The sequence below is a fragment of the Gymnoscopelus braueri genome, assembly GCF_963280865.1.
Source record: "Gymnoscopelus braueri genome assembly, chromosome: 3".
NCBI lineage: Eukaryota > Metazoa > Chordata > Actinopteri > Myctophiformes > Myctophidae > Gymnoscopelus > Gymnoscopelus braueri.
The window spans coordinates 8,922,942-9,178,586 of NC_137612.1; the positions used below are offsets into that span (position 1 = coordinate 8,922,942).

The following is a 255,645-nucleotide window of genomic DNA, read 5'->3' on the forward strand; positions in this document are numbered from 1 at the left end:
TACTTAAGTACAGTACTTGAGTACATGCACTTAGTTACTTTCCACCACTGCTTGTGAGTTTAGTTATGGACAGACACACCGACAAACGCTGTGCCATACATACATACTGTACCATAAAAGGATGGGGTCTAATTAACACTGTGGCCTATAGCTGTGTACTTGGAATCCAGCCAGGGGCAGTGTGTGTGGATCTCCATATTTGGGCAAATAGTCATGACATGTGGGGCAAATGTTGGGCTTACATACATGCATTGAAATACATACAAGGCAAACACTGTTCTATGAGGCTTGCTTGTCCCTTTGGGTGTGAAAACAAAGAAAACAGCTTTGACCCCCACACTAATGGCGTGGCCTCTGTGTGGGACATTGTGTGGCCAGTCTATGATGTCAGTATACCGTGACATGGAGCCTATCCGTTTGGGTACGATTTATAGTTCTAAAAGTTAAACAAGACAGGTCTAATGACGGCATGGCTCCCATGGATCTGACACTTCATGTGGCCAGTCTATGACGTCAGGCTATATGATGTATCTTTGACGTTTGACTCCATATTTGGTCAAGGTTTCAGCCCAAGGTTTCAGCCATTCACTTCCATTGTAACATGTTAAATAGGCCTATTTAAAAAGAAAGACAATTTGTATTATAATTTTTTGAAATTGTATTTAGCAAGGTCATTACATTTCTATATTATTACTTTCTCTAAAAATACTGAATTTTATACAATGTTTTTCTCCTGACGACCTTCGTTATTTGACCATATCAAATAGTCATCACTGGTGAAAATAGCCTACTGTACCAAATACAATGGATACTGCCCCCTAGTGATAAATCACATGTCACACACAGAGATCACTCAAGTCAACCACTTTGTAGTTTGCTGACAAAGATAAAACACTGCTCTCTCTCTGGCACATTAACATTTTATATTAAATGACACATCTCTCACACCAAATCAGTTTGTATGATAAAAGTCCAATCTTCCCAGCATGGTAGGTTAGTTTCCCTGTCACCAAGGAGTAAATGTCGTTGAGGCAGTGTAAAGGAAGTAGAAGAAAACTGCAGGCCACAATATGAATGCCAAAAACCAGTGGTGGAAAGTAAATAAATTGACTCTAGTACTGTACAATTTTGAGGTATTTTTACTTTACTTGAGTACTTCCAATTATCAGTACTTTTACTTCTACTGCACTACATCTCAGAGGCAAATATTGTACTTTTACAATATTTTGATTATTATTACAAAACATACATTAACCACTTCAGCCCTATATCCATTTCGGCCATTTGAAAATAGCAGATCTACAAGCTCACAATGTGTCACGATGCGATGCATTGCGAGCTTGTAGATCTGCTATTTTCAAAAGATTTTTATGCATTTGAATACTTGTGAAATGGGTCATTCTGCATAATGAGTACTTTTACTTTTGGTACATTTTGATGCCAATACTTTTGTACTTTTACTCAAGTACATTTTGAATTCTGGACTTTTATTTGTAACAGAATAATATAATAATAACATAATATTTCTATATTGCGGTATTGCTACTTTTACTTAAGTACAAATGATGATGATGGTCAACGAAAAGGCTGCAAAGGATGGGAGACGCAGGCAGGGGGTGAATCCAAACAAGCAAAAATAATCAGTGTCTGCAACCATTGCCTTAGGACAACATTTAGTCATTTAGATTCAATTCCAGGTAGAAAGACATGAAAGATTTTCCTGAGGAATTTCTGAGTGGGATAGTTTAGAAAACATGAGCCCATTTGTCTGTGCCCGGGGCTGAAGCAGGGGCTCAGGCTGGGGGATAATAAAAGGACATGGTTTCATAACGGTGAGCTCCTGAGTCCTGACTGATCCCCCCCCGCCTCCAGGACTGATTAAAACCCCATGTGGGTCCAAATCGTAAAAGCGATAAATTAATGTGTGGGAGAGACTAACCATAACACAAATTATGTAATGAGAAAGCTTTCAGAGAGGTCCGATGATGACTAAATGGAAGAAACATGGATCGCAATAGGCCGAAATTGAAAGTAACCACAATTACATCTCAATAAAAAAATAACTATCTAAGGTTATAGATGTTATGTTAGAAATACACTTTCTATTACCTGGGCTACTTTTATGTAATATCAGCTATTGGAATAACTTTCATCACAGGTTATATGCATTTGTATTATTTTTTTTTACATTCCCAAATTCCATCTAGAACAGTCAATATCTCATATATTTGTTTACGGATTACAAACAAAACAAAATCTTGGGCAGTGGAAATCAAATTTATTTATATAGCCTTTATTTAAGCAGGAAATCACACTGAGATTAAAAACCTTTTTTACAAGTGAGACCTTGCCAAAGCATTATACAACAGATAAAACAATAAAAGTACATAACATGTACATACAAACTAAAAAGATAAAATACAAAATAAATGTTACCTTTTAAAAAGGTACAGGTTTTAAAAAACAAGAGCAGGTCGTAGACAGCATATCTGCCTTTTAAAGTCAGGTAAAGGAGAAATGTGTATTATTTCATAGTATTTCATGACTATATAGACCATTTGGTCCGTTTATTTTATGCACATTGATAAACAGGACTACGCTACTTTGTCTTCAGTGTACTGTGCAATTAAGAGGTCCCACAAGCACATGAGGGCTTGAGTCACTTCTAAATGTGAATAACCCCTTTTTATTGACCAAGTCAGTCTGTACCCTGCAATATAAAATTCTATGGTTCTGCAATATTTAATATACAGTTAAACTTTTGTCTTGGGTTGGCACTTCTTTTTAAAGGACCACTTCACCCAATCTTCATATCATTGGCTCTCCCTAAGGATCATTATAAGATGTCAACATTTTGTGTCTACTTGTTCTGTGTCTCAGAGGGAGGCTGTGGACCGTTCAGAAACATGCCTACAGATGGCATCATCAGTAGGCAGGTTTGGCAATTTCAAACAAGATATCAAACTTTATTTAAATTAAAGCAGGAACAATGGCTTTCGTTTCCATTTAATTACAGTAGTGGAATCCCCATTGATGTCTTGGTGGTTTCTGAACTGTCCATAGCCCACCAATGAGACACAGAGTGAGTAGACGGAAAATGTGCAATATTATGAGCCTTAATGAAAAACAACGATATGGGTGAATTGCTCCTTTAAGCTTACCAGTAAAACCAGCCTTATACTGCTGGCCAATGAGCAGCTAGACTGGAGCAGTTCAGTGTGTTGTTCAAGGGAACTTAAAGGGCTGGTACTGAGGCACATTGTATAGTCAGTTATTACTCGTCGTATGTATACACCAGAGAAAACTTCATGAGCACAATGTTTAGCTTTACTACAGCAGAAGGGAGCTCAAAGGATCACATTATTCTGTACAAATAATACAAACAACTATACAAAGTGTACATGTTCCACTGGAAGAAAAGAAAAAAGAATAGAAGAAGAATATCTTATTTAACAAAACTGAAATTTGTATACAATGAGAAAAGAAACAATTGAGAAGCCAGTGAGAAAAGAAATATATATTCACAGTATCATAATTATCAGTGTCTTTTCTTGTATCATTGGCAATGATTTGTGAAAGTAAGCCCCTCCTCCCCAAACCCCCACCCCCACGGTCGCATTCATTCTATCTCAGTGAAGCGCGCAAACATGGCTTTCCGCACAGCGTCCTTGTAGGTGTCAGATGCCGAGAGCTCGTATGCACTTCCTTTGATTCCCAGGCCTGTGCCCTTGGTCCTTAATGAGGCCTGTAGGGAGAGACGGGAAAAGACAATTATTTGAAGAGGCAGATTTGACACGGGTCGACCCCCCCCCCCCCAACCTCCAGCAAGTTGTGCTTACCAATGGTGTAAAGTAACTAAGTAAATTTACTAAGTACTGTACCTAAGTGCAATTTTGAGGCATTTCTTTACTTTACTGGAATATTTCCAATTTTCAATACTTCTACTTCTACTCCACTACATCTCAGAGGCAAATATTGTACTTTTACTCCACTACAATTATTTGAAAACTTTAGTTACTTTGCAGATATAAATGATTACATTATAAAACATACATTAACCACTTCAGCCCTATTTTTATACCTAGGCTATTTGAAAACAGCAGATCTACAAGCTCACAACGCGTCGGATCGCGACGCGTTGTGAGCTTGTAGATCTGCTGTTTTCAAACACGTTAGTACTTTTACTTTTGGTACTTTAAGTATATTTTGAAGCCAATACTTTTGTACTTTTACTCAAGTAACATTTTGAACACAGACCGTTTACTTGTAACAGAGTATTTTTATATTGTGGCATTGCTACTTTTACTTAAGTAAAATGTCTGAGTACTTCTTCCACCACTGGTGCTTATACTCACTGCGATGGGAGCGGTGATGCCCTGCTGGTGGCGTCCTAAACCTTTGCCCTCCTGCCAGCCCATCGCCTGCAGCATCTTGTTCCCAATGTTATCACTGGTCAGACCGTCTTTGGTGGGCTGCTCGTAGTTTCTGTGTGTGTGTGCGCGTCACATTTCCATGAAACAAGTTAGGAAACTGTGAACATCATCTATGTCGGCAAATATTGTCAAAGACTTTTCAGATAAGACAAACGTTCAGGACATTAATCAGACCATGCAATCTACGATCTCCAAAGACCCATCACTGCACGACGCGTTATCCTTTCAGAGAGATGACTAACGTTTACTGATGTGGCGTTTGATAATAGTGCTAATAATAGTGTTCAAGATAAGGACATTCCTTTAGTGACTGACTGAATTTGGCATTTCGATATCTAGCTGTACCACCGTTATGTCTTACACCACTGGGTCCAGAGACCCCCCAGGCGTCCTTGAAGGGGTTCCCAACTAAATAACTGATAGTTAGGAACTAAAGGAAAATGGATCCTTCTGGGTCTGTCACTCTAATAACAGTGTAACAATGGAACCAAATGCACCGTTACGGCTCTATTTGTACAACGAGTTAAATTACCACTGAGGTTTTTGCTGTGTAGACTGGGGTCCCGGAAGGGGAAATCACATCAAACGGGAGGTCCATAGACTAATGCATATCAAATATGAAAAAAGGTTGTGATTCACTGTCTTACACTGTGGGAGCGGGAGGCTGGTAGAATTTCTTCTTTTTAGGAGCAGGTGGTTCAGGAACGCCATACTTCTCCCTTCTCTCTGCAGCTCGGTCTCTGTACTTCAGCTGTAGACAAAAAGGGACACAAACAACCATGTAAAAATGATCTTATGAAGCATCATCCCACCAAACGCTCAAAGATGAGGAGCAGCATTTGGATCAAATAAATACCTCCGTCCTCTCCAGCTCCTCCAGCTCGGCTTCCGTTAGCTTAGATCGCCTCTGAATCTCCAGGTTTTGCTGAAACATATTAACAGCGATTTAATTTAAATCACTTGAGACGTGACCACCCAGAATTGTAAAATGGTAAATTTAAAGCATTGGATCTCAAAGTGGGGTCTGGGGACCCCCAGGGGTCCTTGGGGGGGGGGGGGGGTACCAGGGGGTCCCCAGCCAAATTAGTTGATATAGCGTCACAATCATTTTAACGACTTTAACCATATTTTATATTTGGCCATTCAAAAATAGCAGATAAACAAGCTTGTAGATCTGCTATTTTAGAAAAATCCTGAATCTAAGAATATTTTTAAAGCCAACATTTGTAACTCAAATCTTGATGCCAATACTTTTGTACTTTTACTCAAGTACATTTTGAATTCTGGACTTTGTTTTGTAACAGAATATTTCTATATTGCGGTATAGAAATATACATTTGCTTCTGGGGGGTCCAGTCCCTGGAACAAAAATATTTTGAGATGGGGGTCCGTGGACAAATACAGGTCATTTTGAGGGTCCTTGACATGAAAATGTTTGAGAACCACTGATTTAAAGTGTGTGACATTCCAAAATGTCGTCCTGGCTGTCTCTACCTAATCCTGTGCCAAGGGACTGTCGTATACCCCCTAGCAGATGGCAGATCCCAAAAATATTCATCATAGTGTCACTCAGATCGAGCACACCTTGCTCTTTCTCTACTGCCCTACTGTGTGTACCTTGTGTAGGTCGGAGAGCTGCTGGTGACGCAGCAGGGCCTCTTTGTTGGGGAACTGCCTTCGACAAAGCAGACAGGCCATCTTTGTCCAGTCGGTCAGCGTTGCGGTCTCCTCCTCTGTCTGCTCCGCTGCACCTTCCTCCGGGTCACTGTCCCCGTTGTAGGCCGCAACCAGACCACTCTGCAATTTACAAAACACAAAGGTTATTTCAACCATTCACGATTTTGTGAAATAAACAATTACCTCATGAATACATGTACAATTCGTGCAATATCACTTATATACAGAGATAACCAATTAGGCCGGCCAGTTGAAACACTTTAACATTTGTATCAGTTTGACACTGTAGTTACTGCACTTAGGCTTTGTATGGAAGAAGAGCTCAAAGGGATAGTTCACCCCCAAAATGATTAGTCACCCCATGGAGACTTGAATTCATGGATATTTTTTGTTTTTTGTCGCATTCCTAAGGCAATAATTTGATGACCGGCAGCGGTTCCGGAAGGAGACACAAAGAGTCTCCTACCGGTCCACTGGTCATCAAAGTCTCCATGGGGTGACTAATCGATAGAAAAAGTTTTTTATAAAAAAAATTGGGTGAACTATTGCTTAACTTGAATAAATATACTAACTTACAACATACATAATTTTCCAAAATAACCATTGGATGTTTGGCATAATTTTACTTTAGAATGTCAGAGTTAACTGACATTGAGGATTTTACCGAGTGCCGTCTTTCATAGGCCGCCCCCCTCACCTTTGTTGCCGATTCTTGTTCTACTATGGTCTGCACGCGTTCGTTCATAAAGGCCTGCACCTCGAAGCCACCATTTTGCTGAAATAACAGAAGTCGTGTCATAGAATGCACATCAATTTTAACATGTACCGGGTCCAGAATAGATGTTCAAGGGCGATCAGATAATACAGTAGGGCTCAGCTAACCTGGAGGCCATCTAAGTCCTGTTACTATTGAAATGTTATTAATAAAAACTTTCCATTAAATAGTCTAGCTGAACAAACATTTAAGAGTTCAAATTGTTAATACGTTTTTCCTCATCAGACCTGCCTCTCTCCACATACCACTAGATCTCCATAAACCAGAGTGATGTTCTCTTCTAGTCACAGTAAATAATGACTACATTCATTTAAAGCTTTCATGACATTCACTTTTACACCACATTCAAAGTCTTTGTCCTGGTCCTTCAAAAGTGTACAAAAAGTTTTAAGTGAAAATTCCATTCCAGTGATCAATGGCAGGTGTTTTTCTCTCACATTTCTAAAGCCTTTTCAACTGCAATGAAAAAAGAAATCTTTGCCTGCGGGTGTCGCTGGTGAGGGATTTTGCCTGTCAATCATCGCCTTTGCTCCGCCCCCCCAAAGGAAAGGATAGGGGAGGGGAGGGGCGAGGAGGAGAGTGGGCGGGATTAATCGACTGTGACCTCACTGTCGAAGGGCCAAGCTCAGATTACTTTTCAGCCTAATTATTCAGAAAACCCCAGACCACAGAAAATCCACTGAATGTTCTAAGTTCAGGTTTTTTGGGTGTAATTGAGGTCATAAAACCCCAAATAAAACATTGAAAATAAAAAAAGTGAAAATGAATGTCATGATACCTTTAAGCACTTTCAACCTGGGGTCCCTATTTTGGGGAATGTCATTACAGGTGAGAAATTCACAAAGATAACCAATCAACATGCTCACAAGGTCACATCGTGAGCGTTGTGAGCTTGCAGATCTGCTATTGGTCCTCTGACAAAGTACTGTATATAGGGCTTAACCCATTAAAACCGGGAAAGGTTTCGCAGAAAACTGTTAGGATTTAGAAGACATTTGTAGCATGGGCCTCAGGTCTTAATGGGTTCACTTTAAGTGATTAAGCACCTTTTTCTCAAACAGGGTGGTGAAGCCTGCGTCTGCTGCAGCAGACTCTCTGCCCTCCTCCTCCCTGGACTGTCCTCCCAACGCCTGGAAGCTACTCTTGAAGGTTTCCTTCTGCTTGTTCAAGGTCTTCGCCCAGCGTTCCATGTCTTTAGCGATCTGATAGTGCAGAAACAGGGAATGCAGAAAAATCATCTCCATAAGCTCTGGAAACCCGAGAGCACAAAACTGAGAGAGTTGAACAGTTTTCTGTGACCATGTACCTGCTGTGCAGACTTGCTCTTTGGTTTCTCCTTCTTCTCCTTAGGCTCTTTCATAGCCGAGCCAGTGGCGGCGCTAGCTGAAGCGCTTTCTGCGGAGGCCTGCTCTGTGCCTGCACCATCGGGTGCAGGGACATAAGCCTGTTGCTCATTGTCCCAGTACAGGTACTGCTGAGTCTGGGAGTTGTAGTAGTACTATTGACGACAACAAGATCATAGCAAATGTTGAGGATTAAAATAGCTTCTGGTAGAAATGAAATGCAACATGTGAGTAGGGCTGTCACGATTACAAATTTAAGTTGACGATTAATTGTCACTGAAATAATTGCAATTAACGATTTAATTGTGTGTTTGGCCATTGAACATTGGGACAGATATGAAAAATAACTTAAATATACAAAGAAAGTATTGACATATTTAATAATTTTATACATGGTAAAATAGCTGATCTACAAGGCTACAACGCGTCACTTACTTTGTGACGTGTTGTAAGCCTGCTTTTCTAATATTTGAAAATGTGTGAAAATGTTTCAACATGGAGACTATTATGAAATAATGATAATAATTGTGATTAGAAGATTATGTCATAATTGTGACAGGCCTACATGTGAGGCAACTTGAAAACAAATAATAAAACACATAAAATCCATACTTGGCTGTTAGCGTCATAGTACAGCCCTGTCTGTGGATCGTAGTAGTAACCAGAAGACTCATCATACTGGTAAGTGGATGTGTCGGGGGCACCTGGTGACAAAAACAGCAGTACAATCATTTTAAAGTCTAATTCATCCATTCAATGCATTAATATTAAGTTCTATTCATTACACCGGTGGATAAAGCTATTGTGTGTTCAACTCATCTTACCAGAAGCTTTAGGAGCAGCAGAGTCATTGACCGCCGCAGTTGAGGATGTTGCCAGTGACGACGGCGCCCCGTCTATTTGCCCAACTAATTGGTGCGCCTGAGGAGAGGAAAGAAGACAGGATTATATCGGACTCTCTCTTTTCCCGGTGTTTCACCCAGGTGGGCGTGGCTTTGAGGTTAAGTTTAGGCATAGTTTCTGTGAGGTAAGGTTAGGGTTAAGCATAGTCTTTGTGAGGTTAGGATTAAGCATAGTTTTTGTGAGGCTAAGGTTTGGGGTTAGGTGTAGGCATATTACCACGCTCGCCTGGGTGAAATACCAAAGAAAGTATTTTATTTATTATTATACATATACACACACACACACATAATAAAAAAAGAACAACAACACGATTCGTGATCATTTAAAAACAAGTTATAATAATCGCCAAGAACATTATTGATAGTTAGTCTAGTGTTGTTGATGAAGTATCTACCTGTATCGCAGACTGGAGGAGTGGTTGGGACAGAACCCCTGTGACTGCTGGGATCAACGTCTTCACTCCTGGAGCAGCTGTGGGACAGAAATAATAATTTGTTGTGGTAGTAATAATAATAGATGTCGTAGTTCGGTTTCATTTAGCATGTTCAACACAATGACTATTACTCGTTACTACCTACCTCCTAGCAGTCCGTCTCCCATGACAGGTGCCACTGCTTCAGGCTGCTGGGGCCACAGCTGATAAGGCTGTATGAGAAAAGATGAAGCACTGATTAAAATGTTCATTCAATTCCTCAAATCATTCATGTGATGACGACATGATTTCACTGACCTGTGTATACTGAGCATAACCGTCCTGTGTTGAGGCGTAGTCAGAGGTGGCGCCTACACCCTGCTGCAACTAGAAGGTAGAAACTGGTATGAGCAATAGTGAAGTGCAGGTCAAACTTCTAAGAAGGCCAGGTGCTTAGTAGAAAGATTTATTATCCGTACACACTGTATTTAAAGCGCTGTATTAAAGTCTTCCTCAAGCAAAGACCATTTGAACAACACACTGACTAGAGGGTAGCACGGGTCCATCCATTTCAAATGGACCGAAGAGAACCGTGGCAATTGAAACCGATCAGAGGGACAAGTCAATAGTTTGGCCCCGACCCGGCTTGGTTCGGGGTTCCGGTTCCCGGGCAGAGCCGTGCTACCCTCTAATACACACTAGAAGCTATCAACAAAGAAATATCAGCAAAACACTACAAAGAGCTTTTGTTGTTCCATAATGATGTCACAACAACACCTCGATGCCATGTGGCATCAGCTCCCGAAACACATATTTGTATTGAAGAAAGGATGAAAAAGACCAAACAAAAACAAACTGTACCTGGCTGGATGACCACTGAGCAGCAGCTATGGCTGTGCTGGCAACAGACAGAGCGTTGGCTCTAATCCCTTCAGGCTGCACCGAGTCTCTGAGAGGGAATAATTGGGGCTTGTATCAAAACGTGAAGCTATTCAGTGGGATTTGCTGTGTGTATTAATTAGTGAAGTTCGGGACCAATTAGTTTGAAGTAAAACATCCTCCAGGCACCTCAGGAGGATGTTTTACTTAAAACTAATTGGTCCCGACCATCAATAACTGCAAAAGGGGATTTAATCATAAGTAGCATTTTTTTTTCTTTTTCTTTTATGTAAAAAAAAAATCCCGAAAAAAAAAAAGTCGGGATTTTCCGTTCTTGGCACTGAGGGCATTCAGAAAAAACTCGGGATAACTCGTGGCTTGGCACTGAGAGAGTTAATATCGATAGATTATTCATTAAGGAAAAAATCAACAGTTGCAGCCCTATTCACATGAAAGTTAAACAATCAGGCGGTGACAAAATTCTTGGAGTCTTCTCCATATATGATGCTTCATGGGGATGAATGCAAATCTGATCTGAACTGGAGGATAATTATGTTTATGATGACTCACTTCCTGGCACTCTTGGCATAATCCACACCAATCGTCTTTCCGTCGAGTTTCAGAGGTGGCTGGAGGCTTTGGAGAATAGTGAGGAGCTGAGAAGCCTCCTACACACAGGGATTTGAAGAACGTTAATCTCAGATATTATGCATGTAGATCCACCCTCCCCAACAAACATTTCATCATTATCCCAACACTTTCACAACAAACATGAACATACCAACGGAGATGAGAGCTGAACAAAGGCGAAGCCTCGATTCTGTCTCGTTTGCTTGTCTTTAATGAGGCGGATGTTGCCAGAATTCAGATTAGCATATGGTGCCAGCAATATCAGAATCGCATCGACGGTCGAATGAGGGGCAACGTTTCTCAAGATAATTGCTGGAAATTATAGAGAGAAGAGAATGGGAAAGAATTGAGGAGCTCTTTGTGTACAATACATGAAATATAAGATCCTAATATTTGCGCATATGAAAAGCAGCACTCACTGTCGCCATTATAATCCCCCGAATGTTGAGACTCGTTCACACCACTTGCTCCAGCAGAGTCCCCCTCTGTGTTCAACAAGAGCAAAGTAGTTTCATCAAGACCAATGCAGAAATTCTTACATTCATTTGACAAGAAACTATCATATCAAAATGTCTGGACTATCTGATGTACTAACTGTACTACTTGGCTGTGTTGAAGTTAAGACAATGAAAGATTCTTATAGGACACAGTGCTATTGTTAATCTTCTATTCCCATCTTTACTCAGTGGACTGTTACAGGAAAATTCATATCTCCATCCCGAGTCCACCACAGTTAAAAACCAGAGTGGACGGTCCATGCGCTAGATCGTGTATTTTTTAATCGCACTTTTATATATTTTTTCTGTTCATATCTGACGTTCACAATGGCAGAAACCTCGCCACAGTGTTTTTGTCCCAAATGGGCCGCCGTAGTGTTTACAAGCTGACACTGGGTGAAATCTCGTCTTGCGAGTCTCCCGGAGGGGAGCATCTAAAACAAACACTGTGGACAGTTTTATGTCAATATAAACGTCAGATATGAACAAAAAAATCACACCCTGTGTGAAGTGGGCGGTGGCTTGCTAGCTAATCACAATACTGAATGGAGTCAACCAATCATGTACAAAAGATAACACTCTTTATGATGGACGAAACCATAACTTGAAAAAAACCAATTTTTGGTTTTTTTCAAGTTATGGTTTCTTATATAGGGCTATGCACATGTGTCATGTGACACTGGCCAATCACAGTCCTGAATAGACTGTGATTGGCCAATCACAGCGCAGGATAATTGTACAAATTTCCTGGGCCCAGATCACAGCGCAGGAAAATGTACATTTTTCCAAATCTCACTTATAGGGGCGGTTTCACCGCCCAAAAATATATACAAAATCGCGATTAAAAAAAACGTGATCTAGCGCATAGACCGTACACTCAGGTTTTTAACTGCGGTAGACTCGGGATGGAGTTGATTTTTTTCTACTGTACCACTCACACACACCCTAGGATATGATAATATCATATAAAAAGGTAAGAAAAACTTGGTCCGGAATTCTCCTTTAATAGGTGAGGTACAGGCCTAACATTACTACTCACCAGTTTTGACAGATCCGCATCTGAAACACTTCAACCTCTTCCGGAAATTGTACAGGCCACACTGTGAACAACGGATAACATTATCTGTTTTGTTAGTTACAAACAAGACAAATGACGTTGACTCGACTCGCAGGTTTCATGAAACTCACAGCATTGCAGAGCCAGTTCTCAAACTTCTGTCTCCTGTTGCTGTAATGCATGGCTATGCTTTTTCCTTGGATCATCAGCTTGTTCTGCAGGGTCAAAAAGACGCGAGTTATTTCGGCTTCCAGGATAGTTACGTTAACATTGGCAGGTGAGGTCCAGCCACTAGTCCCACCCAACGAGTGAGCACAACTGGAACGGGAAAGAGTGGCTAGGCGTATACACTCATTTAGGTCGAGTCACTCAGTGAATACAGGGGAGCAGTAGCAGATCAGGTGATAGAAAGACATTCTGAGAAAGAGAGAGAGCTGTAGGTCTGTGTTTATAAGGGGGTTGAGTGCTCAAAACTAAAAAGGTATTGCTATGTGCTAGTGTTTCGGACCGGAGTGCTGCCAGCTCGTCCTTGATCAATTCCCGTCTTCGGATTTTAAATGGGGGATGAGCAAAGAGCAGAAGAACTGAGCTGGAGCAGAGTGTGCTATGAAACCCTAGAGCAATAATGATAATAAATTCAAAAACCCAAGGACACTTTACATTTACAAAAATAAACAAACTATTTGCCAAAAGCCTGAGTGAACAAGTGTCTCTTGAAAGTGCGGACTTGAAAGAGTCCAAGGTTGGCATCTGGCAAAACTCCATGGGGAGAGACTAGAGAGTTCCAGAGCAGTCATGACTATAAAACAAAAAAAGGACCACTTGGGCGATTCAGATATAAGTTCAGAAACAAAATTCACAAATTGAACTGAGCAGTTAAAGTTAGACCCATGTTTTGAATGGTTATTAAATACTTTAAACAAGTCATCAACAGATATCAGAGGAATTGCCTCTGATATCAGTTTTAAATTACAATTTAGAATACTGTCATTATACTAAAGCCTTTAGTAAATTGTCACTTCTTTTTTTTTAACTTTTTTTCTTCAAAACTCTCAAAAGATCAGTTGAATCTGTTATTTGGGGGCTCTAATCTCCAAGACAAATTTTAGACTTGGTGATTGTTGAGGCAACCTGATTGGTCTCCATCCATCGGGTAGCATCTTGCAAGTGATAAAACTCCACGAAGGCGAAACCTCTGCTTATACCTAGAGACAGCATTCAAATATAGACGGGAGGTGTGTTAGTCAGAATGCTTTGGTACAAACATTCAAACTCTCAGTCACAGTCGGCTGTATAGCGAGTCCAATTCAAATTAACACCTAAGCAGGTAGGTAACCTTTATCGAAACATGATTTCACAACAAAATACTAACACATTAGGGCTGCACTATTATGGCTACAATTACTATCCTGATTATTTGGTTTGATGACAATTATCGATTCATGATTATTGAATCAATAATTAATAGGTTTTATTTTTGTATTTGTTGCCCTTACTGGTGTCACATCTTTGGTCAAATCATAAGTAATGACCTCTGTAGGTTTATTGTGCCTCTGTCAGCCTGATGGACGTGGAGATGGGATGTATCATGTTTTGGTTAACTTGTGTGATGGTGAGGAGACCATAGACATATAAAAAGGTAGACGTCTCCTCTGGCTCTGAGGCGCGTCTGTATCTCGGGCGCCATTTTGGAGAAGGCAAGCTTCCTGACTACTGGCCAATCACAGTGAGTCTTTTCCGGGACTTGGATATTTTTATACAACTAGATTTTGACGTCCCGGAAAAGACGCGCTGTGATTGGCCAGTCAGGAAGCTTGCCTTCTCCAAAATGGCGGTCGCGATATACGTCGCTCCGATGAACTGCAGAGGCCAATGAGATATCTAGGTTTCTATATCTATGGAGGAGACAATGGCAAGGTGCAACAGTGGAACATATAAAAGGTGTTTAAATGAATTGCCAAGGTTCGCGATTATTTCACTGAAAGCTATCACGGTTTGTGATTAATTGTGCAGCCCTACTAACAAAGTAAACAACTATCTCCTTACTATACCCTAAATCACATCACACAAACATATATAATCGGGCACAAAAGGGGTCCTATGGCTGACAGCTGTAGAATGGGACATTATGGCATAGCAGTGATAGGGGGAGAGGCAGGTTGCATGGTGTGGATGTATGGATATGGAATGTGAGATGAACCCTCTTGGAACTACGCCACTCACCCGTCCTTTTCTTCATCAAGCGGATGTCCACAGGTTGCGGGCCCTGCAGCTGCTCAAGGGCCGTCCGGATCTTGAACCAAAGATAAAAGAGGCTCAATCAAATTTCTTAACCCATTAAGACAGGGAACGCATCTGTGTCATTTTAAGATTTCTTTGGCTATTCAAAAATAGCAGATATACAAGCTCATAGCGCGCGGCACATGAGCTCGTAGATCTGCCATTTTTGAATCTTTGAATATATAATTCTACAAATGTCATTTAAATCCTAATTCTTTTTTGAAAAAACTTATGTTGCTATATCAGTGGTGCTCCAACCTCAAGGACCCCCTAAAATGATGTGTATTTGGCCACGGATCCCCATCTGAACATATGTTGCTCCAGGGAATTAAAACATTTTTTAAAACACACATATATAAAATAAAATCCACAAATGTTCAAGATTTTTAAAAAAATAGCCAAATAAATCTTAAATGACACAGATGCGTTCCCGGTCATAAAAGGGTTAAAGCAATACATTTAATTTCCTCAGTCTTATTTATAATTATAATTGCAATAAGGCTTGGCAAACGTACATCATCCTCTGACATGTGGAGAGATAGACCTCGAAGCATGATAGTCTTGCTCTCCTCCTCTTCCTGCTCCATCTTGTAGTCCTGGTCTGGATCCCCATCATATTCGTCATCTGACCGATCACTGGAATGTCGCTTTCTCTGCCCCCTCTGTAGCAAAAACATGAAAATAACATCTGCATTGTCATAATCCACAAGAATTACAAAGTGCTCTCTTTCCAGAGGTCTAAAACTTACAAAACATCGATATCCTCAAACAGCTGTTATATTCACTGACCTCAGGACTATCTCGACCTCTCCGTGCATCAAATCGTTCCCTGTGCCTTTCATCGCCCCAGCGTCGATCACAATCCCTCTCTGCATCACGGTTCCTTCTCTCATGCCTTTCTGGATCGTCTCTACTCCCATCCGTTCCAGATCCATATCTTCCACTCCGTTCCCCACGACTCAGTCTGCAATAAGGTCATAATGCAGAGTACCACAGAGACTTCAATGAGAACACATGTGACATAACCTGATGAGATGTATTGGCAAATAACGCGACAACGTTTCGATGTCACGTTATTTGCCTGCACGCACCCAGTAAATAAGAAAGGCTTTAATTGTCTCGAGTTTGCTCCAGTCAGTGACTTCCTTCTTCTCTTCAACACACGTGACAGCCGACTAAATACTAAGAGCAGGATATGGCAATAAGTTATGTTCAGCACTAAAAGATTGATACAGGGACTAAAGGTGAATTATGAGCATATTCTTCTTACCTTTTATCAGCTCTCATTTGCACTGCAGAAAATATTAGATCCGTCAATGAATTCTGAAATAAATAAGAATTTCTTAAGACAACTAAATTCATTTTGAGAGTCCTTCATTTAAAGCAACATAAGAGGTACATTTGCCCAACGGTTCTCAAAAGTGGGGTCCTTGGGAAGCTCCAGGACGCCCCCCAGTAAAAAATATCCTGGGCCCCAGGAAAATTGGCCAAGGGCCCCCATGTCAGGGACCCTAGGACCTGGGGACTCGGGGCCTGACATGGGGGTCCCTGACATGGGGGTCCCCGGCCAAGTTTGCGGCCCTTGACACGAAAATGTTTGAGAAACACAGCATTATCAGCCGACCCATGATGATAACTAGTTAGTAACTAGCCTGGTCTGTTTACATTACAATCTATCAGCATATAAATTAGTTTAGCGTTAGCTTACTAAGGTGAACTATAACCAAGGCTTTCCCATTAGAAGCACCGAAGTAATATAAATGACAGACACTCCAGTGAATGACCTACCAGTGCAGAGTGAAGTCCACGGGTTAACTAACGTGCATCACACAGTGCTTTTGCGGATAACTAGTAACAACATGGTAAATAACTAGTTACACAGCGGTGACATTAGCTAGGAAGGCTAGCTGGTTGCTGCTGCTAACTTCCGGGTGTGTAGTGTTGCCAGGTTTTGCGAAAGAAATAAGCAACCATGTCTAAGAAAGCAAGTCCAAAAGTAGCCGAGCTTGTAGATCTGCTATTTTCAAAAAATCTTGAAATAAAATGTGGAATATTTGGAATAATTCTGCAACATTCTAACAACACAAATCTGAAATCTGGTACGGGGCTCGTGGCACAAAACATTTTCAGATGGGGGTTAGGGACAAATAGCCTACAAAACATATTAATGTGGGGGTCCAGACCATGACAGACATGGAAATATTTGAGAACCACTGGTTAAAATCATTTGAAAATTGTGAAACAAACCCAAATAAGCAACTACACTTTAGAAAGCCCCCCCCCCCCAAAAAAAACACAACCCACTTTACAGAAAAATAAGCCCAAAGTCGCTTATAATAAGCAGACATGGCAACACTGGTCGGGTGTGCCCATCCCCCATTGGGTGAGGGAAATAAATACGTCTATATTCAGCAGTATTTTCTCACACATTTATAAACCTTTTTTATGTTGTTATTCTTTAATACGGTGGTTCTAAACATTTTCAGGCTTTTTGAACTGGGGACCCCCCAAAATAATCATATTTGAACTGGGGACCCACCAAAATAATCATATTTGAATTGGGGACCCCCACAAGCACTTGAATTGTAGGAGACGGAGTTGATGCATTAGCATTAGTTTGACTCGGTTCCACAGATAAATATTGTGAAAATAGCAGATCTACAAGACCCTCCTGGGGGTCCCGACTCCCGACCCACAGGTTGAGAAATGAGAACCAGTGATTGTCACACTCGTCTGTCGTCTGGCAATGTGGAGGCTAAAGATGGAGATGGATTTGATCGATTTTCAGTCCCCTGGCAAAGTTTAGTTATTTTGTTAATCCTTTTTTTTTTTTGCCCTTTGTTTTATTGTTGAATTGTATTATTTCTATATCAAAGGACTCGTAAATGTACACAATGCAACAGCAAACAGTCCACTGATATTTTATTGTTTACATTTTATTTATATTTTATTTTTATTATCACAATTTAGAAAATAGAAAATAAATATTCCATGGTTTGCTCCATGGACATTCATTCCATCACCGCCAGGCAGCGCTGTAGTCTCAGCCTGGTCTCAGCCAGTGATGCGCTTTAGTGTTGCCAGGTCTGCTTTATAAGCTTTTGGGCTTGTTTCTAAAGTGTAGTTGCTTATTGTTGCTTTATATTTCCTAAATGTTGTTTAAACCAGTGTTTCTCATTCACATTTTCAAATCAAGGAAACCCCCCCCCCCCCAAATGAATATGTATTTGTCCACGGACCCCCCCATCTGCAAATATTTTGTGTCAGGGGACCTCCGTACATACCAGATTTTGTTACTTTTTTTTCAAGAATTTGCTTTTGAAAATAGCAGATCTACAAGCTACAAACTATAAAAACAAAAAAATCTCTCCTTTAATAGTCGCTTCTTTTGGGGTGGTTGTTTTCATAGACCTGGTTGCTTACTTCTCTCGCAAAACCTGGCAACACTGGCTTTGGTTATCCAAATCCAGTAAAATGTGCTCTCCTCATCATTCCTCTTCCTCCCCCTACAGTACAGCCTCATCACCATCACAATGGCTGGAGCAGCAGCAGCTAACTAATGCCATCTGGTTCATTCCACACTACTATACTGATGACACATATTCTGCTACAACACGGACATTAAAAAAGGAGAAATAAGGTTACCGTGTGTCAACACTTCCAGAAAGAAGCCTGTGGTAAGAGAACAACCCTCACACTGACTCACAATCAGACCCTGCTACACAATAATGTCAATGAAGCAATGCTAGCTCCACTTGGCTACCATGATTAGCCTGCCATGCAAACGATGAAAAAAAACATTTGCATTGTGCTGTAGCTTCAACCAGCCTTAGGGAATGCTTTAGTTAGAATGCCCGTTTATCCGAACCCACGTTGGGAGAAACAACGCTTTTTCCATGTGCACAACAATGTGTTATATCAACATAAACGTTAATGATTTGGGGTCCGATTATTTGATCTTGTAAACAAGTCACAGTGAAACAGTAATGTCATGTTTAAACATTGTTTTACATACTCTACCACCGCACAGAAATGAGGCGTTTAAACTAAAGGTGGTTGGTTACCAATGGTTACAGGGCAGGCTGGTCTATCTATGATGGTAACTAGCCATGGTTCACATGACACTTGTATGCAAGCGTCATGGTGCCGAGTCCCCCTGGTTTATAGTGGTGTTCGATTTTTGTTACATTGCCAACTCTCACATGTACATAAACGTTCAGATTTCAAATATAAAGTGCTTACCCCCGAGCCACGGATGTTACAAGGCGATCCGGACCGCGATAAGTACCCGTATCTCCCGGATTGTTCAATAAAAACCATTTTAATCCGATCGCCGGCCATTTTCTCGAAATTGTCTCCGATACTTTCAACATGCGACACTAATGGTTGGGAGGTGTATTGCACTGTGATACATTAACAAAAAAAAACAAAAAAAGGCCTGCGATGGGATTAAAATGCTTTTTATTGAACAATACGGGAGATACGGGTACTTATCGTGGTCCGGATCGCCTTGTAACATCCGTGGCTCGGGGGTAAGCACTTTATATTTGAAATCTGAACGTTTATGTACATGTGAGAGTTGGTAATGTAAAAAAAATCGAACACCGCTATAAACCGGGGGGACTCGGCACCATGACTGTCATGGTATGACAGTCATGTTTCAGGGCTATGATGGTAACCACCTCTCTCGATAGCCCCGTATGGAACCTCACTCTCCACGATACTAGCTCCGAGATGAGGTCCCGCTGTACCGCGTCCCGGCAGAGGTTGAGTCCGTCCAAATGCAGTGAAGATCACCTTTTTCGCCACATCGTATCCAAAAAGTAAAGATGGTCACAGACACCTACAGATGTTTAAGATTTTTCCGGAAAGTAAAATGTTTAGGACGGGGTTGGAAAAAAACGTTTAAATCGCTTATTTAGTCAGCCTGTGCCATGTTTTCCCATTCAACCCGGAAGAACCCCCCCGACGGCAGGTGCCAGTACCGCTCCCGATTCGGCTAATGGGGAAAACATGATGATGGCACATTCTGACTAAGTAAGCGATTTAAACGTTTTTTTTTCAACCCCGTCGGTTAAATCTTACTTTCCGGCGAAATGGCAAACATCTGCAGGTGTCTCGGACTCCTTTAGTTTTTGGATACGATGTTGCGAAAAGGGTGACATTTACTGTCTTTTGCCGGACTCTACCTCTGCCGGGACCCGAGACAGCGGGACCTCATCTCGGAGAGTGAGGTTCCTAACGGGGCTACTCTCTCGATAGCAACACTTAGCTAGCGATAATTAGCTAGCTAACCGTGAGCCCTCCTAAAAACGTCCTAGAAGAACCACCCCGCCGTCTGTTCATTAATCTGTGACAACAACACCTATGTCAACGTAACTCTAAACACATGGCTCCTTTATCATATATCATATAAACTCATTAAAGGACGACTTCACCCATTTTCAACCTATCTTCATATAATTGGTCCACTCCTCACTAATGCTCATGATAATATGACACCATTTTTGTCTACTCTGTCTGTGTCTCAGAGGAGGGCTGTGGACAGTTCAGAAACCGCCTACCAGTGACATCATTGGTAGGACGTTTTTTTTGTTGTTGCAAACAAGATAAAAAAATTAATCGATTTGTATTAAGGCGAGAACAATGGCTTCAATTATAGCAATGCTAACTTTCCAGGAAAGGAAATCCTGCAGTTTCTATTTGCTTGGTTGAGCATTAGTGAGCACCAATTATATGAAGATAGGTTGAAAATGGGTGAAGTCGTCCTTTAACAGCGATCAGTCAGATGATGCTGTCAGATTGCTGTCAGTCCTGTTCCCCCAGTTTATTTGGCCGGGACACCGGGGTTAGGTTAGGGTCAGGTTTGAGGGACCATAGGGCTGAGGGAACATAGCTATGCAACCTCCCCACTCATGCACTCACTCATACACTATGGCTTTGGCCAAAATCGTTTAAACGTTAATTACTCTGCATTAGTTATTAATTACTCAATATTAGATTTCTGATCAGAGATGGCTACTCTCAGAATCAGAATCAACTGTATTGTCACATCACAGGTTAATAGGTGTAAAACACAGTGGTTGAAATTCATTATTGTGCATGCTCCATCATTTTTGTTATTTCCATAGGGGGAAGGGAAGAAGAAGAAGGGGGGGGGCAAGGGGACGAGAGGGAGCGAGATCAATAAAAACAAACAAATGATCTACATATTTACTCTTGACACACACACACACATGCAGTGTATTTGTGGCTTAATCTTTTTCATTCATACTTCCTTTCTCTCATGCAGACCTCTCACATTGATTTTTGTTCTACTGTTGTCTTCTTTCATTGTTAGGTCTGTTAGGACAAGTTATGGCTGAGCCGGAGCTTCTGCTGGACTCCAATATCCGACTCTGGGTGGTGCTTCCCATTGTCTTCATTACATTCCTCGTTGGGATCATTCGGCATTATGTTTCCATTCTTCTTCAAAGTGACAAGAAGTTGACGTTAGAACAAGTGTCTGACAGGTACGCTAATCTACAATGTACATGTCAACTAGTCCTGGAGATCCACCACAATGTAAACACATTTATGTATGTATTTATTTTATTTTATTTCAATATCCAGCCAGGTGCTTATCAGGAGCAGAATTCTCAGAGAAAATGGGAAGTACATTCCCAAACAGGTAATTTTTGCATTTAATTTCAAATATTATTTAAACAAGTCCTCTACAGGCAATAAGTGCATTTCTTATGTTATGTTTATTTTTATTTGATGTTACATTGTCTTTCCATTTTAGTCTTTCTTGATGAGGAAGTTCTTCTTCAATAATCAAGAAGATGGATTCTTCAAGAAGACCAAAAGAAACGTCGTCCCTCCCTCCCCAATGACCGGTAATATTCTTTCTCATTTATTATTATTGAAAACTCAAACATTGATCCTAACAGTGTGGAAGCAGACCTGTCTTACCCACCCTCTAATCAAAGCACGATAGTAGCGCAGATGCATTAGCTGCTCTAACCAGTGCTCAACCTTTGTTTTTGAGATGTGTAGCTAAGTGCCGATTGACTTACCAATCGGCACAACACACCCTGCTCCTATGTGATATGTGCGTCAAGCAGTGTTAATTTTGACAGCAAATTTTTATTTAGTCTTAGTCCTATTTTAGTCTTCTGAAAATTGTCTAGTCTAGTCAACTAAATATCAAAACCTTAAGTCTTTTAGTCTTAGTCAAAAACAATTACACTGCAGCATATTCTGATATAGTCTTAGTCTTAGTCGTTTGAATAACACACCATTTAGTTTTGGTCCTATTTTAGTCTTCTGAAAATTGTTTAGTCTTAGTCTACTCTAGTCTTAGCCGACTAAATATCAAAACCTTAGTCTTTTAGTCTTAGTCGACAAAATTAACACTGGCGTCAAGTCTGAAGTCTGCGCAAGACACACGCACACACACACACACATATTTTGTGCATTTATATAAACATTTACAAATTTATATAATATACTGGATATCATACATCATGTGCATGCCTGCTTCTACACATGCTTTTTCATCAAGAAACGTTTAGGGAAAAAAAGAAGGGGGAAAAAAGTGAGGTCGTCGCGACCAACGTGAAGATGACGGCCACTACACTCATACACACACACACACACAGCTGACAGCTCCGCCTCCAACACCGACCGAGATCAAGTAGCAGCACACACATTCACACAAGGCAAGCCCTTGCATGCAGAGGCTGAGGCACACAAACTGATTTTAGCTGTTCATAAACGATTTACTTAGGACCTATGTTCAATATGAGCAGGTGGTACAAATACATAGACCACAGGTCCATTTGGTTCCATCTGTACCCTCGTGGAATTTTCCATTGCGGGGGGGCTGATGGGGTCGCCAAAGAAATTCCCTCATAATATGGGGTCGTGGTATAAAAAGGTTAGGGAACCCCTGTACTATATGTATATATCTTTGATCATTTGACTTGTTTGTATCCTGTGTTCTTTTCTTTTCTTCTTACCTCTCCTGCTCTATCCAAATGATGGGGCACAGATTAAAAACCTGTAAACCAGTGATGTAACAATAGAGATTATTCTGATTATATATACTATATTGATGTACACTCAGCATAAAAGGGACAGCTGACATTTGAAACAGTGGTTGTGTTTGTTAAGGAAGCGCAGCAGATTTCATGCGTGTGATGATCTGACTCATGAGAACCTGGTTTGACAACCTAAACGTCTGAGAACAAGAACCGGCTTGACGCATCGTAAATGTGGCATGCAACATCTGTGATACTGTCCAGATGCCGCTTAATGACGTCTTTGTTTTGGACTATGATAAGCTCTGGTTCCAGCTTCATCCATCAGGTCATGGATTTCAGAACTCCAGGGAAATGTTCAATAGATAGTAGAGCCGTGAGGGGGACTTGTTTTCTCAATCAGGCTCCCGCTGGATTTCTGCACTGGTTTCAACTCGTACCTCTCTCGCTGTTTATTTTTGACATCCCGCTGAAAAAAAGGAATTGAGGCCGAAAATAGCCGATCTACAGGCTCACACAACACATCACGCTACGTGTTGTTAGGGCTGTCACAATTAGAAATTTAAGTTGACGATTAATTGTCATTCAAATAATTGCGATTAACAATTTAATTGTGTGTTTGGCATTGAGCATTGGAACATATGAATAAAACATTTATCTCTGTTTGCCTTTTTAGGCTAGGAAATTATTGACATATTTAATCATTTTATAAAAAAGCAGAAATAGCTGATCTACAAGCTTACAACACGTCACTTTGTGACACGTAAGCTTGTAAATCTGCTATTTCAGCTTTTTTTATATTTGAAAACGTATCAACATTTTTCAACATGGAAACGATTATGACGATTATGCAAAAATAATTGCGATTAGACGTTTATGTAATAATTGTGACAGGCCTGCGTGTTGTGAGCTTGTAGATCGGCTGTTTTCTGCTAATGTTACCCCCCCCAGAATAGGGATTTTAGGATTCAAGTGCAATGAAGGCATTGAACTGGATTCAGTGATATGTAATCTCTCTGCTGCTTGTGTCTTTACCCAGATCCCAGTATGCTGACAGACATGATGAAAGGCAACGTGACCAACGTGCTCCCTATGATCCTTATTGGAGGCTGGATCAACTGGACCTTTTCAGGATTTGTAACAAGTAAGGTCCTCATCTACATACCTTCAGACTTATTATTTTATTACTATTGTTATTATTATTATTATTATTATTGTTATTATTATTATTATTATTATTATTATTATTCAGTTATACCTCTATAAATATCAACTAGTTTGAGCTGCTGTTGCAGTGCATTGAGAATTGTTCAAAAGTTAAACTCTTCTATCGGATATGACCAAATGATTCCTCTGAGGTATGAAATGTATCAAATTGGAATATGTGTCAAGCTGATTTTTTTTCCTTTTGTTCTACACAGCAAAAGTTCCCTTCCCTCTCACACTACGCTTCAAGCCCATGTTGCAACAAGGAATAGAACTGCTCTCCCTGGATGCGTCTTGGTAAGAATAGAAAGTTATCTACTATATCGCTGTCTGTCTGTCCATATACATACATACATACATGCATACATATATTTGACCTACATACTAACGTATTGTGTGTGCATTGTTCTAGGGTGAGCTCAGCATCGTGGTATTTCTTGAATGTCTTTGGACTGCGGAGCATGTATTCATTAATCCTTGGACAAGATAATGGTAATTCTTATCTAATTTCCATCATGTTTTGTTTCCCCCCCCCCTTGGGTGTGTAAGGGTATAGTAACACGGGCACCTTTTTTAAAGCTAGTGAGGCCGTACTTGTGCACAATGACAGACATGCCTATTTTGATTTATTTTAAACTGATGACATACTAGTGCTTGCTGTTTAAGTGTTATTTATGGTTTTGTAGAAATACTTTTTGTCTTGAATTAATATTGACGTTGTTCAGTCTGAACAATATCATGTACTACTATTGTTATCATACTGTGACTGGCAGCACTCTCCCTCAGAAGACCACCGATATATCATTCCAAGGTGATTAAAGTATTTGTTGACATAATTCCCCACAGGTGCTGACCAGTCCAGGATCATGCAGGAGCAGATGAGTGGTGCAGCCATGGCAATGCCTGCAGATGCAAATAAAGCCTTCAAGGTATAACGTTTGTTTTATCTTTAGGTTTAGGATAAATTAACACAGCAGGATTTCGCAAATTTTTCTACATTTTTTGTCATTTTAGGCTGAGTGGGAGGCACTGGAACTAACTGACCACCAGTGGGCACTTGATAACGTTGAAGAGGAATTGATGAGCAGGGAACTGGACTTTGACGGAATGTTTAGCAAGGATTTGCCCACCGGCATGTTCTGATTGACTATATAACAATGAGAGCCTTCGGTTTGATTGTGGTTCATTGCAGGTGGGGTCTCCTAGAGGTTTTTGAGATGAATTGTGTAGAAATGAGGCTAATCCCTTCACGTTATGCAAAGTTTACACTCACTCATATACAATCATCGTCCTCACATTTATTAAGCATCAGGTCAGGTCTGCTTGCAATGAAATATCTGCTAAACTACGCTGGTTCTGTTGTCTATTAGGAGACATAACGAGTTAGAAGGCATAACTTTGACAATTTGTTTTTAAACAAGTATGGAAAAGTAAAGCAAATAAATGAAAGACATATTTTTGCTTGTTGGAATGCATTATCAATAGCTTGTATTTATATGCTATCATTACTATTAACATGCCATTAGGTAATGAGCTACTACAGTATGTGAACTAGTGTTGTTTCTTTTTTTAATCATGCTCTTTATGTGTTACTACCGTTGTATTCAGATGTCTTGTAAAAAAAAAAAGCAAGATACAATTACTGTCATTTTCCATAGCTGTGGTTATGAAAGTGATGTTTATTTCATTGCACTTCCACAATCCTTCATCAGTCCTCTGTCAGTTCATAAACAGCAGCTGCTTCATGTCGCCTGATGACTGATGGACCTAGACTTAAAACTTAACTGGGTTCTGAAAACTTGTAGTTGAAGTTATTGTGTTTTTAAAATATTTATTTAGACAGTTTATTTTGTAACTATTCCCTGTGTTTTGTATAAAGTCTTGTTTGACTACATAACACCGTTTTTACTTATTTCAATGCACCTTCATTCACAGTGTTATTCATATCATATATTATTCATATATGCTGAAGTGTATTATTTTTTTTAGACTGTGTGTAACTCAGCAACTCTTCATATAGAACATTTTACAAATATTTTAAAGGTCTAGTAGTCAGAAGCTATACTATAAAAAATTGTCAAACATTGGCCAAATTGTCAAATATTACTTAAGAAATAGGCAACAATTGTTGGGAGGTATTGTGAACAAGTAGATCAGCTATTTTCACAATTATCTGTGAAACCGAGTCAGACAAAGTGTAATGCTCAACTCCTACAATTCCAAGTGCTTATCAGGGTGGTGGGTCCCCAGTTCACATACAACTCTTTTTGGGGGTAAAAATAGGTTGAAAAGGTTGAGAATCAATGGTCTAGTCTAGTGTAATGTATGTGTATTATGTGTATAGACGAGCATGGTAATGCTGTTAATTGTCATGCATAAGTTAGGAACTATACACGCTGGTGTCTGTGTGGGGAATAGAACTTAAAGTGGGCATAAGTCTACTAGACCACACAGTTTTTACAACAAGCCAACAGGTATTTACAATAGGTGCCACTAGAGGGTGCCATTGGATTTTACAACCAGAGATACCAGAGCTAGAGTAATCTCTCAAGAACAGATTCTGCTCTGCGTTTAAAACAGCAGAGGGCGCTGTATTTCCTTTTCATTTGGCGATGATTGGAGCTAGAGAGATACTCTCTCTCTCTCTCTCTCTCTCTCTCTCTCTGTGTGTGTGTGTGTGTGTGGTGTGTATATAGTGTATGTAATATATATATATATATATATATATATATATACATATATATATATATATATAAATTATTAAATAATAACGGCGGGTGAGTGCATTGCTCTTTCTGTGCCAATGAGAAATTATATGCCACCAAAGGGCACTTTAGAAAGAGCAAAGAAGAGGAAGAAAGGACACAAAAGTAATAGGTAGTAGTGTGTTTTTATTCTTAAAAGCATCTGTCTGTCTCTGGTTTTCCTGATTGCTTTGATAAGTTCAGAGCCATTATAGAGGGCAATTTAGAAAGAGGAAAGATGGTAGAAAGACAAAATGTACAGAGGTATACAGCCTTGGAGATTATAACACAAATATACAGAGTTACAAGTGCTTCTGCTATGCCATCCCTACCATTTCATTTGGGGGGGGGGGGCTATTTTCAGACATATTTAAATGTAATAACTTACGGCCCGGCCCCCCCTGCAATGTCTCTTAGGACCACCTAGGAACCCCTGTCGAATACCCCTGTGTATTGAGTGTGCATTGTTCTACGGTGAGCTCACTATCGTCGTATTTCTTGAATGTATGTGTGTGTGTGTATATTATATATATATATATATATATATATAGAGAGAGAGAGAGAGAGAGAGAGAGAGAGAGAGAGAGAGAGAGAGAGAGAGAGTAGTATTGTCATGTATACAATATGCAGTTGCACTTGGAATTATTCAGACCCCACAGCAAATCAGGTTTATTGCCAGTATCAAAATGTAGGAATCCTAAGGAATCTTAGCCCATTCCTCATGTGCAATGTCCCTCCAGTTCACTAATATTCTTGGTGTTTTTGCAACCATCGTCTTCAAATCCCACCAGAGAGTTTCTAAGGGGTTCAAGCCAGGAGACTGTGACTGACAGCCACTCTAGAATCTTCCAGGGCTTTACAGGTGGAAGCATAGTTTGCTAGATCAAAGTTACAGGAGCAATGGTGGTTACGGATGTGGCAGAAGGAGGAAGCTCTCAACAGCAGATTATGAGGAGGCAGGCAGGTGATATGTGAATGACTGATCAGTAAGCCCTTTTGCTTTCTTGCCTCTTGTTACATTTGTATTACATTTCATGTATTTTGTATACTGAATTTATACAGTACTAAAACAAATGTAATCAAATCAAATCAGACTTGCGCAGCCTCAATCGTTTTCTCCCTGGCACAATTAATTCGTGGCGATGATCGTGTGAGGCATTGTGAACTTGAAATGGAACATTTTTTTTGAAACATTTTATCACCACAAATCTTGCTTGGCCCGGGGGTTCCACTCCCTCCCGTCCCTAGCACAAAATCTTTTCATCTGATCTGGGTCCGCGGCCAAAATACATAATGAACCTTGACATGACATTTAGAGGCAAATCCTTCCAGTGATAAAATGGCAACTTGAGTAATCAAAAAAGTCAACCAAAGAACAAGATTGTTGTACAGGATCTCCTCTCTGGTCAGTAAGAATACTTTGAGGACTCTAACAGGAGCACTCATCCAAGGTTACTTTGACTATGCATGCACCTCATGGTACCATAACACCACAAAGGCCTTAAAAACAAGGCTCCAGACATCCCAAAACAAACTGGTAATGCTACTTACTTCTTGGCCTTATATCTACAACTCATTTAAGCCCTGCTCATTTTGCTAGGGTCGGCTGGCTCAGGGTAGAAGACAGAGTACAGCAACTTGCAATGGGCCTGGTCTACAAGATACACTGTCAAAATACTTCACAAACGTCAATCAAGTCCACAATCACAACACCAGAGGGAGCTCCACAATCACGTCCAACCCAGATTTGGCTCTAACAAGGGGTTAAATTAGTTCTCCTGCTATGCCACAAACATGTGGAACGCCTGTAAAGGAGTGTAAATCCCTACTCTCCTTCAAAACTGCTCTAAAAGAGCACTTACAGGTGGCTACAATTCGAAACTGGCCCCTGTAAAAGTCAAAGCCCCCCGAACTGTTTACTGTACATATTTTTGTTTATATGATGTTTCGCATAGTAGGCTAGTGTATATTTGTCTGTCATTTATTGTTGCGATGAATTCAGTATAAGGACCCCAATGGAAACAAGCCATAGGCTTTCTTGGGTTTAAAATCCTCTAGCAGACCTTGTATTCAACTATACTTTACTGTTATATATGTTTTTGTTGTTGTTGCAAACTGCTAATAAAGTATTCAATCAATCAATGAAAAGGTTTGAGAACAAGGAAAGAATCCACCAGGGAGCACTGTCAGTGGAGCTGTGTACGGTGACCATAGAAGAACATGTAGCCTAGAACAGTGGTTCTGAAACTTTTTCACGTCAAGGACCCCCAAATTGACACTTATTAGCCCGCGGACCCCCATTTGAAAAGATATGCCAGGGGCCCCTATAAGAGAAGATTTTTTTACGGCTCTAGCAGTGATTCTCAACCATTTTAATTTCAAGGACCCCCAGTTTGACATGCATTAGGGCTACAGACCCCCATTTAATGGCATTTCTATCAGTTGGACCGCAATCTATATTGTAAAATCTATGTCAATATAACTCTGAGAGTGTACAAATGGAACCACAGAGTTACAGACCCATAAGGGTCCATTTGGTTCCTATCCATCATTTAGCTGGGACCCCCCTGGAACCCCCTCAAGTACCCCTGGGGGTCCCCGGACCCCACTTTGAGAACCAGGCAGTGGCCTAGATAGTCCATGAGCCAGACAAGATTTCATTATCGAAAGAGTGGGCAAAACCAAACCTATTAAATTGTTCATAGGGTCAATACGAGTAAATAAATATATCATAACCTTTCCACAGGAGCAGCTTTTTCATGGTTATCACACATTTTGTAATTTTCCCCATACGTACATGACAGGTGAAAAAATGACAACATTTAAAAAAGAGTTATCATAATGAAACTTCCTGAGTTGATTACTTACATGAAGACAATGATTTATCGTATTACAAGTTTTCTGAAATTGCATATTTAAATATGCAAATGAGGCATTAGGAAAATATGCCTGAATTTGCATAACTTTCCAGAATCAACTTTGGAACATTGGACAAAGCCAGGGTCAACATTCTTATTTCATTTTGTTAAGATGTTGGAGTCAAAGGTTTTTAACAAGGGAATATTCAATATCTGGCTCAATTTTGGGGCTCTGGCTCATGGACTAAATGCCTAATTTGCATATCTTAATATACAATTTCAGAAAACTTGTAATACGATAAATCATTGTCTTCTTGTAAGTAATCAACTCAGGAAGTTTCATTATGATAACTCATTTTTAAATGTTGTCATTTTTTCACCTGTCATGTACGTATGGGGAAAATAACAAAATGTGTGATAACTATGAAAAAGCTGCTCCTGTGGAGAGGTTATCATATATTTATTTACTCGTATTGACCCTATGAACAATTTAATATAGGTTTGGTTTTGCCCACCCTTTCGATAATCATTGCTCAATTTTGGGGCTCTGGCTCATGGACTAAGAAGAAGAACCGTCCCACACAGTGGCTCTGTGAGTGAAGCTCGTTCACAACAACAAGAGAGGCGGTTGGAGCGCGCGTTCACGAGAGAAGCTCGTTCAAGAGGCTGTTGAAGGGCGCGTTCACGAGACCCTGCCGGTACACTCTCTGCATGATGGCCGAGGGAGGCGGACCCGAGTCGGGCAGCAAGGCCGACTCCGACTCGGAGCCGGTAGTAGCCGCTCAGATACCGACCCCTTCGACCGAGTGCCAGAAACAGACCATAGGAACACTTCTGAAAACCACTCTGCGAAAAGGCGACGAATGGTAAGGTTTATTATGTTTATAACGTCAGCTCCGCTCCGCTCACACAAACAGGAAATGCTAACGCTGTTAGCCACCGAGCTATGCTACCGACAAGACAGGCCAACCAAGTGTTGCCAGGTTTTGTGAGAGAAATGAGAAACCCAGGTCTAGGAAAACATGCCCGAAAGAAGCGACTATAGCCTTTTTATAGGCAACACGAGCACTTTAAGCCTATATACTGTATACGTCAGTGTTGTGAGCTTGTAGACCTGCTATTTTCCAAAAAAAATCTTTCAATAAAATGTTGGAATATTTGGAAGATTTTTTTTTGAAACATTCTAATAACACAAATCTGGTATTGGGGCTCCCTGGCACAAAACATTTTCAGATGGAGGGTTGGGAACAAATGCATGTTAATTTGGGGTTCCATTACATGGAGATATTTGAGAAACACTGGTTTATAAAACAAAATTGGAAGCAAGTCTAAATGAGCAAGTACACTTTAGAAGCAAGCCTAAATTAGCAAGTACACTTTAGAAGCAAGCCTAAATAAGTACACTTTAGAAACAAGTCCAAATAAGCAACTTCACTTTAGAAACGAGCCCAAATAAGCAAGTACACTTTAGAAACAAGTCTAAATTATTAGCAACTACACTTGAGAAACAAGCCCAAATAAGCATCTACACTTGAGAAACAAGCCCAAATAAGCATCTACACTTAAGAAACAAGCCCAAATAAGCATCTACACTTGAGAAACAAGCCCAAATAAGCATCTACACTTAAGAAACAAGCCCAAATAAGCATCTACACTTAAGAAACAAGCCCAAATAAGCATCTACACTTAAGAAACAAGCCCAAATAAGCATCTACACTTGAGAAACAAGCCCAAATAAGTAACTCCACTTATAAACAAGCCAACCCCCCAAAAAACGCAAACCGCAACTAACTGCCAATATTTACATGCCACTTTACAGGAAAAGCAATTCCAAAGTCGCTTAATAATATAAGCTGACATGGCAACACTGGGCAGACAGGCCAACTCATGCAATGGTTTGGGAAGTGGAATGTGTTGTTTAGCTGTGTGTCCGTCAACACACCTCACACCATGGTCCACTGTGTGGGTTGTGCTGTATATATGAGACACTGGGTGGTTGACTATTAGTTAGTTACTAGCTGGATAACCCAGTAACATAGTAGGTTTCACCACTACGTGCATTTTGACTACTAACATGACATGGGCTAATGTATTGGCTACAATGTTGCCAGGTTTTGAGAGAGAAACAAGGAACCGGGTCTATGAAAACAAGCCCAAAAGAAGCGAGCCCTTCGCCTTTTAAACATATACATTGGCTATTTAAAAAATAGTAATATTGAAAACAATTTGACATTTTAACACCACCAATCTTGTATAGGGGGGTCCCTGGTATAAAATGTTTTCAGATGGGGGTCTGCACTCGGCAGGCAAATGCACATTCATATGGGGGTCCTTGACTTGAAAATGTTTGAGAACCACTGCTTTAAACAACATTTAGGAAACAAGCCCAAATAATCAACCACACTTTAGAAACAAGCCCAAAAACCCGCAACCTGCAACTACCAATATATACAAGCAACTGAACAGAAGAAAAAAAACAAGCCCAACGTCGCTTATGATAAGCGGACATGGCAACACTGGTTTGCTAGCTAACGATACTTCGGCTTAAAAGGCCCGTTTTGAAATGAAGCCATGTTTGTAAACCAGTTTCCTCCACCCTAACTTAACTTTAATGATCAGGAAATGAGTTGAAAGCGAAACTAAATGTGAAGTTTTAAACCATACCTTTAAAGTAACTTAGCATTAGCTTGCCTGTAGCTAATTGGCGCTAGCTTGCGTTGTGTTGAGTGAGTGAAGTTATTGTTTTGTTATGCTGTTTAAATGAAGATCACTGGAAGGCCTGAGAGATGAATGAAATGAAACCGAAAATAACAAGAGTTTCATGTCAGTGAATGTCTGTTAACAAGGGGCTCATGTTGACATACACAAAGCGAGCTATAGTGAGCGATCTGACCGGCCTCTCTCTCTCTCTCTGTGTTAGAAATTAGAAACCCAGGGAGTCACTGGCCCATTTGATTAGCAACCTACTAGCTATGTGGCTAATTTGTTCCACATAGTGTCTTAAATAGACCATCTTTTGACCTCTGACTAGATAATAGAATTGAGTTCATACACAGATTATGTGAGGAAGGGGCTGCTGCTGGTGGTGGCAGTGAGTGAGTGGGGCACCGGTTCACCCAACAAAGAAAGCAGTGAGTTGCTGGGTGTTTCAATAGGTAGGGAAGGAGGGTCTCGTATGGATCAACTTTGAGTGTGATGACAGCAACGCCGCGTGGAAGGAAGAGACTCTCACTTGTGATGAGATTAAAGGTAGTCTAGCCTGGGCTGTAGCTATATCTGTAAATGCGACACAGGGGCACGTCACAGTTTGTTTGGTGTTGCATAATGTACTTTCCTCCTGGCAGAAGGGCAAAAATATTCCCCAGTGCATTATAGATTTAAGATTTCCCAACATATATTCTTAATCCTTTAGGTTTCTCCATACCTTTTGTATTGTATTCTGAACATGTCAAAGAAGTTAGAAATAAATAAATAAAAATACTTTAGACCTTTTTTTAGAAATAAAAGCAAATGTGCCAGTGATTGATCATGTAATGATGAGAGAACGTGGAAGTAGTTTGTTGTAGTTATGTGTGACTTTTTCCCCGTTACAATACCAATCTGAGCACTTCTTCTTCTTCTTTCCAGGTACTTGATAGATAGTCGGTGGTTCAAACAGTGGAAGAAATATGTGGGCTTTGACAGTTGGGACATGTACAATGTCGGAGAGCATAGCCTCTATCCAGGACCTATCGATAACTCTGGACTGTTCTCAGGTAAACCTTGGAGTTGAGAGATCCTCGAACATCTTTGTTACAGTTGTCCTTATGCAGAATGTCCCATTCCAAGTTTTCAAATGTATAAAACACCTTTTGAAAATAGCTGATCTACAAGCTCACAATGTGTCTCATTGTGAGCTTGTAGATCGGCTATTTTCAAATGGCCAAAATGTATATAGGGCTGAAGTGGTTAAGGTATGTTTTGTTACTATTACGGCATGTTTACGTTTCGAGTTCTGTATGAGGAGCACAAAGATGCAATACACCATTTTGTGTTAGTTGTTTTCCGATACAAATACCAGTATCGTAAAAGCTGCCGATACTGCCCTAAAATGCTAGTATCGGCGAGTATGTAAGTCTCTGCCATTCCGATACATGTAATTTATCACATGTAATTTGCAGTCATCGGTTATTTTGTATGCTTTAGTTGCCTGTTTATACTTTTACTGTATTTATTTACATGTAGCTACACTACATTTTTATTTATTAGATCAGTGTTTCTCAACCTTTTTTATTTCAAGGACCCTCATAACTTTGAGAGTGTACAAATCCGGGTCCATGTGGATCCATTTGTACACTCTTGGAGTTACAGATCTATAAGGGACCAGGGTCCATTTGAAACCCCCCTCAAGGAACCCAGAGAGACCCTTGAACCCCACTTTGAGAGCCACTTGTCCTAGATTATTTTTAAATTACACACTCTGTCGGTAACAGAAGTTATGGGAATCTGTATCGGGAAGGGGGAAAAAAATGGTATCTGTACATCTCTTTATTTTTGTGTTCCTTCTCTCCTTATAGACCATGAGACCCAAGTCCTGAAGGAGCACCTTATAGATGAGCTGGACTATGTCCTGGTTCCCACCGAGGCATGGAACAAGCTGGTCAGCTGGTATGGTTGTCTGGAGGGCCAGAGAGCCATCGTCAGGAAGGTAATGCCACTTTGAGACATCTTCTCTTTTGAACTATTTATCTGATGCTGACTACTTCTAATTCAGTTAACAAAGTTGTTGTTTGTTTGTTTGTTTGTTTGTTTTTTGTCCTATAGGTGGTTGAACATGGCATGTTTGTCAAGCATTGTAAAGTGGAGGTCTATTTGTTGGAGCTGAACTTGTGTGAGAATGACAACATGGACAACGTGGTAACGCGTCACTTCAGTAAAGCTGACACTATAGGTGAGTCACTTTCTTGTTGTTGTCACACCCCTCTGGGAAACTTACACTCAGCTTCACCCAGCTGAGTGCTGCCCTAGTCTGGAATCAATACCATTTTTGGGTTTCTGATCTGGTCAGAGCGGAAATAACTTTAAATCATCATTACGTCATCAGGTGGCCGGAACCAGTGACCGGAACCACCGGCGCCGTGCCTCTCCAAAATGATTCCCCTAGTTTAAAACTTGTTTAGTTTGGTATAATTGTTTAGTTTTGTATAATAATCGTTTGGTATATCCATCTTTTTATTCTAACTCGTAGCGCGACTAGCGCTACTAAACTAATTGATTCGCATTATGTGGGAAACAAAAACAATGCGACACCAACCGGAACCAACCACCGGAACCACAATTATTTTTTTCTAAACCGGATCACACGACTAGTTATGGAACGAATACCAGGCTTTCCTCCAAGGTGGAAGGTCTGGTGACGTGAGGTTAGTGCTGCCCACAGAGGACAGTTTAGGGGTTAGGTGTCTTCACTTAGACACATTGGGACCTCCAGTGTCCTAGGCGGGCTCACTAACCATTCAGCTATGGCTGCCCCTTTGAGATAAGAATGTATTACTTAGGATGGAAAAAGACCGCAACTAGCATTGTAACAAGCATTTTAACCACATGAACCCTAGCATCCCTATTCTGGGGGCAAACATTTTTGTGAAAATGGCAGCTCTACAAGCTCACAATGCGTTGTGAGCCTGTAGATTGTCTTTCATAGTGGACCTAGTAGTACAGAGCCCTGGGGTAAGGCTGGCTGGCTGGCTGGCCCCGAAGCCTATTTTAGGGTTCGAATTTATTTATTCCATTTTTGGGAGCGGGTCACGATGCCGCACTGGAAGTCTCTCCGTGGACTGAGCATATCGTTCCTAGATTATTGGTAATTAACAGCAGTGACAACACAGAAATGTGTGTCGGAAGGAATCCAATGACTAAATTGGGGAGAAAAAAAAAAGCTCAGTCTTTTAATGCCGTCTGCCCTGTTGTTGCCAACAGTGCAGACTGTAGTTAATCCCCCTTGTGATAGTATGACACTCAGTTTACCCACATTCAGTTATTCCACATCTGTACCCCTTCCATTGAATATGCCAACCACTCCAGGATGTATATCCTGAACTATAACTTGCGTTGTCTCGCAGTATCCGTGGAAAGCTTTCTATTTACTGCACTGTGCTCAGATTTGGTTTAACCCATTAAAACCGGGAAGCGGGAACGCATCGGTGTAACCACTTATACCATTTTTTTCTTCACTTTATCATATTTTAAAAAATAGCAGATATACAAGCTCATAACGCGGTACTGAGTGCCACGTTATGAGCTTGTAGATCTGCTATTTTTGAAAAATCGTGAAAATGTGTGCAAATCTATGAATGTATATATTTTTTAAAGGGAACATTTGTAACTCAAATCTGTGCTTCTGGGGGTCCCTGGAACAAAATATTTTGAGATGGGGGTCGGCGGCCAAATACATATCATTTTGGGTGGTCCTTGACATGAAAAACTTTGAGCACCACTAATATTAAATCAACATGTTTTTCTGAAAACTGTTACAATTTAGAAGACATTTGTAGAATCCCCAGAAGCAAAGATTTGAGTTACAAATGTTTGCTTTAACACATTCCATGCCAGAGTTTAATATCATAATGTACTCACCAGCGCCAGCGATTTATTGTTGTTTTTTTCACGTCGCCACAGACATCGCTAAATCCGTTAAAATCGCGCGTTCAACTGTTTGTAAACACACAGGGGATCTGTGTGAAACGCCCAGCGAAAACCGTTTCGATCTGCGATCCGCCATCTTGAAGCTACAGCGGTTTATACTAAACAGCGATCAGCGATGAGAAAAACAACAACCGAGAAAATGGACATTTAGTTTCCGCTTTAGAGTGGAGGCGGATGGGATCCGGAATTTCCGGATCCCGGATAATTCCGTTTCCGGTGGTGCTACAATGAAATGTGTCGTAGCGAACGAGGCCTACAATGAAATGTGAACCTGTGAGTAAAAAAAAAAGAAAAAAGACCACTTCGCGTAAATCTGCACGACTGGCACGCTGCGCAATTAAGTAGGTTCGCGTAGATCGACGCGATTGGCACTCAAAATGTATATATATATTGTATATAGATTTTTTTCAAATTTAGCAGATCTACAAGCTCGTGCGCTATGAGCTTGTATATCTTGTATATAAGCCCACCTACTCTTATCCGGTACATTCCACAACAAACATACATTGATAGGGTCTACTTGTTTGGCATCAGCCGTTTGTCTCTGTGAAGTAACAATGTTATGGATTTGTTCCCTTCAGATACCATAGAGAAGGAGATGAGGTCGCTTTTTGAAATTCCATCGGAGAAGGAGACGCGGCTGTGGAACAAATACATGAGCAACACGTACGAGCAGCTGAACAAGCCAGACAGCACTGTGCAGGACGCTGGTCTGTTCCAAGGACAGGTAAAGTTAGAGCGATATCGGTCAAATAACCCTCTTGACCTTTGTTTCCAAGAAAGCAAGCAAGCAAATCAATCCTCTAGTTCTCACACAATGTATTAATGATAGACGTAGACAGAGTGTCTGTTTCATATACATTATTGATTATAAAGAACCCATTTTGACTATACTGTATAACATTTATAGCAGATCTACAAGCTCATAAGAGCTTGTAGATCTGCTATTTTTGAATAGCCAAAGAAATCCAAAAATGACACCGATTCTTTCCCGGTCTAAACAGGTTAGCAGACCTAAAGTGTGCCTTTAAAAGCCTTAAAGCTTTTGGCTGGCAGTCCCCAGCTAATATTCGTTTCGAATCTGATCTTGTAAGTAAGAAAGTCGGAATGACTTTAATCTCACCTGCTTGTCTCTTCCAGGTGCTTGTGATTGAACGGAAGAACGAGGATGGCACATGGCCCAGACAAGCCTCCCATCCCAAGTAAGCCAAAATCTTGGGCTAAAGTTAGGCCCTGACTGACACACCAAGCCTTATCCGACACCGGCCGCAAAGCCATCCATGAGCATCTGTGCCCGTCCCCCGTAGTTCTTCTAGTGTGTCCCATGCCATTGGCAGCAGTCAGCCATACCCGACTGAGCATGTTGAATTGTCGGCAGAGTTCATCGCTGAGGTAGCGCTCTCTGGGTGTTCAGTCTGAGCAAATCAGAGCATGGGAAGAGAATTAAATATTGACATGAGAGTGCTGTGAAAATTAGTTTTTGCCGTCCCAATTGTGGTGCATCCAAGCATATTTAGAGAATATATGAAACTGATAGCTAACATTAAGGAACGACTTTATGCACACATCGATTTAACCAGCTGTATCTTGAGCCATTCTACAATATTGATTTGCACGCCAATAGTGGATAAATTGCTACAGAAACCTACTGTACCTTGTATTGGTGACGGGTTAGAAGAAAATGCTCGGTATGCTGTAATGTTAGTTCTGGAAACATCCTACATAACTATATAATTTATGGCTTTGTTTACTTCCTGATCTTTAATTACCAACACAAGGGTGAAAGTAAAACGAGTTAAATACGGTGACGAGCTTCCTACCTCTGTTCTGCTTCAAAAGTGTTAGCACACTACATATCTTTTGTGGAACATAATCCAGTGTTCATTGTTCTTGGCATTGCGGTACACTTGGTATTTTTATTTCTGTTATTCAAAACATAAATGTAGCTTTCAAACGGCTTGGAGAAAGGCCATATGCGTCAAAGTCCAGCTTGGTCGCAGGTCACACTACCTTGTAAAGAAGATGTGTGATATTTGATCACGACACATTCTAAAGTTTATTCATTCAGTCATTCAGAGTGGTCTGTCCTCCCTATCAGTGGGGATGACGGTAATGATTGGGAAAACCCCAACACCCGGACGGATTTCATCGGTTTGAATTGAATTCGTTACTATGTTATTTATTCAAGTGTTCGGCCAGACATTCATCGTAATATCAGCCAATGGCTAGGGCTGTCACGATTACAAAGTTGACGATTAGTTGTCACTCAAATAATTGCGCTTAACGATTTAATTGCGTGTTTGGCGTTGGAACATTGAAAAGTTATGAATACTTATTTTTTTTCTATTTTCTATTTAGGCTTCGTGATAAAAAGTTCCACAGTGCAGATATGACTTAAATATACAAAGAAATATCGAATCATTTTATACATCTACAAAATGCCAGAAATAGCAGATCAACAAGCTTACAACACGCCACGAAGTGACGCGTTTGTAAGCCTGTAGATCTGCTATTCCTGCAATTTTTTATATTCGGAAATGTGTGAAAAATCTTCAACATGGAAACGATTATGCAAAAATAATTGCGACTATCTCAAATAATTGCGATTAGACGATAATGTAATAATTGTGACGGGCCTACCAATGGCAACAATAAATAACATTAATCGTGACAGTTAACCCCATTTTAACTTGATGAGGACATTCTTCCCAAGGACAAGTCTGTTGTTTGCGTTCTGGTATCGAGAAATAGCCCTGGGTCATCTCTGCTTTGGAGTTTGCCTCTGCTTCACATAAGGGTGGGGGAAAAATTGATTCGGGGCGGCATAGCTGAATGGTTAGAGAGGCCGTCTTGAGAGCAAGAGTCCCCAGTTGTTTCAGGTTTGATTCCAGCAATGTGTCGAATATGACCGGTCGACACTTAATCCCTAACTGCTCCGTGCCGTGCCCCTCTGAGGGCAGCGATAAACTGGGGTGAGCTGAATTGGCCGCTTCCTCGTGGACACACTGGAGGGACAGTTGGTTTGCGATGTGATTATTAATATGGTCCACAAATCTACAGCTCTCGTTTCCCCTCCTCTCCTGACCTGACCTCACCCCATCTGACTGGATCCCCAAGCTAGGATGATCTTTTGAACTCATTTGCAAACGTAAACACTGGGGGGGATGTAGAAAGTTGAGATTGTGAATTGAATTAAGTTGAGCCTAATGTTATCTGTATTATTTGCAAGCTCATTGACATCTGACTGGAAAATCGTGACCCCAAGAATTGGAATATGCCCTACTGGATATGCCCAGGATAGAGACTACTGCCACCTACTGGTATGGGGAGTTAATTCCTCTGAAGCGGTCTCTGAATTCAGCCATCAGCTGTAGATGGCAGTGTGTTCCAGCTTTGCTTTTTACACTGTTAGTTTGTGCAAGTCGGCTTGGTGTGTCAGGTATTTTAGTTATCAAGACAATGGTTATTGTTCTGGTACAGAACATCATTCTGTTGCCCATGAACAAAAAAAAGTATATATTTTGTGTGTATGTACAGCATTTGTGTATAATATTTTTTTCTGATTAATGTCATGGCAGTGAAATCCTGATCTCACTCTGTAATGTTTGCCTGAAACATGCACTTTTCTCATGCACATCAGATCCAGCGCTGCCACATCCAGGACTTTCACTACCTCCCCTAAACTCTCCTCAAATTCTTCGGCGACCATCTCCTCAACAGTAACCAATGGAGATAACAGTAGTAACTCCAGCTACACACTGAACAACAGCACTTCTGGCGGTAACAGGTAAGACCCCTTTAATCAGATAAAACACTGGGCCTGGCCATCACTAGGCTCTAGGCAGGCCAGAAGGTCAAGGTCTTGTCCTTAGTCCTTGGCTTCTCAGTTCTCACATTGAGAGCTGAGTATTTGGCACAGTGTATTTCATTAATTATTTCTCAAAATTGTCATTAATTACAACCTGACTTAAGTTTTCTCCACAGCCTGCTAGAGTAATGTAACTTTTTGTGTAAATTTACACATGAACCCCTGCATCCCTATGCCTGGTTGAACATTCAGCGAAATTAGCAGATCTCCTAATCTTGTAGATTGGCTATATATTTGGGGTACTGTAGAGGGGGGGGGAAAGGAGCAGATTTAGTATAGAGCCCTAGGGCACCCTGGTCAACTAATTATACAGCATTTAAGTGGCTGAACTTAATTTTCACTTTTCTGTCATGTCATTACCTTCAAATTCACTTTGGAGTAGGTGAAAATATGTCTTGATAGATATTTCCGTGGTTCCAAATAAGCTACAAATTTCATGAAATTAAACATGAATGGTCTTGCGAGTCATGTTACAATGACCGTCAGACAGGATTTTGATACTCTATATCGTTTGCCTGTAATTGCCTTAAAAATGTGTGGGCAAGCCCTATTTTTGTCCTGCATAGTATACGCAGCCTCCTTGTGTCCTGACGGTTGCACCCCACGACTGACACAGCCCTGGGGAGGCGAGAAGGCCTGGCATAGATCAACGCTCTGAGCAGTGCACTGTGTCTTATGGAGTTTGTAGCTCAATAATGTTTTTTCATTTATTTATTTTTTACTTCTAATAGATTGGGTGGCTACAATTCGTACAGCTCCTCCTACAACTACCGAGAGTCACAATCTCAGCCTGGCCTATGTGGTCTCAGCAATCTAGGCAACACATGCTTCATGAACTCTGCCCTCCAGGTAAATAATACACACTGGTGCTGTCAGCTTTTGCAAAAAACAAATGTTAAGATATAACCAGAAGCATTTTGTTAACATTTATTCAATATACTCATTAACCCCCCCTCCTTTTCTCCAGTGCCTGAGCAATGCATCGCCACTCACGGAATACTTCCTGGATGATCAGTATGAGGCGGAGATTAACCGGGAGAATCCACTGGGGATGAGGGGGGAGATAGCGGAGGCCTATGCTGACCTGGTCAAACAGATGTGGCTCAGCCGCAGTAGCTATGTGGCCCCACGTACCTTCAAAGTGAGTAGTGTCAAAACAATGAAAATCCTGTGTTAACCCATGAAGACCGGGAACGCATCTGTTGTCATTTTTAGATTTCTTTGGCTATTCAAAAATAGCAGATATGCAATATCTTTTTATATATATTGACGATATTGACGTTGCCGACGTTTTTTGAAAAAAAAAAGTTCAGAACCCAAGATATCATGATTTGAAGATTTGCTGCTCCAGTCACTTCTTGTTTAACTTCTTACTGAAAAAGGCTGTATCTCGGCTACTAAGCACTTGTTTTAAAACTTTTTTTGGCCTTGGCACAGGGGTGATAAAGCCAGAAATAAGTTTGGCACTGAATGAGTGGATTAATGGAGTGTTAATCCAGTGTTTACTCTGAGGGTAAATTTAACGCCCCATACTTGACTGTGTATCTTTCAGTATCTTTACTGCCTGACAAAGGTTTTCTGCTATGTTGAAGTTATGAACAAAACGTGGTGTGATATCCTCTTACCGTTTTTCTTTTGTATTTTCACTCATGTTTCAGACGCAGGTTGGGCGGTTTGCCCCCCAGTTCTCAGGCTACCAGCAGCAGGACTCCCAAGAGCTGTTGGCCTTTCTGCTGGACGGGCTGCACGAAGATCTGAACCGTGTCAAAAAGAAACCTTACCTGGCCGTTCGAGACGCAGAGGGCCGTGCAGATGAGGTACAGCAAACTGTAGTTAGGCCACACCTGCATGTGAAATAAGATTACACAATGTTAAATGTGTTATGGCGCTTTAGATTTGTCATCGACACATCTTTTGTGTTTTGATTCATTGGATTGAGAGCATTTTTCCTTATGCTTGGATTGACTATTGTATTGCACTGAAAATGTGTGACAGCTAAAGATGACAATGTTTTGAAGCATTACATCATTTCGTTAGTCTCATAGCATAATTGCCTAACTCACTTTTTGGTGAAATTGACATTTTTGCCTAGCTCTACTCTTCTAACATTGCTGCATCGTTATAGCCTTATTGCCTAATATGTCCTAAGCCAATCAGAATGCTTGTTACTTACCAAAAATTACTTGGGCAGAAAGTGCTTTTAAGTCAACTTTTTGACTTGGGCAGAAAGTGATATATTTTTTGGTTAAAAGCATTCTGATAGGCTGAGATCATAGGCATTGAGGCAGGATGAATCAGCAGTGTTAGGAGAGTAGAGTTAGGCAGATATAAATAAAGGCAGATAAACATGACTTAGGAAAAAAAAAAAATTCACTTTCTGCCTAAGTCATTTAGGTGACTTAGCAGAAAGTGATTTTTGCTTTGTCTCTCCTGAAAACCTTGCAAATATGAGAATGCTATGAGGCTAACGAAATTCAAAGTTATACCCTTCACAAATATGCCACCTATAAATTGCCCTCTCCTTAACTTCTGTGATTTTTAATTACCTTGTTTTTTTGTATTACAGATTGTAGCCAAAGAAGCTTTGATGAATCATCGCTTACGCAATGACTCCATTATAGTCGACATATTCCACGGCCTCTTCAAGTCTACTTTGGTGTGCCCAGAGTGCTCCAAGGTCTCCGTCACCTTTGACCCATTCTGCTACCTCACACTGCCGCTGCCCATGAAGAAGGACCGCACCATGGAGGTGTTCCTGGTCCGATCAGACCCTCAGTCCAGACCCACACAGGTGAGATGATCATCAGATCAGTATCTGTTAGGGCTGTCACGATTATTTGTCACTCAAATACTTGCAATTAATGATTTAATTGTGTTTCTGTCGTTATAAAATAGTTTCTGTTTGGCTTCTAGGCTTTGAAATTTCACAGAAGCAGATATGACAAATTACCTAAATATACAAAGAAATGACTGACATATTAAAAAAAAACAAAGTGGAAATAGCCCATCTACAAGCTCACAACGCTTTGTGAGCTTGTAGATCTGCTATCTCCGCATTTTTTTTTTATGTTTGCAAATATTTGTAAGATTCTCAACATGGAAACAATTATGACGATTATGCAAAAATAATTGCGACTATCTCAAATAATTGTGATTAGATTGGGCCTCTTTTGTTACTAAAAGGGGATATTGATAGGGTAATCTTGGGTACCAAAATTCAGTGAACCAGGGACCTACTAGGGCTTTCACCAACTAGTCGACTAGTATAACCACTAGTCGACTTTGTTGGTACTAGTCGAATAGTTGGGGGGAAAAAAGTTTAATGCCATAGTAATGGCCCATCTTACTATTATTATTATCCTCCTGACTTTATTTTTTATCAAAAGGGGGTCAAAAGTATGCCCAATAAAAGCCTATTATTGGGCAATGGGGATCCTTGGAGACGCTGCTGTGGTGCTGTGCTGCTGTGCCAGAAGCGCTTCCCTTAAAACGCCATAAAAATAAGGGCAGGAGGATAATAATAATAGTAATATAGTAGTAGGATGGCATTAAAACAATGCCCCCCCCCTAAAAAAAATAAAAAACCTTTTTTCTTTTTTTTTCTTTTTTTTTTTCTTTTTATGTAAATTTCGACTAGTCGACTACTACTTGGTCAAATGAGTCGACTAGTAAAAATCATTAGTTGTGAATGCCCAAGGACCTACTGATTCCCAGATGGTTTTTCTACCCCCAGTGTTTCCCCTATAGTACGGGAGCCAGGCCCAGCCCTCAGAATGTTTTCTGCTAAAAAGAATTCACTATGATTTCCTGTTAGCATATACCTTGGGCCATCACAAGTTCATACTGACCACCCCCAACTCGGGGCCGTTTGGTCTCAGGGGCCCCAAAACCCCCTTTTTTGGGGTGAAATTATGTTAATGGCAATATTAATTTACTAAAATTACATAAATTGTCTTACACATATGAAATTCGGCATGGAGTATCCTGACACATAGGGGTAAGTAGACAAATAGGATTCTGGTGCTTGCTACCATTGTACTTTTAAATATGACCACAACATCCCCAGAAAAACAAAAAGAAATACTGTCCGCTTGACAAATTATAACAAAGATGATTATTTTCCAGCACTTTATGTTGAATATCACTGCCACACTTGTATATAGAAAACTTCCCATGTCCCTAAGCTTCAATTTGAGCCCAAGATGACCTTTGTATCTTGAACATTACTCTTTCTGTAGCCAAAATTCTGCATTATACCTCAAATCGGAGATTTGAGGAGTCATAGTAGAGGCCCTTGGAGTGGTCCACGCGCGACTGCTTATTTTCTTTTTTGGCATCCTTAGGACCTCTATTATAGGGATCTCGATGATCCCAAGAAAAAAAGTGGTCCAAAGTGTGTTTTTTTTCAATGTTATATTACCCCTATGAGACCTGCGGGATTGCTGGCTGGAACGCCGGCGTGTCTTTCGGAGACTATGGTGCGCTAGACGTAGCCCAAAGATAGAGATACCATTTGATTCTAGACAACCTCAGGTTTCCAATGGGACCAACCTTGTCATGCTACCTTGTCGGGAAGGGGGCTAAATACCTAATGATTCAAAGTTAGACAACATTTTGGCGAGGGAAAAACGGCCATCAGCATTTTCCAAATGGTCCCTTGAGCTGTCACCTCAATATATGTGAATGGAAATGGGTTACATGGATACCTACAGCCTCCCCTGTACAGTCATGCCAAATGTAGAGTTGCGACTAGTTGCTTTGGTGCGGTCTGGCCTTTAGTTTAGGTTTTTTTCTGTAAAAAGAAGTGAAGTGCCTGCAAGTAGCTCACACTGTCTGTGACTCTCACTCACTCACTCACAAGGCGTGTGAGACACTATCCAGGAAATTCACTTTCAGCTACAGACAAAATGAATTGGTCATATTTCCGGCAACCTTACTATGCACAGTACCAGTAACTTGGTGTGTACTCTTACCTCAGTGTGTACATAAGCTTAGTGATGCATCACCCATTTCTTGAAAATGCTGACATTAACCCCACCCCACAAGGGATGAGATTCCTTGTGGGTTTTTATGCACCTACCAATAATACAATAGCAGCAAAAATATTCTCTTACAAATATTTTCCCCTTTATTACTATGGCTCATGAGTCATTGGTTCCCAAGGCTTACTTAACCATTTGGATGAATTTCATATTTTTATTACTCAAATGTAAATTCTAGCAGATGAACTACCGTTCATTCAAATCTAAGAGCTTTATATTCACTGTTGACGTAGGATTTATTAACAGCGATTCACATTTTAATCCAAGTGGTTCACTTTCTGAGATTATTTCTTCATTCATTATTCTGTCAGTACCGAGTGGTGGTCCCCAAGATGGGTACGGTGATGGACCTGTGTAGCGCCTTGTCTCGACTCTGTGGATTCCCTCCAGAGAATGTAAGCAACATACCCTCTTATGCTAGCAGAATTAATTCAGTATAATTTCCATGGTTGAAATGGAATCAATGTGTCGGTGGTTTACATCTTTTTTTAAATTGAATTTACTTGTGTCTTCCTAGATGGTGGTGGCCGATGTTTACAATCACCGGTTCCATAAAATCTACAGGCGGGACGATGGCCTCAACCAAATCATGGAGAAAGACGACATCTTTGTGTAAGTTTCAGTGTAGAGTAAAGCAGTGGTTCTTTCAAAGTGGGGTCCGGGGAGTAGCATCACAATCATTTTAACCACTTTATCCATTTATACGTTGGCTATTCAAAAACGGCAGATCTACAAGCTGCAAGCCTGTACATCTGCTACTTAAAAACAAAAAAAACATTCAATCCGGGAACGCATCTGTGTCACTTAACTCTCTCAATGCCACGCCCCGAGATATCCCGAGTTTTTCCCGAGTACCCTCAGTGCCAGCACGAGAAATCCCGAGTTTTTACTTTTGACTGTGGTCGCGCTATGCTGTTTATGTTTCATGATCACTTTCGCTTCCTGACTCCTTCAGACTCATTGGGTTCCGGTTTCATGACGCAGATTCCGTTTCCGGTTCTAATTTTTTTCCCGCGATCATTTTCGGCCAGAATAGGGAAAGTCACGGTTTTTCACACGGTATAAAAAACAAACGGAGAGGTCCACGTCTACTCTCTTTGGTCTGGGTGACGATCAGTCATCGTAGTCGTGTATCGCATCGTAATTTAGCCCGATCAACGATTGTCAAAAATGTCAACATCCGGTTATGACCGGATGTGACGTGAGCCTGTTTGGGAGGGGGCGAGTGAGCCAGTGAGGTCATCAATGTGTCGATTTGTTGCTCTCTACTGGTAGAACTGTATTATGGGTTTAAAAACCCAATCAGATAATTTATTTGAATGAAAAATTACAAAATTTAAAAATAAAAAAAAACGCAAATTGCTGGCACTGGGGGAGTACTTTATGAAAATACTCTTGGCACTGAAAGAGTTAAGATGTCTTTGGCTATTCAAAAATAGCAGATCTACAAGCTCATAGGTGCCGCCGCGCTATGAGCTTGTATTTTTGAAAAATATTGAAAATTATTGCAGATTTTGAATGTTTTTTAAAGCGAACATTTTATCTAAAATCTTTGCTTCTGGGGATTCTACAAATGTTGAACCAAATGTTCTCAAACTGTTTTTTTGAGAGAAAAAAAACGTCTGTTGCTATAATATCAAAAATGGCAGATCTACAAGCACGTATATCTGATATTTTTGAATAGCCAAAGAAATCTTAAAATGACAGATGCGTTCCCGGTCTTAATGGGTTAAAGAAGGAAAATCTTGAATAACTTTGCATTTCTAACACAATTCTACTGTGGATCCCTAGCACAAAACGTTTTCAGATGGGGTCCGCAGCCAAATACATCTCAATTTGGGGGTCGTTGACATGGGAAAAGTTTGAATACTACTGGAGTAAATGCTGACACATGTCAGGGCTTGTCGCCATGGCTGGGTTTTTCCCAACACTGTGTTCTTCTTTGCTCTTTGCAGGTACGAGGTGCAGGAGGAGGACAGTGAGAAGATGAACCTGCCTGTATACTTCAGGGAGCGCCACTCCAAACACGGCGGAGGCTCCACAGGCACCATGCTGTTTGGCCAGCCTCTACTCATTACCGTGCCCAGGCAGAACCTCATAGCAGAAGTTCTGTATGATAAAATCCTGGAAAGGATCGGGTAGGTCCCAAGTTGCTTTCATGTTTTGGTTCACAGAGAGTGACAGTGTTCAATATGATTTTGAAGCTTAGCCATTAAAATTCAGATTTGCTCTCTGCATAATGCATTAATATGGATGTTTTTTTACCTGGTTTTAACTGGTGATGCAACTCAGACGGGGTGCAATGTCACTCACCCTCATTAACACCTGATATGCACGCATATTATGCATGTCTTAAGTCGGCCTCTGATTGGACAATAGACAGTGTTGGACTGCTAGACTCTGGGGAAGTAAACAAAACTAGCTTGTGCACGTGAAACAGTTGGGACTGCTCTGGCACCAGGGTCTGCGTGTGTGACATCTTTATTGCGGCTGCTGATTGATCACTGGTGCGAAACAAGTTTTTCCTTAAGCAGAGCCAAGAAGAAAAGTCAAGTAGAACGCACTGCTGGTACCGAAACAGATATTCAGATTGAATCTCAGTTGGTAGCCTATTGAAAAATGACAACACTAAACCTAAAGATCAGCGACTTAAAGTATATTGCTGATCACAAATTCCAGGCAGAAGTCACGCTAGGATTTTAATGAGGGGTAAAAATATCTTTAAAAGAGATGGATTTTTCTGAAGATTTAAACCCCACTTTGAATGTGTGAACTGCAACTTAAAGTATATTGCTGACGGCCAGAATGTTTACAGAATACATCTGGGATAAAAAACTGCTACATTCATTTTCAATGCATTAACAACAAGCAGGTGCATTTCACAATGTATGTTACAGCATTATATTTTGGAAGCAAGATGATTTTAACATAACATAACACCATAAAAAAATATAAGCAATATAACTGCTTCATCTTAAAAATCGAAATAGTGCATTTGTTGTGCGTATGGCTGCATGATTGCATGATGCATATAGTGATGCATGATTGCATGATTCATATAGTGATGCATGATTGCATGATTCATATAGTGATGCATGATTGCAGCTCATTAGAACACTTAAGAATAATGAAAGGGTACTGCACACAAATAGGCACTTCAGAATAATCCTTCCCAGAGATGTCTGTGGTAAACAAATAATCATATAATATTCAATCAATTATTGCCCAAACCAACTTAACAATTAATTTTGGTGTACTCATAGATAACATCAAGAACAAGAAGAATGCAGAAGTAACGCTTCTTGGCATCGGGTGTCACGTGTAGTTAGACCGTTGAATCCTCATAATGGGTGTTGATGAAGCATGCACCATACATGAGCCACGTGTGTTCATGGCGAGAACAGAGTTTCGTAACTACTGTTCTTTCAATGGGTCTGTCGTAATGGACACGTGTCTTTAGGCATCTCTGTTGGATGCTTCATCTGCAATTGTTGTTGATTTGAGGTTAGAACAACTTGGCGTTGCACAGCTTGCTTTTGCCGCGTGTCACTTGTGACTGTTTTTTCATCTTTCTGGCCAGGATGTCCGCAGGGAATTATATTTTCCAGTATTTGTCATACAAAAAACCGTCCCAAACCGGTAATTACTGGCCTAATACGATGTCTGGCCCCAGATTAACCGTTTTTTTTCTCCCCCTTTTGTCCTGTGGCCCAGACGCTATGTGAAGCACTCCCAGAGCCCGTGCAGTGAAAGCAGGGCCACGGCCTCGGCCACCTTCACCAGCTGTAGCCAGGCGGCTGAATGTTCCACGTCCTCCAGTCACAACACTAACCTGAGCGGGTGTGGCAGCCCCCTGTCGGACGGGGCCTCGTGCAGCGCCAGCTCCAGCAATGGCAGCAACCACTCAGGGACCTGCAACGGCCCTAACGGCCTATGTGAGGGTAAGCCCACCGATGTGTCAATGTGAGACTGGTAAACAAAACGAACAGCATATACTGTATGCACTGTTGATTTCGTCGACTAAAACTATGATATAAAATGTTCGTCGACTACCTTTTTTCACTGACGAAAACTAATCTATGATGACTAAAACTTAAGACTAAATATATTGACAATTTTGTCAACAAATAAAAACTAGACTAACATGTTAGGGAGGGACTAGTGGAGAAGGACAGTAGAACTACTGTAAGATGAGTCATTTTATGTTTGGTTGCACTCGGGTGTTGCGCTCGGAAAATAGCAGATCTACAAGCTCGCAGGCTTGTAGATCGGCTATTTTCAGCATTGCAATCAAGTGTAAAATCAGCCATTTCGACGCCATCAAGGTACCGCCAAAATATATTTTAGTCGACTAAATCAACTGTAGTTTTAGTCGACTGTAATCTTATGATATTTAGTCGACTAAAACTAGACAAACTAAAACATTTCAGATGACTAAAATATGACAAACCTATTGGAATTTTATTCAAGACTATGACTAAAACATTTTTTTTTGTCAAAATCAACACTGCTGGTGTGTGTCCTCACACAAGACATCGGAGGGAAATATGGACATGAATTCACTGATCTGAGCTCACTTTTTGTGGGCACTAACAGAGGAACTTGGTGTATGCTACCATGCCTGCCTGTCACCTTTGGCGCAACAGAAAACTCCTGTTGTATGAGTCAAGGGATTTTGTGTTGTGTAATGTATATTTTATTCATGGGTTTTCGACTATTGTTTGGACCCAATGTTTTATACAATTGTGTCAATAAAGCAACGTAACTAACTGGATGATGGCAGCATGGATATGGAATCTACACCGGAAAATCCTGAGTGTTAATTTAACTCTGAGGGTGTACAAATGGACCAGAGATTGACTATTTCAGGCTTACTTAAATGAAAAAAACACATGATTGAATTGAGGATATTGCCCAGGCCTACAGATAACAATTATTTCTAGCAGATTAAAAAGGTTTAAATTGGTTGTTGTGGATTTGTTGCAGGTGAGGAGGAGGCCATGGACCACCGGGCGAGCCCGGAGCGAGAAAACGGCCAGTCGGAAGAGGAGGAAGAGGACGAGGAGACGTCCGACTTGGAAAACGGACCTAAAGCCAAGCAGTGCTCCACGCCTCCCAAGCTCTTCACCTTCAGCATGGTCAACTCCTATGGAACGGCCAACATCAGCCCACTGCCTTGTGACGGAAATGTCCTTAAACTGAATCGTAAGTTATGGTTTTTCATTGGAAATGTTTGAGAATAATAGTCACAGTTTTTGTTTTGAATGAGCCGACTAAAGGTTGTATTTTATTTATTTTTCTGCAGCACATTCCACAGTGGCGATCGACTGGGACTCGGACACAAAGAAACTGTGTTATGATGACCAGGAAGCAGAGGTCAGTAGTACAGCTACAAATTCTCTGGCTAATGTTAGCTCACACTAGTGGTGTCAAAAATAATCGATTCATAGATTAATCGCGATGTGGATTAATCTATGAATCCACATCGCGATTCACAAATGTCAAAAATGAGTTTTTTAAAACATTTCTTTTGAATGTTTTTTTTTTAATCATATTGCTAATTGCACGGAGCAGCAGCCAGATTTACACGTATTGACTGATGAAAAAGTTGCCATGTTGTGCAGTAATATAGAAAAGTGTGATGCATAGCGATGCATCGTCGAATCAAATCATTACAAGGTTAATCGTAATCGAATCGTTACCTGGTGAATCGTAATAGAGTTGAATCATGAGGGCAGTGCCAATGCTCACCTCTAGCTCACACTCCACTGAAACACATCAAGGGTCAACTATCTACCCTGTCTGCATGCAATGTCTGCCCAGATAAAACCACACATGAAAGGGAGCTAGTCAAACAATAACATTTTCATCGTAAGATGTAGTCCACCCAGATGATGGATGCATGCAAAAGTATGATTAAACGCTCATCTCCAATATGGTCCCTGACTGTGTTTTGCAGGCCTATGAGAAACACGACAGCATGCTCCAACCCCAGAAAAAGAAGGCCACCGTGGCTCTGAGGGAATGCATCGAGCTCTTCACAACCATGGAAACACTTGGAGAACACGATCCGTGGTAAGGGTTTCATGACGACCATCAGTCTTTCTTGACATTGTATCAAAACCATTCATTAAACGATACTGCTTAGAGTTTTGGGGGGTTTTCACTGTAATGGCAATAATTATCATATCGATCAATACTACCATCTTGTATTACACAGGTATTGTCCCACCTGTAAGAAACACCAGCAGGCGACAAAAAAGTTTGACCTGTGGTCATTGCCTCGCGTTCTGGTAGTTCACCTAAAACGTTTCTCCTACAACCGATGCTGGAGGGACAAGCTGGACACGGTGGTGGACTTTCCTGTCAGGTACGTTGCTGGCATCAACACAACAGCCCGTGTGAAGGTTCTTTGTACAGCACACTGCATAACACAAAGATGGTTACATAGTGCCTTGAGGAGAGAGCACTTGCGTTTACCTGACTAGTTGGCATTTAAAAGGAAAACGTCAGTGTTTTACGCAGTGCTTTACACTAGAGGGAGTAGCGGTGCACAATCTAGCAGGGAATATTAGTCGGAGGCATGAACAAGGAAGTTATTTTTCCAGAGAGATGGGTCCAGACTTGTAAAGTTGATTGTGCTCCAAAGCTCTGGTCACACCTTTTGAATGTGTTGCCATTGTGCCAAATTCCTTTGATCTATTATAGTTTAATAATTGAACAAACAAAAGGACCTTGTATGAGTCATTTACATATTTCTGTTTGCAGAAGTCTAATTTCCCCATGTGTTTTGAAATAGAGATGTTGCTCCAGAGCGGTTACAGCGTATAAGCTACCTTTTTTTATGAATTGTACTCCTCCTCGCCCTGTTGAGCAACCTTATCCACCAGAAAACCAGGAAGCAGAACTGTGAATGTTACCGGCACACGCAGTTCCTTTTAAAAGAAAGCAGAGTCATCCTTACTCAGATTGCCAGAGACAAAGACTCGTCTGTCCTTCACGAAACCTCTTCTTAAAGGAACAGTCCTGTTTCTTAAACCACCTGGGGCTTATTTTCATAGTAGTTGGCATCATTCCTATCTGCTAGGATAACATTTGACTTGGCGGCGTTGTTGTATAAATGTGGGACATGGTGGAAACTCCACTAGACACAGAGCTTGTTTACAGTGGTATCTATTTGGGCCATGAGCCAGGTGTTAAACCAGTCCAATTTAACCCTATTTTCTAAACCACTTATTTGGAAGTGAAAAGGAATATGGAAGTATTGTAATGGTTCATTGCAGTCATTGCAGAGCTACATCCTGGCTACTTGCACTAATGACCTACTTGGCTTAGCCCTTTTTTTTATTTATTGATTCCAGCGAGTTGATCAGGAAGTAGTTCTGCAATACAGTGGACGATTAGCACTCCATTCCATTAAAACCACCCTCAAAACCCACCTCTGCAGGATGGCCTTTCCCAGCTTAGGCCGAGTTAAGATGTCCCCCCCTCCCCCCAAGCCCACGTTTAGCCTTTTATCATTTTTAATCTAGCACTTCTCTTTTTATTTAATACAGTTGGTTCCTTTTCTTCTATGTAAAGCTACTTTGGGTACCGGTACTTAGAAAAGCGCTACGTAAATCTGAGCTATTATTAACACTGACAATTTCTGGTAATAAGGTTTCATATTCGTTTTAATTTCCAAATAAGTGATGTAGAATGAGAATGGATTAAAGCAAAATATTTGCTTTAATCCATTCAATCCTGGAACGCATCAGTGTCATTTTAGATGTGAGCTATAACCATTATTTTATACTTTGGCTATTCAAAAATAGCAGATATACAAGCTCATCGCGTGGCACTATGTGCCGCGCTATGAGCTTGTAGATCTGCTATTTTTGAAACATTTGTGCAAATCTTTGAATACATATATATTATATATTTTTTTAACTAAAATCTTTGATCCTGGAGGTCCCTGGAACAAAAGATTTTTCAAAAGAATAGCAGATCTACAAGCACAGAGTGCCGCTCGCGCTATGTGCTTGTATATCTGCTATTTTTGAACAGCCAAAGAAATCTAAATTGACAGATACTTTCCGGTCTTAATGGGTTAAAGACGGTGAGTAAAATGTGATCATAGGCTTGATGGGGAAATACTACCTAAATATTGTGCCATGTTGTAAAAAAAATGGCATTTATTACACCACAAACTCCTTTTTTGGTTGTTTTGAGTTAGATTTTCTCTTGACATTGGCCAGGATGGCAGTAAATGCCAGGTTTTACATTTTCTGATGATGTGTTTGTTTTCTTTTCTCAGGGATCTGAATCTGACTGAGTTTGTGTGTGATCCCAAGGCTGGACCCTATGTTTATGACCTCGTTGCTGTCTCCAACCACTATGGCGGAATGGGAGGAGGCCACTGTAAGTGATCTTTAACCTTCCCACTGTGTCTATAGTTAATCTTTAATTTAATTACACACACAGCAGTCTTCTCCCTCCAGGCCAACACGCTGCACCACATCGGTCATTGTCACGTATGCAGTAGGACAGCAGCAGTTGACGTTACATTTTGGAATAAAACCACTTTATTTTTTATGTTTTAGTTTATCAGTGGTGGAAGAAGTATTCAGATATTTTACTTAAGTAAAAGTAGCAATACCACAATATAAAAATACTCTGTTACAAGTAAAAGGTCTGTGTTCAAAATGTTACTCGAGTGAAAGTACAAAAGTATTGGCATCAAAATATACTTAAAGTATCAAAGGTAAAAGTATGAAAATGTTTGAAAATAGCCTATGTATAAAATATGGCTGAAGTGGTTAATGTATGTTTTATAATATAATAATTTATATATGCACTAGTAACTAAAGTTTTCAAATACATTTTGTGGAGTAAAAGTACAATATTTGCCTCTGAGATGTAGTTGAGTGGAAGTAAAAGTACTGAAACTTGAGAAGTAAAGTAAAAATAACTCAAAGTGTACAGTACTTGAGTAAATGTTCTTAGTTATTTTACACCACTGGTTTTTATCAAGAAAGATGACCTCTCTTATTTTTATAGCTTTATTGTACCTGTTACTGTATGTGTTCAACTCTTGTAACGTGACACCGGTCAACAATGTGTTTGTGTCAGATGAGGCGCCAGCCTGCCACCGTTTCCAAGGAAACCGTTTTTAATCGGTTGCATTTCACATTCCCTTCCTTGTGCCATTATTTACTGTAGACTCAAAGCATATTCTCTCAACCGTATGCATTATGAATTAAGAACTACCTTGTAACAAGATTTTTATCAGTGTTAATGTATCAGTTAGGATGAAACTTTGACCTTTCGGTATGAATTGGTGGCCTACTTGTGGGTCATTGCATGAACAAATACAACAAAATGAACTGACATTGATAACTCTGCCTTTCTCCTCGCCAACAGACACGGCTTATGGCAAAAATAAATTGGACGGAAAGTGGCATTACTTTGACGATAGCAGTGTTTCGTCTGCCTCAGAGGATCAGATTGTGGTGAGCTTTTAAAACCTTGATGATGATCATTCTATTCAGTCCTGTACTTATACAACCAAAGATAAACTGCCTAATTCATGGATTTGTTCCCGTGTTGTTTTTTTGACAGCACATTTTGATTAGTTTTAGTCATAGTCTTTTGAATAAAATTCCATTTAGTTTTAGTCATCTGAAATGTTTTCTTTTTTTTTTAGTTTTAGTCGACTAAATATCATAAGAATTTAGTCGACTAAATCTTAAATTTGATTAAGTTGACTAAAATGTATTGTGGCGGTGCCTTGATGGCGTCGTAATGGCCGATTTTACACTTGGTTGCATGCTGAAAATAGCCGATCTACAAGCTCACAACGCGTCGCAGCGCGACGCGTTGTGAACTTGTAGATCTGCTATTTTCAGAGCGCAACCAAACATAAAATGACATGTCTTTTAGTTCTACTGGATCTCTTCTCCACTCGTCCCTCCCTGACATTTTAGTCCAGTTTTTATTTGCTGACGAAATTGTCAATATATTTGGTCTTAGTTTGAACACTATAGCTTAGTTTTTATTTAGTTTTCTTCAGTGAAAAAAGGTAGTCGACAAACATTTTTCGTCATGGTTTTTAGTCGACGAAATCAACACTGCTATGTTCATGCTCGAGTCCGATGAGGAGACCTCTTGGGCTTCTTGTCCTCGGGCATCAGGTGACAAGTGTTTGTAATCTCACCCGTCTCCATCTCATCCTCTCTCTCTCTCTCCACAGACTAAAGCAGCCTATGTACTGTTTTACCAGCGCAGAGACCCTGGAGACGCCCCCCCCAAGCCACAGCCCTCTGCCTCTTTAGGAGGAGCCCCCGAAGTAGCCGATGATCACATGGACACCAACTGATAAGCACTGTTGCAAAAAAAAAAAAAAAAGGACACGCACTGAAACTATTATGGCAAATGGAGACATTTTGATGCGCACACCAAGCTACTTCAGTGACTGGAGACTCCACTAGAGTCGTTATTATTAATCCCACCCTCCCTTGTGTTTTGATTTGTCTCGCATCTCATCCACTAGAGCCAAAAGCCTTGACAGAAGAGTGACCCGAGAGACTTTTCTCCATGGAGCGGGTGGCCTGCTGAATTATAAACATAGTTTACTAGTCTGGAAACGAAAAGGGGGGGGAATATAAATGGCTATAGATCGTCTCACTGGACGAACAGAATGTTAGAAGTGCCCTCAAATCTATAGATAAAAGATACACTTTTCTGTTACCCACCATGAACAGTTAGAAATGCAAACGAAAAAAAAAAAAGCCAAATGCACATCCTGTTTCAACCAAAGCGTTCCAAGTCGTACATGATAATGCAAGTGTACCAGCTGTTTTGACAGAGGGGCTATGGGAACACCCCCTAGTTGTACCTCCAATAATCTTTCTTGCAGTGAGGTACATGCAAAACTGTATTGCCATTGTGATGTGCACAGCGCGGCACACAGATACACGCCGTCTTATGGATCCCATGTCATTACGCCTCCTATGAACAGTGGATCCATTGAGAAAAGTTTACTGATGGTGTTTGCTCTGCTATAGACTGGCTCTACACGTGTTCCTGGCCTGCAGAGTTGTGTTGTAATTCCAACAACAAAAATAAATGTCTAATTTCAAGGTTTTTCCCTCATCTGGGCCTTGCCATGAGATGTGGCAGAGGCTATTTTGTAGCCTGGCTCTTGTGCGTTCACACAGGGTGCGATCATTTCGAGCAACGCGATTCAATCTAAGTTAACGTAAAGACGCAACATCAAGCATTATTTTGCTTGTATGCCCAAAGTGATGCAAATCGCGCAAATTGTTTAACTCAATGATTTTTGCTACAGCACAGCAGCCAGTGTCTGGGTGGCAAGCATTGCTTCAAGTGAAAATGTTGCGTCCAGTGTAAATGCAACACTAGAGTGACACTATTCAAGCAGCGTGATTATTTTTAGCGTATCCGGTGTGATTGCACCCTCAGGCCATCAGCCCCGCTGTTTGAAGTCACAGCAGCATGCTTGCTCTGTTTTCCCATGGCTATCTGTTAGGGGACTTCTGTCCTGCTAACAAACTTTTAATTTCATTTTTCATTGTTACACAATGCAAAAGCGGCCTTTTATTTCTGCAACCTGGTTAAAGGAGAAAAAAAAGAGGCACTTTGAACTTTCCAATAATTCATTCTCTGCTTCTGGTCTAACTAGAAATAATGACAAAAAGGATGGTTTTGCCTTAGCATCGGGCCCTTGATCTGTCATGCATTTCCAGGTCTTTTAATGTGTCTTTTTAACATTTTGATTGCTGCCTGAGTGGACCCCTGGCTCATCTGCAATGGCTTGTCCTTAGTCTTGTATTCTTGCAGCTCTGTATTGATATGGCTGTTATTTGATATCTTCAAAGCACACTTGAGTGAAGCAAAATAAACCAGTATAAAAGTGGTGCTGTAATTTATGAAACTTGAATTAGCTGCTGATCACGATAAGCAATCTACACGTTATCAGACTTGGTGCAGGACAGCAGCATCACAACACAGCCGCCTCATTGTTTGAGGGGAGCGTTGCAGGCATTTGGAACTATGCGTTTCCCTTTCCAGTGGAGTTAGTCAACTTGTCAGCTGTTAAATAAAACAGTACGGCACATTCTTCCGTGGTTGTGGGAGAAATTGAGGGAGTGTCTAGTAATCCCTTTATTCATTTAATATTTGAGTTACCTATTGGTACCTGAACTGTCATCTTGACACTGAAAGGTGCCTCATCTAAGCAATTTCATCTTTAACACCTTTTTTTTTAAATGTGAGGGTTGTGAATAAAATAGAATCAAGTTAATATCAAAAGGACTCGTCGTATAACCAGATGCAACATCCAGTAACTACTTCATGGATACGACTCCCATAAGATAGAGTGCTTGCTCTGTGGCATTAGTTATGTGCTTTTTCCATGTGACACGACAGCATGTAAATGTCAATGGGACTGGAAGTGTCCTTTTTGCTGGTTGGTCCTGCCGTGATGATTATGCCCTTCTGACATGAGTACATATAATCATATTTATGCCAATGAATAGAAAAGCTTTACATCATATCTGTAAACCTCTCTAGCAAGTTGATACAAGAATTCCAGTTGTCAACGCAGTGGAACATGGTTCCCCCCCCCCCACCCTCCTAAATCACAAGAGCAACTCCAATTCCACATAAATCAATTTGCTGAATAGATGTAAATAATCACACTATTTCAAATAGGTATATTAATAATTGTGTCCTAATATTCATATTGCCAATATCTTCAATATTTGTTTTTAATTGAGAAATATTTGGATTGAAAATACAATAAAGACTGGGAGCCTAAATGAGATGCTTTGTTTGGAGTCCAAAGTGTTGTGAAAAGGGAAATTGGTCAATACGTTACTATTCTTAGAGTGCATGTTGTGGCCATGTTGTGGCTATAGTAAATTCTTATGAAATGTAGAGGTCTAGACCTGAAATCCTGATGACAAAACCTTTAAACATGCAACCTTGATGCCATGCTGTTGATGGGTTTGTGCTGTAACGGGTCATGGAGTGTACTAGTAAGATACGGTTGCACTTGTACTGTGCAAAGGAGGAAGTGAGCCCAGTGGGTGCAGTCGAGTGTACAGTAACTATTATTATATCTATGACACTTGTTTTTTTTATCTTCATGTGTGTCATTGGACAGTAGCCAACACACAGGCTACAACTAAAATATTATCAGCCCATTACGGCTTTGGACATATTAGAAAATTATGTTTTGGGGAGCAAGTCATGTTAAATATTATACATGTCTTGGTTCCATAAAATTACCTGTTAAAAGGCAGAATGAGTGTAGAAGACCTGAGTGTAAAAAAAATACATTTATTGAACCACATGCTTTACAAGAACAAAATGGACCAGGGAAGTTAAGACTTTTACACTTCATCGGTTATCCCCCTTAATATTGGTTTCAAAGGATAACTTCATACAGTAAAAGCTCAGAACACAGGAACATTTAGCACAAGAAAAAGCACAGGTGGTTCTTAAAAACATTTTGCACACGCCGACCTTACAGCAGTTTTTAGGACATTGGAAAGTTGACAGGCATTATTACAAGGACGAATATTTATAGGACGGTTTTAGGCTGCCAGATTGAGAAGCTTCTTGATGTCTGGCTCGATGCTGCTGGTCAGGAACTTTCTGCTGTAGCGCTTGAAAGGCACTCCGTCCGGTCCAACGAGGAACTTCTCGAAGTTCCAGGAGACGTCGTTTCTGCGCACAGGGCTCCACATGATTAATTTAGGATCATCCATCAGAGCCATTGACTCGTCACCGGGGAATGGCAGCTTCTCCTTGAGGAATACAAACAGGGGATGGGCATCCTTCCCGTTCACGTCCACTTTCTGAAGGAGCTGGAACTTGGGCTCAAAGCCATTTCCTGGACGGAGGTATTTCAGAGACTGGAAAATCTCTTCGTTCTTGCAGTTCTCCTGCAAAGGTTAAACCACACAGACATTAAAGTTGCGATCAATTATAGTTAAAAATACTAATTATAATCGAATAGTGAAAATAGCAGATCTACAAGCTCTACTTGTAGAATCAGATGTAGAATTAGCCTTGGATCAAGACGGTCATCAGTCATAACATGACAGTATTGTATCAAGGTTAATGTAGAATCAGAATCGGCTTTATTTGTTACATGATCAATCACAGGTTTACAGGTGTCATTTTTTCAAGCTGCTCCATCCATCCATCCATGTAGAGAGAGTCATGTAAAGTGTTTTAGCTGTAACAATGTGCGACATTGTTATATGACAAGTATAAAAATAAGGCTGATTAAATCAAATTGATTTAGTCCATTATAAAAAACAATTTGAATTTCTCATTGATTCATTGATATAACAATCTCTCTCTCTATATATATATATTTTTTTTCTTTCTTTTTTTCAGATTAATTAAAAAGTATTCTATTCATCAAAAAAGAAAATAGTTACAGCCTTAATGAATTAAAAGATCACCAGTGGTGGTAGGTATACCGGCAAATAGAGAACATTACTTGATTTGTATGAAAGTATCTTCATTTTTAATTTGGTCACCAGTTTTAACATAAAACAATATAATCAAATAAAATGGGGCCCCGGGCCCCCCGCCAAGAGCTAGAGTTGGCGACGAAACTGTGCCGCTGCCACCTGCTAGTGTTGAATGATAGACAGTAACAGGATAGGTGGGCATCTGGGCACCTCGATGTAACATTGGCAAATTTCGTCCAAAATGTTTTTTTAAAATACATATATTTTAAAAATGATCTTAAGTAATGTAAAGTACATGATGTGAACGTGCAGGTACATCAATATCAGAGTTAATTTTATCCTTCAACTTCTTGTTTATGCCCCAAAATGACTGGATATACAGGTTGTGTAGCAATTGTAGAAATTTGACCTTAATTGTCGAAAGTTTAAGCATGTTCTAATCATGTATACTTTACTTAAAACATTTTCCAAATATATAGCCTACATACATACATACTTTTTTTTCCTTCTTTTTTTTACATTTTGGGAAAAAATAATACATTGAACACCTAGGTGCCCACTCTTCCTTGGTGCCCACCTGTTACCCCTTACCCAGTTGTACTTCACAAATATAATATGAATGATCGCGCGCATAATAATTTACCTGATGGCCGAACTGGTTGCAGGGAACCCCCAGGATCACCAGCCCCTTGCCAGAGTACTTCTCGTGGAGCTCGTTCATCTGGATGTAATCCCTGGTGGTCGTACCTCAGAGGGAAGCCACATTCTCAACCAGGACCACTTTACCCTGGAGGGAGGAGAACTTAAACTCCTCTCCACTGACTAGATTGGCGGTTATGTCATGGAAATTATTAATAGCCATTGTTTTAGTTCGCTGTCTTTTCCTCGTTGAAGATGATAGATGTCCCTGTGAGGTGAATAGATGAGGTGAGTGTTCTTCTGTCTCCAGACTTCTTGGGCATCTGCTTTTTGATAGGGTGTCAAAGTGGGCGGTGCAACCAGCGTTGCCAGATTTTGCAAAAGAAATAAGCAACCAGGTCTATGAAAACAAGCCTAAAGAAGCGACTGTGAAAAGGAGTAGTTCAGGAGTAGAGATTTCGTTTTTGTCGCATTCCTGGGCCTATAATTTGATGACCATGTAGGTCATCGGTCAATAGGAGACTCAGACTCCACCAGTCATCCAATGATTGGCTCAGGAATGCGACAAAAACTAAAAAATCTCCATGAATTTAAGGCTTCATGGGGTGTGTAATTGATAGAAAATAAGTCATTTTTGGGTGAACTCCGATCCACTATGAATTGAATACCAAGGCCCTCATTGGAAACAAGTCCGCAAGGACTTTTATGAACGGACCTGTTAGACAAAGTATTTTGAATGTAACTGTGCTGTTTTACGTTTTTTGCCTAATAAAATATTCAATCAATCAAAAAAACTACTCCTTTAAAGGCACCTGCAGCGCTTCTATTTGAAAATAACAGATCTACAAGCTCACAACGCTTCGTGATGCAACGCGTTGTGAGCTTGTAGATCTGCTATTTTCAAAAAAACCTAGGGGGGGAACACAAATCTGGTATGGGGTCTCTAGCACAAAATATGGATACAGGATAGGTGGGCACTGTAGGGACATCTGGGCACCTCGATGTAAAATTGGCTATTTTGTCCAAAATGTTAAAAGATTCAATATTTGAAAAATGGTCTTGCACTGTACGTCATTATCAGACTTAATTTTATCCTTCAACTTCTTGTTTATGCCCCAAAATGACTGGATATGCAGGTTTTGTAGCAATTGTAGAATTGATTGCCGAATGTTTAAGCATGTTCTAATCATGTATACTTTACTTTAAAACATTTTCCAAATCTTGTTTGGAAAAAATAGCCAATTTTACATCAAGGTGCCCAGATCCCAGGTCCCTGCAGCTGCCTAGAGCCCACCTATCCTGTTACCCGCGCGGAGAAGCAACTTTACAGGAAAAATAAGCCCAAAGTTCTATCAATCAATAAATCAATCAATCAATCAATCAATCAATCAATCAATCAAGTCGCTTATAATAAGCAGACATGGCAACCCTGGGTACAACTCTTGTATAATGGGTGTGCTGGGTTTAGGGCTCCGGCGTGTCCCGAGGTGAAGCTCCTCCATTGGCTACTTGAGTAAACCCCACTGGAAGAGACAACACGTGTCTCTAAAGAAACGCGCCAGCCCCAGGCAGGCAGCGTGGAATTCTAGGGACCATCAACAACTGTGTGAATTCAAGAGCGATATCGTAACACCGTGAAAACAGAATTATATTCTTCCCAATGGTTTGTCGATGATGACACTTTGATTTCAGTTATTATAATTTAATTCCAGTGGTGGGAAGTAACTAAGTACATATGTACTAAGTACTGTACTTACTGTAAGTACAATTTTTAGGTACTTTTACTTTACTGGAGTATTCCCAAATTTCTATAATTTTACCTTTACTCCACTAAAAGTATTTGAAAACTTCAGTTACTAGTTACTTTGTAGATTTTGATTATTACAAAACACAGTCACTAATCACTTCAGCCCCATATCTCATTTAAATATAGCAGATCTACAAGTTCACAATGCATAGCTTCGCGACGCATTGTGAGCTTGTAGATCTGCTATTTTCAAAAGTTTTTTATACATTTGAAAGCTTGTGAAATGGGACATTCACATTCTGCACAATGAGTACTTTCTACTTTTGGTACTTTTAAAAGTACATTTTTTTATGCCAATACTTTTGTACTTTTACTCAAGTAAATTGAGAATACCGAACTTTTACTTGTAACAGAGTTTTACATTGCAGTATTGATACTTTTACTTAAGTAAAACAATGTGAGTAATTTTTCCAACACTGTTTCATTCATCTGGCAGTGTTTCAGCAGCAGGCTGTTTGTTGACACCATAGACTGTTTGTTGACACTGGGTCCCTGCCTGAGAGGAGGGGCGATGACGTCACGCCACGGCCGGCGCGGGAACTGGAAGTTGTGTTGTTGTGATTCAGTGTTGGAGCTCTGCTGTTCCTGCTGTTCTGTATCGTAGCGTCTCTTTTAACCTGTTAACAGTAAGTTACACTTTGCCATTCTTTTGATAAACAGTACACATCTAACCTGGAACAAGACGTAGTGTGACATTTAATTTATGCGGGGGAATTATTTTTAAACCCACAGTCATCCGTCATCAAAATTGTTTAGCATAATAAAAATAAAGCTTGCCACTAACACCACTGGATATAGTGCCACCTGTTTGGTTCAATACTTTATTAACAGTTTGCAATTTGTACAGAGGTACGGTTTACAATGATTGTTAGCCCTGAATGGCTGTGATATTAATATTTACATACAGTACATTAACATTTCATGTATGTAATATCACAAGCCATTCTATGACATTCTATGTGAACCAAGCCTAGGTACCACCCAGCCGCAAGCAACTCTTAGATTCTATTTTAATATCTTGAATCTAGATTTGCAATACCAGCCCATACATCCAAACAGAAAATTCCTATCTGCTATATCTGATTGTATTAAACAACGTTAAACTCACGTTACTCACCAACAGTGCAACTGTACGGAAAGCTTGAATTATCCTCTTTGTAGCTGGAAACTTTTTGTTTCATAAAAGTCCACAGTTGACGAGCTACTTTCTGTCAGGTACCACCATAGTCCAAGGTTTTTGGATTAGGATCTTCAATGTTTTTCAGGCCAAGGACCCCTTAGCTAAGAGAGAGAAGCCGCAGGGACCCCCACTACATACTGTATAAAATTGTGTTGTAGATTAAACTTTTTCATAGATTTCATAGAGAGCTTCATAGACTTGTTTGACAGCACTGTCATCAGTGTATTTTCAGAAATGTAAAACTCAGTACTTGACCTATAGTTACCTTTTTATAGGCTCTCTACTTGGTCTGCTCTTTTCCCCTCTACACCAAACCTCTTAAAATAGCCGAAAATAGCTGATCTATAAGCTCACAACACGTGCCGCTGTGACGTGTTGTGAGCTTGTAGATCTGCTATTTTCAGCTAATGTTCCCCTCAGAATATAGGGATGCTAGGGTTGAACTGGTTAATGAAAATAAAATAAAAAGTTCCTATCACACAAAGATTTGGAGACCCCCCTGCAGTAACTCTGAGGACTCCCTAGGGGGCCGAACCCCTGTTGAAGACCCATGGATTAGGATATATCTCTTCTTAACACTGACTAGATACCACCAGCATAGTTTTCTGACAGGATTTTGGATAGATCCCTTAACACCGGGGTACCACCACCAGCATGTTTGTCTGACAGGTCTTTGGTTAAATCTTTTCCCCCAGATGATGCGCAAGAAGCGACCCTCGACTGTGGATAAAGGCGAAAGTGCTGCAGCGCATGACACATCTAGTAGTACGTTTATACAACATTTATACATTATGTACTGTAATATCTGGTGTCAGCTGCACTGGCCTCTTTGTCATGTTCTGCTTCCTATCTGCTTTTTTCCAGAATCAAAGAAGAGTCGTGCCAGTAGTCGTCAGTCCAAGGCTGCTGTGGTTCAAGAAGAAACCAATGACTCTGTATTTGGTGTCTTTCTGCGAGAGGCCGGTGTCAACTTGAGACATGGGGGTGCATCCCACGAGATCGGTAAGCATCCAACGAGGTTGAGAAACGCATGGGATAAGTGATCGAATATTCTCATAGAATTATGCAACTTATTATTTACTCAAGTACTGTACTACAATTTTGAGATATTTTGACTTTACTGGAGTATTTAAAAATTTCTGTACTCTTACTTCTACTCCACTACATCTCAGTGGCAAATATTATACTTTTACTCCACTACATTTGTTTGAAAACTATGTTTCTATGTTGATTTTGATTATCATTACTAAACATACATTACCCACTTCAGCCCTATATACATTTCGGCCATTTGAAAATAGCAGATCTACAAGCTCACAATGCGTTGCATCCAGGCATTGTGAGCTTGTAGATCTGCTATTTTCAAAAGATTTGTATACATTTGAAAACTTGTGAAATGGGACATTCTGCATAATGAGTACTTTTACTTCTGTACTTTAAGTATATTTTGATACCAATACTTTTGTACTTTTACTCAAGTAAATTTTGATTACCGGACTTTAACTTGTAACGGAGTGTTTCTACATTGCAGTATTGATACTTTAACTTAAGCAAAAAAAATTAGTACTTTTTCCACCACTTCTTATTGATTGGCACCTTTATATTTTCCCCCACCAGCTGTTGATCTAGTAGTGTTCCAAAAACGGATACAGCAACAACTACTTAAAAGTCAGAGATACCCTGGTGTGAGTATGAAGACTGCTCCTGGGTTGCAGACCACACAGTTGTGGAGTTTTAAGGGAAAACTCTGCTTTGAACTCTTAATTTGCCTTTCAGATTATCCAAGAGTTCATCACTGCAATGGAGTCCTATATTGAGGATCCCGAGAAGTTTAGGAACTGCCTCCTTCCTTGTGTTCCTCGGTTGCCTGATGGCGACTCTAGGTATTATTAAACAATACAAACCAGAAAGAATGCAAGTACAACTTCAATCAAAGAGGAATGGTACAGCAAAACTTGCTGGGTGCACGGCTCCAAAAGTTAAATAAAAAAAGAAACGATGCCAGCTCTCATGTTATGTCCTTCAATAGGCACTCAATTTATTTCAATTCAATTTCAATTTCAATATTTGATATTCATTTTTTATCAGATACGCCCCCTTCCTATATAAACCCAGTGTAACGTCAAACTCCATTTAAACCATGTTTGATCCATTGAAAACACACGTCACAGACACAGACGCGATTCAGCACTATGGCTTCTTTTCTCCCATTATTAAACAATGCACACATCTAACTGGGAGAAGGCTCCTAGAATTATTACTTGTATTTATGCAACACAACTAATGTCAATGGACGGCATTTTAAAATATCACATTAAATGATAATGCCAGTCAGCTCAATGTTTTTCTCCCTTGTGTTTTAGTTCTGTCAGTTCTTTCCAAGAGAGTCTGCTACGTATGCTGTTGGGGATTGAAATGCTACAGGTACAATGTGAATGGTTGGCAGAGACTCTGCAAGACGTTTGCATTCGTAGGCTTATAAAGGATATCAATATGATGTTGTTCTCTGCTGTTTGATATCCATGAAAATGTGTACTGTGTGTACTGTAAACTAGAAGAGAGACATTTCAACTGCAACACAGATTCCTAATCTATCCTTATTCTTCCTTGTAGACTTTAATCATCAATGTCTTGTTCGAGAAACTCCCTGAATTCATGTTTAATAGGTCAGTATTATGTATGACCACAGTTTTACTGCACGTCAAATGTAACAGTATAACAAATGTGTTTTCTACTAGATAATCTTATCATTATTATATGCTGTCATCTTGTTCTATCCCCCACAGTGCAGAAGATGGACTTAATATTCCACGCATCATAATCAACCAGTTTAAATGGCTAGACAGAGTAAAGGACAGCAAGGTAATCATTTTTGACTAGTTGGTTTTAGCAAATGTTTACATTCACCTTCTCTGTCCCAAGGTAATTTAGTTTTTTTACTGATCTCAGCCATTATTTATCTCATGCTGTATAATACACAGGACAGTTTCATTTGGAATGAATACACTTCTATTCGGAATGAATGAATGGATGAATTCATTCAGAATAGAAATGCTCATGTAAACACCTCAATTGGAATAGAATATTCCATTCCAGTCTGACCCGAATGAATTTTCATTCGGGTTAGGAGGGGTGGTATAGACCGTTTGAATCGGGATATACCAATCGGAATTGACCATGTAAACACTTTATTCCGAACGCTCCTCTCTGTTTGGAATACATGCATTCCTTTGCGCATGTCCGTGCTTATAGTGCTGTCAGAATTGTCCAAAAATGACCTATCAAATCTCTAATTCGGCCACGGTCGCTCCTGCGGGATAAAATGAATGATTCTATTCTATAGCGTCATTTAATAAGCCATGGTTAAGCCCAGACTTGTCCAGGAGAACGGACGCTCCAAGGATTGCTGGCCTAGGCTACACTTATATGGATCTTTTTCTAAACGGGTATTTTAGTCCTCAGATTTTAAAAAGAATCCCTGGCCACATGACAATCTTTTCTTTTTTTTTTTATCCCTGTCCACACGTAAACGAAGAAAACGCATTGATCAGCTGCAAGTTTCAATTTTAAATCAGATTTTACATTTATTTTATATATGAGGGGCCAAATACGTATACATTTTTAATCACATGTTAAGGCCCAATCCTGCAATAGCTGCATTGTTTTAATAGCATAGTGAACAAAAATAAATGAAAACTACATTATTAGGGCGCAGCTGCAGCGAAAACAGATGAGTTTTACTTAATCAATTCATTACATGGGCAGCCGGAACGTTCGTCCCAAAACACTACGCCCCACGCACCTTTTGAGCGGGCCATCCACGGCCGCTCCATGGTCGCTGGATTTTGACCCGGGGCGATTGTGTTTTAGGGCGACAGACTCCGCATTCGCCGTGTGCGCACTGCGCGCTACTCGGCGCAGAAATAGGGTTTTCGTCACAGTGAATGAGTTACAGCATGTTTCAAAGCTTTTTCATAATAATACAAGAAAAACGTGACACTCGGCATAATGAGTAGCTTATACTTTCTACTTAAGTATATTTTGATGCCAATACTTTTGTACTTTTGACATAAATGAGCGTGCCTTGTTTCATAGACTGTAGTGTTGCTCTCTCTCTCTCTCCATTTATTATTATAATGACCATGAGCGGTCCGGTGTTTATGTATTATTATTTATTATTATAATGACCATGTGCGAATGCGCAATGACGTCATCGTACCTACATGAGAAATGTGACAAATAGTATAGGCTAGCCTACGTTTTACCGTGTCTGGTACCAATACAAAAAAAGAAACTGTTCTGAACTTGTAGATCTGCTACTTTTGCATTAAAACGGCGATAACAAAGGAACACAGGCTTGTACCGCATACAACGCTGCCTGGCCAGGAGTCGGTGCGTTGCTTACCGGCCTGTCTACGACCGACAGACCTCCGCCGCGGAGGCACAAGGGGGCTATTCATTGCCTCCTCCCATGCCCACCAGGGGAAGCTCTGCTCCGGGTTGTGGCCCCTGGTCCATGCCCGGGCGTAGGCGGGAACCACTTTGCGAATGTCAAAAGTTATATTCCGAATGAATGCTTTGGTCATGTAAACGAGGAATACTTTTATTCAGGTCCCATGTAAACAGGTAAGTGGATCAGATTCCTCTATTCGGAATGAGTTCATTCGGAAATAATTCTTTCGGAATTAATACATGATGGTCCATGTACCCGCAGCCAATGTGTATTTGATTTGATTACCTTGTTCATCCATTCCACAATGTAATCACTAAACGTATTTATAATTGCGCTCTCTGTGATCTGTTATTTGTTAGGAGCTGTCCGCTAAGCTCATGCAGCTGGTGTCGGTGGCGCCGGTGGAGAGCCAGCGTGACATCATCACCAGCCTACCTGAGATTCTGGAGGACTCTCAGCACAATGACATCGCCAAGGAGCTCAAGTAAGGGCCACTGTCTGGAACACATGATTATTACAGCTGCGTCACAGTGACATTAAGGTTGTTAAGGGATGGTGGTGAGAAGTACAGCTGCATCATTGTGTTAAGGTTGTTAACCCATTAAGGGGTGGTGGTGATAAGTACAGCTGAATCATAGTGACATTAAGGTTGTTAAGGGATGGTGGTGATAAGTACAGCTGTGTCATAAGGTTGTTGGGGCGGGGATGATGGTGGTGATAAGAACATCTGTGTCATAAGGTTGTTAGGGGATGGTGGTGGTGATAAGAACCATCCCCACACAACGCCTCGCAATGCTAGGCGTTGTGTGGGGATGGTTCCCCGAACTTGTAGATCTGCAATTTTTAGTTTGTTTGTTGCCTATTTCTTGTATTATTCACTGTCATCTGGGGACCCCCCAAAAATCATGTGGAGACCCCCTTGGGGGTCCCTACCCACAGGTTGAGAACCACTGCAATATGTGGTTCTGACGGACGGAGAACAATCCCCAATTATTTTCTTTTCTATCTCTACAGTGCTTTACTGCAGGAGAACACTCAGCTTACCGTCCCCATCCTGGACGCCCTCTCTAGTCTGAACCTTAGTGCCTCATTACTGGCTGAGGTAAGATACACATGCTCATACCTTTTGACAGTGTTATTGATGGGATCATATGGTGCTGGACAATTAACCGAAAATACATCCAAACCGACATTTAGAACCTCCAACCGTAATCTTTCTCATCTAGGTTAATTGAATAATCAAGATGCACTTTGTTTTGGACACTTATGTTTTAAAATGTCTTATATATCAACAAATCTGCACAAAAAGAAAAGTTTAGTTTGAAATAATCGTGATATTGATTTTAAAGGTAGGGTAAGTGATGTACTTTGGTTAAAATAAGTGTTAAATACCTCTATATTCTGATAGTACTCATTGCTATAGAGTGTTTATTCAGTAAAAGGAGTCTCCCATGTCTCTCCAGCTCTTTATTAAACAGAAAATGCTTTTTCAGTGCTCTCTCCTGATTGGCTTAAATGTTGTCACCTACCTGAATATACATTATATTCTGTTTACTAAAGAGCTGGAGAGACCACTGTGACCGAACAAACGCTCTGTAGCAATGATTACCATCATAACATAGTACTTGATATATATATATATATCACTTACCTTACCTTTTAAGTCATATCGCCCAGCCCTAAGATCATGACAGGTACAGTATAATGTAATCTTTTACATATCATCACTGTGTCCCCCTCCCCCCCCCCTTTTCACAACAGATATACCATTCTTCTGCCTACACATAAGTCATGTCCTAGTATGAGCGAATAGGGGAAGGGGATCAACATTACGTGACTCTCTTGTTTGGCCTGACAAAAACCTGGATGTGTGTCTCAAAGAATATGATTATTGTCAGAATCGTGGAAAGTTTAGAATATTTGGTCCCATTTTCATTTTTCACAACATCGGTGATTGTTGCAATGACCTGCACCACAATACTTCACCATATGTTGCACTATGACGAAAAATAAACCCACAAACTGTAACAATGTGTACGTTCCGTAATGCAATTCCAGTAACAATGTGTACGTTCCGTAATGCAATTCCAATGGTGAAAGCTGTGTTGTTTCACCCGATGAAAGAATGGCGGATTCGGCCACGCCCCAAAATACCCATATGTGTATCTCAAAGAATATCATACAACCTCAGCAAGAAAGACAAAACATAGCTCATACACAAACAGTCACACACACAGTCACACACACACACACACACACACATACGCACAAACGCATGCACAGATTGCACACACACACACACACACACACACACACACACACACACACACACACACACACACACACACACACACACACACACACACACACACACACACACACACACACACACACACACACACACACACACATTTTGGCCGTGTATAGGGTAACTTATGTTGTGTATGTCCTACATCAGGTTCGTACAGCTGTCATGGCCACCTTGGCAGCGGTACAGCTGGAGGACCTCCCTGTGGTCGTCAAGTTCATCCTGCACTCCATCTCTGGCCCTGACGCATATGAGGTCCACAACTTCGTTATAATCATAGCATAATTCTGCACCGAAATCATCTGTATAGAAACTTCAACTAATAAGAATACAATTAATTAAGAAGTGCCGTGTGGATGCGTCTTTTAAATGTAAGGAATGTGTCTCCCCCTCGGGGCAGGTGGTGCACGAGCTTCGTAAGAAGTTGGAACTGGAACTGTGTGTTCTTCCTCCAGTGGTCCGCGCCTCGCAGATCCGCATGAAGAGCAAGGGAGCAGCAACGTGAGATAAACACCAACACAGCATTCCACAGACCACAACACATTTCATCACTCAGCATTGACACACAGTACATCCAGAGACCCTCCTGGGAATTAGGCTAATGGGTGTATTACTGTAATTACTTGTATTGTGGTTTTGTAATTGTATGATTCATTGCTGCAATTACTTGTGTTGTTTTGTAATGAGGTTAATTGTTGAACAGGGCCTCTGCCAGCTGCAGTCAGGACAGTGTTACTTTGGTGTTGGATGGCATCAAGTCAGCAGTGCGGTTCCAAAAGACTATATCTGAGGCTTGGCTCAAGGTAGGGAGAAATGGAACTACTTTCTTTCTTTCTCCTTTTTTTTTGTTGTTGAATGTTCCTTCTATTATGCCTAATAAAAGTTAGACATCACTTAACACATTCACTGCCATTGACATATCAATCACGGACGTATCCGTGATTTAGAATCCACCCGTTCACCGCCATTCCCGGATCTGTCCGTGATTTGACTTTTTTTGTTTGTTGGTGAAACATGCTATTTTCAACTGGGTATAACAAGAGAACGGGAGGTCACGATGACATTTTTTTTTCTCTCACGGAAGCACAGTTAATTCCCCCGTGATTAGCAACCATCAGGGGATCGATCATACTGGAGATAAGTATTCTGTGGTCCTTGAAAAATTAGTCAGAATGCTTAGAAATGCTGGCAGAAGCTACCTGCCAGCATTAGAAAGCCCCTGGCAGTGAATGTGTTAACGTTGTACACACCTCTGAGTGAAAAGTCATACAGAAATTACCAGAAACCGGTGGTGCAACCGGCTATGTCAGGCGTCTATGCGAACACAATTGGAACGTGTTCGGGGGAGGGAAGCCGGGCGGGGAGGAGGGTGATATTGGTCGTTGCATGTACTCCTACGTCAGGGGAAAGCACCTGTCAGCAGGGAGTGTTGGGCGGGAGGAGTAGGACGAAGGCTCTACGTCCTCCTGGTGGGGGCTCCTCACTGGCAGGGGAGTCTGTAGGATACGACAGCAGTGACAACACAGAAATGTGTGTGGAGAGGAATTAATTGGCATAACGACTAAATTGGGGAGACAAAAGGGGTACAATGATTGGCTTTTTTTTTACCAGAAACTATGAAATGTTGAGATCGACTTGCCTTATTCATCATCATCGCCTTTATTTAGACTAGGAGTACAGTTGAGGGGCAAGCCCATGTAGCCGAGGTAACATAGTTACTATGTTACAGTATCTATCCTTGTGACGATGATGCTGTAACTACTGGTACTGTGAACAACACCTACTCTACCACCTGCCCCTGGAATATACATTTGGCTACAAAATGATAAGCTTTAACTTTGATAAGCAGTCAGGTTTGCTATGTTTGTTTGTTGCCTATAGAAATTATAGCACTAAAGTCGGCCATTATGCTGTACCCCTTATGTAAGTCCCTTCTTCTATCAACGTAATGTGAATACCTGCGAAAACACTGACAATCAAATAGACAGAATACTTATGCATTGCACTGCAGAATATGCGATTTAAAAAAAATGAATGAACTAAGGGAGAAAGGGACATGTCGATTTTTGCCAGACCCAAGGGGTCGGGCTTACATGAGGCTTTGTACCTGTTTCGTCCATACATGGGCATGGTCACTTTGTCCTCCGGCCCCAGCCAAAAACAAGTCTGTCACTTTGTCCTCCGGCCCCAGCCAAAAAAAAATCTGTCCCCCAAAAAAGTCTGTCCATACATGGGCATAGAAGGCTGGGACACACGTCGTGCTTTGCACGACGTGTGTCCCAGCCATAAAAGTCTATCCCCCTTTCGTCCATACATGGGCATAGACACAGGCTGACACGTCATGTGAAGTCTGGGTCTGGCAGAACCAGGTCTCCTGGTCTTGTTAAAGAAGGGTACCCCTGGAGAAAATGTATGTGCCCTGATCAAAAATGCCATGACCCTCCCTTTGACTAAAAAAAATAATCAATGACCCTCCCCAAGTGATTGAAAAACAAAGATTAACCCTCCCCGACTATAGGAGTGTCACGATATATTGTCCCACGATATAGCCTATCGTGGTATTAAAATGTGACGATAGGTATTGTCAAGATGTCATACTGTATCGTAATATTTGTTTAATTATTTTTATTTTCTTTCTTTTTTTTTGACGGTGAAAGTTATAGGAGTTCTTACTGTATGGTGTATGATACGAAATGTAAAGCTTATCATAATCACAGTAATTATTAATCATGTCTTCCATCATATTCAAGATATTTTGGAGAGAAATGAAACAGACTCAAATAGGCCTACATCTAATCTAAGATTGTTTACATGGTATTATACTGTATCTGGTATTATAGATTTTTTTTTAGCTGTTGGAAATAACTAGGCTGCACTTGGTTTGTAAAGTCCAGATGACAAAAATATGAGGTTTGTGGAATTTATAGTTATGCAGTGTTGTATTATATTATATTTGTTATATTAGTGTCTATCTGTCCTCTGAAACAATGGGTTTATAGTTAGTGAGAACTTCACTTCTCCCTTAAGCTTGCACAAATGTATTTATTTGTGTGTACAAAGCACTTTGTAATTGTTTTTTAAAGGGCTTTATAATTGTTATTTTAAACTAAAGATGATGGCCAATGTTGATGATACATGAGAAAAGAACATTAATAATGTATCATATCGATATCATATGCCCAACATCATGTATGTATCGTGAAATTAGTGTTATCTTGACACCCCTAACCCTCCCCATCAAATACAACAACATGACATTTAAAACTGATAATATGTCCGATGTTTTTCTTTCCACATTGATTAGAACATTACTGTAGTCAGTCTTGCTAAATGCACAGTGTAGTGTCTGTAGTGGTAGTGTTCTAAACTTTCATGTGGGAAACCCATTGAATCCCATAATTATTAACTACAGTGACTACACTGTTGCCTACATCATGGGTTTTCAACTGGTGGTCCGTGGAGGTATTGCATGTGGTCCCTGACCCTGACCATGCATTTAGTAATGTAGGAAAGTGAAGATTTGTATTATATTTTATTTTATCGATGGTGGATACTGTTAATGTGCATGACAACAGAAAGGAAATTCAACTCAAGGATGACAGTTTTACACACGCACACAGCGCAAAGTATATAAGGGAGGTTTTAGTACATCAAGGTAAATACAGGCTTTTATTTGATGTATGATGACGCATCAATGTTGTCAGTTACTTGGAAGTCGGATGTCAAGAACTTCCACAGAAATGGGAGTTAGAATTTCAAGGGAAACTGTACCGGTTTACCTGGTTGAGTCATTAGGAAATGTGCCCATATCAATCGCATGTGCTTGCTTGTACTTGTGCAATTCGAAAATGGCCCCTGTCTAAGTTTTGTCCAAGGTGTTACTGGATTTGAATCCTTTGTATCATTTGAAATAGAGAGGGGTCATTGACCACTGTTCTGCTCTACTAAAAAGGTATATAAAAAACGGACTTTTATCAATTCAAAATTGCATGACCCTCCCTTGGATTCAAAGTGAAATTAGCTGACCCTCCCTTGTACTAAAATCAGAAAGGCATGACCCTCCCCTATTTTCCTCCAGGGACCCCCTTCTGTACATTTCGACTGGTCCCTAATACATAAATGTGTAATACAGATGCATCATGTCTTAAGTGATGAGTGAAAAGGCAGTGTTGCAGGTCTGATCCACTTCTAACATGTATTTCTTTTCTGCTCTTTTGTCGATGTGTTTTTCAGGCTATAGAGAATGTTGATGAAGCAGAGAATCATAAGGTAAACAAACGCTTCTGTTTTTGAGTAGCATTTCACACAATGTTCATCTCCTATTTGGTTTAGAGGCCGCAGTTTTCGATGTGTTGGTGGGTGATATCCCTCGGTGTGATCTTCCACTCTTGTGTTTGTGCCCTGCGATGCCAGGTAATAGATCTGCTGGTGCTGTTCATCCTTCATTCTACCAACGCCAACCAAAGCCGGCGAGGAGCTGAGCGTCTGCTTAAGCTGAAAGTGAGGACGGGTCAGATCCCGGAAGCTCTGCTACAGAAGACCTTTCGGGGATACGCTCAGGCGAGGCAATCTTTAGACACAAAAAGACTTAATTAACCCATTAAGACCTGAGGCCGATTCTACAAAATGTCTTCGAAATCCTAATCGTTTTTTTGTTTCTAAATCAGTGTTGCTCAAACTTTTTCATGTCAATGACCACCCCAAATTATATGTGTTTGGTCACAGACCCCCATCTCAAAATATTTTGTTCCAGGGACCCCTAGAAGCAAAGATTTGAGTTACAAATGTTTGCTTGAAAAATTTATATATATTCAAATATTTGCAAAAAAAAAATCACGATTAGTAAAAAATAGCAGATCTACAAGCTTGTAGCGCAGCACGCTATGAGCTTGTATATCTGCTATTTTTGAATAGCCAAAGACATCTAAAAATGACACAGATGCGTTCCCGGTCTTAATGGGTCAAATAACACCATGTGCTGCTGCTATGCAGTCCCCTCTATTTACGAATGTGATCATTAGTTAATGTAATTCTAATTGCAGGTGATGCGAGGGTATTTCCCATCCATCCTGTCCCTGGCTCAGGTTTTGCTGCGCTCCCCAGACTCCTGTGTGGTGCCCTTTGGCGGACACATGTACAGACACTCGTTCACTGCCTTCGACACTTACTGCCAACAGGTGGGTGCTGAAAGGATATGGTGCATGAACTCTAAGACATCTAACGCATACATGGGAAACTGGCGGCCCGGGGACCACATGCGGCTCCCACCTTCACTTAATGCAGCCCACAGGTTGATATAGGAACACTGATATATTATTGATTTCAGCTGCTACAATTCCAAACATGCAAACATGACTTAAATGTAGCTTAAATGACTAGTATAAAAATTCTATTGTCTTTTTTTTTATGTCCAATGTATTTGTATTTAACACATTGACTGCCAGAATTATTTCAGATTTTTTGCTGTAGCCTGCCAGAGATTTTTCATTGAAAAAAAAAGTACTCAGGAGCCGAGATACAGAATTTTTAAGTTTTAAGTTAACAAGGAAGTGGATAGGAGTCTAAATCTTCGAACAATCATAATGGTCTTTGGGTCAAAAAGAAAAAGAAAAAATCAAATCTTTGGCAGCCAATGTGTTAAGTTCATAAAGTTAACACAAGTATAACTAAATGCATTTGAAATGAAATAAAAATTGTACTTTTCAGGATTCTAATAAAAAAATATCAAAAGAAAATTCAGCATTCCAATTCAAAAATAGCAGATCTGCCAGCTCAAAACGCGTCGCAGTGCGACGCGTTTTGAGCTTGTAGATCTGCTATTTTTGCTACTTTTGTGTGACATAGAATGGCGAAGTACGGCATTAATTCACGAAAAAAGTTAAAATACGGAGATAAGACGTGTCTGCCCGACAGTATATGCAATGTGGCCCCCTGGAGTGAGTGTGGAAATATAGTGGCCCAACTCCATCATCAAAGTTGCATCACCCCTGATATTCTGACGCTATGTGGCAGCAGCATTCTCGACATGGCGGTGACCTCTCTGCTTTGTCATGGTTGATAGGAGGTGGTGGGCTCTCTGGTCACCCATGTATGCAGTGGTGTGGGAGGGGAGGTCGACGTGGCTCTGGAGCTGCTCTGTGGCCTGGTGACAGAAAAACCCTCGGAAATGGCCCTGTATGCCGTCTTTGTTAAGGTGAGGAGATCTTAATCATATATGGAAAGTAACTAAGTACATTTACTTAAGTACTGTACTTAAGTACAATTTTGATTTATTTGTACTTTACTTGAGTATTTCCAATACTTTTACTTCTACTCCACTACATCTCAGAGGCAAATATTGTACTTTTACTCCATTACATTTATTTGAAGATTTTAGTTACTAGTTACTTTTCAGATATAAATTATGATATAATGAAACATACATTAACCACTTCAGCCCTATTTTATACATAGGCTATTTGAAAATAGCCGATCTACAAGCTCACAACGCGTCGCATCGCGACGCGTTGCAGTATTGGTACTTTTACTTAAGTAAAGAATTTTAGTACTTTTTCCACCACTGAATAGACCCATAACCAGAGATACTGTACATAGAGTAGATTTTTTTTCTTTTTGAACAACATATACATGTTTATGTGTCATTAAAGGGATAGTTCACCCCCAAAATGACGATTATTCACCCCATGGAGACTTGAATTCATGGACATTCTTTCGTTTTTGTTGCATTCCTAAGCCAATAATTTGATGACCGGCACCAGTTCCGGTAGGAGACACAAAGAGCCTCCTTTGTGTGGCTTAGGAATGCGAAATATCCATGAATTCAAGTCGCCATGCGGTGACTAATCGATAGAAAAAAAATAATATTTTGGGTGAAGTATCCCTTTAACCTCAGAGCTTGAAGCATAATTCAAGCTTCATTGCTTGCCGGGTTGTTTGCCAGGGTTGCTCGCCGTCGCCAAAAACAACCGATTTACACAAACTGAAATCTGGTTGTTTTCGGTGACCGACCCCATTTTGCATCAGCATAAGTTAGGCTTCAGCCCCTTAAAGGTTTAAATATCTGTGCCTGTGTTAGCGTTGGTGTTTTTTAAGCTAACTGTAGTGTTGGACACAGGGAATCCTGGACTACATGGACAACCTGACTCCTCATCAGATCCGCCGGCTCTTCCACCTGCTCAGTGGCCTGGCGTTTGGACAAGAGCAGCAAGGCGCTCATATCCAGGTGCCACACAGTCCGTCAAACAACACTCGCATCACCCACAGCTGTTGTTGTCAGTACCAGTGGTTCTCAAACTTTTTCGTGCCAAGGACCCCCATTTGAAAATATGTTGTGCCAGGGACCCCCAGAAGCAAAGATTTGAGTTCAAAATGTTTACCTTTTAGGGACAGGTCGATTTTTAAAGAAGGGTACCCCTGGAGAAAATGTATGTGCCCTGATCTAAAATACCATGACCCTCCCTTTTGACTAAAAAAAAATCAATGACCCTCCCCAAGTGATTAAAAAACAAAGATTAACCCTCCCCGCCTATAGGAGTGTCACGATATATTGTCCCACGATATAGCCTATCGTGGTATTAAAATGTGACGATAGGTATTGTCAAGATGTCATACTGTATCGTAATATTTTTTTAATTATTTTTCTTTTCTTTCATTTTTTTTGCCGGTGAAAGTTATAGGAGTTCTTACTGTATGGTGTATGATACGAAATGTAAAGCTTATCATAATCACAGTAATTATTAATCACGTCTTCCTATTCAAGATATTTTGGAGAGAAATGAAACAGACTCCAGTCACTTTCAGTTTAAAGCACTGCAGAGGGGAGGTGTTGTGTGTCAGCTGATGCTCGTTGACGCTCGTTAATGTGACATGCATCAGAGCAGTTATGCCTCTGCACTCTCAAATAGGCCTACTACATCTAATCTAAGATTGTTTACATGGTATTATACTGTATCTGGTATTATAGATTTTTTTAAAGCTGTTGGAAATAACTAGGCTGCACTTGGTTCGTAAAGTCCAGATGACAAAGAGGTTTGTGGAATGTATAGTTATGCAGTGTTATATTATATTATATTTGTTATATTAGTGTCTATCTGTCCTCTGAAACAATGGGTTTATAGTTAGTGAGAACTTCACTTCTCCCTTAAGCTTGCACAAATTTATTTATTTGTGTGTACAAAGCACTTTGTAATTGTTTTTTAAAGTGCTTTATAATTGTTATTTTAAACTAAAGATGATGACAGTTTTACACACGCACACAGCGCAAAGTATATAAGGGAGGTTTTAGTACATCAAGGTAAATGCAGGCTTTTATTTGATGTATGATGACGCATCAATGTTGTCAGTTACTTGGAAGTCGGATGTCAAGAACTTCCACAGAAATGGGAGTTAGAATTTCAAGGGAAACTGTACCGGTTTACCTGGTTGAGTCATTAGGAAATGTGCCCATATCAATCGCATGTGCTTGCTTGTACTTGTGCAATTCGAAAATGGCCCCTGTCTAAGTCTTGTCCAAGGTGTTACTGGATTTGAATCCTTTGTATCATTTGAAATAGAGAGGGGTCATTGACCACTGTTCTGCTCTACTAAAAGGTATATAAAAAACTGACTTATCAATTTAAAAAAAAAAAGAGATTTGCACGCATTTTTGAGATTTTTCAAAAATAGTAGATCTACAAGTTCATAGCGCAGCACTCGGTGCCGTGCTATGAGCTTGTATATCTGCAATTTTTTTTATAGCCAAAGTATAAGTGATTGATTGTGACGCTTTATTAACTGATTTTGCTGGACCCCACTTTGAGAACCAATGCATTATACACCAGAGTCCATGCTATCGTTCCTCTGTTCTGTCTAATTCTTTCTGTCTGGTCTCAGGATGACATGCACATAGTGATCCGCAAACAGCTCTCGAGCAGCGTGCCCAAGTACAAGCGTATCGGTATCATCGGCGCCGTCATGGTGGTGGGCAGCATGGGCGCCCTCAGGTAGACTCTGTTTCATTCTCGTTCAACACTGTCTTCCCAAAACTGTAACTTCTGTGCTCTCTTACTCTTGTCTCTGTTGCTTATTCTGTTCTCTCTTCCCTTGCCTGTCTAGGCCAAAAGAGGAGAATTCACAAGAGGAACTATTACCACCGGAGACGTACAGACAGGTGAATGTTCTATTAGTATATCAATGTTGCAGAAGAGACAGAGTTAATAACAAGAAGCAGCAGAGATTCATAGTGGTACCAATATGGGTATATCCTCTCTGTCTAAATAAATATACAGAGATTTATACAGTCAGTTTTTGATTATTCTGAATGTTTTCCCAGCAGTTGTCAAAAACATGACTTTTTACATTATGGAACATTCGCATTTTGTGTGAAATAGAAAATGGCACTAGTTTACATGAGGCATCACTAAACCAATAAAATGTTATTCCCCAAATTTTCTGTCGATTGACTAATCGATGTATGGATGAATAGTTTCACCGCGTGTTCCTATTCATCTATTGTTGCCCATGTAGGTGACAGCCTTGTTGGAGCTGGTGAAATCGTGCAGCGAAAGCTCTCCTGAGGCTGCTGCTCTGTACTATGACGAGATGGCCAACCTGGTCCTCAACTGTAACCTGGACTCTACCGTGCAGGTGTGTTTGAGATATAAGCTTAACAAAGCATACAGTATGCAACAATGTTAATTTGCTGCTCTCAGGGCAGTTTCTCTATGCTGGCCTCAGGGCAGCTTAAATGATATACATACCACAACATTCATTTGCTGCTCTCAGGGCACTTTCTCAATGCTGGTCTCAGGGCAGCTTAAATGATATACATACAACAACATTCATTTGCTGCTCTCAGGGCAGTTTTTCACTGCTGGTCTCAGGGAAGTTTAAATGATATACATACCACAACATTAATTTGCTGTTCAATGCTGGTCTCAGGGCAGCTTATAGCCTTCTACAGGTATATATATGCAACAATGTTAATTTGCTGCTCTCAGGGCACTTTCTCAATGCTGGTCTCAGGGCAGCTTAAATGATATACATACAACAACAACAACAACAACAACAACAACATTAATTTGCTGCTCTGAGGGCAGTTTCTCAATGCTGGTCTCAGGGCAGCTTAAATGATATACATACAACAACATTAATTTGCTGCTCTGAGGGCAGTTTCTCAATGCTGGTCTCAGGGCAGCTTATAGCCTTTTACAGGTATATATATGCAACATTGTTAATTTGCTGCTCTCAGGGCAGTTTCTCAAGGCTGGTCTCAGGGCAGCTTAAATGATATACATACCACAACATTCATTTGCTGCTCTGAGGGCAGTTTCTCAATGCTGGTCTCAGGTTAGCTTAAATGATATACATACAACAACATTCAATGCCTCACAACGTGAGGCGTTGTGAGCTTGTAGATCTGCTATTTTCACAATGTTATCTGTGGAACCGAGTCAAACTAAATATAATGCCTCAACTCCTACATTCGAAGTGCTTGTCAGGGCAGTTCAAATATGATTATTTTGGGAGGTCACGGGCCTGAAAAAGGTTGAGAATCACTGGTCTAGAAGAGGGTCTTTCTGTGTGTCTAGAGCTAATCTTGTAATCTACTGGTCCAATCAGCGCCACATTGCCAGTAGGCCACAGAAGTAGCCTATACTTCTTTCACGTAATACATTTTGAAATATGAAACTTCAATTTTATAATGGAAGACAACAGGGCTTGGATCAAGCTGAAACCTTGCCCAAATTTGAGAGTCATACATCATAGATATGTCATAGATTACTGACGTCACAGGCTGGCCGCATGAAGTCTGAGATCCACATGATTACATTTTCGATTCATAACATCCTGTGAGCTGACATTTTAAATTAGTCTTGTAGACATCAGTTTGTTTGCACACTGACGGCGGGCAGCTGCTGCATGATTAAACACTTTATCCCTGTTTTCTTCCCCCTGGCCAACAGGATTGGATAGGGAAGAGTGTCCTGGATGACTTCCAGGAGGATTTCGTGGTGGATCTTGGCCCAGAGATCAGCAGGTTTGTTAATGCTCAGCTGGGGCTTTAGATCAGGGGTTTTCAACTGATGGTCCGTGGACCACCGGTGGTCTGTGAAGGTAGTGCATGTGGTCCCTGACTATAATTTTGGAAAGCGAGGCCTAGTTGAGAAACAGCGCACTAAATGACCTGGTGACCTATGATGACGCGTCAATGTTGTCAGTTACTGGGAAGTCGAAGGTTAAGAAATTCCACAGAAAAGGGAGTTAGAATCTCAAGAAGGGAAAGTGTGCCCATATAATGGTGTGTGTCTGCATCAGTATATCAGTTAAATATGAGTTTAATATAGAAGTTTAAGAGAACTGATCTATTCGTAACCGTGGGATAGGAATAGACCAGTGGTTCTCAAGCTTTTTTTTAGCTCTGGACCACTAGCATATTTCAGTTGAATAATGACTGTTAACTAGCTAACTCCACTTTTTTCATTTCCTGAAAAATGAACATTCTGGAGTTAGCTGGTTTCTGCCGGACAGCAGAGATATCAAACTTGGGACGGGGGGTCCTTGAAATGAAAAAGGTTGAGAAGCACTGGTTTAGATCATTAATAGCTGTGTGAGGGCCTGTCCATGTGATGACTTTACTTCTGTCTGTGTCGCAGCTCCTCGCCCCTCCCAGCCTGTGTGGTTTACAACCTGGATGATGATGAGAGTCAGGGAGGCATCGCCATCAACCTCCTGCCTGTTCTGGCTGATGATGTTCAGAAGAAAGCAGAATCCTGGAGTCAGAACGACAAGGCACACAAGTCAGTCTCCACACTGTCTCTCTTAACCACTTAAGCCCTATTTTATACATCAGCGTTCGACGTTGTCATAGCCGATATACAGGCTCAAAAATAGGGGCGGCAGTATGAAAATGCTTAATGCTGTTATAAGGAGTGAACACAAAATATATAATCATTGGCATACTTTGCTATGTTCATGAGGCATTTGTGGTACTTGCGATGAAGTGATTGAAAACAACAACTCATGTAACTAAATAGATTTTATTAATAGGTTGATGTGGTGGATTGTGTATTAATTGTTGGTGTCTTGTAGGCGGGTGTCTCCTCTTTGCCTGTCTCCGTTCTTCCGGCTGCTGAGGCTGTGTGAGGAGAAACGACACCAGGGAGACTTGGAGGAAATCGATGCCTTGCTAGGTGAGGAAGAGAGAGTTACAAACTAACTACTGAGTCTGATTGTGATACCAATTTGTTGTACAGCTATAAAGTTATTGGCTTTTGTGTGTGCGTGTATGTGCATTGTGCATCACAGGCTGCCCCCTGGTGTTGACAAATATGGACGTAATAGAGAAAGTGGAGAGCCTGTCCAAGGCTGAGAGAGAGTTCCTCTGCATGTTGCTCTTTCACACCATCAACTGGTTCAGAGAGGTAATTGCATTATTTTGCGTCAACAATTTGAACTGTTATACAGTCTGCCCGTTGCCCAAGTTATTTCAGTGTAAATGCATGATGTGTTTTGTGTGTTTTTATGTAGGTTATAAATGCCTTCTGCCGGCAAAAAGAGACGGAGATGAAGATCAAAGTGATGACTCGCCTACAGAACATCACCTACCTCCAGACTCTGTTAGAGAAAGCTTTGGCAGGTATGTCTCTGAAGCAAACAAACCAGCAGGGGGATGTTTAAATCATTGGTTCTTAAAGTGGGGTCCGGGGGGGGGGGGGGGGGGGTACCAGGGGGTCCCCAGAAAAAATCAGTTAATAAAGCGTCGCAATGATTTTAACCCCTTTATCCATATTTTATACATTGGCTATTAAAAAATAGCAGATCTACAAGCTCGTAGCACGGCACCGAGTGCCGCGCTATGAGCTCGTAGATCTGCTATTTTTGAAAAATCTTGAAAATGTGTGCAAATCTTTGAATATATATTTATTAAAGCGAACATTTGTAACTGAAATCTTTGCTTCTTGGGGGTCCCTGGAACAAAACATTTTGAGATGGGGGTCCGCGGCACAAATACATATCATTTTGGGGGTCCTTGACATGAAAAGGTATGAGAACCGCTGGTTTAAATAATGAATTTACCCTGATGACACGACGTACCGTCTATAATACAATTTGCGTTTCCAGCGACACCTGGCTTCATTCCCCCTCTCGCTAACTTCGATGGAGAAAGCGCAGAAGTAGTCCCTGTCCCCGGCTCAGCAGCTCCTCAGAGCAAGGCCAAGAAAGGTAAACCAGGTTCATTCAACTCAACTGTCAACATAATGTCCATGAGCCAGAGCCCCAAAATTGAGCAATGATTATCGAAAGAGTGGGCAAAACCAGACCTATATTAAATTGTTTATAGGGTCAATATAAGTAAATAAATATATGATAACCTTTCCACAGGAGCAGCTTTTTCATATTCATCACACATTTTGTTATTTTCCCCATACGTACATGACAGGTGAAAAAATTACAAAATTTAAAAAATTGTTATCATAATGAAACTTCCCCAGTTGATTACTTACATGAAGACAATGATTTATCGTATTACAAGTTTTCTGAAATTGTATATTTAAATATGCAAATTAGGCATTTAGTCCATGAGCCAGAGCCCCATTGAGCCAGATATTGAATATTCCCTCGTTAAAAACCTTTGACTCCAACATCTTAACAAAATGAAATAAGAATGTTGACTCTGGCTTTGTCCAATGTTCCAATGTTGATTCTGGAAAGTTATGCAAATTCGGGCATATTTTCATAATGCCTAATTTGCATATTTAAATATACAATTTCAGAAAACTTGTAATACGATAAATCATTGTCTTCATGTAAGTAATCAACTGGGGAAGTTTCATTATGATAACTATTTTTTAAATTGTGTCATTTTTTCACCTGTCATGTACGTATGGGGAAAATAACAAAATGTGATAAATATGAAAAAGCTGCTCCTGTGGAAAGGTTATCATACATATATTTACTTATATTGACCCTATAAACAATTTAATATAGGTATGGTTTTGCCCACTCTTTCGATAATGAAATCTTGTCTGGCTCATGGACTAATAATGCTGCCATGTAGACTAGAACACCTCTGCAAAATTTCTTGGGCATATTATGGTCATGTGGTGATGTTCATGGAACTCTGAGAATGAGGAAATAAGGGACAATTGTGTGTTTCTCTCTCCCTGTGGCTCTCTTCTTTTCCTGTGTGGCACAGGAAACAAGAGGAAAGCACCTGCTAAGAACTCTCCAGGAAACGGCTCTCAGATGGAGGAAGGAACTGAGGCCTCTGAGGAATGCCCGCAGGTAAACGTAGTTAAGCATTATTTATTTATTGTTCTTAATGCTCATTAAACGTGCTGCTAAATCTGTGCTCGTTCTGCTCCTGCAGGAGCAGCCAGAGAAGGAGAAGGAGAAGGAGAAAGAGAAGGAGGCCCGGCATGGGGTGAGCCTGGCGGGCTACCGGCCTTTCTTCAGAGAGCTGGACGTGGAGGTGCTCAGCGTGCTGCAGTGTGGCCTGCTCTCCCGGTCACTGCTGGACAGCCAGCATAACACCAACGTAAGGCCACAGAGAGTAGTGTAGATGGTGAACTGTGGTCAGATCATGGCAAACCATGCCGATTTAATAACTCCTTTTAATTACTATTAATCCCATAGGCCATGGATCTTCCCTGCCTCATGCTCCACATGTAACAAACACACAGGGAGTCTCTGTATCTAATCTCGTGTAACTTTGCTTTGGTGCCGTTCAGGCGCGAGAGGAAGTTCTGCTGGGTCCTGGTGAGCTGGTCTTCCTGCTGGAGGACATGCTTCGCAAAATGGAGTTCAGTCTGACGGCCGCGCCGGCCAAGAGAGCCGGCGCGGGCCGGCCCGGGTTCGGGTTCAAGGTACAAGATACGAGGCTAGTGCAAACAGTGAAAGGCCAAACAGGCTCGTTTGGTCATTAAGCCTAATTGTTACTCATGGCGTTACTGTCTGTCAGCTGATGAGATCATGACGTTGCCTTGTGTGCAGGGGAAGACGGACAAGAGCGTGGGGTTCTCCCACCTCCAGCAGAGGAGCTCCAAGGAGATCGCCTCCTGCTGTGTCCAGCTGCTGCCCGCCCTCTGTTCACACCTGGAGAACTGCCACAACCACTTCCAGGTACACCCCACTGTGAGACCAGCTGAGGATGCTGGCTCTTTTTCATCCACTGCCAATGTGCATCTTGTTTAACACATTGAGTGCCAGGGTTTTTTAAAAACAGGGTACAGTCAGTGCCTGGATTTTTAACCATTTTTTAACCTTTTTCAAGTAGTCACAAAATATTTTCAGTGATCACCGTCCTCACGGTGATCCCCTCATTACACACACAGGGGTCTCGTACAATCGGGGGATTTTTTTTTAAAACATTAGGTAATCCGTTCCATAGTTGCAGCCAGTTGAAAATAGTCGAAAATAGTCAAAAATACATAATTTAAAAAAAAGGAGCCGAGATACAGGCTTTTGAAGTCATAAGTTAACCAGGAAGTGGATTGGAGTCTATATCTTCGAAAAATGATATCTCCTGGTGCTGTGAAGGAAAAAAAAAATAATAAGAAAAAAAAAATAATAATAATATTTTTTCCCAAAAACGGTGGTCCGGACCGTTTTTGGCACTCCTCGTTTGGATTATGAAAAACGTTCCGGACCGTTTTTGGCACTCAATGTGTTAATTTTACTAAACTATTATCCATTCTGCTTTTCATGACACCAGGCCCTGCTCTCTAACAACGATGGAGTGGTGGACGGCCCGTGTACGGACGTTCAGGAGCATCAGCTACTGTCCTCAGCCTACCGACTTCTCCTGCAGATCCTGAACACCACCTTAAGCTGGCGAGTCTGTCCTGATATCTGATATTACAACCACTGACTCCATGGCATTGTTGTTGCATGTATTTAACCCATGGGTGCCAGAGGTTTATTAAAATATTATACGTTGAGTGCCTGCATTTCTTCCATCCACTTGCGTTATACGTTTCGTGCTGTGAGAAGCCCCGACGCGGAAGTGCATGTAAACAAAGCGTGCGTGCGAGACGGCGGAGGGTCCCGACTAACGCCTGGAACAATAATATTTCCAACGCGACCCTCCATTGCAGCGTGATCGCCGATCGAAAACGGCTCGTTTTCACCACGTTAAAAAGAAATGGAGATATTAAGCTTTTAGTCAAGGAGATAACATTGAAAACGCCGACCGGAAGGATTTTTGACATGGAGCCAGATCCAGCCTCTTCTTCTCAGAAACTCCTTGGGTGATGTCAAAGTTTCGTTTTAGCGCCCCACGTGGCCCACATGTATAAAAATAGAATTGGGTCAAAAACGGTCCGGACCGTTTTCGGCACTTCTCGTTTGGACCCTCAAAAACGGTCCGGACCGTTTTTGGCATTCAATGTGTTAAGACCGGGAACGCATTTGTGTCATTTTTTTGATTTATTTGGGCTATTCAAAAATAGCAGATCTACAAGCTCATAGCGCGGCACCGAGTGCCGCACCATGAGCTTGTAGATCTGCTATTTATTTATTTTTCTCGTGAAAATTTGTGCAAACCTTTGTCAAATGTCTTTGTTTTTCTGAAAAACTATTTTGTGTATCAGTGGTGCTCAAACTTTTTCTTGTCTTTTTGGCCGCCGATCCCCATCAAAATATGTTGTTCCTGGGAGCCCCCAGAAGCAAAGAGTTAAAAATGCTGTTTCCAAAAATATATATATGTATTCAACACAAATGTTCAAGATTTTTCAATAATAGCAGATCTACAAGCTTGTTGCACGGTACTCTGTGGACTTTTTTCCCCTTCTTTTTTTGGGTCACTTCACTGTCACTATCTCTGCGGAGTGGGGACCCCCAACATTTTTTTTGGGGGGTCCCCCACAGGTTATCACCCACAGGTTGAGAACCGCTGATGTAGAACACCTCTGCACATTTCTTGTTTCCAAAAATATATATATGTATTCAACACAAATGTTCAAGACTTTTCAATAATAGCAGATCTACAAGCTGGAGCTTGTAGGCCTGCTATTATTGAATAGCCCAAAGTATAAAATAATGCTTACAGCTAAACATCTAAAATGACACAGTATGTGCGTTCCCGTATTCATTAGTTAAATGTGCATATAGTGTATTTATTAATGTTTTGTGTCCGTTTTTCTGTCTCTCTCGCTCTCTCAGGTCTGGGTTTTCCCAGCCAGGCCAGCGGAGCTTATTGAAGAGTGCTCTGGGAGTGTTGTCTGCACGTCTTAAAGAAGTCGGGGCTGAGCGGACCCTGGAGCAACTTATAAAGTGAGTGATGAAGGTTTAAAGTCAGAGGATAGCAGGTGCTGTACCTGGTGTTACACACATGTTTGTCCTGATGAAGGTCTAATGACCGAAGCACAGATTTAAGAAAGGGCATCCTTTTTTGCAAGTTCCAGACAGTGTGCGGAACCTTTTTCTTTGATCACAGATCCCTTTCAAAACAACAACAACAACAACAACAACAAATTTAAAATACCAGAAGCGCAAAGTGTTTCCCAAATTAGGTGTAATCTTGATCTCACTATGTAACAAAAACAATCTTTCATTTAGCCGTTTGCTCGCACATCCCTGCGGTTTCATTATTATTGCAGTAATCGGACTTGTTTCTGCTTTTTCAGGGACAGCTTTCAGTACCTGCTGAACTTCCGTAGCACCGTGCCCAGTCTGAGCACGGCGCTGTGTCTCTCTCGGCTCCTCTCCACCGTGGCAGAGAGAGGAGGGAACCCCACCGCCTTCAGAGAGCAGACCGGTCAGCATCATCACACCACCTGCTATTACCTCATTTAACCCATTAAGACCGGGAAAGCATCAGTCATTTTAGCCATTATTTTATACTCTATAAATTTATAAATAGATTTATAAATCTATGAGCTTGTAGATCTGCTATTTTTGGAAAAATCTTTGAATATATATATATTTTTTTTAAAGTGAAAATTTGTAACTAAAATCTTTGCTTCTGGGGTGTCTTATAGTTTTTTTATTTATTTTTTAACTTGTGTCTATATCAGTGGTTCAATTTGAGTTAAGAAATCTTAAAATGACACACAGATACGTTCCCGGTCTTTATGGGTGAAATCCACTCATCTAATCTTCTGCTCACACGATGGACTGTTCTTCATTTACCGTGATTGATTCTTCTTCGTAGCGTCCCTGGCACGGCGTTTCCTGGGCCAAGAGTGGGTGACCGCCAGCGGGGAGAGAGAGCGAGGAAACAAATACAACGAGGGCCTTACGACTCTGCTCAGGTGTGTTTCTATATCTGTATCAGAATACCCACCCCACTACCTGACATTGTTGTAAGTTGTAGAATAATTGGTGATTATCGACTAACGACTTGCAAACATTATCCCCAACTGGCACCAGTCTGCAACTGGTCAGTCCAGACCGCTGCTACGGTCAGTAAAACGGTTTTGTTGCAAGGAGTTGCGTTGGTGTGTGTGTGTGGACTGGGCCTTTATTATCATGCCACCTAGTGGCCCATCCCTCATATGACACCTTTTCAGCAGTCATGACAATACTCCAAAGTACAATTTTTTTAGTACACATTACACAGTTACAGACATTGCTGGATGTATACATTATAGATAATGATACCCTATATCAACAAACGTTCACTCTGTTTAAAAGGTTAAAGGCTGATTTGTGATGTAGAACAGTAGCTCACTAACTGATTTATGTTAGATTTCATTCAGGAGGGCGCCCGCTGGCCTAGCGGTCCAGGTGCGTACCACATATGCTGGTAATCCAGCTTGACAGTGTGTCGGGGGTTCGACGACCTTTGCTGTGTCACCCCCCCCCCCCCCATCGCTCTCCCCATTTCCTATCAGCCTACTTTCCCATCAATAAAGGCAGAAAAAGGCCCAAAAATATCTTTAAAAAAAGACTAAACTCAGGAATGTTACTGAATGAATTATGCGAGGGCCTGGTAAACCATGAATATCATTTTCGACCATCAACATGGTAGCTGTGACCTGTAAACGCAGATCTGCTGAAGATGTCAACGACACCATTTCCTTGGTGTCTGACCTCCTCTTATCTGTCTTCCAGTATCTACCTGGAGCACACTGACGATGTCCTGAAGGCTGTGGAGGAGATAGCTGGAGAGGGCATCCCTGAGCTCCTCGATGCAGCTAAAGACGACGGCTCCAAAACCTGGCCCACTCTCAGCAGGTACAGAAGAACCTCAATCACCCTGTTTATCTGGGGAGCCAAGTGGGACCGTAACCCATTAAGACCTGAGGCAGATTCTACGAATGCCTTCTAATTCAGTAGTTCTCAGTAGACCCCCAAAATGATATGCATTTGGCCTCGGACCCCCCCATCTGAAAATGTTTTGTGCCAGGGACCCCCAGAAGAGAAGATTTGTGTCAAAATGATTCAAATGTTTCCAAACACTTTCAAGATCTTTCAAAAATGTTCAAAAATAGCAGATGTACAGATGTAGCAGATGTAGCAGATGTTGCAGCGTGGCACAAAGTGGCGCGCTGTTGGGCAGAAACCGTGTATCTATAACATTTATTTTATTTTTCGCATCACAACGCAATGTGAGCTTTGGAAGATTTTTTTTTTTTTACCTATAATGACAAAATAGGGACGTCACTTTGAAAGTGGTTAAGTCTGTCTGTGGGTTTTATAAATTCTTATACAATTAAAAGTATTAAATAGAGCACGTGACAAAAATATATACACAGGTTATTTTTTCCATTTCCTGAAAATTAAAGGTACATACAAGGTTTCCTCTCGACAGCGGCGATATCCAACTTCACCTGGTCAAAGACGCGTTCCGTCATGCACTCTCGCTACTCGCTTTAATACTTGTTTATTTACACTACTATGGAGAGGAATAAAACAGACACTACTTGTGTTTATGCTCCATGAGGCTGTGTCCACCACAGACTTATAAAAAAATTGTGCTGTCGCCGTTGTGTCATTAATTTCCAAGGAAAAGGCAGTGCTTTCAGCGCTCATGACCCAAAATGAGAACCTGACCTCTTTTTAGGCCTTAAGCCTGACCTGTTTTTTTTTAACCCATTAAGACCTGGAACTGTGTCATTTTTAGATTTGAGCTAAAAAGCATTATTTTACACTTTGGGCTATTCAAAAATAGCAGATATACAAGCTCATAGCGCGGCACCGAGTGCCGCGCTACGAGCTTGTAGATCTGCTATTTTTGAAAAATCGTGAAAATGTGTGCAAATCTTTGAATATATATATTTTCAAAGCGAACATTTTTAACTCAAATCTTTGCTTCTGGGGGTCCCTGGAACAAAATATGTTGATGGGGGTCCGCGGCCAAATACATATAATTTTGGGGGTCCTTGACATGAAAAAGATTGAGCACCACTGATATAGAAACATATGTTTTTCAGAAAACTGTTAAGATTTAGGAGACATGCAGAATCGGCTTCAGGTCTCAATGGGTCTCAAGAAGAAAGACTTTCAGTTCAGTTTTTTGTACTTTCACTTTCTCCCCTCTTTCGTCAGGCTGACGTTCGTGGTGTTCTATAAAGGCATGATGGCAGAGCTGGAGAAGGCTGTGAGGAAGATCCCTGCCTGTAAGAACAGTGATAGCACTGAGGTAAAACCACAAGAGGTCTCACTGGGGTGGTAGTAGTGAGAATGGAATGTTCTTTTTGGTGTGTACCTAAAAAATCATCTATATTGGAAACTAGAAAATGCACTCAGTAGAGCACAGACCATAAAGTGTTGCAATACCAGTAACACTGCCACGTCCCTTTTGGGGAAAAGGTTCAATTGCGTATATATTTACTTAGTGTAGAATAGCATAATTCTCATTTGATGAGTCGGCGGCTCCAAGTCGAGACTGATGATATTGCAAAAAACAGAAGTGGGCACAGCCCTGGGTATCGGCCAGTGGTGTAAAGTAACTAAGTACATTTACTCAAGTACTGTACTTAAGTAAAATCTTGAGGTATTTTTACTTTACTGGAGTATTTCCAATTTTCAATACTTTTACTTCTACTCCACTACATCTCAGAGGAAAATATTATTTTATACTAATTTTTACAATTATTTGAAAACTTTAGTTACTAGTTACTTTACAGATATAAATTATTATATTATAAAACATACATTAACCACTTCAGCCCTATTTTATACCTAGGCTATTTGAAAATAGCAGATCTACAAGCTCACAACGCGTCGCATTGCGACGCGTTGTGAGCTTGTAGATCGGCCATTTCAAACATTTTAGTACTTTTACTTTTGGTACTTTAAGTATATTTTGATGCCAATACTTTTGTACTTTTACTCAAGTAACATGTTGAACACAGGCCTTTTACTTCTAACAGAGTATTTTTATATTGTGGTATTGCTACTTTTACTTCAAGTAAAATATCCGAGTACTTCTTCCACCACTGATATCGGCCAGCGAGTTGTCGGCTCTGAACCAAGGCCCCCTTTAGAGACATAAGAAAAAGAGGATATGGGCATGGCGTGTGTGTTGGACTGAAAAGTTGCCGGATCAGAGCCAATTCCGATGACACCCCATAAGGCCATAAGGCCCCTTTTGAAGACACAAAAAAAAACACACGTAAGCCGCCGTGGCCCTGGCAGTCGAACAGCATTCAGTAACGTTAATAGCTTCCTCTGAGCCCCATGACAAACCTTTCCTCAAACATTCGTGGTGTTATTTGAATCCTAAGATAAGGTGCCTTTTTGTGATAGACCTCACCAACTTTAATAAATAAGTTAATACGATTTTCCTTGGCCCTTGACCAACCTTTTCCACCACTTTCTGAGCCAATGCTTTCATAACATTTATGTGATATTCTGTCAGATAGACTGGGGGGCGAAGGCATTACCTCCCGGCGGAAGCAATGAAACGGTGGCATGGCATTTCTGAATGCAATGTTAAAGCCACTTTCCAGTTGTAATTTCAATACAGTTAAGCTTTCCCACTTCCCTGCATTTCGTTTACTCACGATATGCAATTGCGTGTGTGCGTGCATGCGTGTGTGTTATTTCTGATAAACTTTCCTTACTTCTTCCAGGCCCAGAGTGAGAAGTTACTGACATGGAACCTGGCTGTCAGAGACTTTCACCTCCTGGTCAATCTAATTCAGGTGCATTACTTGTCTCAGTGATCTGCAGGATGTTATGTTGAACTGTGTGTGTGTGTGCGTTAGGCCTGACCTCGACTAAGTCGACTAGTCGACTGGTTAGTCGCGGGGGGTCCGAGTCAACTGCGTGTCTCTTAGTCGAATCTAGTCGGAAAAAAACAAAACATTTTTTTTTTTTTTTAAAGGGCCAAAAATTTTTATAATTGTTTTTTGGCGAAGTCTACACCTGCAACCACACGTAACTTCCACTTTATTCCTCGTCTTTGTATTGGTATTGTTTGTGTTGGAGCGCCTCAGTGCGGCTGCAGAGTTCATGTGCAACCTCTTCCAGAGAGAGATAGAGACACTAGAAACTCTGCTGGAGACATAAAACAAACTGTGTAGACTTGGCCCTTTGAAATAAAATGTATTTTGGCCCTAAAAAAAAAAAATTAGTCGACTGCCAGTCGACTATTGGCAATTAGTCGCCAATTAGATTCGACTAAACAAATCCTTAGTCGGGGACAGGCCTAGTGTGCGTGCGTGCGTGTGCGTGTCCTTTACAACACGGTAGTATGTGTCCCACTAAAGATCTCTGTCGTCTGTTCTTCTCACAGGTCTTTGACTCTAGGCCAGTTCTTAATGCGTGTCTTAAGGTGAGTTAAACCTCTGCTTGAAGCAGATCTTGTGTTCAGCAGCAGCTGCTATTGACTCCATACTAAACGTTTCTAATGTTGTCTCTGCTAGTATGGTCGTCTTTTCCTGGAGTCTTTCCTGAAGCTTGGGATGCCGCTGCTGGACTATTGTTTCAAAAGGCACAAGGTACAAACCAAGCTGTCTGCGTTCACATTGGCTACAAACTGTCTGGACATCCTGTAAATTACATAACTTGGCTGTCATCTTGAAACTGAACATGACACTGAGAACATAACATTACTGTACAGCAGGGGTCAGCAACCTTTTTGACATGAAGTGCCATGTTTCTATTTTCTTGATGGTCAGTGTGCCTTATTTATCAACACTATCTTTGATTATGACACCACAACAAAATAAAATATTTCCAACAGAGTTCAGAGTTTGTATGAATGTAGAATTATGTGAAGGATGTAATTTGCATACAGATATGAGGGGACTTCATTTAATTGACTAAATTATTTTAAATATTTTATATAAAAATAGAGTAATCCTCTCTCTCTCACTTGTGCCAGTGTGCCAGGGATTACCCTCCCCTGTGCCAATGTTGGCACCCGTGCCTAAGGTTGCCTACCCCTGCTGTACAGTATGTTGTTACTATTTTTTTTTTAGCCCAAGTAGTGTTACCAAATAATGGAAATGTTTCCCGAGATCAGTAACAAGTAGCACTACCCACTAACTCTTTGTAATGCATGTCTCAGGAGGATGTCCAAAGTCTGCTGAAGACCATTCAACTCAGCACCAGGAAGCTCCATCACATGTGTGGATACTCAAAGGTAGCTATGTGAGGATATTCAAGCTTGTCTGTCACACTTATTAGGTACATAATCGTCTAATCGCGATTAGTCTAATCGCGATTATTTGAGATAATCACAATAATTTTTCATAATCATTTCCATGTTGACAAATGTTCATACATTTTCAAATATTTAAAAAAATCTGAAATAGCAGATCTACACACTTACTGTGCAGCGCGTCACTTTGTTTGTAAGCTTGTAGATCCGCTATTTCAGCCAAAACATTATTTTGAAAGTTTACAATGATTAAATGTCAGTCATTTCTTTATATATTGAAGTTATGTTGTCATATCCAGCCTGTGCAGTTTTTTATTACGAAGCCTAAAAGGCAAACGGAAATATATTTTATATTTATGTTCCAATGTTCAAAACACAATTAAATCATTAATCGCAATTATTTGTATGAAAATTAATCGTGAACTTAAAGTTGTACAATGCAGATTCACAAATAACGATTTTTAGCAACCTCTGCTGGTCACTACCGTCACTGCATACAATTTCCGTAGTCCTTGATTACCCAGAATTCCATTTGTTTTCACCGGAAGCCGGAAGCGTTTCAAAAAGCGATCTTTTAATTGTTTTATACTATCTGCGGATCGTTTCTCTTAGCCAGTGGAGCATTAGTTACCATGAGCTGTGCTTTCTTTTTCTGTTCTTTTTCGATCTTCCAATCCTACATTCTCTTAAAATCAGCGTGAGGTTCCTTGTTGTTATTAGCGCGGTAGTTCCTGGCCAAACAGGAAACCGTTGCGGTAGTTCCTGGCCGACGTCATGACGTCGGCCAGGAACGTCATTTTCCCGGGAAAGTCCCCCCCGACAGCGTTCAATAGAAAATATATAAATAAAAGGCTTCCGGGGGTGAAATTCATGGAGTGGGTGTTGTGAAACTTTTTCCACTCACAAAATATATACAATTTAACTTTAGTTTTGTTGAAAACGTTACCTAGTATTACTTTAAGATGTGTAATCGTGACAGCCCTAGCTACAGCAATACACATATGGATATGGACAGTGGACACTAGTTAGTTATCTCATTTATTGATGCAAGGTAAACTATTACATGTATTGACTATTGACACATGGTAGCTATCGCATGTATTATCACTATAAGGTCGCTATCACATTTGTGGACATGGAGCACATGGAGTACTTCTTTGACAATGTTGTTATTTCAGTTAAATGAAGTATACTATGCATATAATGACCTTAAAGCGGCATTTAAATGAATAAAATGTAATTTTAAGACCGTTAATACAATATAACTTATACAATTGGGGTGGTTGTATTTAGTCTCGCTGCTCTTATATTGAGACATTTAGATGGTGTCAAAGGTCATGTCTCACCTAGACACATGATCTGACACAAATTCTGACCTGATGGTCAAGATTCAATTTATCCCCTGAGCAAGCAGGCAGGCTCTATTAGCTCAATGGTATAAAAAAAGAAATGCAGCACATGCGCAGGAAACCGGGTTCAAATCCGGGGTAGAAGAGGAGAGTTGCATAGTGTAGCTTTAATGTGATAAGCTGTCCTAAAGCTCTGGTTGATTTTGTTTGTTCAGATCAGTCAGGACATGATCCTGACCAACCACGTGCCGGCCCTGAAGAAGAGTTTAGAGGTGTTTGTTTACCGAGTCAAAGCCATGCTGACTCTTAACAACTGTCAGGATGCATTCTGGATGGGCAACCTGAAGAACCGTGACCTGAAGGTATGCTTTATTTCTACTGATTGGAGTGTGTGTGTGTGCGTGCTGTGCATTGTAACACAGGACTTCTAACATTTACAACAGTGATGGGTCGCACTCAGAATGGCAAGAGTTAACTTTCTATTTCTTCTTCATATCTTTGCAATGAAGGACAAACATTTCGGCCATCAAGCCTTCGTCAGTGGCTGGATCCACACTGATGAAGGCTGGATAGCCGAATCCTTTGTCCTTCATTCATCTGGCGTTAGTGATGAGCGGGCCGACCCGTAACCCGCGGGTCCCGCGGGTCAACCCGCGGTGCGGGTGGTCGAGTCAAGATTTCAGAGCGGGTCAGCCGCTCTCACACGCAAAAAAAATAATATATATGCTTGTTTATTTAGCCCATGACAATGTTGTGCTACTGTAGACATTTAAAGCGACTTTGGGTACTTAAAAGAGCGCTATATAAATCTGAGCTATTATGATGATGATTATCTATTTTTTTCCACCGCGGGGCGCGGGGCGGGTTGAGCCATAGATTTATATATATGGGTTCGCGGGGCGGGTTGTGTGCCGTGGCGGGGCGGGGCGGGTCATGAAAAAACCCGACCCGCACATCACTATCTGGCGTAGAAATAAAAAGTTAACACACTCTTGCCATTCTGAGTGCGACCCATTACTTTTGTAAATGTTATTGGTCTAAGAGGATATCGCACCAGCAGAGTCAGAGCACGGTGGTAACACAAAGTTAATCTATCAACACATCTACCATCTATCTATCTATCATTTACCCTACCTTTTATCCAAACACGAATAATAATAATAATAATAATAAACTTTATTTGTATAGCACCTTTCATGACAAGAAATGCAGCTCAAAGTGCTTTACAGAGCAATAATACAATTACAGTTCCAACCAATGGTATCACAAGTTCATAGTTTCATAATGTTTGGGGCCCTGTGTGTGTGTGTGTGTGTGGGACCTAATAGCTTCCCTTTAACAATCCCCTGAACCCAAGGTTCATGCCATTTACTCTGATGAAGTCACTCTTAATAAAGCATCTACTAATTGCTTAAAAGGTTAATTGTGCGCATGAGACCATGGCCTGCATTGGATTTACTAATGCCTGATGTCTCTATGTTGCAGGGTGAAGAGATTCTTTCTCAGCGGCCAGAGGGAAGTGATGAAGAGGAGGAGGAGGAGGAGGAAGGCGCTGAGAACCCGCAGCAACCGTCTGAGGATGAGGTACTTTATTTATGTCATTAAAAAGGATTGCTTTATATACATGGTTGATTCCTGGCACATATTGTCAAATGTTATTTTAAATGTCTTTGTAAATATCAGAATGTTATATCGATCGATATCAATTGTGTTTAACATCAATTTAATGTATGGGGGGGGGAATGGTTTTTGTTGCAATTGCAAATGGATAGTGGGTGTATTTACAAGGAAGAAACGAGGGATGGGCGGTCAGTTTGAGGTATATAGGGAAGGCACTGTGCTCAAATCCAGAACAAGAATGATTACTTTGTGCTTCCCGGTTCAGTATGTCAACATGAAGAGGGAAAATCAAACACTAATAATACTGTCATTCTTTTTACTGGCAGTATAATGACAATGGAAATATCAGCTAGACAGCATCTGTCATCAGTGTTAAGATTATCCCCAATGTGTCTAGGTGACAGGACATGTGACTTCACTAGTAGCAGCTTTTTCAGATGAATTATGCAAGTCAATATTGTAGCGGTTTGCTGGGGTAACTGCCGGGGTGCCAGTCAGAGTCCCAGTCTGACAAAAAGGGTTAAATAATAATACCACCAACAACCGTACAAGGGATTGACAAAATATGATTTTGTCTTACCATATATTTATCAACCCCTAAAACAAACAATAAACACACAATACCATAGAAAATCATAAAGAAAATACACACACACAGAGTACTTGGTTTGCCAACAGTGTATTCACTTATTTCCCCACAAACCCCCAGTCAGTGTTCAGCACAAATATCACAGATCCACAAGGCACAAGGTAATGTTCAGATACAGACGCCACAGAAACGGATCAAACGAACGTTCAATGACGCAACCCTGTAGCACAGATCAAAACGAATGTTCCTCAAATGTCCACCTCCGCAATAAAAGAAACAAGCAACAAGTCAGTCAAACGTCATGTCACTGTCAGTCACTCACGGTCAGGAGGACGCTGTGAATCTCCTTACAGAGTAGTGGTGATGTAGGTCGGTTCCCTCATCACTTAACATCTCGCGGAGAATTCACTGTAGCGTTGACGGCGGCCGTCATAAACCGGCGTTACCTCCCGTAACGAGGACTGGAACAGAGGACACCACAGCCGCAGCGCTTCGACGGGCAGACGACGGGCAGACACGTCCCCGATCGCGTCGATGACAGCGCAGCGTGGGCTACAAACAAACGGACTGTTTCGCGGGCCAGAGGTAGGCTACTAATGTGAGAGGAACTCAGGGAAGTGAACGACACCCCCCGTGTTTGACAGGAGCCGGCTCATAGTGCTCGCGCTCTTCCCTTTGATTCATTCATAGTTTCCTGGAGAGGCGTGGGAACGGGTGACGTAGGGAGCAGCGTTAAAGGCGCAGATCGCCACACTCCCCCCCCCTTGGAGAAAAGCTGCAAGCGATCAGAGGTTGAGTTCCTCCTCTTCCGTCTTCGTCCTCGCTGTCCGAGCTTTCTATCTGGGAACGGATTTTTCCAGAGGCCGTTGGGCTGTTGGGGAAACCCAAAAAGTCCTCTTCATCACTTTCCTCATCAAAGATTGCCTGGACCCGCTCTCTCTCCAACTTATCCAACTCTACTGCCGTGGGATAACAGGGCTTCAAGCGTGCTACATGCACCACCTTCCTGTTCTCCCCAGTGTCCTCCAGGACGACGTCAAAGTTGACAGGGCCAACCTGGGTAACAACGCGGTAGGGCCCTAGCCACTTGGGAGCCAACTTTGCAGCAAAGGACTTCTCTGCTTTAGAAAGTGGATGGGAACGCAGCCATACCCTGTCCCTCTCCTGGAACTGTTGATCCCGGCGCTTTTTATCATAGTTGCGTTTTTGTCTGATTCTGCTTTTTGTGAGGTTTTCCTGGGCAAAAGTAGTGAGGTCCTGAAGCTTGCTTATGGTTTTGTAGGTTGAGGAGTCAGGGGTGGCATCCCTGGGTTGGAGTAGGGCCTCTGCTGGTCCTCGGAGAGCTCGTCCGAGGTTCAGTTCTGCAGGGGTGACTCCCGTGGCTTCATGTACCGCTGAATTGAGAGCAAACCGGAATTCGGGTAGATGTTTGTCCCAGAGCTTGTGATTCTCTCCTACATAGGAGGCGATCATGGTTTTCAAGGTCCGATTTACTCTCTCTGTCATGTTGGTTTGGGGATGGTAGGCTGAGGTTCGTTTGTGTTTCAGGCTCCATTGGTCACAGGTGGTTTTGAACAGTGAGGAGACGAACTGGCATCCCTGGTCCGAAAGAATGTAATTCGGGACCCCCCATCTGGTGAGGATCTCCTGGGTGAGTATTCGGGATACGGTCTCTGCGGTGGCTTTGCGAAGGGGAAATAATTCAACCCATCGGGTGTAGTAATCCACAAATACCAACAGGTAGACATTGCCCTTGGAACTCCTAGGGAAGTGAACGACACCCCCCGTGTTTGACAGGAGCCGGCTCATAGTGCTCGCGCTCTTCCCTTTGATTCATTCATAGTTTCCTGGAGAGGCGTGGGAACGGGTGACGTAGGGAGCAGCGTTAAAGGCGCAGATCGCCACAATATTCAAGGAAAGCTAATGCAAAAGAATATATAAATGTAGCCATTAATCACTCATTAATCATACATGTCACTGCCTAAGCAATATAGTTAATCAAATAGATAGTCTCAGCATTAACTGAAGACAGAACATTAATAACACATATTTCCCCCCCAAAAAACTGAAAAGAATCCCCAATGCCCTGAAGAAGACTTTATCTGTCATTATCTGCAAGCAACTTAGATGCTATAAATACTATCTGCATCTAGGTTGCAATACCCTCCATTGACAGCCAATTCATGACACAGCAAAGTCCTATCTGACCAAAATTGCACATATTATGCAGAAGGCAGCGGAACGCTGAGTTATTGAAAACGAGCGCTTCCAAACTCGGACACATAGTCTAAAATAATCGCTGCACGGAATTTATTGGCAGAAATTTGGAACGTCAATGGATGGAGGGTATTTCAGCCTAGATGCAGATAATAATAATAAACTTTATTTGTATAGCACCTTTCATGACATGAAATGCAGCTCAAAGTGCTTTACAGAGCAAGAATACAATTACAGAAAAAGTACAAATAATTTAACAAAGCAAAAAAGAAAAGCAAAAGCATAAAACAACATTAAAATAATAGCAAAAAAGGCAGTGAATCGGGCATTTATAGCATCTACATGTAAGTTGCTTGCGGCTAACTTGTCATGTGAAACATTGGTAGCCTTACTTACTTGCGTCATGGCTACAAGTGTGCTACTGCCATCCTCCTTCATAAAACTGTTAAACAAAATAAATGTATATAGCACAGTAATGATAATCTAGTGTCTATTTGAATGTGGTTTTAAACTCTTATCTCTGGAAACCCATGGCAATGTGAGAAGTGTGAGTCGTTTACATAACATGTGGGGATAACAGGCAGTTGAAAGTGAGAATGGCAGTGTGGAGCGATAAGATAATGTTGTGTTTTGAGCTAATAATTTCTGGCCGGTACAGTTGGTTTACCAACAGAAACGGCTGTTCTGGTTCACTTCTCAGCTTTAACTGAACAGGCACAGCCATCCGGGACACGCTGTCAGGCATCAGAATCTGTGTGGTATGCGCCTTAACCACTCGGCTATCGACGCCTCCTTTAGATTTAATTTGAATGGATTTGCAAATGGACATAACCCATTAAAACCGGGAAAGCATCTGTGTCATTTTATACTTTGGCTATTCAAAAATAGCAGATCTACAAGTGGGTCACTTCGTGCCGTGCTATGAGCTTCTGCTATTTTTGAAAAATCGTGAACATTTTGTGCACATCTTTGAATAACTATATAAAGCAAAGATTTTAACTCAAATCTTTGCATCTGGGGGTCCCTGGTTCAAAATACTTTGAGATGGGGGTCGGCGGCCAAATACGTATCATTTTGGGGGTCCTCGACATGTAAAAGTTTGAGAACCACTGATATATAGCAACTTTGGTTTTTCAGAAAACTGTTAGGATTTAGAGGACATTTTCAGAATCGGCCTCAGGTCTTAATGGGTTAAATGTGTTTAATTTCCAGGATATGGAAAGTGATGCTGGAGAACCTAAGAATGGTGGCCCCATAGAGGAAGATGAAGAGGATGAAGACTCTGACTAATAAAGAGATCTTCCGAGACCAATAAATCACCAATAAACCACTTTAACCCTCTATACTTATTTAAATTAATACTTATTTTAGTTGACCGCTCCTTTTTTCTCGCTATACAGTCTACACACCAAATCTCTTAAAGGGATAGTTTCTATTATTAGTCACCCCATGGAGATGTATATTTTTTTGTTTTTTGTCGCCAATAAGCCAATAATTTGATGACCGGCAGCGGTTCCGGTAGGAGGCACAAAGAGTCTCCTTTGTGTCTCCTACCGGAACCGCTGCCTACCTGTCAGCTGGTCATCAAATTATTGGCTTATTGCGACATAAACAAAAAAATATACGTGAATTCAAGTCTCCATGGGGTGACTAATCGATAGGGTGAACTATCCCTTTAACCGAAAATAGCCAATCTACAAGCTTGTAGATCTGCTATTTTCTCAGAATGTGTCCCCCCCCCCCCCCAGAATAGGGATGCTAACAGTTAAAAGTAATACATGTTACCAGAGTCTGTTTCATGCTGACAGTTACTAAGGTGATCTTAATCATAGTGTTGAGATGATTGTTCCTGTACAAGATCATAGACACAAGCCTCGAGTGGTTAAGTTATATATATCCCCATGACAACTGAAGAAAAAAAGAGGAGTTTAAGTATTACTGTCATTCTTTAAAAAGACCAAGCAGGCCTTGTATTTTCCATCCTGTGTTTAGTGTCTTTAACAATGTTTTTTGTGTTTTGCCAGCCAATTAAAATGTATGTATATAATTGATTGTTTTATGTCTTGATTTAATTGGGTTACAGTATGTGTTTGTCTGTGTTGAGAAACCTTGTGAATTGTATCAACTATAAATGAATTATTTAAGGCAGTTGTGCCCTTGGTAATACAAATAATGATACAAACTGTCCAAAGAATCTTAAACACACAACTTTTGATGTTTAACTAGTGAAGCGAGATGATGACGATGTCCTCAAGAATACAATAAGTGCCCAGTCATCTCGAGTGCCCAGTCTTCTGCTTACACACCATATTATTAATTGGTTTGTTATGGATTGGATGGAACTGAAGCTTTTAGAGGATGGAAACATGAACTACAAGGTTTCCAGCTTTGGTCTGTGCAAGTACATCAGGGTTCATTAACCTTTTTGATGTAGTTCCATGTTTTTATTTTCTTGATAGTCAGCGTGCCATATCAACATTTTCTTCCTATGTATTTTAACGACCATTAGCAATACCTACGTATCTCCCAGACAGACTACCTCCCCAGTCAGAGTTTGAATGAATGTAGAATTACAGTACATGCAGGATGTAATTTGCATTAAGATGTGAAGGGACTACATTTTTTTAAAATGTTTTATTTAAACATAAAATCCTCTCTCACACACTTATGCCAGTTGATGGTCCATTGTGGAACCTTGGGCCGTCAACCTTTACTTTATAGAGTGCAGTCAGAAGACAGGCCTTGATAGCCACAGCGTTGATATACTGAATGTAATAGATAAGAACGTCAGAATTCTCCAGGCGCTCAACCGAACGCTTGTTTGCATGCAGACTTAGATGTGGAGCGAATTGCCTTCGTGATATATCAGGTCGTATTGTTTTAATATCATTAATTTGCTGTTCTTTTATTCACATAGTATAGAGGGAATCTCCCTTGTTTGTCAATAAAGATGCCTTGCGCATGTAAAAGGTAATTTCTGTGTATGTCGTCTATAAACTGGACTTTAGGGTTTATTGAACCAAGAGTGACAGGTCTGTCACGGCACATCAGCTGGTGACCCCGACCGTGACCCTGTCCAGTCCAGACGACCGCTGGATCCATAAGATCCAAATAACAATTCGCCCATACACTATGTGCTACAATTCCTTGGGGCCCCAGGAAGGGTACACGCGGTGCTATATGTGAATTGTATTATACCAAATTTAGGTCAATTATTAAAGACAATGTGTAAATATGATTGCATACATGTGAAGTCACCACAGAACAGCAGATTGAATGACCTTTGTGTGTAATACTTAGGCTCTGTACTTCCTATACCCCATGATGTCCTGTTAGCGTGGCTGGGTGGACCGAGTTGATCCTCCCAGCAACTGTCTCTGTATATGTTTATGAGACCACCGGAGACACCCCGACGTTTTTTTTACACGGATGTTTAACTATCAGCTGTTACTATCAGTTATTTGTCTTTATTTATATATATATTCATGTCAAGGCCTCTAGAATAACCCACGATCCAACTTGGGTGTTCGAGCAATGCATGGCTATATATATAAATATATGGATTTATTTTTGTTGTACCTCGAAATACCACTTTTTCACGCTTTGGTTTTCGGTGCGGGTGAATTTATCTAATATTAGTTTTACACTAGGTGGGGGGTTTGTCTGTGTGCCTGCATGAAAATATCCTTACAATTGTCATAATGGTCCTATAGTTTACTGAGACACTACACTGTTTCTCTGTATTCTGTGGTCCTATAGTTTACTGAGACACTACACTGTTTCTCTGTATTCTGTGGTCCTATAGGTTACTGAGACACTACACTGTTTCTCTGTGTTCTGTGGTCCTATGGTTTACTGATAAACCACACTGTCTCAGTGTACTTTATGATCCTATGGTTTACTGAGACACTACACTGTCTCTCTGTATTCTATGATCCAACAGTTTACTGAGACAATACAATAAGTGGCCTTTACTAGGATCTCTAAACCGCAAACCACGCCGGGTACATGGGAGAAGATAGCGTGTAGCCTAAGTTGTGTACGTTATGTGTCGTTATGTGTTATTATGTTTAAGCTGAGACTGCGGCTAAGGAAATACTACAGGTTATATTATGTGAAAGCTGAGACTGCGGCTAAGAAAATACTACAGGTTATATTATGTGAAAGCTGAGACTGCGGCTAAGAAAATACTACAGGTTATATTATGTGAAAGCTGAGACTGCGGCTAAGAAAATACTACAGGTTATATTATGTGAAAGCTGAGACTGCGGCTAAGAAAATACTACAGGTTATATTATGTGAAAGCTGGGACTGCGGCTAAGAAAATACTACAGGTTATATTATGTGAAAGCTGAGACTGCGGCTAAGAAAATACTACAGGTTATATTATGTGAAAGCTGAGACTGCGGCTAAGAAAATACTACAGGTTATATTATGTTTAAGCTGAGACTGCCGCTAAGGGGCGACCCCAAAAATACTACAGGTTACATGCACGTTATGTTTAGCTCCAGCATCCGAGCGAGGTGACGTGAACGGCTGGCTCTGCAGCCTAGGGTTGCCCCCTAAATAGTACTACAGTGTGTCATATGTGTCTTCATATGTATGTTATATGTATGTGTTCCGAATGAATGAAGGCCTCTGTAAGTCCTGTCTGTTTGTTTGTTGTTGTTTTTTTTAAGGAGCATCCACTAGTCTACACCTTAGTGGAGACTATTCTTCCTGAGGTCCAGGTTTGTGCTTAAGTACAGTCTTGAGGTATTGTTACTTTAAAAAGCCCTTACAGCTATCTGTATTTTAACTTCCACTGCATACATCTCAGAGGCAGACAGTGTGCTTCTGCCCCTGCAAAACACCTTGAGAACGTTGGTAACTGTTTACTTTGAAGTGGTAGATAATTGCTGCAGAACCACTTCAGCCCTGCATACAGCTCAGCCATTTGGCTCCGACACCATTTTTTGTTTTTGGTACTTTGACCCAAGTACATGTCAGTGGATAGTGTAATCTGCTCCGTAAGCATTTTGTTTAGAGATTTTGTCCTGCTTAGGAATTTAAACAAGGAAGATAACCGCCTGCACGGGGTTCAGTGGTGGAAGCCAAGGTCACGAAGTATATTTACTCAAGTGCTCTACTTGAGTACATTTTGAGGGTCCCATTTTGTATCTCACTAGAGTGGTTCCAGTTTTCAATACTTTTACTTCTACTTAAGTGTACATTTCAGAAGCCGACATTGTACATTTACTCCAGTATGATTACTGGAAACCGTGGCTGTTTAGGCTAGCTCAATAGTGACTCATTGTGCTAGTAGAATCTGCTATTGTTGTTAGAGTTATGAACAGTCTGAAATACGCTATAACTATGATTCGTAATCCCAGAAATTAAGGACACAGATAACTAAGTGGTAGCCCTTAGATTAAAAGATTGGAGTCAGGTATTTTGGAAGATGGAAAAAGAGGAAAAAAAGCGAGGAGAGAAATATGATGTTCAAATAAATTAGTTTCTTCAGAGAATTCTGCAGGAAAAAAAAAACAGAAAAAAACAATAGCTTCCATACAGTAAGTGAGTCACTCCCCTCAGAGAGAGAGAGAGAGAGAGAGAGAGAGAGCCTGGCGCAGCACTATAGAAAAAAAGGGGGGACCCTGTGAACTGATCAGATCTTATATGCAGAAATAATGTACTGTGACCAAACTAAGCGTTATCCGTAATAATTGTATCAATTTGTAGATCTGCTATTTTCGTTAAATTTTATGCACAGTCTGCAATATGTTGTATACCTATGATTTGTATAATCCCAAAAACCAACAGTTTACTTTCTTAGAAGTGACCAGACCAGAAACAACATGCAAGTGCACTAAGGTGATGTTCTTCTAAGTGATTGTTGACTCTGAACTGAATATCAGTAAAAAAATATATATATATAATAATAATAAAGAAAAAAGCCAATTTGACCGTGTGGAGAAGTAAGTAGAGTGTAAGTGTAAAATAAATAGGTTATATTTAAAATAAGTAATAATAATAATTATTATTATTATAATGATTTTAAGAATGTAACAGTGGACAGAAAGCCCAAACGCTTCTATGTATTGTTACATTAGTATATCTATATTTTTTTATTACAACTATCTCAGACTTTAGAAATGGGTTGGTTTCACATTCGAGGACTGCAACACTGGTTGGCGGACGGTCATTTCTTTCTATGAACTGGAAACATGCAGTGGAAGGCCCTATAATTCTGTCTGATCGACATGCTGAGGCAGAGGGGCACCAACATTGCAAACTGCAGTGTTCACGAGACTCACTTCCGATGACACCTATGGCATCCAGAGAGCAAGCCTTGGGAAAGCTTGCGTGACTTTTGACAAACTTTTATCTGTTACAGACACTGGAACTACTATGCCATGGAGAAGGACACACTTTCTAAGCAAGAAGTGGGAATATCTGAAGCAAGGTTGACTTACTGCTAATCGTTGTTGTTGGGGCCTCGACATGTGTAAACAAATACATTTTCTGTCGCTCTGGGTAGGACACAATAAAAAAAATATATATATATTAGATGAATTTAAAACAAATGTATTTCTGCTTTAACAAACAAACAATTAGTTGCACTAATATATTATAGAGTAAACCTGATTTTGACTCGCATAGATTAAAGTTTCAAAAGATCGCATAATAATATTTCACCAGTAGTAATATAATATTACATCTGATGTATAGTGACATCATAGACTAAAATAACTATAATAGCTTAATCAGAGAAAACAACCAAATTGAAGTGAAACTGTTGTAATGTGTAGTGTTAAATAGAATGCCACAATCAAACTATATATATATTCAAATTAAACTAAATTATACAGGCCAATGTCAAATTAGTTAACTGAACGGAAACATGCTGTGTGCGTGTTGGCTCCTTTTGTGCTCTGGCTTGATTTGATTCACATACAGCGAAGTGAGGTGTTTGTGTGTGGTGCTCAGAATATCTCCCTCTTATGTTAATGGTCAGTGCGTTTGGTTTACATTATGAGAACATGCCGGGTTTTGGTTTCAAAAGAGGTCATACTTTACATCAGCAACCATGCGGTGTAAAATGTATCCAAGCATCTTGCTCATCATTGACCTAACGTTTATTTCAATTACCATGTGACCACTGATTGACCAAGGTGTGATTAAGGTTATGTAATTTTGCTGTCATTAACCTTCCATTTCTCTGAAACAGGTCATGGGTTGCAGAAGAGAATTGTACAATTTTGTACAGCCCGAGAATAATGTCAATTGACCTGTGCATAAAGCACAGGAAAGTTGTTTTGTTGTGTTTCCAATTACATTTTGTGTATGGTATGTGTTGTTGTGTATGTCAAAAAAGGTAAAGGAGGGTGGCACCCTGGCCTCTGCACATTCCTATGCTGTGTGCCCTGCCGGGTGTCAGGTCAAGGAGGGAAATAATATGATAGAGATCAAAGACTCACCATCAAACCCCCACCCAATTTTTTTTTTTAGATAAAGGAGGGACACTACACATTTAATTTGAGTAGTACCAATATCACTCTCAGCCAGACAGGAACATACCATTGTTTCATGGGGTACATCTATGCTGCCCAAGGCCACTGAACGACCCCAGAATACATATTAATTTTGATTTTGATAGTAATGTTGGGGGACATAATCTGATCGTAGCGATCTCCCTGGCAGCTTTAGGCACATTAAATATAGGCTGTCTTGCCCTTCGCAAATGGCAAGTGATAAGAGAGCAGTGACAGAGTGATCCCAATACACACCACAGAAACATTATATTGCCACCTGGGCCCCCATGCTGAACTTGACGAAGAACACCCCTGCACAATATCTACGCCCCGACTTTCGACCTCAAGGAGGGTACGGATCTGACTGGCGCTTGGGGGTTGGGGCCCCTGTGTATAATACGGGGGGCTCCGGTCTCAGGCCCCAGGAGGGTACGGACCCGGGGGCTCGGGAGTGGGACCTCCGTCTCTTAGCTCATTCAGTGCCAAGTACATTTGTTAATGGCACTGGATGGGTTGGGGGGGGGGCCTAGTCTTGGGCTCTGTCGGAACCTCCTCCTCCGGGCTCGGAAAAGTGACCACCTCAACCAGAGGAATTGGAGAAGAAACCAAAAATGCACACAGAGAACAAGATGAATGATTTTTTTTTTTTAAATATATATATATTACACATGTTAGAATAGTTGCTTGTAAAGGAAAACTCAGTGGGAATGCCCCACTGAGGGACCCTAAGTTTAGCAATGCAATATGGAATCAAATGATGTAATTGTCCCCAATAAGAGCTCATGTCCAGATGGTAGGTTTGGGACTGCCCCAGCCTAGTTCAGAGTTTCCCCTTCAAAGAAAAGGGTTTTCCTCGGCTCACATGACTCAAAAAGAGAATAATGGGACCTGATTTTTTTAAACATGAAATATGTTATGCAAGTGGATAATTTCTATAAAGTACTGTTTAAGTGTTTAATCTTGTGTTGTTGTGGGTACTAAATTCGTACCCAAGGAGGGCTTGATGGTCCATTGTGGAACCTTGGGCCGTCAACCTTTACTTTATAGAGTGCAGTCAGAAGACAGGCCTTGATAGCCACAGCGTTGATATACTGAATGTAATAGATAAGAACGTCAGAATTCTCCAGGCGCTCAACCGAACGCTTGTTTGCATGCAGACTTAGATGTGGAGCGAATTGCCTTCGTGATATATCAGGTCGTATTGTTTTAATATCATTAATTTGCTGTTCTTTTATTCACATAGTATAGAGGGAATCTCCCTTGTTTGTCAATAAAGATGCCTTGCGCATGTAAAAGGTAATTTCTGTGTATGTCGTCTATAAACTGGACTTTAGGGTTTATTGAACCAAGAGTGACAGGTCTGTCACGGCACATCACAGTGTGTCAGTGATCACCCTCCCCTGTGCCAATGTTGGCAGAACTTGGCACCTGTGCAGGTTGCCTACCCTAGAAGTACATCAATGAAAGCAGTGGTGGAAAGAAAAGTGCTAAAATGTTCTGCTTAAGGTTAAGTAAAAGTATCAATACTGCAATGTAGAAATACTCTGTTACAAGTAAAAGTCTGGTAATCAAAATTGACTTGAGTAAAAATACAAAAGTATTGGCATCAAAATATACTTAAAGTACCGAAAGCAAAAGTACACATTATGCAGAATGTTTCACAAGTTCTCATATGTTTAAAATGTATAGGTGCAGGTTGCCTACCCTAGAAGTACATCAATGAAAGCAGTGGTGGAAAAAAAGTGCTAAATGTTCTGCTTAAGGTTAAGTAAAAGTATCAATACTGCAATGTAGAAATACTCTGTTACAAGTAAAAGTCTGGTAATCAAAATTGACTTGAGTAAAAATACAAAAGTATTGGCATCAAAATATACTTAAAGTACCGAAAGCAAAAGTACACATTATGCAGAATGTTTCACAAGTTCTCATATGTTTAAAATGTATAAAAAATATTTTGAAAATAGCCAAAGTTTAAATAGGGCTGAAGTGGTTAATGTATGTTTTGTAATAATTCAAATCTACAAAGTAACTAGTAACTAAAGTTTTCAAATAATTGTAGTGGAGCAAAAGTAGTAATATTTGTCTCTGAGATGTAGTGGAGTAGAAGTAAAAGGATAGAAAATTGGAAACACCCCAGTACAGTAAAAGTACCTCAGAATTGTACTTAAGTACAGTACTTGAGTAAATCTACTTAGTTACTTTACACCACTGTGAAAGATAGACAACAGAAACATCATCACCAGTCCATTGCCTGCTGCGTGCTCCTGGCTTGAAACATGATGGCGAAACTTGAACCTGGTTTTGGCACTTTCTCCATTTACAACTTTTACATCTACGTAAACGTTCAAATTTTAAATATGAAGTGTTTACCTCATGGCCATGGATGTAAAAAGTTGATTCGGGAGGGTCTAAGTACTCGTATCTTCCGTATTGTTCAATAAAAAGCATTTTAATCCGATCGGTGGCCATTTATTTCGAATGTCTCCATATGCTTTCAACTACGCGACCCTATCGGTTGGGAGGTGTATTGCACTCTGATACATTATATCTCTATGAAAAAATGGCTGCCGATCGGATTAAAAAGATTTGTATTGAACAATATGGAAGATACGGGTACTTAGAACCACCCGTTTCAATTTGTTACATCTGTGGCAGTGGGGGAAGCACTATATATTTGAAATATGAACGTTTATGCAGATGTACGGGTTGTAAATAAAGAAAGTACCAAAACCAGGTTGAAGTTCCGCCATGACGCTTGTGACAGACGAGCGTCATGTGGACCATGTATAGGCTTGAACCAACTCATCGGGGCCATAGCATTTTCTTGGTGAATGTTCCCTATCTGAAAGTGTCGCATTGACGAGGAATAGTGAAGATATTACACAGAAAAGGCTTATGATAATATATTTTTCTCACACGGTGTGATGTCGCTTACTGGCTATCATTTTAAGCATATTTGACAACCCCCCTTATTTTGTAGGCACCCCCCTTTCACGGCAGAATGGTTTAAACCAGGAAGCGCGTCCCTCTGTTTGGGGAAATAAACAACAAGCAGTGTTGCCATGTCCGCTTATTATAAGCGACTTTGGACTTCTTTTTCTGTAAAGTTGCAAGTTCTGAATAATTATTGGTAGTGGCCGGTTGCGTTTTTTGGGGCTTGTTTCTTATTTTGGGCTTGGTTCCTAAATGTTGTTTAAAAGAGTGGTTTTCAAACATCTCTTGTCAAGGACCCCCAAATTAATGCATTTGTCCACGGACCCCCCCCCCCACCCTCATCTATAAGTAGCTGTAGTTTACAACCCTCGTAGACGTATTTATGATTCTGACGTTTTCAATCTACGTCAGAATCATAAATACGTCTACGAGGGTTGTAAACTACAGCTAATCTATAAGTATGTTGTGACCCTGTACCAGATTAGTGTTAAAATGTTTCCAAAAAAATATATATATTTTTTTCAATGTTTTCAAAGACCCAACGCTCATGTGGCCTGCTAGTCGCTTCCTTTGGGGCTTGTTTTCATAGACCCGGCTGCTTATTTCTCTCGCAGTATCTGGCAACACTGACAACAAGCGATTTGACATCATCTGAGTGTCAACGTACACAACTAGGTATCATAAGGACATTGTACTGTCCACTTTATTCCTTACAGACAGTGACAACGCTATTTTCTCCTCAATATCCAGCGTTTCGTGTTGAAACTGCGACTCAAAGTGCTACCTTAAAAGGAACCACATTCACCATTTATACTGTAGTTTGTATACAGTAAACCCAGAGGAGAGAGAGGACGTGGAGGCAGTCAGTCAGTCAGGCAGTCAGAACCACTAACATTGCATCACCTTTCATTCAGCCAGCTGGTGGGATCCCACTTCAGACACCAAACCAAACGATAATAATGTCTGACTTCTTGATCCTCATCCTGATAGTGGTTCTGATCCTGTGTCTGACCGTGACGCTGTTCGGGTTCGTCATCTACTCGGGTCTGCTGCACTCCGTGGAGATAAAGACGGGCTCTCCTCCCGTGAGGAACGTCACCATCGCCTACAAGCTGAAGGAGGGACCACCGTCGTCCCAGTTTGGACCGACCTACGCCGAGTGCACCAGCATCGGGCCCAACCTGAGCAGCATCGGGATCTTCTACGATGACCCCAAGCTGGTAAGATCTAGTCCCCCCCCCCTATCCCCTAGACCTAGAGTCTATACCATGACGCCAAGCAGGTAAGATCTATAGTCTCCCCCCCCTGTCCCCCTAGAGTCTATACCATGACCCCAAGCAGGTAAGAGAGAGTCGTCCCCCCCCGCCACCCCTGTCCTTGACCCTGTCCATCGGTATCTTCTACGATGACCCTATCACCCAAGCAGGTAAGAACCTGAGCAGCATCGGTATCTTCTACGATGACCTCAATAAGCAGGTAAGAACCTGAGCAGCATCGGTATCTTCTACGATGACTTCAATAAGCAGGTAAGAACCTGAGTAGCATCGGTATCTTCTACGATGACCTCAATAAGCAGGTAAGAACCTGAGTAGCATCGGTATCTTCTACGATGACTTCAATAAGCAGGTAAGAACCTGAGTAGCATCGGTATCTTCTACGATGACCTCAATAAGCAGGTAAGAACCTGAGTAGCATCGGTATCTTCTATGATGACTTCAATAAGCAGGTAAGAACCTGAGTAGCATCGGTATCTTCTGTGATGACTTCAATAAGCAGGTAAGAACCTGAGCAGCATCGGTATCTTCTACGTTGACCTCAATAAGCAGGTAAGAACCTGAGCAGCATCGGTATCTTCTACGATGACCTCAATAAGCAGGTAAGAACCTGAGCAGCATCGGTATCTTCTATGATGACTTCAATAAGCAGGTAAGAACCTGAGTAGCATCGGTATCTTCTACGATGACCCCAAGCAGGTGAGAAGAGTCCCGGTCCCTCGTGCCCCCAGAGAGTCTATACCAGTGGTTCTCAACCTATTCAGCCTGTGACCCCCCAAAATAATCATATTTGAACTGGTGACCCCCAAAATAATCATATTTGAACTGGTGACCTCCCCATCCTGATAAGCACTTGGAATGTAGGAGTTGAGGCATTCGATTTAGATGCCTCAACAGATAGATATTGTGAAAATAGCAGATCTACAAGCCCACAACGCCTCGCGTCTGAGCTTGTAGATCGGCTATTTTCTTTCTTTGTTTTGCCTCTTTCTTATATTATGGCAATTTGGTCAAGGTTTGTTGATTACTTTTGATGCCATAATCTGGGTCCGAACCCACAGGTTGAGGACCACTGGTCTATACCTACCACCAGTAATGATAATCAGACAGCATGACAGGACACATTCATCACCACAATGGTTCTTCTGTGAAACTTGATCTCATGACACACATACCCCACAAATGCCCAGCCTGGCCAGTGTGTTTTATTTCCTGATAAAAGCTGTCATTTGTATTGATCTACAGTACACAGACAAAAGTATCCTATCTATCTATCTATCTATCTATCTATCTATCTATCTATCTATCTATCTATCTATCTATCTATCTATCTATCTATCTATCTATCTATCTATCTATCTATCTATCTATCTATCTATCTATCTATCTATCTATCTATCTATCTATCTATCTATCTATCTAGGCATGTTATGTCCTACAGTAGGTCATCTTTACATTGGATTAATGACATGGAATCAGGCATTCCTCTTTCTGATGAAGGTCTCATTCATTTTTGATGCAAGTAGTGAAATGTAGAAGGATTGATGATGGATTAGACTAGAGAATGTATTTAATTCATGTGAAACCGTAGTGCTCGCTAGTTTAGGCCTATTATTGCAAGTTTTTTTTGTGAGAACCAAGTGTGCCTGATGAAGTCAGCCATTCAATGCCACGTTGCACTGTTGATATTTTTTCCCCACATCTGTGGCTCCAGTTGACATTGGCATTGGTGTGCAGCTGACTCAAATACTGAGTAATCAGAACCAGGAGGACTATGGGTACCCAGCGTCCTTTGTGGAGCTAACCAAAATCTGACATCTGTACGCGTATGGCACTACTAGTAGTAGTAGTAGTAGTAGTAATAATAATCTTTATTTGTAACACCTCTTAAACAATGTTACAAAGTGCTTATAAAGTGAAATAAAACAGCATTTATTTACGCAATTACTACCAATACCGGTAATCAGTCATGCCAAAATAGTAAAATAATAATGATACTAATACATAAGCAACAAACAGAATAATTGGACATTTAAGTAGATTTTTATTATTTATTATTATTCTATTATTATTATAGGCTGCTGTTTTAGGAGATTAAGAAGGTGTTTCTCTATTCACCTGTTTCCTAGGCTGTGTGTGTTTCACTTCCTGTCGATTTCATTGGATATCATTGGTCATCTGACCAGTTTCATTGGATTTCATTGGATCAAATCGACAGGAGATTTGAAAATTGTTACTGTGCTTTACTGTTTGCTAGGCAGGGCAGGCCTTGATGTCAAAAGCCCGGTCATCCTTGGTCAGTAACCTAAACTTTGGAAGAGCCATATCAAAGGAACTCCGGTAATGAACTGGCAAATATGGGATTTTATTAGGAGCTCACTTACAGTAGGTATTCTACTGTTAGGTGCCGGACAATGAAGAGCATCATGCGCTCTCTATCCTGTTTGGTATCATGCTGTTATAGCTACATGTTTGCAATGATGATACATGTCAGACTGATGCCACGGTAGTTGTCTGGTTTTGAAAGATCTCTAGATTCTGGGAAGGAGATGATATCAGAGAGAGACTATATTATCCAGCTTGTTGTTTTTCCACGAGAGCCTGGTTATAGATCTCAGGATGATGTCATCAAGATTGCAATTCACAACGACCTGTGGTGGGATGCCGTCAGGCCCAGCACTTTCCCCCTGCTTCAGAGTGGATGTTGATTTTGACAGCAAATTTAGATTTAGTTTTAGTCATAGTCTTTTGAATAACATTCCATGTAGTTTTAGTCATATTTTAGTCATCTGAAATGTTTTAGTTTTTGTCTAGTTTTAGTCGATTAAATATAAGATTATAGTCGACTAAATCTACCTTTTGATTTTGTCGACTAAAATGTATTGTGGCGGTGCCGTGATGGCGTCGTAATGGCTGATTTTACACTCGGTTGCATGCTGAAAATAGCCGATCTACAAGCTCACAAGACGCGTTGTGAGCTTGTAGATCTGCTATTTTCAGCATGCACACCCTAGCGCAACCAAACATAAAACAACTTGTCTTTTAGTTCTACTGGATCTCTTCTCCACTCGTCCCTCACTAACATTTTTGTCTAGTTTTTATTTGTTGACAAAATTGTCAATATATTTAGTCTTAGTTTTACTCATCGTAGCTTAGTTTTTATTTCTTTTTCGTCAGTGAAAAAAGGTAGTCGACGAACATTTTTCGTCATAGTTCTGGTCGACAAAATCAACAGTGCTTCATAGTGGACGTTGCTCTGGCAAACTCCCGGAACGTAAAGGGAGTCAGTCAGGACCAATGCTCAGATTTGTAAGGAGGACTGCTGCTGGTATTTGTTCCTGGGCTCTATCCCCTGTCAGGGTGTGTGCCTTAGGAGGAAGTTGCAGAAGTGATTGAACCAGGACGGTCGGTCACTCTCTCTCTCTCTCTCTTCTGGGCTGTTGCCTGGCTGCCACCTGTCCCTCCTTTTAACCCACACATCACATTGATGATGACCCCCCATGCTGTTTCTCACCCTGAGCTGCCTCCAATCTCTGTGCCAGGACAGCCTCATCCCTTCCTTGCCCTTCATCTTGTCATAAGTACGGAAGAGAGAATCTGTCTGGCCTCATTCAGAATCTCATAATTCGCTGTGGTCTGCTAGCTTGTGATGAACTCATTCAATCCGGGAACGCACACTGTGTCATTTTAGATTTTTTGCTATAGCCATTACTACTTTGGGCTATTCAAAAAATGCAGATCTACAAGCTCATAGCGCGGCACCGAGTGCTGCAATACAATCTTGTAGATCTGCTATTTATTTTTGGAACATTTGTGCAAATCATTGTTTTTTAAAGCGAACATTTTTAACTCAAATCTTTGCTTCTGGGGATTCTACAAATGTCTTCTAAATCATAACAGGTTTTCTTTTGAAAAAAAAAATGATGTTGCTATAATATCAGTGGTTCTCAAACCTTTTTCATGTCAAGGACCTCCCAAAATGATGTGTATTTGTCCACGGACCCCCATCTCAAAGTATTTTGTTCCAGGGACCCCCAGAAGCAAAGATTTGAGTTAAAAATGTATATAAATATTCAAAGATTTGCACACATCTTCATGATTTTTTTCCACCCTCAAAAATAGCAGATCTACAAGCTCATAGCGTAGCACTCTGTGCCATGCTATGAGCTTTTATATCTGCTATTTTTGAATAGCCAAAGAAATCTAAAATGACACAGATGCTTTCCCGGTCTTAATGGGTAAAGGGTTGGGTCGTGCTTCCTCCACTTTTTCATTTCCCCCATCAGGAGACATACCTCCCTGCATTGTTGTATGTGCAGTGCATGTGATGATGGCATTGTTTGGGTGTTGGGCAAGTGTCTGAATGAAAAGGCATAGAGCTGTGATAAAGGATGCTTATCGCTAATGCCTTGTGTCAACCATGTTTACGGGGCAGACTGAGAACACATATTAGGCCAGGAATGTAAATAACAGCGGCCTCCATGTCTGTCCGAATTGACAGAAATGATAAGCGCAGCAACCAGCTGAATCAGTCAGTCTATGAAAGTAATGATGAATTTGAATGATACAATTTGGAATGTCTTCCTTGGCCTATTGGTAGTTTGCATGCAAAGTTTGAGTGGTTTGCGAGATTAGCTAGCTGTGCACAGACGCACACACACACACACACACACACACACACCCCCACACACACACACACATGGTCGAAAAACATCATCTCCACCTTATGGTCTGGCGAAGATTTTAAAAAGAGAGAGAGAGAGCAAGTGTGTATTCATGTGCTTAATAGGGACATTTACCCTAAATTGTGTTAAATTACATCCATCACAATCAGCTTTATTGGCACATCACAGGTTTATAGGGCTGAAGAGTGTTGTGCTCCATCATTGTAGTTTTTGTGAGGAGAGGAAGGATAGAGGTAGAGTAAGGACAGAACACAAGAAACCATCACACAGGATAGAACCAGGTCAAGTAATTAAAAAGTCAAAAGGATACAGATGCCATATGTACTGTGGTAGCAGGTAATGTATGTACACAATAATTAGAACTTCAGCATCACATGCAGGCGTGTACCTTTTCTTTAGAACGTGACAGTGACAGTAAAGTGCTACAGTGACAGTAAAGTGATATAATATAGTATCTGCATGAAGTTCCAATTAGGGCATGAATTGTCGGGTTCTGGATTAATCCTCGAATAGGCAGAAAAAGGGTCACCCAGTAGTCATGCCCAGTGGTTTTTCTTTCATTTTTCTAGCAATTTTTTCAGTGAATAATGCAGTTGGAAATAACAAGATGTTTCTACTTTGTATTATTTTTCATCTCTATCCATCACTAAACAGAACCACAGTTTGTTCTTCCCTCTGGTAGTTGGCATAGATGTTTTGTGTGCCAATGTTCCCGTGGGGAAATGTTTAGTTGTTACACTGACAGATCTGGGGATGATCTGTTTTCCTGTTCTTATTTTATGAGTGCTCAGCTTTTATTAAGGGGGTTTCATCAGGTTTATGAATAGGTCCTGCTATCGTTCAGCCATCTTTTGTGTGAAGACTTAAAATTGGCCTTTGAGACCATGAGACTTTAGACTTTTAGGAAGCCCCGTTCTTCATGACAGCTGCAGGGTTAAGAACATGCTCCTGCACTTACAGCTGTTACATCGGCTTGGTACAAAGTCTGTAGAGCGTCCTCTGGTAGAATACCTATGCAGGCAGGTGTGTACATATTACATAACGTGCGTTAGGTTAAACAAGTAGCAGCAGGTGCAGTGTTCTTAAGGTGTTCTATAACATTCGAAGGATCAGACCCTTCCTCACCCAGGAGTCAGCCCAGCTCCTTATCCAGACATCCAGTCATATCAAAACTTGACTACTGTAACTCTCTCCTTGCTGGCCTCCCGGCATGAGCACTTAAACCTCTCCAAATGATCCAGAATGCCGCAGCACGCTTGGTCTTCAACTATCCAAACTTTTCACATGTCTCCCCCCTTCTCCGCTCCCTCCATTGGCTCCCAGTTATACTGCTCGCACAGAGTACAAAACACTGAAGTTGGCCTACAAAGCAACCAAAAGATATGGGGGTGTCAGATATGACACCCCCATATCTTCAAAGCCTGATCCAACCCTTACAACCGCTCCCGCTCACTCAGATCAGCTAACACAGGGAAGCTGTCAGAACCTTCGCTAAAACATCCGGGACAAACGCTCCACACATCCCAGACTCCCTTCTTGCTCCCAAACTGTGGAATGAACTCCCCATTGCAATTAGAACTGCAGACTCACTCACAATCTTCCGCCTTAACCCAAGACCTGGAACGCATCTGTGTCACTTTAGATTTCTTTGGCTATTCAAAAATAGCAGATGTACAAGCTCATAGCACGGCACAGAGTGCCGCGCTATGAGCTTGTACATCTGCTATTTTTGAAAAATCTTGAAAACATTTTTTTTTGATTTTTTTTCAAAAAACTGTTAGGATTTAGAAGATGTTTTTAAGAATCGCCTCACGTCTTAATGGGTTAATCTGAAGACTCACCTCTTCAGACTCCACCTCAGCCCGTAGCACTTGCCCTAAAGGCTAAAATGTCATTTAGATAGCATGTTGTGTAGACAGACATCCTATATAGTATATAGTGTTAATAGTTTCAATTAACAGATTATTGTTTTCTTTTCGGATATTCTACTGTTAGATTGATGATGATGAAATTCTTCGTTTACTTATGATCCTAGATTACTATTTCTATGCATTTAACTTGTGTTGTCCTGGCTTGCTTACTGTAAATCGCGCTGGATTAAGAGCGTCTGCAAAATGGCTAAATTGTAAATTGTTCACTAGAGACCTTCTAGGTCGAAACGCGTTGGTCATACTCATTTGCCTTGACTCTAAATAAATTCTTTGCAAGTCTGCATTTCACACCTTTTTTTGGCAAGCAAGCAGAACTTCTTTGGAAATCCTCTTTTGTTTGTTCACTAGACCAGTTTGTGCAACAAGGAAAGGTGAAGAAAAAAATCCACTTCAGGTAAAAACCATCCAAGATCAATCCGCATAAGGAAGTAAATGGATGTAATCTACTTTGAGGGAAGCATAGGGAGGCTAGACCGACATAAGGGAGAGTATTCCAGTGCGGCAGGCAGGCCAGCCTGGTGACAGACACTGTTCAGACCGTGTTCAACAGTCTGATGGTAGCTGGGTAGGATCTGTTCCATGCAGGGTTATAATTACAATCAACATGCTTTAGAGCTGAGATTTAACCCAAATAAGACCTGAGGCCGATTCTTACTTATGTCTTCTAAATCCTAACAGTTTTCTGAAAAACGTATGTTTCTCTATCAGTGGTTCTCAAACCTTTTCATGTCAAGGACCCCCAAAATGGTATGTATTTGGCCGCCAACCACCATCTCAAAATATGTTGTTCCAGGGACCCCCAGAAGCACAGATTTTAGTTAAAAATGTTCGCTTTAAAAGAATATAAATATATGAATTTGCACACATTTTTTTGATTTATCAAAAATAGCAGATCTACAAGCTCGTAGCGCGGCACTCGGTGCCGCGCTACGAGCTTGTAGATCTGCTATTTTTGAATAGCCAAAGTGTAAAATAATGCTTTTTAGCTCAAATCGAAAAATGACACAGATGCGTTCCAGGTCTTAATGGATTAAGTGTGAATAGATAGCCTTTAACCTTTGCCTACACACTGCAGTGCAAATCATAGATAAATTGGTCATGTCTCTCAGCTGAGAATCTGATCATCACCTACTTAAAGTTCCTCATTCCACCATGTCATCACATGAGCGTTGTGTTTAGTCAACAAGCCAGTGGCCCGCACCGCACCGCACAGCACAGCAGCTGGCCTGTTCCATGGGAATATTTACTGTGACATCCCACTGATAAGGGTCAAACACTAAACCTACAACTGGACCAGTGACAGAAGGGCAAACTGTGTCATGTGGCCAAACGATAAACCCAGTAGTTAACCCTTTAAGAACGGGGACGCATTCCTGTCATTTTAGATTTCTTTGGCTATTCTTAACACATCGGGTGCCAAACACGGTCTGAACCGTGTTTGCGCAGAGTAGCGGTCCGGTGCCGAACACGGTCCAGACCGTGTCTTTTTGTTTTTTTCGTTTTTCTCCACACGGGCGGGGCTAGAGCAGCTCTGGGAGTACCCTTTGTGATCTTGAGAAGGATAGGCCAGATAGATCACCGGGAAAAAAAACATGGCTGCCATCCACTTCCTGTCTATTTCCTTCTTTAAAACACCTATATCTCCGAATCTGTTTCCGGTGGGGAAAACCGGTCATGCGCGATGCGCGATCCCCCCCCATTGTAACTCGCGAGTGAAATGTTATCGTTCCAGGCTGTAGCCAGGGTCATCGCGCAACATGAATGGATGTTTTTTTTTACATGGATTTGCTCCTCGTGGAGTCCAGAGCTTTAAACAGCAAAGCGCAGTCAATGGGGAGAATGCTGGCACCCAACGTAAGTTGTTATGAAAAAATGCTGGCACCTGATGTGTTAAAAAATCTTGCAAATTTGGGCAAATCTTTGAATTGATATATACGGTATTTTTTAATTTTTAACTCAAATCTTTGCTTCTGGGGGGATTCTCCAAATGTCTTCTAAATCCTAAAAGTTTTTTGAAAAAACTTACGTTGCTATAATCAGTGGTCCTCAAACTTTTTCATGTCAAGAACCCCCAAAATTATATGTATTTGGCCACGGACCCCCATCCCAAAATATGTTGTTCCATGTTCGTATATATATTCAAAGATTTGCACAAATGTTCAAGATTTTCCAAAAATAGCCGATCTACAAGCAATTTTTTTATAGCCCAAAGAAATCTAAAAAATGACACAGATTCTTTCCCGGTCTTAATGGGTTAAAGAGCATGACAGTGACAGGTTGACTTGTCAAACTGACATAGTTGAACATATAACCTGCTTTTGCTTTCTAGGACAAGGTCTTATGTCATCGTGGTGCATAGGCTACACATTTGGAGAAGTGTAACTTCTACCCCCTCTCTGATGTTGGATTGTTGTGTCAGCTTTCCTGATGTTTGAGTGCTCAGTGTGTCATGGTAGAGTGAGTTGGGCAATGGTGTAAAGTAACTAAGTACATTTACTCAAGTACTGTACTTAAGTACAATTTTGAGGTATTTATACTTCACTGGAGTATTTCCAATTTTCTGTACTTTTACTTCTACTCCAGTACATCTCAGAGGCAAATATTGTACTCCACTACAATTATTTGAAAACTTTAGTTACTAGTTACTTTGCAGATATACATTAATACGTTCTAAAACAATACATTAACCACTTCAGCCCTATTTTATACCGAGGCTATTTGAAAATAGCAGATCCACCAGCTCAAAACGCGTTGTTTGCTTGTAGATCTGCTATTTTAATTTTTTTTAGTACTTTTGCTTTTGGTACTTTAAGTACTCTTTGATACCAATACTTTTGTACTTTTTCTCAAGTAAAATTTTAATTTCAGACTTTTACTTGTAACAGAGTACTTCTACATTGCAGTATTGATACTTTTACTTAAGTAAAACATTTGAGTACGTTTTCCACCACTGGAGTTGGGCCATCTTAGGACCATATGGCCAAAGGAAGTCTGGTGGCACACACACACACACACACACACACACACACCAATGCGCCTGGTGGTTGTTGAATCTCCTCTTAGTATAGCTTAGAGTTAGTTGATTAATCCCCCCATGCAGTCTTGTCTGGCTTCTGTCACTGACATCAGGTTGTGCTGGGGGCCGTCACATTGGGAGCTATGCCAAAGAAAGCCATTCGCTGCTCTTAGCAGCAGCATATAAAGTGTGGAATAAAACACTTGGTGCATTAGCCCTTTAAGACCGGGAACGCATCTGTGGGTCATTTTTAGATTTATTTGGCTATTAAAAAATAGCAGATCTACAAGTTCGTAGCGCGGCACCGAGTGCCGCGCTACGAGCTTGTAGATCTGCTATTTTTTTTTAATCGTGAAAATCTGTGCAAATCTTTGAATATATACATTTTTAAAGCAAACATTTTTAACTCTGTTACAACTTCTAGGGGTCCGGGGAACAAAACATTTTGATATGGGGGTCCACGACCAAATACATATCATTTTTGATAACCACTGATATTATAGCAACAACGTTTTTTTTGCTAAAAACTGTTAGGATTTGGAAGACATTTGTAGAATCCCCCCAGAAGCAAAGATTTGAGTTACAAATGTTTGCTTAAAAAAATTATATATTCAAAGATTTGCACACATTTTCCACGTTTTTTCCCCCCAAAAAATAGCAGATCTACAAGTTCATAACGCGGCACTCGGTGCCGCGCTATGAACTTGTAGATCTGCTATTTTTGAATAGCCAAAGAAATCTAAAAATGTCACACAGATGCGTTCCCGGTCTTAATGGGTTAGAAAAGACGTGCATCTGTGTGACTGTTATTTCCCCCTCTACCAGTATGTCATTTTTGTCTAAGTATAGACTAGAGTTTTTGTGGAAATTATGACTGAATCATGTCAGTGGATCATTTGTGGCAAGAATGTCCAATAAGGAGCATGTTAAACTTTTTCCATTTTCGTCAGGTCTGAAGCTCTTAAGCCATTGAGACCTGAAGCCGATTCTACAGATGTCTTCTAATTCCCAACAGTATTCTGAAAAAAACGTATGTTTCTATATCAGTGGTGCTCAAACTTTTTCATGTCAAGGACCCCCAACATTATACATTATATGTATTTGGCCGCAGCCCCTCATCTACATTTTTTTTTCCAGGGACCCCCAGAAGCAAAGACTTGAGTTACAAATGTTTGCCGTAAAAATATATATATTCAAAGATTTGCAAAAATGTTCATGATTTTTTCAAAAATAGCAGATATACAAGCTCATAGCGCGGCACTCGGTGCCGCGCTATGAGCTTGTAGATCTGCTATTTTTGAATAGCCAAAGTGTAAAATAATGCTTTTTAGCTCAAATAAAAAGATTACACAGATGCGTTCCAGGTCTTAAGAGAGCTTCAAATGTACAGTTACAGGAACAGTCACACATCACATAGACATCAGGCTGTCTAGACTCTAGAGCTTTGCATATGCTTCTGTTACATGCAAAGATCAGAATACAAGCACATTTTGTCCAATGTTGTCAAGCAATATACAACCAGTGGTGTAAAGTAACTAAGTACATTTACTCAAGTACTTTATTGAAGTACAATTTTGAGGTATTTGTACTTTACTGGAGTTATTTCCAATTTTCAGTACTTTTACTTCTACTCCACTGCATCTCAGAGGAAAAATATTGTGATTTTACTCCACTACAATTATTTGAAAACTTTAGTTACTAGTTACTTTTTTTGATTATTATTACAAAACATACATTAACCACTTCAGCCCTACATTTCGGCCATTTGAAAATAGCAGATCTACAAGCTCACAATGCGTCGCTTTTGTATTTTTACTCAAGTAAATTTTGAATTCCAAACCTTTACTTGTAACGGAGTACTTCTACATTGCAGTATTGATACTTTTACTTAAGTAAAAAAGTTGAGTACTTTTTCCACCACTGGGCTATACCGATCGTGAACATTATAACCTAATTCTGTTACATGCAAGGTTCAAAATACAAGCACATTTGGTCCAATGTGATCAAGCAGTATACAACACACATACAAACTATTTATTTTCAAATGAGATAATCCATGTCAAGCTGTCACATACTGTAAAAGTTTTGCAACTTTACAGAAACTTCTGCCATGTAATTACCTAAACAAAATCACTAGTGGGAAATCACAATCAGCATTATTCTGTTTGTAGCTTTATCTTGTTCAGCTGAAAGGGCAATGCCATTACAGCCCTTTGCTATTATCACACTTTTGATATATGATAATGTTATTGACCTTTTTTGGAAAAGCTGATTCAGAAAGGCCAACTACCCTTCAACCACTCATTACCTCTCCTGCTACCAGCCATTAGTACACCGACCCAACTGAATATCGTGAAGAAGACATTACGCTCAAATGCCACACGGCTGAACTTTGGCTATTGTGAAACCTGATCGTAGGTGTTGCTTCTCTGGATGAACTTACAGTTCATGTCTAACTAGCCTAGCATGGCCAGACTAATATCACTTTTTTTTTAGCTCTAGCAGATTTGTCTTGTTTCGAGGCTTATGTCTTCACAGCCCCAGTCACCAAAATGTTTGTTATTGACAAAGGCGTGGTGCAGAGAGCATGAGATTTGCATGATTTATTTAATCCATTCAATCCGGAACGCATCTGTGTCATTTTAGATTTCTTTGGCTATTCAAAAGTAGCAGATATACAAGCTCATAGCGCAGCACCAAGTGCCACGCTATGAGCTTGTGGATCTGTTATTTTTGAAAAATCGTAAACAATTGTGCAAATCTTTGAATATACTGTATATGGGTTAGGGGAGGTGGGATGTGGGGGGGGGGGGGTCCTTGACATGAAAAAGGTTAGAGAACCACTGATATTATAGCAACATAATTATAGCAACATAATAATTGTTTTTGAAAGCAACTGTTAGGATTTAGAAGACATTTGTAGAATCCCCAGAAGCAGAGATTGAAAAATGTTTGCTTAAAAAAAAACATATACTGTAGGCCTATATTCAAAGATTTGCTAAAATTTTCACGATTATTCAAAAAGAATAGCAAATCTACAAGCTCTTAGAGCGGCACTCGGTGCCGCGCTATGAGCTTGTAGATCTACTGTTTTTGAATAGCCCAAAATCTAAGATGACACAGAATGCGTTCTCGGATTGGCAAAATACATACGTGTGATTTACAGTGCACTTGGCAACAGGCTTCGTTAGACCTGACCTTACCACTCAATGTTGCATCTGTATTACCTGATTTAAGGAACAAAATCATTGCAATTACTTCTTGTTGGACTTCTTCAATAGTAAGGTTCAATCAAGGTTAATTACAAATCACTGAAGAGTAATTACTTTGCCTTGACAACATTATTTTATTCTCTTTCTACAATTTGACAATGATTTATTAATTCTTCATGGTTAATCAATTTTACTCTGAGAGTGTAAACATGGACCAACATGGACCTGTGTGTGGGGTATGCATTATGCAGTTAATTTCGTTTCACAAGCTTAACCAACAAGAGACAATACATACTGTTTCCCACCACTAGAGGGAGCAAATCCCCATGTTTTCTTTCAGGGGAACAATGTCCCAAAACCATGTAATAAAAACAAAAAGCCAGAATTATTTTCTTGTGTTACAAACACCACTGCTGCTGTTCACATGTTGCTGGCTATAAGTGGAGCTTTGTAAAGAAGTGAAGAGAGACTGTTGCACAGTCAACACATCATAATAATTATCATCCGTGCTGTCATTTCTTCCCTGTGCCAGTAATTTTCGAATGATGACTAAAACTATGAATATACTGACAATTTCGTCAAAAAATTAATACTAGACTAAAATTTAAGGGAGGGGCTAGTGGAGAAGAGATCCAGTAGAACTAAGAACTTAGTCATTTTATGCTCGGTTGCTCAAAGGTGTCACACTCCCAAAATAGCTGTCATTTTAATTGTGAGCTTGTAGATCTAGAGCCGTAAGCTTGAAGATCTAGAGCTGTGATAATAGGTTGGATTGCTTTCAAAAGTATTCAGTGTTCTTGGCATGTTGCTACTGTACGTGGTAAATGTTGCAAGCAAACTCCTGTACATCTTTAGCCACTAGATGGCAGGATTGCCATCATATTTGGAGTTAATAATATTGAGTGCAGTGTCCTCACAGTATTCATTGTAAAAAGATATACAGCACATAAATACATAATGACTCATGTAAATTAGCCCAGTAAAATTCATTCAGCGAAAGGGGGGGGAATTTCATTTGTAATGATTAATTATTAGATTTGGAATCTGTTGAAGTATAAATTATTCCCTCGTGCTCATAACAAACTGCTGACATCACTCACAAAGGGAGTTAACCCATTAAGACCGGGAACGCGTCTGTGTGTCATTTTTAGACTTCTTTGGGCTATTCAAAAATAGCAGATCTACAAGCTCATAGCGCGGCACCGAGTGCCGCGCTATGAGCTTGTAGATCTGCTATTTTTTTTAAAATCTTGAACATTTTGTCAAATCTTTGAATAAATATATATCGTTTAAAGCGAACATTTTTAACTCAAATCTTTGCTTCCCGGGGTCCTTGGAACAACATATTTTGAGATGGGGGTCCACGGCCAAATACTTATAATTTTGGGGGTCCTTGACATGAACAAAGTTTGAGAACCACTATATTATAGCAACCTAGGATTTAGAAGTCATGTGTAGAATCCCCCAGAAGCAAAGATTTGAGTTACAAATGTTCGCTTTCAAAAATATATATATTCAAAGATTTTCACAAATTTTCACAAACAAAAACAAAAAACAGATCTACAAGCTCATAGCGCGGCTATGAGCTTGTAGATCTGCTATTTTTGAATAGCTAAAAATGACACACAGATGCTTTCCCGGTCTTATTGGGTTAAATGAGGACTCATAAATAGTTCCCTAATTGTTTTTTTTTTTGACAAAGCAGAGAGATCTCTTCCCTGTAGACACAGTTGACACAGGGCTACAGTATGTTGTCTTAGATTTGACTGGTTTCCATGGGTAGGAGAACATCCTCCACTCACTCACTGCCAGGCATTCAGAGGCAGTTGAATACACAGATAGCCAATTAGTCAGTGGTGGAAAAAGTACTCACATTTTTTTACTTAAGTAAAAGTATCAATACAGCAACGTAGAAATACTCTGTTACAAGTGAAAGGCCTGTGTTCAAAATGTTACTTGAGTGAAAGTACAAAAGTATTGGTATCAAAATGTACTTAAAGTACCAAAAGTAAAAGTACTCATTGCGCAGAATGTCCCATTTCACAAGTTTTCAAATGTATAAAATGTATAAAAATATCTTTGAAAATAGCAGATCTGCAAGCTCACAATGCGTCGCGATGCGACGCATTGTGAGCTTGCAGATCTGCTATTTTCAAATGGCCAACATGTATATAGGGAGGATGAAGTGGTTAATGTATGTTTTGTAATAATAATCCAAATATACAAAGTAACTAGTAACTAAAGTTTTCACATAATTGTAGTGGAGTAAAAGTACAATATTTGCCTCTGAGATGTAGTGGAGTAGAAGTGAAAGGACTGAACATTAAAAATAATCCAATAAAGCAAAAATACCCCAAAATTGTACTTAGGTACAATACTTGAGTAAATGTACTTAGTTACTTAACACCACTGCCAATTAGTACTAGTCCTTTCAGCGCATCACCTCTAGCTACCCCCTGGTGTGTTTGTGCATGTGTGTGTGTGTGTGTGTGCGTGTGTGCACGCGTGTGTGTGCGTGTGCGTGTGCGTGTGCGTGTGCGTGTGCGTACTTGCACAAATGCAGGGTTCCTTCCTATTAGTTTATTTAAATGTCCATAATGCTAACTAAGGTCTCATTATTACTGCATGGCACTACGCTGTTCTGTTGAGAATGTGATATTTCTGCAGAGCGAGTGACAGTCATCATGAGGTAGATTATTAACCCTAAAGGGTCTATAACTATAATTCTATAACTATAACTATAATTCTACAATAGTGTATTGTAGAATTAATACTATTCTACAATACACTATTCTTAAGGCTGCTCTTTAACCCATTAAGACCTGAGGCCATTCTTAAAAATGTTTTCTAAATCCTAACAGTTTTTTTCAAAAATAGCAAGATCTACAAGCTCATGGCTCATGGCGCGGCACCGAGTGCCGCGCCATGAGCTTGTAGATCTGCTATTTTTTTAATAGCCAAAGAAATCTAAAGTGACACAGATGCGTTCCAGGTCTCAATGGGTTAATAAAACCGGGAAAGCCTCTGTGTCATTTTAGATTTCTTTGGGCAATTCAAAAATAGCAGATCTACAAGCTCATGTGCCACGCTAGAGCTTGTAGATCTGCTATTTTTGAAAAATCTTGAAAATTTGTGCAAACTCAAATCTTTGAATATAATATATATATATTTAAAGCAAACATTTGTAACAAGGACCCCCAAATTGACACTTATTAGCCCACGGAGATAAGAGAAGATTTTTTACGGCTCTAGAAGTGATTCTCAACCATTTTAATTTCAAGGAGGTTTGACATGCATATGTCAATTTAACTCTGAGAGTGTACAAATGGAACCAAATGGACCCGTTAGGGTCCATTTGGTTCCATTTGTACACTCTCAGAGTTACAGACCCATAAGGGTCCATTTGGTGCCTAATCTATCATTTAGCTGGGGACCCCCTGGAACTCCCTCAAGGACCCCTGGGGGTCCCCGGACCCCACTTTGAGAACCAATGGCCTAATGTGTCCTTGAGCAAGACAATGAACGACTACTGTAATAGCTCCAGATGAGCAGCAAGGTTGGTGCCTTGCATGGTTGTCGGTGTGTGAATGTAATGCACATTGTAAAGAGCTTTGGATAAAGGCCCTATATAAATGCACCATTTAAAAAAAAATATATATATATATATTCTTTGTACTATAGTATGGACACTATGGTCATTCGCCTCCCATTCATTTCCATTCCTATGCAAGCAAAGGACAGAGCAGTGGCAAAGCTTAATGTGTAGCTCTTTCACTCACTCCTGCTATGCCTGTCATTGAGTTCAACATTGGTGTACCTTGACATGGATTTCACTCGGTGCCGCGCTATGAGCTTGTAGATCTGCTATTTTTGAACAGCCAAAGTGTAAAATAATGCTTTTTTTTAGCTCAAATGAAAAAAGTGACACAGACGCATTCCAGGTCTTAAAGGAAGACTTCACCGCTTTTCAACCTATCTTCATATAATTGGTCCTCACTAATACTCATGATAAAATGGTACAATTATTTTCTACTTGGTCTGTGTCTCATAGGAGGGCTGTGGACAGTCCAGAAACCCGTCTACCAGTGACATCATCGTTAGGCATGATTTTTTTTTCCCAACAAGATTTCACATTTTTTATTTAGATTTTTATTGACACGAGAACAATGGCTTCTTTTATTGCGTTGCAACTTTCCAGGAATAGAAAGCCTGCAGTTTCTATTAGCTTGGATTCCCCATTGATGATGTCACTGGTAGACGGGACTCTGAACTGTCCACAGCCCTCCTCTGAGACACAGACCGAGTAGATTTTTTTTTTACCATTTTATCATGAGTATTAGTGAGGACCTATTATATGAAGATAGGTTGAAAAGCGGTGAAGTCGTCCTTTAATGGGATAATCATATCATCAGAACATTTACACGTTTTGCGGAGAAATTATAGTGTGGCATTTGTGTTGCCACACTATAATTATGATCTCCTCACTTCAGAACATTTTCCGATTCTCAGAACAAATGACATTTAGGTTCTGGTTTTTGTAATTGTACAGTAGGTATCGTTATGCTGTAGGACGTGTCAAAATAAGATGAGGAGTAACTACTACAGCATGAGCATTTCTTCCCAGGGATTTCCCCGTTGTTCAGTCATGGCAGCTGAGAAGGTAAATCAATCATCACAGAGCTAAGAAAGAGAGCTCAGGATGAATGTGACTCTATTGGCGAAGGTTGGACTAATATAGTCGTAGAGAGACTAATAGCTAGTATAAAACCTTGACTGGCTGACCTCTCAGCCATTAGACTTCATATTATGCAGAGGGTCTTTGATCAATGTCCGACTCCACAAATGAGATCCTTTAGTGCAAAAGCCGGCTGTGTCTGCCACTCAGAGCAGTTATTATTCTTTTCATCATCCCCCCACCCCCCCACAAAACCATCTACAGAATTCCACAGTTTGTTTAGTCTTTTATAGAAAACCCACTCATGTCTTCTCGTCACAAACAGAAAATGAGATATTGTGTAGATTTGTGAGGTGAGGTGAGGCGAGCCACGGTGTGAAAGTGCCACAGATGAGGAGTGTCCTGACTTACCTCGAGTGCCTGACCTCACTGAACCCCAAATCCATCAGTATATCTACAATACATCTTTATCTGTGGAGTGAGATTTTGAATCCAATTGGTTTTCAAAGGCAACATACAGTACATGCATGTATGTACACATACTTCCAAGCAATAGGTTAGGTTAGGTTAGTTCATTTCGGTCCTTTTAGACAATCACGTATAGTACAGTACATATCAGTAATGCACATTAATACGGTCCGAGAAGGTGTAGGCTGAAGCTAAAGCTTATTTTGCCTACTCTATTTAAATACAAAATCCAATATCAAAACAGATCAATGAACATAGTTTCATATTTTGATTAAAAAAACTGAAAAACAATTGATAAATACGTTACGTACCAATCCAAGTAAGAAAAGAAAGAAAGAATAACAAAAAAGACAAACAAAAGAAATCATCAAAAAGAAAATGTAAATGTCATAGATTTTGGTCAATAATACAGCAATAGGGTGCAGGGTGGTGAATGGTTAATAATACAGCAATAGGGTGCAGGGTGGTGAACAATAGGGTGCAGGGTGGTGAATGATATAGCAATAGGGTGCAGGGTGGTGAATGGCGTGAAATCGTTTGCCATATATATCAACACCGAGTCATGATTTGTTTCCTCACCCTGCGTGATGGTACAGTACGTAGAAACAGGGTTATTCAACTGGTTACGTATTTGTGTTTATTATCATAGTATACAAAACAGCTTCCAAGGGAGCAAGAGAAGACAGAGATGAGGGACATCAGTTGGGGAGGAGAGAGACGTTCATAGCTCATAGCCACGCTATGAGCTTGTATATCTATTTTTAACTCCGATCTGTGCTTCTGGGGGTCCCTGGAACAACATATTTTGAGATGGGGGGGTCTGCGGCCAAATGCATATCGAAGAATGTTTTCTAAATCCTAACAGTATATTGCTATATCAGTGGTGCTCCAACTTTTTCATGTCAAGGACCCCCAAAATAACGTGTATTTGGTCGCAGACCTCCATCTCAAAATGTGTTGTTCCAGGGACCCCCCAGGAGCAAATATTGGAGTAAAAAATGTTTGCTTTAAAACATATATATCAAAGATTTGCACACATTTTCAAAAACATTTTTTTTTTGATTAAATGATCTCATTCCCCAGACTCTGACTGGAGAGAGACTCGTTCTGTATCGTATCCAACTGGCTGCAGAGTGGTGACACCAGCTCTCTGCCACTGTAGTGAAGAAAAACACTGTCCTGGCACCAAGCCTCCAGCCGGCGTGATGGTGATGATGCTCGCCAGACAGTAATTATACATGCCAGAGAACTCCCAGGATGCCATGTGTAATTACCTGGGAAATCTTGAGCACAGTGTGAAGGGACAGAGAGACAGAGACACTTACTGTAGGTAGAGAGAGAGAGAGAAACAGGGGATAGAAAAGGAGATAATGTGCAATGGCTCCTCTAGTACTCACTCAAGAGGCCACTAGGAGCGATGGATGGAGAAAATGTGGATACTCTGGGGGTGCCCCTTCCTCTCAGACTAATGAGGACATATTGAAGTTGTGAGATGGGTCGTTTTGAATGACTGAATGAGTCTAATTTGATTCTCATGGTCATTACGAGCCATGATCTGGGCTCGGATAGGGCTTTATGTTGGCAGCAGCATTTCCCCCTTGTTCTGATTAGCTAATGCCTCGACTAAAGCAGTGAGGAAAGTTTTGGGTGGCTAAATTATGTTATGAATTCAGGCTGTAAGAAAACTGTTTCCTCTGTCGCCTCACAGCTAGAAGGTCCTGGGTTCGATTTCCGCCGGGGACGCTGTGGGCGGTGGGGGGCGTGTCCTCTCCTCCGTGTCATCAGTGCCCATACCCTAGGTGGGGTTTCTGTGTGGAGTTTGCATGTTCTCCCTGTGTCCCCTAGGGTAGGTACCCGTACCCTCACAAAAAAACACACAGTAATCCTGGTCTCTATACTGCCTCCCCCTGGTCAGCCAGGGCGCCTGATGGAGGGGAAAGGAACTGGTTGGAATAAATGTGTTCCTTCCACGTGCTATACGTCCTACCGGGGAAACTCCCCCCTTACCTGTCAGGTGATATGAAGCGGCCTGCTCACTCCTCATGCTTTGAAGGAAGCATGAGCTCAGTTTGGGGCTCTCGCTCTCCCCAGGCTGGCAGAGGGAGAGTAGCGCCCAGGATTACATTCTTAGGCAATTGGCACTGGGTGAAAAATGGGATACAAAATCGTGGGATAAAAAAAACAGTTTCCTTTGTCTAACACATCTGCATCTGTTTGCTCTACTTATTTGCATAGGTATACTAAGCTGGCCATGTGTAGCTAGCCGGTCCATTAATTTGGTCTGAAACAGCCCATCATAGTAGCAACACCCATGGCAGCTATGCTGTGTTAGTCCTATTAGTTTCAATTTCCTTCCCAGTCGTGTTTTTCTCTCCGCTGCGCTGGCCACCTGCAGGGGGGGCTAATGGCTTTTAGGCAGCTGTGACAGCTTACCTGTCACTTCTGTGGCATTGCTGTGAAACGCCAAAGCCAAACGTGAGGCGTTCTGGACAGATTGTTAATCCCATAGTCATGCGCTCATCTAGCTGTCTTGCTTTTTCGCTATAGCAGTGACCGCTGTCACGCCATCTGTCCACAGCGCTCCTGTTTCTACCGCTGTCCATCAGGTACTCTGATACCGCTGTCCATCAGGTACTCTGATACCGCTGTCCATCAGGTACTCTGATACCGCTGTCCATCAGGTACTCTGATACCGCTGTCCAAGTGCGTACATTTAAGTACTGTACTTAAGTACGATTTTGAGGTATTTTTTTCTTTACTGGGGTATTTCCAATTTTCAGTACTTTTACTTCTACTCCACTATATCTCAGAGGAAAATATGGTACTTTTAAGTACAAAAAAAAAAACTTTTACTCCACTATAATTATTTGAAAACTTTAGTTACTTTGTAGATTTTGATTATTATTACAAAACATATATTAACCACTTCAGCCCTATATACATTTCGGCCATGCGACGCATTGTGAGCTTGTAGATCTGCTATTTTCTAAATATTTGTATACATACATTTGAAAACATCTATTTTCAAATACATTTTGAAATGGGACATTCTGCAGAACGAGTACTTTCTACTTTTGGTACTTTAAGTACATTTTGATACCAATACTCTTTACTCAAGTAAAAATTTAACTCTGGCCTTTTACGTGTAACAGAGTATTCTACATTGCAGTATTCTACATTACATGATCTAGTATTCTACATTGCAGTATTGATACTTTTACTTGTAAAAATGTAGTACTTTTTCCACCACTGTCGGTGATACCGCTGCCCATCAGGTACTCTAGTGATTTGCAGAGAAAGATGACTGTCCAGGGCAGTGAAGTGTATTGTTTGTGCAACACATTTATTTATCCAGTGGAACTGGGGCTAGTAATATAGTAGATGAGATGTGAGTTTGGGGGGGGGGGGGGGTTCCTCTATGGTTCACTGCAGACGGTGATGTAGAGACAATGTCGAGGCCCTCTCCGTGTAGATGGAGGCTTTGAATTCACAGATTTATTGACTGCCCTGCAGTTAACAGACCATTCACAATGTAACCTCTCCACTCCATCTTAGCGAAACACTCACTTTCTGTACATTCATTGTTAAGGCTGTCTAACACGACCATGACGCCTGGCATCACTCTTTGCTTTACTTCTCAGCGAGACGCTTCAGGCAGGCTGGGTAATAATAAGCCTGATTTAATATCCGTGGCACGATGGAGTCTCTTGCCAAAAACATCTGATTTTAATCAAGTGACACAGTGTTGTGCGATGGAGTATAAATCAAGCTTAGTGCTGTCTTCTCTACCTTAACCATATCCTACTTTACTCACATTTCTGCGACACTGTTAGTGACACGTTTGCATACAGGTTGTCAAAATGTGAAAAATAATAATAATACATTGTTGTAGAGGTTTGTCCCTTCCAACAGTCATTACAGATTTGAGTGGTGAACTAGACCCTTGAAGCCAGTAAGTGACCATCCTCTGTATGTGGTCTTTGAAAGCTGCTCCATCCGTCGTTTATGTAGCAGTCTTGGGCTATCTTGATATAGTTGATTAAGAGAGAGAGAGAGAGAGAGAGAGAGAGAGAGCTACAGTAATTGTACCGTTCTGTTAATTTAGCTTTACACTGTCTGATCTGGCTGTTGAATTTTAATGAGCGTGATTATTCTTCTTGGTCGAGCAAAAATAAATGGCTTCTAATTAATTTTTGGGAAATTCTCTATAAAAGGAATGCCAGCTCTTCAGACATTCCCTGCCATCTCTCTATTCCATTACCCGATGAAACTGAAGCGTTAGCAACAGCAACCAACTGTGAAGCAGACCAGTATTAACCCATTCAATCTGGGAACGCATCTGTGTCATTTTTACATTTCTTTGGCTATTCAAAAATAGCAGATATACAAGCTCATAGCACGGCACCGTGTGCCGCGCTATGAGCTTGTGCAAAATTGCAAATCTTTGAATATATATATTTTTTGTCATTTGTCAAATGTTCATTTCTCAAACATTTGACAAATGTCTTCTAAATACTAACAGTTTTCTGAAAAAAAAACTGTTGTTGCTATATCAGTGGTGCTCAAACCTTTTCTTGTCAAGGACCCCCAAAAGATTTTGGCCGCCGATCTCCATCAAAATATGTTGTTCCAGGGACCCCCAGAAGCAAAGATTTGAGTTAAAAATGCTGTTTAAAAAAATATATAAGAAGAAATATATAAGATTTGCACAAATGTTCAAGAGTAAAAAAAAAAAATCAGATCTACAAGCTCGTACGAGCTTGTAGATCTGCTATTTTTGAATAGCCCAAAGTATAAAATAATGGTTATAGCTCAAATCTAAAATGACACAGATGTGTTCCCGGATCGAATGGATTAAGTACAATGTATTCCCAGCTGCAATGGTCAGAACGGAGCGGCCAGCGAGGCTATAGCAAAGCAGCAAAGATGAAGAGAGTAAATCCTCGTTAGGTCGTCTTGTAATAAAGAATCACCTCCATCATTCCTGCCCTTTTTTTTTATTGTCAAAGAGTCCTCATCCATCAAAAAAGGCCCTTCATTCGTACACCTCCAAGCCAAAGAATTGCTTTTGAAATGACTTTACCTTTTCCGACAGGTCTCCCTGCCTGGAGACTTAGGCTTAGGCTGGGGGAACCAGGCTAGATATGGTGGGAATGGCAGCTTTTGTGAGAGAAGAAGGCCAACCTGAAGTCCCATGGCGGGCCGCCAGAAGTTTAATTTATCTGCTTAGCATGGGGGTGGCGGCCAGCCCATTAAAACCGGGAGAGCATCTGTGTCATTTTAGATTGTAGCTATATATATATTATATATTTTTCAGAAAACTCTTAGGATTTAGAACAGTGGTTTAGAACAGTGGTTCTCAAAAAGTATCAGATCTACAAGCTCACAGAGCGTCACTTCGTGCCGCTCTGTGAGCTTGTACATATGCAATTTTTTTTTTTTTTTGAAAGATCTTAGAGTATTTTGACACAAATCTTCTCTTCTGGGGGTCTCTGGCACAAAACACTTTATTGGGCTTTTTATGCCTTTATTGATAGTTTAGTGTAAACAGGAAACAGGTTGAGCGAGATGAGGAGTGACACGCAGCAAAGGGTGTCGGGATCGGGACTCGAACCTGTGATGTGCTGTCAGGCTACATTGGAGCCTAGGTGCCTAGCGATCTGGGCCACAAAACATTTTATGCCTCAGGTCTTAATGGGTTAACAAATGAAAGTATTTTCAAGACTTCATGGAAGAAAGAAACAAACAAGAGATGTTCCCAAAAGTGTGGATTTTGGAAATAATTAGAGTTGATGTTAAATGTTGACTGCTTCCCGAGGTGTACCGTAGATAGATGCAGTGTGTTTCTGTTTACGCAGCTGAATGTGTTCTCCACAGTGTGGCAGGGCAGGGTAACTCCACATCTCTCTGTCCCAATTAGCAAACCCAAGAGCTCTGCCGTCTTCTTCGCATCTTAACAGTGGAGCTCTGGGTTGGGCTAATAATCAAAGGCCCACTCTCTCAACTTTCCTCTGAAAAGGCCGGCCCGCCTGCTTTATCTTTCACCCCACCACCACAGCAGCTGCTTTTCAGAACCGTTTCAGCCTCTCGGACGGACGGAGTCGAGAGAATTTTGTTCCTTTTTTTTGTGGCCGATAGAATTTCAGACATGGAACAAAAAGACAGAAAGGAGGAAGAAACTGAGGGAGTCAAGTGCATGGAGTGGTTTTTTAGCTCTTTCTCCTAATTGCCTTTAGTCTCTCTGGGGTGTGTGTTATCTGGAGGGGGGGGGGGGGACTGGGGGGGGAGCAGAGATGGGATGCAGTCAATGCTGCTGTTTGCGCTTATCTCATTCGATCCGGGAAACACATCTGTGTCATTTTAGATTTTGTAGCTATAACCATTATTTGGGCCAGACTTTGGGATATAAAAAAATAGCAGATATACAAGCTCATAGCGCGGCACCGAGTGCCGCACTATGAGCTTGTATATCTGCTATTTTTGCTATTCAAAAATAGCAGATCTGCAAGCTCAAAGCGCGGCACCGAGTGCAACGCTTTGAGCTTGTAGATCTGCTATTTTTTTTGTAAAATCTTGAAAATGGTTGCAAATCTTATATTTTTTTAAGCGAACATTTAAATTTTAACTCAAATCTTCACTTTAAATCTTACCCCCATCTCAAAATATTTAGAGATGGGGGTCTGCGGCCAAATACATATAATTTTAAAACATGAAAAAGTTTGAGCACCACTGATATTATAGCAACATAGGTTTTTCAGAAAACGGTTTTGATTGAATTGATTGAATATTTTATTAGGCAGAAATGTAAAAAAAAACAGCACAAGTACAGTCAAACACAAAGATACGTCCAAAAAAGTCCCTTGCGGTCTTGTTTCCATTGGGGTCCTTTGGTATTAGGATTTAGAAGACATTTGTAGACGCGTAGAAGATCTCGGATTGAATGGCTTATTGCCTGCTACTGTCTGTGTGTGGGCTGTGAGTGATAGCTGGAGCTGTGAATGATATCATTAGCGAGACCGTTGGTTTGGCTAACAAGCTGTGGTCCCTGTGCATAGGGAGAGTGAGAGAGATAGCAAGATGTGCTAGATGGAGGAGCACCACCGTGGGAGGACACTTGCTCATCCTATTTTCTCTTTTTCAAGGGATATTAGTGTGTCTTATCATAGCCTGCCAGTGTTGACAGGGTCTATATTTACAATATAAAAGGTGTATTGATTGATGTTTTTTTTGTCACCGTGATGTAGGAAGGTGGGAAATGCATCTCGTACCTCCTACTGCATAAATTCACATTTTGAGGCATTTTTATATTTGAAGTATGACCCAGTACAACAACATTCTGTTAATCAAATATTAGGGAACATTTTTTATAAACGAGTGTTCTAAAAATGATAAATAACGTGAAGATCCAAAGTCAGTTTTACTTAAAGGGATATTTCACCCCAAAAAAATAACTTTTTTTCTATCGATTAGTCACCCCATGAAGACTTGAATTCATGGACATTTTTTAGTTTTTGTCGCATTCCTAAGCCAATAATTTGATGACCAGCGGACCGGTAGGCAGCGGTTCCGGTAGGAGACACAAAGGAGACTCTTTGTGTCTCCTACTGGAACCGCTGCCGGTCATTTTGGTCAAATTATTGGTTTAGGAATGCGACAAAAACTCAAAAATATCCATGAATTCAAGTCTCCTTGAGGTGACTAATCGATAGAGGAGAAAAAGATCATTTAGGGGGTGAACTATCCCTTTTTAAAATGTTGTTTTCATTCAATGCTGTATATCCTAAACATCAATGAAACCCCACTGATTGATGGACTAAATGAATGCAAACTGTTCCACACACTGTTAGTTGATGCTGTCGTTGTCTGTAAGCGGCTTATAGTACACAGTACACACACACATGCTATTGAGGCTGTGTCTTTGTTTGCACAGCCTCCTTTCATTGATCTAAGGCAGTGGGACCACAGTATATCTAACCCATTAAGACCGGGAACGCATCTGTGTCATTTTTCCATTTCTTTGGCTATTCAAAAATAGCAGATGTACAAGCTTGTAGATCTGCATTTTTTTTGTTTTTATCATGAAAATTTGTACAAATCTTTGAATATACATATTTTTTAAAAGCGAACATTTGTAACTCAAATCTTTGCTTCTGGGGGATTCTACAAATGTATTCTGAATCTCTAATGTATTTTTTTTGAAAAAAACTTATGTTGCAGTGGTGCTTAAACCCTTTTTCATGTCAAGAACCACCCAAAATTACATGTTTTTGGTCACGGACCCCCCATCTCAAAATATGTTGTTCCAGGGACCCCCCAGAAGCAAAGATTTGAGTTAAAAATGTTCGCTTAAAAAGAAATAAAAAATCAACGATTTGCACAAATTTTCAAGATAAAAAGTAGATCGTAGTAGATTGTAGATCTGCTATTTTTGAATAGCCAAAGAACTAAAAAAAAAGATGACACGGATGCCTTCCCGGTCTTAATGGGCTAATGCAGTCCTGTGACAGAATCATTTCCCTGTCACTTGGACATATAATCTGTGTTCCCATGGCTCGTTGTTTAGTGGTTGTGTCTTGTCAGGGAACAAGGGGGGGGGGGGGGGGGTCAGTCAGTCAGGAGGTGACAGTATAGATAATCAGCTCACGTTGGAACAGTAATGTCACTCATTATTACTTTTCCATTTGAACCCCAGACATTGTGGGGGATGATGTACTGGGGAGGCGAGCGGATTGTGTGATCAAACAGATTTATGTCAGTCACACACACAGGGTTCCGACGGCAGCCTACCAGCCAGCAGCCAGCGACACTGAATTATGACACGCAAAAGATATTAACCCATTAAGACCGGGCAGGAACGCATCTGTTGTGTCGTTTTATAGATTTATTTGGGCTATTAAAAAAAATAGCAGATATACAAGCTCATAGCGCGGCACCGAGTGCCGCACTATGAGCTTGTAGATCTGCATATTTCTTTTAATCGTGAATTATTTTTGCAAATCTTTTAATATATATATATATTTTTTTTTTAAGCGAACATTTTTAACTAAAATCTTTGCTTCTGGGGGGGGGGGGGGTCTGCCACCAAATACGTATTTGTGGGGCTCCTTGACATGAAATTGATTTGAGAACCACTGATTATAGCAACATTATTTTATTTTTTCAACAAAAATTTAGGATTTTGAAGACATTTGTTGAAGCAAAGATTTGAGTTGCAAATGTTCGCTATCAAATAAATATGTATTCAAAGATTTACCCAAAATTTTCACAATAATTCTTTTTTTTTGCAGATCCTTCAGCAGACGCAAGCTCATAGCACGACATGTGAGCTTGTATATCTGCTATTTATTTTAAAAATACATATTTTTTAAGATAAATTTTTGGGCTTTTTAATGCCTTTATTGATAGGATGGTAGGTTGACAGGAAATGGGGAGAAAGATGGGGAGTGACATGCAGCACAGGCTGTCGGGATCGGGACTCGGACCCGCGACGCACTTGTCAGGCTACTTTGGAGCCTAGGTGCCCGGACCACTACGCCAGCGGTCCGGGCCGTATATCTGCTAATTTTGAATAGAAAATCAATCTTAAAAATGACACAGAGATACGTTCCCGGTCTCAATGGCTTAAACAAGTGTGTAAGTGGGGAACAGGCTGCGGAGCAGCCCTGTGTGTGTGTGTGTGAGTGACAAAGTGAGACAGAGAAGAAGACAGGGAAGGTAGTGGAGAAGATGTGATAATTATGAGATGTGTGGAGAGAGAGAGAGAGAGGGAGGGTGCTGCCAGGGAACAGGATGGAGAGAGTGTTGCTGGATCCCATCTGTGCCCTTTTTCTCGCTGCCAGCACCCGGCAGAGCAGACGCCTGCCGCCGGGACGCAAAACCCCAAAAATCAGCAGCAGGTTTTAACCCATTAAAGACCAGGGAACGCATCCGTCGTGTAATTTTTTGATTTATTTGGCTATTCAAAAATAGCAGATCTACAAGCTCATAGCGCGGCACCGAGTGCCGCGCTACGAGCTTGTAGATCTGCTATTTTTTGAAAAAGTCGTGAAAAATGTGTGCAAATCTTTGAATATATATATATATTTATATATATAACATTTTTAACTCAAATCTTTGGGGGGAAGACTCAAATCTTCTGGGGATTCTACAAATGTCTTCTAAATCCTAACAGTTTTTATTTACTATAATATCAGTGGTTCTCAAACTTTTTCATGTCAAGGGCCCCCAAAACTATATGTATTTGGCCGCGGACCCCCATCTGAAAATATTTTTGTTCCAGGGAAAGATTTCAGTAAATGTATATATATATATACCGTATTCAAATACTTGCACACATTTTCAATACTTTTTCCTCCAAAAATAGCAAACAAAAACTATTCATGGCATGAAATGGTACTATATTCAACGTATGGTTGGTTGGCATTGGTGTAAAGTAACTAAGTACATTTACTCAAGTACTGTACTTAAAGGGATACTTCACTCTCGGGCCGGGGACACATTTAAAAAATATATTAAAAATAAATGAAAAAAGTTATGGAAAATTCATGGCCCCCTCACGACACGCAGTGTCCTACTAATGTGTGAGGGGGCCATGAATTTTCCATAACTTTTTTCATTTATTTTTAATATTTTTTTTAAATGTGTCCCCGGCCCGAGAGTGAAGTATCCCTTTAAGTACAATTTTGAGATACTTTTACTTTACTGGAGTATTTCCAATTATCTATACTTTTACTTCTACTCCACTACATCTCAGAGGCAAATATTGTACTTTTACTCCACTACAATTATTTGAAAACTTTAGTTACTTTGCAGATATAAATTATTACAATATAAAACATACATTAACCACTTAAAGGGATATTTCACTTTCAAATAAAATAAACATTTAAAAAATATATTAAAAATAAATGAAAAAAGTAATGGAAAAATCACGGCCCCCTCACGCATTAGAGTGTCCTACTTATGTGTGAGGGGGCCATGATTTTGCCATAACTTTTTTCATTTATTAAAAATATTTATTTTTAATGTTTATTTTATTTGAAAGTGAAATATCCCTTTAAGCCTTCTTTTATACATAGGCTATTTGAAAATAGCCGATCTACAAGCTCACAACGCAGCGCATTGCGAATGCGTTGTGAGCTTGTAGATCTGCTATTTTCAAACATTTTAGTTCTTTTCCTTTTGGTACTTTTAAGTACATTTTGATACCAATACTTTTGTACTTTTGCTCAAGTACTTTTTTCATTCCGGACTTTTACTTGTAACAGAGTACTTCTACGTACGTTCTACGTAGTAAAACATTTGAGTACTTTTCCCATCACTGTTGGTTGGTCACTTGAGTATTTTGGTCAACAAAATTATATCACTTTCAGAGAGCACATCCTGTGTTTCAATTAAATTAAAGAGTCTGTTATTAATTTTCCTATCAAGGTATTCTTGATTGTTTTATTTATTGCTGTATACTGTCTACCTGTACGTATTTTGTTGCAATGTTGTTTGTGACCACAATGGAAATAAGTCAAAACGACTTTCTTGTGTTTGTATATCCTTGATATTTCTCCTGTTTTTCCTGTAAAACGTCGAATCAAACCAAATCGAATCATATAAATACTGTAGCATTAGGGAACAGCACTCTTGATAACGGGTCATAATTCTCTCTCCTCTGTCCTCTCCCCAGAAAGCGTCTGAGAAGTGTCGCTACGCGGTGGGCAGCGTGCTGAGCGAGGGCGAGGAGAAGCCGGACGAGGAGCTCCTGAAGCTGTACGAGCGGTACGGCTTCAAGGTGTTCTCCCTGCCCGAGGTGTCCCACGCCGTGACCACGTGCTTCCCCTACACCACGCCCGTGTCCCACGTGCTGGCCTCCTTCAGAGTCTACCCCGAGCTCCAGGCCTACATCCAGGTACAGTCGCTGATTAGATCTTTTTTTGAGTGGTGCTAGCCACTCCAAGGAGTGACTTTGTCTGTGTGTGTGAGCACGGCCCCTCTGTATGTTTGAGCACAGCCTCAACAGCTGCGGCTGATTGCAACACAAAGATGCAACCAGTTACACTAATTAATAATTGTGTGTGTGTGTGTGTGTGTGTGTATAATTAGTAATTATACACACACACACACACACACACACACACACACACACACACACACACACACACACACACACTTTTGAGTAAAAATACTTTACATGAGTAAAAATACTTAAAATGAGTAAAAATACTTAAATATTAGTAAAGACACTTTAAAGTTCCTAAACTGAGTAAAAATACTTAAAATGAGTAAAAATACTTAAAATGAGTAAAAATACTTAAAAGATGTTAAAATGAGTAAAAACACGTAAAAATCAGTAAAAACATTTTAAAGTACTTAAAATGAGTAAAAATACTTTGAAGTCATCAAAGTCTGTAAAAAGTAACTAACGAAATGAACTCATGAAAGGCACCACTCTCTTCACACTGGGTGTGATTTTTTTCCTCTAGTAAATACAGGTCCATATCTATCAGATATGAATTAATTCAATCAGTAAAACGGATGAAAAGAAGGTCCTGGGTTTGATTTCTCGCTGGGGACGCTGTGGGCTCTGGGGCCGTGTCCTCTCCTCCGCGTCATCAGTGCCCAATCTGCCCATACCCTCTCAATGCAAGTGGATGGGTTTTTGCCGAACTTTAGACTTGATTTTATTACCTTAACTCTCTCAGTGCCACGCCCCGAGATATCCCGAGTTTTTCCCGAGTACCCTCCCTGCCAGCACGAGAAATCCCGAGTTTTTACTTTTGACTGTGGTCGCGCTATTCTGTTTATTTTTCATGATCACTTTCGCTTCCTGACTCCTTCAGACTCATTGGGTTCCGGTTTCATGACGCAGATTCCGTTTCCGGTTCTCATTTTTTTCCCGCGGTCATTTTTGGCCAGAAAAGGGAAAGTCACGGTTTTTCACACGGTATAAAAAACGAACGGAGAGGTCCACGTCTACTCTCTTTGGTCTGGGTGACGATCAGTCATCGTAGTCGTGTATCACATCGTAATTTAGCCCGATCAACGATTGTCAAAAATGTCAACATCCGGTTATGACCGGATGTGACGTGAGCCTGTTTGGGAGGGGGCGAGTGAGCCAGCGAGGTCATCAATGTGTCGATTTGTTGCTCTCTACTGGTAGAACTGTATTATGGGTTTAAAAACCCAATCAGATCATTTATTTGAATGAAAAATTACAAAATTAAGAAATAAAAAAAAACGCAAATTGCTGGCACTGGGGGAGTACTTTATGAAAATACTCTTGGCAGTGAAAGAGTTAATAAACATTGTCATAAATACTATATGCTTCCAGTCGCTAGTTTAAAGTCTTCTTTCAATCACCATGATATGCGCTTTAAAGTAAACCATAGGTATCCCTATTTTGGTCATACCCAAAAGTTGGGCAGAAGTTAAAAAAATAGCCTATTTATTTTTACATTTTTGAATATGGCTTAAGTTGTTAAATAAAAAGTTCATTGTGTTTATTTTTTTGCATATAAGTTTAAATGTTATCAAATAGAAACTTTAATAATGAACTCTAACCGTTTCAAATTGACTAGAAAATATTGCACTTTTTGATAAAATATCGGTCAACAACGTTGGTAATTAGTGGGCTTAATTAGTGGACTCTCCAAAATCCCAAAATCCAAAAATCTTGCATCGGTCGACCTGTCACCACTTCAGACGTCCCCTCAGCATTCTGTTACTCTGCGTGTAAGCCTGCATGCATCGTAGCAAAATGAATTTCTCATTTGATTTGCCTGCCTGTGTGCCACCACAGAAAACCAAGATTAATGTTTGCTCCGTTACCTCAGCCTTTCCGCAATAAACCTTGTGAAATACAATTGCTACGGTTTGATTGTGGGCACAATACAGTGGCATTGCACGTCGTCTCCAGTGATGAGAGGTTGTGTCGGTGTGTTGGGAAATATCTGTGTGAGGAATGTTGTCTTCATACTCTTTATCTAGAGCGCATGCATTGGAAAGAAACAGAAGAAAAGAAGCAGAACTAGAACTTTATTAAGATAAGACATTTCAATCCACCCTGGATCTTCCACTGGTCTTCCATTTTAAATCAAGGTTTATCCCATGACAAATATCAAATGTATCTTAGAAATCAGAGTCAGTGCTTGCTCTTAGCTAGGTTACTATACTCACAGTATTGTTCCTTTCTTCTATACGACCGTTTTCGAGCACCAGCAGTCCCAAGTGTTCATATCATTATGAGAAAATACATTTTCATTTTGGGTATATACAGTAGGACCTGGGATTTGCTGCTACGTTCTGCTCTTTTATTGCCTTGGAACGGCAATCGTTCCATATTCACATCAACTCCCTCCTTCTTCTCTCTGCTCTCCCCTGGTCAAATAAGCCGTCACTCCGGTGTTGTTTAATTCATCACATGAACAGACAGGCTCTTTAAAAGCGATTAAGAATAGATGAAGTGTTGGGAAATTAAGGTGCGTCTGGGTTCCTGTAGCCCATATGCCGTGGCTGCATGTCCCCAGGACAGGCCTCAGAAAGCTATTGACATTTACTGATGACATTTACAGACATGGATCCATTTAGAGGCAAGCCTCTGCATGAATAATGTCGTGTGTGTGTGTGTGTGTGTGTGTGTGTGTGTGTGTGTGCGTGTGCGTGCGTGTGCGCGTGTGCGTGCGTATGTGTGCATGCGCGTACATTATCTGTAGTTTTCTTGTCTCCATGTTGTAATTGGAAATGATCAATTTCTTAACAAGGACATATACTCTCTTATACTGTACACCCATACCTTATTGTGTGGCCTAACAGATTAAAGCAATTGTATATTTAATTAGAAGTGTGTCCTTCAGTGCAGGATTAACGGAAGGGCTTAAAGGTTCTGAAGCACAGGGCACCAACCTTGGGGGGGGGGGCACCAAACGGCGGGGAGAAAGTGAAAGAAGCCGAAAGGCGCCGAAACTTAGATGCAGCGGCTGCTGACTTGTGACAGGCCTATAGGGAAGGACAGTATAGGGACAGACACCACCAACGGCAGCATCACTCATTGGCTGTGGCTGTGGATATGCCAGCATATCAAAGCCAGGCGAGGCTTTTTAGACAGTCTAAAGATAGCCCTTGAGTCCTACTAGCCTATTGGCAAGCCGTTTCTGGAAAGCGGCGGTTGGTTGCATTGTTGACTTTTTATCCTGGCCTTGTTCCACAGTTTCATATAGCCCTTATTATTACTCTGCACAGATTGCTGATGAACCTAATTTCCCCATTATCAAGCCTTCGTGTTGGTGCAATGGTCAAGGAATTAATTAATTACAGATAGGTCTCGGATAGAGATCTCAAAGCTTCCTTCCTAGACAAACAATAAAAGAGAGCATCATTACATTTCTGAATTATATTGTTTCTTATGGTCAGGGATGGTCTTGTGGCTACATTACAAAATAGGGACTACTTCTTTGCCATTTTTTTAACTATTTTTAAAAACATTTTCAAATACATTTTGAAAATGTTTTTAAAAATAGTAAAAAAATGGCAAAGAAGTTTCGAGATAATGGGCACGGTGCCAGCGAAAATATGGCCCCTAGACTCTAGTCCCTATTTTGAGATCAGAAAAAAATATATAATATAATATAATATGTGTATACTGTATGTTCTACTACTGTACAGCCTAGAAATGCTATATTATTGATGAGACACTGTCTCTACAGTTCTTCAATATTGAACTACACACATGTAGTATTTACTAGTGTCAGGGACGTCACAGGCTCTCAGAAGGTGGGGGGGATGGACTTTCGGTGGACTATAGCCCTTATTTTATACTTTGGCTATTCAAAAATAGCAGATATACAAGCTAATAGCGCGGCACCGAGTGCCGCGCTATTAGCTTGTAGATCTGCTATTTTTGAAAAATCGTGAAAATTTGTACAAATCCTTGAATATCATTTTTTTCAAGCGAACATTTGTAACTGTCAGGTGTCGCGTCGTACGCACAGTGAATGGCCGCGACGCCCCTGCTAGTACTGTAAGTAAGTAAGTAGCCCTGGTACCTGAACCATGTGACCCATAGGCTCCTATCTCCTGTTTCAGTAGCGTGAGGAAGCTTGATGTACAAGTACTCCCCCTGGACATGACAGGATTTACCCCCAATCCAGCACATGATGCTGAGTGCCAAGCAGGGAGGCATCGGGCCCCTTTTTAGAGTCTTTGGTATGACCCGGCCGGGAGATTGAACCCCGACCTCACAATTTCAGGGCGGACGCTTTTAACCGCAAGGCCACTGAGCGGGTGTGTATAATAGGGCTAGAACGATTATGGCTAAAATGATAATAATGATGATTTTTTGCTTAATATTTAAAGGGACTACACCATGAATTGGAACTTTTCCTTAGTTTTTTGTGTCTCTTCTATCCCCAAAAATACCCCAGTTTGAGCACTCAGGCTTTCACAGCATATCTGGGGTTTTATGTAAATTGGTGTCAAAACAGACCAAACTGTTTTTTTTTTACTTTTTCCACTCAGAACCAGGAGATAACATGCATACAAACTGGCTCAATAGCGCCACGTGCACATCAGGACAATGTGGTATTGCAGGTGAAAGTGCTTTATAAGCCAGAGAGAAGTTAGTTGGAATGAGTATATCTGAGGCTTGATTTAGGCTCAAACCTTTTGAAAAAAACGTTTGAGGGACATAAACAATATGATATTAAATATTAAATATATTTTTTTAATTCATGGTGTAGATCCTTTAAGGACAAAGATTGTGTTCTAGCCCCTGTCCGTGTGTCTGTCTGTCTGTCTGTTCTGTGTACAGCTAATCTCGGGCACCGCTGCACTGATTGGCGTGAAACTTTGCGTGAAACTAGGACACATGAAGAGATTTTCATTTAGCATTTTCTTCAAAACACACACGGCTACTTCTCTTTTTTTGTGCTTGTACTTCTGTGGAGTGTGATCAAGATGTACTGTATCAGTCAGAGTTTTCATATTCCATTCTGATGGCTATAATAATTGGCATATAATAATTGGCATATAATAATTGGCATCCAAAATGTGCAGGAGGGACCAGTTTTGGCAAAGAAAAATGACACAAATCATGTCGGATCTCCCCCAAATTTTAATCACACATTGAGTGACCTCTTAACAACGCAGAGCCAAAAGCAGTAGGGTTTGCCACAAATGCTGACAGAAATGAGATTATCTTCACTAAATCAGGCACAGATCCTTTCTTGCGTCATGTAACTATGACCGCCAAACAGGGTTTTCATACTTAGATTAATAGAATTATGGGAAGAGGAGTGCACTTTTATAGTTTGAAATATATGTTTGTGTTTGCGTTTTAGATGATTTTCTTAATTTTCTGTATTTCTCACTGTGTTTTTTTCAGTGCCATACATTTGGCCAAAATGATAGTAATGGCCTGTATGATTTTATTGTGCCTCTCTGAGCCTGATAGATGAGGAGATGAGGTGTACAGTGTTCTGGTTGTATTAAACTTTGTGTAATGGTGAGGAGACAATGCCAAAGGTACAACAGGTTACCAAATAAGGTGTTTGAATTAACCATTATTTAATACTTTGGCTATTCAAAAATAGCAGATCTACAAGCTCATAGCGCGGCACGAATGCCGCGCTATGAGCTTGTAGATCTGCTATTTTTGGAAAAATCGTGAATATTTGTGCAAATCTTTGAATATATATATATTTGAATAATATATATATATTTTGAAAAAGTGAATATTTTTAACTCCAATATTTGCTTCTGGGGGGGGGGGGGGGGGTCCCTGGAACAACACATTTTGAGATGGGGGTCTGTGGCCAAATACACATCATTTTGGGTGGTCCTTGACATGAAAAAAGCTTGAGAACCACTGATATTATAGCAACATAAGTTTTTTCAAAAAACTGTTAGGATTTAGAAGACATTTGTAGAATCCCCCCCAGAAGCAAAGATTTGAATTACAAATGTTTGCTTTAAAAAATACATATATTAAAAGATTTGCACAAAATGTTCACGATTTTTCAAAAATAGAAGATCTACAAGCTCGTAGTGCGGCACTCGGTGCCGCACTACGAGCTTGTAGATCTGCTATTTTTCGAATAGCCATATAAATCTTAAAATGACACACAGATGCGTTCCCGGCCTTAATGGTTTAATGAGCTGTCACAGCATTCAAGTCGAATGCCTCCTAGTTGTGTTATTATTGCCTCATAGGCACAGAAGCGGCGCAATAAGAAGCTTTCAGGCGCCGACATGTGACTAGATATGACAGCATTCAATGAAATACATGGTCTGCCCGTTATTTCTTATGCAACAGCATGGGGGCTTGACATTTTTGGGCAATACCAGAAAATGGCACTTAAACGCATAGCTTTTCAAAAAACGGTCCGGACCGTTTTTGGCACACAATGTGTTAACTCATTGAGTGCCATTAACGCGTTTCACGTGTTTTAGCGCTATGGTGCAACGTGCCATTAACGTGTTTCACGTGTTTTTGAAAAAAAATAAAAAAAACTCCAACTTAGGACCCAAGATATCATTATCCGAAGATTTGCAGCTCCATCCACTCCTTGTTTAACTTATAACTGAAAAAGGCTGTATCTCGCTTCCTAAGCACTTTTTTTTTTACTTTGAAAAAATAAAAACCGTAATGGCCAGAAATAGATAATAATAATTCGGGCACTCAATGAGTTAACAGATGCGTTCCCGGTTTTAATGGATCAAGGAGCCCACTTCCGTAGATGTGCTAATACTACAGTAACACTCAGTAAAGAGTGATGGAGTGGCTAGTTGTGTATGCATAGCAGCTATAACTGGGCTAATGAATAATGGAGGCTAGTTTAGAGAGAGGGCTGGTTCAGAGGCTGCATGGCGTGGGGGATGCACAAGGACCGGGTCCGTGTGTGAATATGATTAATTGATTGAGCTCGTAGTATAAGGGGGTTTGCAGTGAAAACGGGGTCTTCTGTCTATGTGACATACTGTACTGTAGAGCCAGGGGTCTTCCATGTTTTTTTCAGGCCAAGGACCCCCTTAGCTGAGAGAGAGATGATGCAGCAGGGACCCCCCCCCACCACTACAAATTGGATAAAATGATGTTGCAGATCAAACCTTTTCATAGATAGCTTCGTAGACTTGTGTAGCGTTGTAGCGTCGTAGATTCATGTTAACCCATTGAGACCTGAAGCCGATTCTACGTGTCTCCTAAATCTCAACAGTATTCTGAAAAACGTACGTTTCTATATCAGTGGTGCTCAATCTTTTTCATGTCAAGGACCCCCAGAATTATATGTATTTGGCCGCGGACCCCGATCAAAATATTTTGTTCCAGGGACCCCCCCAGAAGCAACGATTTGAGTTAAAAATGTTCGCTTTAAAAAATATATATATTCAAAGATTTGCACACATTTTCACGATTTTTCAAAAATAGCAGATCTACAAGCTCGTAGCGCGGCACTCGGTGCCGCGCTACGAGCTTGTATATCTGCTATTTTTGAATAGCCCAAAGTGTAAAATAATGTTTTTTTAGCTAAAATCAAAAAAATGACACAGTTCCAGGTCTTAATGTAATAAAAAAAAGTTCCTATCACGCAAAGATTTGGCGGCCCCCCCTGTAGTAACTCTGAGAACCCCCTAGGGGTCCCGAACCACCCCTGTTGAAGACCCCCTGCTGTAGAGGGATGCAACCATAGCATCGTCTCTTTTCATTTATCGCACAATATTTGGTGTAACAGGTACGGTCACTTGCAGTGAAAAGTGAGCTGGCTATAGGTGACACGTAAACCTGTCAGTGTAATCACTGGGTGGCCAGGCAGTGACACAGATAAAGCTCACCCCTGTGTTCAGCCTTCAGTGTGTAACAAAGCACACACTGACTGTACTTCTCTGTACCTCATCATTCATCTAACAGTATCTACATCAATGTGTCACCGCGGAGCGCATAACGGGCAAAGTGATCGGAAGTCGCATTGGCAACGCTGAGCCATAAAGAACCTCCAAATAAAACGCGGGCATGAACATGCCAAACTAAACTACCTGTAAAGTTTATCTTTAAAGCTGTAATAGCTCTCTTAGGTTCCTGTTAAAGTGTGTTTAAAGAGATAAGGTAAAGTACATAAGCCTGGGGAGATGAGGCTATTAGACCAGAGCAGAAAGTGGACAAGCGCGAGAAAGGGTGGTTCTGCACTTAACCTGTTCTCTACTGCTGCTGCACGAGATAGAAAAACGATGGTGGTGAGTGAGAGAGACTGATTGAATGGCTGAGGCCATGAGCTCTCCATGAAAACAATTGGGCTTGGTGGACAAAAAGACGGGGAAATGAAGGAATGAATGAATGAAGAACATTCACACTATTGTTAACATGTCTTTTCAAGCCCTGTAAGGAGGAGAAACGGGCAGCCATTTTGGGGGTTATTTTGGGGGCTGACTCATACAATTCTCTCAATAGCCTCTGTGGGCAGAAACATGATGAGAAAGTCTATTGCTCATGCGCAGTCCATTTAGTAATACATTTTTTCTAAATCTAGCTTAAAGGATAATATCATTCCTCTTCCCTTCATAGTCATAACTTCCTTTGTTGCTCTGTGCTGTTTACTGGTTCCGTCTAGTATTGGGCTGAGCCTACTACTTAAGTTGGGTCCCATTGCAATTAAAATGTATATTTTAGTAAACATAAACCACAGGGGAAAAAAAGTTTTTCTTTTTTGTTTGTTATTTTTTATACTACGTAGCCTAAAGCTGAAACGCAGTTATGATGATCCACTTAACCAAGCCGAAATTAAAAAATGCACAGAATGAATGTTTATCAGAATAGTAGGCTACATTCATTTAGGCTCCCTTGCGTCTTAATAAGCGCAGCCTGACCCTACCAAGGCTACTAGTAGGTTAGTCTATGTTTTATAAAGGAAGAATAACATTGGTTTGGGTATACATCTAGTGCTGTCTCTCTCTCTCTCTCGCGTTGCGAGAACGCTCCTACAGCCACAGACATCCCCAGTACTACTCAGTCACAGTCACATACAGTAGCATATAGCATATAGCATATAGCATATATAGCATACAGTATGGCACCATTCTAATGAATTCATTTCCAGAGGTGAAGAAACATCTCTGAAGTAGCTCTCCATTTGGTTTCCTCTGAAGTAACACAGTTATGTCCCTGTTTGTGAAGTGCAACTTTTTCATCGTCATCCATCTTTGTGCAATGGTCCCGAACAGAGCTACAATATTGTGACAACTGCCAACTTAGGCTATAATCTAGTACTGAAAGTTTACATCAATCATGTATCATCACCCAGATACATACTGTAGCTTAAAGCATACTGTCAATACAAGCTATCAATGCAACACGTCATAGCGTGTCGGCAGCTTATAGATCTGTTCTTTTGGGCACATAAACATTAAACAATGAGTTGTGATGGAGTATACCAAAGTATATGAGCTAAACATGTTTGTTTAATTTCAAAGTTTGTATAATTAAACGTTATTAAAGGCACCACACAGCAGCAGCTGTTGTGCTCGCCATGTTTACATTGTAGAGACTGAGGCCAGTTGGCAGCGTGCACCGGAGATCTATCTGTCGTAAAAGGCGATAGCTCTTGTTTATTTGTATAGATTTATGGCATTGGAGGGCAGAGAGAGAGAGAGAGGGGGGTGACACACGAGACACAAGACGCTGGGAGTCCGTCTCAAACAAGGATCCTCACAACCGACAAGGAGTACTTGGCAAGCAGGCACACCAAGTGGTTGAACCACCAGACACCCAAATATTGCATTTTGAGAGTTCATTCTTTTGTTGTTGTCTGATTTCAGACTGGGAGCAAGTTCCAAGTAATATCAGTGTCACTATGAATGGATTAATTACACAGAATTGTTCATACAGAATAATCATCAGTATTTTGATAATGATTTTTTTTTACAATATGTGAGAATACTCTGGAGGTTTCACGAGTTATTTACTAACTCGTGAGATATTGCAAGTACTACAGGGAGTCTAATCTCTCAACACAGATTTTCAATTCATTGAAAGATTATCTGGATTTACTGAATGGGTTCCCAGATTGTGGGGAGTGTCGTGGAATTCTGATCAATCAGCAATCGATAAGGCACATAGGAGTCGAGACAATATTCTAGGTGGAGGTGGTTATGCTTTATGTACATGATATCATGGTCAGAAGTACATTAACACTCATGTCAGTGGTACGGTATAGTTCTGCCTGGAGCACAGGGCAGAGATCATAGTTATACTGTAGCTGCCTGAAGGACAAACTGAACCATAACAAGATAGGCTGTACCAATACTATAGCTATTAGGCCTAGTGGAGACATCTTACAAGCTGTCAAAGATCATAATGTATTTTAGAAGTATTATAAGGGATGGTATAATAATATAAAGGTTAGATATAAGCAGCCATATAACTTCTTCCTCAGGAGTCAAATATAAAGTCTCTGTATATCCTTAGTAATTTTTAATTTATTTATACAATGTAACCTAAAGCTGAAATACAGTTATGATGATCCACACACCCAACCCGAAATGAAATGCACAGAATGAATGTTTATCACAATAGTAGGTTACTTTCATTTAGGCTCCTTTGCGTCTTAATAAGCGCAGCTCAACTGCGGTATAGGCACACAGGCTCACACACAGCCTGACTCACAATATATGAGAATTCTATGGAGTTTTCACAAGTTGTTTACTGACTCGTGAGATATTGCAAGTATTAGTCTAATCTCTCAACACAGATTTTCAATACACTGAAAGATTATCTGTATTTACTGAATGGGTTCCCAGATTGTGGGGAGTCAAATATAAAGTCTCTGTATATCCTTAGTCATTACAGTACTTAATTACCCTGTAGCCACTTAAGAAAGAACAGAGATATTCACGTGAAGCTTAAAAGATGGCTTCCTGTAAGATACACCACACTTTTAAGTGAAAATCGTGTGCTCGAGCTCCGTTTGTGCTCCTAAGTGTCTCTGTCTGAATAATGCAAAGCTGGGAGTCAAGCTGCCAGTCTTTGCTACCACAAGGCTGAGTTTTCGCCAAAGGGGGGTTAGGTTTTTGTGTTAATCAGTGATAGTTATTGATGCTTTGAAGGTGACCTCCCTCTCTCTCTCTCTCTCTCTCTCTCTCTCTCTCTCTCTCTCTCTCGTCCAGTTGGGGACTCTTTCTTTCAAGCGCCACTCCTCCACTCCTGAGATATCTGCTCATGGTTTATTCACAGCAGCGCTTTCCTCCATCCTCCTCTGATGTTATTATTTGTTGAATTAAACATCGAAATTTTGTCCTGCTTGTCCACAACTATCTATATTTAATCCGGCGTTCTGATTAGTGGGTAGCCAGTGGAAACGGCACAGATTCCAGGTGTATCCAACCAGAAAACCAATGTACGGATGCATTTGGCCATCGTATTGGAGTGGCCCCACCACCGCAGTCTGTGAATATTGGATGTGTCAACAGTAGATTGGAATTAAACTGTGGCCAAAATGTGATCCTGAGCTATGGGATTGCATTGTTTGTCTTCTGCCTTGTAATTGTGTAGCTTCCTATTGTTGTCATTGTTCTAGTGGTAGATGTGATGTGATGTAGCACGGAAGACAGAATACCTTCTCCCTAACGTGGTGGAAAGTAACAAAGTTTACTTTACTGGCGTATGTCCAATATTTCATACTTTTACTTAAGTAAAACACTTGAGTACTTTTTCCACCACTTTTTCCACCACTGCTCCCTAGTGTAACCATATCCTGTCTGTCCACTGTACCTGTAAGTGTCAGGCCTGGCATTGATTCCACACATGAAAGACTGAAAGCTCAAGGTGACAGGGCTTTTTTTTTTGCCAGGGGTCCTGACTTCTGCCATACAAGGCTCTGATGCATCCTACACAAAAAAGAGCTTTACAGACTCTGTATGTTGTATGTTGACTGTATTCCAGGTTGTCTATACCTTACAGTCTATGTCCTGTCAATTAAACAACAGGATGCAGAATTTAAAATTCTGCATTTAAAATCACGTGTGTGTGCGCACGCACACACACACACGCACACACACACACACACACACACACAACTTCCCAAAGCCATCGGGTCCCTGGCCTGCTGGACCATTCAGGATTATTTCAGGTCATTGTTTTCTGTTTCTTTTCCTCCAGTTGTCTTTTCCATTGTGATAATGAACAATGCAATATGCTAATGTGCTTTCCTTCCCAATTATTGAGATGGATGCTGGTTGTTTTTAATAAATGGGCGAGCAAAGGGCAAACTGTATTCAGTGTGTCCTCACATGAATCGTGCCATTGTGTGCTATAGATTAAGCGCAGAAATTAGCCAATCTTCAAGTTCACCATATGTGAGCAATGCCATGTGTTCTGTGAAAAAAAGAAAAAAGAAAAACAAACAAAGAAACTAGGGAAAATTAATAGAAAATAAACTCAACAAATAACCAATAAAGGCTCTGTTCCTTTTAGTGTAGCACAGTGGTTCTCAAACTCTTTAATTTCAAGGACCCACCATAACTCTGAGAGTGTACAAATGGAACCAAATGGACCCATTTGTACACTCTCGGAGTTACACAATTTTTTTTGGAACCCCCTCAAGGAACCATGAGGGTCCCTGGACCACACTTTGAGACCCACTGGTGTAGCAGAGTGTTTCCAGTGAGCCAACATGCAACAATATCATCACCCTGACTCTGTTTGACCAGAGTGGAACAGAGCCTTCATTAGTATCATTGGTGACACCTGTGAAGGAAGTATAAGGACGAGGCCCCGATTTCTTTTACAGTATGGCTTGCTGTGCATAGATAGAGCCCATTGGGGGATACGCTACTGTAGGGTTCAAGTGGTTATTGCCTCCCACGCTCGGAGCAGCCACAGACTCCCTTGGCTGCACAGCAGCCTCTGCGTGGGATGATGATTCTCTGCCGCATGCCAGGACTCACGTGATGTCATGGAAGTGCAGAAGTCAACGTGAGAGTCAGGAAGTGATGCGTGTGAGTCTGTGGCGTGTGTGACTGGGTCTCTGCTTCCAGAGCATACTGCAAATTTAGGCCCTGGAACGTGAGCGAAGTGCACAAGTGTCAACTTAACCCATTAAGTCCGAGGACGCAGCTGTGTCATTTTAGATTTTAACCACTTTAACCATTATCTTATACTTTGGCTATTCAAAAATAGCAGATCTACAAGCTCATAGCTTGCCACGCTATGAGCTTGTAGATCTGCTAATTTTCAAAAAAATCATGATATTTTTTTTGCAAATCTTTGAATATACCGTACATACTTTTTTAAAGTGAACATTTTTCTGAAAAACTTATGTTTCTATATCAGTGTATTTCACTATATTTTCATGTCAAGGACCCCCCCATCTCAAAATATTGTGTTCCAGGGACCCCCAGAAGCAAGACTTGAGTTAAAAATGTATATATATATATATATATTGAAAGATTTATACAATTGTTCACGCAAAAAAAAAGAAAGCAGATATACAAGCTCATGGCGCGGCACTCGGTGCCGCGCTATGAGCTTGTATATCTGCTATTTTTGAATAGCCAAAGAAATCAAAAAATTACACACAGATGCGTTCCCGGTTTTAATGGATTAAGCCATGGACACGAGTGGAGGTACTTGTGTGTGTGTGTGTGTGTGTGTGTGTGTGTGTGTGTGTGTGTGTGTGTGTGTGTGGTAAAGTGCAGGCTGCTGAGGCCAGAGCTATACTGTAGATGGGACTGTTTTATTATTAATGCTGTCGTTCCACAGGGTTATTCCCTCCATTAGTTCTTTTTTATTGGCTAACACAAGGTACCGCGTCCCTCGGGAACACTTAATGCTTATGACCTACACACACCAGAGAAGAAGAGTGACAGCCTCCAATCTGCCTCCACAGCGCTCACATTGTTTCTGTGTTTACAAGCCTGTAGAAGGAAATGCTGGATTATGGAGGATCAAAAAGTAAAGTAACTAAGTACATTTACTCAAGTACTGTACTTTGAGGTGCTTTTACTTTACTGGAGTACTTCCGATTTTTAATGCTTTTACTTCTACTCCACTACATCTCAGAGGCAAATATTGTACTTTTACTCCACTACGATTATTTGAAAACTTTAGTTACTAGTTACTTTGTAGATAATTGATTATCAAATAGCAGATCTACGTTGTGAGCTTGTAGATCTGATATTTTCAAAGCATTTTCGTACATTTGGAAACTTGTGAAATGGGTCATTCTGCAAGATTAGTACTTTTACTTTAAGTGTCAGTTATTTGCTGTCCTTTCTAAGATTAATTGCTTTTTCTGTGCCAACTGTTTTAATACCTGTTACTGTATGTAAAACACTTTGTGAGTTCTCTCTGTGAGAAGTGCTACAGTATATAAATAAAATGTACTTCCTTACTTACTCATTAAAAGTTAGTTCGGTCAGACCAGTCCCATCAAAGTACTCCATAACTGTAGATACTGTAGGAACTCTTCTTGTAAGCGTGCCTTGAGCCTTGCCTTGAGCATGATAATGAAAGTAAAGTCAGCGATATAGGGACTTATTTTTTCCTTGAAAATAATGAAAGGCAGAAAATACTGGAATGTGTCTGAATAGAAAATATACATTTTAATTGCTAATAAGTAAAATAAAGTATAAACACACTATAAATATAACAAAAAAACAAAAAAAAAGCTTTTACTGTACCGAAAGACTGTGGGCTAACTGAACCGTTGCACCCCTAATGTACATTTGATATTATTGTCCTGCTATCTGAATTTTCCCCTCTCATTTCTTTCTCTATTCTTACAGTGTGACAATTGTGTTACTAAAAAAAGTTCGGGAGCTTGCTAAAAATTTGGTTACACCTCTAAGCTTGTGATGTGACAATAATAAAGCTGAAGTTCAACTAGAAGTACATCATTTTTTTTGTCTAGCCACACAACAAAGAATCACACAACAAAGTATAAGTGTCATAGGCCTGGCATTGATAGTCGAATAAATTTTTTTCCCCGCATGTGAAAGACTAAAACCTCAAAGTTACAGGGCTTCTTTTATTCATCATGCCAGGAATCCGTCATACTGGGCTTTGAAGCAGCCTGCACGAGACAAGCAGGAGTCGTTTTACGAAACATCTTCTCGCCCATTAAGACCGGGAACGCATCTGTGTCATTTTAGATTTCTTTGGCTATTCAAAAATAGCAGATCCACAAGCTCATAGAGCGCGGTACTCAGTGCCGCGCTCTATGAGCTTGTAGATCTGCTATTTTTGAAAACTCATGAAAATCTGTACAAATCTTTGAATATATATATTTTTAAAGCAAACATTTGTAACTCCAATCTTTGCTTCTGGGGGGTCCCTGGAACAAAATATTTTGAGATGGGGGTCCACGGCCAAATACTTATAATTTTGGGTGGTCCTTGACATGGAAAAGTGTGAGAACCACTGATTATAGCAACACAAGTTTTTTGTTTTTAATCTGTTAGGATTTAGAAGACATTTGTAGAATCCCCAGAAGCAAATATTTGAGTTAAAAAAAAAATCGCTTTACACACATTTTCATGATTTTTCAAAAGTGCCACGCTATGAGCTTGTATATCTGCTGTTTTTGAATAGCCAAAGAAATCTAAAAATGACACAGATGCGTTCCCGGTCTTAAAGGGTTAAACACATGAACCTTAGCGTCCCTATTCAGGGCGAACAATGTGCAACACAAAGCAACACAACGCGTTGCGCCACGATGCATGGTGAGCTTGTAGATCGGCTGATTTTGTCTTTCTTTTTCTGTCATTTTCTATCTCATACAATATGGCTAGCAAATAAGTAGAGTCATCTTTTGAGGCCTGTGAACCTGCTTCTGTATGCCTGGGTGGTCTCGGAATCAGAACTTTGTTGTCACGTCACCAGTGTTGCCAGATTCTATGAGAGAAACAAGCAACCAGGTCTAGGAAAACCAGACCAAAAGAAGCGACTATGGGCCACATGAGCGCTTTAACATATACATCAGCTATTTGAAAATAGCCGATCTACAAGCTCGAGCTTGTAGATCGGCTATTTTCAAAAAAAATCTTGTGGGGAAATTATAATAAGCAGATCTGGCAACCGTGGTTACAGGTGTATAACAGTGGGTGACATTTGTTTTTGTGCAAGCTCCATCGTTTTTGTTATTTACATAAATTATTTCCACAAAGAAAGGGAAGAAGAAGAAGGGGGATCAATCGATAAGAAACAAACAAATGATCTACATATTTACACATAGTACCTGAGGTGAGACATGAAGGTGCGTGAGCGTACTGTAGCAGCAGATCTATACTGCAGACTCCATATTATATACACATGATATGCTATGGACTTAGTTAAGATGCGAGAAAGGAAAAAAAAAATCTTTTTTTATGTTCGGAAATGTGTAAAACATTTTCAACATGGAAACGATTATGACCATTATGCAAAAATAATTGCGACCATCTCAAATAATTGCGATTAGACAATTATGCAATAATTGTGATAGGCCTATGCCTTGTACATGGGATTAAGGTGCAAAGTGTCAGCACGTGTCGACCACTTAAGGTAGACTGACACTGGTATAATCCAGTACTGTAGGTCCATGAGGAAGAACAAAAAAAACAAACAAAAAAAGGTCTGTCAGACAGTCCAGCCAGTGGCTTAAGTGAGGTTGATATAGCAGGCAGGTGTGTTTGTGGTGTTCTCATTGATTCTCTGCTTCCCTCTGGCACTGTGTGAGATGTCTCTTCCATCTGAAACCCCTCCGCTCCTCTTCACACACACCCTGCTCTGCTGCCAATTAGCCTGTCCTCTGACAGCCTCTGTAAACCACTTAACCCTTTAAGACCGGGAACCACTTTATCCATGTTTTATACTTTCGGCTATTCAAATTTTTATACACATTCTTTATTCTATACATTCTTTGCTTCTGGGGGTCCCTGGAACAAAATATTTTGAGATGGGGGTCCGCGGCCAAATACATTCAAATTTAGCGGGCCCTTGACATGAAAAAGTTTGAGAACCACTGATAATATATAACAGCAACATAAGTTTTTTCAAAAAGCTGTTAGGATTTAGAAGACATTTGTAGAATCCCCCAGAAGCAAAGATTTGAGTTACAAATGTTCGCTTTAAAAATAAATATATATTCAAAGAATTGCACACATTTTCATAAAAATGCAGATCTTTGAAAGCTCATAGCGCGGCACCACGCTATGAGCTTGTATATCTGCTTTTTGAAAAGCCCAAAGAAATCTAAACATGACACAGATGCGTTCCCGGTCTTAATGGGTTAAGCCCTATGTACTTCGCCGTACATGACGAGTAGAGAAAATATCTTAAGTTGCAGCTGCTATTTTCCCTATTCAATCATTATTATTGTCTCCACCAGGCCGAAAGGCATGGCGAGAAACTATGCTTTGCACCCTGTCCGTCCTTCCGTCCGTGTGTCATTCTGTCTGTGTACAGCTAATCTCCGGCACCGTTGGCTTGATCGCAGCGAAACTGCGCACACAGATGCCAGAGCAGAACCTCTGCCTTACGTGTTTCACATGGGCCTTTTATAGCGCCACCAGGAGGCCGCTTTGTGGAAAACATTTTTTCTTTTACAGTACTCCTATAGATTTTGTTCAAAAATCGTGCAAATCGGTACACAGCATCTTTATAGTCATTAAATGAAACTTGTCTTTCAGATTTTTCATATTGCATTCTGATAAAAAAAAATGCAATATGAAAATTCTGATTGCATTCTGATAAAATTGTATTTGGAGGAGTGCTCCAAAATGCCTCAAATCATGCACACAGCGTGCAATTTCCGTGCAATTTCCGTGCAAAAACAGACACTGTGTAAACTATAGCTTTAGTGTAGTCTGTGTGATCAATGTGTTCACTCTGTCTGTCTGTGTGTCTTCCTCTATAGCCCACGTTGGTGTGCATGTGCCTGCTTGGTGGAAAAAAGTACTCGAATGTTTTACTTAAGTAAAAGTATCAATACTGCAATGTAGAAGCACTCTGTTACAAGTAAAAGTCTGGGATTCAAAATGTGCTTGAGTAAAAGTACAAAAGTATTGGTATCAAAATGTACTTGAAGTACCAAAAGTAAAAGTACTAAAATGTTTGAAAATAGCCGATCTACAAGCTCACAACGCGTCGCGATGCGACGCGTTGTGAGCTTGTAGATCTGCTATTTTCAAATAGCCTGTGTATAAAATAGGGCTAAAGTGGTTAATGTGTGTTTTATAATATAATTATTTATATCTGCAAAGTAACTAGTAACTCAAGTTTTCAAGTAATTGTAGTTGAGTAAAAGTACAATATCTGCCTCTGAGATGTAGTGGAGTAGAAGTAAAAGTATAGACAATTGGAAATACTCCAGTAAAGTAAAAGTACCTAAAAAATTGTACTTAAGTACAGTACTTGAGTGCATCTACTTAGTTACTTTACACCACTGGCTGTTACTTTGCAGTTCAGTTGCGGGTCAAATCTGCCGCTCGTGTCCCAGGCCCTTATTGATGTGGGAATAAAACGTTGCCATGGTGATATGTGGCTTTGATGGAGTCAGAATGAGGCACTTTATATTTCTGTGTTTTAGACGCAGCTAGTGCTGCGTTGGGTTCTGCTAGCTGGCATATGAACAGTGGTGTGCGAAGTACTACATTTATTTAAAATTAAGTATAAGTATCAATACCACAATGTAGAAATACTCTGTTCAACATTTACTTGAGTAAAAGTGCAAAAGTATTGGCATCAAAACGCACTTGAAGTACCTAAAGTAAAAGTTAAAGTACTCATTATGCAGAATGTCCCATTTCACAAGTTTTCAGACGTATAAAAATCTTTTTTAAATAGCAGATCTACAAGCTCACAACGCGTCGCTTTGTGAGCTTGTAGATCTGCTATTTTCAAATAGCCGAAGTATATTATGTAGGGATGAAATGGTTAATGCATGTTTTGTAATAATAATACAAATCTTCAAAGTAACTAGTGACTAAAGTTTTCAAATAATTGTAGTGGAGCAAAAAAGTACAATATTTGCCTCTGAGATGTAGTGGAGTAGAAGTGAAAGTACTGAAAATTGAAAAGACTCCAGTAAAGTAAAACAATTCCTCAGATACAGTACTTACTTTCCACCACAGATAAGTGTTCTGTGCCTCTGTGTGTGTGTGTAGGAGAGCCCTTTGAGTCAGTAGAAAACCTTTTTGAATGCCCTTCGTAGGAACTTAAGACGATACCCTTTATTAAACACCCACTCATGTGGTAAACGCCAGCACTAGGTGTCAGCATCTCACCTTTTCCTTTGACCGCAATCCCAAAGCTATCTGCAGTTCTACTTTACTGAGAAAATAACAAAGAAAAGCAAGGACAGGTTCACTCCAGTTCCTTCGTTACCAGTCCATACCCCGCTGGGGATGTACGCACCCAAACTATAGAGCACCGAAGTCTGACGTCACTGCCAGTAGAGGGCCAGTAGGGGGAGCTGTTCCAGGGTTCGTGGCTTTATTTTTTGTGTTGAAATCCCCATTTGGGAATCTTAGATCACGTCATATAAGAACTGTGTTCCAAACATAAACATTGTTTATGATATTCATTCATATTTGATACAGCCTAGCCTCGATCTCCAGGCTTTTATTGCTTAGTTTTGCTAAAAAATAAAAGCCTGGCCCAACCATAGCCTGTACTGGGTATGAGGAAGTGTTTCATTTCCCAACCAACCAGAGTGCAGTGGGCGTCGCTCGTAATGTTGTGTTAACGGGGCGGGGGTTGACGGACAGATCGGTGAACCAATGGGATCAGCCGCAATCTCTCGCCGGCTCTATACACCCGCCCCTCTATACACGAAATCAGGAGCGTTGGGGCAGACTAGATACAGCCTGTTTCTGGCGAAAATGGAATTAATTCTGCCTTAAAAGTCTTAAGAACTACTACTACCGGGTCTGAAATCACTGTCCCCACAGCAGCCGCGTTCATGGGAAATGTAGTCTTTGGGTTGTTTGACTCGTTTCTAGTGTTTATATTGTGTTACTCTTTGGGTAAATGTGTACATTTACACCTTCAGTCGATGCTTCATATCCATATGAGTGAAATTGCCAGGGTGGTGTGTTTGTTTTTGGAACACAGTTCTTATATGAAGCGATCTAAGATTCCCCAATGAGGATATCAACACAAAGAGTAAAGCCATGAACCTGCAGAATGCGCCCTCTACTGGCCCTCTACTGGCAGTGACGTCAGGACTTCGGTGCTCTATATGCACACTTTATAGGATCCTGTTGGCTGTGTCTGACAACCCCGGTCATTTACCACCTGAAGTTGACCGCAAAATTAGCGTAAAATGAAACCAACCAATTTGGTTTCATTTTACACTCTCAAGAGTGGTCCATAAGGGTCCATTTGGTTACCTACTCTCCACCATTTAGCTGGGGACCACCTGGAACCCCCTCAAGGACCACTGGTTGAGAACCACTGGGTTACACCACTGAGGTGAAACATTGTACTTAGACGGACACACAGAGGTTTCCTCATTTTATTGTAAGATAGTAGGATAATATTCCACTGTCCACTGTCACCCATAATCCTCCTGTCCAAGCATCCCTGCCCCTGCTTCTTGGGGGGGTTGTGTTTTGTGCACACACACACACACACACACACACACACACACACACACACACACACACACACACACACACACACACACACACACACACACACACACACACACACACACACACACACACACACACGTGCCTGTTAGCTTGTTCATCAGACAGCAGCCCAGTGAGGTTATTGACTCGGCTTCAGTTTATTACATCCCGGCTGAAGTCGGCAAGGAGATCCTGGCCTTTAAACAGAAGTTCGTGGCCTTTAAGAAGCAATTCACAGTTTAAACCAGCGTTGAAGCTTTAGTGGGTTTCTGAAGATTAATCTTATCGTGCCATCATCATCATCATCTTGAGCCAGGAGAGAGAAATCACGTAATATGCAATATTCTTGGCTTATAGCCACCACAGCACTACTGTCCCTACGGACCCCTCCTCGCGGAGGAGGAGAACAGGGAAATGCATACTGTAAGACAGTGGTGCTCAAACTTTTTCATGTCAAGGACCCACAGAATGATATGTATTTGGCCACGGACCCCCATCTCAAAATATGTAGTTCCAGGGACCCCCGCAGAAGCAAAGTTACAAATGTTAGCTTTAAAAAATATATATATTCACAGGTTTGCACAAATTTTCACGATTTTTCAAAAATAGCAGATTTACAAGCTTGTATATCTGCTATTCTTGAATAGCCAAAGTATATAAGGTTAAACCTATTGTGATGCTATATTAACACATTTAGCCTGGGACCCCCTGGAACCCCCCCCAAGGGGACCCCTGGGGGTCCCCGGACCCCACTTTGAGAACCAATGGCATAAGACACCACTAATTCGCCCCCTAGTGGACTGGCCTCTACTTTCTTATGGGGGTCCGTGAAATTAAAAAGGTTTGAGAACCTGATCTATAGGAATAAATAATCCCATTAATAAATGTAAATGTGCAGCTACAACATCAACTGAAGCAATCAAAATATGACCGTACATGAGATATCATCATGTGATAAATTACATGGTATTGGAATGGCATAGACTGGAGAGGACATTGCTTTCTTTTAAAGTCTCTTTTACATTTTTAGAATTTTTATCTTCAATCTAGAATTGAAGTACTTTGCTAGGTGTTGTAACACATTGGGTGCCAGCATTTTATAATAACAGATTACGTTCGGTGCCGAAATCTCACCGTTGAGCTGCGCAGCGCTGTTTAAACTGTAGACTCCACGACATGTGAATAAAAGCATGCCTCCATTTTGCCCGATGGTCCTGGCTAACGCCTGGAACGATAACATCTCTCACGCGAGTAACAATGGCGGAGCGATCGTGCATACAAAATGAGTCGTTTTCCCCAGCGTAAAAAGTTTCGGAGTTAAAGGGGTTTTAGAGAAGGAGATAGAACGGAAGCGGATGGGAGCCATGTTTTTTGACACGGTGATCCATCTGTCCTTTCCTTCTCAGAGCTGCTCCACGGCTGGAGCAGCTCTGATTCCAGAGCTGCTCCAGCCCCTCCCGTGTGGAAAAAAACGAAAAAAACAAAAAAAACAAAAAGACACCAAACACGGTTCAGACCGTGTTCGGCACCAAAGCGCTACTCTGTGCAAACTAGAGATGCACCGATACAGGTTTTTTCAATTCCGATCCGATATATCAATTAGGATATTTTTCGATATCCGATATATATGCCGATATCCGAGCAAAACTTTAAATACAAAAAAAATGCATTACCTTTCAATTAAAGACATTTATTACTGAATATTTTAAAGTACAATAACAGTAGAAAAAAAACAAATACACTATGATCTATCACCAAAAGAAAATACCTACAAATAATAAATTAAAACAATGTGCATACTTAGCTTCTTCTTAAAATTGTATTAAATTGTTTGTTTTTTTTCCGATATTTTTTATTTTATTTTTTCGATATCCGATACGTGAAATAAGTCATATCGGTAGCCGATACGGTATCGGTATCGGTGCAACTCTAGTGCAAACACGGTTCAGACCGTGTTTGGCACCCGATGTGTTAATTGTGGTGTTAATTTATGTATTGTCTTGTTGAACGTATGCATTGACCTGAGCAAAACAAATTTCCCTTGTGGATAATAAAGACATCTAATCGAATCTAATACTCACCGATACCGATAGCAGCATTTTAGGCAGTATATATCGGCAGCTTTTCTGATGCTGGTATCAGAACAAAATTTGTTCACTTTGTGGTGGGAGTTTCACTTAATCAGAGTTGAGAAAAACTTTCTCACACCTAGACTAAAAGCTTCAGAGCAGGTGCGTAGGCAAACAAAGAGCACATCAATAACAAAAGAATACGCCCGCACACTGCCAAACTGCACGCTACAGGAGCGCATTTATTTGAGAGAGAAGCTCTCAACAAATTAACTTAATCAGAGTTAAAAGTGAGAGAGGGGGAGACTGTTAGTACTGTAGGCATTCTGGATCTCAAAATGATCCAGAATGTTCCGCAGCACGCTTGGTCTTCAACCAGCCAAAATATTCACATGTCTCCCCCCTTCTCCGCTCCCTCCATTGGCTCCCAGTTACTGCCCGCACAGAGTGCAAAACACTGACGTTGGCCTACAAAGCAACCAAAAGATATGGGGGTGTCAGATATGACCCTAACAACCCCCCATTGCAATTAGAACTGCAGACTCACCCTAGGTGGGGTTGGCGAAAGGGCCTTTCTATGTGGAGTTTGCATGTTCTCCCCGTGTCCCCTAGGGTAGGTACCCTTACAAAAACATGCAGTAATGAGTCTTAGGAGACTCAAATGCAGGTCATTTGAGTCTCCTACTGCCTCCTTGATGACACCTCCGCCGGTCATCAAATGATTGGCTCAGGAATGCGACAAAAACTGTGTGTAATTGATAGAAAATAAGATTTATTTGGGGTGAACTACTCCTTTAACAATAGCTACAGTGTTGACTTGTGTACATACAAAGCTTAGACACCGTGACACAAATAGAGACATTGAATATTGACGTTTGATCCATCAATATAGTAGCATATTAACATTCTTTTAAAAAGCTGTGTTCCCCTTGTACACTGTAAAAGTTTTAATTTAATTCAGATTTAATTTAACACTCAGGAGTTTGCGGTGTAGGTGGGTGGACTGTGGACGCCTTTGGATCACCTCTGCGCCGTGAATAAATAAGTTTGCTCGTATCGGATGGATTCCTCTGTTTTATGCCGAAGTCCTTTTGTGTCTGCTCCAAAGCCCCCAGTTACATTTTGAATTCCATCAAAGGTGTCTGTGTCTGCACAGAATCAATGGTCAAACTTTGAACAACCCCCCCTCCCCCCACCCCCCTGACTCCCAGCTCAGCCACATGTTCTCCTTTGGTCCAGATGGACCCGGCCTTCCTCTGTCTAGTCCGTCTCTTTATTTCTGTCTCCCTCAGTGTAAAGGCCACACAGAGCCTTGCCACTGTGTGTGAGTGAATATGAAGTGGTGAGGGCAGATTACAGACAAAGTCCCCTCTGGGGTGGAACAGACAGTGGAAAAAGTACTCAACTTTTTTACTTAAAGTAAAAGTATCAATACTGCAATGTAGAAATACTCTTGTTACAAGTGAAAGTCTGGAATTAAACATGTACTTGAGTAAAAGTGCAAAAGTATTGGTATCAAAATGTACTTAAAGTACCAAAAGTAGAAAGTACTCATTTGGCAGAATGTCCCATTTCACAAGTTTTCAAATGGATAAAAAATCTTTTGAAAATAGCAGATCTACAAGCTCACAATGCGTCGCATCGCGACGCATTGTGAGCTTGTAGATCGGCTATTTTCAAATGGCCGAAATGTATATAGGGCTGAAGTGGGTAATGTATGTTTTGTTATAATAATCAAAATCTACAAAGTAACTAGTAACTTTCAAATAATTGTAGTGGAGTAAAAGTTTAATATTTTCCTCTGAGATGTCGTGGAGTAGAAGTAAAAGTGCTGAACATTGGAAATACTCCAGTAAAGTAAAAAAAATACCTCAACATTGTACTCAAGTACAGTACTTGAGTAAATATACTTAGTTACTTTCCACCACTGGAGAGATTGGCAGATTACAGAGGTAAAGTCTCCTCTGGGGTGGAACAGAAAGGCAGCTAATCCACTGCCCTCTGGCTGTGGTAGATATGGCCTGAAGACGGGAGCGAGAGGTTTTGAACCAGACGTTGACGTTAAATGTCTGGTGTTTGCTTTGTGCTTTCTCATCTCTTGGTGGTTCTGGCAGACAGTGTGATGATGGTAGCGGGTTGGAGAGAAAACATCGTCGCGTCTGTCGGATGTAAACCTTGTATGTCCAAAACTGATGCTTTTCAGGAAATAGAAAAAAGTAACCTGTGTTCCAATGGATCCAATGTAGTTATTATTTCGTCCCAACCTCTTGTTTTAATACTTTTCATTGGTTCAATATTTATAAAACCCACTGTCAGACACACTTAACTACTTTCACTTTAACTTTAGGTAATGTCAAAAATAGCAGATCTACAAGCTCACAACAACGCCTTAAGATGTGATGCTTGTAGATTGGCTATTTTTTCTACTTTTGTGTGACACTGTAATATGACGAAGTAGGGCAGTCATTTACGAAAAAAGTAAAAAAGAAAAAATATGGAGAAACAAGGTTTCAACGATATAGGAGATAGAGATTCTTCTGATAACCTCTTTCTTTGTGGGTAGGTACATTCAGCATTAACATGCTATAAGCTTGCTCAGACTGGCCACACAAACACAATGCAGACTCTACCACGCCCACATGAAGGGAGAAGAGCAGCATTATGTGTTATGCAAATCTATGATGCAAATGCTGATCATTTTCCAGGCACTATGTTGAGCTGGGGCTCTTATGCAGTTCATCTAAATCTTAATCATTCGGTAAATGGCCTGCATATATAATATAGATCAGTGGTTCTCAAACTTTTTCATGTCAAGGACCCCCAAATTGACACACATTAGCCTGCGGACCCCCATTTGAAAAGATATGTCAGGGACCCCCATGTAAGAGAAGATTTTTTTACGGCCATATCAGTGATTCTGAACCATTTTAATTTCAAGGATCCCTTCAGTTTGATATGCATTAGGGCCTCAGGACCCCCCATTTGACAACATTTTGATCTCTGGGACCCCCAATCTACACTGTAGTATCATCTGTGTTAATCTAACTCTGAGAGTGTAAAAATGGAACCAAATTTGGTTCCATTTGTACACTCTCAGAGTTACAGACCCATAAGGGTCTATTTGGTTCCTTAACTCTTTGACTGCGGACGACGCGATAACGCGTCAAGTGCTACTTTGTCCAGTTGGCCGTCGACGCGTTCGACGCGCTGGACGCGTGTTCATTGTTTAATCTCTGATTGCGCTATGCTGCTTAATATTCAATGTTATTCTTGAGTTCCACTTACTTCACGGACATCTGCATCCGGTTTCATGACCTGGATTCCGTTTCCGGTTTTTGATTTTTTTCCCCAGTCATTTTCGTCCAAAATAGGTAAATAAACGATTTTTCACACGGTATAACGGACAGGTTCTCTTCTATAATCTATGGTCTGGGTGACGATCAGTCATCGCCGTCGTGTATCACATCGTAATTTTTGCCGATCAAAACAATCTGGGACGACGTCACATCCGTTTTCATGTTTTTCCCTGTCTAATCTATCAAGAAGGGTGAGAGAGACCCAACGACCTGATCACGCTGTCATGTGCTGCTCTCTAGTGGCGGATTTGTGCTGGGTCTTTAAATTATGTGTCCTTAAATTATTTTCATGAGAAAAATTCAAAATATAAAAATAAAAAAAAGAAAATTGCTGGCACTGGGGGAGTACTTTATGAAAATACTCTGGCAGTCAAAGAGTTAACTATCAATCATTTGGCTGGGGACCCTCTGGAACCCCCTCAAGGACCCCTGGGGGTCCCCGGACCCCACTTTGAGAACCACTGATATAGATCATTCTAATGGATATACTGTGTTACGTGCACACGCCCGTGAGGTGCTGGGAAAGATCTCAGATCTCAGATTCTTCAAAAACAAATAAACCTCCTGTGCATAGTGAAATCACCAAAGTACCTTTTTCAAGTCAATCTTTGAATCTAATGCTTTTATCCAAAGGCGCTTTACAATGTGCGTTATGTTCACTTGTTGGCGCGAGACATAGAAGGCGATAGCTCTTGTTTTAGTTAACAGCGTGGCCTCGTGTGGATCTCGGACTTCATGTGACATTTTACTACAAATTCGGGTACGGTTTCAGCCCCGATCTGAGCTCCATTGACTTACATTCTACAATTAACGTTAAATATTTAACATATAAAATGCGTGGAGCTACTTAGTTGGCCTACTGGCAGTGTGCACAAGAGATTTGCCGCTGATCGGTCCAGAACAAGCACACAGAGACACACACACACGCGCGTGCGCAGTGCGCACACACAGACACACACACACTTTCATTCACATTCACTTTCATTCACATTCATTCATTCACAGGCTGACCCTCGGCGGGCTAGACGGCTATAGCCTTCTGCAGCCATGCTGTAAAAACAGGTCGAAGGCACTCACCAATTAAAATCACTCCCACCATAACTCTTTCCTTCAGTTGTCTCTCCCAGTTTTGCCAAAGAGCACCTTCAATCACTGTTTTCATTTTAACACTGCAGCCCTCTTCTTCACTGTGTTTGGATAAGCTATAATCACTTATTACACAATGACACTTACATGCTGCCACCAACTGTTAGTAGGAATGAATGGGTTCAACAGTGGAGATATGCATGACCTCCATCAAACAATCAGAAAAGGTCTGTCTGAGCAGAAAGCTGTCTTCCTGCACAGATAGCAACACCGTTCCAATAGCTTCCCTCAGCATGTAGGAATAAGTTATTGAAACGTAGGGTCTATGTGTCTTTTATCTTGACAATTTTTACGTTTTAAGGAAAATATTAATATTAATGATGGTGGCCTTAGTGGTAAAATTCTTGTAGATGCTGACTTAAAGGTAGGGTAAGTGATTTACTTTGGTTAAAATAAGTGTTAAATAGCTTTATATTCTGATAGCACTCATTGCTATAGAGTGTTTGTTCAGTAAAAGGTGTCTCCATGTCTCTCCAGCTCTTTATTAACACATTGATTGCCAAGAACGAGTTAACTCGTTTTTACCTCGTTTTTAAAATCCATCACTTGATTGCCAAGATCGAGTTAACTCGTTTTTAAGATTTTTATTTTATTTTTTATTTTTTTGACCCAAAGACCAAGGAGATATGATTTGTTGAAGATCTAGACTCCTATCCACTTCCTTGTTAACTTAAAACTTAAACATTTTGTATCTCAGCTCCTGAGTACTTTTTTTTTTTCAATGAAAAATCTCTGGCAATAAAATGCAAAAAATCTGAAATAACTCTGGCAATCAATGTGTTCAGTGATCTCTCCTGATTGGCTTAAATGTTGTCACCTACCTGAATATGTATTTATATTCTGTTGAGCTGGAGAGACCCCTGTGACCGAACAAACGCTCTGTAGCAATGATTACTATCAGAATATAGTACTGTACTTTAACCTTTTTAACCAAACAAATAATAAATCCAAAAATATCACTTACCCTACCTTTAATGTTGAAGGTTTATTTTTATAATATATATTTGATTGAGTAATTACACTAAATTCTAGCTACACACAAGTGAAATGTGAGAATTTGAGAGCAGGTGAGAATTTTCTATAACTCAGTCATTTATTAAATGCAGTCCATGGAGTTTGAACAGTAAGACATTATAAATGTCTGTTCAATATCACAGAATTAATGTGACGCCACTCAAAACACACAGGCAATCACAGAAATCACAGCCAGCCAATCACACACAGTAAATGAAATTAACTGTTTGCTGCAAAATTGCAAACCATTGTACATGCTTTGAATAACCGTAACAACAACGTCTCGCAATCACACGAACTGATTAACAGTTATTTTTTAGGTTTTCCGACTCTGCCTCAGCCATTATGTATTAATTCGGTGACTCAAAATGTTGTTTACGTGTTCTGCCGTGACGTGGTTTACCCCCCATGTGCAGCGGTATTTTTAGCTGTAATTGAGCTCAAAGGAGGGGGAGGGGTCTTCTTCGTCATTGCCAGTGACGAAGGGAGTCGGTACAGAGCGTACAGAACGGCAACACAAAGCTTTTCTGTCCGGTTCCATTCAATTAGGAGACCTTTTTTAGAACGGTATTAGTTGGCGTGTTCGCCTGGTTGACGGAGAGTGGCTGTGTGGTGTTGTTTTTTTGGTCTGCGTTTGTGTCTGATCGAGTCTGTCGGGTCGAGTTGACACTAGACATCCCAAAAAAGTTGAATTAGTCCCTGAGGACGTTCTGTGCTCTCTCTCACTCTCATTGTCATTTTGTCATGAGTCACGTGACGTGGTGGGTCACTTAAGCCTCCAACCATGTCACAATTCTTTCCAAGTGCTCGTGTCGACTGAGCTGGATGTAAGGACGAAGTCACAGATGTGACCCACACAGACTCTCTCTCCTCTCAGCACAGTGTCCCCAGGAGAAAGGCCTGTTATTTGGGCTTGGATGCTATTGACTTTCCCCGATGTTTACTGTCTGGCTTTGGAGAGGGTGGATGAAGGTTGCATGGGGCCTGTGATGGTCCACAACGGAGGTCACAATCCATTTATTATGGGGCCAGTGTTAACAGTCTTGCCAGTGTTCAGGTTTTTTCGTGTTTGGAGGGCCCTTTATTTGCAAAATATCGTCAAGTGTGTAGCTGATAAGGGGCTACGAGCAACGATAGCAGAGCTCTGATTTAACCCATTAAAGGGATAGTTCACCCAAAAAAATGACTTATTTTCTATCAATTACACACCCCATGAAGCCTTGTAGGGGTGTAGCCGATAAATCGTCCCGCGATATATCGCGATATGAAAACGGGACGATATGTATCGTCGTGACGTCATAGGCCTACTGTATCGGGGGCTAATGAAAGTTAGAGGAGTTCTTAGTGTATGGTGTGTGTTCTATGAAATGTGAGCCTACCATAATCACATCATATCATATTGCATCATAATCAAGGGCTTTTGGAGAGAAATGAGACTCCAGTCAATTTCAGTTCAGAGCACTGCAGAGGGGAGGTGTGTGTGTGTCTGTGTCCAGCTGACACTCGTTGATGCTCGTTTATGTTACATACATCAAGGCAATTATGTTTCTGCACTGTCAAATAGGCCAACATCTACTCTATAGCATCAAAGTTGTGGATTTTTTTTTTACAAGCGACCCTCTCTGGCTTAAAGATATTCTGTTCAAGCTGTTAATAACTAGGCTACACTTGGTCGGTAAAGTCCAGATGACAAGAATATGACTGTGATTTTAGCGGAATTTATATTTATGCAGCATTTATATTATATTTGTGTCCATATGTCGTCTGAAACAAAGGGGTTTATAGTGGGGTTTCTTTTTGTGTGTAAAACACTTTTTTATGTGTTTTATAAATAAAGCAATTTTAAACGGAAGATGATGGCCAATGTTGTTAATAATTGAAAAAAATAAATAATAATAATATCGTATCGATATCGTGAGCCCAATATCGTGTACCGTATCGTGAAATTAGTGTATCGGCACACCCCTAAGAATTCATGGAGAATTTTTTCCGGCTTTGGGTTGACGTTGTTTAAATCAGTCTGAACACACAGATCTGTGACAGATCCGATCTGGTCACTTACAAATGCAGTGTGAACAGTCGGGCCAAAAGATCGGATTTGAGAATTTTACTGTATACTGGATAATAATGTGTGAGCCTTGGCTTTATGTGCATGTGCCCTTTCTCCCTTCTCCCTATGGAATGTGCACTTATGTCACATGCTAACTAGCAGCATCCTGTGTTGTTGTTGTAGTGGGAGTAAGTATGTAAGCTATGTGTTATAGATGGCCTGGTGAGCCATCGCTCATTAAAAGCAATGAGACGTCGGTGCATTGTGCCAACGGAGCCTGGAAGAAGATTCTTCACGGGTGCAAATATTGACTGGGTTTAATTCTCTACCCCTGTGGGGTAAATGTTGTAGATCTGTGTGGTTGAATATTTGCTCTGATTAATGATCAAAGGCTGTACTCGGTAGGATTTATTGCACTAACATGTCGACGATCGCATTCAAACGAAAAGGAAAATCGCACACACACAACACGATGGATCCCTCGATTGGAAAACATGCCTGATTTATTTAGTAATTGGCTGATTGATTATCTGAAAAATGCATGCAGCAAGGAAAGCCCAAGTGGTGGAGCCAATATTGTGTAAAGGAAGTATTCGCACTTCCACTTCTATGGAGTTACATTTGTGTCTTTATTAACCAAACAAAAGAAAGAGATTTGAGAGAGAAAGAATATAAACAGCGCAAACAATTTTTTTGAATGAAAACTAATAAAAACAGCAAGCAAAAAATAATAATTTGCAAGCAAAACAATTGATATAAACAGAGCAAAACATAATTTTGAATGAAAAAAAATTTAAACAGCAAAAAAAAGCACACAAATAAGATTTGAAAGAAAAGAAAAACATATTGAGAACAAAACTTTTAAGAGTAAAAAAATAAGGAAAAACTTTTTAAACTACATGTATGTGCAATTCAAATATGTTATGTTAATAAAAAATGATTTGAATAAAGACACAAATGTAACTCCATACACTTCATTCGGATGCAGGTGTGTTGGACAATGAAAACTGAAGCAAACATGAAAAAATATATTTTCATGAACGGAAAATTCCACACACTGCTCTTGCTCAGCAGCCCCTGCATTTATTTAAATAGACAATTTTTTTTCAAATGTAAATAAAAGCAGAGGCTGCTGAGCAAGAGCAGTGTGCGGGATTTTTCGTTTCGTGAATTTGTATTTTTTCATGTTTGCTTTGGAGCTAATATAAAAAAACTCCTGGTATTTTTCCAGCCTAGAATTGGCCAGAATATGTTGGCTGACAGCCCACAGTGTGGAGCCTCTCCTCTCCTCTCCTCTCCTCTCCTCTCCTCTCCTCTCCTCTCCTCTCCTCTCCTCTCCTCTCCTCTCCTCTCATCTCCTCCCCTCACTCCACAGTATGGAGCCTCGGCTCTCCTCTCCTCCTCTCGCCTCACACCTGTTTGTGAAGCTGCTGCGGGCGTGCTCGGGAGATGGATGATGTTGATTAAGAGACAGTGACAACATCAACTCCTGTCTGCTCTCTGCCTGCTGCTCTACATCTCAACCTCAGCTCCCTAACAAGAAAGGAGAGCGGGAGAGAAGAGAGAGAGAGAGAGACGGCCACGCAGAGACAGGAGGCTAACTTGTTTATTTACGGGTGTAGCCGAGCATGTCTATGTGGGAGAGTGTGGAGGTACGCGTGTTAGAGGGAGATTGTTTTGTGCGCTTGTGTGTGTGTATGTCCGTCTTTATGTGTGTGTGTCCGTGTGTATGTATGTCCGTCTGTACTGTATGTGTGTGCAGCACGTTTGTGACAGAGAGAGAGAGACTTTTACAATTCCATTACAATTATTTGACAGCTTTAGTTACTAGTTGCTTTGTAGATTTTGATTATTATTACAAAACATACATTTATCACTTCAGCCCTGTATATACATTTCGGCCATTTGAAAATTGCCGATCTACAAGCTCACAATGCGTGAGCTTGTAGATCGTCTATTTTCAAAAGATTTGTATACATTTGAAAACATGTGAAATGGGACATTCTGCATAATGAGTACTCTCTACTTTTGGTACATTCTGATACCAATACTTTTGTACTTTTAATCAAGTACATTTTGAATTCCGGACTTTTACTTGTAACAGAGTATTTCTACACGCAGTATTGATACTGAATTTTACTTTTTCCACCACTGTGCATGTGTGTGTGTGTTTGCGCGCGTGCGTGTGTGCGCGCGAGTGTGTGTGTGCATGCGTGTGTGTGTGTGTGCGCGCACGTGCGCGCGTGGGCGTCAGACAGAGACTGCCCGTGGATGTGTGGATGTCATGCTTGTGCCTAAAGAGCTGGTGTTTGTAAGGAATGAGGTGCGGCGTGGCGCGGCGTGGCGCTGTGTACGAGTTGCTCCATTAGATTAGGGGAGCAAATTGATTGTGAGCGGGGAGTCGTACTCCATGGGAAAGTGGCGCTGATTGCAGGGGTGGACGAGCGTGCCGGCGCCTAATTTGATCACTCAGCGGCTAATGCAATGTGTGTTACAGCAGTCAGCACAGATTGGGATTAATGGGCCGGCGGGGCGCGCTGGAAGAGAGAGTGGGTAGATTGGGAGATTGCACCCAGCCTTGTAATCAATGAACATCACAGATGCATTTGTGTGTGTGTGTATTTATACTACAGTGTAATTTTTTTTAAAACTATAATTATATATGATAATAATAATAATTAAAATTTGTTTTATTTGTTTTATTTATTCGCACAATAAAAACAGTACAAAAGGTAACAATTATAATATCCCAATTATATACATAGACACACATACACAGACACGCACACACACGCACACTCACACACACACACACACACACACACACACACACACACACACACACACACACACACACACACACACACACACACACACACACACACACGCGCACCCACATGTCCAACTTCACACTCGGTACTTGTTATTTGTCTTGTTTGTAAGCCAGTGGGAAAATGGCCATTCTCGAGCCATTCTCCGGGCCATTCTCAAACAGACCAACCTTTCCGCGGCTGTCCTCGAACGCCTCATTACACACACAGGGGTCTCCCCCGTGTGTTTAATGAGGCGATCGAGGACAAGTCAAATCGCTCGTTTTTGCTGGCAGTGACGTACCACTATTACTATGGCAGTTAAAGAGTTAAGGTCCTTACAGCGTGTTATTAAGGTTTTTAGCAAAGAAAAAACTGATGATTCTCACTGACTTTTTTCTCTCTGCATGTTCTGAGCCTTTTTCAGCTGCAATGAGGGAAAAAAACTGTTCTGGCTGCTGGGGGCGCTGTTGAGGGAATATAAAATGAAGGCACTTTTTTTTAAAGCTATAACCAAACTGCAGGAAACGCTTGCTTCACCCAAACATGGTAAAGCTTCACCCAAATGACTGACCTTAACAGTAAAGCTTCACTAGTCTCGCGTAGCCAGGCAACTATTCCACTATCTCTGAATACTATAGAGTCTGGAACTACACCCCCTGATAGCCAAGAAAGGAAGCCGTCATCCGTTTCTTCATTTCTGATCAGCAGCAAGCTATTATGCTTTGACTAATTTGACTTACAGTCGGACAAATCCTCGACCGGGACGTCACATCATGGAGACTTGAATTCATGGATATTTCTTAGTTTTTGTCACATTCCTCACATTCCTAAGCCAATAATTTGATGACCAGCAGCGGTTCCGATAGGACACGAAAAAAAGAGTCTCCTTTAGAAAAATGGAAATTTTGGGGGTGAACTATCCCTTTAAACCGCTTACCAGTGACATCCATCTTTCTCATCGATGATGTCACTGGTAGGTGGGTTTCTGAAATATCCACAGCCCTCCGCTGAGACTTTTTTTTTTTTAACCATTTTATAATGAACATTGGTGAGTGCGAATCATATGAAGATAGGTTGAAAACAGGTGAAGTCGTCCTTTAATAATCAATCAGAGGGATTGCAGAGGAGATGGTGGAAGTGAGTGGTGGAGCAGTGGCTGACAAATGTCTTCTCCCAGGGAGCCATCCATCCATCATGGAACACAAGGAACCTTAACACCCGTCTGCTTCTGTATTCCACTGATGACCTCTCATGCTGCATGCAGTGGTGGAAAAAGTACTCAAATGTTTTACTTAAGTAAAAGTATCAATACTGCAATGTAGAAGTACTCTGTTACAAGTGAAAGTGCGGAATTTAAAATTTACTTCAGTAAAAGTACAAAAGTATTGGTATAAAAATGTACTTAAAGTACCAAAAGTAAAAGTACTAAAATGTTTGAAAATAGCAGATCTACAAGCTCACAACGCGTCGCGATGCGACGCGTTGTGAGCTTGTAGATCGGCTATTTTCAAACAGCCACGGTATGAAATAGGGCTAAAGTGGTTAATGTATGTTTTATAATGTAATCATTTATATCTGCAAAGTAACTAGTAACTAAAGTTTTCAAATAATTGTACCTCTGAGTCTGAGATGTAGTGGAGTAGAAGTAAATGTATTGGAAATTGGAAATACTCACATAAAGTACAAATACCTCAAAATTGTACTTAAGTACAGTACTTGAGTACATGTACTTAGTTACTTTCCACCACTGCCTCTCATGCTGCATGTGAAGGGCACCTGTGTGCCTGGCTCCAATCGGAACCTCTCCCTCCGCTGTATAGCTCCGAGATGAGGTCCCACATTACTACTAGGTGCCTGTAGGAATGTATTTCCCACTATACATGATTCTTACCCTTTTCTGCACATCCTATCCAAAAAGTAAAGGTCGACCAGGGGGGTCTCAGATGTTTAAAATTTTAGTGCTCAAGGAAATCCAACCGACGGGTTGAAACAAACGTTGAAATGACTTTTTTAGTCAGCCTGTGGCCATGTTTTCCCAATGCAATCTTACGGGAGCAGTACGGACGGGGGTTGACTGCCTCTGAAGGCACCTTTAGTAATGTGGGACCTCATTCTCAGAGCTATACAGCGGAGGGAGAGGTTCCGATTGGAGCTACTGCACTGTGTGCCCTTCACATGCACACAGGTGTTAAGGTTGACACAGTGACAGAAAAATACTTTTTCTGTCACTGTGTCAACTGCTCAATATTATATGCGATTTAGCGAGTTCCTTAACCCATTCAACCCGGGAACGCATCTGTGTCACTTTAGATTTCCTTGTCTATTAAAAAAATATCAGATATACAAGCTCATAGCGCCGCACCAAGCGCTTGTAGATCTGCTATTTTTGAAGAAAAGAAAATCGTGAAAATGTGTGCAAATCTTTGAATATATATATATAAATTTTTTACTCAAATCTTTGCTTCTGGTGGGGGGTCTCTAGAACAAAATATTTTGAGATGGGGGGGTTCGTGGCCAAATACATATCATTTAGGGTGGTCCTTGACATGAAAAAAGTTTGAGAACCACTGATATTATAGCAACATAAGTTTTTTTCCCCAAAAAACTGTAGAATCCCCAGAAGCAAAGATTTGTGTTAAACATACAGGCTGTCACGGGCTGTGACATAATCCGTGCATATAAAAACACGAATTTTGATATCCCGAATTTGTGACACAGCTATGCGTGACATAATGCACATATGGTACTGGCGTGAGATGATTGAAAAATCTCGAAAATGTGTGCAAATCTTAAAAAAAATCTAGAAGGCAAACATTTTTAACAAAATGTTTTGCTTCTGGGGGTCCCTGGCACAACGTATTTTCAGGTGGGGGTCCGCGGCCACATACATATCATTTTTCGGGGTCCTTGACACGAAAAAGTTTGAGTAACACTGTGCTACTGTATATTCAGTTTGTAAAACCAAAATCTCCTTGATTCTTGCAAATGTAACATTATTGTCGTGTCTCAAGTGTACAGAGCAGCTGAACTTGCTACAAATAAACAAAACAAAATTCACAGATACACTGTATCAAGACAAAAGCCAAAACATTACCAGCCGGCATTCCAGTGATAAAAGAGGAAGCAAAAACAAAAAAAAAGAAACCTTTTCTCTTGTGCCACTGCCTACACCATTATACTAAAGTGATGTGAGAGTGCAAATTAGTGGCCCATGGGCAGAGGAATACAGGAAATCAGCATGCAAATGAATGTGGAGTGAAAAATGTAAATGTCTTCCCCTGCTCTCCATGTAAAACAAAGAAACAATTTATCTTCATTTTGAGACGAAGAAAAAAAAAGAGAAAAAAAAAGAGAAAAAAAAAGAGAAAAAAAAACTTCCACAGACATGAAAGTATATGGAGGGTACAATAAGATACAATAAGCAGTCCCAGGGGATCGTGGTTCCATATGAAATGTCTTTTCTTTCGTTTCTTTTTGCCCAGCTGTGTGTGTTGGCGACAGGCAGATGAATGGTAGGTGCATTCTGGATGGTTCTGCTCTCCCAGTGGTGTAAAGTAACTAAGTACATGTACTCCAGTACCGTACTTAAGTACAATTTTGAGGTATTTCTATTACTGGAGTATTTCCAATTTTCTGTATTTTCACTTTTACTCCATTACATCTCAGAGGCAAATATTGTACTTTTTACTCCACTACAATTATTTGAAAACTTTAGGTACTAGTTACTGCAGATTTTGATTATTACGAAACATACATTACCAACTTCAGCCTATATACAGTATATTTCGGCCATTTGAAAATAGCAGATCTGTACTGTACTATTGCGTCACATGATGCGACGCATTGTGAGCTTGTAGATCTGCTATTTTCAAAGATTTTTTATACATTTGAAAACTTGTGAAATGGGACATCCTGCATGATGAGTACTTTCTTGCCTTATTGAACACGTATTATATGCACATATACACTGTACTGTACCTGCACGTCAGCACACCATAGTGTCACGTATAAATACTTACATACTCATTACTGTATGATAAAGGCTCTGAGAGTGCACAGAGGAGATTGAGTGCACATCTCGTATCTGTATTTAGGCCAGCTGCTGGACATCAAGGTAAGAATCAAGGTAAGGTAAAACATCCGCACACTGGTTTAACCATAGAGTTATATCTAGTGGGCAGATTGCCCCCGCCCCCAGCTATTCATTTCAATGAAAGTTGCTCAGTGGCGTTTGAAGCACCCAAAAGTCTGCCGGAAGTATAATATTGGGTCCATTGGTTCTATGCCATAGTGTCTGCCGGAAGTATAATATCGGGTCCATTGGGTCTATGCCATAGAGTCTGCCGGAAGTATAATATTGGGTCCATTGGGTCTATGCCATAGAGTCTGCCGGAAGTATAATATCGGGTCCATTGGGTCTATGCCATAGAGTCTGCCGGAGGTATAATATTGGGTCCATTGGGTCTATGCCATAGAGTCTGCCGGAAGTATAATATCGGGTCCATTGGGTCTATGCCATAGTGTCTGCCGGAAGTATAATATTGGGTCCATTGGGTCTATGCCAGAGTCTGCCGGAAGTATAATATTGGGTCCATTGGGTCTATGCCATAGAGTCTGCCGGAGGTATAATATTGGGTCCAATAGAGCGGGCCATAGAGTTCTGAGCAGGCGCACAAACGGTAGCTGCATGCGCAGAAGCATTTTAAATGTGGAAGTGTTGCTATCCCAGATTTGACCACCAGGCCGCTTCACTGTTCTACCGTGGTTCTAGGGGCTTGGGTTTAACCCATTCAATCCGGGAACGCATCTGTGTCATTTTAGATGACTTTGGTTATTAAAAAATAGCGGATATACAAGTTTTTGTTTTTAAATCGTGAAAATTTGTGCACATCTTGTGCAAATAAAATTTTTTAAGCAATTTTATTTTTACTAAAATCTTTGCTTCTGGGGAATTCTACAAATGTCTTCTTAATCCTAACAGTAAAAAAAAAAACGTATGTTGCTGACTGTAATATCAGTGGTTCTCAAACTTTTTCCATGTCAAGGACCCCCCAAAATGATGTATTTCTCCATGGACCCCCCCCCCCTTCCGGATTTAATGGGTTAAAGCTCCCAAGATTTATTTTATTAATGGCGCAAAACATTTCTACCTTCTAGGTCTTCATCAGGCAAATAGGCTCTGAGTGTGACTTCATGCACAGGAGATGCATAAAAGACACACACACAAGCACAAGCACACACACACACAGACGCGCGTAAATCAACTTATCGGCCATTTGCTGGTTCATTGAGCATCTACTGCCTAATTTATGATAATTTATCATACAACGTGTTGCGTGCCAAAAATTGAAGATCTACTAGGCGCTAAATGAATGCACCATTTATAATAACATGCCCAAAATAGGGACACCAGTGGTTATTATTCCGTTGAACTCACCCTGCATATTTTAGAGAGACACTGACTGCACATAGGAAACCGCTTTTATGTTTTACATCTCTTTCAGCTTTCTGTCTGTCTGCTGGATCCTCACTGGAGTTCATTGATGTCAGACTGCTCTGTGTGTGTGTGTGTGTGTGTGTGTGTGTGTGTGTGTGTGTGTGTGTGTGTGTGTGTGTGTGTGTGTGTGTGTGTGTGTGTGTGTGTGTGTGTGTGTGTGTGTGTGTGTGTGTGTGTGTGTGTGTGTGTGTGTGTGTGTGTGTGTCCGCTCGTTCAGGCTTATGAACTCGGTGAGTGTCTACATGCCCTGGGCCACCTATAGGCAGCAGCACACAGTACTATGGCCCCATATATTGGTCAAAAAGTGACTTGATGTGCGCATGCGGACACGCATGCTGTATAACTGTGCATTCAGTTATACAGCTTTTTTTTTTTTCAGTCTGTTGTCTCAGTCACTGCTATAACTACAGTATATCACTTTAAAAAATCTTATTATGAAGAAGAATAGCTACTTTAATTATTGACATTAAAAACAAACAATGCATTTTGTAAGGAGCCCCAATAAACCATTTTAAGTAGAATAGTTCAATTTGAAGTTAAACAATACCTGGTAATGTGTGTGTGGTAATGTGAGTGGTTATGGTAATGATTACCATGTCTTAAGCCACGTCTTCACTACAGTGCCAGAATTTTTCCAGCAAAATTATTAATTTAAAGAACAATAATTAAAGAACAGAGGATAAGCAAGCGGTTTTCTTATTCTTTTTTTCCCTTAGACCTCTCCGCGGGCCGCAAAATGCCCGCGGATCATGAGTTTGACACCCCTGGTCTAGTGGGTGGTAGTCTACTAACTAGAGCTATAAGCGCATGTGTTGCTCTTCATTGCACTTGGCTGCATCGCATCACCCCTCCCCCCCCTAGCCCACCCACCCCCACACCCCCCCTACCCTTCCACTCAGCTAACCGCTCGGTGGCATGTTGTTATTGGTATTTTGCACCCTGCTTTGTCCGTCTGGTTTCTCTCTGAGTGACAGTCTCCTGAATGGCATTAATAAGTTGAGCCTCTACAGTTCACTTCACAGAGAAACAAGCACTCCTCGGCTGTCCTCCACCAAGCGACCAAAGGTCAGAGCTGGGGTGGATTTTCGTACAGATACATTAGATCAGTAGAAAAGTACTCCTCGCTCTGTGGAGAGAGGAGGGCGATATGCCACGTTAAATACTCATTACGATGCTGCAGCAATACAGTTCAAAGGGGGACGCGGTATAAATAAAATATCAGCCAATAAAGCCTTGAGATGAAACAATTGAAAGTTTAAGACACTGTATTTTTGCACTACATTTTTTAGGCTTTAAACAAGATTAAATATATAGTGCATGCTGCTTTACAGAAGCACAGTTCACTGCAGGGCGAAACACAGCTAGAGAACATGAAGGTAGAGTGAGAAATATTTCAAATCTAATGGGACACTATTTATATCACGCCAGTCATTCACCTCTTCTTCTCACCTGCCTGTGTCAGTCCCCTAAGGTACTACTGGTCTCCTATATACTGTCCCACTATGTCCCTCAAACTACAATCACCCCTCATGTCTCCTTGTCACTCATAACATCCCATAATATCCAGTGGTGGAAAGTAACTAAGTATATTTACTTAAGTACTGTACTTAAGTACAATTTTGAGGTATTTGTACTTTACTTGAGTATTTCCAATATCCACTATCCCACTATACTTTTACTTCTACTCCACTACATCTCAGAGGCAAATATTGTACTTTTACTCCACTACAATTATTTGGAAACTTTAGTTACTAGTTACTTTGCAGATATAAATTATGATATTATGAAACATACATTAACCACTTCAGCCCTATTTTATACCTAGGCTATTTGAAAATAGCAGATCTACAAGCTCACAACGCGTCGCGATGCGACGCGTTGTGAGCTTGTAGATCTGCTATTTTCAAACATTTTAGTACTTTTACTTTTGGTACTTTAAGTACATTTTGATGCCATACTTTAGTACTTTTACTCAAGTACATTTTTAATTCTGGATTTGTACTTGTAACAGAGTATTTCTATATTGCAGTATTTGTACTTTTACTTAAAGGTAGGGTAAGTGATTTGCTTTGGTTAAAATAAGTGTTGCTTCTGGGGATTCTACAAATGTCTTCTAAATCCTAACAGTTTTTTGAAAAACGTATGTTGCTATATCAATAAATCTATATTCTGATAGTACTCATTGCTATAGAGTGTTTGTTCAGTAAAAGGAGTCTCCTTGTCTCTCCAGGTCTTTATAAAACAGAAAATGCATTTTTGTTTCAGTTTCAGTTTCTTTTCCAATTTTATCCAATCAGGATAGAGAACTCAATCAGGATATAGATTAAACAAGTGAAATTGGAAGTGATGACACTAAGAAATGAGCAGACAAAATTGGAACTGGAACACTATACAAATTAAGCTTAAAAAGGGGTACTTTCTCCTGATTGGCTGAGATTTTGACACCTACCGGAAAATGTATTTTCTGTTTATTAAAGAGCTGGAGAGACAGGGAGACATCTGTTACTGAACAAACACTCTATAGCAATGATTACTATCAGAATATAGTGCTTTAACCTTTTAACTAAATACTTTTTGTTTTAACCCAAAAATATCACTTACCCTACCTTTAAGTAAAGAATTGGAGTACTTTTCCCACCACTGATAATATCCATATAAGCTTCTATTGCGGTTCAAAGGGCGGTGCTGCCTGCTGACATCCTTCACAGAATATTAACCATGACCTTATAGTATACAGTAAGCGGACTGGGAGGCAACAGAAAAATAACGGTAGGTACTTGATGACAGGAAAATACAAATCCACCAGGTGGGCTTGTTGAGGGTATTGTGCACTGACTCACCTCTGTCTAGAGAGATGAAACCTCACAGTCTTTAATATCCGTGTAGTGCAGCATTAGCCTTTCCACTGGGCCTTCCTACTGTTTCTGGCCCCTGTGGGCAAGCGAGTAAATTAAAGTGGACAGGAGTTAGGGAACCCAAACCAATAAGGCAGGATGGAATAGGAGAGACGTACAGTATACTGTAAGGGTCTGCGAGGAGGGGCGTCGGGGAGCATGAGCGTATGTTTCTCAGGATTATTGATCCATAACCTGTGGGATGTGAGTGTTAAAATAGCACCTCCTCCCCACTAAGTCTTACCCTCCTCTTTCCACATGCAGCCTATTACTGCTCCGATTGGGACACTGCATGGGGCTGTGAGCTGATTAGATGAAAGTACCACGGTACAAGAGACATGTTTTTCTCTTGTACGATCTACAAGCTCACAACGTACTGTATATATTTGTATAGGGACGCTTAGGATAGTTCACAAAAAAAAAAAAAAAATTCTATCGATTAGTCAGAGACTTCCTAAGCCAATAATTTGATGACCAGCGGACCGGTAGGCAGCGGATTCCGGTAGGAGACACAAAGGAGACTCTTTGTGTCTCCTATCGGAACCGCTGCCGGTCATCAAATTATTGGTATGGAATGCGACCAAAAAAATAATAATCCATGAATGAATTCAAGTCTCCATGGGGTGACTAATCGATAGAAAAAAAGTCATTTTGAGGGTGAACTATCCCTTTAAGCAGTTAACTCATTTCCCTCAACACCACCTTTGTTATTTGATTATCCTCTGCATACCTGTGTCGATGATGATAAAAGCTCCTACTGTATATACACATGACAGTAAGCTACAGTAATTTGAGTAACTTTCAACTAATAGACAATATGGATACAATTAAATTGTGAGTAAATTTAAAGCTAAAAAAATGTGAATGGGATCCTGTGAGCAAATGGAAGATCGTGCAGTCGACTTCTCATAATGTATGTATGACAGTCAAAGGAGGTTTAGCCCATTAACACCGGGAAAGCATCTGCGTCAGCACATTGGTTGACTATTAAAAAATAGCAGATATACAAGCTATAAGAGCTTGTAGATCTGCTATTTTTGGAAAATCGTGAACATGTGTGCAAAGCTTTGAAAAGCGAACATTTTTAACTCAAATTTGCTACTGGGGGTCCCTGGAACAAAATATTTTGAGATGGGGGTCCGTGGCCAAAAACATATAATTTTGTGAGTCCTTGACCTGAAAACGTTTAAGCACCCCTGAAAACTGTTAGGATTTAGAAAACTTTTACTAAAACTAAAAACATTTTAAATATTTTAGAAAAATAGTTAGCGGTACCTATTGAGTGAAAGACGAACTATTTCTAAAATAAAAAGAATATTTACGGTATTTTTTATTTTACATATAGAGGGCAATTATAATGTATTAAGTCATATAAGGCTCATTAGCCAGGGACCCTATTAATGGGTTAAAGTAGTAGAGCATATATACCGTATATATTACAGTATGACTGTATAATTGCACTATTTCCCTTCTGAGCCTGGCTTGGCCACAGGCTTTCAGCCCTGAGGCCATGAGGCACACTGCTGCTACCATGAGGAATTATTACCAGCTAATAATAAGGTCCTATATTACACCCTCCGAGTCAAACCAAAACTCCGGATTTTGCAGTGTACACCCTAGCCACTTTGTACAAAGTAAAGAGACACTGAAAGGTCACATTAGCATCACCCAGTTTGCAGTGGTGTAAAGTAACTAAGTACATTTACTCAGATATACATTATTATATTATAAAGCATACATTAACCACTTGAGCCCTATTTTATAGGCTATTTAGGGCTATTTTCAAACATTTTAGTACTTTTACTTTTGGTACATTAAGTATATTTTGATGCCAATACTTTTGTACTTTTACTCAAGTAACATTTTGAACACAGGCCTTTTACTTCTAACAGAGTATTTCTACATTGCAGTATTGATACTTTTACTTAATTAGTAGAAAAGGTGAGTACTTTTCCCACCACTGGTTACACCCTCCCACTGAGTCAAATCAAAACTCCGGATTTTGCAGTGTATGACCGCACATCCATAGCCACTTTGTACAAAGTAAAGAGACACTGAAAAGTCACATTAGCATCACCCGGTTTGGTAAAGAGCGACTAAAGTCCCAGATGCACGGAGCCCGTTCGCCAGTTGGACGATACGACTGACTGACTGACTGACACACACCTTGACTTTGATAGCTCGAAGCAGGCTGACAAGGCTGGAGGAAGATAAACCAAAAGCACTCCCTTTGTCCAAACCAGGAACAAAGGCCTTCTTTTTCTTTGCCAGGCCTCGGCACACACAATGCGTCACATTTACAATAGCACTCAGCATCAAAAGAGCCACAACGCCGCGCCGTCCCATCTCTCTTTTCATCACCCCGGACCCACAGGGTTCCTCCTGGAAAGGTCTCCTCCATTATAACATAGTGCACATCTGATAAGAGGATGACTGACGTGCAATATTTATATTTTCACATAAAGGGGATAAGCTAAATGCATAATCCTATTATGATAACATTGTAAGTAATATAACACAGTTAATGCTGGTATTGATGGATCTGGATGTATTTGATCATTGAGTTGAGGCTTGATCCATTAAGACCGGGAACGCATCTGTGTAATTTTAAGATTTATTTGGCTATTCAAAAATAGCAGATATACAAGCTGCAATTTTTTTTTTTAATCGTGAACATTTGTGAAAATCTTTGAATATATACATTTTTAAAGGGAACATTTTTGTAACTCAAATCTTTGCTTCATGGGGGTCCCTGGAACAAAATCTTTTTTGATTTTGGGGGTCCTTGACATGAAAAAGTTTGAGAACCACTGATATAGCAACATAAGTTTTTCAAAAAACTGTTAGGATTTAGAAGACATTTGTAGAATCCCCAGAAGCAAAGAGTTACAAATGTTTGCTTTAAAATATATATATGTATTCAAAGATTTGCACACATTTTCACGATTTTATTTTCAAAAATAGCAGATCTACAAGCTCATAGTGCGGCACTCAGTGCCGCGCTATGAGCTTGTAGATCTGCTATTTTTGAAAATAAAATACAAGATAAAACACAAGATGCGTTCCCGGATTTAATGGATTAATGCGATCTATTCGCTGTCAGACGACCCCCTGCCTACACACAGTGCTGCTGGTAACACAGAGCCTGGCCCGTCAGATCTGTCTTCAAACAGGCCATTCTCACACAATCCCAACAGAGAGCTCTCTCTCTATATATATATAGAAGGTGATTTTTTTTAGGGCTGCAAACCATTCGATTATTTCAATCGATTACTATAATGGGAACTGCAGGCTTGAGAAGAGATTCGGGAAGTGGGCTGCAGATCCAGCCGAGGTTTGCTTGCCGCCCGGTCTCTCAATGGGAGATCTATCTATAGGAGCAGTTGAGGTGTGCAAGGAGGAGTCGAGGAGGACGAGGAGCAGACACCATGGTGCCACAGTGGGATTGAGGCGCAGGTATGTTAACGCATTAAAACCGGGAACGCATCTGTGTGTAACCACTTAAACCATTATTTTATACTTTGGGCTATTCAAAAATAGCAGATATACAAGCTCGTACCGAGTGCCGCGCTACGAGCTTGTATATCTGCTTTTTTTGTATTTATTTGGTGCAAATCTTGGAATATATATATTTTTTAAAGCAAACATTTTTAACTAAAATCTTTGCTTCTGGGGATTACAAATGTCTTCTAAATCCTAGTGTTTCTATATATCAATGGTTCTCAAACTTTTTCATGTCAAGGACCGCCCAAAACTATATGTATTTGGCCGCGGATCCCCATCTCAAAATATGTTGTTCCAGGGACCCCCAGAAACAAAGATTTCAGTTAAAGATGTATATATATATTCAAAGATTTGCACACATTTCCCCCAAAAAAATAGCAGATCTACAAGCTCATAGCGTGCCGCGCTATGAGCTTGTAGATCTGCTATTTTTGGAATAGCCCAAATAAATCTTAAAATGACACAGATGCGTTCCCGGTCTTAATGGGTTAATGTGGCATTTGGGTTCACATGTGACAGGAGATAATTGGAGTGGACAGTGGACAGTCAGTGGACAGCGGAGCCTTTTTATCATCACTGTGACAAGACGCTCTTCCTCCCTCTACCCTCTCTCACCCAATTCCTATCAGAACACATTTGAATCAATATAAACGTGTCCATCATACTCTGTGATCTAATTATCATCTGTATAGAAAGCGATCAATAGAATAGAGGAATCCTGGCAGTTAAGCACTGAGCGGGCATTACAACAGTCGGCTATTTGAATCATCACTGCATGCTCGCATGGATGCTTCCATTAAAAGGGAACCCATTGCTTTCTTCATGTTTATGTCTTAATGGTAATTCATATATTTCAAGTGGAAATCTTATGCTGTTTTATGAAAAATAATATGATATAGTATTTGTTAACTCTTTGACTGCCAAGAGTTTTTCATAAAAGTGTCAAGCCACTGCCAGCGATTCCGAGCGTTTTTACTGACCTTTGAAAATGTTTGAATATTTTCGGCGATTGCCGTCCTCACGGCGATCGCCTCATTACACGGGGGTCTTGTAGAATCGGGGAAAACAAATTGTCCGGTCGCGATAATCCATTCCATAGTTATGGCCAGTTGAATGTGGCCTGCTTTCGCCAAAAACGACAGAAAGCAGAGAAAATTTGACTTCTATAAATCCTATAAAACCAGCTTCATTTTGTTGTGAAACTACTGTGCAAAAGAGGGGCACGGCACGCCTACTCCTGGGTTTTAGTCATGGTTGTCAGTTCCCACCTGATGTCGTGTGGGAGTTCCGACTGTTCCAGACCATAATGAATAACTGCCAGCTTGCATAACATCCTCAGACTAGGACTTAAGTCCAGGTTATACAGGTCATACGTTGATGTGAACGTGCGTGTGTTGCGTCGTAGTCCATCAAATGTAGGCTTGGATCCTCCAACAATGACAATACGATCTCCCACCATGCGACAGCGCATGGAATACGTCTGAGGCGGAATTTTCCCCTTGGTCTCAACCTTATTCCAAGAGAAGGTCTCTGGGTTGAACTTCCACATATCAAATGTCAGGTTGAATATGTACAACTCTTCATTATAGGCAAAGGCTGAATGACCTGTGCGTACTTCTGGAAGAAGCTGCGAAGAAGGCGTGCTCAGCCAGCAGTTGGTCTCTGTGTCAAATACTCTGATGTTTTGGATGTTGGTGACGGTAGTTCCCCTTGATACGACGGCCCCCCAAATACAAACATATTTTTCCCGATGATAGTGGAAGAATGACATCCTGAAACAGATGGGAGAGTGCCTAATGCTGTTAATTAAAGACCAGACCATTGTGGTGGTGTCTAACTTGTACATTAGATGTTGTTAGTGTATTCAGTCGACCTCCACCCCCCATGGATATACATGACCTTCACGAGGACACAGGCTGAGTGCCTACACCTTGCGTCTGGTACAGTCCCAGAAACCTTGGGTTTGAACCATCTGTGAGTGTCGACATCAAATGCATTAAAGCATATTGTAGCACTGTGGTGGCCAGTAGTCCCCAGACCCTCCCCAGATGTAGATGATATCTTCTATCAGCACAGCTGTGTAGTTCGAGCGCTTGGTGGGAATCTCAAGGGGACGATCTCCTCTTCCACTGGTCACTGGGGACAACTTCACCCAGCGCAAAGATACTGTGTTGAAGATGTACATTTCCATATGATCGGTGTCATATTTGCTATCCATAAAGATGTACAGCTTGTGTCCGTCTACCACAGCAGAATAGTAATGCCTTTCTCCCCCTTTCAGATGTCCCGTCCAACGGAACATTATTACAATTTACTTAGTAGGATGTTATACAGGTGAATGTCTTGGACCACATTGCAAAATGCCATTTAGTTTATTGTACAGTCACTTCAAAGGACATCGACACGGTTGTTGCATGATGATGTTGCGATGTCGTTGTGTGATGACGTCATTAGGTAGAAATAGGACGGCGCCCAAGTTTGGCTTCTTATGTCGTTGACAAATGTGCCAATAAGCTTAGCTTAGCCAATATAAACCCACGACACACACACACGTGTGGCCAACCACATTAACATTATGACCTGTTCCATCTTCAACTTAGGCCTCTTCCCAACATCACACAAAGCCCTGCCTATCACTAAGCACTCATGTTTACTAAAGTAAAAGTATCAATATCACAGTGTAGAAATGCGGTGTTACAAGTAAAAAGGCCTGCTTTCAAAATCTTAGTTGAGAATCTTACCTTAAAAGTACCTTAGTAAGTATTGGCCCGGACCTGTGGCCTAGCGGTCTGGGCACCTACAGTACCACCGCCGACATATGTGCGGTGGAGAGCTTCCTTCACAGGAGTCTCCATGTCTCTCCAGCTCTTTATTAAACAGAAAATGCATTTTCAGGTCGGGATACCAATTTGATCCAATCTGGATAGAGAACTGTACTCTGTGAGATACAGATTAAACACGTGAAATTGGAAGTGATGACACAAACGTTGCAACTGGAACACTTGAAAATGAAGCTGATATATGGGTCCCCTCTCCTGATTGGCTGACATTTTACCACCTACCTGAAAACATATTTTCTGTTTATTAAGTGTCCAAAGCCTTCCTATGAGAAACAGACCGAGTAGGATTTTTTTTTTTACAGTTTTTTTCCTGAGCATTAGTGTGGACCAAATATTATGAATATAGGTTGAAAATGGGTGAAGTCGTCCTTTAACCACTTACCCTAGCATCCATATTTTGGGTGGAAACATTTTCCAAAAAATAGCAGATCGCCGCGTTGTGATTTTGTAGATCGGCTATTTTTGGCTTAGAGATTTGGTGTTGACGGGAAAAAAGTGGTCCAAGTACAGACCCATCTCTGGTCCAGTTTACTAAGTCTATTCTAGAGTGTGTAAGACGTAAGTGGTTAAAGCATCCTGTCTCCATGGAACATGGAGGGGGGGATCTTTTGCAGACGGTTGTCCTGGCAACAAGCTTAGTAAAGTCAGCTGTCCAGAGAGACCAAAACACAACTGACAAAAGCACAGGATTGGGAGTTAGCACTTCACTGACCTGAGATCAGTGTATAGGAGTTAGCATGCATCACTTCACTGACCTGAGATCAGTGTAAAGGAGTTAGTCAGATCAGTGTAAAGGAGTTAGTGAGATCAGTGTAAAGGAGTTAGTGAGATCAGTGTAAAGGAGTTAGCTCACACTTCACTGACCTGAGATCAGTGTAAAACTAGTTTATAACTTTTAGGCTCTGTTGTCTTCAAAAAAAAAAAAGTCTGAGAGTTTTTTTTCCCAAAGTTTCTCTCTTGTACTCTTGTTTTTCCTGCAGTGTGTTCTTGCATCAGAAATGCTGTACTGTGGGACTTTAATGCAGATTCACTGAAGAGAAGAAATCGGATTTCTTTCTTCTGATAATATTCATAGTGGAATGACATCTGCACTCAGACAGACTCAAACAGTCAGATTTTCCACATATGTTCTACTGTTCCATTTCGACTATGGTGCCTTCTGAGTTGCTGTCAGATAACATTTTGTGTCACCAAATTATACGAATAGGCAGCGTTACTGAATCCTTTGCTCTGTTGCTGTTCGATCCCCGCCTCCCCAAAGTGTCCTTGAGCAAGACACTGAATGAACCCCTAAACTGCTCCCGATGAGAGGTTTGGTGACGGATAAATGTAATTCACATTGTAACACGCTCTGGAGAAAGGTGCTTTATAAAAGAGCCATTTACAATTGAGTGAGTGATTCGGTGAGAAAGGTAGCAAGTGTCAACTTTTTCATTCATCTGTATTCCTGTCTGTTCCAGTGAAAAACACTAGACCTGTGACTGTCTACGGTAATGTTCCTTTCTTCAATAAGAAGCTGTCTCTCTCTGCCTTTGGGCTCGAGCCAAAAACAACTGATTCTTACGGTTACTAACTTTTGTGCTTAAGAAATTCTGCTTGCTATTGCAGTTTTTTTTGCACTTGTTTGTTTTCAAAAGAAAAAAAAGAAAAAACTGTGCAATTCTCTTACACCAACACCATAACAGAAAAAGTAATACAGTGGATTTCACACCAATAACTTCCACTACCTTTGGACTGCCCAAGCCTGACATTATCCCATTCAATCCGGGAACACATCTGTGTCATTTTGAGATTTCTTTGGCTATTCAAAAATAGCAGATCTACAAGCTCATAGCGAGGCACTCGGTGCCACGACAAATCGTGAAAAGTTGTGCAAATCTTTGAATATATATATTTTTAAAGCGAACATTTTTAACCCAAATCTTTGCGTCTGGGGGGGTCCCTGGAACAACATATTTTTATATGGGGGGTCCGCGGCCAAACACATATCATTTTGGGTGGTCCTTGACATGAAAAAGTTAGAGAACCACTGATATATAGCAACATAAGTTTTTTTCAAAAAACTGTTAGGATTTAGAAGACATTGTAGAATCTCTAGAAGCAAAACATTTGAGTTACCAATGTTGGCTTTAAAAGCATATATATAATCAAAGATTTGCACACATTTTCACGATTCTTTCAAAAATAGCAGATCTACAAGCGGCAACGAGTGCGCTATGAGCTTGTATATCTGCTAATTTTTTAATAGCCAAAGAAATCTGCGCTCCCGGATTCAGTGGGTTAACATTTTTTTGTGCATCACCACTCCATAGTTCTACTCCACATTCTCCACTGGTTCTTCAGAATAGATTGTTTCACAGTTGTCATGGGCAGTGGATACCCTATATCTTACCAACTCTAATACAATGCGGTTCAGTGTGTGAAGAATTGTGCGGAGTGACAGTGTCTCTAGTTACGACCCAAGGCCATGTACTGTACTGGCTCTAATAGGCTCTGCTACGACTCTCTCTCTCAGGGTGGCTGCTGTGTGTGTGTGTGTGTGTGAGCACTAGCTTTCTCAGCTTCCTCTGAGCTTTGTCAGGACTTGAGATCTACTTTGCTGCTTCTGAGATAAGGCAGAGGGGCCTTATGTCAGCAGCAAAGTAGATCTCCCCAGTTTCCTTGGGGAGCGTATAGAGCCCAATTAGCAATTTGTTGGCAAGTTAAAAACCTGGAACATGAAAAAGATACAAGTTTAAGTTCAAAATTATTAAATATTTGCGATGGCAAATGCCACAGCACAGCTTTAGCCCATTAAAACCAGGAAAGTGCATCCATGTTATTTAAATTTTTTGCGTTGGCTATTCAAAAATAGCAGATGTACAAGTTCACAGCTTGTACATGAAAGATCTTGAAAGTGTTTGAATTTTCCCCAAAATATTGATTAATGTTGAAGACTTCTGTAATACCGTCGATCAACAATCCGACCGGTAGAGCCGTCGATAGCCGCGGGGTAGTGAAGAGAATAAAAGCACGAGTGGAGAAACGGTTGTTGCCCCTTCCCTAGCCCCTGCAATCAGTGTTGCCATGTCGGCTTATTATAAGCGACTTTGGGCTTCTTTTTCTGTAAGCTTGTAAAAAATTGGTAGTTGCGGTTTTCAGGGCTTGTTTCTAATGTGTAGTTGCATATTTAGGCTTGTTTCCAAATGTTCTAATTATTATTTAAACCAGTTGTTCTCAAATATTTTCAAAATGTTTTGTGCATTTTTCAAAGATATTCCAAATATTTCACATTTTATTGCAAGAGTTTTTTGAAAATAGCAGAGCTTGTAGATCTGTTATTTTCAGATAGCCGATGCATATAGGTTTAAAGTGCTCATGTGGACTAAGTTGCTTCTTTTCGGCTTGTTTTCCTAGACCTGGTTGCTTATTTCTCTCACAAAATATGGCAACACTGCCTGTAAAAATGTGTCCTCATTTGTGCCGAACTAAATGCCAACTTTTGCCGAGACAGACTGCCAGTCTGTTGTAGTGTGAAGTAGTCTGTTTGGTGGATAGTCACCTTTAGAAGGCATTTTGTAGAATCAGCCTCAGGTCTTAATAGGTTAACAAGCTTTGGAGAAGCGTCTCAGCAGGTGTTTTCTCCCCCTCTGTCTCATTGTGCTCTTTTTTATGGTTCGAATCCTTTGTTTTTTGTTGCATCATAAAGTGTCTCTGTGTCAGGAAAAGCTGTCTGTTAGAGGGTACAGATATTCTCATTTAATTAAGCCTAACACCATTGGCGTACATTATTCAACGCACTGTCTGTCAAGAGGCCCTGTTCTTCTTTTTAATTAAATCGGAATTGAAAATATGACGAATGCCATCAAACCATTGTACTCGAAGGAAAAGCCATTGCCTTATCTACTGTACGTGGGTTAGGCTTTAGGATTTTAAAAGGTATGTGGGTAGTTGAAAGCATGAACGCACAGTGAGTTTGCGAGACTGAGAGACAGAGGAGGGTCTTAGAAGTTACAGCTTTACCCCTCAGTGACGAGCCTTAATGAGAACCTATAACAGAGGTGCTGTGTAGAGTAGAGGAGCTGGAGAGACACCTTAACCCATTAAGGCCTGAGGTTCCGATTCTACAAAATGTCTTCTAAATCCTAACGGTTTTCTGAAAAAAAAAGAATGTTTCCATGTCAGTGGTTCTCAAACTTTTTCATGTCAAGGACCCCAAAAATGATATGTATTTGGCCGTGGACCCCCATCTGAAAAATTATTGTGTTCCAGGGGGGACCTCAAGAAGCAAAGATTTGAGTAAAAATAATTCACTTAAATGTTTTTAAATATATATATTAAAATATTTGCACTCATTTTCACGATTTTTCAAAAATTGCAGATCTACAAGCTCATAGCGTGGCACTCGGTGCCGCGCTATGAGCTTGTATATCTGCTATTTTTGAATAGCCAAAGTCTAAAATATGGATGAAGTGGTTAAAATGATTTGATGCTATAATATATTAACACGTTTTGCTGGGGGGCCCCTGGAACCCCCTCAAGGATCCCTGGGGTCCTCAGACCTCACTTTGAGAACCACTGTTCTAAATTTCTGAAAAACGTATGTTGCTATATACTATATTATATAGCTAAAATCTAAAATGACACAGACGCTTTCCCTGTTTTAATGGGTTAAACTAGAAATTAGAAATAGAAGGCAGTGAGACAGACATGTTAATGATCAGGCTCTCCACAGGGCTTTTCTGAAGAGGATTTTTTAAGCCGTTTGAATAGTAATTTGGATCCCTGCTAGGTACAGTATTATGGCAAAAATGGAATGGGCTTTAGGGAAAGCAGACTGGGCCTGACTTGTGATTATGAACGCGAAAAAGATCATTTGATTTCCTTTTGCAGCATCGTAGCATCTTTTAAGGGACTAGCTGATTTAGGGTGACGGTTATAGCTGTTTATTTGATCAGGTGAAATCTCTGCACAGTCAAGTCTTGAGTTATACTTCTGCATTGTGTCGCACACTGGAAATAGACGATCTATAAGTTCAAGCACGACGCATTGTGAAACGGTTAGATCGGCCATTTTCGGTGCACGACATCGGCCACCAATTAAGCTTAAATTGCACATCACGTACACCTCCTTTATTCTCCACTCCACTGTCTCACATGTGCCTATTCTGCCTATTTTCTCCCACTAAAACACAATCATTAGGGGAGGAGGAACAGGCAGACAGTCAGATCAGGAGCTCTGTCAGCAGAAAGGGATTGTTAATTCTAACCATTAGCCTCCAATGCATCTCCAATGCTGACAGAGCTCTAATGGAGGGGGGGTTCACGCTTTAAACATGGCTCCTTGCCCTGTGGACAGCAGCATTGGCTATTTGCGACGCGCTATAACCCAGGTCCTATTGGGGAGAGAAGGCTGACATCACATCATCCCTCCCCCTCTTTTATTCCTCAACCCTAGGGTGCTGGAGGAGTGGAGCTGAAGCTAATTGTTGTCTTTTGGTGCCTCGTTAATTCATGCCATTAGTCAGTGCAATAAGTTTCAGTTTCCTGTTCTCCTTCTTCTGCTTTTGCTCACAGTGGGGTTTTTTGCCCATAATAGTAATGTATGTGATTTTGGTTACCCCTATGGCCCTTCCTCTATATCACCAACGTTCTGCGAAAAATGTCCGCTTGCACACGAGATATCTCTTGATCTAATTGGCTTGCTTGCCATGAAATTTGCTGAGAATATATTCATCTTCCCCAGAGGAAGATGAATAGTGCCACACTCATGTAAAACTTGACATTTTGATCTCCCCATATAATAGTAGTCTGGGACCAGACGAATCTCAGAAATCAGAAAAAAAAAGCCCCTAAGCCATTGACCAGTGGGCAAACTTGTCTACTAGCTGGTCTTTTACAGTAGATTCTCTTAGTCTTGTTAGTTTATTTTTTACCCACGTGCAGCGCGGAAAATTGACGCTTCACAGGCACGTTTAATCACAACCGTTTCCCATGGTCAATTATGGAATGACAGTTAGAAATAATAAGGCTAATAAAAGTAGGGGATGTTTTAGTGTTTCTGACACATTTCTGTCTGAGTGGGAAAACAAAAGAAATAGACCAGTTTGTTGTTGCTGAGTAAGAGTTATAGGACTTTTAGGGACAATTAGTTCCACACCACTAAAAGTCCTAAAGTGAGAATTAGATGGCAAATGGGCTTTTAAAGTTTTCGTTATTCTCTATACAGAGGTGTGTGATTAGTGGACCAGGACACGGTGCTTTTTCACAGAGGTAATAGTGAGTAGGTTGCAGTGGCTGAGTGGTGGTATCAGCCCGACCAGGGTGTGGAGTTCGCATGTAACGATTCACGCAACTCACGATACGATTCGAATCACGATAACACGTTCATGTCATGATACGATCTTTTTATTTTGTATTCAAATTTTTATCCCACGATTTTGCAACCCTATTTTTTTCACCCAGTGCCATTTTGTCTAAGTAATCCTGGGCGCTACACTCCCTCTGCCAGCCTAGGGAGTGCCAAGAGCCGAGCTCATGCCTCCTTCACTGCATGAGAGCTAACAAGCCTTCTTATCACCTGACCGGGGGGGGTTTCCCCGGTAGGACGTAGCGCGTGGAAGGAACACGTTATTCAAACCAGTTCCTTTCCCCTCCATCAGGTGCCCTGGCTGACCAGGGGGAGGCTGTATAGAGACCAGGATTACTGCATGTTTTTTTGTGAGGATACCTACCCTAGGGGACACGGGGAGAACATGCAAAGTCCACACAGAAAGGCCCTTTCACCAACCCCACCTAGGGTATGGGCACTGATGACACGGAGGAGAGGACACGCCCCCAGCGATGTGATACGATTGATGATGATGATATGATTTTTCAAAAAAAAATTACACAAAATTTGTTTCCAGACAAATGACCGAAAAATATATTTTCTTTACATTTCTCTTACTCCTACAAATCCAGTATTTTCTTCCTTTTTTTCAATACTGTGTTTTTTCTTATTCTCTTTTCAATACAGTAGCAAATTACTGAAAACTTTTTTTATCAATTCTCTTACAAAGACCCTGTATTTTCTTCTTTTTTTCCTTGCTGTTTGCATCGCGATACATATTTTATTAAATCGATTTTAGATTGTTACCAGTTTGAATGGATTTTCATCGATTTAGGATAAATCGTTACATGCCTAGTGTGTGGTGCAAAGGCTCTGCTGACAGAGCAACCTGCACTAATAAAAAACACATGGTAATATAAATACCATACTGTGTGTGTGTGTGTGTGTGTGTGTGTGTGTGTGTGTGTGTGTGTGTGTGTGTGTGTGTGTGTGTGTGTGTGTGTGTGTGTGTGTGTGTGTGTGTGTGTGTGTGTGTGTGTGTGTGTGTGTGTGTGTGTGTGTGTGTGTGTGTGTGTGTGTGCGTGCATGTGTGTGCATGTGTGTGTGTGTGTGTGTATGCATGCATACTTATGTGCATCTATGTATGAGAGATAGAATAGATTAAATAGACCTTTATTGATCCCGTGGGGGAAATCCAGTTGTCAATGGCAGACTGCAGTACAGTCATAAAGAAACACAGGACAGACACATAAAAAAGAGATACAGCTATGGGTAGCAACACAATTATACTAATGCTAATTATAATGATTCAGATTGAAAAAAGAGCCAGCAGGTAGCAACACACTGGGAATAGGAAAGGAGTATCAGACACTAAGTATATACTACAATAAAAACGTGACTGTATATGCACTGCAGGAATGTGGATGTATGTGTTCCATAACACATTCAAACCGGGGACGCATCTGTGTAACCACTTTATCCATTATTTTATACTTTGGCTATTCAATAATAGCAGATATACAAGCTCATATGAACTTGTTGATCTGCTATTTTTGAAAATTTGTGCAAATCTTTAAATATATATATATATTTTAAAGGGATTTTTTTTAACTAAAATCTTTGCTTCTGGGGGTCCCTGGAACAAAATATTTTGAGATGGGGGTCCGCGGCCAAATACATATCATTTTGGGGGTCCTTGACATGAAAACGTTTGGGAACCACTGATTATAGCAACATAAGTTTTTTAAAAAAAAAACTGACATTTGTAGCTCGTAGCGCGGCACTCGGTGGCACGCTATGAGCTTGTAGATCTGCTATTTTTGAATAGCCAAATAAACTTAAAATGACAGAGATGTGTTCCCGGATTGATTGGGTTAAGCTCTGGACCAGAGCGTGTGTTCCTGCACACACGTGTGGTTCAGCCTTGGCACATCAGTCTTTGCTCTGGGCTGGTATATATGTTTGTCCCCCCTGCTGTGAGAGTGTGCCAAGGATGGGCGACTATGGTTTATTCATGGAGGTGGTGGGAGAATGGCTAATGGCTCGTTACTAGGCTACGAGGCCAGACTGTGGCTGAACTCGTTGAAGGACCATTATCTGAAGTGATGACAGAATTCTAATGCGTTTGTTTTGGGCTCATATTCACCTTTTTGTCTGGATGGAAGAAAACATTTCAAGCTGTGCCACACAGGCGTGTTAAAGGTAGTGTATAAGTCCACAGTGGTGGAATGAACCCCCCCCACTGATGTCATGACAGCAGAGTCACTGCCCATCTTTCGCCGCAGGCTGAAAACCCACCTCTTCAGGAAACACTACCCTGGCCCTTCCTCTTTGCCTTGCCTACTTGTTGTTAGGGCTGTCAACTTTCCTCAGAAATGATATTCGAATATTGGTCTTAAAAATGTGCAGACATTTGAATATATTCGAATATTATTATTATTATAAAAAGAAATATATGTATATATTTTTTCAAAAACTTTTTTTTTTACAGAAACGGTACACAAAACAATGTATCGAGTGCTCGGATCCAATAAAACATATCTTTTGTTTGTTTTTATAACTTCATACATTGTTTTTTGTATTGTCCCTGTCAAATAAACATTAAATTTTTTTGTTTTAAATTTTTTTCCCGAATATTAATTTTCATATTCGAATATACATATTTTCCCAATATTCGAATAATATTCGAATATCGAATATTCGTTTGACAGCCCTACTTGTTGTCAATTAGTTGTACGAGCTCTTGTCTTATTGGATCTTGTTTATTCGATACACGTATTTGTTTTAGCTCTTGCTCATTTGATTTTCCTATTAGTCTCATCTGTTTCAGAAGTAGGTAGCTGATATATTGCATTTTTACCTTAGCGCTAGGTATACTCTTAGTTGCTTGTTTTAGAAGAGAATGCACTTAATACTTCTGGTGATTAGTAGTTTCGTTCCCTACCTATGTTGAATGCACTTATTGTAAGTCGCTTTGGATAAAAGCGTGTGCTAAATGACTGTAATGTAAATGTAAGTGATTAAAAAAAAAAAATGTGTGTGAAAAAGTTAAAGTTGTATATTCAGATAGTTATCATTGATATAGTTTCCCCATCTCTATAGCACTTCAATAAACAGCAATACATGTTCAGATGGGTTGCCAATTTTAAACCAATCAGGGGAGAGTAGTGTACCCATTTATCAGCTATACTGTACTGTTAAATGTATAAATCAAAAGGTCAGCTATAAATCAGCAAGTATTCCGGTTCTAATTTTGTCTTCTCATTTCTTAATGCGTTGTATGTTTACTAGAGAGCTGGAGAAACAGGGAGACCCCACTCAAGGATTAGTGGGGTCTAGAACTATTTAACACTTTAAAACCGGGAAAGCATCTCATGTCATTTTAGATCTTTGCGTTGGCTATTAAAACATAGCAGATATACAAGCTCACAGCGCGACACTTTGTGCCACGCTGTGAGCTCGTACATGTGCTATTTTTGGAACATTTTTGAAAAATCTTGAAAGTGTGAGAAATACTGATTTAAAAGGCATTTGCTAAATTGACCCCAGGTCTTAATGGGTTTTAAACAAAGACTCTCCATCCTGAAGTACTTGTCTCCCGGCGAGCTCCTTGGGTTAGATGCATGTAGAAAACGGCACTCACAGTGTTTCCAATACAATTCTAATAGATTCACCTTGAATTCGGCATAAATTTAGCGTAATAATACAACAAAAACTATATATATTTACTCTAGACCAGGGGTCTTCAAAGTTTTCAGGCCAAGGACCCCCTAGCTGAGAGAGAGATGAAGCAGGGACCCCCTCTATATTGTATACAAATTGTGTTTCAGATTTAACTTTTTTTGTTTTCTTGGTCTGCTCTTTTTTCCCTCTACACCAAACACCTCTTTGCCAAAAAATAGCCGATCTACAAGCTCACAACGCCTCGAGGCGTTGTGAGCTTGTAGATCTGCTATTTTTTGGCTAAAGTTCTCCTCAGAAAAGGGATGCTAGGGTTCAAGTGGTTAAGGTAAAAAAAATAATCCTATCACACAAAGATTTGGCGGACCCCCTGTAGTAACTCTGAGGACCCCCTAGGGGTCCCGGACCCCCTGTTGAAGAACCCTGCTCTAGACAAGTCAGGAATCATTCTCAACCACTAAGTACTCCCAACCATTCTGGTGCAAAGAGACTGCTGCGGTGTGCAGGGACCCGTTATCTAACACGTGATATATATACATTCAGTATACAGTAGTAGTTGCACGCAGTAGTGTCGGCCACTGGAGTTAGAGCCAAAACTATAAGCTCACAAGGCGTCACAGCGCAGCACGTTGTGAGCTTGCAGAAAGGCTATTTTCCAGTGCGTGACATTGGAGCACAACAAAGTATAACTCAGGCTTAAGTTGCTCTGAACATCAGAGACGTAGCAGCAGCAGCAGCTAGAGGGGATCTGGCTCAGAGCCACACTGTCCACATCTCATCCTGCTGCAGTTGTATCTCATTAGAATACAGATGTGATCATTCTTAATATCCATTAAGACCGGGAACGCATCTGTGTCATTTTAAGAGTTCTTTGGCTATTAAAAAATAGCTGATCTACAAGCTGTGCCACACTATGAGCTTGTAGATCTGCTATTTTTGAAAAAATTGTGAAAATGTGTGCACATCTTTGAATATGTATTTTTAAAGCGAACATTTTTAACTCCAATCTTTGCTTCTGGTGGGGGTCCCTGGAACAAAATGTTTTGTGATGGGGGTCCGCGACCAAATACATATCATTCTGGGGGTCCTTGACATTTTTATTTACATATGTATTTGACCACGGACCCCCATCTCAAAATATTTTGTTCCAGGGACCCCCCAGAGATCTCACAATGTAAAAGAAGATTTGCACAAAATGTTCACGATTTTTCAAAAATGGCAGATATACAAGCTCATAGCGCGGCACTCGGTGCCGCGCTATGAGCTTGTAGATCTGCTATTTTTGAATAGCCAAATAAATCAAAAAATGACACAGATGTGTTCCAGGATTGAATGGGTTAACTCTAGACTCTTTGATTATAATCTCAATTGCAGATACAGTAGGCTATTAGGGCGGATCTGTCTTCCTGTTTAAAAGTACACACCATTCATATTCACAAATTCCCAAATCTCCATTCATATTCATGAATTTTCCAAATCTCTGTTTGTCAATTTAATGGTTCCATGATTTAAGCGGCTTTAAAGGCCAAACACTAATTGTCTCCAAACCTCTTTCTTTATAATGGTTTTCTTAATGGACTTTTTTTAAATTGGCATTCACAGGTGAGTCTCTTGGCTACGCGGTGAAACTACTATTAGCTTCTTTATAATTGTTTGTTTGGTTCAGTCTCTCTCTAAAAGTTTCCAGTATGTGAAGTGTCCTCGCTTCCCCTCATACGCTGCCTGCATTGGCACATTAATAACTCTCCTGCATCTCCAACAATCTCACGGTATATAAATCCCTAGACGTGATTCACTCAGTCAGCAATGATGATGAAGCCAAAAAAAAACAGTTGTTTTAGACCAAATGGACACTCTGTTGTGTTATTGTCTTCTCACACCATCTCCTGGATTGTCTTTTTTTTAGCTGGATCTATATTGGATTACAGGTATAAAAAAAAGAAAGAAGAAGCCCCCAGGTGATGCGGTACGTGGGGGAAAGAGGATGAGTTTGGGCGGAGGGAGATAATCCATGTTTGGGAGAGCCAGCTAGCTCTTATTGCCTCTCACGTCTCTCCCCAGCATCACCACATTGATTGTGTGGAGGAGAGCTCTGGAGACCTGAAGCAGCCATGCTGACAGCGTCACTACTCTTACTATAGCTCATCAACTCCTACCTGCTCATCGATCGATCGCTAGCGGGTGTACCGAGAGGTTGCAACCAGTTGGTGGAAAGTAATTAAGTACTGTACATTTACTTAAGTACTGTGACCCTAACCCAATTTTGAGGTATTTTTTACTTTACTGGAGTATTTCCAATTTTCAGTGCCTTTACTACATCTCAGAGGCAAATATTGTACTTTTACTCCTCAATTCAATTATTTGAAAACTTTAGTTACTAGTTACTTTTTAGACTTTGATTGTTATCGCAAAACACGCTAACCACTTCAGCCCTATATGTATTTAGACGATTTGAAAATAGCAGATCTACAAGCTCACAATGCTTCGCATCGTGACGCATTGTGAGCTTGTAGATCTCCTATTTTCAAAAGATTTTATATCATTTTGAACTTGTGAAATGGGACATTATGCACAATGACTACTCCAGACTTTCACTTGTAACAGAGTATTTCTACATTGCAGTATTGATACTTTTACTTAAGTAAAACATGTGAGTACTTTTTTTCCACCACTGGTTGCAATCGAACCCATGGACGCCCGTAGCGGGCCCTGTGGCTTAAGTCAGACGCCGTAAGATGTATTCCTGGTCCTTGGTTGCCTCCCTCACTACGGTATATATACCTCCAACAGGGCAGCACTACGTACGTAGCAGCTCTGCCCTCTGCCACTCGGCTGGGGCAGCCAGTGAGAGGGCGGAGATTGAGGTTGGCCCAGACCTGCCCATCAGTGCGGAAAATAGACACTTTACAGGCAAGTGGAAAATGCTGTGTTCCTGGCAAAGTGTTGTGACCATGAGGGACAGCCAGAATTGGACACCTCTGTGGAGGTGTGAAGTAGAGTTTTTGTCTTGGAAGAGATGTGTGGGGGGGGATGGGCAATATGGTCGCTACGAGGGAGGATGGACTTGGCCCCCGCTATGATGGTACAGTGGGAGTAAATAGGCCAGGGAGGGAGGGAGAGAGAGCAGACTCGGGGGACTGTCACCAATTGTCACCAAGTAGGTGCCTTGCTTTTGTATTAATTTTCCTGTTCGTGTGCCTGTGGGGACGAGGGTGACAAATTATATCCACAATCCACCTATACATAGATGTCTCTCCGTGCGTGTCGCTGGTGTCGGCGTGCGTGTGAGACATATAGTGGTGTAAAGTAACTAAGTACATTTACTCAAGTACTGTTGTGTACAATTGTGAGGTGTTTTTACTTTACTAGAGTATTTACAATTGTCTATACTTTTACTTTTACATCTCTGAGGCAAATATTGTACTTTCACTCCACTACAATTATTTGAAAACTTTAGTTACTAGTTACTTTGCAGATATAAATTATTACATTATAAAACATACATTAACCACTTTAGCCTTATGTAGGCTATACTAAAATGTTTGAAAATAGCAGATCTACAAGCTCACAACGCGTCACATCGCGACGCGAGATTTTCAAACATTGTAGTACTTTTACTTTTGGTACTTTAAGTACAAATGCCAATACTTTTATACTTGTACTCAAGAACATTTTGAATTCCGGACATTTACTTGTAACGAGAGTATTTCTACATTGCAGTATTGATACTTTTTCAAAGGTTGATTAAATCACTTGTTTTCGCTGTTAAGTAAAATATTTGAGTACTGTTTCCACCACTGTACTGTATGTGCGTATGTGTGAATGTATATTTATACACGTGCACGATGCCACACTGCGCATGTAGTGCACCGTGATGGAGTGTCCTGACACTCTGAGCCACTAGGTGCCACGGACCACGCTCTCTCTCGCTTTGTCTTGCCACGGGGGTTCAGTTCACCCTAGTTGTTCAGTATAGTCTGTCATTGTGAACACAGCGAGCGGCTGAGTGAACGCTCTTCCCCGTCTTTTCATTATTCACTACCACCATTCCCTGTGCTATATCTCACGCCCGGCTCCCTCTCCCTCGCCACCGGAGAGACGTCGTGCCACCGCTCACCGAGTTCCATTTCTACACAAGACAAAACTGTCTCGTAGGTTCCTTCCCTCCATCACCAGACAAACAACAGCTTTTCCATTTAAGGACCTGCATGTACCTTAAAACGATGGCCATGAATGTTTGATGAGCTTGGATGTGTTTATGCGCCACCCTTTGTCCATGCCGATGCTTTACACAAGTGAAAGCTCACGTTAAAAAGACCCGTGCTGTGAATGTAAAGCCATGTACATAATTAAGCTCATATTAGACCATTTTAAATGGCTGTCGTCCCGGGGCTCATGTTCCTGTAATGTTACAGTTATCTGACTCACACCTCTTTGTGGAGTGTCTGTCTCTGTTGCCACGATGAAGCCGTAGCAGTGGAAATGAACAAAATGACCCAATGAGATTCCACCTTCTTTTACATTGAGCAAGTCTGTTTTATAGAGCACCGAAGTCTGACGTCACTGCCAGTAGAGGGCCAGTAGAGGGCGCTGTTCCAGGGTTCGTGGCTTTATTTTTTTGTGTTGAAATCCCCATTGGAGAATCGTAGATCACGTCATATAAGAACTGTGTTCCAAACATAAACACACCACCCTGGCGTTTTTGTCAGGGGGGTGGCTCTGCATCGTTTATGATATTCATTCATATTTGATACAGCCTGTTTCTGGCGAAAATGGAATTAATTCTGCCTTAAAAGTCTTAAGAACTACTACTTCCGGGTCTGAAATCACTGTCCCCACAGCAGCAGTTCATGGGAAATGTAGTCTTTTAGTTGTTTGACTCTTTCTAGTGTTTATATTGTGTTACTCTTTTGGTAAATGTGTACATTTACATCGATGCTTCATATCCATATGAGTAAAAACGCCAGGGTGGTGTGTTTATTTTTGAAACACAGTTCTTATATGAAGCGATCTAAGATTCTCCAATGAGGATATCAATACAAAAAGTAAAGCCATGAACGTGCAGAAAGTGCCCTCCACTGGCAGTGACGTCAGGACTTCGGTGCTCTATACCTACTTGCGAAAATAGCAGATCTAAAAGCTCACGACATCTTACACTGCAACGTGGTGTGAGCTTGTAGATCATCTATTAGAACCGGCACTGTCAGTAGTTCCTTCAGACCCTTCCTCACCTGGTTTTCCACCTCCCTACATTAACTAATTCACTGCCAGACTTATTTTCTGGCCCCGTTTGCCCACTTACCTTTTTCTTACCTTTTTCAAGTAGTCACATAATATTTATCTCCAGTATGATCGATCCCCTGATGGTTGCTAATCACTGAGGGTTATACCGTGTGGTTTCACAAATGAATGTCAACGGGGTCATTGCGACCTCGTTGACATTAATTGTCTGCCTTTGAAAATAGCATGTCTTGACCAAAAATACATAGTACACAGGAGCCGAGATACAGGATTTTTAAGTAATAAGTTAACCAAGAGGTGAATGGAGCAGCAAATCTCCGGATCATGATATCTTGGGTTCTGTGTTAGGAAAACAAAAAAAATATATATATGTTTTTTACGTCAGTGGCAGCATTGGTAAACGGGAATAATTACGTTTTTTTTTTTTTACGCCAGTGGCAGTGAATGAGTTAACAATTTACATTTTTTTAATTTATTTTTTAATCTTTTTTTTATTTCATTTTTAAAGACAATACAGTGTTAGACAATACAAAAAACACCACAAAAAATAACAACAAAACAAAATATTACAGTAACCAAAAATAGACAAACAAAACACATTGCTAGGTTTGCCGCTGCAGCTGTCTTTCCAAACACCCTCCAGGGTCTAGTTCTTACATCAGCCCATCTGAGAATATGAATGGAGTCCATATTTTATCATAGATGTCCAACTTTCCTTTAATTTTGTAGTGTAAGTAATCTAGAGGTATATAACTTGATATTTCTGTCTTCCATTGGGCTAGTGTTGGGGGGGAAGGGGCTTTCCAATTTACAGCAATACATTTTTTGGCAGCGATGAATGCAAGGTTGCTCAATTTTCTTCGGTAACTGTTGGTTACTGTCGGTAAAATGTTTGAAATTACCGATCAAGCAGAGGCGAGGGGAGGGCATCAGCCTAAGGTCAAGACAAGAGGACATAAAGGAACATATATCTTCCCAAAACGGGCCAAGTCTATGGCAGGACCATAACATATGTAAAAAATAACCTTTTTTTTTCTTACATCTCCAGCATAGAACAATTTACAATTTAGGCATTTAGCAGACGCTCTTAGCCTCGCGTCACCCGGCTTTTCATATGTCGGAAAACCTGGTTTTCATTCAGAACTGACCAGTGGGATCCGGTCTAGGCCACACCTACTCTCGATTTTTTTAGAAAAAGAGTGAAAAGAATAGAACATCAGCATATGTACGTTGCATATGATCTTGGTATATTATATACACCAACAGCATTTTTCAAAACATATTCATATGGCTCTGTTATGTTACATGCTCTAAATCGGAACTGAAACGCTTGCTACTATAGCCTTCTATTGTTTGTCATAAAGACCTCCTTATATATAAAACGAGTCGTCGGATATTAGCTATATTACTCGACATCCCTTCGGGCTCGAAATCAGTCCCCCTCACTTCAAAATGTTCCTCTTACGCTCCTTACTCTGTCCCTCCCTACGACACTCATGCCAACGCTCCAAGCATCCTACCAAGACTCTTCTCCCTACTGGGTCCTAAGCTGTGGAATTACCTCTCCCCTCAGGATTGCACTCCCTATTTTCCGTCTGAAAACTCACGCCTAGTGCTCCTCATTGCTGCCATTGGGCTGCCCGACACCCTTGTGCTCCAGAAGCTAGAAGAAAGGCTCTCTCATGGCTGAAATTAGTATTTTTTTGTCATGGGTCATTTCCCTGGGGACGTTCATTGTGTTCTTTAGTGGTAGTATAATTTCCTGATACATTAGGACCTGGTGAACCGTAGGTGGCTAGAGGGCACACTGATTTACAACCATGAAACAAGGGAGATGAACGAAAATTGATGCATCACAGTAAATGATCAAACTGTGAGCTTAATGATAATAAGTGATTAACATTAGCAGGGTAGCTTCTGTTTTTATCCACCCTTGGGCAGAACATTAAGTGGCCATTTTGAAAAACACACTAAAAACACACTAAGTGAAAAATACACATCAGCAAATACAAGTGCCATTCAGCCAAAGTATATTGTTCGTTGTTGTAGATCAGAAATCTTGTATCTCCATATTTCAACTTGCTGTTTTTTCGTTTTTCCTATTTCGTCATGCTTGAGCTTGAAGAAATTAGAAGAGAATATTTTATTGGCAGTAGTTAAATCAGCACTATGTAATTTGGGGTATCGGTGTCCACTTTGGACACAAATAACATGACAGCCAACGTCTTTGACTTCATTACCCAGGAGTCTCTGCAAGCATGTCCGGCGAGGACGCGCTGTGATTGGCCAGCCTTCGCTTTGACTGGCAGTTCTGCCTTTGGGTGCCTTGGCAAATGCCAGGATGAAACTCAATTGTCTCCCTATAGTAACACAGTATGTGTGTCAGTATGATAAGATAAGATCCCACTTGAGCGGATGTAGTTTATTTCATAACTGTAAAGATGACATGTGATTGAAACAGCCTGATATTGTATCTCTGCTAGAAAGAAATGCATCACAGACTGCGTAATTGAGCTGCCTTTTCTGTTACCATTACGGCGTAGTTATTGTGCAGGTGGGTTACATGCATGTTCCTGGGGTTCAGGGTTCAAGCTTTAACCCATTAAGACCTGAGGGTGATTCTACAAATGCCCTCTAAATCAGTAGTTCTCACACTTCAAGATTTTTCAAAAATGTTCAAAAATAGCAGATGCACAAGTTCAGATGTACAAGTTCATACACAAGCTGTGAGCTTGTGTATCTACTATTTTTGAATAGCCAATGCAAAAAATCTAAAATAACACGCAATGCTTTCCCGGATTTAATTGGTTATCGTCCAAGTTGGGGAAATTTAGATTGCAGCCGCAATAAGCCAAGCAATTCACAATTTTAAATTTTAAAAGTACAACACATATCAGACAATACAATAAGAAAAAGAAACTTCCCACCGGTTCTAACATAAATAGTGAAAGCAGAGGTGAAGTAGAGGTAGAGGTCTGGAAATTGGGAATTGGAAATACTCCAGTAAAGGAAAACAAAAATACCTCAAAATTGTACTTAAGTACTGTACAGTACTTGAGTAAATGTACGTAGTTACTTAACACCACTGCTAGAAAGCCCCATGAGACATTCCCCTGTCTGTCTTGATGTTCATTTGTTTGCAGAGCTCTCTCTCTCTCTCCTCTTCTCTTCTCTTCTCTTCTCTTCTCTTCTCTTCTCTTCTCTTCTCTTCTCTTCTCTTCTCTTCTCTTCTCTTCTCTTCTCTTCTCTTCTCTTCTCTTCTCTCTATCCTGACTGAGGTGTGTTGACTGCATGGCTCCGTCTGTTTCTGAACAGTCACCCTGATAATTCCTAATTTCCTGGTTACATCACAACATTTAATGAACTCCCCTAATCAAACAAATTACTTTTAACAGTGCTAACTGCCTCCTTAACATTGTTTGCTTTCGCCGACAGAAAATCCAATTAAGCTCAGCTGATATTGAGGGAGTTGAACCTTGTTCATGCATACCAATTGCCTCCAATCAATCTAAGCGCTGCCTTTTTTTTTGGAGCCCTGCCTTTTCCTATCTCATGTAGTAAGCTTTCGCTCGGGCAAGTTGGGCGAAACATTTGTCTGGTCTTTGGTTCTCGCTCATTAGTTTCTGTGTAGTCTTCTTCACAGATAATCTCTGGGAGTTTTGTTCAGAATTCTTTAGAGGATTCTGTAACTCTTGTACTGTAACTCTCTTGATAGTTTCGGAACTTTGGCATAACACTTCTAGGCCATGGGTCTTCAATGTTTTTCAGCCCAAGGACCCCTTAGCTGAGAGAGAGATGAAGCAGGGACCCTCCCCCACTACATTGTATAAAATTGTGTTGCAGATTAAACTTTTTCATAGATTTCATAGATAGCTTCATACTGTAGATATTTTTGACAACACCATCATAGTGTAGCATTATGTTGGATTCATGTTACTGTGTATTATCAGGCAGTTGGCCTGCTCTTTTTTCCCGCCTACACCAAACCTCTTTGCTGAAAATAGCCGTTCTACAAGCTTGTAGATCGGTGAATGTTCCCCTCACAATAGGGATGCTAGGGTTCAAGTGGTTCATTTAAAAAAAAAGTTCCTATCGCACAAAGGTTTGGCGGCCCACCTGTAGTAACTCTGAGGACCCCTTAGGAGTCCCGGACCCCCTGTTGAAGACCCCTGTTCTAGGCTAAGGCCGCCATGTACCATATAGGATGTTTTTCTCCTTTAGATAGCAGGTGATCATTAACCCAACGCCACAGAAACCTGGGGCTGAGTTTTCAGGTCAGTCTGAAAGTTATTCCCTGGGTTGGATATCGTTTTGCACCACAGAGAAGCGAGACCTCATTTTAGACAACAGTCAAACCCATTCAATCCGGCAACGCGTCTGTGTCACTTTAATATTCCTTGGCTATTCAAAAGTAGCAGATCTGCCAGCCCATAGGCTGAGTGCCACGCTATTTTTTGAAAAATCTTGAAAATGTGTGCAAATCTTTGAATATATATATATTTCAAAGTGAACATTTTTAACCTCAAATGTTTGCTTCTGGGGATTCTACAAATGTCACAGTTTTTTCTTTTTTTTTTTAAACGTTTATGTCACTCACTATAATATCAGTGGTTCTCAAACTTTTTCATGCAGAACCCCCAAAATGATATGTATTTGGCCGTGGACCCCCATCTCAAAATATGTTGTTCCAGGGACCCCCATCTCAAAATGTGTTGTTTCAGGGACTCCTCTCTCCAGAAGCAAAGATTTGAGTCACAAATGTTCACTTAAAAAAAAAATATATATATTGAAAGATTGGCACAAATGTTCACACGATTTTTCAAAAATAGCAGATCTACAAGCTCGTAGCGCGGCACTCTGTGCTTTGGTGGCCCCCCTGTAGTAACTCTGAGGGCCCCCTAAGGCTTCCCGGACCCCCTGTTGAAGACCCCCTGATGTAAATTATCAGGGGGCCAAGAAAACAAGCTGCTTTCATTCCTTTTGATTACTACCTTCCTCTCGCCATGGTGGTCTGTGTTAGAAGGCAGAACATACATCATACATTCTTAGCATCTGTGTCATTTTAGCTATAACCATTAGTTTATACTTTAGGCTATTCAAAAATAGCAGATCTACAAGCTCATAGCGCAGCACCGATTGCAGCGCTATGAGCTTGTAGATCTGCTATTTTTTGAAAAATCATGAACATTTTGTGCAAATCTTTGAATATATATATATTTGTAACTCAAATCTTTGCTTCTGAGGGATCCCTGGATCTAGATGTTTTGAGATGGGGGTCCGCAGCCAAATGCGTAATTTTGGGGGTCCTTGACATGCACCTTGAAAACATATTTTCACAAATGTTTTTGCCCTAGGTGTCTCTCACTCCTTCGTTTAGAGCAGTGGTTCTCAACCAGTGGTCCGGGGACCACCAGTGGTCCTTGAGGGGGTTCCAGGTGGTCCCCAGCTAAATGATGGAGAGTCGGTAACCAAATGGATTTGGTTTCATTTTATGCTCTCAAGAGTTATATTATTGTTAAACATCTGCATTAATTAATTTAAGAATTGTTATTTTGATCAACGTTTGCCTGTTATCTCTCCTATATGGTACCAACATCAATACATGCATGGAAAGTTTTGGGTCTGAGAGTCTAAATCTCATCAAAACGGTGGTCCGTGGCTCAAATACCGAATAAATAATGGACCTTGATGTGAAAAGGGTTGAAAACCACTGATTCAGAGTAATAGCAGTAGAGTGCAGAGGGTTTAGTGCAAACACTTCAACTATGCAAAGATTTCCCTTCCGAATGAATACAAACATTATTTCAAATGCAATTTTGATGAGGAAACAAATTGGGTGGAATTGTTGTAGCGGGTGGCGGCAATTATTCCGAGGCTCAAAACAAAGCCAAATGTATGTTCATTCAATCCACAGAACACAGCTCGCATCTCTACAAAGGTCTTGAATTATTGAGAGAAAAGTTGCATAACACACAGAGACGCAGAAGAGCTGAATGTGACCCATTTCGTAGAGACTTTATGAAGGGAGGAGCTCGCCTCAAAGGTAGAATGTAACCGTGTCTATAGATTAGAATGAGCGAGTATTATTCCTCGGGTAGCTGCTAAGCTTAACCCAGTAAGACTGGGAACGCATCTGCGTCATTTCAAGATTTTCTTTGGCTATTCAAAATGCTATGAGCTTGTAGATCTGTAATCTTTTGAAAAATCGTATAGCAACATACGTTTTTCATAAAATTGTTAGGATTTAGACATTTTGTAGAATCCCCAGATTGCCATTTTTATTAGGAAGAAAACCCGGACTGGATCCGGATCTTCAAATAGTAAAATCAACAGGAAGTTAACAACTTTGAATATATATGTATATTTTTTTAAAGCGAACATTTGTAACTCAAATCTTTGCTTCTGGGGATTCTACAAATTTTATTTTTTTTAAACTTATGTTGCTATAATATCAGTGATTCTCAAACTTTTTTCATGTCAAGGACCCCCAAAATGATATGTATTTGTCCGCGGACCATCTCAAAATGTGCTATTCCAGGGACCCCCAGAAGCAAAGATTTGAGTTACAAATGTTCTCTTTAAGAATATATATATTCAAAGATTTGCAAAAATTTTCGAGATACAAAAAAAAAAAGAGCTTGTATATCTGCTATTTTTGAATAGCCAAAAGAAATCGAGAAATGACACAAGGCGTGTTTTCCGGATTGAATGGCTTTAAGAACCAAGTGGCTGTTGGAGCTGCTGCTGAACAGCTCTTTTGCCTTGTGAATGTGACGGCTCGAGGTCTCCAGTATAACATGTGATTGTGTGACAGCAGCAATATGTAGAGTATGGCGGTGGTGGTGAGGATGGAGGGTCGGCCATATACCGTTAGAGAGGGACCCAGGTGATCCGTTATATTTATTTATTTTGTTACACACAGAGGGGCTCAATCTCATCTGCCAGCCCCGCTGCCTGCTGAAACATTTCAATCCCAGCAGCAATGAAAGCTCATCCGACACCAGGTTAACCCTTTAAGACCGGGAACGCATCTGTTGTCATTTTAAGATTTCTTTGCCTATTCAAAAATAGCAGATACAAGATATAAGATTTGAGTTAAAAATGTTCACTTTAAAAAATATAGATATTCAAAGATTTGCACCAAATTTTCACGATTTTTCAAAAAATTGCAGATCTACAAACTCATAGCGCAGCACTTGGGAGCTTGTAGATCTGCTATTTTTTAATAGCCAAAGAAATCTAAAAAATGACACAGATGCCAGTTCCCGGTCTTGATGTGTTAAGTGGAAGCATGTTGACTCGACGATAGGCTATAGGGAAATGAATGGCTTCCCATCAGAAAGCGGGACGCGGGGGCAGAGAGGAGAAAAGGGCACGGCGAGGAAATAGAACATCTCCTTCGCCATAATTAAAACATTCATGCCAGGAGCGCGGTTTGATTATGAGAGCCCTGTTAATCTATCTCCTATTTTTTTTTTTTTTTCTCCCCCTCCCCTGGTCAGGGAGAAATATGGATTGGCGGTGAATGTAATTGTAGCTTCCTAGAGACATTAATGATCTATTTGTCATTGGTTAATAATGTATGCTAGGTAAATTTTTCTCTCTTTTCTCTTTTTTCAACCAGATCATCATGTAACTGTGGTAATGATCTACTGTAGAGGATAATAACAACATTGGTGCTGTGGTGCAGTTTGTGAACTATAAGACCTGAAATCTGATACTTTGTCGTAAAAATAACTTAATAACTTAATTTTCAAAAATAATGAGTAATCAGTAATCACTGATCGAAAATCAGTACAATTGATAGAAATCTTGATTGGAGCTTAAAGGGTTAGTTCACCCCCAAAATGACTGTTTTTTTATGGATTAGTCACCCCATGGAGAATTCATGGAGAAAAAAAAATCTTCGCATTCCTAAGCCAATAATTTGATGACCGGCAGCGGTTCCGGTAGGAGACACAAAGAGTCTCCTTTGTGTCTCCTATACACCGGAACCGCTGCCTACCGGTCCGCTGGTCATCAAACTATTGGCTTAGGAATGCGACAAAAACTAAAAAATAGAAAAAAAAGTAATTGTTTTGGGTGAACTATCCCTTTAATTTGCCAAAAGCTTAACCCATTCACAACTAATGATTGGCTTTTAAACACAACCTCAGAAACTAAGTAGAAATGAAAGCATTTCAACCTGCAGACACCATGATGCTAGACTGGTAATGATTAACAGGTTAGCATTAGTTATTGACGTTTAGGGAGCACTTATTGATCCGTGATATCGTAAAGGATTGTGAACAGGTTACACATAATGGCCTGGAGCTATCTTTAGCCAGACAGATGGTAACAAGTTCATTCAACCCATTAAGACCGGAAAATCTAGCCTGGTATCCAGCCTGCTTCGCTACGTTCGGCGGACTTTTTTTTCTCTCTTCGCGAAGAGAGAAAAAAAAGTCCGCCGAACGTAGCGAAGCAGGCTGGATACCAGGCTACGGAAAAGCATCTGTGTCATTTTAGATTTTAACCACTTTAACCATTATTGTATCATTTGAGCAGATATACAAGCTTGCAGCAAGCTTGTAGATCTGCTATTTTTGAAAAATCGTGAAAATGTTTGCAAATCTTTGAATATATGTATTTTTTTAAAGCGAACATTCTTAACTCAAATCTTTGCTTCTGAGGGTCCCTGGAACGTTTTTTTTTTCTTTCTTTTTTTGCCATGGGGGTCCGTGGCCAGATTACATTATACATTTTTGGGGTCATTGACATGAAAACGTTGCAACATAAAAAAAACTGTGAGGATTTAGAAGATTTTTAGAATCGGGTTAACTACGGTAATGGGTTAACTGCCATAAGCCTTCCACACAATGACCTGCAGCAACTTATGATGTAATAATATCTTATTATCATAATGATGTATACTCCACAGGGGTGAAGAAATGACAAAGGAATGGATTGTATCCACCGATGGCACCATGAATTTTGCGCATCACTTGCAATCGCTATCTGCTCAGTCTCCAGGTCTGATTCACAAAAGATTATTGCGCTAATGATCGGGCATTACAAACAAACACGCCCAGAAATGTTCACAGCTGAATGCAAAATGCCCCTAACCCATTAAGACCTGAAACGTATACTGTGTCATTTTACTCATTTTTTTTTATAGCTATAACCATTATTTTATACTTTGGGCTATTCAAAGCCCAAAGTATAAAATAATGAGCTCGTAGCGTGGCACCGAGTGCCGCGCTACGAGCTTGTAGATCTGCTATTTTTGAAAAAAAATCGTGAAAATGACGTGCAAATCTTTGAATATATTTGTAAAGCGAACATTTTTTAAATCTTTGCTTATGGGGATTCTACAAATGTCTTCAAAAACCTAACATTAAAAACAAAAAAATATGTTTTACTTATGTTGCTATAATATCAGTGGTTCTCAAACTTTTTTCATGTCAAGGACCCCCAAAATGATATGTATTTGAGACCCCCATCTCAAAATGTTTTGTTCCAAGCAAAGATTTGAATAAAAAATTTTAGTTGAAAAAAAAGTCCTCTCAAAAATAGCAAAAGATAGCAAAGAAAATAGCAAAGAAATCTACAGTGACACAGACACGTTCCCGGATTGAATGGGTTAAGAACAAATTGCACTCAGCTGCAAATTTGCATCCGATAGCAATTATGTATAAATGGTGGCTTGGCGCTACACTATTTATTTGTGTGCTGATGCATCTTTACTGCCTCTGAGGAGTTTGTGGAGTTGGTGCTGAGATGTTATACAGTAGTATGTAGGCCTAGCAAAAGCCTAAAAATGAACAATGCCAGTGTAGTATAGTAACCCTTTACTCGCTGGTTGTTTTCAAGGCTTGCAACACGCCGTTTTAATGAGAAATGCTCGTTTGTATTGGATGAAAAGAAAATGATATTTCGCCTGTGAATAATCGGATATAATCGAATACTTTTAGGTATTCGAAGTCGAATACCAAAAATCTGTATTAGTGACTGCCCTACTGCCGGCGAAAGTTTGCAGGCCCTGGGTAGGCAACCCGGCCTGGCGGAGACCTGTGCTCCGAGGAGCACACTTTTCTATTTGAGATTCTGAATTCTTATTCGGCAAAATCAAGTGAAAAGCTGCACACATAACCAGTCGTGGGTTCCATTTCAAGCCTGGTATTGAACCGCTGGAAAACCAACCTATGTGTGATGATAGTTTGACGCAAATCTAGTACTGGTCAACAAATTGAACTCATCCTAATTTGCCAATCCTGCACAGCTGTGTCTGAGTAAACAGGGTTGTGCTCCTGCAGGTTTTCAAAGCCAAGACGCTGTGGCAAAATAGTGGGCAGCTGGCATTACCAAAAAGAGGAAAACATTCATCCATATGGTCCAAGGAACTCTAAAAAATACACTGCAACTCCACCTGAATACCCATCCCATCATCTTGAAATGAGTCCAGTGACTCGGATTAGTCCAGGGTTGATTGTGTATGAACTTTTGACTCAAGAGTTTTACAAATATTGGTAATTGGTCATTTGCAATTACCAATACATATATATATTTTTTTAAATAAACAGCTTTTTAAAATGTATTATTTCACTAATAATAGTTATTCTATGTATTAAAAATAAATTCATCTAGCCTGGACGGCTGGCATGGCGGTCCGGGCACCTAGGCTCCAACGTAGACTGACAGCTTATCGTGGGTTCGAGTCACGTTCCTGACGATCTTTGCTGCATGTCTCTCCCCATCTCTCTCTCCCTGTTTCCTGTCTCTCTACTGAAAACTATCAATAAAAAGGCCAAAAAAAATATATATATATAATTTATCTTAAAAAACAAACAAACAAAAAAATGTCATCCTTAATCCTCAAGTGAACTTTAGTTTTTCTTCTTCATGCCCTAGCCTTAATTGGCCTTTGTGCCCTCAAAACACCAAAGGCCAAGTGGCCTTGCTCCTGAAATGATGAAATTCCAGGTGCCGGTTGTGACCGAAGTCTATGACAGCATGTGTGCCTTTCAGCATTGGGAACATGCTTGCACTCACGCACAGACAGAGAGTATTCCAGCCTGCCGCAATGTGGCATTTTGTCAAATCCCACCTGCCAGCTAAATGAGTTTGACACCTCTGTTTGAGGGTTGAAATATCCGCTCACAAGCATCAACAATCATTGCTGCCATGACCACTGGATAGTCTGGGTGTGAAATTAATCCCTGTATACTGTAAATGTGCTTCATTATCACCAACTCTCTCTCTTTATTTTTTTGCACTGAGGCTCATTTGCATGGAAAGGGGCCGATTTGGTGCCAAATGTATGCACATTAGATTATTTAAATATGCGCAAATAGCACTGGTGCACAGAGACACAATTTGCTTGGCAGACCAGTTAGTGGTACATTTCATCCCTTGCAGGTGATTTGAGAATTAGACGGTTTCTTTTAGTTTTATTTGGCAGGTTTAGCGGCCGTTAAAACGTGAGCCGTGCTGCTCTTACGCCCAGGCCAAGCGGATACATTTCAAAGTGGTTTGAACGGACCAACATTGGCATCCCTACAATTCCAGAGCATGGGATTATAAATATAGAATATTGTATGCAGTAAAGCTTAACTTAAAGACAGCAGACGTCTCTTTCTCTCTTTCCTCTCTAGGCCCCGGCTGTGGTTATTGCTGGTGATCTCTTGCCAGATCAAAATGAATGGGAAAGGGGAATCAGTCACCTGTCAATTAGTGTGCCTCTGAGTGAACTTTTGCTGTCTCACTCTCTGGCTCTTTGTCTCTTATAAACACACACACTCAACCCAATTAATGGATTGTACAGAAGCTTACTTGTTCGTTCTAACGGGATGCCCGTTATTTGGTGTGTTACATCTGGATGCTTTTGAGCTCCATTATTTCCGCTTCATCGTTATGGAGGTTGTAGCACAATGTTATTGGAATGGAAGCAGAGATGTTTTAGAAGCCTGGCTGATTGAGGGGAGAGGAGGTTGTTTAGTTCGCCTCTTCTTGTTTTCTGTTGCAGATATATACTGTACATGATATGCTACGGACGTTAGTATAGGTACGAGAAAAAAAAGAAAGAAAAAACAGTGCGTTGTACATGGGATTTAAGGTGCAAAGTGTCGACCACATAGTGGACTATGCGGTCGACATAAGGTAACATACAAGGTAGAGCGGCCGCTTGGGAACCACCGAACCGGAAGGTTCCCAGTTCAATCCTGGGCTTCCACAGAGTTAGTGTCGAAGTGTCCTTGAGCAAGACACTGAACCCCTAATTGCTCCCGATGAGCAGGTTGGTGTCTTGCATGGTTTCCTCCGCCATCGGTGTATGAATGTGTGTGTGAATGGGTGAATGTAATGCACAAGCATTGTAAAGTGCCTTGCTATATAAATGCACCATTTACCATTTACTGGTATAATCCGCAGGTAGGTCCATGAGGAAGAGCAAGGTACTTATCATAGACCTAAAGATTATGCCCCAAATATCTATGGTGGTTCTTAACTACGGCTGATAAACACACACAGCTGCTGGAAATGGTTTCGGTAGCTCTGCTCAACTTATCTCTGCCAAAGTCATGTCAGGGAACGGGCGGTAACTATTATTATCACTGACACAACAATAGATTGAAACTGGAGTTTGAAGAGAAATGGCATTGGTTTTAATTCCACCTTCAACAGCTCTGCTTCTGGGAAGACACTAGACACCGCTGATTTATGCACACGCACACAAGTGAGTGAGTGGTGCTTTTCACACTGCAGTCAGTAATGTTAGTAACACACACTTACGTTGATTTGTGTGTATGTATGTGCGTGTACGTACGTACGCAGTGGTGGTGTCTTAAGTAAAAGTATCAATACTGCCATGTAGAAATACTCTGTTACAAGTGAAAGTCTGGAATTCAAAATGTGTACTTGAGTAAAAGTACAAAAGTATTGGTATGAAAATGTACTTAAAGTACCAAAGGTAGAAAGTACTCATTATGCAGAATATCCCGTTTCGCAAGTTTTCAAATTTATAAAATGTTTAAAAATCTTTTGAAAATAGCAGATCTACAAGCTCACAAGTGAGCTTGTAGATCGGCTATTTTCAAATGGCGGAAATATACAGAGGTCTGAAGAGGTTAATGCATGTTTTGTAATAATAATCAAAATCTACAAAGTAACTAGTAAACTAAAGTTTTCATATAATTGTAGTGGAGTAAAAGTGCAATATTTTCCTCTGAGATATAGTGGAGTAGAAGTAAAAGTTACTGAAAATTGTAAATACTGAATAAAGTAAAAAGTTAAGTACAGTACTTGAGTACATGTACTTAGTTACTTTACACCACTGTACGTAGTACATACGTACGTACGCACGTGCGTGTGTGTGAGTGTGTGTGTGTGTGTGTGTGTGTGTGTGTGTGTGTGTGTGTGTGTGTGTGTGTGTGTGTGTGTGTGTGTGTGTGTGTACATTGTCTTTCTCCTGTGCCTGCTCATTACCCGAGCAGGTTGTGTGTGGGGGGGGGGGGGGGGATGGGCATCTCATTTGCATATTAGGCAGCCCTGTGGAGCTGGGGCCCTGGTGTGTGTTAGCAGCCCAGGTGATTCATAGCGGCTCCTACATACTTATTTTACAAAGGATTAGATTAAAACCGATCAATCAGCTTTGAGCTCGCAGCGACCCGATAGCAAATAAAGTCTGGGAGCGCCCTCGCCCGCCTATAACTCCACCGCCGTCTCGACAATGAGAGAAAAAGGGGGGGCTACACTATTTATAGACCCTCACATCGCAACCTTCACTTTTTTCCAAACCCTCACTCTCTGACACCTACTCCGCACCACAATTGTAGCAGTATAGCTGTTGGGCACACAACATACACTGGCAGTCAATCAAGTAAATACCCTTGTACGTCTCAAGGGGAAAAGCCAAAATTCTTTTGTTGACTTTAATTTATCTACCTTCATGACAAGGTTGTGGCTGAGAGCCCAGCGGGTCATTTAACCCATTAAGACCGGGAACGCATCTGTGTCATTTTTTAAGATTTATTTGGGTTATTAAAAAATAGCAGATATACAAGCTCGTAGCGTGCCGCGCTACGAGCTTGTAGATCTGCTATTTTTTTTAAATCATGAAAATATTAGCAAATCGTATATATATATATGTTTTAAAGCGAAAACTTTTAACTCATGTTACAACTTCTGGGGGTCCCTGAAACAAAATATTTTTATATTGGGGTCCACGGCCAAATACATGTCATTTTGGTTGGTCCCTGACATGAAAAAGTTTGAGAGTTATTACAGCAACATAAGTTTTTTCAAAAAACTGTTAGGATTTAGAAGACATTTGTAGAATCCCCCAGAAGCAAAGTTAAAAAAATATATGTATTCAAAGATTTGCAAAAAAAACGATTTTCCCCAAAAATAGCAGATCTACAAGCTCATAGCGCGGCTGCTATTTTTGAATAGCCAAAGAAATCTTAAAATGACACAGATGCGTTCCCGGTCTTCATGGTTTAAAGAAATGTCCACAGCGCAGCTACGCTTGGGCTGTGTAGTAAGTTGTATACAGTCAGTCCTTTGGCCCAGAGAAATGCTCACTTCTCTCATATCTCTGTACTGGAGTATGAAAGAAGTGCAGTAGAATTATGCAAGCCTAATGTCCTCCTTTTAGAGTAAATGTGGTATACTCCCCACTTTCCTCACCCAGCACTGAATGTCGATGGAAATGCAGTGTTAATGGACTGTCATGAGCGATAGAGAGAGAGAGAGAGAGAGTATAGATTCATATTCTCGTGTGAAACATATAATGTTATGTCAGCATGGTGAATAGCACAGTGAATGAATACATCTGTATCGCCACATGTCTCTTTGATCTTAACTGCTTTATACCAGTTCTTCTGCCCACCTGAATAACAGATACTGTACTGTACAGCGCTCAGAGTAGACTCTGGTCAACTTAACCCATTAAAACCTGAATCCGATTCAAAAAATGTCTTCTAAATCAGTCTTCTGAAAAACTTATGTTGACCACCATATCAGTGGTACTCAAACTTTTTCATGTCAAGGACCCCCAAAATTGATATGTATTGGGCCACGGTCCCCCATCTCAAAATAATGTTTTTTTCCAGTGACCCCTCAGAAGCAAAGCTTCGAGTAAAAATTATATGTTCACTTTAACAATATATATATATTCAAAGATTTGCAAAAAATAGCAGATCTACCGTGCCGCGCTATGAGCTTACAGTAGCTACCTGGCTATGATATTTAAGTCAGTATATTGCTGATCGTCTTATCTGGTTTCTCTGTGATCGAGGAACCAGAAGGTTTCCCCTATATATATATATATATATATATATATATATATATATATATATATATATATACACACACATACACACACACACCTTTTATATACTGTACATGCTGCTTCTAGTACATTCAACTGAATGTGAAGCCGTTTTTCATTTATTCTCTTTTTTTCTTTCATTTCTTTCAGGACAGGAAGTTGTGTGCGTTCCCTACCATTGAGATCTGTAAGGCGGACCAGACCTACTACATGGTCCCGCTGTCCCGCCAGACTGACTTCTTTGTTCCAGAGATGAGAGAAGAGGTCAAAACAGAGCTCAAAGAAGAGGATTCAGATGAGGACAGAGGGACCGACATCACAGGTACACTGTTTCAGCTGTAATCCTCCCAACAAAAAAAAAAAAACGTTTCGTCTTTCTCCACAATTTAGCCATCAACCCCCCCCCCCCTGTGTGTATAGTCCCAGCCAAGGTCTGGGGAGGGTGTAGACCAGTGTTTCTCAAACTGTGGGCCAGATAATTTGCTTAACCCATTATTATAAGCGGATTCTACATGTCTCCTAAATCCCAACAGTATTCTGAAAAATGCTATGTTTCTATATCAATGGTTCTCAAACGTTTTTCATGTCAAGGACCCCCAAAATTATATGTATTTGGCCGCCGACCACCATCTCAAAATGTTTTGTTCCAGGGACCCCCCCAGAAGCAAAGAATAGAGTAAAAAATGTCTGCTTTAAACAATATATATTAAAAAATTTGCACAAATTTTCACGATTTCTCAAAAATAGCAGATCTACAAGCTCATAGCGCGGCACTCTGTGCCGCGCTATGAGCTTGTATATCTGCTATTTTTGAATAGCCAAAGTGTAAAATAATGCTTTATTTAGCTCAAATCTAAAAATGACACAGATACGTCCCAGGTCTTAAAGGGTTAATGTTCAAAAAGAATGTCTCACTTCTATTAAATAGTCCACTTGTCCGCCAACTCGCATAAAGTCGTTCTATTAAAAAAAAATAGGCACGCTGTTTTAGGCACCGTAACACACGCTGTGGGATGATCCATCGTCACTCAGAGAAGAAGTATGTGGATGTGACATCATTCCAAAAAACGTCACTTCCATCCGCCCTGACTATGGGATTTTCAGAAAAAACACCTCTAACTCAGTTGCTGTTTTTTTTGCATTGAAAACCACCGTTTTCAGCGGGCCCAAGCCCCAAAATGGCGGATCACGGTTGGAATGTTGTTGTTCCTCTGAATACACAGATCCCTCCGCCCACCCACCGGGACTATTTTTATTTATTTTTTTGTATACAATGTCGCTTCCACTGCGTTTCAAAGATCATCGGATGAAGGTAATAGACCATATTCACACGGCGGCCATATTGGAATTTAACATTGAAACTGCCACCCCGTTGCCGTGGAAACCGGGGTGGCACTTCATTGACTTAATAGCAACATGGCCGCCGTGTGAATATGGTCTATTACGCTGGCAAGGGGATAACAAACGATGTTTAATACCTTGGGCGGGTGATGTCTAAAAAGTACCAGAAGTTGTTTTTTTTAACTGGTCAGTCTTGACTCAGGGGGCAAGATGGTCCGGTCGCCCCCTCGTGACGGCGGGCCTGAATTTCACCCTGCTTAACCTGGACACTCTAAACCGTTTCAATCAAGTGTAGGAAATGTGTCAAGTTCCACCAAAACAGAAGAAAAATGTTTCGAATGATACTACAACTACTGAAGTATTTTTTTTCCCTTCCTAGATGACTGTGTTGAAAGATTTATAGATTTCAGCTCTGTTCAGAATTCAGCCCGTGTCCCCCCCCCCCGGGTTCAGAAAGAAGTGCCCACTCTCTCACTGGCCTTGTGATCGCCTGGGATGCCTTGATATACGAGACCCTGTAATTGCTCTGTCACTGCGAGTGTGTTTCTTGGAGCGCACCGTATTTTAGACCTGCTTTTTTTACCCTTTCAATCTTGACAGGGTCTTCAGGTTAGTGGCACGGCCGCTATTGACACTTTGTCTTTGCACAGTTCATTTTTTTTGCGGGGAGAAAGCCACGTGTCCTGACAAGAGGCCGAGTGTGGGCCGATGTGGGCAGAGAGAGATGAGGCCACTATACCTGCCCGCCCTCGCCCATGTGTGGGCGATGTGAAGGATCCCCGCTGTGACAGCCCTGCTAAATACCTCGCTTTTAACCCATTAAGACCTGAAGCCGATTCTACATGTCTCCTACATCCCAACAGTATTCTGAAAAAACGTAGGTTTCTATATCAGTGGTTCATGTCAAGGACCCCCAAAATTATATGTATTTGGCCGCGGACCCCCATCTCAAAATATTTTGTTCCAGGGACCCCCAGACGCAAAGATTTGAGTTAAAAATGTTTGTAAAAAAATTGCTCACATTTTGACGATTTTTCAAAAATAGCAGATCTACAAGCTCGTAGCGCGGCACTCGGTGCCGCGCTATGAGCTTGTAGATCTGCTATTTTTGAATAGCCAAAGTGTAAAATAATGCTTTTTTAGCTCAAATCTAAAAATGACACAGATGCGTCCCAGGTCTTAATGGGTTAAGACAGTAAACGCCCACGCAAGTTAGGCCTGTCATTAGGTTATGTGATCTCCTTGCATGCGCTTACCGATTTTTTAACACGTCTTAGACACGGGTGAATTACATACGATACGAGCAATGCCGATCTTTCCTGAGAGACAGTAATTCTGTTGACATGGACATTAAATGTATACTAGTAGTGTTTGCATCTTTTAATTGTTTTGTCAACGCCACTGGACTGAGGCAAAGCAATCACTTCACTAGGAGAGCTTCCGATTGACATATATAATAGGGAAGGAGTGAGGTGATGATGGCTATAAAGAACACACACACACACACACACACACACACACGCGCACGCACACGCGCACACACACACACACACACACACACACACACACACACACACACACACACACACACACACACACAATCTGTGAATGTTTGAGGGACACTAGAGAAAACCTGTGATCCCATACTTACATACATACATAATACATGAAATTCCTGAATGTTATGCAATTCATGCTGAATGGGGTGTAGTTTGTGTTGTTTGGGGGGGGATTTGAATGCAAATAAATCATCAGTTCATTCGTCAGGAAAACTACATTTGTCGGCTGTGCAGTGGGTCTTGTTGAAGTACGGCGTGGAACTCCATGTTAGGCTAAGAATGACATCATAGTTGATGGTGCAACAGCAGCGCATGTTCCTACTATCACTTCGTCAATATGATGACACGCATCTCCATATTTGGGCAAGAACTCCATATATGGGCAACTGCAGACAGACAGATTTGTGTAATTTATAGATAGATACAGTAGATATCAGCACTGCTGGTAGGTGCGTGTGTGCGTGAATAAGGCAGAGCTAGGGTGCATGAGCTTGTGCAGGTGCATGGCGATATGTGTAGAAACTGTTCTTTTTGCTTTATACACTGTTTGATACAATTGTTGTGGGACTAAAGTTGACCTTAATGACAGTTGGATCGGTGAGCAGTGCTGAGCTCTGTGTGAACCATGGAAATCAATCTGGTGGTTGTGCCCATGGTTGGCTCATTCTACACATTCCCTGCCAGAGTTTTTTATTTTTTTTACTTCCCCCACTGCCATGGTTAAAAAAAAATTACACAGGAGCCGAGATACAGGATTTTAAAGTAATAAGTTAACCAAGGAGTGAATGGAGCTAGAAATCTTTGGATCGTGATATCTCTGGTTCTGTGTGGATAAATTGAAAAAAAAAAAGACCAAAAAATAAAACGGGTATACTCGTTGATGGCAGTAAACGGGTGTATTTTTCATCAACGGTTATACTCGTGTTTGGCAGGTAAAGTGTTAAGGTGCAGTATGCATTGAGTGCAATGAGCTCAATTTAAAATAAATATAAACACTTGTCCTGCTGTGATCAGCGTCACAGCATACAATAAGGAGTACTGTACATTCATCTTTTGATGACACCAAATGTGCATGTGACGTACAACATGTCAAAATAGACACGCAGGCTTTGTTTTTACACCAACTTTATCCTGCCACCACAGTACACACACGTTAAGAGGATTTAGCCTTTATATTTTCTTTACCACCTGATCCCAGAGAGAGCCATTATGGTGTGTCTTGTGTGTAAGGAGGTGTTTTTACATGTCCACAGTTAATTTGATTACCCGTTTAAGCCATTTACTTTAATACGAAATGTCACAGCCAACACACACACACACACACACACACACACACACACACACACACACACACACACACACACACACACACACACACACACACACACACACACACACACACACACACACACAAATATAGCTCTCATATGATCCTGTTCATAAAAAGCGAATCCGTGAGAGAAAAGAACAGGTGAAAACTCAATCCGCTCTCAAAACCTGTTATTAGGATGAGATACTAGGATGCTTTATTTATTTAGAGCAGTGTGGAGAGACAGGATGCCAAGGACAGAGAGGGTGAAGACATGCAATTGTCTCCATCTGGAATAGAACAAGGAACATTGTGTTTATGTGGACCAGTGGCTTTCAACCCTTTTCATATCAAGGTCCATTATTTATTTGGCATTTGAGCCACGGAACCACCGTTTGATGAGATTTAGACTCTCAGACCCGAAACTTTGTATCGATGTTGGTACCAATAGGAGAGATAACAGGCAAACGGTTGAGAACCACTGATGTGGATGACGACTTTTTCGGTCAGCTACCGGTGTATCCCCTTTGTTGAGATGACTGGATGAGCAAGAGGCAGTGGTTCTCAACCTGTGGGGGGGTGTCCAGATGACAGTAAAGTGACAATGTAAGGACTTTTAAGATCTTTTTAATACCATTTATTTTCTAAATGAAATTTAAAAAAAGACCATTACTGCATCAAAAGTAATCAACAAACTATACAATAAAAACTGGTCAAACATTGGCCAAATTGTCAAATAATATAAGAGGGAAACATTTTGAAAATAGTAGATCTACAAGCTCACAACGCCTTGCATTGACAATATGTATCTGTTGAACAGAGTCAAACTAAATGTAATTGCTCAACTCCTACAATTCCAAGTGCTTGTCAGGGTGGGCGGTCCCCTGTTCAAATATGATTATTTTGGGGGGTCACGAAAAAAACCCTGAAAAGGTTGTGAACCACTGAGCAAGAGGATAGGTTGTACATTGTGTACGTAGTAAATCTGCTATTGTAATGGTGCCTCCTGACCCGTGTATTTGATTCTAATTGCGCTATAATTAAACACAGTAACACGTTACTTCTGTGTCTATAATTGGAGGATAATTGCAGGTGATATTTCTCTGCCAATGGCAGTGGAACATAACAAGTGGGTAGAGTTTGACATCAGATATACTGTTAGCTGCAGTCAGGGCTTCCATTCCGTGTATTACATATAGGGGTGGGACGATATATCGATATCGCGATATATCGCGATACTTTCTCCCGCGATAACTAATCGATATACTGCCAAAAAATATCGATATAAAAATAATAATAATAATGATACGTTGTTTTTCCTACTCTGTATTTGTGTAATGATAATTTTGAACTATTTTATGTGTTTATGAATTGAATACAAGGACTATCGTGATATATCGTTGGTGAAATTTCATGCAATATATCGTGATATCGCAATATATCGATATTTTCAGATATCGTGATATATCGTTGGTGAAATTTCTTGCAATATATATTGAATATCGTGATATCGCAATATATCGAATATCGTGATATATATTGTTATCGTGGGCCTAATATCGTGATATATATCGTATCGTGAGGTACCCATATCGTCCCACCCCTAATTACATAATAACGTACTGGAAAAGTGAACTAGATTGAGGTGTTGTAAAGACTAAAGATGATCCAGGAGGAATAGGATGTGAATTTGTTAAAGGGATAGTTCACCTGCAAAATGACTTTTTTCTATCGATTAGTCACTCCATGGAGACTTGAATTTTTGTTTTTGTCGCATTCCTAAGCCAATAATTTGATGACCGGCAGCGGTTCCGGTAGGAGACACAAAGAGTCTCATTTGTATCTCCTACCGGAACCTCTGCCTACCGGTCCGCTGGTCATCAAATTATTGCCTTAGGACTAGGAGTGCGACAAAAACAAAAAAATATCCATGAATTCAAGTCTCCATGGGGTGACTAATCTATAGAAAAAATGATTAGTTTTTTATCCCTTTAATGGAGCACACACAAAAAACACTGTGTAAGGTTTTTCTGTATGGCTTGTGTTCAGTTTACATTTAGTTAAGGTATACTTAATTAACCCCTTATGGGGCAATTGCATTTGACCATTCCTAACTACTTGGGCCTTGAAAACTTTGTCTTTTTTTATCTCAATGGTGACTATTCTGGTTAGATAAAAAATATATAATGCCAGTACCTTACTCAAGGGCATTGCATGTGTTTTGGTGTGGGAATAAACCAGAGTACCTGGGGGAAACACATGTATGCAAAGTTAAATATGTGAAGAACACGCAAACTCCACACAGAAAGGCCCTCTGTTGACGTTCGAACCCTTGCTGTGAGGCAACAGCGGTAACCACTTCGCCTGAGACGAGAGTGCATGAGAATAAACACAACATTGTTCTTTGCCAGCTTCCCCAATGGAGAATTCTGTCCCTAAATACAGCAAACAGGTCTTCATGATGACCAGTGCCTCCCAGCTTCATTTTGGGTATTATATAAATGAGAATAACGGTTTATTATGTTCTTTTCTTTATTTATTTTTACTCCCATTTTTAATATCCTGTCACATTTCAAGTCTTGTCCCCTCCCGCTCTTTAAAACACAGCATGCCTCCGTCCTGTCTGTCGCTAATTACCTCCTTAAAAAACCCTCTTCTCCTTTTTCCAAACAGTTTGACGAACAAGACCTTGATTCTCTGCTAACTAATAATCCCAATGGGCCCAATTTAGCAACTAATTGAGTCAAATGTTATCTACAGTAAAAGACGTCAAGAAGCATAGCTGGCTCCAGCGGGGCAGCGTTTTCGCAATGTATTCCCAGTTTTGGAGGACTAATAATGGTCCAGTTTTATCTGAAGCTCTTCCTTGGGGAGGGGGGACTGTCTAGCCTAAGACTAAGTAGGCCCATAATTGTTTCCACAAACCTGCTTGTATTGTATACCTTGCTTGCATTGTCTTTCTGTTTTGTATGAGAAGCTGTACGACCACACATTAAACTCCAGAATGTTAGTTAACCTCTGACCCGTAAGGGTCACCCTCTCAGAGTTAGCTTCATGTATGCTACTGTACGCTCTACAACACCAAATAGCCAAGGCGAAAATACCGCCGTAGATCTACAAGCTCACAACGCGTTGCGTTGCGACATGTTTTTGAGCTTATACAGTAGATCGGCTATTTCCAGTGCATGCTCTCCCCAGAAAAGGGACGCTAGAGGTCACATGGTTAAATTAACATTTAACATCCAGATTTTATTTGAATAAAACACTACAATCAACTAATTTGTCCCCGCATATCCTGTGATATACGATAGTGATGCTAACATTGTATTCACACTCCATTGCACACTGGAGCTATTTCCCTTGAAGGCCATCCCTGATGACTGTTTGGCTTCGTTCGGACCTGCCGACTAACTAATTAACAGGATGTTTCTCAGTCCATTATTAAACAGCCTTAATGACTTCTACGGCATACTGTATATATGATGATCTACTGCAGACAGGATCAGATCTGTTGAATCCGTGACTTGATAATTAGATGGCTGGGCGATGTGAGATCTGAACGGAGGAAGGGGGAAGGATTGACCTCAGCAGGGAGCCTGGAGACTCTCAGTGTTTATTGTATTGTGGTCCCAGATGGCACAATAAGTGCAAACATCTGACTGGTGTGTTGGATGAGTTTTGTTTTGGGTGTGAAGGTAACAGAGGAAATCATATTGTGTTTTAGACTCTCGTGGGATAGAAGCGTCTACGATAAGATGTGTCTGTCCACCCCATGTAGATCTATAATAATCCTACTCTTCTGCTATAGAGCAGAGGTCTTCAACTGGGGGTCCGGGACCCCTAGGAGGTCCGCGGAGGTACTGCAGGAAATTGTTCCTTAATTAGACAATAAAAAAAAAAAAAATGTTTTATATATATATATATATATATATATATATATATATATATATATATATATATATATATATATATATATATATAAAACATATTTTATATATATATATATTTTTCAAAAATGTCTATTTGTCTTTAAATATTTAAAAAACATTTTCCACATTTATGTTTAAAATAAATCATGATTCTGTCCATTTGTAATAGCTTGTATACATGATTATTGTGCAATTGACAGATTGTTGTTTTCAGTTAATAAGGTATGTTTATACATGGCAGTACGGCCACCCTCACTGTACCTTGTACATGTATGTTTAAGATAAAAGCATGAATATATTAATCTGTCTATTATTTGAATAGCGTAGTATTGAACGCATAACATGATATGTTTATAGATATATTATGAAACACAATTTTATACATAATTATACAATATATGTTGTAGCCCCCCCCCCCTCCCCCCCCCCATGCGATGTAGCAGGGGGTCAGCAGGGGGGAGATGGAGCAGGGGGTCCCTGGCGATTTTATAGGGGGGCAGGGGCACTTGCCCCCCCTGATTTAAAAAAAAAAATCAATAGATCAGAACTGGGCTAGCCAAGCCCAGTTCTGATCTATTGATTAATTTAAAAAAAAACATTTTTGATTAACCATAGTCCATGGTCAATCAGTCTGAACTGTGTTTTCATGGAATAAATTGCTGCTGCCAGCCATTGTCCTATTCTAGGATAATCTATATCTTAAGACATTGTTTCCAAATATTTGCTTGTAGGGTTAGACCTCTTCAAATGCGAGCTATGTTTGTCAGGAAGTAAGACACAATCTTTATTAACCGTCTGTTGACACATTAATACAGCGAACTGTTGATTACAGTGAGGCTGGGACACTGCAAGTAGGATACATTGTTGTCTTTGACCACTGTAGATCACACAGTACTGTCCACAACTGTCCAGCTGTCTACTTTCTCTTGGCACAGTTCAGGGAACAGCTGTAGTGCGCGACCATTCTTTCTCCGCTCTCCTCCTCCTGAGAAAGCACAGTGCCCTATATTACTTATATTGGTCTACCTATACACCCAAATGATCAATACATTCATCTAGTATGCTTATTTCCACTAATTTGTTCAAATATACAAATTATCTAATTAATTGGGCAAAATGTAAAAATGTCCTCGTCAGAAATGGATTCTACAGGACAAATTACCTTGGGATCAAAAAGTGTGGTATGTGACCATTATTTTCCGTCAAGAAGTCGTCATAACTGTTGTACAGAAATATATGGCCATATTAGCTTATTACAAGAACAAATAGCAGTTTATTGAGATATTTACTGCTTCAGAAGTGGTCAGATATATAGGAATAATAATATTTATAAAAACTAGAAAAAGTGCTCCTCGGAGCACAGGTCTCCGCCAGGTCAGGTACGTTATTGTGGCCTCCTGGTGGCGCTATAATAGGCCAATGTGAAAAGGGTGCCATTTATTCTTAGGTCTTTCACGGCAATCAGACACTGCATTCATGATTTGAGGCATTTTGTTCCAAAAATGTGTTTTGCTAAATTAGACCTGCTGGTGGCGCTATAACAGGGCAATGTGAAAAGGGTGGCATTTCTTCCTCGGCCTAGTGGGAATGTGCGTGTGAAAATTCACGGAAATCACAAGCTGCGTGCATAGTTTGAGGCTTTTTGTTCAAAACGGACCAATCCTGCAAACTTTGGAAGCCAACCATAGGCAATGAGGATGGAATATGGGAACTCGGACAGATTTGTGTTGATCACATGACTATAGAGATACTGTGAACCGATTTGCATGACGTTTGGATAAAATCTGTAGGAGTAATGTAAAAAAAAAAGGGTTTTGCACAAATCGGCCTCCTGGTGGCGCTATAACAGGCCCATGTGAAAATTGGGGTAGAGGTTCTGAATTGGCATCCAGGGAGTGTATGTGCACAGTTTCGGAGCGACCGGGCCAACGGTGCCAGAGATTAGCTGCTAACACACAGACAGGACACACGGACGGACACACGGACGGACGGACGGACAGGGGCGAAAACATACTCTCTCGCCATGCCTTTCGGCCTGGCGGAGACAATAAGTACTGGGAATAACATTGAACAGAAACAGAAATGTTTGCTTTGAGTCGTTAAATTTTATGCATAATATATGCCAATTAACTACCATAACCATACCCAATGGTTTCACTGTAAAAATCCTTGCATCTGAATGAGATAGAATCTTCATTCTTTTACCACCAAAACGCAAGTTGGATGACCTTTACTCATTATTTCTGCTGGTTTATTCAAATATTCAGTCAGGGATTGACGAGGAAGATTTTTCCATATTCCCGAATTTAAGATGTTTATTAGCAAGTCTACACATAGTTGGGGCACTGGGCTATAGGATCTGCAGTTGCGGTCCCAAAGCATCTTTTTGTTGGTTGGTTGACAGGGAGACATCACGACCAATGCTCTGACATCTCAACCTAAAAAGTGATGAATCATTGTCATGCTTTGGTGCAGATCAGATCAGTACACAGAGTACACACTGGCGGGAACATTTATGTACCGTTACTTAGTTACATGGTATGTGTGGTCTTGGCCGACAGCAGAAACCGTGCCGAAATTAGGAGCTCCTGCATTAGAAAGGTTGTTTTTGCCATTGAAATGAGGGAACGATTCAGTAATACATGTAGCTTGTTTAGTGCTCATGTCGCATGGAGGGTGCTCATGTCGCATGGAGATAGAAATCCAACATTTCTGGGCCGACCTGATAAAAATAAATCAAATCAAAAGTGTACGTTGTAGGTAGCCTGGTTCCATACCATAGACCCCGCCCACTCTCTGAGTGGACTGCCTCTTGGTCTGGAGTTGTAAATGGGAACCTATAGGACTTCTCCGGTACAAAATGTATTGTCCAATGAGAGTCGGAGGTGGGCGTGGGGATCCCTTAGGATTGGTTATTGGATACTCTAATCCCCTCCCCCTTGTAATCGCCTACGCTGGAGTATCAGACCGAAGCTCCATGCAGCTTCAGTCTGATAATCAGGCTACGTTGTAGGTAGTCCTGTCACAATTATGACATAATCGTCTTAATTATTTTAGATAATCGCAAATTATTTTTGCATAATCGTCATAATCGTTTCCATGTTGAAATGTTTTCACACATTTTCAAATATTAAAAAAAAGCAGAAATAGCAGATCTACAAGCTTACAAAGCGTCACAAAGTGACACGTAAGCTTGTAGATCAGCTATTTCTGCTATTTTATACAATTGTTAAATAATGTCAACAATGTATATTTAAGTTATTTGTCATATCTGCCCTGTGAAATTTTTGATTAGGAAGCCTAAAAGGCAAACGGAAATTAAAAAAATAGTTTTCACGTGTTCCGATGTTCAACGCCAAAACACACAATTAAATTGTTAATCGCAATTATTTGAGCGACAAATTAATCGTCAACTTAAATGTGTAATTGTGACAGCCCTATAGTTGTAGGTTAGAGGTCATGCAGTGTTCCTCACTTGGTATCGCACAGTTAATTTATTGTAGCCAGTGTTTTATATTAAAAGGGAATTCAACCTTGGAGAAGTGGCTGCGTTTGAGTGATTGGTCAGAGGTGGGCGTCTCAGGTGTCGGCTTGTCTCTGTCATCAATCAAACCTGAAAAGGTCTGATATCTCGTCCGACTGTTTTTGTCCAATCTCTGCAGAGCCGACAGCTATAGTTGTGCTGCCTGCAGTATGTTAATGTATAACGTTACACAGGGATTTGCAGCAAAGGTCTCTATCTGGGTGACGAAAGAACTCATTCATTAAGCGAATCATTTCTATTATTTGGTTTGTTTGTGCCATTATGGCATGATGATGGAAGTCCTTTGAGCACAGTTTCCATTCATGTCCAATGGGAGACTAATTGTTTTGGCACATTAACGCATTAAGACCCAAGGCTGATTCAAAAAATGTCTTCTGAAAAACGTATGTTGCTATAACATATCAGTGGTGCTAAAACCTTTTCACGTCAAGGACCCGCAAAATTATATGTATTTGGCCGCCGACCCCCATCTCAAAATATTTTGTTCCAGGGACTCCCAGAAGCAAAAAAAATCGTTAAAAAAATATATATATATATATTCAAAGATTTGTCACACATTTTCACGTTTTTTTAGTAGCCATAGGGTGGTGAATGCATTGCATGCCCTTGCTGGATTCAAGAATGCTGCCACCAACATACATACACACACACACACACACACACACACACACACACACACACACACACACACACACACACACACACACACACACACACACACACACACACACACACACACACACACACACACACACACACACTTAGGAATATGGTGATGCAGGGATTATGAATGGCTTTTTAATGATTTAGAATCAGTGATCATAGACCAATCAGACTGATCGGTACACATTATCTCTCGGGTCATGTGATCAAGATTTTTCATTTATTTTTATCCCACGATTTTGCAACCCCATTTTCTTCACCCAGTGCCAATTGTCTAAGTAATCCTGGGCGCTTCACTCCCTCTGCCAGCCTAGGGAGAGTCCAGAGCCGAGCTAGCAAGCCTTCTTATCACCTGACAGGAGGGAATTTCCCCGGTAGGACGTAGCGCGTGGAAGGAACACGTTATTCCAACCAGTTCCTTTCCCCTCCATCAGGCGCCCTGGCTGACCAGGGGGAGGCAGTATAGAGACCAGGATTACTGCATGTTTTTGTGAGGGTACGACTTCTCAGATTCCATTCCAATTGGCTATGACTGCCTTCCAAATTCCTGGGCAACTGAGCCTAGCGGAGACCTGCGCTCAGAGGAGCGCACTTTTCTAATTGGAGTTGATAATCATTATAGTATTGATATTATCAGTTTCACTCAGTGGTTTTTGAAAAGGAATATATGATTAGAACTGTATATACAGTATGTCAGTAATATTTAGCATGCTACAGTAGCCTACATTGTTGTGTATAAACCTCAACAGTATCCATTATGTGGATATGCAAAAATATAAATCTTAACCGTGTGAAAAAGCTAATCTATGCAAGCATATGTTGTGGTCAGAGGATGGACATCACTGCCATCATAATGTGATAAATTGTCTTGCACATTTTCACACTCCATCTGTTTTTATTTCTCATACCATGTTTATTTCCTCTCCAGTTATGCACTTTAATATAACCATAGCCTCATAGCAGTGAGTCATTTACCCTTTAAAACTAGATTAGATGAGGGTTGAATTAGATGAGGGTATTAGTTTGCGGTAATGACCATGAAACAACAAAGTAATGATGTGTTTTCAGCTAGTGAAAGAGCTTGAGGTGTCAAAGCAAGATCCTGAGTGTTAATTCAACTTAATGTCTGAGAGTGTAAAACGTTTTGCACTCTCAAAGTTAAATGAAAACTCAGGATTATACTAGTTTGTACATCAGGCTGTAGATTTAGAGTTATGTTTAATTAGAATAAGATTCAGGTTGAAGTTAGGATTAGGGATGCGAATGATCAATTAATTCATTCATTGATAGTTGTTAACCTTATCGATCGATTAATTGATAAGCAGCGTTTTTTTAGGACCAAGAGGAAAATTCTAGAGTACAAGTGCCTCTAGTAACACAATCTTGTGTGTGTGTCCGTGATGTCCTAGGTGCAGACTCCCACAGTGACGTTAACCCATTAAGACCTGGAACTGTGTCATTTTTAGATTTGAGCTAAAAATCATTATTTGACACTTTGGCTATTCAAAAATATCAGATATACAAGCTCATAGCGCGGCACCGAGTGCCGCGCTACGAGCTTGTAGATCTGCTATTTTTGAAAAATCGTGAAAATGTGTGCAAATCTTTGAATATATATATTTTTAAAGCGAACATTTTTAACTCAAATCGCTGCTTCTGGGGTCCCTGGAACTAAATATTTTGATGGGGGTCCGCGGCCAAATACATATCATGTTGGGGGTCCTTGACTTGAAAAAGATTGAGCACCACTGATATAGAAACATACGTTTTTCAGAATACTGTTGAGATTTAGGAGACATGTAGAATCGGCTTCAGGTCTCAATGGGTTAACACTATGTTGTTTGTGTGTGTGTCCGTGACGCCCCACAGGTGCAGACTCCCACAGTGACGGCAGCTCGGTGAGCGGCGGCGCGCCCTGGGACAGCAGGGAGACGTCTCTGGCCGCGTCCACGGCCGCCTCCCTGGCCTCCTCGCTGCCCCTGCGGGACCTGGGGGACGGCGAGGAGGACGGCGAGCACCCCTCCATGCAGCACAGAGAGCGCGGCGGCGGCGGCGACCGCGGCGACCGGGGCTCCGACGAGTCCGTGGGCAGCGGCTCGTCCTTCGAGGAGCTGGACATGGAACCCGTGCAGGGTCCGACGGCCGAGGAGGAGGAGGAGGAGGAGGGGGGTCCGGAGGAAGAGGAGGAGGGGGGCGAGAGAGGGATGGGAGAGGGGGACGCGGCAGCAACGACGGAGGAGGAGGACAAGGTCATAGAACCGCTGGTGGAGCCACCGAGGGCAGAGGAGATCAAGGCCCTGGGAGGTGGGGAGGAGAAGGAGGTGGAGGAGGAGGAGTAGGAGCTGGGATGATCATGAAGGGATGAGGAGGGTCGTCATGAAGGCCGTTTGCCTCCAGAGTTCTCCAGTTGTTGTTGCTGTTTGTTGGTTGTCAGTCGTGTAGTCTTTTTTTTTTAACCCATTAAGACCTGAGGCCGCGTCTAAAAAATTCAAAATCCTAACAATTTTTGGGGAAAAAATATAAAAATATATTTTTCACGATTTTTCAAAAATAGCAGATCTGCAAGCTCGTAGCGCGGCACTCGGTGCCGCGCTATGAGCTTGTAGATCTGCTATTTTTGAATAGCCAGAGAAATCTAAAGTGACACAGATGCGTTCCAGGTCTTAATGGGTTAAGGGTGGATCTTTTAATTTAATGCACAGCAAATCGTGAGTGTTCATTTAACTGCCCTGAGTTAGTTAACCCATTTAGACCGGGAAAGAATCTGTGTCATTTTTTTTTTCTTTGGCTATTCAAAAAATAGCAGATATAGAGCTTGTAGATCTGCTATTTTTTTTAAATCTTGAAAATATGTGCAAATCTTTGAATATATAATATATATTTAAATTGTCTTCTAAATTCTAACTTTTTTTTTAAACGTACCTGTATGTTGCTATAATATCAGTGGTTCTCAAACTTTTTTCACGTCAAGGACCCCTAAAATTATATGTATTTGGCCTTGGACCCCCATCTCAAAATATTTTGTTCGCTTTAATTATATATATATATTCAAAGATTTGCAAAATGTTCACGTTTTTTTTTCCAAAATAGCAGATCTACAAGCTCATAGCGCGACACTCTGTGCCACACTATGAGCTTGTAGATCTGCTATTTTTGAATAACCAAAGAAATCTTAAAATGACACAGATGCGTCATTCGAACATTCCAGACAAGCTGTGTTACACGCCATGACCGACATATTTGCCATATTTCTGGGCCTTTCAATACTCTTGGTTGAAACCTATTACTGTACTTGTTCATCCCTCTTGTCATCAAAATATCAATATTTTCTCCTTAGAATGGTGGAACTGAAGAAACAAGGCAACCCACCAGATGATCCTCTGTGTAGTTACAATTTTATTTTTAATTTCTTTTAAACTTATACAATGCATATCACCTGAAAAATATGTTTTATGTTTTTCATTTAACCGCACAAACTATCGAATCCCAATTATTGGGGGCGAACATTCGGCAATCTACACGCTCCCAATGTGTTGCGACTCGTTGTGAGCTTGTAGATTCGCTATTTTCAGCGAAGACATTTATAGCACGAAAACAGGAGGATACCTAGCATAGAGCCCTGGGGTACTCCAGGCAACCAAGTATACAGGGTTTAAGTGTTTAGAGCACCTTGAGGCTATTTGGTTGCAATTATTATTTCAATAAGGCTTCTTTAGATTAAAAGTAATAGTTTTTTACTTAAAAACGTAAAACAGAAAGAAGGGCATTGATGGTGCACAGTATAATTGGGAGTGTTCATTTAACTCTTATTTAAATTTTAATTTCATTTAAAAATGAACACTGTGCTTACCCTTACTGTAGGTACAGCAACAATATAGAACAATGGTTGGTAGTTTCAATCCACTACTAGGTACAAGCACCTGATCAGGTGATTTGATATGATGGCAAAAATAATTGAGGAGTTCCAAATTAACATTAAAGTCAGATATGAAGGATAATTGTTGACTTCAGCAAATAGATATGTGACCGACAACACTTGAGAAAAATGTAATAATTCATGAATAATTACAGATAATTAACACAAATAATAAAGCAGTATATAATTCTTCTTTTCAAGTTGTCAAATCAATTTGTCAAAAGGTAATTCCTTCCAAAACACCAATTTCATCCATAAACATTAAGAGATGTGTTAAATGCTTGATTTGTTCGATCAGTTCTATTAGATTAGATTTACATGCTTGTCCAAAACCAACCCTCAAACCATTCCCTCTCCAAGTCGTATTTCATTTAGTTTTGACAATAAGTCTTTCTTTACGTAAACATTCGCTTTTTTATGTTTTGTCCTATTTACCAGCTCTTGGGTTTGTTTTTTTCCATAATATATTTGATTCATCCAGAGCAAGTAATACCTCTCATAGCAAGTCCTGCTATTTAGAAAATGTTACGTTTGTATATCTGCTTGATTTTAAGCATTTGATTCTGAAAATAAACGCCTTGCCTTATACATTTTCCCCACTGTCAGGAGAATATCTGCCATCTAAGGCTATTTGTGTTCACCCTCTCTTAAGAACATGAACGGAACGCTGGGGAATCTCTGAGATCTGGGGCTGAGCATGAACTCAGTCAGTCAGACCAATCCATAACAGAGAGAGAGAGAGAGAGGGGGGGGGGGGGGGTTATCAAAGCGAAATCTGTTCACACTATAAAGGCTATGTTCAGACTGGCAGCCCCAAATCACATTTTGTTGGCCTACATCCAGATAGGAATCAGATTTTTATCAAGTCTTAACATCAACAAAACTAAACACACGGAACAATTTTTTTTGCTAATCAGATTTGACCCACATTCCCTAGGTGGTTTGAAATGCTATTAAAATCTGATCTCTAAAGATACGTCTCAGACAATGTAGACACTTTGGACAGTAACGCAATGCGATGTGAGCTTGTAGATGTGAGCTTGTAGATTTGCTATCTTTGGCGAGCGACGTGGTCGTCTGATAAATTACTCAAGCGGACCTAATATATCGTCTCTTGTCGGGTGGAAACCTCATACGTGTCCTTTTCAGGATTCAAATTCAAAAGCATCAAAAGTAGCAGATCTACAAGCTCGAAACGCGTCGCTTCGTGCCGCTTTTTGAGCTTGTGGATCTGCTGCTTTTGATGCTTTTGTGTGACGCTGTAGTATGATCAAGTAGGGCATTAATTTAGGAAAAAAACACAAAAAGTTAAAATTATGGAGATAGGAGGTTTCTGCCCGACAACGGCAATATATGAGCGACCAATGTAGAAACAGTAAGTCAACAATGTCTGAATAATATGACAGTCCGTCCTATAGATAGTATTTGAGAAACAAATTGGATTCGCCTGCCGTCTGAACAAAGCCTATAAGACTCCCACATTGGATGTTCGGAGGTATAAAAACTATATAAGTGTCCCTCGAGTACTGTACATAACAATATATTATCAGAATTCAAGAATATATTACTTTTCATTGTTATGACAGAAGTTGTTTTTTTCTCTGCCTGGAGATGATTTATTCACCCGCTCTGGGGTTTTTCTTTGTGTCGTTGTAGCCCATTGACTCACACACCAGGAGGCTAATTGTTGTCACATGTTCAGGTTTAATCCAGCATAGAAGTTCGATACTCTAGGAATAATGTTCATTGCCATGAACGTGTCTTTCTGTGTGTAATAAATTGTTTTGATTCAAAAGTGCAATCAATAGCACACTGTAGTCAATTTTCTTCTGCATTATTAGCAAGTGTAACATCCTACTGCTAGAAAAATAACTGGTTCTTCAGAGTGGTGCCATAGAAAAAACATTTGTGGTTCCAGGAAGAACCTTTCAGGCCATTTATTTGAATGGTTCAATAAAGAACCCAAACCCCTTAAATCCAGTGGTGTGTTCTACCGTCAGATGCTGTGTACGGCGTATACCTTGAGATTTTTTTTCGTCGCCACCGTACACCTTCAAAAACTGTTCAAAACAGCGTTTTTTACATTTAATTCATTATAGACGCGCGCATGCCGTGCGTGTGGGAGGCAGGGAATAAACATAGTATACCTTCATAAAAAAACTAGAACACAACACTGCTTAAATCGTATATACTTCATCAACCGGCTGAAATGTGTTTGTTCGAAAATAGCAGATCTACAAGCTCACAACGCGCCGCGACGCGTTGTGAACTTGTAGATCTGCTATTTTCGACGAATGTCTGCCTATTAAGACATGCCTTAAGAGTTCAAAGGTTCCTCAAAAACTGTGACAAAAAAAAAGGTTCTCCAGAACTAGATGAGGAATATGAAGAACCATTCACTAGATCAGTGGTTCTTTAATTGTATATGGTTCTTTGTGGAACCATATAGCCTTTTAAAGAACCATATAAGAACCATTATTTTTCTGTGTGTACTGCAGAATGTGCAATGTGTTAATAGCTCTAATATACACAAACCCACAGAACTTTGTCATTGCAAGCTCTGCTGTCAAATGTTGTGAACTTTTTCTGAAAGGCCCATTTCTACCCCAAGTGTTTTGTTCTCTCTCTTTGAAAAGGCAAATTAGTGACACGTAAAGAGGGAGGGGTGAGTGGTAAGGGGTTTGCAGACAGTTATGCTCAGAAAATATAGATGAGGCTCAAAGCACCTAATAACTTAATAAGCACGCTCCTTTATGTTCGCTGCAGCCTTCACGATTTCACACTTGACTGTATTTTTCTCTCAGGGCTCAGCGGTAATGACTGCTATTACCGCTGCTTTCGAGGAGAGAGAGGCATGGAGATGCGTTTCAAAGCGTGCAAGAAAAAAGAGGAGCGTTTACTTGCAACTAATGGCAAAATGCTTTTTCAATACACTCATTCAAGCCGAGCTCTTTGTGGAGGAACAATTATTTGCCTTGGCTCCCTCTCCAAGAAAAGAAAGAAAAAGTTTAATCGATGTGCACAAAATAATGTAAGGCTCCGAACAATATGACCGTGATAACTTCTCACACTTGACTCGTGTCGAGTAGGTGCACCCATTGATCTGGGTAGCGTTTGATTGAGACAATTGGTGCTGGGTTACAGCCAGGAAACCCATTTGATTCCACTTTAGAGCTTTTGAGAGGGAGGGTTTCAGTAGCTTAGTGCATGTTGAGCGTAGTATGAGGATGATGTCACATTTACTATTATGTATTATGGCTGCTATGATGACTAAAAGTTACACGCTCACAACGCCTCGCACTGCGAGTACTGGGTTTGTGATGTTCTATGTCTGAATCAGCTTTGTTTGTGTTCGTTATGTGCTAAAAGAGTGACTTTGAGAGCTGCTTCTCCGTGCAATGTAAGTCAATGAGGAGCATATTTTGAAATATCAATTTCTAATCAATGGAGCAATTATTTTAGATTTCTTGTCCACCTTTGGAGTTACATCATGGCAAGGTAACTAACCTCTACCAAAGTGGTCTTGCCCTAAAAGAATTGTGCAGATACCCTGCATACACTTACACTGTGTGTTGGTTTGTTTACTGTTGAGTGAGAAAACAATGTTGCACTTTAAGCTAATCATCTGGGGACCCCTTAAAATAATTTGGGGACCCCCCAATAATGATGTCCTCTGTGATCGGAGTATTGTCAGGGGCGGTTTTATGCACTAGGGCTAGGCAATTGCATGGACCGCCGAGGTAAGGGGGGCCCCCTGGGCCTAAAAATCAAATATTCAGTGCTCGTTCCGTATCAGTTGATTCTTCAACTAGTTTCAACTAGGCTACCTGGCTATTTCTACCTCCAGTAGTACGATTTCGAAATAAAACATGTTGAATGATCACGTTACAAATACCCAATAGTATAGTATACTCTTGTTTTGAAATGCGCACCGTTTTGAGAGGAAACAGATTTGGAGCCCCCAAGTTGTTAAATCCGCCACTGAGTATAGTATATCTAATGGCACTCCCTGCAGAGGTCTGTTCAGTCTGCCAGTTCTGAATGTAGCTTATCCTCTGTCGTATGACTGCTTTGTCGTACCATTATAAATCAGGCTTAGGACAGATGCCTTGGGCCCCTATGTATGTCTATACTGCAGTGGCAGTTTCTATCCTGGCAACCCCCCCCCCCCCCCCCCCCCAACCTCTGTCCAAACCTCTGGCAAGAATTAAAATCATTGTGGAAGCGCTGGGACGTCGACACACCGGGTCGGCGACTGATTTAATTAATTGTGACACCCACAGGGGTGTCATGCAGCTTTGAGGGCATGGAGATTATTGCCTTCCCATGCTGTTAATTATTAATCTTATTACACTGGATGGAGAGAGAGAGAGAGAGAGAGAGAGAGAGAGAGAGAGAAGAGAGAGAGAGAGAGAGAGAGAGAGAGAGAGAGAGAGAGAGAGAGAGAGAGAGAGAGAGAGAGAGAGAGAGAGAGAGAGAATTTTACTTCTACTCCACTAGATCTCAAAGGTAAATATTGTACTTTTACTCAGCTACAATTATTTGAAAACTTTATAGTAGTTACTTTGTAGATTTTGATTATTATTACAAAACACATACATTAACCACTTCAACCTCATATAGACCTCATATAAACCCCACAACGTGTCACGATGCGACACGTTGTGAGCTTGTAGATCGGCTATTTTCAAATTATTTTACACATTTTTTAAACAAGATGTCTGCATAATTACGAGTACTTTTACTTATGGTATACCTTAAGTAGATTTTGATGCCAATACTTTTGTACTTATACTCAAAGTAAAATTCTGAATACCAAACTTGTACTTGTAACAACAGAGTATTTTTGCATTCTAGTATTGATACTTTTACTTAAGTAAAAAATCTTCCACCACTGGAGAGAGAGGTGACGTAGTCACGTAGCATACAGAATGTACTCGTGGGCCACTCCATGCAGGGACGTCACAGGCTCTCAGAAGGTGGGGGGGATGGACTTTCGGTGGACTATACCCCTTATTCAAAAATAGCAGATATACAAGCTCATAGCGCGGCACCGAGTGCCGTGCTATGAGCTTGTAGATCTGCTATTTTTGAAAAATCGTGAAACACATTTGTAACTGTCAAATGTTTTGGGCGATTTTTTTTTGTTTTTTTGTCGTGTTTTGGTTACTTTATTTCGGTGTTAGGGTTAGGTTATTTAATTCTTATTTTTGCCTGATTTTACCGATTTATTATCAAATATTTTTTTTTTTTTTTTTTTTTTTTTTAAAGTGGGGGGGGTCTGAAATCACGGATCTGTGAGAGTGAGGGTGTTGCGTCGTACGCACAGTGAATGGCCGTGACGCCCCTGACTCCTTGTGCATGATGTGAACATGTTTTTTTTTGCCAGAAGAGAGAAAGGTCACGACATGTCCTATGATGATCTCCTCCTGGTGATCTCCTCCTGGTGATCTCCTCCTATGATGGAATCTCTGTGTGGATCCTGAATTTCCAAGTGGCGAATAAAAAAAATGCCTCTGGTGATAAACCCGCCTCATATTTGCATACTGGGCCCTGATTGGTCCCTCACTACGTTCGGAGGGAGTGAAATCCAATCACAACTGAGCAATCTGTGCCGAGGGCAAAATATTTGTTTTTGCAATGGCAGATTCGTCTGGTTTTCCAGGCTTGCACAGTGATGGAAGAACTACTCACATGTTCTACTTAAGTAGAAGTATCAATACTGCAATGCAGAAATACTCTGTTACAAGTAGATGTCCCATATTAAAACATTTACTTGAGTAAAAGTACAAATAAAGTATCGGCATCAAAATATACTTAAAGCACCAAGAGTACTCATTGTGCAGAATGGCCCATTTCACAAGTTTTCAAAATGTCTAAAAAAACGTTTGAAAATAGCAGATTGTGAGCTTGTAGATCTGCTATTTTCAAATGGCTAAAATATATACAGCTATGTGTGTTTTGTAATAATAATCAAAATCTACAAAGTAACTAGTAACTAAAGTCTTCATATAATTGTGTGGAGTAAAAGTACAATATTTTCCCTCTGAGATGTAGTGGGGTAGAAGTAAAAGTATTGAAATGTGTAAATAGGCTACTGAAGAAAGTACAAAAAGAAAATACCTCAAAATTCTACTTAAGCACTTGATTACATGTACTTAGTCTTAGTTACTTTACACCACTGGTCTTGCACCATGTCCAAACATGTTTTCTGGACCCCCAAATAGAATTTCACGACTCATGGGCTGCAGATAAGCACAGTCTCTCTCCAGAGAATAGCTTGTCTTAAGTTTTAAGTCAGATGAGCGATTAAACAAAATCGAGGCGATTCCCCAAGCTTTGCACATTTACTCTCTCTCTCTCTCTCTCTCTCTCTCTCTCTCTCTCTCATCCGAAGTAATCAGCAGCACTCAGCAGCTTTCAAATCAAACCTGGGGAACTGATAGCCTAAGAAGTCGTCGCATCCATTTAATAGCATAACTTTTACGCCAGGCTATGAATTAAACCTCATGCCTATTATTGTCAATTTGACAGACATTTGTGACGATCCATGATCATGGCCATTTTTGCAAGTAGTTTCTTTTATGGAGACATTGCACCTTTGTTTTCGCTTAAAGTATATCCTAGGACTAACCTAGACACACCTATTTGGAGAGCGTCTCCTCCGAGCGCGTTTTTGTCCAACTGTAACGCCTTCTGTAGCCTATGATTCTTTCTTTTAATCATTCAGTGCCTGGTTCAATCCCAATACAACATTTATCCAAAAAATGCCAGGTCTGTTGCGCTCCATGTTTATAGCGTTATTACCGTAACCATATATAGATTGTATTAGTCAAATGATCTGTCAAACTGTTATTAACAATGGATTGAGCTTCAATTGTATGTATTTCTTATTCTAAACGGATACAAATGTGACTTTTTGAATCGTTGACCACAAGAGAGGGAAAGAGAGAGAGAGAGAGAGAGAGAGAGAGAGAGAGAGAGAGAGAGAGAGGGGGGGAGAGAAAACTCAAGGAATCCACGCGCTCCTGCATGCATGGTGCTGAATGTCATTTCAGTTTCAGGACCAGAGACAGTTCCTCACAGGCGCGTCGGATCCACGGCGAGAAAACTTCATTGGCATTTTATTCCTTTTTGATTGATTGATTTGATTTGATTGATTGATTGAATACTTTATTTAGCAGTTTGCCAAAACAAAAAAAAAGGCACAGAAAGTCTAGTTCTATACAAAGGAATGCTAAAAGGATTAAACCCAAGAAAGCACTATGGCTTGTTTCCATGGGGGTCCTTCTTATCCTTAACCTTTTCACGGGTCCATCCCAGGTTTGAAGTGAGATTGCGTGTGTTTTTTTAAACAGCGATTGACGGATATGCATCTCGGTTGACTCTCTCCGTTTAGCAGCTACACGGTGCCGCTGGGATCTGAAGAGCAGTGACTGAATGAACAGGTAAGAGATTATTTTGTTTTGTCGTGACTTGAAGTATTTTCAACATGCCCATTGCATTCATGTTTTGTCAGCTGCTTCTGCTAGTACAACTTGGAATTACGGCATAATAGCCTATTCTATTCCACATGTGGTTGGCAACAGAAACGCAGCAGATCGCTCACATATAAAAGCCACCGCTTCGTGTGGCCAACTAAGCACATTTTTGATTTATGATTTTATTATATTTATTCCCCCCATGTAATATGATTAGAAAGTGTAATATTTGCGAAAGTAAGTAGGCTAGGGCTTAATGAATTAGACTGTAGGTCATGGCTGTTAGGGAAATACACCCTAATCACACTTTCATATCATTAATCTGTTTTTCAATCGAGTATTTTTATTTTTTATTTTTATTTTTTAGAATGGTTGTCTCATGTTTAGACTGCACTTGAACAAAAATATTTCAATATCCTGATCTTGTGTTGCCTTTCCACACTGCGATAAAAGATGTTGGAATCACCAAAATGATCTTTATCATAAAAAATAGCTATACATTGAGATCATATTAATATCATCAATAAATATAACAATTCTGCCCACAATCCATTATAATGCACAAATAGACAGCTATAGCTACTGTAAGCAGGGGTGCAGTTTATAGATTGTCATGTCATCATTAAGAGTATATCAGTAAAAGGACATGATTTTATAAGTATCCTCTGCTGTGATATCACCTCTAAGTCTAGGTGTGGACTCTATTGAGCAAGGCAACTATTAGGTGCACCTGCAGATAGAATACAGTGGTAGACTCAGAGAGAATCAATCAATCCATCCACTCACCCTTTTGCAACAATACAAAAGATTAAAACATTTAATAGGTTTAATAGGTTCTTCTCAACCTTTTCAGGCCGTGACCCCCCAAAATAATGATATTTGAAGTGGGGCCCCCACCCTGATAAGCACTTGGAATTGTAGGAGTCGAGGCATTACATTTAGTTTGACTGGGTTTCACAGATAAATATGGTGAAAATAACAGATCTACAAGCTCACAACGCCTCGCAACGCGAGGCGTTGTGAGCTTGTAGATCGGCTATTTTCACAATGTGACAATTTGGCCAATGTTTGACCAGTTTGTATATAGTTTGGTATTTAAAAGGTCTTAAAAGTCCTTCAATTGTCACATCTGGGGACCCCCCCCAAAATCATGTGGGGACCCCCCTGGGGGTCTCGACCCACAGGTTGAGAACCACTGGTTACCATTTGTTTGGTGTATAGGCTACTTTCCAAAACAATTCTAAGAATAGGAATAGCCTAAACACAAAAGCATGGAATCATGTGGAGAATAGAAGGAGAGCCAAAGCACACATCAGCCACTAATGTGGATGATTATTGTAAATTATTGATGAAATGGCTGGCTGAGGAAGAACGTGCTACCACTATTTGCATGGGGAACCAAGAAGCAGAATGCATGGGAAAGGGTGACACTATAGTATAGCTATACTGTGTGGTCCCTCCTCTCCTCAGTCCTAAAGCAAGGGTTCCCAAACTTTTCTGGGCGTGACCCCTCCAAACATAATGATATTTGAACTGGGGACCCCCCCCCCACCACCCCACCCTGACAAGCACTTGGAATTGTAGGCAATACATTTAGTTTCACTTGGTTCCACAGATAAATATATTGAAAATAGCCGATCTACAAGCTCACAGTGCGAGGCGTTGTGAGCTTGTAGATCGACTATTTTCCACAACGCTTGTCTCTTTCTTTACGTAAATATTAGACGATTTGGTATTAAAAAGGTCTTAAAAGGCATTACATTGTAACTTAAGAAATGTGGAGATACCCCGTGTATATATACACTTATACTGTATGTTGGTTTGTTTACTGTTGAGTGAGAAAACAATGTTACACATTAAGTTAATCATCTGGGGACCCCCCAAAATCATTTGGGGACCCCCCCCCTCCCCCCCTGGGGGTTCAGACCCCAAGTTTGGGAACCATTGTCCTAAAGCAGTGGTTTTCAACCTTTTTCATGCCAAGGACCCCTAAATTGATATACATTTAGCTGCGGACCCCCATCTGAAAATGTTTTGTGCCAGGGACCCCAGAAGCAAATATTTGAGTTAAAAATGTTCGCTTAAAAAAAATAATATATATATTCAAAAGATTGCACACATCGGTGCCTTGCTTTGAGCTTGTAGATCTGCTATTTTTGAATAGCCCAAAGCTAAGTGGTTAAAATGATTGTGACGCTATGTTAACTAATTTCGCTTGGGACCCCCTGGTACCCCCCCCGAGAACCCCTGGGGGTCCCCGGACCCCACTTTGGGAACCGTTGTCCTAAAGGATTTCACTTCACACTGTGTTTCTGTGTATCAGGGTAGTGTAGTGTGGAGTGGCTAGTGGCTCGAGGCCAAGAGCACTCAGTGGGTCGTGTTCAATGAAACTTAACAAACCTTCCCCATGGAGCAGAGCTTCCCAAACGTTTTAGCTCAAGAACCCAAAAAAGAAAAACTAGACGTTTCCCCGGGACCGAAGTGAAAAAGCGGCACAAAGTGATGCGTTGTGAGCTTGTAGATCTGCTATTTTCCCACTTTCCTTTTTTAATGGAAATGATTGGCAAAAAGAATTTAATGAAACGTTATTTTTCTGTTTACATTTTTTTTAATATATATCTTTTTAAATGTAGGAAACAAAAGAAAAATGGGGCTACTGTATGTTACTCACGACCCATAAAAAATTGGGTCCCGACCCACTGTTTGAGAAACAGTGCCATGGAGGCCTAGAACAGAGCGTTAATTAGTTGCATGTGCGAGTCGCCTTAGGAGCAGCATTGTCACAGACAAAGCATTTATAGGTATAACTCTTTATCAGTCTAGAATGGATGCAGCACAGCCTGCATTCTGTCTCATTCTAATTGGTATGGTGTGTGTGGGGTTCATCTGTAAAAGGCTTAAACTGGATGTCTGGTTTATCCAGACGGAGCTTTTGTTGCAGGGTAATCATTTTTTGCTACAGTACAACAAGCCATCTGAAGCATCAGAACCTTACCTGACAGATTTTAAATCACTTCACAGACGCCTATAGAAGTAAACTGCCAAATCCGGAGTATCAACTTAACTCTCAGCATTAAATGAACACTTTTCAGTGTAGGCTTCCCTTTCATATAGGGTAGAGTGGGGATAAAGGCCTGTCTATTTTATGACCAATTAAAATACATTTTGATATTAATTCAATATGTATTCATGTTGGCAAGCCAATACACTTATAGGGCCACTAAGTTAAAACATTAGATTCATTACTTTTACAAAAAGTTTAACATTTTAAATATATGTATTTTTCTCTAAACAAGTGAATTATTTATCCTGAGCCCTTCCTATAGTGACATGCCAAAAATAAGTGAAGAAGTCTAATTTCATTTATTGTGTTTACAACTTTTCAAGATGACACATTTATTTTGTATCAATTTACGTCAACATTGTTTTTGTGGAATAACTAGACCTTGATGAAACAACATCATCAAGGATATCGGGAGCCAGGAAATCAAAATAACATTTGGTGACATTTGGTGCTTTTTTTTGGGTCTAATTCTAATACAGCCGGGGGGCCTTATACCTCGAGGGGGCTTTCCCCCCACAATACCCCTAAGCAGCAGCCAGCATGGTAATGTTTACCACATATAGGTCATGTGCGATATGCTTGTCATGCTGTCGGGCATAACACGGGATTCCCACCCCACTAGTAACTTTCTCCTGTGTACGTTCTCAGAGCACGGTGGTTGGTGGAAGACGTTAGTCCGCATTGCTGTATTGTCACTCATATCTCTTATCACATGTAGGCTTTATTAGCTACCCTGTCACCGGTGATTAAATTGCAGGATGATGAATCACTCTTATCAGACAATATGTTTATTATGAAGCATAGTACAGACGTTTTTTTCCACAGGTCATTCCAGATCCACATGCTTGCCTTTTTCATTTTAAGACAAGAAGAAGAGGGCACCGTTCCGCAGTCGGTAGCGCTGTCGCCTCACAGCTACAGTATAAGGTCCTCGGTTCGATTCCCGCCAGGGACGCTGTGGGTGCTGGGGGCCTGTTCTCTCCTCCGCGCAATCAGTGCCCATACCCTAAGGTGGGGTTGGCGAAAGGGCTTTTCTGTGTGGAGTTTGTATGTTCTCCCCGTGTCCCCTAGGGTAGGTACCCTCACAAAAAACATGCAGTAATCCTGGTTTCTATACTGCCTCCCCCTGGTCAGTCAGAGGGGAAAGGAACTGGTTGGAATAACGTGTTCCTTCCACACGCTACGTCCTACCAGGGAAAGTTCCCCCTGTCAGGTGATAAGAAGCGTTCTAATCACTCCTCATGCGTTGAAGGAAGCATGAGCTCAGTTCGGGGCTCTCCCCAGGCTGGTAGAGGGAGAGTACTGCCCAGGATTCCAGCTTAGGCATTGGCACTGGGTGAAAAAATGGGTTACAAAATCGTGGGATGAAAATATAGATTAAAAAAAGGGGGGAAAAAGAAAGGAAAGAACACCAGACCCATCACATACAAAATACACAAAGACAGACCGTTCCGGTCTGACCCTGCATGCACACAGTTTCAAACAACCATCCAGTTTATCAGCATTTGCTGATAATAACGAAAAGCATTTGCATTCTCAAAGTTGGGAAGATCTACAAATCGCTCTTATTAAACGGGACAGCTTAGAGCTCCTCGGGGTGTGTAAACTAGCTGATCTACAAGCTCACAACCGTTGCGTTGCGACGTGTTGTAGAGTGCAACAGAGTGGCTCACAACCTCAGCCTGATGGCCTGAAAGTCTAATATCTCCCCCAAGCCACAGGGAATTCCCTTTGGCTCAGTGGTTAAGATGTTGGCTTTCCATGCAGAAGACCCAAGGGTTGAATCCCGGCCGTTACATGAGCTTGTAGAGCTGCTATCGTTTGCCTGGACATTTGCACCAGAATAGGGACGTTAGCTTGCATGTGGTTAACTCCAAATACCTGATTATACAGTAATTCTCCTCGTCTCTTGTTCTTCCTGTATGTCTCTCTCTCATGCACACGCTCATACACAGGTGAGCTACATAGACTGGCTGTCTGCCCATGCCATCCATATAGCCTCTTTCTATACTGTACACCTGCCACCCAACCCACGCCATCTGGTCAATGGCATTATATATTATATTTCTTTGACTGAATCTATACCCCCAGGACTGTGTCCGTCCGTCCCCCCCCCCCCTCCGCCACCCCACACTCCACAAATGTTTTTCTTTAACCCATTAAGACCGGGAATGCATCTGTGTCGTCTTTTTTTTATTTCTTCGGTTATTCAAAACTAGCAGATTGGCTGAGTGCCCTGAGTGCCGCTTTGTGAGCTTGTAGATCTGCAATTTTTTTAAAAAAATCTTGAAAATGTGTGCAAATCTTTGAATATATATATTTAAAGCGAACATTTGTAACTCAAATCTTTGCTTCATGGGGGTCCCTGGAACAAAACATTTGTCCGCGGACAAAGACATATCTAAAAATGTTTTCTAAATGCTAACAGTAGGTTGCTATATCAGTGGTGGTGCTCCAACTTTTCCATGTCAAGGACCCCCAAAATTACATGTATTTGTAAGTTGTTCCAGGGACCCCCAGAAGCACAGGTCGGAGTTAAAAATGTTCGCTTTAAAACATAAATATATATATTCAAAGATTTGCACAAACTTTCCACGTTTTAAAAATAATAATAGCAGATCTACAAGCTCATAGCGCGGCACTTGGTGCCACACTATGAGCTTGTATATCTGCTATTTTTTTAATAGCCCAAAGAAATCAAAAATTTACACAGATGCATTCCCGGTCTTAATGGCTTAAATAATAATTGTGTTCGCGTGTCATGCATTTCCCCTGTGAGCTTTGTGCCTTATGCCCGTGCATTGTGCATCCTTGCATCCTCCTGAGGGGCCGGCCCTAGCCTTTTAAGTACCCTTCGGCAAGATCTGTATAGATCACGCCATGCCTCCCATTAACGCTGCATAAAGTCACCACCTAATTCCTCCAATCTGCTGCAGTCCAATGCTGTAAACCTCACCAGATTTTCACACTAAACCCTTTCAATTTCAATTCAATTTTATTAAAGTGTCAAATCACAACAAGTTGTCTCAAGACACTTTACATGTAGAGCAGAGACCCCACACTGAGCAAGCAAATTTTGCGACAGTGGCAACGAAAAACTCCTGTTTAACTGGAACAAACGTCAGGCAGACCCTAGGCTCTAGGGTGGGAGGGGCCATCTGCCTCGACCGTGTCGGGGGGGAAAGGAGAGAGAGAGAGAGAGAGAGAGAGAGAGAGAGAGAGAGAGAGAGAGAGAGAGAGAGAGAGAGAGAGAGAGAGAGAGAGAGAGAGAGAGAGAGAGAGAGAGAATAGAAGTAGAGAGAGTAGAAGCAATAACAATAATAGCAAATATAATAGTGTAAGATAGTATATAATAATATAATATAGTACAACAATAATGTTATATGGTATAATATAAGAATGTTGAGATAATATACAGTATAGTGGTATGGTATAGTATAGTAGCAGTCCACAGTCGTGCTCCATGGAGAGGCCCGGTCCACAGTCACACTCTTGATCTGCAGCTGGGGGTCCGTAATAACAGTCCATGGAACTGCGAAGTGGGAGACACAGAAAAACTCCAGGGAGCGGGTCCCCGGATGTGGAAACCCTGCAGGGGTCTTCAACGTTTTTCAGGCCAAGGACCCCCTAGCTGAGAGAGAGAGATGAAGCAGGGACCCCCCCCCCCACTACATATTGTATAAAATTGTGTTGCAGATCAAAACATTTCCATATATTTCCTAGATAGCTTCATAGACTTATTTGACAGCAACTATCATCAGCTGTTGGATTCATGTTAATGTGTATTTTTCAGACATTTAACCATCTTTTACTCTGTACTTAGTCTGCTCTATTTTCCCCTCGACACCAAACCTCAATGCCGAAAATAGCCGATCTACAAGCTCACAACGCCTCGCAGCGCGAGGCGTTGTGAGCTTGTAGATCGGCTATTTTCGGCCTATGTTCCCCTCAGAATAGGGATGCTTGTTGGGTTTAAGTGGTTAATGTACATTTAAAAAAGTTCCTATCACACAAGGATTTGGCGGCTCCCCCCCTGTAGTAACTCTGAGGACGACCCCCTAGTGGTCCCGGGCCCCCTGTTGAAGACCCTTGCACTAACAAACCACACCTGCTTTTACAACAAAATAACATTTATTTCTTAGACAACTAGTCAACAACACTCTCAAATAACATAAATAACTTAAAATAACAAAAAAAAGAAGTGCACTCAAAATGTGTCGCATCGGTAAGTGCCGTTTCTACTTTATGAATAGTTTGCACCTTTTCTTGGCTAAACCTTTAGTTCCTTCCATGATGTCATGTGCGTAGGACTGTTGGAATGCATTTTGAGTAATTGGTGGCAATCCTTGCAGATCAGTTCAGTGTCAGATGGACCCCCATCTGAAAATATTTTGTGCTATAGGGAACTGCCCTTGTCTCATCAGAGCAACTACATATTGCTAAACTGCATTCTGGCTGAATATCAGTTTCCAATTAAGGCTGTAGTGGCCATTTTTCCTATGCTCTCTTTTGTTTTGAGAAAACAACAGCAACGCGTTGCGTTTCTGCAAAGAGATTTGTGTCTAGAGGGGAAAAACGGAGTGGGCCACTAGACCCAAGGGGAACCCCGGTCAACGAACTACGGTAGCCTATATACGGTACAGTATAGGGTGCTATACTTAAGTTAATGGGAAAGACTGTTGAAATAAAAAAATGCGCATTCACTGAGATAAATCTTTGGCAATATTTGGCAGTTTAATAACTAGCAGATAGAACAGTGGGTGTGGATGTGAATGAATGGAGAATTATGTGAGCCTGACCTGGATTTTCACTCCAGTCACCAGAGTGGAATGAATTCATTCTTCAGAAATGACGCTCATCCTTTCTTCCATTATGAATATCATCATGCAGTATTTTGTTCAAACAATAAGACAAGAATAAGAAAAATGTTATTTGTATAATTGATTAACAAGCAAAACATTTGCTAAATACTGTTTGTGGGAGTGTTTTAGAGAATGAATCTTCTACAACAGTGGTTTTCAACCTCTTTCATATCAAGGACCATTATTCAGTTGGCATTAGAGTCATGGACCACAATTTGATGACATTTAAACTCTCAGACCCAAAACTTAGAATATTTTGTTATTGTTGGATAATATTATCTCCACAATTCCATCAATGCTGTATTGATGTGGTAGAGAGATAACAGGCAAACATTGATCAAAGTTACTATTCTTCTATATTCTCTAATTGTATACACTTCTTAATTAAAGTAATGCAGATGTTTAACAATAATCTAACATATGAGAGTGTAAAATGAAACCGGTTCCATTGGTTTCATTTTACAATATCATCAGTTACAGATCTATAAGGGTTCATTTGGTTCCCTAACTCTCCATCATTTAGCTGGGGACCACCTGGAACCCCCTTTAGGACCACTGGTGGTCCCCGGACCACTGGTTGAGAACCACTGTTCCACAAAACCTGTTAAAGTGCAGTCTCATCCAAACAAAATAAATGGACATTATGGATTTTCAAAGCTCTAACACACCCAGTAAAAGGTTTAACTCCAGTCACTTGTAAACACCAATTTTCAACCACGGAGCGCATGGTTTCTCATGCTTTAAAAACTCCATCATGGCGTTTCAGAGCCATTTCCTCTCCTTAACGGTGTGGTTGGTGTGATGATGAATAATGTAGAGACACGACGACATCCTTATGCAGTCTCCCCTCTGTAACAAAAGAAGCCACGCATCCATCACCCTGTTTGAGCCAATCACGGGCTTGGCAGTAATGATCTCTCAGAGACATAGAGATGGGATGAATGTTTGATGAGGTGATGGTAAAAATCAGGCTCCCGAGAGAGGCTAAGCAGGGCCCTGGAACACATCCAAGAGGGGATTCCCCCGCACAGGTGGAATAAAGAGACTGAGATAAATGAGGGTGAGGCATGCAGGATGTGAAACACAACATACTGTATAGCCAAGATTAAGTTGGCTCGTGTGCATTTATTTGATGAGGAAAGACAGCAACACGTTCACAAGTGCTGTTATTATGAACAACCGTGTCAGCCCTATTTTTTAACTAAATTAACGAAAAAAGCAGATCTACCAGTTTTTAGCTTGTGTTTCATTATGTGACATGCCCAAAATCAGTGGTGTAAGGTAACTAAGTACTGTACTTCTGTACACTTTTGAGGAATTCTTACTTTAGTGGAGTATTTCCCATTTTCAATACTTTTACTTCTACTCCATTACATCTCAGAGGCAAATATTGTACTTTTACTCCACTACAATTATAGTTACTACTACAGCTTTAGTTACTAGTTTCTTTGCAGATTTAGATTATTATTACTAAACATGCATGAACCACTTAAGCCCTATATACATTTCGGCCATTTGAAAATAGCCGATCTACAAGCTCACAATGCGTCGCGATGCGACGCATTGTGAGCTTGTAGATCGGCTATTTTCAAAAGATTCGTGAAACATTTGAAAACTTGAAATGGGACATTCTGCATAATGAGTACTTTTACTTTTGGCGCTTTAAGTACATTTTGATGCCAATACTTTTGTACTTTTACTCAAGTAAATTTTGAATTCCAGACTTTTACTTAACAGAATATTTCTACATTGCGGTATTGATACTTTTACTCAAATCAAAAAATCAAGCGCTTTTCGGTTATTATGGACAACCACGTCGGCCCTATTTAAACTAAATTAACATAGCAGATCTACAAGTTTTTAGCAAGTTATTATGTGACATCATACCCAAAATAAGGAAGGCAGGTTGAAGATGCTTAAATGTCACCCTCCGGATGCTCAGTTGGGTTGTGTTGCAGTCATCTAATACGACGCAGGGATCTAGAGATGATTGGCCTTCTCTTAATTGCAGTTCTTTTGCCATTCACAAATAAATGGCCCCAGTTTGCCTGGACTCATTTAAACGTCAATTACCCTCTTGCTCCATAATTACTGTTTGTATGAATGACCTTATCTACAAAGGTCAGCAGCAGTCTTCTTTTCGGAGGACAAGTTAATCTGTTTACTGATGCACCTTCAGTTTATTTTTTTAATTGATCCAGTCAATCATTCTTTTATTAAATGTGTTCACTTGTGCTTCTTCAGAACTCGGCACCAGGTTTGCTACTTCTCTGAAAATGGATCAACCCTGTGTCTTGTTGGAATCAATAATGAGAAGTTCCTTTTTTTTCCTCTCTTTTCTTAACATAAGGCTTATTTTCGCACGATTCCGACGTTTTTAAGAACAATTCAAGACGGGACAAATTTCACGAGGAGAAGGCCATACTTAAAGGAGTAGATCACCCAAAAGATTACTTATTTTCTATCAATTACACACCCCATGAAGCATTGAATTCATGACGATTTTTTTGTTTTTGTTGGATTCCTGAGCCAATAATTTGATGACCCGGTGGTCTCTTCGGTAGGAGACTCAAAGAGTCTCCTTTGAGTCTCTTTGACTGAGTCTCCTATGCCGGATACATTAGCATCCTCCCTTCGATAATCAAATTATTGGTTTAGGAATGCGACAAAAACATAAAAATCGCCACGAATTCCAATGCATCATGGGGGTGTGTAATTGATAGAAAACAAGTCATTTATTGGGTGAATTACTCCTTTAAATGTATTATGATAGGAAACCCAAAACCGATTATAGACGTCGATACACACCATCCACGCACGAGGAGGTCGATGGCAGGATCAGAGCCTGGTGTGTCGTTAAAACGCAGTGATATGTGTGCTTAATGCACTCCAGAGTTCGTCTCCCCCGCCTCCCCATTAGCAGACCATCCACAGCAGTCCTCCCCCCCCCCCCCCCCCATGCATGCAGAGGCCCAAGCTCTCTTTGTCAGCTGGAAATGTGATTTTTGGGGAAAAGCCTATAGGACTCCCATTACCATCGCCTTGCTCTCAGCTCAGCTCAGCCCTCCAAGGCATTCCACACAGAGAGGATCTCTCTACTCTAGCTACCGCTCATCCCAGCTCACTGCTGCATATAGATGACCTCCAGTCTTCCAACACTTGCTATCGCCTGGGGGGATATTACCATATTAACCCATTAAGACCGGGGAACGCAGCAGCTGTGTCACTTTTTAACTTACCGAGTGCCGCGCTATGAGCTTGTAGATCTGCTATTTTTGAAAAATCTTTGCTTCTGGGGGATTCTGCAAATGTCTTCTGAAGCCTGATTAGAAAAAAAAATTTTTTTTATATCAGTGGTGCTCGAACTTTTTCATGTCAAGGACCTCCCAAAATGATATTTATTTGGCCGTGGACCCCCACCTCAAAATGTTTTGTTCCAGGGACCCCCAGAAGCACAGATCGGAGTTAAAAGTGTTTGTTTTAAAAAATATATATATTCATAGATTTGCACAAAGTTTCCACGATTTTTCAAAAAATAGCAGATCTACACGCTCATAGCGCGGCACTCAGTGCCTTTGTGGTCTTAAAGGGTTAATGCTGCTCACCAGACCAGGGGAAGGTGATTGTAAAAAAGGAGGAGAGAAAAAAAAAACAGTCTGTGGGTGACATCTTTTTCTCTTCCAGCCCTCCCTCTCCTCCTCCCCCTCTTCCCATTTTATAGCCACCCACCTCCCATTCACTCCTATTTCCTCTGTTGGGCACTTTGCCTGGTATCATCCCCCCGTTTTCCTTGCATTTATTTTCAGCCTTTCCCTCCGTTCTCTCTCTCTCCTCCTCCTATCCTCCCTTCACACACTGTCTGGTTTGAAGTGTGTAAGAGGGCTGGCAGGCTTTAACGCTCTTGAATTAAAAAGGCCATCTGCTGGAGCGGGAAGAGGAGAGGAGAGGAGAGGAGAGGAGAGGAGAGGAGAGGAGAGGAGAGGAGAGGAGAGGAGAGGAGAGGAGAGGGTTGCATGGGAGGAGGAGGAGGAAGAGGAGGAGAAGGAGGAGGAGAAGGAGGAGGAGGAGAGGGTAAAAAAGAAACATGTTGGTCTTTGAAGTTAACATGTAGACAAAATGCTGAGAGGGGAAACCTAGTCATATATTTTTTACCAGCTGTCACATAATGTGTTTGCTGTTTTTCATGATCTTATAGTAGCCCTGAAACATGACTGTCATATCATGACAGTCATGTTTCTCATGGCGCTACTTGTTTCTCATGGCGCTACTTGTTCCTGGTTTTTGAAATTTCTACATTTGCAACCCTGTACATCTACATAAACGTTCAGATTTAAAATATAAAGTGCTGACCCCATGACCATGCACGGATGTACAGTAACAAGTTAAAACGCCCCGGTCTAAGTACCCGTATCTACCGTATTGTTCAATAAAAAGCATTTTATTCCGATCGGCGGCCATT

General features: G+C 40.6%; 6 protein-coding genes across 6 annotated transcripts; 4 read left to right on the forward strand and 2 right to left on the reverse strand.

The window, feature by feature from the left end:
* Positions 1–2,273: 2,273 nt before the first annotated feature.
* Positions 2,274–16,811, reverse strand: LOC308080092 (RNA-binding protein 5-like). Its single transcript, XM_080421830.1, has 25 exons — positions 16,675–16,811; positions 16,157–16,209; positions 15,676–15,850; positions 15,402–15,548; positions 14,830–14,899; positions 13,738–13,811; positions 12,738–12,821; positions 12,589–12,649; positions 11,472–11,537; positions 11,204–11,364; positions 10,993–11,090; positions 10,405–10,492; positions 9,862–9,930; positions 9,710–9,776; positions 9,526–9,602; positions 9,053–9,149; positions 8,841–8,932; positions 8,192–8,383; positions 7,932–8,087; positions 6,808–6,885; positions 6,051–6,230; positions 5,290–5,358; positions 5,081–5,184; positions 4,356–4,485; positions 2,274–3,745 (listed from the first exon to the last, which is right to left on the reverse strand). Exons 2-25 carry the CDS (start codon positions 16,171–16,173, stop codon positions 3,620–3,622), a joined length of 2,478 nt encoding a protein of 825 aa, XP_080277956.1. The 5' UTR covers positions 16,174–16,209; positions 16,675–16,811; the 3' UTR covers positions 2,274–3,619.
* A 1,586-nt stretch (positions 16,812–18,397) lies between these two features.
* On the forward strand, positions 18,398–26,013 carry emc3 (ER membrane protein complex subunit 3). The gene is made up of 9 exons (XM_080424019.1): positions 18,398–18,563; positions 21,227–21,398; positions 21,499–21,556; positions 21,671–21,764; positions 23,950–24,054; positions 24,332–24,413; positions 24,529–24,608; positions 24,963–25,045; positions 25,131–26,013. The coding sequence occupies exons 2-9, from the start codon at positions 21,244–21,246 to the stop codon at positions 25,257–25,259; spliced, it is 786 nt and encodes a 261-aa protein (XP_080280145.1). The 5' UTR covers positions 18,398–18,563; positions 21,227–21,243; the 3' UTR covers positions 25,260–26,013.
* A 4,403-nt stretch (positions 26,014–30,416) lies between these two features.
* On the forward strand, positions 30,417–58,138 carry usp4 (ubiquitin specific peptidase 4 (proto-oncogene)). The gene is made up of 22 exons (XM_080424119.1): positions 30,417–30,584; positions 33,346–33,473; positions 34,275–34,405; positions 34,522–34,648; positions 36,984–37,129; positions 37,543–37,604; positions 40,043–40,189; positions 41,002–41,119; positions 41,238–41,411; positions 41,929–42,087; positions 42,837–43,061; positions 45,624–45,707; positions 45,830–45,924; positions 47,268–47,450; positions 49,027–49,253; positions 50,299–50,517; positions 50,618–50,688; positions 51,272–51,387; positions 51,533–51,682; positions 53,609–53,712; positions 54,715–54,803; positions 55,544–58,138. The coding sequence occupies exons 1-22, from the start codon at positions 30,430–30,432 to the stop codon at positions 55,667–55,669; spliced, it is 3,036 nt and encodes a 1,011-aa protein (XP_080280245.1). The 5' UTR covers positions 30,417–30,429; the 3' UTR covers positions 55,670–58,138.
* A 498-nt stretch (positions 58,139–58,636) lies between these two features.
* Positions 58,637–60,747, reverse strand: gpx1b (glutathione peroxidase 1b). Its single transcript, XM_080423338.1, has 2 exons — positions 60,448–60,747; positions 58,637–59,264 (listed from the first exon to the last, which is right to left on the reverse strand). The coding sequence occupies exons 1-2, from the start codon at positions 60,664–60,666 to the stop codon at positions 58,914–58,916; spliced, it is 570 nt and encodes a 189-aa protein (XP_080279464.1). The 5' UTR covers positions 60,667–60,747; the 3' UTR covers positions 58,637–58,913.
* Positions 60,748–62,775: 2,028 nt separating this feature from the next.
* On the forward strand, positions 62,776–100,921 carry fancd2 (FA complementation group D2). The gene is made up of 44 exons (XM_080424197.1): positions 62,776–62,876; positions 64,126–64,195; positions 64,295–64,432; positions 65,048–65,115; positions 65,207–65,313; positions 65,794–65,854; positions 66,044–66,096; positions 66,217–66,292; positions 68,243–68,367; positions 68,898–68,985; positions 70,342–70,446; positions 70,592–70,692; positions 70,895–70,994; positions 74,425–74,460; positions 74,605–74,751; positions 75,234–75,368; positions 76,253–76,384; positions 77,306–77,413; positions 79,063–79,172; positions 79,285–79,339; positions 79,696–79,815; positions 81,135–81,208; positions 81,825–81,968; positions 82,261–82,361; positions 82,477–82,592; positions 82,699–82,807; positions 83,293–83,394; positions 84,368–84,456; positions 84,542–84,709; positions 84,903–85,037; positions 85,171–85,293; positions 85,886–86,004; positions 87,334–87,444; positions 87,798–87,928; positions 88,325–88,424; positions 89,227–89,349; positions 90,664–90,757; positions 92,193–92,264; positions 92,858–92,896; positions 92,988–93,062; positions 93,635–93,709; positions 95,292–95,438; positions 96,562–96,660; positions 100,715–100,921. The coding sequence occupies exons 2-44, from the start codon at positions 64,126–64,128 to the stop codon at positions 100,790–100,792; spliced, it is 4,359 nt and encodes a 1,452-aa protein (XP_080280323.1). The 5' UTR covers positions 62,776–62,876; the 3' UTR covers positions 100,793–100,921.
* Positions 100,922–110,601: 9,680 nt separating this feature from the next.
* On the forward strand, positions 110,602–234,202 carry tex264a (testis expressed 264, ER-phagy receptor a; the record flags this gene model as incomplete). Its single annotated transcript, XM_080423399.1, has 4 exons — positions 110,602–111,170; positions 140,889–141,110; positions 219,669–219,840; positions 233,733–234,202. The coding sequence occupies exons 1-4, from the start codon at positions 110,910–110,912 to the stop codon at positions 234,200–234,202; spliced, it is 1,125 nt and encodes a 374-aa protein (XP_080279525.1). The 5' UTR covers positions 110,602–110,909.
* Between the last annotated feature and the right edge of the window lie 21,443 nt (positions 234,203–255,645).

Bases quoted from the DNA above. Each gene is read 5' to 3' on its own strand.
- LOC308080092 (XM_080421830.1), bottom strand. The intron at 11,538-12,588 runs GTGAGTAGTAAT...TGTTGAACACAG, and splicing joins ATGCGGATCTGTCAAAACTG to AGGGGGACTCTGCTGGAGCA. The intron at 9,603-9,709 runs GTAGGTAGTAAC...TCTGTCCCACAG, and splicing joins GGGAGACGGACTGCTAGGAG to CTGCTCCAGGAGTGAAGACG.
- emc3 (XM_080424019.1), top strand. From the start codon at position 21,244: ATGGCTGAGCCGGAGCTTCTGCTGGACTCCAATATCCGACTCTGGGTG. The intron at 21,399-21,498 runs GTACGCTAATCT...TTCAATATCCAG, and splicing joins TTAGAACAAGTGTCTGACAG to CCAGGTGCTTATCAGGAGCA. The intron at 24,609-24,962 runs GTAATTCTTATC...AATTCCCCACAG, and splicing joins AATCCTTGGACAAGATAATG to GTGCTGACCAGTCCAGGATC.
- usp4 (XM_080424119.1), top strand. From the start codon at position 30,430: ATGATGGCCGAGGGAGGCGGACCCGAGTCGGGCAGCAAGGCCGACTCC. The intron at 30,585-33,345 runs GTAAGGTTTATT...TCTTCTTTCCAG, and splicing joins CTGCGAAAAGGCGACGAATG to GTACTTGATAGATAGTCGGT. The intron at 37,130-37,542 runs GTAAAGTTAGAG...TGTCTCTTCCAG, and splicing joins CTGGTCTGTTCCAAGGACAG to GTGCTTGTGATTGAACGGAA.
- fancd2 (XM_080424197.1), top strand. From the start codon at position 64,126: ATGATGCGCAAGAAGCGACCCTCGACTGTGGATAAAGGCGAAAGTGCT. The intron at 77,414-79,062 runs GTGCCACACAGT...GTCTGGTCTCAG, and splicing joins AGCAAGGCGCTCATATCCAG to GATGACATGCACATAGTGAT. The intron at 82,362-82,476 runs GTGAGGAAGAGA...TGTGCATCACAG, and splicing joins GGAAATCGATGCCTTGCTAG to GCTGCCCCCTGGTGTTGACA.